This window comes from Chelonia mydas, chromosome 9 (assembly GCF_015237465.2).
Source record: "Chelonia mydas isolate rCheMyd1 chromosome 9, rCheMyd1.pri.v2, whole genome shotgun sequence".
In the NCBI taxonomy this organism is placed as follows: Eukaryota; Metazoa; Chordata; order Testudines; family Cheloniidae; genus Chelonia; species Chelonia mydas.
The window spans coordinates 19,140,991-19,429,348 of NC_057855.1; the positions used below are offsets into that span (position 1 = coordinate 19,140,991).

At 40.2% G+C, this 288,358-nt stretch overlaps 1 protein-coding gene across 1 annotated transcript; it reads left to right on the forward strand.

Moving 5' to 3' along the window:
• Positions 1 to 27,635: 27,635 nt before the first annotated feature.
• Positions 27,636 to 233,588, forward strand: SI (sucrase-isomaltase). The gene is made up of 117 exons (XM_043522682.1): positions 27,636 to 27,772; positions 30,172 to 30,289; positions 32,220 to 32,293; positions 36,799 to 36,919; positions 38,126 to 38,235; positions 40,447 to 40,598; positions 48,056 to 48,227; positions 49,899 to 49,998; positions 50,731 to 50,843; positions 52,917 to 53,042; positions 54,135 to 54,266; positions 55,808 to 55,927; positions 58,205 to 58,318; positions 62,975 to 63,059; positions 64,578 to 64,695; positions 65,687 to 65,858; positions 67,488 to 67,604; positions 68,155 to 68,309; positions 68,823 to 68,907; positions 70,410 to 70,466; positions 71,196 to 71,320; positions 72,382 to 72,470; positions 76,330 to 76,379; positions 79,312 to 79,482; positions 80,468 to 80,617; positions 82,292 to 82,498; positions 83,442 to 83,596; positions 87,627 to 87,795; positions 89,404 to 89,500; positions 89,625 to 89,737; positions 89,839 to 89,964; positions 91,306 to 91,434; positions 91,561 to 91,668; positions 93,784 to 93,846; positions 95,359 to 95,493; positions 98,254 to 98,338; positions 99,425 to 99,563; positions 113,249 to 113,382; positions 113,956 to 113,990; positions 114,081 to 114,197; positions 117,343 to 117,491; positions 120,242 to 120,323; positions 120,428 to 120,484; positions 121,952 to 122,076; positions 122,377 to 122,465; positions 125,272 to 125,321; positions 127,957 to 128,127; positions 128,990 to 129,148; positions 130,689 to 130,895; positions 134,219 to 134,373; positions 139,455 to 139,623; positions 141,515 to 141,611; positions 141,733 to 141,845; positions 141,955 to 142,080; positions 143,425 to 143,553; positions 143,690 to 143,800; positions 144,244 to 144,306; positions 147,352 to 147,486; positions 149,435 to 149,519; positions 150,219 to 150,357; positions 151,386 to 151,519; positions 152,702 to 152,736; positions 152,836 to 152,952; positions 153,484 to 153,632; positions 154,098 to 154,182; positions 154,293 to 154,349; positions 155,290 to 155,414; positions 156,143 to 156,231; positions 157,107 to 157,156; positions 159,864 to 160,034; positions 160,895 to 161,053; positions 162,566 to 162,772; positions 166,107 to 166,261; positions 171,309 to 171,477; positions 173,161 to 173,257; positions 173,379 to 173,491; positions 173,601 to 173,726; positions 175,071 to 175,199; positions 175,336 to 175,446; positions 175,888 to 175,950; positions 178,877 to 179,011; positions 180,968 to 181,052; positions 181,752 to 181,890; positions 182,919 to 183,052; positions 184,238 to 184,272; positions 184,372 to 184,488; positions 185,020 to 185,168; positions 185,634 to 185,718; positions 185,829 to 185,885; positions 186,826 to 186,950; positions 187,679 to 187,767; positions 188,645 to 188,694; positions 190,816 to 190,986; positions 191,844 to 192,002; positions 193,515 to 193,721; positions 196,973 to 197,127; positions 202,441 to 202,609; positions 204,552 to 204,648; positions 204,770 to 204,882; positions 204,992 to 205,117; positions 206,460 to 206,588; positions 206,725 to 206,835; positions 207,280 to 207,342; positions 210,417 to 210,551; positions 212,494 to 212,578; positions 213,278 to 213,416; positions 214,446 to 214,579; positions 215,768 to 215,802; positions 215,902 to 216,018; positions 216,552 to 216,700; positions 217,166 to 217,250; positions 217,361 to 217,417; positions 218,348 to 218,472; positions 219,225 to 219,313; positions 220,141 to 220,190; positions 222,753 to 222,926; positions 233,300 to 233,588. The coding sequence occupies exons 2-117, from the start codon at positions 30,172 to 30,174 to the stop codon at positions 233,375 to 233,377; spliced, it is 13,542 nt and encodes a 4,513-aa protein (XP_043378617.1). The 5' UTR covers positions 27,636 to 27,772; the 3' UTR covers positions 233,378 to 233,588.
• The last annotated feature ends 54,770 nt before the right edge of the window (positions 233,589 to 288,358 follow it).

Genomic DNA, 288,358 nt, shown 5'->3' on the forward strand with positions numbered 1-288,358 from the left:
CACACACTGAGGTGGTTTTATTATGCCGATGGGACAACTCTCTCCCATCGGCATAGGCAGACTTCATGAGATGCGCTGCAGCAGCGTTGTATGTCTAGACATGCCCTTAGTCTCCCTACCTCAAGACAGACAGACGTTTTTATTTGTTATAAATAGACTAATCAAATATACTCTTAGCTTTATATAAGAGTACAGGGTTCCTTTGTGAAAGTTGCATTGCTGGTACATCTAGAAGAGAAGAAGAGTGAACTGTTGGGTGTTTTCCATGTGCAAGACACCCAAAGAGGTCCTCTTTGGTGACTATCTGAATTTGTGTGGAGTTTTTTTAATTACAACTGTTGTAAGCTCATCAATTTTGTTGGTCTGATCTGGGTTATATATGTGGGCATATGGTAGGATATGACCCACTATTGTCACCCTAACTTGTGGAGGATGGCAAGAAGGTAGAGTTTTGCAAGGGGGAAACACAAATCAAGTCTTTGATGTAAGATCTAGTGCATTAGCTATATCTAATATGTAGCAACAATAGCTACAACAGGGACTGTTGAGGAGCTGGACAGGTTTAGATCAGAAGATCATCACTACCTTGAAAGTGAGAGCCAGACCAAACCAGACTTTTCTACAGTAGAGGAGGCAGGTTCAGCCAGACCAACTGGATAACCATGAGTTTGTGGGAAAACCTTTCCAAAGGCCAAACCTCATGGCTATTTCTGTAAAGGAGAAGAGGAATCTTGGTTACATTACACATGAAAGATTGTAGCAGTGAACCGACTTCAACATTTGAAGCCTGCAGGGTTCCAGGTTTATTCTGGTCCCCACCCATAATGGATCCAGTACCAACATAGTGAGAGCTTTTTGTGGGTTTATTTACCAATAAAACTGTTGTTTTGTTCAGAGGGTATCCATGTGTTCCTGGAGTTGCTTTAGGATAGATGCTTGGCGTAAGGACCACCACTCCAGCATTCCTCATTACGTTCATAAAAGATGTGGAACAGAAATCCTTCAAACTGAAGTTAAGGGGTAATTTTTCACAGGTGGGCTGTCACCCCTTGTTCAGAGTCAGGATTTCTGAAACCACTGACACCACACAGTCCACTCTATAGGGTTAATAATAGATCAAATCACTTCATTCAGTAAATGTTCTTAACGAAACAATACGAACTCTAAAAATAAATACTTCCCAATTTACTACGTCCCTAGGGACCAGTTACTGTAGTCAGTATCATGCTAATTTAAGGTATATGGGAACTTCCCCAAAAACAGGGTTGCCACTTGTATATAGGTGACCACAAAAGTATTTGCCACATTGCCTTAGGTCTGGGTTAGCCTTTCCCATTCTCTCTGGGAACCTAAACACTCCTGTTTGTTCCCCTCTTTGTAGGATGACTTTTTTATAATTGAGGAACCCCTGGTTCTTCTTAAGAGAGCTCCAGTTCAGCTCCTTATTTCCTGTGTGTTAGGTAAGAGAATTCAGCACCAACCCACCATATGAACAAAGTGCCCTCTAGATACTTTACATTGGAAAGGCTCCAGTCTTGTGCTATACAAAATATGCAAAAAGAACGAGGAGTACTTGTGGCACTTAGAGACTAACAAATTTATCTGAGCATAAGCTTTCGTGGGCTAAAGCCCACTTCATCAGATGCATGCAGTGAAAAATACAGTAGGAAGATATATATATATATATAGAGAGAGAGAGAGAGAACATGAAAAAATGGGGGTTGCCATACCAACTCTAACGAGACTAATCAATTAAGGTGGGCTATTATCAGCAGGAGAAAAAAAACTTCTGTAGTGATAACCAGGATGGCTCATTTCAAACCGTTGACAAGAAGGTGTGAGTAACAGTAGGGGGGGAATTAGCATGGGGAAATAGTTTTTAGTTTGTATAATGATTCATCCACTCTCAGTCTTTATTCAAGCCTAATTTAATGGTGCCCAGTTTGCAAATTAATTCCAGTTCTGCAGTTTCATGTTGGAGTCCATTTTTGAAGGTTTTTTGTGGAATAATTGCGACTTTTAGGACTGTAATTGAGTGTCCAGGGAGGTTGAAGTGTTCTCCGACTGGTTTTTGAATGTTATAATTCTTGATGTCTGATTTGTGTCCATTTATTCTTTTGCGTAGAGACTGTCCGGTTTGGCAACAAAGCCCGTTGCCAACTCTGTCCACATATCTATTCAAGGGACTCCATCATAGGACCTAATCATATCAGCCACACCATCAGGCTCATTCACCTGCACATCTACCAATGCGATATGTGCCATCATGTGCCAGCAATGCCCCTCTGCCATGTACATTGGCCAAATCAGACAGTCTCTATGCATTAGTTAACATTTTGTTCAGGTTTTCCTATTCCTGATTAACAGTTCCTTCCTTCTCTTTAGGTGGGTCTTGGTAACCCTTACACAAACATACACACACACACACACACACACACACATGAAGGAACAATTATTGATTGTTCTTCCCTGGGATTACCCCAGATAAATGAGGCTAGCAATAGTGTAGATAAAAGGGGTGTGGGCGTTGCTTCAGAAAAGTGCAAATAAACTGGTAACAGAATTTATTGTGTTTTTTATGTCAGTGAATTCTACAGCTAAGAGCAATAGCTTTATTTTTGCTGGTCTATGTTTTTGTTGTGCAGTTTGGTGTCAAGCACAGCAAACACCTTTTGCTGGAGATATATGAAACCAAGCTGGCTTTTTAAAGACACCTTTCCCCTCCATTTAATGTATCATAAACTCCTCTTTTTGAGGAAAGAAAAATATTTGGACAAGGTAGAAAAATGTGAAGGAAAAAAATGAAAGAAAAAGTCAGACTTGACTGATGAGCACTTTTAGATACCCCCCTCTCCCTCCAAAAAAGATATTTACTAGGTTTCATTCTGAATACCCTGTGACATGACTATAAAACCCATTTTTTTTCTTCAGCACCCCTTGCATCCATTTCTGAGATCTATATCATTCGACCTATGTTTTAGTCTCTGTCTGTATGCTTACATGGCATTTTCAGTTTTTAGTTTGAACTTTCATTAGTCTGCTTTTCTGGTCTGAGTTTATTTCCCTTTTCATTCTTCTGTGTGTTATCTTGATTTTTCTGCTTTCTGTTTCTGGCCCACTGCTCCAGCTCTCCATAGCCTGTGACACTCTGATCAGAGACTCAGCTGGAGCATGAAGCCAAATAAGTTGCAAGACCATTTAGCTGGCATGCTGGGTTCAGAGCCTCAGTCACCCAGCAAGCATTTGATGAAGAGAATATTGTTGGCTGGTAGCTATAGCATATTGTCCTAGACTGACAGTCAATAGAACATTTTCCCCTCCCCAATTTGCTCATTATAGTGGCTACTGTGAGAGTCTGGGGCATTTAATATTAAAGAGAGTTGCTGTAGTTTGAATCCAAAGTACAGCAGCTCTGTATGAGGGAGAGGGAATTGTGATGGAGGGTCTTAAAATGAGAAAGTGGGCTGACATCTCCTCTAGCAAATAATTTGTATAAGAATATACTTGCACTGAGAGATTCACTGTGTGGAAAGTGTAACACTTCAACTGCTCAAGAATGAATAAGCCAGTCTTTAAGAAGGGGGTACAGCCAATTAGTTTATTTTATTATTCATTTATTTTATGTGACAGGGTCATGCCAGATGGCTACAGGAGAGTGATAGAAGGTAGATATATTAGCCCCAGGTTAAGTAGGTCCCTTTTCCCTGGGTAAGGTATCAGGGACGGTTCCAGAACAATCAGGAACTTTCTGGAAACAATTAAGGCAGACAGGGCGATTAGAACACCTGCAGCCAATCAAGAAGCTGCTAGAATCAATTAAGGCAGGCTAATCAGGACACCTGCATTTAAAAAGGAGCTCACTTCAGTTTGTGGTGTGCGTGCGAGGAGCTAGGAGCAAGAGGCGCAAGAAGCTGGGAGTGAGAAGGCGTGCTGCTGGAGGACTGAGAAGTACAAGCATTATCAGACATCAGGAGGGAGGTCCTGTGGTGAGAATAAAGAAGGTGTTGGGAGGAGGCCATGGGGAAGTAGCCCAGAGAGTTGTAGCTGTCACGCAGCTGTTACAGGATCCACTGTAGACAGCTGCAATCCACAGGGCCCTGGGCTGGAACCCGGAGTAGAGGGCGGGCCCGGGTTCCCCCCATCCCTCCATCCACCCAACTCCCTACTTGATGCTGGAGGAGATGAACTGGACTGTGGGTTCCACCAGAGGGGAAGGTCTCTGGCCTGTTCCCCGATCCACTATGTTGATCAGCAGAGGCTGCGGGGATTGTTCTTCTTCCTTTCCCCATGCTGGCTAGTGATGAGGCTAACTGAGTGAATGGCAGATTTGAGCCACGAAAGTGGCCAAACTTAGGTACTGCCGTGAACCTCTGAGGCGAGAAAATCTGTCAATAAGTGCAGGACCCACCAAGGCAGAGGAGGAACATGAAGTGAGCTGTAGCTCATGAAAGCTTATGCTCAAATAAATTGGTTAGTCTCTAATGTGCCACAAGTACTCATTGTCACATTTAGTTATATAAGTAAACTGAATATGGCTGAAACACAAGGCCTACACAGGCTGAGACCTGTAAAATTTTAGTGTAGCCATACTAAGCCATAGGCTTAAGAATGCTGCACATGAGTGGGTGACCCAGGAATAAGGTCACAAGGTTACAGAAAAGTGGATTACAATAGACTGTAATATATTGTCCAAGACCAAGAGATGCCCGATTGTAACATCTTTGAATGTCTGTCCTGACCACAGGTTACATGTGTGTAGATGCTAATGAGAATAAGAGGAACATAAACTATGAGAAAAGGGGATGTCAATATTCATGGGGTGTGGGAGTACAGGTAAGGAAAAGAAGGTTGATACCTTCATGCATATACATAAGGTGTTAGGTGTAGTCAGAATTACAATATAAAGAGAGATTTCCGAGTAGCAGCCGTGTTAGTTTGTATTCGCAAAAAGAAAAGGAGTACTTGTGGCACCTGTGGAAGTATAATATTGTATAAGTATAACGTTGTATAAGGGGACATGCTGGATACATTGTATATGAGAGGGCATGCCAAAACATGTTACAAAGTATCTGAGGGAGCAAACGTAGGGACAGTTAGCTTTTGAATGGAGAAGCAATTAAGATAGAGCCAGCACGTCTAAGAAGCAGGCATCAGAATGGAAGGTGTGAAGGGCAATTAGTTAAGTTAACTGGAAGCTGTTAAAGGAGATTGTTAAGGGTGGCAGGTAACTGAAGATACCTGACTGGTCTCAGGGATCTCGAAGGGTGGTGACTAAAATCTTTTTCTTCTTTTGTCTGTAACTTCTCTGTAACTTGTTCTCCAAAAAACTGTATAAATTAAGAGACACAAGCCCCACTCGGGGGGCTCACTTCTAAATGTATTAGCAGAGCAGCTTTGCTAATAAAACAGAGTGGTCTGATAAATTGTGAGTCTGAGTCAAACTTTGACAATTTGGAGGTTCCACCGAGATGGCAAGCAGCTTCACTGAGGCTGTGTGATCCCTGACTGCCTTGCAGGACGATCGTGGCAGCTGGCGCCTGGACGCTTAGTCCAAGCGATCCTCCACAAGACAGAAAGGTACACAGCAGCAGCGCAGTCTACGCCATTGAACTTGTTGGTTCCCACTCTGTTCAGGTAGGGGTCTTTGGATCCAGCTTCTGGAATCAGACGTCTCAGGTAATTATTATTTTTGTGCTTTAACCAGTTTGAGGACTGTCTTGTCTTTGTGTCTATCCGTCTTCCCCGTGGTGTGTGTGTGAATCTGGGAGCCATCTCTGTCCGGAGACTGGCTGACCAAGGGGTCCCCGTCCCCATGGTCTGAATAAGTGGAATCTGCATAGCTGCAGCCGCACCACGCCTTGGGTATAACCTCTGGTGTGAAAGCAAGGGCAGTTGAGGCAGTAGCCTGTGGGCTCCTTTCTGTGTGTTGCACCGGGTACCGCTCTGCTGAGCCCGAATTTCCTTCTTGTGTGAGTGCTGTGTGAAGTCCTCCTGGATGGGTAATCAGAAGTCTAAGGTAGAACAGTTCCCTAAGGGAACTCCAGCTTATTTTATGTATTTTAGGAGGGGTCCGGACTCTTGTAGGTTTCTTGAAAAATGGTCCAAATTAGCTCTAGAGAACCCCAAATTACAGTGGCCACTGTTAGGTTCTTGGGACAAGGATCGAGTGGACGCTTTAAAAGGCAAACTCGTCCTCCCAAAAACCAAATTGGAGAGAGGAGAAGTAGACTGCTTCATGCAGTGGTGGGAAGAGGCAAATCGTAGATGGACTGAGTCAAAACTCACCTCTCTTAAAAATTCTATCAAAAAACTAACAGTTCAATTGGATGCAGTCTCTCCCACCACTAGTCCGAGCGCTCCCCTTTGCCCAGTCCTGTGCAATGATCCGGATCAAACCCGACCGCCACCATACTCCTACGCAAATAAGAAATCAGAAAAGGAAAAATCTTCAGTGACTACAGATAATGAAAGTGAAGAAGATACCCTCATTGGCCTCACAGCTCTGCAAAATATTATGAAGAAGAAATCCAAAGCTGACTGCAAAGATTCTCTTGACATCTCTTCTTGGAAAAGAGAACCTGATGGGAGGTTAATGAGAGACTCTGATCAAACTGTTGTGGCACCCTTACGAGTCCTTAAGATGGGAGAAAGTGAGTCCATATGGAATTATAAGCCCTGGACTCGTACGGAACTTTTATCTATAGTTAAAAGTTTTCCCAAACCACAGGAAAACTCTGTCAAATTTGCTGAGGAGTTTCTGTTAATCTGTGAAACCTATGAACCCTCTGAGACAGATCTCCTCCAACTGTGTAAATTGTTAGCTCCTGCCAGTTATTATGAAAAATGGTTGGCTGCCGCAGACTGGCCAGCTGAGGCACGCCACTCAACCATAAAAAGTACTGGCCCAGATTCGGCATACAGAGACCAGTGTATGGCTCTTTGGAAGCGCCTGCATCAAGCCATTCCCAAAGTGTGGTCTCCTAAAACAAACTGGACAGCAATACGTTGCTGTAAGCAAGGGCAAGGAGAAAGCCCAGGCGACTATAGGTCCCGGCTAACTGATATTTTCCTACAACATTCAGGAATACAAGAGCCCGATGTAAATGGCCGGGGGCCTTGGCACATGCATTTGTTGATGGTCTTCTCCCTGCCACAGGCAGCATGTTAAAACGAATAAGTGTGGGATGGGAGACTGAAACCATGGACAAATTGCTGGCAGTAGCAGAGCATTGCCACCGCACTTTAAAAGAAAAGGAGGAACAGTCCTCCCAAAAGTTAATGGCTCTGCAGATACAGCATTATTCAGGACTAAGCAGACCACACCGGGGACAGGGACGGGGTTGCGGAAGGGGGCGGGGGGCTGGATTAACTGGGGTTTGTAACTACTGTAAACAGCCTGGACACTGGAAAAAAGAGTGTCCAAGACGACCTAATAATTGTATGGGAAATCAAGTGAACCCCCCGCTGGTTCCTCCAGCTGATCCCCAACCCTATTTTTCACCCCAACAATGACGGGATGCTGGGGAACCTCACAAAATTTTAGCTCCCTTATTACCTCTGTCCCCTACTGGAGAATGTGTCCTGACTGTAAATGGTCTCTCTCTCCCTTTCCTTGTTGATACTGGAGCTTCTCTTTCTACAATCCGCACCACTGACTTGCCTGAGGTTCCCCGATCTGGAAAATCTGTGTCTGCTGTTGGCATTACAGGGATCCCTACCTCTTTTCCCCTCTCAAAACCTTTGTCTGTTCAGGTCGGTCCCCTCTCTGAGGAGCATGCATTCCTCCTCTCTGATTCCACCCCTGCAAACCTTCTGGGACGGGACTTGCTATGCAAACTTGGCTGTTCTATTTACTGCTCCCCAGATGGTGTCTATCTGCAAATCCCTCAGTCTTTCTTATGTGATTCTGTAGCCTCCCTGCTGTCTGAAACTTCCCTCTCCACTCCGGTCCCTTGCTCTCCCTTAACTCCGTCCCTAGAGCACCTAATCTCTCAGGTTCCTTCCTCCCTATGGCCATCTCACCCATCTGAAGTGGGCCGATTAAATACTGACCCAGTTCGGATTACTGTAGACAATTCCAAACCTCTGCCTCGCCTGTCTCAGTATCCTTTGAATCCTGAGGCAGAGGCTGGGATTGCTCCAGTTATATCTGCATTAAAAGAACAAGGAATTATTGTCCCTTGTTCCAGCCCCTGTAACACCCCTATCCTCCCAGTTCAAAAGGCTGATGGCAAATCGTGGCGATTTGTTCAAGATCTTCGAGCTATTAACCGTATTGTCATACCTTCTTTTCCAGTGGTTCCTAACCCTGCTACCATACTAGCGTCTATTCCTCCAAATGCAACCCACTTTACTGTTGTAGATTTGTGTTCCGCTTTCTTCTCTGTCCCAGTTCACTCTGAATCCCAGTATCTCTTTGCCTTCTCCTACAAGGGTCAGTAATATACATGGACTACCCTTCCCCAGGGGTATACAGAGAGTCCATCCTATTTTTCTCAAGCCCTTCCCAGGGATCTCGCTGATCTGGTTTTCCCATCAGGATCCACACTGATCCAATATGTGGACGACTTACTCCTGTGCTCCCCCTCTCTGTCTGCCTCAGAAACTGATTCACTAACACTTCTCACAGCTTTAGCGAACAAGGGTCATAAGGCTTCTCGCACAAAATTGCAGCTCTGCCAAACCTCTGTCACATACCTAGGCTTCCTTCTCTCCCAGGGCTCCCGTACACTCTCTCCAGCCCAGGTACAAGCCATCCTTAGCTTTCCCCAGCCTTGCTCTCCATGCCAGGTCAGAAAATTCTTAGGCATGACAGGGTTCTGTAGGCAATGGATTCCCCAATATGCTTCTCTGGCTAAACCACTCCAAGAACTCACTCGATCCTCTGTACCTAACCCCATGCCATGGCCACTTGAAGCAAATGCTGCTTTCATCTCCCTTAAGCAGAATTTAGCCTCTGCCCCTGCCTTAGGGTTACCTAACTATGACAAGCCTTTTACCCTTTTTTGTCACGAACAATCTGCTTGTGCCCTCGGGGTTCTTACTCAGGAGCACGGTGACAGAAATCGCCTGGTGGCTTATTTTTCTGCAACCTTGGACCCTGTAGCCCAGGGTTTACCCCCTTGCCTACGCGCTGTAGCTGCTGCAGCGCGCCTGGTCGAGATGTCTGCGTCCCTTGTCCTCCGCTCTCCTCTCACTCTCATGGTTCCCCATTCTGTGGAAACTCTCCTTCTGCAACGCAACACTGCTCACCTCTCCTCTGCTCGCCTCACTAGGTATGAACTTTTGCTGCTTTCAGCCTCACATATCACTATTAAGCGCTGCTCCCGGTTAAACCCTGCTACCCTCCTTCCTTTACCTAGTGATGGTGAACCCCATGACTGCCTTGCAACTGTCTCCGCTATCACTGTCCCACGCCCCGACCTTTCAGATGTACCTCTCCCTAACTCTGACCTGGTATTATTCACTGATGGGTCCTGTTATAGAAATGACCAAGGCCACCTTCTTGCAGGGTACGCTGTGGTCTCTCTCTCTGAGACCATAGAAGCTGCGCCCTTACCCTCTGTGACCTCTGCCCAGGTGGCTGAACTGATTGCTCTAACCCGTGCCTACTTTCTAGCCGAGGGGCTCTCTGCCACTATTTTTACTGATTCTCGGTATGCCTTTGGGGTTGTGCATGACTTTGGCACCCTCTGGCAGGCTCGAGGTTTTCTTACCTCTGCTGGTACCCCTATCAAGAATGGCCCCTACATTGCCACCCTCCTGTATGCAGTTTTACTACCGTCTGCCTTGGCAATTGTTAAGTGTACTGGCCACTCAGTGGCAGACACCGAGGTGGCAAAAGGTAATGCACTTGCTGATGCTGCTGCAAAACATGCCGCCACTATAAAACCTTCACCAGAAGCGTTTCTTGGTCCCCTCTCTGTCTCTGTAACGCCACCATCCCTGTCTCATCTCACTCAGCTCCAGGATTCTGCCCCAGAAACAGAGAAAGAGTCCTGGAGTGGTTTGGGTTGCTCTTTGCATTCTGATTCCCTTTGACGATCGCCCACCGGTACCTTTGTAGCCCCCCTCTCACTCTACCCGTCTCTAGCTGCCCTGCTACATGGTGTTTCGCATGTCGGCAAGGAGGGGATGGTCTCTGCTATGAGTAAGGCGCGGTGGTGGGCTCCCCATTTCAGCTCCTTTGCAACCCGCCACTGTGCCGCTTGTGTTACTTGTCAAAGCCACAATGTAGGCAAATCTGTAAAAGTAACACAAGGGTTCCGGGGTTTGCCTCAAGCACCTTTCCTACACTGGCAACTTGATTTTGTACAAATGCCAAAGTGTCAGAAATATGAATTCATTTTAGTTATAATATGTCTGTTTTCGGGTTGGATTGAAGCCTTTCCCTGTCGCAAAGCTGATTCATTGTCCGTTGCAAAATGTCTGTTAAACCACATTATCCCTACCAAGGGAATTCCTGCCACTTTGTCTAGTGACCGGGGAACACATTTTACTGGAAAAATTGTTCAACATCTAAACCAGGTATTACATGTCACCCACCTGTTGCACTGCCCTTACCATCCACAGAGTGCAGGGGCAGTTGAAAGGCGAAATGGTGTGCTTAAAAATAAGCTGGCAAAAATCTGTAGTTCCACAGGGTTAAACTGGCCAGCTGCTTTACCACTGGCCCTTATGGAAATTCGGTCATCCCCATCCCAGAGACACAAATTGAGTCCATTTGAAATCATCATGGGACGCCCTATGCGAACAATGGCTACTATTACCCCAGCCCCAGACCTAAACCTAACTCACAGCATGCTCCTCCAGTACTGCAAAGGGTTAATGCAAGCTGTGAGCTCCTTCCATTCGCAGGTGCGAGCAGCTTGGCCAACAGAACCCACCTCTGCTGCCTGTCACACTCTTGAGCCTGGTGATTGGGTCTACCTGCGGCACCACCTTCGGAAGCACGCCTTGGAACCCCAGTGGAAGGGTCCATACCAGGTACTGCTCACCACCCAGACAGCAGTGAAATTATCCGGCATCGCTGCATGGATCCACGCCTCACAGTGTAAGCCAGCGCCACCTCAAGGGGACCAAGCACCTCTGCAAGACCACGCAGAACCAGCTTCAACCCCAGAAGACAAAGAGGAACAGCCTGCAATACCTTACAATCTGTGCTCTCGTAAGGGTTGCCAGAAGCAGAGGGTAAGCAGACAGCAGGACCCAACAAAGAAGAAGCAGTAGTGAGCCTAGCGCCTGCTGCCTGGTGGACGTAAAACCGTGACTGCGGTTCCCTCGAAAGGGGTTGTCGGAACCAGAAAGGGTCCTGCTTCCAACATGTGTCCTTTGAGAAGCTTAATCCTCAGCTACTGTGTCCTGAGGGTCTGGGGAATACAGAGTGACAGTGACAATTCTTTCATCCAACAACAGGTGCAGATAGCCCAGATCCTGAATATTTCTAATTGCTGGGTCTGCAGCCACATCCCAGCTCACTCACAAGCTAGTATCCCCACCATGGCAATCCCTTTGAATTCCTCAGAGCTTGCTGGAGAACCCTATCCACTTAAAAGGACATGGAAGGAAAATGACACTTGGGGGCTGGGAAAAACATATGTTCCTAAACTTATAAGTGTGGTGAAAGGAAAGGGCCACTGGTGCTGGGTGTGTAATGGGACAGGGCTGAATCTAGGGAGGAGCAGCTGTCTCCAATACATCATGTCCCATGGTGTATGGGACTATTCAAACAAGGTTGGAGAATGGCGAACCGGGTATGGAAAGATAAACTTCCTCTCAACCTGGGATCAAACCAAAGATTCAATCTCTTGCTCCCCCTACAGCCTCCCTGAGAAAAACAGCACCATCTACAAATGTCATGTGAATGCTACCTCTTCTCCCAGTGAAAATCATCCTGTGCCCTTTGGGGGATACTATTCCTCCTTCGTAAATTCTTACATGTCAAACGGTTGCAGTCAACCCTTCCCAGCTTTAATGGGACATCATTGAGTTTGTGGGGAAAATGCTTACACTGTGTTACCAGCAAATTGGTCAGGTATCTGTTATCCTGCTCAGCTTTTCCCACAATTCCGGGTGCTTCAATCCCTCCCACGAAATCGCCTCCGTAATTTCAGGTGAAAAAGGAGGGACTTGCCAGATGCTAAATGGTATGTGGATAACATAAGCCCCCTAACTTGGGAAGAAGCTGTTGGCATTTCTTTAGGCCCAGTAGGGGGGGTAATCCACCATGCAAAAAGGCTTTTAAGGTTACAAGCAGTGGTTGAGATCATGGCCAATGAAACAGGAGAGAGCTTAAAAGCTCTAGCCAAAGAAGCAGGAGCGGTCCGACAAGTGGCCCTCCAAAACCGTTGGGCATTAGATATAATACTGGCAGCCAAAGGAGGGACCTGTGCTCTAATTGGAACAGAATGCTGTGTATACATACCTGATAATACTAATGAGGTAATAAATCGTGCTAGCCATCTGGAGCAAATTGCATACCTTCCCCACGAAGAACCAAGTTCCTTGTGGAAATGGATAAGTAACTTATTCAATTTCTCTAGTCTGGGAAACTGGTTGTTTCAAGGAATCCTGACTATCCTATTTGGAATTCTAATAATCTTTGTGTGTTTTCAATTGATTTCTTGTTGTATCCAAAACTGCACAAGACACACCATCCATCAGGTTACCCCTAACCAGAGTGCTAATCTAATGTTGTTAAATGTCACCAGTGAAAGTAATGAAAAAGAACGATTGATGTATGGAATCCAGTAAGTCATTGGTCATGGGCGTAGCCTTGACCAAAAGGGGGGATTGTGGAAGTATAACATTGTATAAGTATAACGTTGTATAAGGGGACATGCTGGATACATTGTATATGAGAGGGCATGCCAAAACATGTTACAAAGTATCTGAGGGAGCACACGTAGGGACAGTTAGCTTTTGAATGGAGAAGCAATTAAGATAGAGCCAGCACGTCTAAGAAGCAGGCATCAGAATGGAAGGTGTGAAGGGCAATTAGTTAAGTTAACTGGAAGCTGTTAAAGGAGATTGTTAAGGGTGGCAGGTAACTGAAGATACCTGACTGGTCTCAGGGATCTCGAAGGGTGGTGACTAAAATCTTTTTCTTCTTTTGTCTGTAACTTCTCTGTAACTTGTTCTCCAAAAAACTGTATAAATTAAGAGACACAAGCCCCACTCGGGGGGCTCACTTCTAAATGTATTAGCAGAGCAGCTTTGCTAATAAAACAGAGTGGTCTGATAAATTGTGAGTCTGAGTCAAACTTTGACACACCTTAGAGACTAACACATTTATTAGAGCATAAGCTTTTGTGAGCTACAGCTCACTTCATCGGATGCATGCAGTGGAAAATATAGTGGGGAGATTAAAGATATATAAAGAGAGATATAAAGAGAGTTCCCTGGTTGGGTACAAAGTGGGAAGATCCACTGGAAACCCCAACAGAAATCATCCCTCTACTGATGATCATCTGGTGGAAGATCCGTCAGACTCTAGAATATTTTTGAGGATGTGAGTATGACTACAGTTATACCTCTTGCATGATTTTTTGTAGAATTTATATATGGATGGGTAATTGTAACTTTACTACAAATAACACTTTGTATTTATGAGTGTGTTTGTAGTCACTGTCCTTGGTCTTTGTGTTCCTAGAGTCCAAATTGGAGACAAGGACCCAGAGGTGATTTTCACTCTGTTGAGCTTGAAATTGTAGCAACCAGTGGTATAATACAATATCATTAAATTCACTTCAAACAAAATAAAAGGCTACAGTTAAAAGCAAGCTTTGTTAAAGAGCACTGAAAATCTGAATTGCCCTCGATAGCAACAAAGGAATAGGGAAAGAGCCACAAGATATAAAAGTTTTCTACGGAAGGAGTAACACTTTGTTACTGGTTTCAGGTTTAGAAGAAATTGCTTGATGTATGATGGATTTGGATTGTCCTGTAATAATTTATTAATACTGTATCTTGACTGGGTTATTGTAATGTTGGCTGTATGCGTATATGGAGTTAATTCTATTGTAGGATCATCAGGAGAAGCACTCAGGCAGAAAGGAGGACTATAGCCCTTCCTCTCAGCAAACACCCAGGACTCCTGACTTGGACCTTTTTCTCTTATGTTTGGTTCCTAAATTTGGTTTGAGAAGGACATTGTAGGTCACTGATTTCACTGCTGGCCACAAGCTTCTGAAGAACAGCAAGTGCCGAAACCCAGCTGGACCTGATGGAGTAAGCATGGTGATCCACAAGGTACTGTAGGCCAGGACTTGGTCTAAGAGTAGGAGAATCACAGGATAAGGATTCCACCCTAAGGAGGTAAAGGAATAAGTGGGGATGAGCTAAGGGGTGCAGCTAGCCCTGTAACTGTGACTCTGTAGAAAGTGAACATTGATTTAAATCCAGGACAGTTCAGAAGTTGGTACAGCTTCCTAGTGTGTATGTAAGCGTGCTGTGAACATTCTAAGCCACGTCCTCAGCCAGTGTAAATTAGTGCAGCTCCACTGAAGTGAATGGATTTATGCTGATTGATACCAGTTGAAGGTCTGGCCCTTTTTGTGCCTGGCCATAGGCAAAAAACCTTTGTACTACTCAAAGTCCCTGTTTAGGCCATGATATGCTGATCTTGCTCAGTAACATTTGCAGTGTTACCAGCTCTGATGTTTTATTTAAACTCCCAGCTCCTGGAGATAAATGATGACATGAGAATCTCAGTGTTCATTTAATAAATAAATAAAACAAAAGTTTCTAGCCCTCATGTTTGCAGAGGCAACCCTGAAAATGTAACCTGAATAGTACTCTAAAGGATCAAAAAACAGAAGGCAAATAAAAGCACCCACCTTGATTATTTTAATATCTGAAGATTTTTCAGCCAATCTCATGATTTTCAAACATGTGGGTTGGGCAATAATTCATGTGTACAGTCTATGCTGAAGAAAGCAACCTCGGGAGAGGCAAGTGCTGCGATAGCTGTTGTAAGTATAGTGGTGACCATGTCAATTAGACTGTCACTATGAGAGTGACTATACTAATATAGGTGGTGAGCCTTTTAATGTGCCCAGTGTGAACTAGAGCAGAGGTTCTTAACCTCTTTCTTTCTGAGCCTCCCCCGTTCTCCCTGCCCCCCCAGGCTATAAAAACTCCACGGCCCACCAGTGCCACAAAAACTGGTTTTCTGTGTATAAAACCCAGGACCGGTGTTACGGAGTAGCAAGCAGGGCAATTGCTTGGGGCCTCACACCACAGGGGCCCCCATGGAGCTGTGTTGCTCAGGCTTCAGTTTCAGACTGGGTGGCAGGGCTCAGGGGCCCGGGCTTCAGCCCCATGTGGTGGGGCTTTGGCTTTCTGCCCTGCATGGCAGCCCCCCTGAAACTTGCTTGCAGCCCTCACCAGGGGACCCTGGACCCCTGGTTGAGAACCACTGAACCAGAGGTTTCCGGCAGCTTGATCAGTCTGGGCTTGTCTACACTTAAAGGGCTGCAGCAGCCCTGCTGTAGCCCTTCAGTGAAGACATTACCTATGCCGATGGGGCGGCTTCTCCTGTTGGCCTAGGTAACCCACCTCCCCGAGAGGCAGTAGCTATGTAGACAGGAGATGCTCTCCCATTGACATAACACTGTCTACACCAGGGGGTAGGTCGGTATCGTTGCGTTGCTCAAGTACAGATTTTCCACGCCCCTGAGTAACGTAATGATACCAACATAAATTACTAATGTAGACCAAGCCTAAGTGTGAGCTGACTGCTCATGCAGTTAACATCTTTGCTGTGCCTTTTCTCCTGATGGTGCTGCCTGCTGGGTGCTGCCTAAATATTATAGAGACAGGAAAAAACACCGAGTCCTGGCACTGATGATTAATATCTTTCAACTGTGGTGTATTAAAAATACCACTGTTCCATTGTTAATTATTTTTCATCAAATATTTGTCACTCCTGAAGAATTTTAAAGTAATGAAAATTATTATTAATGCTACTACTAATAAAAATGGCTGAGAACCAGTTAATAAGGGCTTTGGATCTGCTTTGTTGCCTGCTCAGTAGCAGAAAGAAACACAGGCACTGCTGGAGGACCATCTGCAGCAAGAATGAGGAAAGTCAGAGAAAAAAGTAAGCTAGGGAGCTTTGAGGAAACAATGCAAAGGGTCAGAGCTGTGACTTCACCAAAAGGATTCAGTCAGAAACGTCTTTCCCTCACTCCAAAAACTGGGGAGGGCCTGGTTATTTCAGGTTTGGGGTAATAGTCACCAGAAAAAAATACAGTGGCTTGGGTAATTATGATTCACAAAGATCCTTGAAATTAAGATTTAATAAGACATGTATCAAGCGCTATTTAAGCGCCAGTTTTTGTTAAATCAAAGCAAGTCCTGTTAGAGTTGCCAACTCTTGTGAATTTTATCTCACAAAATTTGATGTTTTTCTTGAAGTCACATCTTCTGGATGCATCTGGTGAGCCGAGACTCTTAGCTTTTATTGTAAAAGAATAATTAAGTATCTAACCCTCATGGTTAGGGAGAAAAGGTTAAAAATGTTGACCCAAGTACATCCTATCTGCTTAAAACCATTCTCCGCCCCCAGATACAGCATGATTTTTTAGCTAATCTCAGTTTTTGGGGCCTGATTCACAATTTATTAATGTTGGGCGTATTGTTGTTCTGGGGGTTGGGTGAAACCTTATTGAAGCTGGTGAGTGTGACAGCTGGCTTTCATTCAGGATAAATGACAGGTTTCAGAGTAACAGCCGTGCTAGTCTGTATTCACAAAAAGAAAAGGAGTACTTGTGGCACCTTAGAGACTAACCAATTTATTTGAGCATAAGCTTTCGTGAGCTACAGCATGTGAGATGCATCCGATGAAGTGAGCTGTAGCTGTAGCTCATGAAAGCTTATGCTCAAATAAATTGGTTAGTCTCTAAGGTGCCACAAGTACTCCTTTTCATTCAGGATAAATGTAAGAAGCAATTAAGCTTCTTTGTGGAATAGATAGCTGAAACAATAGGTGCCAGCCAAAACATAGGCTACATGCAAAGCTGCTGAGGAATCTGAGCTGTTGGCACAAGGATTTGACTGGGGCTGAATGCAAACACAGGAGCTAGATAGTATTGGATCTGTGTGAGAGAGAAGCAGATAAAACACCACAGAAGTGTGGAGTATTGAAAATGGTGTTAAAATTAAAAGCTGTCACTTAAACTTGTGAGGGTTTTTCTGGACCTGCTTGCAGGCTAAGGGGCTTTATCAGGAAGTGTATGATCAGAGTCAGACTGTGGAGAGTCAGCCTAGAATAGGTAGATTGAGTTGTACCTCTCTGTTTAGGGAACAGCCTGCTTTGTCTCTCTGTTTTAGGGTTAATGTGTGTTGTTGAATTCTAAGAAACAGCACACATTGCAACCTTCCACCAAAAGTATTATATGTTTTATCTAATTTCTCACTGTGTATGCCATGAACATAGCAAGGAACCCCAGAGAAGCACTTGTTGTATGACCCTGAGAGGGAAGTTTTGGGTAGAGTACTTTCTGGAAAGGGGCTTCAGACAGTGGGCAAAGAAACTGTTTCCTGATTAATTTCTATGGTGTTCTGGGAAAGAGGACTTTGTATGTTCTTTGTAAATAAACAGGATTGAATTAGAGAAATACCTGACTCCAGCATCAATTGCTCATCCTAACGGAAGCGATCTTCAAGACCCCAAATTAATTTTTGACTAACCACTCAGACCAAACAGTATTTATGTATCTACAATTCACAGCATAACCATCTGTATTCCTAATAATTGCTATAATCAGCCCAGCAGCTTTAACTAAAATGAAGGTATTATGTAATCTACAGGTTCAGGTTGTGTAGTTGTTTAAATGAACAAAGATCTATACTAATTATATTGCCTTTTACAGGAGTTTGAGCACCATGTCATTTTGAATCACTACTGAGCTCTTTGTGTCTTGTCTTTTAGCTCAGCCACCTGACCAGGAAGGTCTGACAAAATAAACCGTAGCCCTGTAACCCATATTCCTCCACTGAGGGTTGCCCCCAATAAGAACACAGATCAGTGCTAATTATTTAATCAAAGGTCTGTACTAGTTATTTTGCACCAGGTGGGGGGGGGGAGGGGTTGCATACAGGGCTGGCAAAGGGGCAGGGCAAGATAATCTGGTTAGGTGGCTCTCATAAACCATAGATGTCTGTTCTAATTTATGCTGATTTCAAGCCCCTAGGATTGGAGGACCACATGGTTGGTTTGATCAGTTTTGCCCCACTTCTCCTACCCTACTGATTGTATCTCAACTATAGCTGAGGCTCTAGCCCTGTGTCTCTATCATTCTTACACTTTCCTCCAATGTAGTTCCATGTCCTGGTCTCTTCCTCTTGGTCCTCTGCAGTTTTCGTGACTTGAAAATTCCCTCATCCTAGCACATTTTTAGGATGGCTGAGATCTCTAATAGTTGTTAGTGGCACCTTAAAGACTAACAGATTTATTTGGGCATAAGCTTTCGTGGGTTCAAACCCACTTCTTCAGATGCATGAAGTGGGTTTTTTACCGATGAACGCTTATTCCCAAATAAATCTGTTAGTCTTTCAGGTGCCACCGGACTCCTCTTTGTTTTTGTGGGTACAGACTGTTTTTGTGGATACTACCCCTCCGATACATAGTTGCTAGTATCTACTAAATCTTCACTCTACTTGGGTAAGTCCTCATTGTTTTCTTCTTGTCCCAAAGGGTTTTTCTTAACATTATAATTCCTCCTGTGGACACTGTTATTTGGAACAAAAGTGGCCTATTATTTGGTTTAGTTTAATTTACTTTGGAAGTTAATTAATGAAACTGACCAAAGGCTGCTCTTATTCCAAATGACAGTGTCCACAGGGGGAATTAAACCAGTGTAACTATAGTGGTATGAATCCACATCTTACTTTATACTGGTATAACTTCCCGTATAGACAAGTCCTCAGTCTCTTTCTTAGGCTATGTCTACACAATGGACCTTTCAGCAGCACAGCTGTACTAAAGTCTCCCATGTAGCTGCTATATGCCGAAGGGAGAGAGCTCTGCTGCCGGCATAATTAAACCACCTCTACCAAGTAGGAGAGTGTCTCCTGCCGACATAGCGCTGTCCACACCATAGCTTTTGTCATTCAGAGGGGTGTTTTTTTCACAGCCTTGACCGACAAAAGTTTTACCAACAAAAGCACTACTGTAGACAAAGCCTTAAAGTCTTTTTCTGGTCCATGTTGACATTCATTGGGCTCTTTACCAGGCATCAGGAGCAACTGTAAGTGTTGCAAAGCCAAGTGATGGTTTTCCTGTACCATAAACCCCTGGTCTGTCTTTGTCATTGTATCCTCTCAATCTTTCTCTGTCTCAGAGTTCACCCATTTTAATTCCTGCTCTGCCTCCTCTACTTCTCACTGTTTCTATTATTCCTCCTTTCTCCTGCCTTCTTCCGTCTCCCCTCACACATCCACACCCTTTTTTGCTAAAACAAAACAAAAGTTTGGGCATCTAGAGGGGAATGAAAGTGATAAGTTGCAATCAGTGTTTCTGACCAAATGGTTTTCAGTTCTCCAGTGACACATTGTTGCTTCTGTTGGCCTAAAGCAAGAGGGCACCTAATTACAGCTCACCAAATAAGGTACAGTACAAGCTGCACATTTAAATGTCTCTGATGTGCTGCCAATGTGCTAACAAGGGGATCCCACAAAGAAGCATTTTCCTTTAGGCTATGGTAGACCTCGTGTCCAGATGCATGTACTCACAGCAAGGGGTGTGTGATCAATGGGGAATCTATCCCTCAGCCCCCTGCAAACAAACTCTCATAACCACAACCAAAGAGGATAGCAGCACTCCCTTTCTGGGCAAAGAAGTCAAGCTGCACTTTGATACTTGATATTCTGTTAGGAACGCTCTCCTGAGTGTACAGTATGAGAGTGTGGGGGATATGTTTTGAAAATACCACTCCTTTGGTGCAATCTATCTACTCTCTATGAAAGGGTCATATTAACTCTCTTGGGGAAGTTCTATGGCCTGTGTTATACAGGAGGTCAGATGATCACAATGGTCCCTTTTGGCCTTGGAATCTATGAATTTCGACTTTCAGAAATGTTTTTTTAATGAACCACAGGAATGAATCCTCTCTGACAGGGATGATTGAGTAGTGTCAAGAGAGAGAGACAGAGTGAGTCCATCAGAAACAGCAACATCACCTTCCCTTCAATTTGATTGTGGAATTTTATCAAGAGGCTCCCAGGAGTCCTGAACCAGTTTTTGTGCATCTTCCTCATTAATTTTCCAACTTGTCATTAAACTCTTTGGGCCAAATTCATGCTCAGTATAAGTCATCTTGAAGGCAGTGGAGTTACAGCAGGGATGAATCTTATCCATTGCCAATAATATATTCATTCATTCATATAAGCCACACGTTGAGGTTCCAACAGTACTATTAATTAGACTCAGTTATCCACCTGGTACATTTAGCATATCTATTTTATGTCACATAGAGTCATTTATTAAAGAATGCCATTGGGCCCCCCTCGGGGCCTTCCAGGCTAAGGACTAAAGGAGCTCCCACAGACACTGCACCAAGGAAGTTGCAGAGCTTCCTGGAGTTTCAGAGAGGGCAGGGGAAACGTGGCTGCTGTGCTGTACCTCACTTTGGCTGAGTTCAGCATGTCCTCCCTTCACACAGAGGACAGCTCGTCTGCCACGTGGGGAGGGGGGCACGACCCATTATCACCAAAGCGCTTGTTTGTGCTTAAAGTTAATATGCACAATTGTTTGCAAGATTGGGGCCTTGGATTATGTCTACATCTATAGTGCATGATAGGCTTTCAAACTTGATTAGAGGCTTTGGGTGCTGTATAATAATTAGCTGAGCCAATAATTGACTTTTTTGGTTCAAGCTGAAACGATAAACCATTCTGTTTTGGATCAAAGTTTGGTTTTGGTTTGTTTGCTTTTTTAAGTTTGTTACGTCGTCTGGTGGGTTTTTACCCTTTTTCATTTTATTTTTAAAGAAATCTAGCTACATTTCTAAATGAAACATCTCAAAATGAAAAGTCAAAACATTTGTTAGAAAACGTTTCAATGAGCTATTCCCCCCCCCCCCCTCCGCTTTTATTTGGCTGAAACTATATGCCAAAATTGGCCTGAATTCAGGAATGGTTTTGTTTAATCAAAAAAAAAAAAAGCCTAAATAAATAAAAATTCAACTAGCTCTTCCACTACCACTATGAATAATAGTAATAACAGCTCAAAAGTTCCTGAAATTATTTTGCAAACATTTTCTACATTTAGTGTTGTTTTTTTTAAATCACTTCTTGACAGACACCAGGCATGGAATATTTCTGTGTGTGTGTGTGAGAGAGGAAAATTGTGGCACAGAGCGGGAAGGTGTTTCAGCTTAAGTTACATCAGTAGTTAATGGCAGAGCTGGGACTAGAACCCAGGTGTCCCAACTCCCTGTCCGTTGCTCCAAACACAAGTAATCATTGCCTCAGAGTATAAAATGGGTAACTAGACAAAGAAAAATCTTCTACTGATTTTGAAATGACACAGAGGACCTGACTGGTGATGCAGAAGGTGGGTGGGGACTAGATTCTGCAGTTGACAACAGAGTTAATCCTCACATACGCAGAACCCGGACAAAGCTTTCTCCTCTTGCCAGTGCTCCTGGGGTGAGGTCACTGAGCATGAGGTTCTTCAGGACTGACTGTAGAAAAGTGGTTAGCCATCTTCCTTTCTCATGAGCCATGACAGCACATTAACTCTCTATCTGCTGAACCAAGCTCCCAATGTTTGTTTCAGTGTTACAGCCATTGTTACAGTGCGTAAGTTGGCCCTAGTTGGCAGGCTACAGGCACAATGTACATTAAAGAGTGTCAGTCATATGTACCACATTATTGATCAAAGTGGCACTCCAGTAGCCATTCATCTTCATCCAAAAGTGTTGCCACACCCAAGAAGTCACTGTTGGAGGTACTTGAATAAATGCAGCCCTAGGGTGGACCGTAGCCAGCTGACAGGTTTTTAAAGGTGTTAAAGCTGTCTACACTAGTTTTAAAAAATGTATTCGTTAAAGCATGCTAGCTAATACATTCTAAAACACAGCCTATTTTCCTATTCTAGATATACTCACAAAGTTCCAACAGTTCCAGTCACTGAATGATCAACTCTTAATTCCCTAAAACCAAATTAGGGCACAGCAGAGTCCATGTTGTTCCAGTTCTCAGCTTCATTGATTTCTCAGGGTTTTTTAGGTTTCAGAGTAGCAGCCGTGTTAGTCTGTATCCGCAAAAAGAAAAGGAGTACTTGTGGCACCTTAGAGACTACCAAATTTATTTGAGCATAAGCTTTCATGCATGCATGCATCCGATGAAGTGAGCTGTAGCTCATGAAAGCTTATGCTCAAATAAATTTGTTAGCCTCTAAGGTGCCACAAGTACTCCTCATTCTTTTTTCAGGGTTTTTTTACTGTCTCAGTCTATCTCTATCTGTAATCTTCCCATTCCTGCAGTCTAACAGTGCATTTCAGCCTGAAATGCTGGCTGCTGTTATCCTCAGTAAGTTTATGGAAATATACTCTGCTGGGGATTCTGAGTGGTTAGCCCGATTTCTGGTCCTCTTTTTCAGTTCCTGCTGTGTTGCTCATGCCCTCAAATGGCTTGGAAAATGTTCTCCAGGAAATTGATCCTGCAAGGTACTAGCACTCTGTTCCAAGTCAGGAAAGCACTTAGTCGTAGGCTTGAATTGACTGCAGTGGGGCCACTGACATGCTTAAAGTTAAGCACATGCTTGCGTGCTTTGGTGGAAGAGTTCTCAGAATCTTGCAGGATCAACCCACGTTCAGCTAAAATTAAGTTATCCATCCAAAGAGATATAGAGAAACTGTTATGCCCTAAAGCAGAGCAAAAGGTTACACTTTTACTAACCTGAACAAAACTACTTTGAAAAGTCCACCTGAGCTTATACAACTAATACACAGGAAGTGTGTTACAATAGTACACAGAGAGAGAGAGAGAGGGCAAGACAGTTGAATGGATTAGAAAAAGCCTGCATTTCCAAAGCAGTGAATCCGTGTGAGTGTTGACACTTTAAGACTGAGATGGATGGCTACTGGAGGACCACAGTGCTGTGCCTGTATGACGGATTCTCTTTCCTTTAAGTGCTGACGAGTGAAAAAGAGAAACGTTCCATTCGGGCTCTGTGGGGAAATGCTTCACTTTTCCGTGGTTGCCACTAGGAGGTGGAATGTTCAGTAGACTGATTAAATAACACCTTTTAATTCGCAATGTGGAGTGCATTCAGCATGCACTGTAAAATACGTTTTACCAGAATAGACAGAAACTCCTGTTCTATAATTGAAATTTGATTTCAAAGTGAGGCTTCTGTGGGGGGGGAGGGGAGGGACACAAAAACCCTTCACATGTCTTCTCAGTAAGAAAAACAGGCAAAACTGCGTCCCCTACAAATATTTTAGTGCATTTCCCCCCCTGTAGGCTTTGATCTTTTTCTCACTCTTCGGATATATATTGTGTCTTATTACTGCTATAATATTAATAGTAATGTCAATAATTAATTTACAGATGATTCCTGAAAAAGTTTTAATGGTCAAAATCTTATTAGCTTTACAGTGTTGTATGCAGCATTATTGTAGCCATGTTGGCTGCAGGCTATCAGAGAGACAAGGTAGGTGAGGTCCTATCTTTTATTACACCAGCTTCTGTTGGTGTGAGAGACAAGCTTTGGAGTTACACAAAGCTCTTCCTCAGACCTGGGAAAGGTACTCAGAGTACATAGGCGCCAACTTCTCCTGGCGACGGTGGGTGCTCGTGCCCTCCCACCCCCACCCCTGGCCCTGCCCCTGCCCCCATTCCAACCCCTTCCCCAAAGTCCCCAACCCAACTCTGCCCCCTCCCTGCCCCTATTGGACTCCTTCCCCAAATCCCCACCCCGGCCCTGCCTCTTCCCCGCCTCCTCCCCTGAGTGCGCCATGTTCCCGCTCCTCTCCCCTCCCTCCCACAGCTTGTTACACCGTGAAACAGCTGTTTCACGGCAGCAAGCGCTGAGAGAAGTGGGGAAGGCGTGCTCAGGGAGGAGGCGAAGGTGAGCTGGGGAGGCGGGGTGGGGAGCTGCCGCTGGGTGCAGAGCACCCACCAAATTTTCCCTGTGGGTGCTCCAGCCCCGGAGCACCCACGGAGTTGGCGCCTATGTCAGAGTGATGCAACTAAATACAAGATCAAATGGACAGATTTGCATAAACAGGTTAGCTTGCAGCCTAACCCGCACAACACTTTCAAAAGATGAGCCTGGGAACTTAAATTCATAATTTTACTTGACATTAAAAATCATGGTCTTAATAAAGACACAATATGTAACCCACTAACCTCCCCCCACTTTTTTGTCCTATGACTATTAGAGTGTTAACATGCCACTTCCTGTTGCATGATTCCTTAGAATATGTGCTAATCACTTATGACACCACTGACTTCCTGAGGAAACTACAATCCTTTGGTGATCTTCCAGAAAACAGCATCCTAGCCACTATGGATGTAGAAACCCTCTACACGAACATTCCACAGAAAGATGGACTACAAGCCATCAGGAATAGCATCCCCGATATCATCATGGCAAATCTGGTGGCTGAACTTTGTGACTTTGTCCTCACCCACGACTATTTCAGATTTGGAGACAATTTATACCTTCCAGTCAGTGGGACTGCTATGGGTCCCCGCATGACCCCACAGTATGCCAACATTTTTATGGCTGACTTAGAACAACGCTTCCTCAGCTCTCGTCCCCTAACGCCCCTACTCTACTTGTGCTACACTGATGACATCTTCATCATCTGGACCCATGGGAAGGAGGCCTTTGAGGAATTCCACCAAGATTTCAACAATTTCCACCCCACCATCAACCTCAGCCTGGACCAGTCCACACAAGAGGTCCACTTCCTAGACACTACAGTGCTAATAAGTGATGGTCACATAAACACCACCCTATACCAGTAACCTACTGACCACTATATTTACTTACATGCCTCCAGCTTTCATCCAGACCACATCACACGATCCACTGTCTACAGCCAAGCTCTAAGATACAACTGCATTTGCTCCGATACCTCAGACAGAGACAAACACCTACAGGATCTCTATCAAGCTTTCTTAAAACTACAGTACCCACCTGGGGAAGTGAAGAAACAGATTGACAGAGCCAGAAGGGTACCCAGAAGTCACCTACTACAAGACAGGCCCAACAAAGAAAGTAACAGAACGCCACTAGCCGTTACCTTCAGCTCCCAATTAAAACCTCTCCAGCTCATCATCAAGGATCTACAACCTATCCTGAAGGACGATCCCTCACTCTCACAGACCCTGGGGGACAGGCCAATAGTCGCTTACAGACAGCCCCCCCAACCTGAAGCAAATACACACCACACAACAAAAACATCAACCCAGGAACCAAACCCTGCAACAAACCCCAGTGCCAACTCTGTCCACATATCTATTCAAGGGACACCATCATAGGACCTAACCACATAAGCACCATCAGGGGCTCTTTCACCTGCACATCTACCAATGTGATATATGCCATCATGTGCCAGCAATGCCCCTCTGCCATGTACATTGGCCAAACTGGACAGTCTCTACGCAAAAGAATAAATGGACACAAATCTGACATCAGGAATCATAACATTCAAAAACCAGTAGGAGAACACTTCAATCTCCATGGTCACTCAATAACAGACCTAAATGTGTTAATTCTTTAACAAAAAAACTTCAAAAACAGACTCCAACGTGAAACTGCAGAACTGGAATTAATTTGAAAACTGGACACCATCAGATTAGGCCTGAATAAAGACTGGGAGTGGCTGGTCATTACAAAACCTAAACCTAATTTCCCCAATACTAATTTCCCCCTACTGTTACTCACACCTTCTTGTCAACTGTCTGAAATGGGCCACTCTCATTACTTCAAAAGTTATTTTTCCTCCCTTGGTATCCTGCTGTTAATTGAATTGTCTCATTAGACTGACCGTCCACTTGGTAAGGCAACTCACATCTTTTCATGTATTTATACCTGCTCCTGTATTTTCCACTCCATGCATCTGATGAAGTGGGTTCTAGCCCACAAAAGCTTATGCCCAAATAAATGTGTTAGTCTTTAAGGTGCCACAAGGACTCCTCGTTGTTTTTGCTGATACAGACTAACACGGCTACCACTCTGAATCCTACTTATGCTAACCAACTGTTTGATTTTACATTTAGCTGTGAGCCTGAGTACCATCCCCAGATATGAGGAAGAGCTCCGTGTAACTGGAAAGCTTGTCTCTCTCACCAAGTTGGTCCAATAAAAGGTATGACCTCACCCACTTTTACAGTGTGATTTTTAAATAGCTTTTTCCAATTATGGAACACTAAGTGATTTATAATGTGATGAAGGCAGAAATAACAGATAAGAAAAATGAAGTTTAGATGAAAACGAATTGAATGGTGCAGCAAAAAACTGCAGGCATGTCACCTGACAAGAGGCATTGTCATCGAGTTGTTGCTACTCTTCTACTTGTGTATGCATCCGATGAAGTGAGCTGTAGCTCACGAAAGCTCATGCTCAAATAAATTGGTTAGTCTCTAAGGTGCCACAAGTACTCCTTTTCTTTTTGCGAATACAGACTAACACGGCTGTTACTCTGATACTTGTGTACAGTGATGTGAGTGATATCTCAGAGAAAATTATTATTATTAATTAACTAGCCATTCTCTAGCTGCAATACACATGCAATATCCATGGCAGTGTTGTTTGCAGTGTTGTTGTACCCATGTTCACCACAGGCTATCAGAGAGACAAATTATTACACCAGCTTCTGTTGGTGTGAGAGACAAGCTTTGGAGTTACACAAAGCTCTTCCTCAGGCTTGGGAAAGGTACTCAGAGTGATGCAGCTAAATACAAGATCAAACAGATAGGTTCACATAAATAGGTTAGCCTGCTGGCTAACCCGCACAACACTTTCAAAAGATAAGCCTGGGAATTTAAATTCATAATTTTGCTTGACACTAACAATCATGGTCTTAATAAAGACACAATCTGTAACCCACTAGCCTCCCCCCTCCCTTTTTTTTTTTTGTCCTATGACTATCAGGGTGTTAACATGCCACTTCCTCTTGAATGGTTCCTTAGAATATGTGCTAATTACTTATGCTAAACTATCTGTTTGATTTTGCATTTAGCTGTGAGTCTGAGTACCATCCCCAGACATGAGGAAGAGCTCCGTGTAACTGAAAAGTTGGTCCAATAAAAGGTATGACCTCACCCACTTTTACAGTGTGATTTTTAAATAGCTTTTTCCAATTATGGAACACTAAGTGATTTGTAATGTGATGAAGGCAGAAATAACAGAGAAGAAAAATGAAGTTTAGATGAAAATGAATTGAATGGTGCAGCAAAAAACTGCAGGCATGTCACCTGACAAGAGGTGTTGTCATCAGGTTGTTGTTACTCTTCTGCTTGTGTACGGTGACATGAGTGATATCTAAGAGAAAATGATTATTAATTAACTAGCCATTCTCTGGCTGCAATATACATGCAATATCCATGGCAACCATTTTCAGTGCAAAGAGATTGTGCAATCTGCCTGAGAATATACGTAAGTACCTTCGACTGATAGACTAGTTAACAGATAATGCAATAAACTGATACGGGCTCAATATAAAGCTGGAGTTTTCAAGTTGAACCTTCAGTGCCAGAGGACTGGAACAAGAGCAATGCACAGACGGTGAAACAAAGGGGTTTTGAGGTATGTGCTTTTATTCCTGGGTTTCAAGTTTCAGGAAATTCAAGCGTATATATCACACAGTAGGATTTGTACCGTAAATCCTCATTTTCAACTTCTGGGTCCCCGAGAAGTGCAGAGCTGCAATACCATGTTTCATTCTGTGGTCTTTGACAAAACCTTTAACCATACTGTAGATCTCAAAATGTTGAATGTTGCGTTGCAACGTTCCTGATTGATATATTTGTGGAAAGGGTTAATTGAGAACTTCAGTTAGGAACAGTTGGACTGTAATTTCTTTATTGCATTGAACAATATGGTTTTCAATATAATAAAACAATTGCAGGCTGAAAATACAATATTCCCTGGGAAGCCAACAATGTAATAGTATAGAAAATGTCTGGGAAACCTATATAAATATGTAAAATATGAATGTATTGTGCAGTTTATAAAAGTATCTTTGTTTGATTATATTCTGAAAATTATATTTAACTTTATCGTAGCTTTCACTTTCCCTTGAAGACTGCTGCTGTGTTGAGACTGGTCTTTCTAAATGAGTTAATAAACCACCTCTTCATTCCTATGACTGTGAAGTTACTGAGTGAGCGGGGGAAGGCAGGGCAAGTTACATGGAGGCTGCAGGGGGAAGAGCATCAAGTTTAAACTGTTCTGATGTCAAAAAGCTTTCCCCCCAGTACTGCTGATTATTGGAACACCTGTATAAGTGTTTTAAAAGATCAGTGCAATGATCAGTACTAAACTATTTCCACTGGCAAAACTGCATTTTGTTCTTATTTTAACTAAATAAAAGAAAGTTATTTCTCTGTGTTTAAGCCAATTTTGTCAGGTAAAATGCTTTTAAGCAAATGAAAAATGCAGTTACTGTTGCTGGTATATTGATCTGGAGGTTGCAGATGTTTTAATGAGTTTTATTGCTGGCATACAGTTAAACATTAATGGTACCATGTAGTTCTTCACGTGAGATTGAGCAGTTGGCTGTGCAGCCTGAATATTTCAACAGTAAGCCCTGGTCCACACTATAGAGTTAGGTTGAAGTGAGGCAGCTTACATTATCTAACTTTGTAAGTGTCTATACTAAAATGCAGCTCCCACTGATGTAACTCACTCACTACACTGACTTAATAACTCCATCTCCATGACAGACGGAGCGCTTAAGTCAATGTAGTTAAGTAGACTCAGTGTCAGTGTAGACCCTACATCAACTGTTGCTGCTTTTCAGAAGCCATCCCTCAATGCCCCACACTGACAGGGAAATCGTTGCAAGTGCTTCTGGTGAGGATGCGCATCACCAATACAGGCAGCATAGTGTGGACATGCAAAAGCAGTTTAACTACTGTGGTGACTGTACATTAATTTTGTAGTATTGACTTGCCCTAACCGTTTGTCAGTTATAGCACTTTTCCTAACTTTACCAAGTGTGCTGTCTGTCGCTCTGGGTATCTTGTCAGATCAGCTGGTACATTCACCCTTGCAATCACATGCTAAAAGATCAGCTATGCATACTAAAATATTAATACAAATTCTACAGATAATCATTTTGAATATTGCATACATCTGTGTCAACAGGGCATGCCTTGCTCTGCTAGAGTGGACTGTAGTAAAGCAAAATTTGAATGTAGAAACTGAGTCACACAAGGGAAGTGCATGAATTTTATACAGCAATTTTGCCTATAACCCCACCCACATTATCTGCTTTTGGTATTACAAGCTCATCTCTCTGTCCTTCTCAGTGTGCTACACCAATTTAAAATGACAGTAGTCAGTTCTGCCTTCTCAGAATTACACCACTTAAGTAATTACACCAGCTTAATTCGCAACAGCTTCCCCTGACTTACTGATCTGTAACTTACACCACCATTTATGTCACCATTGATCCATAGTATACTTATTATTTCCACTATACATGGAAATATATAATAGAGCTCTTCAACATTTTTTGTCAATTTTTTTGGCAAAATACACCCTGACAACTTTTACAAGAAAACTTCAAATTTTGTGGAAATATTGGGTGGTCTTTGTCCCTTCTTCCACACCCAAAACTGAAAACCAAAATCTGGGGCATTTTGTTTGCTGAAAACTTTAACCAAAAAAAGTTCCTGGAAAGTTCAAGGAAAAGCTGGAAAGTATCATGGAAAAATTTGAATAAAATTATTTTTTTTTGTTTCCCAGAAATTTGTCACAGACAATTTAAATACACTTCCCAACCAGCTTTAGTAACTTACTCTGTTTAATCGGATCTGAACATCAGAATATTACACTTTGTGAGGTGTGGTTGTATTTTAACTTCTTTGGGCAAAGGATTCATTCTTAAAGCAAATATTTGCTAGATATTTACTAAAAAGCACATTCCTGAAACTTTTTTTATGTATTTATTTTTTACAATGGTGTTTACCTGTGGCTAGATGGGGAAGAAGAAGTTCAGCGGATTAGAGATCTCCCTGATTGTCCTATTTTGTTTGGTGGTGATTGTAGCCTGCATTCTGGTGGCACTTTTAGCAACAGGACAACCTGGACTCCAAGGTAACAGTTGTTATTTATCATGATTATTGTAAAACTCAAAGGTCAATCCAAGAATAGTCCCTGAATTTGAATTGCTCGAAGAGGGAATGTATTAGATTTGATTAACAAAATGAACCGTGGCATTGACTCTAGTCTAATCAATGCCCACTGAAGTTGATAGGAGTCTTTCCAGAGCATGATGGATCAGGCTTATAGACAAAATTCAAGCATGAGAGCATGTAACGCTCCATGTGTTTATATGGTGTCCTTCACAAAATCAATTCTTTTGTGCATAGATGGTAAACTCTTTGAGATATAGACTGCATCTCCCTGTGTATTGGTAGGGTCTAGCACAATGGGGCCCTGATGCTGACGAAGCACAGTGGTTTCTCCCTTTTTATAGATAATGTTAATATTTATAATGAGTAAAAAAACTAGAAAGATTAAGGATTTAAAGCAGTTAAAAGTAAATGCAACTCCTCTCGTCCCAACACCTGCACTGTGTATTTCTTTAAGTTACTTTTTTAATGAGGAAAGTAGAATTTCAATATTTTGATTAACAACTAATAGTTGTCCAAAAGGGAGAAAAAATTTAAGAGCTCTTCATATGTTATGTCAGCGAACAACTCCATGGAATTGCTCCAGCTGATATACTATGTATGTATAATATGTGCTGTGTAGGAATGAAAGACTTCAAAGATTTTGACCCATTCGATAACTGTATTGATAAGATGCATTAATATCTTATCAGATGATTAAATATAGTTTGGTCCTTTGATTTAAGTCTCCCCATGTTTTATACTTTTAATTAATTAGTTATACCACTTAGAATTCTAACTAAATGCAAACTGATTTATTTTTTCAGTGAGATTCTGTTGTGTGGAAGAAAATACCATAAAAGACAAGAGTTTTCTTTTAATGAATCAATAAATTTAGAAGAAAATTTGGTTTAGAGGTAGGCTAGCTTACAGAGCCAAATGTGCAAGGAGCCTCCGTTTTGACATGGCCACATTTTGCATGCATCCTCAGTTGCATGTGAAGACTGGGTAATCAAGCCCACAGTTTGTGCATGCAAATGGCAGTGTGTATAAAAGGAAGTGATAAATTCTAACACAAAGTGAATGTGCTCAGGTATTGGGAGTACAGCTGCTCGCGGGGGCAGATACTTGCATTTATTTGTATCAGCTTTTGGACCTGAACATATCAACCTGACCTAGCAGTTAAAACAAACAAACAAAACCCCACTGTATAAGGCTCAAGTTGGAATAATATTTGTAGGCCTCAGTCTGGAACCTAATTAACTAACTAAATAAACTGAAAAAAGGCTACAACTTCCAATGGGCACATGCAACGCCCCTTATGATACCATCTGGCAATGGAGGCTCTTGGACTTCTCAAGTTCACTAGTGACTAGAGCCCCACAAATTTAATTATAAAAATATTCATCGAACATCTTCATATCCCTGGGATATTTGTGTCTCTGAGGATGCCCAAACTCTGGATAGCGTGGAAGAAGGCATATACAGGGTAGGAAGCACATATAAGAGCAGCAGAACAATATCATGAACATGGAGCAAAAGTCTCTCCATTTTTAATACCTGGTGAATTTTAAATGAAGCAATGTGTGATAAAGGCTACCGGAGTTCTTTGAAACTTTATCACATTCTGCATCTTTATTTTCAGCTGTAACATTTAAAAAAGTTGGGTATACCTAGGAAGAATTCTGTGCTGTCTTGCATCTCGTGTAGTTATATACACCTGAGAGAAGTAGGTCCTAAAATGATTATATCAGAATGGCAGTGTTTTATGCCTACTTTGCTTAGAGGTACATGTTTGCACAAGTTTGACGGTACTGGGGAATCAGGCCTTTAGATTTAAATGATTTAAAAATGTAATTAAGCTATTTCTATAATTCAGCACTATTAATAATAATCCATTCATTTTTTAACAGACTTTTCTCCAGACTGTCCAGCAGTAAACGTCGCAGAGAGAATTGACTGCATTCCAGATCGAGTGGCAACAAAGGTCTGAAACACATACATGAGGTTAATTAGAAAATGGGCCAAAAACAATGAAACGTGAGATTTGACTATAAAAACAACCTTGTGGACACAAGGAAAACTCAAGCCTGTAATCTGGGAGCTGTAGGATGGGATTTTCCAAAGCTCTCAGTGCTGGCTTACCTCTGTTCCCTTTGAAATCTGGGAGTTTTGCTACTGATGTCAGTGAGAGCAAAGGTAGATCCACACTGGGTGCTTTGGAAAATCTCACCCGTAATATATAATACAACCTTGCTCAGCTGAAACCATTCCTTCCTTCATTATCTGAAATTCACATATTAACATTTGTAATGGCACAGTCCCTGGATAGGCTGCCGCACCTGAAACTCTCTTCCAGTTCCCCTCCCCCTGAGTGCAACCTTTTCAAGTGGCAGGCTTGTGTCTCCACTTCTCTTTGGGGTGGGATCCCACAATCACACCACTCTCCAACAGGGTGTCCAGTTTACAACCCCTGTTTGCCAACTGTGATACCTAGAAAGCACAGTGGACTTGGCACTAGCAAGAGATCCCCTTCAGGAGCCTGTAATCAGTAGCAATATGCAGTGGTACAGAAACAGCTTCTCCAAAACAAAGCATGATTTGTTTTGCCAGTGCTCACACAAAGGGTATTAAGATAACACAGACCTACATGCATACCGTCTTACCTACTCTTGACATTCCTCTCCAGCCCCCAGCTAGACTTGATTTAGTCATGGTATCTCCTATTCTCTTGGGGGCCAAGTTACAGCCTGGTTGCTGCAGACCCTGGTGCTCAATCAATCTGAGTCAGCTTTTGTAGCAGCTGACAATTTCCCCCCACCCCCTCTGTAAGGCAGATCTTTTCACAGATCAGGGTCTTTTGATCATCTCCTTCTCACCGTCACTTGATTGGAACTGAGGAGTTCAGGTTGATATTTCAGGGCTATAAACCAGGCTAATGTGATTTGAGGGGAAGCTCCTTATCTAGGCCATTGTTTTACCCTTCCTGCCTATCTCTTTGACCACCCCCTTCGATTTGCCCTGCATTCAAGCAGGGTAGGATCACACAGATACACTGAGGGGCATCTGAAATTTATCAAAGGTAATGTAAATATTTTCCAGTGCTCCACAAGCTACATATGAGATTTCTGAATCTGAATCCTTCCTATGTCATCAGATATCACTCAGAGCATGAATAAGGCTTTCCCTCCCTGTTTATTATGCTGCTTGCCAGAATGGTTACCTTGTTTTTCCTATAACCTAGCTTCTTTACAAGAATAGGTTGTTGACCTGTCACTGAACCCCCAACCTGGAGGATCAATGGACTGCTTTTCATCTAGTACCTACCCTTTGACCAATCTTCCGCCCCCCTAGCTCAGTCATTGGAACATACCAGTCTTCCTACTGTGTCAAGGTGCAGTCCCTAGGGCAGAATATTAACATCTGATTAACTATTAATCTTCTCAAGATGCATCAGATCTGCATCTTGTGTGCCACAGTTTGCTTCCATATCAAGTTTTTAGTCTCAATCTCTCTCTCTCTCTCTCTCTTTTCAGATAAGCACAGAGACCTTCCTGGTTAAGAATCTACTTAGATACTTTTCTTATCCAATGGAAATATTGTCATTTCAGTTTTTCTATCCTTGCCCTTAAACTCATGACTTTCACTTTTATTCCTCTTTAAATGATATGTTCTTTTCAGATAGAAGCTGGTGATTTGTATTTTCCTTCCCCCTGCCCCATCCAGTGGGATATTTTTGTATGTGATGGTTAATTGCAGCCATTTAAAAACATAATCAAAATATCACTAACATGAGAAAAGGAGTACTTGTGGCACCTTAGAGACTAACAAATTTATTTGAGCACAAACTTTCGTGAGCTACAGCTCACTTCATCGGGTGCATGAAAGCTTCATGAAAGCTTGTGCTCAAATAAATTTGTTAGTCTCTAAGGTGCCACAAGTCCTCCTTTTCTTTTTGCTAATACAGACTAACATGGCTGCTACTCTGAAAACTAACATTAGAGAATTCCCTGATGAGTTCCAAAGTACACAGTTGCTAATGCTCTTGTTATTTGATAGCTTGTATTATGCTATATGGTTCAATAATATCCTGCAGGTAAACATATTGTACTCCCCTGTTCTTTCAGTGGGATTTGTTCCCACATCTTGCTCAAGAAGTAGGGCACAATATAGGTGCAGTCATGCAGATTACTTGAATCTTTAAGTGGTACCTTTGATCTAATCTTCCCATATTAAATGGTGCACTCATCCTTCAGTAGGAGATGAATGCATGCATGCAAGCAACACTTTGTTTACTGAGAGTCCCATGGTAAGTCTAGGGTTCTATTTTTTCCCCACTGTGATTAGAAGGCTCTGTTTGAAAACTAAATAGAAAGGATTTGAAAGGTGAGAACCAATGCTGAGCCAGAGATTTGGATGATTATGTTGTATATGTGATCCTTAGGCTTCTCTAAGGTACAGCAATTTTTTGATGTAATATCCTTTTAAATATCTCTAAAACTGGTAATAATAACAATATCAGAACGATTCATTTATTTTTCTATAGTACCCTAAAATATAGTATATTATATAGTATAGTATATAATATATTTTTCTATAGTACCCTATAGTATCAGCAATAGTGTTGAATCAATTTTTTTGTATGAGAAATGTCTTATAAGCAAAGTGGCCTTAAAAGAAGGGATATGGATTAAAAAAATTTCAGTCCACACCCTTGAGCGACTGTGCAGACAGCACTATGTTGATGGGAGAGCTTCTTCTGTCGACACAGTTACAACTCTCAGGGAGGTGGAAGTACCTATGCTGATGGGAGAAGCTCTCCCATCGGCATAAGTTGCGTCTTCACTAAGCGCTCCAGGGGACAAGCGCTTAGTCGGTAACTGCACTTAAGTGAAGCAAGCTCAGGGAGAGGTTGAAAACCAACAGAGCAATTTAGATTCAGGGATGAAAGGGAAGCCAGCAAAAGCAATGGAGCACTTGGTGATATAAACTCTGTTATATGGAATCAGGTCTATCTATCATAATATTGCTGAACTCTGCAGAGACAGCTGAAAAGTATTCTAAAGGGATTTGTTAGATCTGGCTGGAAAGCAGAAAACCACTTTCATAAAATGGTTTCCATTTTATTTAATTGAAATTTCATTTTTGTCAACGTTTTTTCACCAGCTCTAGGATCTGTTAGAGTAGATGGGCTGTCTAATTCTCCTACTAATTTCCACTGATATTAGTTTAAAATATCAGTAGTGCGCTATGACCCAAGTGGTCAGTTACATCCGTGCTGAGAAAAAATATGTAGACATCAGAAACAATATGAAGTTACCCAAAACTGTTTTTACTTACAAATGTATAGCGCTGGGCAGGCAATCTGTAAAGAAATTAATTTCTAACAGAAAAGCTATAATATTCAGGCTAACATGCACACAGAGCTAGAGTATATGTTTATGTCACTGCATTTTATTTTTAGTCAAATGAAAACATTACTTCACTGAGGGTTTTGGGTTAACCTGAAACATTTGTATTTTAATTCAGCTACCAAACTGAAAAATTGGTTATTCACGCAACTCTACTCATGATTCAGATCAAAGAAACAGAGTTACAGACTTATTAGTTCACAACTTACTATATGATGTGGGCTGATTCCTATCCACCCACATCTTACAGTAAATTAGGAACTAATAAATCTGTTGTTCTGTTTCTTGCCGAGAGTTTGTGTGTGATTGGTCCATGAACAGATGAGAAAATGTGTCAATTGCCAGAATTATTTGTACATTGTTTTTAATTTTGGAAAAAAACATTACATTAATGGAAGGCGGATGAACAGTGAAATATTGTGGAATGAGTATTTCCTCATTTATGCTGATATCACTGTATTATTTAGCACAAATTTAACAACAGAAAGTGTTATGTTTACGTGAACTCTCCATTTAAAAAGTACAAGTCTTCCATATTAAACTATCAGTGGGAAAAGGTCAAGAAAGTTTGGAGTTTAGTTTTGGTCCAGAAGTGCATGCAGATGTTTTGATACTTATCTAAACCATGAGTGAAACTACTGGATCTTCCTAAATGGGCTAGAAATCTGATTTTAAAAAAAGTTTTCTTGACGTATTTCAGTATGTTCACTTCTGGTCCCAGCTAAAATTTGGAAATAAATACAAAAATCATAAAAAAAAAATAGTATCCAAACATTTCAGAACCTTAAAAAAGTCTCCCTTGCAATGTGGTTCTCAGAATGGGTGAAGAGTCAGACTTCCTAGTTTTTCCTGAACTAATTCACTCATTTTTACCTTGGATCTAGAAAAGCCATTCTTTGCTTCTATCATGTTCTTATACAGTCAAACAACTATTGATTTCCCCAAAGAGGAGTGCTTGTGAATGGTATAACAAAATTTGCTGGTATTTGAAATACACATCATGCATGATTTTCATCTAGATGGTTATTTGGTGCTAATTGGTGCTGTTAATATAATCAAGTTCTCCTTGCCTTTGAAACAGAGCTTATGTACACTGCGTGGCTGTTGCTGGAATCCACAAGAGGAAACACAAATACCCTGGTGCTTCTTCTCCAAGAGTCATGGGTATAAAGTAGAGGGAGGTGTGAAGCAAACAGATACAGGTAAGTAGCAAGCTGTGCTCAAGCAGTAAAGTACATCCTTGGTGTCCAAGTTACTGTCAATGTATACTCTTTAACAATATTCTCTTTATATAAAGTTTTCCCCCATTGATGTGATACATTTCCAAAAAATCTGGTATTTTTGTTGCAGTGGCTGGGGCTGATCTCTGCCTGCTCTTTGATCTATCTTGAATTGTGTCATAAAACTCTGATTCCTATCCACCTTGGAGGTTCGGTTCCAAAAAATAAGGGATGTGTAAAACATTAGAATGTGTATTTATTTATCAATAACAAATGTAATGGCGCCATCAAGGTGTTCATGTAGCCCATTATGCTTGTCTACATCAGTTACCTGCATCATGCAGAGGTTAGAAGTACCTACCAAGGCAGAATCAAGCTGGCGAAGGATACTTGCCATCTACCCAGAGCAGGGGGAAATGTGAAGCAGATTGTGTCCTGTTCCTGGGGCACTGCAATGACGCATAGCCCCATGCCCAGGGTTTGTGGCAAAGCCATAATTTAGCCCTGAGTAACTGCATGACATGGTGGAAACCCTTGTCCTTTCTTGCCCAAGCCCCTTCACTTGTTACTCTCACTTGCTGCATCATGGGTAAAGTTAAATAGAAAGCTCCCTGGAGGAGGGGCCATCTAAAGGCCATCTCTTTGTATTTGTGCTGTAAAGTTCCATGCACCCTTTTGAGGTCTATATAAATATTTTTATATATGAACCTACCATGTAGATCTTTATAGTAATGTAATAATTTTTATAGTAAGACTTTTCAAAGGATGCACACCAAATGCATTAATCCTTAAGGATTCTATAGCAACTGTGAGATGTAGATCTCGTTTATGATAAAAGGTTTAGAAATCCTGACCCAAGAAAAGTTGAAAACAAAAACAACAACAACAAAAACTAGGCATGTTTAGTCTTGAGAAAAGAAGATTGGATGGAGGTGGGAGGGACCTGGTAAGTCTTCAAATACATTAAGTCCTGTTACAAAAGAAGACTGATCAATCATTCTCCATGTCCACTGAAGGTAGGACAAGAAGTATTGGGTTTAATCTGCGGCAAGAGAGATGTAGGTTAAATAAAGCACTGGAGAGTGAGGGTCTTGGTATCCTTTGCCCTGCTTCAGGACACTTTCTAGATTTCTGTGATTCCATGGTGCAATAAAGCAACAATATAATATATATTTTTTTCTTGTTAAGGTTTTATGGCTAAGTTAAAGAGGCTGCCTTCACCTTCCCTATTTGGAAATGATATTAACACTGTCCAGCTCACAGGAGAATATCAGACAACAAATCGCTTCCGGTTCAAGGTTACATTGTTTCTTATGCTGTTTAAGATTAGTGTTTTACACTGCCTCATAACACTGGAGAAGCGAATGGCAGAGGAGATTGGTAGTGGGACCATGGAGAGTTTCCTTTTCTCTCCAGTCTCTGCTTGTTCTGATTCATCCTGAAGACTGTCAAACTGCTTTCCAGAATCGGGGTGGGTGCTCTAGCTGTTTGACAGCACACCACAACATTACAGCAATGTGGGAGAGGTAGTAAAGAACAATACCATATCCAATTGGAATCTAAATAGTTAGGATTATTATCCAAGTCTGTTTGACCAGGGCACAGAAATTGACACTCTTACCCCCACTCTCCCCAGAGGCACCAGCTTCCTCATTTCCCCTGGGGTGCTCGACCCCTACCCCGCCCCAGACCCAGCTGCCCCTCCATCCTTCCCCCAAGGCGCCACCCCAGCCCTGCATCTTCCTGCTCCCACTCCTCCCTGCCCCCTCTTCCTGCCCTGTTCCGCCCCCTTCCTCAAGCGCACCCCGCCCTCACTCCGACTTCTCCCCCACACCTCTGGGAAGCGCTGGGAGGTAGGGGTAGGAGCTGATCCGCGGGGCCAACAGTGGGTGCTGAGCACCCACTATTTTTTTCCGCATGGGTGCTCTGGCCCCAGAGCACCCACAGAGTCAGTGCCTATGCCCCCCATTCCCCTCCCAAAAAAGCACGGGATCTATAGTCATGAAAAGTCCTCTGCTGCTTTGTTTTTCCATCTCATTTGAAATGAAGAACTGGGCAGTGGCTCAAAAACAAATGTCTGAGAAATACCGCTATAAACTCCCCGTTATTCCTAAATAAAAATTCCAGTGGTGTTGAGATTAAATACAGTCTAAGAGTAAATATAAATATGTTAACAACTGCATCATCTTCGGCTGTATAGGGTCAAGTCTGGTTAGTATTTAGAGGGGAGACCTCCAAAGAAAAATTGGGGAACTATAGTAAGCATTGTTGCTTATTCAGTGCTTAGCCCCTTATTCTGAAAGTCAGTACTGAACCAATTCCCCAACCAGCCAATGAGTTTCTAGAAGTGCCATCTTTTGGATGAGATATTGAATCCAATTCTTTACTACTTGCAGTCATTAAAGATCCCATGGCACCTTTCAAATACTAAGGAACATTAGCCATGTAGTCTTAGACAAATTTCTGGTAAAGTTCCCTTTTTAGTTTCAATCAAATACAAGTCATTTTAAATTTTTTTGTCCTAACAATTGCAGACCTCCGCCAACACTAGGGTTTCCAGAGCATTCCAGAGGTCTGCAGGGAAAATCCATCAGCCTATGTGGAAAACTGACTCTGACTCGCTGCCTTTCCCACTCCTCCCACCTCTTGGGGAAGCAATTAGAGGTGGCAGTTAGAGCTCTCCCACATCCCCGCAGGAGCTGTGAGAGGTTTGGGGGTAGCAGAGGAGAGGGAGCTGCTGATAACATTTTTACAAGAGGGGAACTGAGAATAGAAAGAGCTCAGCAGCTTAGGGCATCTCTGCTCCCTCCACTCCTCCCTTCCTGTGAAAAATGGCTTGGCTCCCTTCTGCTCCTGTCTCCCCTCTCCTCTTCACTGCAACTCCAGGCCTAGGAAAAGGGTGAAGATTGCCCGGTGCTGTGCCACCCTCCTGCTTCCCACTTGGGCCTAAGAGGAAGATGAAGAGCCCCTCAGGTTGTGTTTCCCCCGCAGGTTGAAGCGGGGGTTTAAGATCCCCTGGGGGGCTTCAGGGAAACACATGTGCTAGGAGGCAATATGTGGGACTGGAGTGGAGCAGAGCTGATATAGGGCTGGGGTTGGGGAGCACAAACCTAATTGGTTTGGGGTTGGGGGCACAAAAATAACTGATTTGGGGCTGATGGGTCCAGAATTAATTAATATGGAGCTGGAAGGCACTTGATTGATGGTAAGGTACTAGGGGTACATAATTAATTGATGCGGGGCTGTGGCACAGGCACATAGGGGGCTAGCGGCAGGGTAGGGTGACCATACATCCCATTTGGGCCGGGGCAGTCCCTTTTTAAAGCCCGTCTCGGCCGTCCCGACTTTTTTTTCAAAAGGAGGCATTTGTCCCGTTTGCTCTTGCTGACTTGATCAGTTGATATAGTTAATTCAATACATATTGTGATTCAGGAAAATGTTCTAGTAGATAAGTAGAAGTTAATTTTTGGACCTCTAATAATTTAAATGTAACTGTTTAATCTGTGCAGATCACTGATCCTAATAAAAAAAGATTTGAAGTTCCTCATGAGTATGTAGAAGCTTTTGGTGGACCTGCAGCCTCCAATTTAAAGTATAAAGTCGATATCATTCAGAACCCTTTTGGTATCACTGTGATGAGAATGAGCAGCGGCACAATACTGTAAGTAATTTTTGTGCTTTTTATAGATAACACTACAATAGGTGTTCACCCTGAATGATCAAATCATATAATAAAATAATACCTGTTAGAGATGGAATGAAGACTCCAATTAGGCCATCTAGTCTGTTTCTCTGCCACTCTAGGTTTGTTCCTTGTTTGTAGCACTACTTTGTCCAGTTTAACTAAGGATCAGATGTGCAGATAAGGAGGTGTGAGGTCTTTGGTCAAAAATACCCACATAACTGCGCATTGCTGACCTTTGTGGGCATAATTACATTCAATTATACACACAATCTGTGTACTCAGTCTAGTGATTTGCATGGGCAAATGTAATCATGTACTTTTGCATAGTGATTTCAAGCCTTTCTTTGAGATATGTAGCTATATTTTCCACATTTACCTTCTTTATGTTGTTTTTTAAATCCAGCCGAAGAATTTTCAGATTTGACCACAAGCTTGAACCAGGAAATATAGGAACAATTATATGCAACTTCCCAAGTTGCAGCTAGCATAACTTTCTGGACTATATTATGTGGCTGGACATTGTTGTCCCACTTTTGGAGTGACACCCTTGAGCTCTTGCCAGAGACAATTAAGAACAGATTCAGCAGTAGAAGGAAATCATACCTATCTGATGGGAGGCCTTTAGAAGGGGAAGGGGACAGGTGCATCTTTTATCCCTGGTTGTTCAAAGGGAGATGGCTGGAAGACTCTTGCCTACAAGTGCCAGAGTGTGCAGGACCGATAATGAAATATATTAGTTCTTGGGGCAAAGCACCAATTTTTGTTAACTGACCGATCAAATAATTCTGTAACAGAGATCAGCCTGGGAGATATCCTGAGGGCTTATCTACACTTAACATGCTGCAGTGGTGCCGCTCTAGCACCTCAGTGAAGATGCTACCTAGGCTGATGGGAGGGCTTCTCCTGTCGGCGTAGGTAATCCACCTCCCTGAGAGGTGGAAGGTAAATCAATGGGAGAATTCTGACCTAGTGCTGTGCACACCGAAGGTTAGGTCAATTTAACTGTGTCGTTTGGGGTGTGGAATTTTCACACCCCAGCGTGATGTAGTTATATTGACCTAATTCCTAGTGTAGACTAGGCCTGAGATCCATTTAAAATTTCTCTCCTGGCTGACATTAAGCCAGGCAGTGAAGAAGCTTCCTGCCACTTCAGGACATAGGGTTATAATCTGAATGGATGGAGTCATAGGGACAGGGGTAGGACTGGGTAAGCGGGTAATGCTGATTTAAGGAAGCATCCCCTTATTACAGGGTGTTTTCTTAGTATTGCAAAGGCTAGCAGACATGATGGCTTTTTCTGGCTAGACAAGAGTCCTAGCTTGGATACCATGGTGATGAGGGCTGTATCTATAAAGAGTAAGGATTCCTCAAATCTCTTTAAAAATAGATGTAAGTTTATTGGCCAGACAGTTAAAGTCTCTTATGTCTGTTTGCATGCATCTGTAACCATTGTGGTCTCTGTCCTCAGGGAATTACATATACTAATTACTTGCTTGGGCCCCAATCACTAAGGCATGTGGTTTGGTTTAAGTATGTGAGTTATTCAGCTGGCTTCAGCGGAGACTATTCATGCTTCATTTTAAGCACATGCTGAAGCGCTTTGCTTGGACCCAGGGCCTGGTCGGACCCAAAGGAGACAAGAAAGTGTAGAGGGCCCTGCGACATTCCACATCAAGCTACAGAGTAGGCTTCCGCAGTGGAGTGAGAATTTCTTTTGAACACAAAGCCAGGGGAGAGGGATTTTAAAAAAGAAGAGAGAGAGAAAATCCGGCCTTCATTATTTGTCATAATGAAGCAAAAAAAGGGCAGAACACATTTTGTTTCCTTTTCAGGTCATCTTCAAAGTGTCAAACAGAGGATGACACATCTTCACTGCCTTTTGTGTTAGCTGATATTCAGTTAATCTTTAACAATTTTGAGTTGGGTAAAGGCAAATTAAGGGGTGGGAGGGGGAGATGGAAGATGCAGAATTCTAAGTAGTGATGCAACACAGCCTGGATATTTCAGAGGAAGCTGTGAATGCAGGAGCTGGAATTGTGCAACCAGCAAAAGCAGGAAATGTACTACAAAATATAATATTCATGAGAACATAACGGACCTCAAAAGTTCCAGTTATATCATCAGAAGGAACTAAAGGGATTGGTTTACGTTTTGAGAGGCTCATTCAATTTATAAACTCTTTCTAGAGTTTTCTGGTTCAACAGTATTACTCATTTGCTCAGAGTAATATTTTGTCCAATATGTCAAAGGTTCAGGCCCTGAATCATGCAACTTCCACAGGCAAAACTCCCAGTCAGGAAAAGAATTTTGTTTCTGTAAGGGGGTGGTCTCATAAACCTTTGTTTTACATCCACAGTAATTTATTTTAGTTCTCATGTATTAATTTGCTTTTTTTATGTTAAAATATTTCACAGAAGATCTGAACAGAGCCACTAATATTCTTGGGTTCAGCAAAGCTGCGCTTGGTGCAGAACACAAGCGATGGGCATGAAAAGATGGCCGTAAACTACTTTTGAACTCATGGTCCTGGCAGTGGATTGGCCCCTGGTGTAAATTTCATAGAGTTAAAGGCCAGAAGGGATCACCTAGTCCAGGGGTGGGCAAACTTTTTGGCCCGAGGGCCACATCAGGGTGCAAAACTGTATGGAGGGTCGGGTAGGAAAGGCTGTGCCTCCCCAGACAGCCTTGCTCCCACCCCCATCCACCCCCTCCCACTTCCCACCCCCTGACTGCCCCCCTCAGAACCCCTGACCCATCCAACACCCCCTGCTCCTTGTCCCCTGACTGCCCCCTCCTGGGACCCCATGCCCCAAACTGCCCCCCTGGGACCCCACCCCCTACCTTACCCCTCCTTTCCTGTCCCCTGACTGCCCTCCTTGCCCCCTATCCACACCCCTGCCCCCTGACAGGCCCCCTGGGACTCCCATGCCTATCCAACTGCCCCCTGCTCCCTGTCCCCTAACTGCCCCCCTGGGACCTCCTGCCCCTTATCCAAGCCCCACCCCCCCCCCCTCCACCCCCTTCAATGCAACTCAGAGCAGCGGGAGTTTGCAGCCCCGCTGCCCTGCTGGAGCCAGCCGTGCTGCCCACATGGTGGCGTGGCTGCGGGAGAGGGAGGACAGCAGGGGAGTGGCCGGGGGCTAGCCTCCCCGGCCAGGAGCTCAAGGGCCAGGCAGGACCGTCTTGCAGGCCGGATGTGGCCCACGGGCTGTAGTTTGTCCACCTCTGACCTAGTCTGATCTCCTGTATATCACAGGCCATTAAATTTCACCCTGATACCCCTATATTGAGCCCAATAACTTGAGTTAGATGAAGGTGTGTGCCACAGGCAAAGAACAGGAGAGACCGAGCTACCACCAATGCCTGAGGCTCCTGCAATTGCAGGGACTGAACTAGGTGAGGTATGCCCAGGTGACTGATGCTCTAGACTGCAGAAGTAGGTTAAAAAATGTCCAAGGTTCCTGCCAATCTGTCCTGGGGGAAAATTCCTTCCTGACGCCAAATCCAGCGATCAGTTTGACCCTGAGCATGTGAGCAAGACATACCAACCAAGCATCTTAGGCTATATCTACCCTACACACCTGTGGCAGTGGCATGTAAAGTATGCATGGCTACATGCTGCAGTAAAAAGCAAGTTGTGTCACACGGCAGCATGTAGATATACGTGTTAATGATATCATGGGGGCAGGCAATGGGGAAAGATTAGCCTTTCCCCGCTGCCTGAGTCTCTTCCTGTGGCAGGGAACGGTTCCAGCAGAGGGGAAACAGTAGGACACTACTACACTGCTAAAAATAGCAGTGTAGATGGAGAGGCATGATTTGGGTGAGTTGAGAGTCATGTAGGATATGTACTATATGTCTTCACTCTACTAGCCTCAGCAGTCAATCACTGTCTACATTGGCATTTATATCCAGGCTAGGGGGGCTACTTGTGTACATCCTCTACATGCCGCCAAAAGAAGCGGGCAGTGTAGATGTACCTTAAGAAAGAGAATTCACAGTATCATCCAGGAGCACTGGTCCACCTTGTCTGGCTTCCAGCCTCCAGCTGTGTAGCCTCAGGAGTTCAGGGCTGCTCTAACCTATGCCACCTAATTGTTCCCAAAGGAATCTAGCCATGTCTCCTCTCCCACAACATAACCTCTCTGCTGGGGGTGGGGTGGGGTGATATACAGCTGGCTAAACCAGCCCTATGTCCATAGGTGCGGGAACTAGGAGTGCTGCAGATGCTGCTACAGCCCCTAGCTTGAAGTGGTTTCCATTATATACAGGGTTTACAGTTTGGTTCAATGGTTCTCAGCACCCCCACTATAAAAATTGTTCCAGCGCCCCTGCCTATGCCACCGGGGGATTCTCCCATACAGGGAACCTTCATCTGCCCATTTAGGGGAGCTTTCCAGCCCATTTGTGCCACCAGTGAGAGAGGGCAACAGCAGGGGCCAGGAGCCAGCCCAGTGCTTAATAAAATCACATGTGAACCCTGGTAACTGCATATTATGGAATGTGCTTGTTACAAATAATTTGAAGTTCTGAATTACCAAATTATATTGTTGCTGGCATCTGCTGTCTAGGAAAAGCTGGTGCCAGTCAACATTGACTAGGTGATATAAAAATGTAGATAAAATGTGTTTAAGAGTTCTTAAGCCTATAAACACATTAAATACTTTGATCTCCCTTATTTTCTGAAAATGAAATTTACTGCCTAACTCTGAAATCCAGTAGTAGTAAGTGTCATGGCTAATGTGCTTATTAAATGAATCAAAGAATGATTACCTGTCAAAAGCTGGGGTTGTTATCAGTTATGAGTTGGGGTTGTTATCAACTCTTCAAATTTAATTAATTGGCTATTAATCTTAAACTATTATTAGTATAGTTTACCCAATTGAGGTTAAAATCCTCCAAAATGATCAATTCACCACTATTAAATGCACAATAGGCGGATTTAATATTCGATGAATGGTTGATGACTGCTTGAATGGGGGCATGGCGGAAGACTGTAAATCTAGTTCAAGGGGACGAGTATGGAAAAATCACATGAATTAAACACTGCTGAAAGACTGCATAAATTTTCTTTCACTGTTTTGTTGCATTTACCATAAATACCCACAAAAGGCAGGAAATTTAGTTACAGCTGACTCCTGTACATGATTATCTAATCACAAACCATTGTTTAAAAAGGGGCAGCTCCTCAGCTGGTGTCAACTGGTGTAAATGCACTGAAATTCCTGGAGCTCAGTTGAGCTACAGCAGATGAGGACCTGACTCAATAATTAAAAATAAAAATCTTCTTCTTTGGGGAAGGAGGATAAGGAGGGACCAATACTTGTGACTTGTAATTTACTTTTAAAATAAAAATCATTAGAGCTAGTAACCTAATAACTTCCATCATCGTTCATTACCGTAATAAGTCCCACCAATTAATAATTGAAACTTCATAGGCCAATAACTACCACTATTGTCCAAGACAAAATGCACAAAGCACTGGCCTAGTTCATTAACAGTACATATTTTGTTCCCATGGAATCATTAATATTTATAAAAATCTGTGAATATATGGACCAAAGCCCTGGCTGGGATGATTTAACTGGGACTTGGTCCTGCTTTGAGCAGGGGGTTGGACTAGATGACCTTCTGGGGTCCCTTCCAACCCTGATATTCTATGATTCTATGATTCTATGACCAGAACCTTACTGAAATCATTAAAGCGATGCCAAATTCCCCCAGCTAAGGATCTGGTCCACAATGCCCTATATTACTGCACAGTATTGTTATGTTATATATTACTGACAAAATAGGGTAGAGGAAAAAATAAAAGGATCAAAATTGAAAAGAACCCGAACTCTGTCCATTGTACTGACTTATTTATGCATCATTTATTCTTAATTTCTAATACAAAGTTTAATATTCTAATATTTGAAGTATACAAAGTACTGCTTTAACTATACCAGTATAATTAAAGAACTACCATTGCCCTAGTGTGTAAGCACTTACACTGGTATGAATTACTTGACTTGTGCCTCTTTCTATTCCACGCGGAATATAGGGCTGTCACCACTGCCTCTATCTTCAGGCAAGTCTACACTACAAACGCTGCATCAGCACAGCTGCCCTGTAGTGCTTTGATGAAGACTCTCCCATAGACTTAGTGACTCCACCTCTGCGAGAGGCAATTGCTATGTCAGCGGGAAAAGCTCTCCCACTGACCTAGTGCTGTCTACCTGGGTGGTTAAGGTCGGTATAACTCTGTTGCTCAGGGGTGTAGATTTTCACACCCTGAACGATGTAGTTCTACTGAAGTAAGTGTGTAGTGTAGATCTGGCCTTGGACAGTCTCTTGATGCAGTCTTACCTTCTTCCCATGTCATTTTGGTAGCTGTCAATTCTGCTTCTGTTGTGCATTTCCATGTTATGCTCGGTCTACCTCATCACCTCTTGCCCTGGGGGTACCCATCCAACGCCTGCCTTGTTAAGTTAGTCAGGCCTTTCCTCAATGTATTTCCAAGCCATCTTCGTTTGTGAGGGACTTTTGGCCTCTGATACTAAGGATTCGTCTAAGGCAGTTGTTTATGAAAACTCAGGTCTCCTAGTTTCTGTGCCATGCAGTAAGACAAATTTTACAGTGGTGTTAAATATTCAAAGTGGGATGAGCCGGCATCTCTCCTTCTCCCAGAGGTCTCTCATTTTGTCAGCTATGTCTCAATAGCTCCCCAATATTTTTAATGTTTTAGAAATAAGGATGCAAATTGAATAGCTTAGCCGCTGCTTTGTCCAAAAATCGCGAAGGGATTATGAGAAAAGTCTAATGGATTTCGAGCATTTAAATATCAAGGAGCAAAATTCCATTTCATAATCTACCCTGCGTAAGGAGCACACCAGGGAGGGAATTATGACTCTGAGAGCCATAAATCTGACCCTGACCTGCTTCAGATTTGTACCAGTAGTGAATCATTTCCCCCTCCATGACAGCATGGCTGCGCTGGCCAGCACACCGGGGGCAGAACCACAGCTCTGCCCAATTCAGATCTCTGGCTGCTTACTCGATGCTCACCTGTGCAAGAAGGAGACTAGCAGCCCATACAGGTTGCTGTCCCTGTTCTGTATTTGGACCTCCTAGGTACATAGTCCATAGAGGGGAATAGGTTATCTGAATCTCAGTGGGTTAGTCTGTTCCTGGGGCTTGTAGCAAAGCCCCTAGTGATAGCTTATTTAAGACTGTGGTCTGTACTCTTTGTTAAATATTGTTTTTGTTTGTTTGTGTTTACATATGTAAATTGTACTAAAAAAAAAGAGCCCTAGAGGAAAAAAATCATAAAACTGGCAGATAATACACGTGTATTATGGAGACATAGCACATAGCTTTGCCATAGCAGTCCTTCCATGTATCAGTAAGATAATGTGGGTTTTTTTGTTTTGCTTTTTACACTGTTTAATCAGGTTCAATACTAGCATAGGACCACTTCAGTATGCTGACCAGTATTTACAGCTCTCAATCAAACTGCCCACTGGAAACATTTATGGAATCGGAGAACACGTCCACACACAATACCGGCATGATGTTAACTGGAGAACGTGGCCCATCTTTACCAGAGATGCTTTCCCCAATGGAGTAAGGAATGATTAATTTATTATGCTTTGGTCTTAGCAAGTGGTTTCTGAGAATTAAGAGTGATTATGCATTAAACACATTTTAAAATGTTGTTAGTTTTTGCTATCCACGATGGATTGGATATTTCTTAAAAGCCAGTCATTAGCATGGTCTGGTTGAGCTTTTCTTTAAAGACTTGTCAGCCACACAATGCGGTTGCTAAATGCTAGATGTTACTGATTGGAAAAAAAGCCTCACAAAAAAGTTAGAAATATTTTGATTTGTATGTTTATTTGAAATGTTGAGAATCAGTGGGTAAGTTGAGAAACATTAATATGAGTCTTTAGTTTCAACTACTAAACTAAACAGATAACAATATGTTCAAAGAGGTGCTCCGTGCAAATAAAGATGACACATGCATTCTCAGTTTAATGATAACAGAGTTAAGCATATAATAGTAAAGTTTCATTTAGAGGCTGAATCTTTGCAAGGTAAGTCATGGATGTCAACAGCTATTTGTTTCCAGTCCTTATTACTGTCTGCCCTGAATCTTGGTTTCCTGGACACCCATTTTCTAATAAATATAACTGAAGATTCTTGCTAGCAGCTTTGAAACCCTCTAGGCTTTGTTCCAAGCTTTATTGACACTTGCACACAAAAGACGAACTGTTCTGCACTTTCAGATTCCTGACCCACAATGCCTTATTAACTAAAAGACTACTGAGTATGAGTGGTGTAAAGTCAGCTGTGCCAAATAAAAGGTGCTGATTTAAAAAAAAATGATATTCATTTTCTGATTGTCATTTTTTCTGTCCATATATTCCCACACTTAACCTCATCAGCTCTTCTGGGGGTGTAGACATTCATATCTCACTGTGGTGGTGTTTCTTGGTATTTGTTCTCACTCTCTTTGCAAACCCACTCAGCAAAACCACTGTGACTCAGCGAAACCACAAGTCTTGATTTTGTTTTGCAAAACCAAAATCAAGGGTATGGCATGTCCCTTTACACATTTCAGTGGCAGTTGGATAAATGATTCTGGTTTTGGTTAATCTCTACTAATTCTACAGCCTGCTATTTGCTTCGCTTTGATTCTTGGTGGGTGGAGCTGTGGGGCCGGATCTTTACTTGTGTTAATCAGCATAGCTCAATTGCAATCAATGCAATTACACTGATTTCCTTTTCCTGAGGATCTTATCCACATTGTCGTTTGTGCTGATCATTCTTTTGCAGGAAAGGAGGACGACTATGACAAAGTCTGTTATCAGTTCACAAGTTTTTTTTGTTGCTAACGATAGAAGAAACAAATATTGATAGTCATGTAATTAAAAAGAAACAAAGCTCTCTTATTTACATTGAATACATATGGATATATATACGCCCTGAATGGCATGTGAAGTATATGTCGACTTGATGTGCACATATAGCTCACAAAAATATTATTGGGATGCATGCATACTTATCAAAAGGTCGTCATGTCTGTCTACCTATTTTATCTGCATGTTTTAAGCAACTGTCTGTGTACTGATTTTCTATTTATTGGTGAATAGAAAACATCCCTGTAAAGGAGAAAAATGCAAGAAAATAGGAAATAAAAATATAAGAAAAATTCCAGGAAATTTTCAAAATGTATCAATCTGTGTGTGCCTATTGGGTTTTAATTTTCTTCTTTTCCTTCTCTTTTATTTTAAGGGCACTCATAACTTATATGGAGCTCACACTTTCTTCTTGTGCTTGGAAAATAACAGTGGAGCCTCTTTTGGTGTGTTCTTAATGAACAGCAATGCCATGGGTAAGAAAGACTTCTCTATAACTACTTCTAACTGCTACAGTTTAACATTAAAAAAAAAAATATCTGCTGGATTGCTACACAGTGAACCAAAAGTCAGCTGATTTAAAGGTCAGAATCAGGCATGCGTTTTTAGCACAGCTACACGTGTAAAACTTGACAGGAAACTGTGTCTTTAAATATATCAAGCAGCAGCTATATATGTAATAAAGATAGCAATGTTAAATATACTTAAGGTGAACAATGGCTACTCTACAACTAGCTTTAGGATCACATATAAGGCCCTACTTCCACAATGTATTTGCCTGTGGCTGGAGCCCTTTTGAAGAGTATAGTGCTCCATGCAGGTATCTGCCCATGTGCAATGCATTGCAGGATCAAGGCCTCAATTGGTAATGGACAGGTCATGAAAAGATCATAGTGTTGCTTTTCATTAGATCAACATACACAACTATCCCTGCTTATCAGAACTGTCTAAGCCTTTTGAGAAGATGCATTGAAAATCTCACGAGAAATGGCTTCCTCACTGGCTTTCTAGAGATTCCCTTTTCTTTGCAAAGGCATGTCAAATAAAATAAAATCTGAATATTTCACAACCTCCATTTGGTTTCAAGTGATGATTTAGGATGTCCTTGTTTTTTTCTGAACTCATTTACCCTTCATGCGAACACTAAATGGATACATTGACTGTTTAGCTAATGTTTAAACTTTCCTCTGTAATTCCTTTTCTGACAGAATTTGTTCTCCAGCCTGCCCCAGCAGCAACTTACAGAACAACTGGTGGAATTCTAGATTTTTATGTCTTCTTAGGAGACACTCCAGAGCAAGTTGTTCGAGAGTATGTAAAGGTATGTTTATATCGGACGAGGCAGTGCTATAAATAATGTAGGTGCTGATAGATATTCTCTAGCATGATCACAATATATTTAGTCATTTTATATTTGTTGTGATTATATTGCAATGAAATGTTTCAATGGATGCTTAAAGGCATGTAACAGTCTGTAAAGAGAGTGCCTCCCTTTGTTCCCTGGCCTTTTTCCCATAGTGTAGAGATTCCATTAGCAATGACAAACCGCCAATGCTTCTCTAAAGCTTCCGTAATGCTAATAACAACATTAGCCATTATTTTTATGTGGTTTCCCTTTGTTCAGATCAACATCATTTTCAAGGAATGCTCTCATATAACGTAAAATGCCTTTTGAAAACTTAGGGTAGTTGTAACCATGTCACTCTCAGGATATTAGAGAGACAAGGTGGGCGAGGTAATATCACCTTGTCCCTTTTGAAAACTTACCGAGGCAGTATAGCCTAGTGCACAGAGCTGGAACTGGGACGCAAGAGTGCAGGGTGACCTCAGGCAAAGCACTGGACTCTAGAGTCAGTCTCCCTGTTTCTGTGGCCCAATTAATATTTAGTTCAGTTATTTCAATTATTTAATTAAGGTAGAACGACTTCAATTGGAGAGATGGAGGGAGACTCACGTCAGAATATTCCATAGCCCAGTGGTTACAGAACTCACTTGAGAGGTGGCAGATCCCCATTCAGATTTCTTCTTCTCATCAGACAGAGGGGGGGACTTGAATCCATGGTCTTCCATATCCCCAGTGTGTGGAATAAAGGATATAAGGAAGGGCTGCCTCCTCCTTCTCCCCAGCTCTCTGTTTTGTGTTGAGTTAGGTGGGCATACTATGGGATTGGGTCCTAGATGCAAGTTGGCTAAGGACCACCTATCTTCCCCTGGTTCATGGATTGCTAGTGGATATAGGCACCTCCCTGCAGCCTGGATTTAGGCAATCATCTCTGTGAGAGGGTTGGGGTTTAAGATACGCCTCCCCTGTGGCATCTCCCACTGGTTACCTTAGGCAGCTCCTCCCCTACTGTGCTGGCTTTGTGGATCACATTCTAAGGCATCTAGGCACCTAACAAAGGGCTGGTCTATACTACACAGTTAGGTCGATGTAAGGCAGCTTATGTTGACCTAATTACGTCAGTGTCTACACTACAGCCTTCCCCCCACTGAAGTAAGTGCCCTACTACACTGAGATAATTCCACTTCCACGAGAGGCATAAGGTTTATGTCAGTGTAGTTAGGGCGACACAGTGTCAGTGTAGATACTGTGTTACTTGCATGGGCTATTGGCTGTCTTGTCAATTTCACAGCTCCTGGACAGCTGGGCAGTTGGACCCCCCTCCCGGCTGGGAGCATTGCACTGCTGAGTGTTGCAATGCCTAAGTCCTTTTGTGGCTCTGGGCCCAAGTTCTATTAATATTACTTATCCACGGTAATACAGTCCTAAAATCCTGACTTCTCATATGCTCCACTATTTTAATGTACACTTGCTGTCCTTTCCATAGTGATATTTCTTCCTCTATAGTTTGTCTTTATGACTTAAAATCTGATATCCCTCTTCAATAATTAATTGGTTGCATCTCAAATCATAATTATTATTGTTATAATTTGTACTGTGATAGTGCCCAAAGGCATAATTCAGAATCAAAGCTCCCACGTATTAGGTGCTGTATAAGCACATAATAAAAGACAATCTCTACCCTGTAGAGCTTACAGTCTAGTTTAAGATAGGAAACAAGAAGTGATTGTAAAATTGAATAAGGGCTAGAGGGAGAGGGAAGATGAGTAATAGCTATAAGGATTATGTGGTCCCATAGTACTAGCAATATGCACAACTTCATTGATCCAAATAATTTAAGTTTGTAGTTTTTAAAAGTAAATATGGAAAAACTTTACAGTTGTAACTGCATAATATCCATTATGGTTCCAAGTGCTAGACATGAATCAGAGTAATTTATAAGCACTTTCAGAGAAGTAAAGAACTAGGGAATCCTGCACTGACAAATGACATATACAAATTGCAAATGCAAGGCCCCTTTTTTTTACTTAATTTTCATTTCTTAACTTTCAGCTGATAGGAATGCCTGCAATGCCTTCATACTGGAGTCTTGGATTCCAACTTAGTCGCTGGAATTATACCTCTCTTGATGAGTTGAAAGTTGTTGTAGCAAGAAACAGAGCAATTGGGATACCCTATGTAAGTAAAATATTTTTTTTTTGGAGGGGGGTCTACTGGGGATGCTGAAGCAGGTCAGGAATAAATCATAGATTAGGATCTACTTTTACAGTCCTGGAGTAGTTTATTACAAGTTAGTTCTGGTTAACATATAGAAACTGCTGTTAACAAACCTTATAGAGACTTCAGTATCTTTGAGGACTTTTAATGTTAGATTGAGAGTCAAAATTGGGGAGGTTACAGTTATTGTTCTTTGTATTACAGTAGCTCAAAAGGCATGTCTAAACCACCTCCCAGACTGGGGGAAGGGACTCCGGCTTGCAGGGCTCGTGTTAAAAATAGCTGTGTTGACATTTCGGCTTGAGCTTTAAAGCTAGGAATGGGGGTGGACTTCAGAGCCTGAGCCACAACTTCAGAGCACTGTCTAAACAGCTATTTTTAGTGCAGTGACATGAACCCCCTATGTGGACCTGGCCTGAGAGGCTCAGCAGTGTAGACATACCCTTAAAGGCCCCAGTTGAAATCAGTACCCCTTTGTGCTATTTTAACACATGCTAAGAGACAGTTAGTGCCTCAAGAGATAGACAAAGGAAGCCCTGTTATACCCATTTTGCAGATAGCAAAGTGAGATACATGCTTACATGCTGTAGTACACCCAGAGCTAGTGCCTAGCATACTTGCTGCTCCTTTGTAGAGCGTCACTGAAGTGTGTTACACAGCACATTCCCCGTCACCACCCAGAGCTGTCCTACCTTGCAGTGTCAGAGACATACAGTCTTTACAGCTGCCTACTTTGGTTGAGGGATACTATTGTAAAGAGAGATCCTAAATGGCAGAGATGGCAGTTAGGCACCTAACTTCCACTGAGTTTCTATGGTAGTTGGGTGCAAAACTGCCATTTGTGCCTTTGAAAATCTCCCCCATAAATTTCATCGCTTACATGATCTCTGTGCTGCTCACAGTATGAAAATTAGCCAAAGTTCTTACTGTCTATCCATAATAAAATAACAAAAATAAGTTTACTCCAGAGTAAACAGAACATAATCATATGAAAATACTCAAGGCCCCAGGCTATTGTTTCTAATATACAAAATAAACTATGCTATCTTTCAGGAAATTCAATACACTGATATTGACTATATGGAGGAGAAGAAAGACTTTACTTATGACCAAGAGAAATTTAAGGACCTTCCTAAATTTGCTGTGGACCTACATGACCATGGACAAAAATACATTATTATACTGGTAATGAACTAATTAACTATTTCACTTTACCACTGAAACAACATTGCTATTAGAATTACTTGTACAGTGGAGTCGCATCGTACGTGCATTTGATTTACGTGAATTCAACTATACAGGCTTGACAAAAAAAAAAAGAAATAACTATAACTCGCAGTGGTGGAGTACAGGAGTCAATGGGAGAGTGTACAGGAGTCAATGTGAGAGTGCTCGGGGGTCGATTTATCGCATCTAGACTAGACGCGATAAATCGACCCCCGCTGTATCGATCGCTGCCCGCCGATCCGGTGAGCATCTTGCCACGCTGAGTGTGATTCTAGTATTTAAAGATACATATTTTTCGTACAACATGGCCCTAAACGCAAACCAACTACTTCATCTGGTGCTCAACCGAAGAAACAGCGATCTATTCCAATGCTGGAGGAAAAACTGGCTGTGTTGGACTTAGTGAGAGATGGTATGTCGGTGTCCAACGTGGCAAGTAAATATGGCCGCAACGAATCTAGCGTCCGTGCCATCAAGATTCGACAGAGAGAAATTTGTCAAGCCGTGGCATAAAGTGCTCCAATAACTGCTAAGGTGATGAGCCATGATAAGAGTTTAGTGAAGACTGAAAAGGCATTAAACTTATGGCTGGAAGACATGAACTGTAAATGTGTGCCTATCGATGGCAACACATTGCAAGAAAAGGGTCTTAGCCTCTACACGCCGTTGAAGAGGGACAGCCTTCTGACTAGAAGGAATTCAAAGCCAGCCAAGGTTGGCTTAACAGTTTTAGGAACCGCTTCAACCTCAAAAACGTGCAGACTACTGGTGAAGCTGCATCTGCCAATGAAGAGGCAGCAAAAGCCTACCCCGAACAATTAAAGAAAATCATAGAAGAAAAGGGCTATCTTCTGGAACAAGTTTTTAATGCTGATGAGACTGGGCTCTTCTGGAAGAAAATGCCCAACCGCACTTACACTTCGAAGCAGCTAAAGACCTTGTGACTGTGTTGTTTTGTGGCAATGTGGCTGGGCATTTAATAAAGCTGGGCTTGCTCTACAGGGCTGCAAATCCCTGTGCCCTAAAAGGCAAGAACAAAAATCTCCTGCCTGTGTTCTCGCAATCAAATAAAAAGGCTTGGGTGACAGCAGCATTATTTCTGGATTGGTTCCCCAAGTGTTTCATTCCAGAGGTCAAGCGGTACCTCGAAGAGAAAACACTTGACTTTAAAGTGTTGCTGATCGTAGACAATGCTTCTGGCCATTCTGAGGCACTCCGGTTTGCGCATAGCAACGTTGAAGTCATCTTTCTCCCTTTTTTATTCTTTCATTCTTCCGTCTCTCTCTCTCTCTCTCTCTTTGACTATACATGATTTTCGCCTTACGCACTGCTTTTAGAATCTAATCCCCGCGTAAGATGAGACTCCACTGCATACAATAATTGTTTATTATTATAATTTGTGTAGATTGTATGTACTGTATATATCTATTGCCTAATTCTGCCATGCTTCAGAAAAATGGAAGAGTTTACCAACTCTCTCTTGTGTTTATTTTTATTAGGACCCTGCCATTGCCATCTCCCCTCTCCTTAATAAGACTTCATATCTTACCTATGAACGAGGAATGAACAAGGCAGTGTGGGTAAATGAATCAGATGGACAAACAAAACTCATTGGAGAGGTAACTAGCTACTTATGGAAATTGCAACCGCATCTGTACTATGTGTTGTCATAGCAGATAAGGTTGGGTCACTGTGTTTGTTTTAAACTCCATTTTTAAAATTTTCAGTAAAAGTAGCTGTTCACAGAAATTGTTTTATAAAGCTGTATCTAGGAATGTAAGGTGCATTCGGGTATTTTTTTTAAAGACTTTTATTTACACCGTTAGGTGTTAAAAGGGGAAAAAATGGGATACAGGGGCGATTTTTCTGAGGCACAAAGGACAGTTTGGCAGCCAGCTGCTATTGATTTTTCAATGGTATTCGGACACCTGACTTCCATTCTGTGCCTTTGAAAATCTCCAGGATCATGGAACGTGGAAAAATCACTTAGAACCACCTTTGCCTCTTCTTCCAATTTGTCTCATGCTCATGCTTAGGGCAACTGAAGATTGAGCCAATTGTGTTTACAAATTGATGTTTCCAACTCATTACATTTTTTGCTTTAGGTCAATGGTAAGCAACTAAATCAACTACATATCAGGCATGTCAACATATTTTAAATAGTCTAAAGAAATAATAACACAACAAACTTTCACAGTTGTTAGCCTCTATCACAAAAAGAATATGCATTTTTAAATCGCCTGCATAACTATTTACTTGATATATGGACCATTACATTCTATCAAGTCGATAATCTGGTTTTAAAAACTCCCTGAATAGGTATTTATATTGCAGACCCTAGTAATTCTGAGAGCTGTTTGAAGAAGTTGGGCTGATGAATCACATTTAAAACACCTAATTAAGCATTTACATGAGCCCATAACAGCTATGATGTGACAACTCTCATATATTTCTATGAAACATGTTCATTACTTGAAGAAAAGACAAATACCACTGAAAAAAATCAAAGGAAATTAAAACGACTCCCTCCCTCTAGCTGTTTAAAATTTATATAATATTAATAACAAGGAGTCCGGTGGCACCTTAAAGACTAACAGATTTATTTGAGCATAAGCTTTAGTGGGTAAAAACCCCACTTCTTCAGTTGCATCTGAAGAAGTGGGGTTTTTACCCATGAAAGCTTATGCTCAAATAAATCTGTTAGTCTTTAAAGTGCCACTGGACTCCTTGCTGTTTTTGTGGATACAGACTAACATGGCTACCCCCTGATACTCATAATACTAATGTTGTGATATAGGCTAGTGACAAATGTGATGCGAAATAAAGGACTGAATGTCAGATTTAGCCTGACTTTCTTTGTTTTTGTTGTGATTGGGTCCCAAACCTTAAAATACAGTAATTGGAACATATTTTAGGATAAATCCTTAATTCAGACAGAGATATACATATGATAAAAATATTAAGGAGAAAATAAATGTTTTGAAGTGAGGTTTTCTTGGTTATATAAAATGCAGTGTAAGACCCAATATTGTTCTCATTGGACTCTTGCCATTCATTTCAATGGAAGCGGGATTAAAGGCCAGATTTCCAAATTTTGCCTAAAGGTATAAAATTGGCTAATCAGACTGGTGCCTAACTCCCATTGAAATCGATGAAAGTTAGATGCCTAACTTGCTTAGGCACTTTTGAAAATACCACTAGGTGACTCTCTGCACCTTTAGACAAGATACCTTTGCAGATCTGGCCCAAAGTGCTTGGAATGTATGTTATCCTTATTCTTTCTTATTCTTTGAGGTCAATGCAGTCACACACACACAGAGTAAACGTAAAGTATGGCTTATTATAGTGAGGAAAAACAATTGGCTCAACTTCCACATCTAAATTGATGCAAGAACATGGATATTCTTAGATGCTAATGTTCTCTTTCACCAACTTAATTCTTGATGATTGTATTTTAGGAAGCTGCTCCCAGAAACCGGCACAAAGCCGCTTCAAGGGTTTTTGCACTATTATTTAGAAGTGCACTTCAAATGAAAGTGGACTGCCAGGCAAATGAGGCTGAAAAAATGTATGCGCACACAGGACATTTACTCTTGGCTTCAATTCTGGCATCCATTATAGCTTCTTTGAAATGAGAACTGAAAGAAAAAATATAAACTACTAATCATTGAAAAGAGTTTGAAACAGTTTTGAAGATTGCCGTGTGATTTCCCCCCGCCTCATTTGGAGAACAAAATATTCCATTGAGTTTTCTGAGATTCTTACAGGACTAGGTCCAAACATGGTTCAAATTATGTCCTGGGGAGAATTATTAGAAACTAATGGAAATGTTTGAAATAAATTTCTTAATGGAATAGCCAGTTTAACCAATTGCTCTTTACTTTCTTACACTGTAGGTGTGGCCAGGACGGACTGTGTTCCCTGACTACACCAACCCAGAATGTACCAACTGGTGGGTGGAAGAATGTAAGCTCTTCTACGATCAAGTGAAGTATGATGGGATTTGGATTGTAAGTCATTCACCCTTTTTTTCATATGAAGCTAGTGAGAATTTAGGATGAAACATCTTTTCAATCTCATCTCTTTGTACCGTAGGGATGTTTCTTATTAAAAACTAAAATAAAAATACTACTTATTTCCTAATCTCTTAACTGGAGAACAAAACACATTGGGTGAAATCCTAGCCCCACTGATGCCATTGGACTTCATCCAATGTATTTAGTGTATTTATATTTATGGATGTTGTCACGATGCATCTAAAGTAACTTGACTTTGTCAAATGGGAGAGGAAGCTTCAATGTCTGCAAAAAACGATGACGACAACGACAAAAAACCCTACCCTGCCAAAAAGTATTAAAATAATAAAGGAGGGAGAGTGAATGAGATTTCTTGCCCTTTTTAATAACTCTTCCAAACTGGTGTTACGAGTGTTAGAATGCTAACGATATTTTCACCTCTAGTGAGAAATGTGGTAGGCTGGTGAAAAACAACTTTTAACTGACCAAACTTGTTTTTTTATACTCTCAGTCTAGGAATGAGCAAACCAAAGTTTACTGAAGTAAATGGGAATCTTTCCATTGACTTCAATGGGCTTTGGATTACTAGGCAACAGGTTAGCTACAGTAAAATTCTCTCTCTGACACACACACCCTGACCCAGCAAAGCACTTCAGCATGTGCTTAACTTCAAGTTTGTGAATACTCCAACTGAAGTGTTTTGCTGGAATTGGGACCCCAGCCTCCAAACTTTGGCCCCAAAATAAACCCTCACTTCATTTGAACATTCAGAAATAATATTTGTTTGTTCTTTCTTTCATTATTTCACATTCCTGCATCCTGTTTTCTGGGCAGGAGTGCAAACAGAAGTTACTAGTAGTTATATTGCAGCATCCAAAATTATGCTAGGTACTTAGAGGGTCATTGGGTCATGCATGACCCAATGAAGGGGCAAAAAATAAAATCTGGAAGTGAGAAGCAATCAGGCTGACTGTTAACGTGTCAGTGGGTGTAGTATAGAATAGCAATGGTTGTCAATCCACTGTTTAAAGAGGAAAATCCTTTTATCCATATTTGTTACTTTCAGCCACAGGGATTACTGGGAAGTGGGTTCTTATAAAAACATTAAGCAACAATTTTAATCTTTCTCTTCCTTGCCCATAACAAGCTAGTACACTTCAGAGAAAAGAGTCTAAGACATATTGCAATTATAACTAACAACCTTAAACTGCTGATTTCAAATTAGAATGGTTAATCAATATTTTTTAAATCAACAAATGCTATTTCAATTTTCTTGCAAATCAGTTTTTAGCCAAATTTCTACCTGGCAAATGATGTAGTTGTTTACACTGGAATCGTGTATTTATTTGTGGAGATTCACTGCGAGTTAACACACTGCCAAGTTTATAAATTTGCTGTGTTCTTCCATGCATAACTGTTTGCATAGTGAATTTAGGGGTACATACAAAGCCACAGTGCTGTGATGTCAACTAAAAATCATGTCAGTCACCATCTATAGGAAATATTATCGAGGACATCTTTAACAATCTCGAGCTACACTGCAGATTTTGACAGACAATCACAAAATACCCCTCCTGACCCTTCGTCTCTCTCAAACTGTATGGCATGGAGCCAACACTTGTGCTGAAGGTACCATGAAGATTTATATATGGAAGGAAAAGGTTATCCTTAGACTTCGGTTATTCTTTCATGTTCCTATCTCAGGGTTCAATTGTGCCACCTTTATTTGCCTGATGTAGTTCTGATGGCTAGATTCTGGTTGTTCTTTATGCAGGCACAGAGTGAAGAGAGGAGGCAAGGAGCTGCCTGTCAACACTGAAATAGGGCCAGCTAAAATTATGCCCCTTGCACATCAGTGAGCACAGGGCTGATTCTGCGATGTTCCTCCAAGGCAGGCACCTTGCAGTGCATCCACAGATGGGTGGGGAAGGGAACTGCTGGAGCCATGTCTCTACTCCCATGTGCTGGCCTGTGGAGCTGGCTAGCCACATGGGTGGGGGAAGAACGCTGCACCATCACAGGGGATAGCAATTCATGATCCACTCAGCACACCAAGGGGGCAAACTGTGATCTGCCCCAGTGGACCTTCTGGAGTAGTGAGACTCCATTCTGCTTGTCAGTGCAAGGCTCTGCCTTAGCTTTATGCATGTAGCTCCATTGATTTAAATAGAACTATTGAGATAGTGAAGTGGTCATCAAGGGTTTACCCGGATTTTTCCAGTATTATGGGTCGCACCCATGCTCCACCCCTCTCTTATTTCCTGTTTGTGGGTGTACTGCTTTCCCCTCTCTGCTCTGTTAGGTAGCCAAATAAAGCCATGGGTTCCCAGCCTTCAGTACCGCAAGTAGAGTGTTTCTGTTATGCACTAAGCAGTCCTAGTACAAAAGCTGGCAGAGTCAAAGTTCTATTCAAAATGGGAAAGAGTCAGTTGAATTTTGATTTTTGCCCTGTTTGAGCTATCACCCAGTGAGGTATGCATACATTTCTGCATAAGCTTATTACTGTCTGATACTATATTAAAAATCAGCAAAAACCTTTTCTGATCGTACAGGAGGAGTGCTTAAAAGAGGGCAAACCACACATTTTACAGAGGGTCCTGTGTGTGTGTGTAGAGAATCTGATTCTCATAATCTAGAATTATATTTATAGTCTCTCTGCTAAATGGTAGTAGTTCTTGTGACATTGCAGATCAGTCCTCTGATGGAGCAGAAATCTGTGAGTTGCTATTTTCTTTGAGTAAGTGGTTTCTTTAACATCATATACCCACCAGTCCTTGAACAAAAATGGCCAGAAAGGGCACACAAATGCTGCGTCTTTTAGCCCAAACTTCAATTCCTGGTTCTGAGGAAGCAACTCTGCCACAAGAATTAACTCTATAGAAATTAAGTCAGAGACCAGACTGGCTTGTGTTTGTAGCAACTGCTTCCCACCCCACCCCCAAGAAATGACATCACAAATACTTACAACTTCACAGCATTTCTTCAAAGACTGCACACTAGGTACTCAGCACATAAGGTCAAAACAAACGACTCCCCCCAGAATGAACAAAACAAAAACCAAAACAGAAAATAAACAAAACCCTTGTTAGATTATGTGTAACAGCACCATCTTCTGGTGACTACCACCATAATTCATTTTTAGTAAGCGGAAGGTTAATATGATGGCAAATTGTTCCCAATATAAATTGGTCTATAATGCTTTATGCTCCTTTAGCGTTGTGGAACCAGTTCCCAATGGTTCAGTGTCTATAACATCTTTGTATTCTGCAATCCCTTGAAACAAAGAGATGTTGCTTTTGAGCAATTTATGAAAAACAGACACTTTTTGATAATATGCTTTTAAGTGTCTGTATGAAGGTATTTAAAGTCTCACTTTAAGATTCCTTTACATTTCCAGAGAGTGGTGATGTGAATCAGGCCTTATATGTTTGCAAAATTGAGCCCTTTTCCTTGAGCCCACCTTTCTTCCATTTATTATTTTCTCACCTCTTGGACGTATTCAATCGATAAAGCCTCACAAAATTGACCTATTCCTTTTTCAAGAGAAAGCACAAATGTAAAGGCAATTAACCTGTACACACTGCTATTTAATAAGTCACAGAAACCTTTCCTTAATATACAGCGACATGTTAATATTTGATTTGACTACAACGTGTGTAACTCCAATTAATGTAATAGAATAAGATAAGATTATACATGGACTGATTTTGACCTCACAGGCACTCATTTCACACTGGGGTTACTTTTTTGACTTTATGTTAGTTGCTTTGTATTTATACCAGGATACATAATATCATAGACAGGCCCACTATCTTTTGTATGTTGCAAAACAGTGGGGTTTATAAAAAAGATTTATGTGCTTTGATTCAAAAAATTCTTTATGTAAGTTCGTGCCCAATTCTTTCAAATGTCCAGTGAGAGACAGTGCATTATGAAGTGTCATTCTGGGACTGGATCTGTCACAGCTTGAAGTGAAATATAATATATACATACCATTTATATCAGTGGTTTTCAGCCTGTGGTCTGCAGACCCAGAGGGTCCGAAGACTAAGATTTTCAAAGGGGTCCACACCTGCATTTGAAATGTTTTAAGTGTCCGCGAGTAAAAAAAGGCTGAAACCCACTGTTTTATACTCAAGTATCAGGGGGTAGCCGTGTTAGTCTGTATCCACAAAAACAACAAGGAGTCTGGTGGCACCTTAAAGACTAACAGATTTATTTGAGCATAAGCTTTCGTGGGTAAAAAACTCACTTCTTCAGGTCTGAAGAAGTGAGGTTTTTACCCACGAAGTGAGTTTTTTTCCCACGAAAGCTTATGCTCAAATAAATCTGTTAGTCTTTAAGGTGCCACCAGACTCCTTACTGTTTTATACTGATCATGGGTGCAGTCTTGCAAATAAACAGCTGAGTAAATTTGCACAAGGTACTATGGGAGGGCTCACATGCATAAGTCTCTGCAGCATCAGGATCCATATTATGTGGATAAATGGGTATAATATTATACCTATACTATCTATACCTTAGGTGGTGAGCCTTTAGTTAAACTTTTTTTCCCCTTTCCTAAATGATCCGATGAATAAAATATAAGGATTTCATTAGGGAAAGATATTTAAGCAAATCCTATCATAGTCTACATTTTTTTTTTTCCAGGACATGAATGAAGTATCCAGCTTTATAAAAGGTTCAGTACTTGGCTGTCAGCAAAACAACTTAAACTATCCTCCTTTCACTCCCAGTAAGTCTATAGTCTTTAATCATATGGCAAAAATCCAAGTGTGTGTGAGATACAAGTAATCAATTATAATGAGATGAGGGAAATTTTTACTTTTTTTTTTGTTTGTTTTATGTTCTAAACATTCCTAATGACAGAAAAGATGAGTATATAGTATGTTATTCTCAGTGGCTTAGGTACTGTTTCCAGAACTCCTGAAGGCGAATGGCTTTTTCCAGTAAAATGTTTCATCATTCTTCAAATTATTAGCTGCATTTGCTAAAGTAAATGTTGCCATTGCTTTAATTAAGTCTAGCAATAGTATTGATTTTCCTTTATCATTAATAGCTTTAGGCCTGTAAGCATAACTAAACTAGAATTCTAATGTTTTATCAAGCAGTAACTTTTGTAGGCCTGTCGCAGATCCAATAGTTCAATAATTTAGGGTGAAGTTGTGCAATCTTTCCACATGCTTGTGAGCGGTTGCTCACAGGAGTAGTCCCATTGGCCTCAGTGCATCTGCTTGTGCAAAGAAGTGGTCAGCAAGGCGATGAAGGGCTGCACCATCTAGTACTTAGTGCAGAATTTTAGATTCCTCTGAAAGTAAAAAATAGCTTTTTTTTCTGATCACACATGGCTCTAATGAAAAGAGTGGAAAGATTTCACTCTGTCAGAGATACAGTTGTAACCTGTGTGGGCATTTTTCCAGTGCAGTATTTAGGAGGTGGGAAAATGGGAAAGAAACAAAGAGCAGGGAATGTCTGTACAGAGCTGATTGGCACTTTGCACTCTAGCAGAAGCAAGGGACAGTGCATGGGCGTGCTGCTCTGCGAGCAAGACAGGACCCAGACTGCATCTCTGAGAGCTTGCTTCTCCCTCCCTACTGAGGAGACCATGCACCTGTGCTGGAGAAAGAGTAGCAGCGCAGCAGTGGCTCTTCCCCTCTTAGCAGGATTTAGCAAAGCAAGAAACCCATGCAGGGAAATAAGGAAGCTCCTTATGCCTCCTTACTCCGCAACAAAGGCATACAATCAAGGTGACAGTTAACCCCATACTAAGCTACAGTTCTAAGTGCTGGAAGGCAATGACACTGAAGTGAGCTGGTGGCTACTATTTAATATTGCCTATAGAAATATGATAAAAGATTTAATAATTTTATGTCCTGAACAAACTGAATCAGATTATATATCAATTCACTAAACTCCACTCTGATATAAAAGCTGCATTTATAGAAGCGTTAGAGGTAAATGGGTGAATTGTTCAGGGTTCGCATATTGAGTGCCATGAGGTATAGGGAGCTCCAAAGCAGGAAAGTACCACAGTTTCAACACTGATGAATAAAGCCAGTGTACCTCAATCTAGCTTAACCTACTGTCATATGATGTGATATTTACAAGCACCCATAGTTTCATTCTTGAAGCACTGTGATGAATGTAAATACTAAACAAAAAGGGCCTCTGCATTTTGTTATGTATTAACATAAAAGATTGGAAATATTCAAAATAAAGGCGTACTCCAGTGTTGTCATATCATTTTCTAAAGGTATTCTCGATGGACTCATGTATTCAAAGACACTTTGCATGGATGCAGTGCAATCCTGGGGAAAACACTATGATGTTCACAGTCTATACGGCTATTCCATGACCCTATCTACTGATAAGTAAGAACTGCTTTCTAATAATTGTTACGTAAAGGTATACTAGGTGGCCTAAAGTTGCAAAAGTGATTAGTGATTTTTAGGTGCCCACCTTGAAACTCTTTAAAGGAGTCCGATTTTCAGAGATTGTTGAGCATCTGCCCTCTGGGAATCAGGTCCTTCTATGGTTGCTGAAGCTGGGCATCTAACACTGAAGCACCAAAAATCACTAGCCTGTTATAAAATTTAGGACAACATGGCCAGTTTGCTTGTAGAATTGGTTAATGAAAGGAAGACCCTGCATTACTATTTAAAGTTCAACTCAAAAAAAAAAAAGTCTTAAAATTTGTGTTGTCTTTAAAAGTGCTAGTGAACTGCCAATTTTCAAAGTTGGTATAATTTCAAGACTATTTCAATCAAGTTTATTTCAGTTTGAAGAACAAATAAAGCCATGGTTCTAGTCCTGACTAACACAGCCTAATGGACTATTATCCTGGTAGATAACTGTCTTCACCTCATCCCATTTTGCATCTAAAGTTTCCAGTAAGACACACATGTCCTGCATGACAGATTTTGAATTGTGGAGTGTTAGAATAGAGGAGCTCTCTCTCTGTGCTTTGTTCTCTGCTTCTCTAGGCAGTGTGGTTTAAAAAAATCATAAGTTTTCAACATTTTCCCTTGAAATTCCTACACTCAAACTGGTAACTAGTTAATGTGTTGGACCCTCAACTGATCTAAATTGGTGCAGCTCCACTGAAGTAAAGCCAGTATATTCAAGTTGAGTATCTGGCCCAAAGTTTAGTGGGCTAAACAGTTCAGAAAGATAGCTTATTTGGAGTTAATATCAGAAGCTCAGCTAAAATATATCTGGCTAACTGGAAGTGAGACAACATCCCTGGGCCTTACTATTTTATGAATTAATGAATTTTAATTAGCAATATGGGAAACAGCTAATCTATCAGAGTTCAAGTACACTTACCATGTGGTATTAATTCCAGTTTCATTTAATTTTCAGAGCTATACAAGCTGTTTTCCCTGGAAAAAGAAGCCTTACTATTTCTAGGTCTACTTTTGCTGGATCAGGAAAATACACAGGACATTGGCTCGGGGATAATGCTGCTACATGGAATGATCTGAGATGGGCGATAACAGGAATGCTGGAATTTAACCTCTTTGGGATACCTTATGTATGACATAGTTATTTGCGATAACCCTTCAAAGCAACAGATTAAGAATTAACAATGCAATCTTTTCATACAATTGCTTGTTATCTAATCAAAACCAATATAAATCATGACCTTGTTCTTTAAAACATAAATAGTAATCTGCAGAAGTCCAGAATAAACAAACAAACAAACAAACAACCCTCATCCGCCATGTACAGCTTTACACAATTGGCTGGATTAATTATGGGGCTGTTGCTACTGATTTTTGCCCTCCTCTGAAGTATCAGGTATAGGCCACTCCCATAGCTGGGTTTCTGACTAGATGGACTTATGGTGTGATCTAGTATACTACTCCCTATGTTTCAAGCTATCTGTCACCCTTTATTATTGTTTCATCTTCAGTCATCAGCTCTATGAGCTGACATTATACAGTGTTTTGCCACTGCATTGGCAGTGGGTTAGGATTGCTCATTTATAAATGAATGAAATGGCCAAATTCCATCTTCAGGATTTGCATTTCTGTGATTGTATTGCGCTGCCATCTTGTAGACTGCTTAATGTTATTTATTTATTTCTTAATCATGTATTTATGGTAGCACCCACTGTGTGTTAATGTTTTCCAAACATTCACGAGTGGTGCTCCAAGGAGCTTGAGATCTAATGACAACAAGATGGAGGTTAGGGAGAAGGGGAATCATAATAGCCAATTTAGATACAAGTCAACTTCATTCACTGTAAACTGACCGATGTGACTACAGGTTGCACAGTAAAGCCCTATGTGTGCAGGTACAAAAATACTCCAATTATTGTATTTAACACCAAGCCACTCCTCTCCCCATCATGCCACTCTCTTCCCTTTTAATTTCCCTCTAGTCCCTTCTGATGCACCTTTCACAATGAAATAGGAAAAGGAAGGTGTTTTTTTAAGATGGTGGACTAATTTCATAGGTGATGTGCAAGGTAGAGCCCTTTACACTTAGTTGGGCTCCATCAGAACTACTTGGAAAAATACTTCGTATTACTGCTACCAATGTGCAAAAGAATGTAAGGGTTCGTCTACATGGCCCTGCAGTGTGGACTACTGGGGGTGTGAACTGCAGTGCACACTAAAATGTTTCGCTGTAAGTGCCCCGTGTAGACTCTGCGAGAACTAAAAAGTACCTAGTTTATGTTAACATGGTCCTGTTTGAAATGGGACTTAAGTTTTTTGATTACATTATAACATTTGGGGTATAAAATTAAAACAAGTTTAAAAGACACTTTGAAAAATATTACAGCATTTTTGTTAAAAGGAGATATACCTGGCATCCCACCTTCAAATAATAATCTTTGATAATGGCTGTGTGTTATTCAGAACAGAAGCCATTTGACAGCTTTGGGTCTGAGTAAGATCAGATCTGAAAGAAGAAAGATGTCAGGCGGAAATATGGTGAACACCTCTCTCAGGTTGGCTATTGTGACAATTAAGGATATGTTGATTATTCACTGGAAATTATTCCTTTCACTTTGCATCTCATCTTTGTAAGATTGGTAGTATGCCAATTAAAAATATGTATACAAGCATATGTGTAGAGATGTGGTATGCTGTGTAATACATATAGGGTATATACAGCATTTTGACACATACACTATTTGTGTATAATTTTTTAGATTGGTGCAGATATTTGTGGCTTCTTTGATAATGTCACAGAAGAACTTTGCAGGCGATGGATGCAAGTTGGAGCATTTTATCCATTTTGCAGAAATCACAATGCTGAAAATTATGCGGTAGGTTACTAATACTCTTACAAAATTCCATAAAGCTATCGTTACATTACCAATTTCCTACTCCTGTTGTATCAATGAACTGACAAGTAGACTACGAACATTCCGTATCTCCACTAGCACAACAGAACTGGAACAAATCCACTGTAACGTAATTGTTTCCATTGTCCTTAGTTAATATTTACTCAGTCATTGAAACAACTGCTGTCCTACTAGCATAGTGTAGGCATTCTGTCTCCTGCATTCTAATACTCTGTTCAATTCGGTTTTCTGGTCTAAGTGAGCTATTTAGTTCACTGGATTGTAGCTTAAATTTTACATTCGTAGGCTGTCTTAATGAAATTCTAACTCTAAAAGATTCACCTCCATTGGAAATAATTGTCCGTACTGTGCCAAGTTCACCACTGGCAGCAGCAGCTGCAACTTCATTGTGTCACTGTTCATGTGGACTCCAATGGAGTTGCAGCTGCTTACAGTGGATTTGGCCTACAGTGTTCTCCAAAACATGTTTCCTTCTTCATGACAACAATAACAATCCAACCTTTATTTTCAGCCTCAGGATCCGGCTGTATTTGGGGCAGATTCTGTTTTGGTGAGGTCATCAAAGAACTACTTGAACATTCGATACACTTTACTGCCCTACCTCTATACCCTTTTTTACAAAGCTCATACACAAGGAGACACGGTAGTGAGACCACTTCTTCACGAGTAAGTTCACTGATCAAAATATGCATAAACAGTATTTTTTGCTGGGAAGAGGGCATTCAGTGGGGCAGAGTTTGATGCTATTGTATACATCATATTTATACATATAAAGCAATAGCTTTTAAGAAAGATCAATCATAAATCATCTCTAGCTTCCTAAATTATAATCATTTGCTCTAACACCTGCTATGAACAGTATGACATGTCAGTGGTAAATAAGGAAATGGCTTTTTGGCTGTGCATTCTAGAAGTTCCATTTCCTAGCTCTTAAATTCTTTAACAAACTATTTCTAAACAGGAAATATATGAAAAATATGATTATAAACTAAATAAGGAAACATGGGAATGTATTTCTGGCATTTTCTGATTTTCTTCATATGGAGATAAAAACAAGCTATAGTGTTATAAATTTCCAGTTATCAGTGTTGCCATTCTTCTGTGCTGATTCTAGCAATATAGTGATACCTATGGCAGTAAACAAACAAAATTAATACTGCTACTTTCTTCATCATTTAGGTTCTATTCAGATGAAGCAACATGGGCTATTGATCGACAGTTCTTGTGGGGCCCTGGTCTTCTGATCACTCCTGTACTGGACCCAGTATGTTTGATTATATATTAAAATCTATCTTATTAACTCTTTGTTGAGCACTGACATTCATATTATTTAGGACTCAGTTTTGCCCCTAAACGTCACTGCATATCTCCAATATTTGTAACAGCTAATATAATGGAGGGCACCCTATTGTCTTTACATTAGACCATTTGTCTGCTTGGATTCTTCCATGCTGCAAAGAATACATCTGACTTCTGGCTGTTCTCCTTGTAGCTGATAGCAGATCTCCAAAAAGATGTTTTAACCAGAGTGAATAGGTTTACTAACATACACATGTTGACCAGATAGTTTCATCAAGTAACCAGTGAACCATGACCTAGTGGAGCGAACGTAAGTTATAGCTAAACTAATGCAGAAACACTTATGAACGTGACCATTCACAAGCAGGTAGATAAGGGGGACCAGGACATGATACAATTATTTGTCAAGCCATGTTTCTAAAATTCACAAGCAGCTTCTCTTCATCTCTTTGTAATTTCACTGGAGAACACCAAGATCATGGATTATTCCTGTTGCAGTGATGACCCTCATTAATTCAGAATTTCCCCTTTGGCCCTCAGTCTCACATAGGCAATCACATTTTTCAAGCTCTATCATAATACATTTGTTAAATGTACAAAACAAGGCATATCTGAAAAGAAATGTCTGGTACAAAGTAACACAAAAGGAGACTTTGGGGTAATTGTGAATATCAAATAAGACATCAGTTTGCAACATGATATGATATCAAAATGAGCCAGTGTGATTTTTGGGCTGCATACCCCACAGAGGTATCCTGTCATGGAGCCGTGATGTAACAGTCCCTTTATGGTTCTGATGTGACTTTGCTAGGATTATTGTATGCATTTATCGGTACCTCCATACTACTAACATTTTAACTAGTTAGTGGGATTCAGAGAAAAGGAACTAGAGGACTGATTTATGAAGAAAAGTGAAAAGCAGGAACTGTGCATAGCTTGGCTAAACAACATTTAAAAGGAGCTATGATAATAGTCTACAAACATCTGACGGTGTAGATACCCCAGAAAAATAATTTAGTTTGGTACAAGGGGATATGACTAGGAGAAGTGGGATAAGAGAAAGGAAGAATTGAGGCTAAATATCAGGAAAAATTTCTGATAGTGACAACTACTGGATTGTGGGATAATCTACAAGGAACGTGACAGAAGCCTCATTGCATGGCACATTTAAAATGAGACCAGATAGATCAGTAATAAGCCTACTTTAGGGCATAAATCTTCATTGCATATGGATGAACAAGGACATTTTTTTTTCTATTCTAACTTCTCTGATACTGTGGAAAAAAAGTCTTATATGTTGATCAGACAATTAGAGAGAAAGGTCCTTCTTCATAAACAAAAAATCAGAACAAATATCATTGAAATTCTCTTGTCAGCTTGAAAATGTCACTTTGGAAATGCTGCTTTAGTTACTATTTGATTTATTTGTCTTCAAATATGAAAGATGTTTCTTTATTCTCATTTCAGGGTGTGGAAACAGTGACAGCATATATTCCTGATGCAGTATGGTATGACTATGAAACAGTAAGTAAATGCATATAATAATGCTGGGCTGAGTCCATGTCTGTGTATTGTTCTCAACATTGTCCTCTATGGATTGGGTTGTGATTGTTAGATGTGGTAGAGGAGATAAACATGAAGGAAGCAGAAAGTTGAGAGAGAGAGAGAAGGGAGGAATGGAGGAGAAGATGGAAGAGAGATAATTAAGGGAAGGAGGTGGAATAGACAGAGAGAAAGGAGAACAGAGAGCTCGTAACAAATATTAAGCAAGGTTTATGTTTCTTCTACATTCTGTACAGTGCTCTGAACACCACCATCAGTAAATAAAAAGTAAAATATAATAATAATAATTGCAGTCTCTTCTGGGCATTCAAACACGGGCATGTTACCCTTATTTCTAAAGAAATTAAGTTAACCACTTCTGTGGCAATTCTTTTGCCTGTTGGCTGGAGGAAGAAGGTAAGGTTCTACCCTATGCCTGACACAAGACAGTGTCTACTTTCAGCCTTCCAGGATGAATTGGCCTTCTTTTGTGTGTTGATCGTGCTGGAATCAAAAAGTAAACTTTTTTTGTTTGGTGTTGTAATCTAAGGTGATTTTCTGTGGTAGTAGGCAGACAGTGTCTGGATAGACATTTGTGTATTATAACTGGAGGAATCGGGAGAACTGGAATGGAAGCTCAGGATGTGAGAAACCATTCTCTGTAGTGAGTAATGTAAAATACCCATTTTCTCTTCCATTCCCATAAATTAGGGTAGAAGAGAAGTATGGAGAAAACAACAAGCACAGATGTATCTCCCAGCAGACAAACTAGGACTTCATCTGAGAGGAGGCTACATATTTCCTATTCAGCAGCCAGCTAATACAACATTGTACAGGTACGTTTTATGGCTGAGCCCTGTGATCACACTGCTCTGTAATGTGATTTCAGGAGTGGGCTCAGAATTGTCAGATTTCAAACCATTGGGTGTATCATATGGGAACGTCTGAAGTCCATTGCATCCTACGCTCTTTACTGAAGCTAAAGTCCCACTGTAGCCAGGGGTACAGGATCAGTACTTCAGTGGTATTTGGATCAGGTCCTGAAGCTCTACAGTCAAACATATGGCCCAGTTTGCTTGTCAGTTTGCACACACAGAGTTAAATTGTAACTTTGTCACAAGTCATGAGTAAGTATCAACACATAGTTGAGCTGCCCGAGGAACAGACTAGAAACCAGACTAAGACAGAGACTCTCAATCTGGTCTCTAGGTCCCCCTTTGCTCCAGAGAAGTGGGGGTAAGTAGTCTTCACCAATTTGTCCCACTCCCTGCTAGCCCATATGTGTGATTAGCAGCACTGTGGAGAATACTGTCGTCCATCTCTACTACTGATGAAAGGGAAGATCCCTTGTTGCCCTGTCTGAATATGAAGGATGAGTTGCTCAGACTGATTATTGCCTGTGGGACAAAGTGTGGATGTTATACCTTTCTCAGTGTATATGTGGAATAACTGATTGATACCCACGTAATTAAGAGGAAAAAATGGCCTGTGCTATTGAGTTTAGTATTTAAACTTTGAGATTGGTAATAGCTGAAAGCATTGACATACTTTCATGATTAATGAAATAATATGATTACTGGTTAATCACATGTTAATTTTGTGTAATGATTTTTAGTCCTGCCACACATTTTCATCCATTTCTGTGAAAATGAAAGGCAATTTATCCAGGTGAAAAGTAGTTTAGAGAAAATCTGTTCTGTTGTGAAATTATTAAAATCTCTCAGCCAAAAAATGGTGAAAGGAAATCTGTAAAATTTTGTAAACACAAAACCTCAGTTTTTAACATGAATCTTTTGGAAATGAAAATTGGTAGCATCAATATTTTTTCAAGATGTATGAGTATAAACAATGTCTAGATATCTTTTATACTCTTCAGAGAAAGTCTTTCATTTTACAGCCGCAAGAATCCGATGGGACTCATAATTGCATTAGATGACAAGGGACAAGCAGCTGGAGATTTATTCTGGGATGATGGAGAAACTAGAGGTAGGCACATTAGATACCCGTAACATTTGAAGTATTAGTATATTTGAAAATAATTATCTTAATCTTTTCATTGGTTTCATGGATCAAGTATTTTATATTAAGCAAATTAGTGGTATAACCTGGAAATTATAAATGTTACAACCAGGGGGCCCAGTCCTGCAAATTCTTACTCATCTGAATAGTTCAGTGGGACATTAGTGAGGGTTTGGATATGCAACCTCAAGTGGAGGAAATGTAATGTTCTATTCACAATGAAGGTGCTGAAAGGCTTGTTAGAATTGTTGTTTGTTTGTTAATATTAAAAAAGGTTTATATTAACCTTTAAAAAATCCAAAGTTGTATACCACATTGCTGAGATATTTTTAATACACTAAGAGGTGAATTCTACTCTCAAATTAGCTGTTGTAAATCCAGATTAACTCCAGTGGATGCAAAGCTAGCTCGGATACGTCTACACATGCTGCAGTCACGCATCTGAATTACTGTGAACATACCCTTGGATATGGGGCTAAATACAGAAAGTGATAAAGTTGAGTACTAAAAGTGAGGCATCTAAATCCATCTTTGATTGAAAATGGCCTCATTTTCAGATGTACTGAGCACCCAGTGAAGCTGAGATTTTGCCCTATATACTGAACTTTATGCTTTTGCTGTCATAAACAAACAAATATGTCATCACTGATAATGTTAATAAGCCTTAATGCCTTCTAGGGTCGTTGCTGTATTGTTGTTGTAGCACTTGTAGCCACTAATCAGAGCTGAGGGTCCAGCTGCTCTGGATACTGTAAACACACTCAACAAAAAGTAGGAGGATCTAAGTGCACCTAAGTAGCAGGATTTTGTTTAATAAATTGAATCAAAATAATAATTTATATATGTTTTCATTTCTATCAAATGGCCAACTCAGCCAAATAAAATATCTGAGTTTTATCCCTTTAAAATACCATAATGCGTCATGATAATGTTGAGATTAAAGCTAATTTGGAAAATAAAAGGAGTTTGGAATTTGAATTATAAAATAACTGGCTGTGATTTCCAGAGGCGCCTAAGGAGTTATGCACCCAAATTCCATTGAAATTTAATAGGATCTGGGCACGTAAATCCTTTCTTTGACAATCCCAGCCTTTGTCCTTTTTATTATACTTTTGTTAGACAAACCAGCAAGCAGTTTAAACATTTATTCCAAAATGACTTCCTGAAGACCTTTTATTGCACGCTCAGGCTTTTATTAAAAAAAGATTTAAGGATGTGATAGTTTTTATTGTTTGTTTGTAACCTGTTGTAGCACCTTATATATGTATAAAAAAGCTAAGGCTGTGGTTTATGGCATATGCCCATTAAAACTAATGTATTTCAAGAATACCTGGTTTTCAGGAAGTTCTGACCTTACATTTTTAATCCAACAGCCTTGTGCTATCCATAGAGAGAAGGGAATAGCAAAAGCATTTGAGCATGATTTAGCCATGCTGGATAAATTTAAGAAGGAATTTTACGAGAAGTGTCTCAACAATAAGGACTTATGCGTAATGGAGATGGTCAAAGCACCACCGTGGTGGTCAAGAATAGATTACACTATGTCATTCCACTTATGTTTCATCTCTAGTCCTGCAAACACTTGTGCATTTGAGTGTTTTTATACACAATTCTCACTGAGTGAAATGGAACTTCTCTTGTACATAAATGTTTTCAGGGCTAAGATCTAAAGGTGGTGGGAAGGTTATATAGGATTACTCGTGTTAACTATTCTGATTTCTGTCTATGATTCTGTCAGGTACTGACTGTCTAGTACTGAAATTCATTCTAACCTCTATGTTCAGATAGTGTATATCTTTTTATGTGTAAAACTGTTGAATATATCATCCTTGACCTCTATAAATGTGCTCAAGTTTGAGAACTCAGAGAAAATTTAAATGTAGTCTCCCTAATAAACCATCTTCAGAAAGATTCTGGGATTCTGCTACTGTTCCCCTGCCACCAACTCACCTGTTCACACATCAGTTTTTAATTGAGAGGGAGATGGGAGCGGTCCCCAAATGGTCCACACTAACCCTAAACTTCTCACTGAGTGGCAGACCTAATTGTGAGGAAAGACCAGAAGGTGCTGCCCATCTGATTCTCCCATTGTGGGACACTTGGCTGGCTACATCATCCTAACTTCTCTCTCAGCCCCAATTCAACAGTACTTCCATCGTCCTAGGAAGTCTGCCTTCCTTCATATACTTGAGCTGTGAAGGGCTTGTATTCTCTTCTGGGTTTCGCTGCTGTCCCTTTCAAGTATAAAGTGCCCAGTCTACAATTCCCTACTATCACATTGTACTCTGTAAATATTAGCTGTAAATTGAGTCTCTGTGTCCTGATATTGAAGAACTGGGGTAGTAAGGGGAAGTTATTTCACTATCTCAAGTAGGAGGGCACCACGCTAGCTGGATGCCAAAAAGTGGGGTTGCTTGTGCTCAGAAGGATTATTGTATGATGATTTTGCTTTATATTGTTGAAAGTGTTTTTTAAAGATCTATGCAATAATAGATACGTATCCTACTTATAGAATCCAGCTCTTATTGTTTTGACTCTACCAATCCTGAGTCATGCAAAACCTTTCAAACTGTCCATGCTCTTTTCAGTCTCATGGAACTCTGGGCTGCCTTAAAGAAAAAGCATTGTGATTTGGCTGATAATTGCTGCAATAAATATCGGATGCCCCTGGGCAGTTGCTGATATTTCTACAGAGGAAACATGTTCATTTTCAAGATCTAAAATAACTCAGATTTTATTGTACTAATATTGAGAAACAAAATTATATGAACTGTTATGATTTTTTGATCATTTTCTAAAACAAGTCTTCCTAAAAGCTTATGAGTAGCAATCTTCCTTAGAAATTGTTCACAATTTACTAGCAACCACAACCTTCTTCATGTCTGTCTTTTTTTTTTTTAAATCCAACACTGAAGTGTTTAGTAGTCAACTCTTACATTTGCTGCCAGTGAGGTATTTTATTCCCTGTTTCATAACTACATTATGTAGAGTATAAGTATAATAGATAAACTCTTTGGATTATTGTTCAAAATATTTCAAGGAGTTAGCTTTGAAATATGTATATAAGGTTAAAAGAAAGTGTATACAATCCTTCTGGCAAGTAGCATTTTACTTACAATGCAGATGAATATGAAGTTTAGGCTCTCTTTATGCCAATTGCATGGCAAAGAACAATGCTCAAATAATGTTATTACTTTTGCAAAGTCAAACACTCAAAAGTTAGGGAATATCAGCACTGAGATGGCGAGTACACACACACACACACACACACGCTACACACTGCACCAGCTGCACATGCTGGTTTTTTCCCACAGGACCTTTGCCTTATTTATATCCCGACTTGGTGAAGCACTTAACCACTTACAATTAAGCATTGTCTTTAAGCATGCTTTGCCTTAGAGCATAAGGACTTTGTAGTCAATGTTTCCACAGGTTTGCCTTTACAACAGCTTTTTCTGTAATCATTCTTTAACATTCTGCTCTTTAAAAGGAATAGAAAAAGAGCATGCGTTTAAACCAGGTCAATATCCCCATAATGTAAGATCAGTTACATGAACATCAGGGTGTGCAAAAGAGTTTAGTAAATCTTCATTTGTCCCTCATTGGAAGCTATGCAAGACAGGAATTATGTCTTTATATCAGTTTGCACAGCACCAAGCACAGTTGTGTCCCTATCTTGATTCAGGCCTCTGGGTGTTACTATAATAATAATTTAGCAGTCTATTGGTTTCTAATTGTGACAGAATCCTATGCTCAACTTGTCAGTAATGCTGGGTAATTTCTGCACTGTGCTTAGAAAATGTTCATTTCTCTCTCAATGTTTTAGATACAGTGGAAACTAAAAACTACGTTCATTACCAGTTTTCAGTTACCAATGTAAGTAATTTTTCATAATGTTATTTTCATTGTGTTCATTTTAATCCGTAATGTTTTCAGTTAATCAGAGCATCATGTTTCATTCGTTCTTTTACTAACTTTTAGATATCATAAAAAAACCCATATTTCCTGATAGATAATAAAATTGACATACAACTATTTATCAAGTAGTAGAACTGCAAGATGATGATTGCCTTCAGCTCTCAACATACCAATGGGAGTTTTGCCTGAGTAAGGGAGGAGATGCAGTTCTATTAAAAATGTAGTCGTGGGTTCTATAAAATGTATTTTAATTTATTTCTGCATAATTTGCGGGGGGGGGGGTTAGACTCTAGATGGATATTCTGTCAGTAGAAATAAATGTAACTATCCCACATGTATTTGCTAACAAATAATACTTTTATTAGGACAGCAAGTCTATGATTTCTTACACATTAAAAAGAGTCATAAAGTCTGCACGTAAGGCTGAATGTGTCCATTCTGTGGGGATGAAGAACTAGGGTAGGGAAGGAATGTTGCATCTACTGCATCATTCACTCCTTTCTTTGACCCCACAGAAGCCCCTTCATGCGTTCTCCATTGGACTTGGGTCTTTTAAGGGAGTGGTGGGGCCAGGATCAGAACTACTGTATACAGCATTGTCCCCCTCAATCCATGGGGATTCCAAACCTAGATAATTCTGATTGGGTAAGAATTAATTCAGGTGGTGTTCCTTTCTCTACTGTGCTGAAATTCACCCAGGGGAACAGCTGGTGGAGAGGAAATTCACAGGAAGCACAGGAGTGGAACCGTGAATACCTTCATAGATCTGATTATCATTTTTCTTTTCCTTATTCTTAATCTAAAGTATTTTCCCTACATCAGTGGTGTATAATGAAGCCAATGAGCTGGCATTTTAGAGGTGTCAATTTTTAATTTTTATTATAAGGAGTGAATGTCAGCAGTTTAATTAGGCTGTCAGTACATAGATAGTTGATAGTCTCTTTTGTCTTTTCTAGATTTAAACAAGAATTTTTAGCAGCTATTTAATGGTTGCATTCAGTTCACTCAAAAAGAGAGTGAATAAAGTTAAAAAAATCCTAATTGTCTCACATAATAAGTCTGTATTATTATTATACCATGACACTGACGTGTATAGAATTTAACAGTATCCTTTCCTGGTGACTGAGTGGTTCTGGGGACAGGTAATAGGATGTAGAGCCTTTTACTAGTGTGTCATCTGTTTGATACTAGCACAGCTCCGTTGTGACTGAAAGCTACTGACTGATGGGAATGTGATAGTGTAAATGTCTTAATGCTGATTAAGTGACATGAGTGGAGAAAGAGTGCACTGGGGTGATTTTTTATGGTGTGAACTAAGTGGTCGCCTTGTTTGCATTCTTAGCGGAGAGGCCAAGGACCTGATTTGTGCAGAGAATAAATTATGTAACTGGTTCCTTCAGGTCATAGCTGAGATGCACTTGTTGGATACTGTGGGGAAAATTTCTCTGTTACTTGTGATGCACCTGTTCTGGGAATCACTGCATAACCACAGGCTTATGTTCAGGGCTATCAGTCTTCCATAGCCCTGAATCCACACACAAGCATTGCTGTTTTTGCATAAGTAATCAAAAGTTTATTAGTAATTAATATCATGTATTTAATAATCATTTACTGTTTGTGCTTACAAAGACATTGTAATCAAGGGCATATTTCCTGCTCTGATTGAAAGTCAATAAAGAGAGGTTAATTCATTGCATAAAGCTGCCATGTATCAATTCAATCAATAATGGAGAACATCTGGTTTTAACAAACAAATAACTGACATTTTATTAGACAGGTAAATTGCTAAGAAAATATAGTTCCCTGTTCAAGAATGCACCAACTATCTTCATTTCCCTAGTACATTTGTGCTGCAGACCATAAACTAGGGGTGAAATCCTGGTCTCACTGAAGGTAATGAGAGTTCTGCCCTTGACTTCAATGAGACCAGGGTTTTTCCCTACATAGGCAGGGTAAATACATCTGAATCAGAAATGCTCTCCTCCTCTCCACCGTATGCTTTCCCAAAGTGAGCGTGGAGCTTGAAGTAAATGGAGCTATGTGGGAATCTGGTCCTTTAAAGTTTAATCATTTTTTTTAAATAAACAAAGAATAGAAAACCTCTGTTTTATTGATGGCTTTTCCCTCCCTTCTGAACTCAGACAGCTGGCTATACTCTGGATCTGATATGTGGGTTAGGATTGAAGCTGAGAGGGTTGGGTATTATAGCCAAAGATGGACAGATCATGGTGAGGTTGGAGATGCTGAGATTTATAGTGCATTTCAACCTTCACAAGAATGATTTTTCTGAGTGTATTTATGATTTTATGGTTGCAATGACAGCCAAAGTGCTATCCTGGTGGTTGTTCCACAGCCACCTAGATGATGATGAAGCCACTAGATCTAGTGTTTGTTTTCAATTCAGTGATTCAGTCAGTGGAAGCTGAAAGCGCTCGGCACCTGACAGAAGACACTGACATCTCTGAATTGGGTACCTGCTGTGACTGAATAGGGTTCAATCCTGTTGTATCAAAGTAAATAGGATATTAAGTCAAGAGTGCCACCTCAACACTTCAGTGACTCATGTCCCTCATTTGCTCTTTCCTTATTTCTAAGAAAATAAATTAAAAAAAAGTAAAAGATAAGCTTGAAGTACATTGTACAAATTACAAGAATGAAACATAGTGTTCATAATATAATATTTATTTATGTTAAACATATGTTGCTTTATAGACCATGGTCTTTAAGAAATATCCAGTTAAAGAAGATACTAAGGGGAAGAAAAAAAAAGTGTGTGTGTCATTTTATAAATTGCATTGTAAAGAATTGTTTCGAAAAACAAAACATGACTCTTTCCAGTAAACCGTACAGACTGTGTGTGACAATATAATCTGAATATCTTGTCTTTCAGAATAGTTTAAAAATGGATGTTTTGCACATGAACTACATCGATCCAGACAACTTAGTGTTTGAGGAAATCAAGATCTTTGGATTGCCCCTTCAACCTACAATTCTTACTGTGTCTTTAAATAGTGTGGTGCAGAATTCTCTTCATAATATCAGCTATAATCCTTCAAATAAGGTAAATAATATTTGAATTCAGAACCATCTTAAGAATTTTATAAACTTTCTTTTAAGTGCTTAATAGAATGAGGTCCTAGATGTAATCATGTATAGTAAATCTATTTTGTTGCAGAATAAAGGCACTTAAAGATACAATTGTCTTATGCTCAAGTGTATAAAAAATGCATGCCAGTTTTGCTCTCAGACACACACTTACAACTCTCAGTTGCCAGTAGAAGTTGTGTATGAACCCCAGGTGGCTGGATTTGACTTAAAGAGTAGAGTGTCATATTTGCACAAGGTAACCAGTATTTGACATTAACATCCATGCTCAAAAGGTCCCTTTAAAAACTAAAATGTGCGTGGCTCTTAAAGCTTCTCAGGCATCAGTGCCACGAGCACTCCTCATCAGGATGAGTTCTGAGTGGCGGCCACATGGCAGGTGTATGTGCTGAAGAAGTAGTCAGTTTAAAACCCCATTGAGCTGCCATTCACGACAAATCTCATGAAGGAACTTGAGGATCCTGGCACTGCTGTGTATCTGGTTTCTGCACCATCTTTTAACTATTACAGGTGATTGTGCTAAATTAAAATGATAGAAATAAGACAAATAGCCCCAAAATTGATTATAGTAATTGTGTCTAAGATTAGACACTTAAATCCATATTTAGGCACCTAATTAACAGTGGTCTTATTTTTATTCGTTATAAACTTCAGTGGAAGCTGTAAGTACTGAGCCACTTTTATTTACTTGCTTAAGTATTAACTTAGGTGCTTGTTATAGAATTCAAGTCTGAAAATTTTAGCTTTCACTCATTTTAAAAATATTAATAAACTAAGTATTCATGGGGTAGATCCTCAGCTGGAGTATGTTGTCATAGTTCTGTTAATGTCAATAGAGTTATGACAATTTACACTCAGTGAGGATCTGCCCCTATATGGGTTGAAGACAACATTGGCTTGATGTCAGTTTGAATAATTGTTCTTTGTTTAATTTTTGACAGGTTACCCATGTAACTGGGCTTAAACTTGAATTAGGAAAATCATACTTACTGGAATGGAATCAAGAGTTAAATAACAATGAAAAATTTAATTGTCACCCTAGCCCCAATGCAACACAACAGAATTGTGAAGCCTTGAACTGTATCTGGAAGGTGAGGAAAAATAATTTCTCTAACAGGGAACAAGAGTAAAAAATTAAGAAACTTTTATCTTTTTCCTTATGGTTTGCTGTGATGAAAAAGATGAATCAAGGCAATTTCAGAAGGGAATTAGTCTGACAATTTTCTCCTTTTACAAGACTTCTTTAAAACAAGGGGCCACATTGTCAGCTGGTGCGTGATATCATAGCACTGTTGACTTCAATGGAACCAGGACAGTTTGGAACAGCTGGGATTTGACCAACATATATTAAAAATAGAAGAAGATGTGGTATTCTTAAAAGACAGGGACAAATAATACTTATAATTATGCAGAATAGATAGGACTTTATAAAAGCTTCCACATACAGCTCTTCGCCTGCACTTCAGCTCAGAGTGCCTTTTGCAGGTCAATCTGCCTTCGTCAGCATACCATACTCTCAATAAAACAGGTTCTAATTAAAAATTAGCTCTACTGGAACATGAGATCTGAAGAAACCCTTGAACTTTAAGGAAGTTTTCATCCAGTTTTTAATTTAATGACTTGGATCTCTCTTTGTAAAATAGATTCAGACAGGAACAGCTGATATGAAGTTCTTCAAACTTGGGTGACTTTCTTTTCTGGATCTAAATCTGTGCTTTAAAACTTGGATACATCTCTAGCTCTGAAGTCTAATATTCTCTGCAATCCACTCCTGAGAACATAACAGCCATGATGGCTGTTGTGTTTACCTCCACTCACACTGGATACTTGTAATACAGCATCACTATGTGAAATGCTTTGGGATGATGAACATTTGAAAAGGCCTGTCTGTCTCTGTGTAAAATGAAATTTTATTCCTGTTCTGAGCTGGGACTTTTTTTAAAAAATAGAGACTCTTAATCTTATCAAATTGTGCATTGTGCAGTTGAATAAATCTCCACTGGGAATTGGGATGTGCCCAGCAAACTTATTTTCACTTGAGAACAACTAGACAGAGTTTGAAGCTAGGTACCCAGAGCTGAAAGTTTACTGCATTAAGCCACATCATGCTTACCACAGACTAATTATTTTTGGATGTTCATTTTCAGTTAGAGCAGGAACCTGGAAGTCATTTGCTGTCAGTTCTCAGAAAATAACTAACCTATAACCCTGAATGGGAATTTTAAACATTATTCTAGAGAATAATAAGAAGAATTAATTAATAATAAAAGCCTTCAGGGAGCAGCCACCCTGATATGCCTCTGAAGACCAAAAGAGGACAGCGGGGACACTTGAAGATGTTCTCTTGAAGACATTCAATAGTAAGGATAGAGATCCCAGCACCATGTGGAGGAATGGTGTGTCAATTGTATGAACAGCAGCTGCCCAAGACTGCATATCTTTGTGGAATTAGGCTGAAATTGAAAGGATGAGGTAGAACCACCCCTCTTAATTTTGAATGGATTTGGGTTTCTATCTAAATTGTTCATACAACTTTGCCTGAACAGTATAAATGCATTTTTAATAGATGCAATATGCTATGGAGTTGAAAGGATTGATCGTTTCCTCTTTGCCGAACACTCTAGTAACATTAACCTTTTCAAGGAGCTCGACATGAAATAGTTTCATGTTAAAAATAGGAGTCTTGTGGAATTCTCTTTTAATAAGGTTTAAAATTCAGGTTCCCAAATACTGTTTACTGATCTACAATATATTTGAATTTTCAGCCTGTCTCCACTGGTAATGATCCATCCTGTTACTATCCTTCTGACTATGGTTATTCTGTCAGTCAAATTACATACACCTCTTCAGGTTTATCAGTGAACCTCAACAGAAATGGTAATTATGCTAACCGTGCTAAGGATTCTACTACTCCTATCAATATACTTCGCTTGGATGTGAAATATCATGAGAACAATATGCTGCAATTTAAGGTAAATTCATTCTGAAATTGTTGTGAACTGAGATTTTCCATTGGTTAAGTTTTTTTTCTTATATAAATTATCTTTTTTTAAAATCAGTTGTCTGCTTTTTGTACATTGGTTGACTACCCTGACTTTTCCACCTGATGAGGTAGGTTTCTTCATTTAGCTAAATAGCTGTTATTTGGGTTTAAGCCAAATCCTCTCCTCACAAGAGCTTATGTCCTAGTTCTTATAACTTAATCATATGTAATAGTGTATAAGCACCCAAACAACCAATCAGAATTTGGAGAATCTTGAGGAACTTTATCATTAGGATATAAGTATTATGGATTAACAGTAAGTATTACTGTAGTTATGATAACTTTTGTGCTTGCATATATTGAATTCACCTACTAAAACAAACTATAGAATAAAGGGAACATAGACTTGGTATGTAAGCATAGCAAAAAACATAAAGCATTAACAAAAAACTTATAAAGGTGGCTTAAAAGTATGAAAAAGTGAAAATCCTCTTTACTATGTATAAAAATAAATTCAGGGCCACATTAACCAACAGTAATCTCTTGAACAAAACAAAAGATTCTTCAGCCTTCATTGCTTCTTATATACCAGTCCATATATCTATTATTTTAATTATAATGATATAACTAAGAAAACTGATAGTGAAAGAGAATGCCTTACCCAACACACTCACACTACAACTCTTTATCTGTTTTAGCTAAATGTTTGTTCAAGTCTTTTAACTATATTGGTTGCATTTGAAAAAGTTTGTGAGAAATCTTCCTCTGTTTAAAGTTCTACCAGTCTGAGAGGTGTACCCTGTAATTAATATGGAGAATAGTGATTGAACTTGTAATATTTCTAAAAAGCGATTGAACTTTTAAGTGCCATAGATGTATGGATCTTTTGAATATTTTATATGCACTCAAGTGAACTGATTTCTGCTTCATAGATTTATGATTACAACAATAAAAGATATGAGGTTCCAGTACCACTAAATATCCCTAGCAGTCCCACAAGTACATATGAGAATAGACTCTATGAAGTAGCGATTCAGAACAATCCATTCGGCATCCAGATTCGACGCAAAAGCACAGGGACAGTTATGTAAGTGAATCCTTTTCTTTCTTTTTTTTTTGCTCTAGGTAACATTTTTTATTTTAGGTTGAGTCAAATCATGTTAGCTTCCACTGTATTGTGCTAGGTGTATTACCTCTTGTTTTCTCCCCTTAGTGGTAGCAGTCAGATAATGACAGCCCCTCCTTTTGGGATATGCCTAACCATTGACCACTTGCCTCAGTTAATAGCCTAATAGACTGATTGTTAATGGACTGAACTTCTTAGGGCTAATAGCATCGAGGAACATCTCTTTTCCTCACCAAATGGCCAAGAAGTTTCCCTTATCACCTCACATAATTGGCTATTGTAAGTTTTAGATCTCGTGGTAGAGTGACTCTAATGACAGTATTTTATTTCCCTCTGCAATCCCCTGTTTCAATTGAATAGAATAATTAACAGTTTTCTTTTGTCTTTGGCATGGGTAATTATTGGTTATGACAAAAGACGTTCAGCAAATCTTATTGCTTGCCTGGTGCTGTGATTTACTTTTCCCCTTAGCATCAAGGTTGTGATTGTAAGATATTTTTACTTGCAACTTTCATCTCTTGGTATGAGTTATGATTGATTGATTTTTGTTTGTTCTGTTTCTTTTTGTAAATGGACACCCTTTTGCTTACTTTTTGTATGTGCTAGGGGTTTTGTTTGTTTGGGTTTTAAGCAATATGGTTCTTCAGTAGGTGTCCCCCCACATCCCCTTTCCTCCAAGATTGAAACTTTCAGAACAAAGGGCAAGTGGCCCTGACAGCAGTGGTCAAAATTGCCTCTTCCAATCAGTGCACTTTCTGCCTTTCTGTCTGTTTGTCTGCATGTTAATACCAGTCAATAGGGTATTTTAACTTCTCCCAGGGAATTTGGTGTGGTTTCTTAGCACCTGCAGCAGTTGGGAAATGGGAAGATATCTGTCCAGAAAAAAGGCATCTACCTAAACATAGGCCAGAACTGATAGGGATTGGACAGTGGAAAGACCAGACCCCATCTTTCCAAATGGGAAGGGGATGGTGACTGATGCAGGTAGCCCTGATCAGTAGGTGTGGTTGTTTTGTGGGCCTTGTTACTTGCAAGGTCTTCAGACAGAACATAGAATTTGCCTGAATTTCCCAGATGTGAAAGAAAGTTGAAGTAGCCTTTTGAGACCATCTAAGCATTCCCACTTTTTACAACAGCAGGACTTCCTGCCCTAGGGTTAGAAGTTATTACTTCTCCTATACATGTTGACCTGATGCTATTCCAATATTTAGCCAGTCAGTGTAATCATTTGAGTGTGTGCTCTTTCATCATATGTGCTAGGTGGAAATACCAAAAATGTTGGCTTATATCTGAGTAAATCTTCTGGTGAAAATTTTGTATGTTTGTTATATGTTGCTTTTTATGTTTAAAACACAACTTAAGATGCTAATTAATTAAGATGAACTATTATCAGAAGGAGAAAAAAACTTTTGTAGTGATAATCAAGATGGCCCATTTAGACAGTTGACAAGAAGGTGTGAGGATACTTAACGTGGGGAAATAGATTCGATATGTATAATGACCCAGCCACTCCCAGTCTCTATTCAAACCGAAGTTAATGGTATCTAGTTTTTTTTCTCCTGCTGATAATAGCGCATCTTAATTAATTAGCCTCTTACTCCACCTTTTCATGTTCTCTGTATGTGTGTATATATATATCTTCTTACTATATGTTCCATTCTGTGCATCCAATGAAGTGGGTTTTAGCCCACGAAAGCTTATGCTCAAATAAATTTGTTAGTCTCTAAGGTGCCACAAGTACTCCTGTTCTTTTTGCGGATACAGACTAACACGGCTGCTACCCTGAAACATTAAATCTTTTGAATTACGGATGCTGATACAGCTGTTCAAAGCTGATACACACTCAGATGGAGAGACCTTACACCTGAGACTGAGACAGACCTAGAAGTGTAAGCACTGAGAAGAGAGGAGAGGAGATGTTTTCTATGCAATGTTGCTTCTAGAGCTGTTTTCTGGAAGATGCGCATAAATGCGATAACTAAGGACTTAGTCTAATGCTGTATAAGTGTAATGGGGTACACTGGAACTTTATGGCAGGGGAGGGTAACCCTCTTGGTCCACTACCCCGTTCAACAGTTTATTCCCCCCAGGGTCGTACCTGGGGGACATGGGTTTACCTTTAGTGGGCAAAGGGAGGAAAATGTCTCAGGAAGGTGCCAGGGATTGTGGAAAGCAACCACAAACAGCTGCCTCTGTTCATGGTCTGAAGCTGGCATTCCAAAATGAAGAAGTGGGTTTCTGATCCCCTCCTTAACACTGAAGAATGTCTTGGGGTTTGCTGTTTGCGACTGTCGTTCAGACTCTGGCAGGGTTCTGGGAAGAGGGTACAGTACATATCAGACAGAGACTCTCCTCCTTGTTCCTAGCTGTTGCATTATATTAAAGACAGAGGAAAATACATAAATATACGATTTTCATGTAAAAAATTTCCATTGTTGCTACAAGGGTGAAATATGTTTAAAAAGGGGAACAAAGAGGACCCTGGGAATTATAGCCAAGTCAGCCTAACTTCAATGCTAGAAACAAACTGGGACAAATTATTAAACAATCAGTTTGTAAGCACCTAGAGGATAATAGGTTTATAAGGAATAACCAGCAAGGATTTTTCAAGAACAGATCATGCTAAACCACGCTAATTTCCTTCTTTTACTGGAAAAATGGCCTAGTGGATATAGGGGAATCAGTAGACATGGCATATCTTGACTTTTAGTAGGGTTTTGACAGTCCCACATGAAATTCTCATGAGCAAACTAGGGAAATGCAGTCTAGATGAAATTATTATCAAGTGGGGTGCACAACCAGTTGAAAGACCGTATTCAAAGAGTAGTTATCAATGGTTTGCTGTCAAACTGGGAGGCCATATCCAGTGGGGTCCCACAGGGGTCAGTCCTGGATCTGGTAGTAGTCAATATTTCTATTAATGACTTGTATAATGGAGTGGAGCATGTACTCATAAAATTTGCAGATGACAACAAGCTGGGAGGGGTTGCAAGCACTTTGGAGGACAGGACTAAAATTCAAAACAACCTTGACAAAATGAAGAACTGGTCTGAAATCAACAAGACAAAATTCAATAAAGATAGGTGCAAAGTATTTCATTTAGGAAAGATAAAATCAAATGCCCAACTCTTAAATGGGGATAACTGGCTAGGCAGTAGTACTGCAGAAAAAATCTGGGGTTATGGTGGGCCACAAATTGAATGTGATTCAACAATGTGATGCAGTTGTGAAAATGGCTTATGTATTTTGTAATACAATTTGTTCTTTTAAGGTACTTAAAATTGAATTGTAGTGAATGCTTGGCCAACCAGAAAAAACCCCATTCATACCATTCCCTAACCATTCGCTCTCCTGGAACTGCATAATTATTCAGAAGATCTATTATCAGATCATAATCAGATTAACAACAAAGAATGAATTGAATTACACTTCATTTGCAATGAATGAGATTCAAAAGTAGATTTTCAGCACCGGGCAAAAGTCTGATATAAACAATAATGACATCTCCTTGTTGACTAAATCACATGTGGCACCAGGGGTTGGACTGTAGAGGGGGCAGATGGGGAAGGTGATCATATTGTTTCAAGCAGCTCCAGCAAAATAAGCTCTGCCAAACATGTTGACAAAATGAGAGGATACTTACAATAAATTGTTGAAACACCTCACTGAAATCGATGGCCTCTCAGAGCTGTTGTTTCAGGCTTTTTGCAAACTTTCGTACACATCTCTGCATCAGTTACATTTGGTTCACATTTTTAATGTGTTCTTTGCAACTGTAACAGTAAGAGACATCCTTTTTTTTTTTGTAAAAGAAAGGTGTGTTACTGGAGGACAGGATGGAAACATCAGTGCAGTGCTAGTGCAGTATATGGGCATGTACTAGCTGTTTCTGAGCCCTGCATAGCACTGAAAACCTCTATTCCGCAATATTCTCTCTTTATTCTTTCCACCCTTTACTGATGATAATGGGATAATTCTCATTCTCTTTCAGTTGGGATTCTCAGGTACCTGGCTTCAACTTTAGCGACATGTTCATTCAGATTTCTACCCGTCTTCCATCAGAGTATGTCTATGGATTTGGTGAAACTGAACACACTACGTTTCGGCGTGATATGAACTGGAACACCTGGGGAATGTTCGCCAAAGATCAGCCCCCTGGTGTAAGTAGAAACAGATTTTGTTTTTTCTCTAAGTAGCTATGCTTTCTTTGCTTTATATGCCTCTGGGTCTATATAGCTTGCTATTCACTTAAACTGAATCAAGGCAGACACTTTTTGAGAATTTAATGTACAATCCGCTGAATTCTGTCTGGGGTGGCGGGCTCATTTTGGCTATGGCTTGTAGGACAGATCCACAGATGTGAATGAGCTTCGCGTGGTACAGAAACTGAGGAGGGGGCAAAGGTGGCATTACACTACATTTGCGTTCCCCCGGCTTGGCGGGGAAAGATAAAAGGTGTGACTAAATATGCAGGCAGGCCCAGCATTGAGATCCCATACAGCCCTGTCAGTCCTGATTTGCAGACTTCATATCTCAGTCATAGGCCTTTGAGTTGAGAGACCAGTATTAGTGCTCATCCAAGGTCATTGAAGTCAATGTAGAAGTCCCGTTGGACACTAGATCAGGCCCAGGAAGTACTGTAGTTTATGATGTGGAAAAATGTGTTTCAGGGTATAGCTTATGGCCGTCTCTAATCCTGTCTTTTTAGTTATGATCAAAGACCCTGATTGGAACTCAAGTCTTGAGGCAGACCTGAACAGTGGCAAATGCATCATATGCAATAGTACATATGGTGATGTGAGGTTTGCAACCCCTATAAAGTGAACAATGAAAGTGGTGGCATATTTCTCTCAGAGCTGTCCACACAATGGATATTTTGGTTCCCTTGCAGTTCTGAAAAAATCAGAAAAAAATTGTTTCAGGTAGAACTTAAAATTTTTTTAAAATTTCAGCGAGTCTAAAATTGTGGGTTTTTTTTTTTTTTTTTTTTTTAACTTTGGGTCAAACTAAATGTTTCGTTGAGCTGAAACAAAACTTCAGTTTGCTGAAGCTTTTCTTTTACATTTTTTAAAAATAAAGTGAAAGAAAGTTACGAAACAAAAGTGTTGTAGACTGAAAAATCAAAAGGTTTTGTTTCAAAATTTTGAAACACATATTTCAATTTTTTAAAATTAAAACTATTCAGTGAAACTGACATGAATCTGTGAAACTTTTTGGTTTGCTGAATCTGCATTTCCCTCCCCCCCCATCAGCCAAAAATTTTAATCTAGCTTCAATTGCTCTGTACCATTTCTTTCCTATATATGCTGCTTCTCCACAACTCCAGTCACCACAATTATAGTCCCCTGATAATTACAGTTTCAGCTCTAATGCCTTTCAAATAAGAGAGTCACCAATGTGGATACTGATTACAGAACAAAACTGCTTGAAAATAGGAATGCTTTGTACTGGGAAAGGTGTTTCATGTTATCAGTAGTTATTCAGGGATCTACAGTAGTCCAATTTTTTTTTTTTTTTTTACTCAATTGCTCTCAAACATTGAGTACAAAAGTGTCAAACTGTTGAAAATAATCTTTCTGTAGGAAACTTAAATATTTACCTCAGTCTGTTTTAGAAGTGTGTGTAGGCAGAGGAAGAGATTCTCTGATAATTTTCTTGACCTTATTTGTCCAATCATTTATTATGATCACTATAAATAAATGGAAAATATATGAATATTTTGGGTATTTCTATAGTAGAAAATTCAATTATTTTTATTTATTTTGCAGTACAAACTGAACTCTTATGGTGTCCATCCTTTTTACATGGGCTTAGAAAATGATGGAAATGCTCATGGAGTCCTCTTGCTTAACAGCAATGCAATGGGTAAAAAAAAAAAAAAAATCACAATTTTTTTTATTCCTGAAGTTTTTTCATATATTGTGTCCTTTTCCTTAAAGAGTGGATTATCTAAACATTCTCTTTCTGCTTTCACTTTCTGGGTTTTCAGATGTCACATTCCAGCCAACTCCTGCTCTGACATATCGCACTATCGGAGGAATTCTGGACTTTTACATGGTGTTGGGCCCAACCCCAGAGCTTGTTGTTCAGGAATACACTGCAGTAGGATTGATATGATGTCACAATTAATTACATTTTTTGGTCTTGATATCTTTTATCATCAGATTTCAATACTATATTTACCCCTATTTTGTTGTTGTTAGCTGATTGGACGACCGGTCATGCCACCATACTGGGCTTTGGGATTCCAGCTGTGCCGTTATGGATACAAAAATGACATAGAAATCTCTGACCTGTACGAAGCAATGAAGGCAGCTCGGATACCTTATGTATGTTATTCCAATTAAATTAGAGTTCAAACAGTAGCATACAGTTTTTCAGACTGTCCCCTGATAAAAAGGAGAATAAAAACAGCCACTGTAGAATAGAAACTAGTGTATGCACTAAACTGTAATTAAACTTCTTTGTTTACTCTGAGTGAAATAACAATAGTGCTCTTTTTTCTTTTTATTAGCTAGACCTTATTAGTTGGAACTATTTTGTACTATTGTATTTCATATTTTAAAATCTTATTAGCTTATATAAGGCATGGTTGCAATTAGGAAGCTGACATAATTCAAATGTCTGTATATTCCTGAAATATGGATACACATTGCACCCGCTTTGGGATCAGTCCTACGTTCCCTGTGCTTTTAAAAGTCTTATTGAGTTAGTGGGAGTAATGGAGGTGCAAGGAATACAGGACTGGGTTCATGGTGCAGACAACTGGGGCACTGGCTAGATTTAGCCTTTTGAAGGCAGGATCGTCTTGGGCTGGGGAGTGGTGCAGCTGGAGTCCCTGTTAGGAATTTTTGTTATCTCCCTTGGGCTCCACAGATTGAGACTTTGATGCCATTGTGGAAATTATTCTGTACCTCCCACACAGACATGGCTTATAACATTTTTAAAAAATGCTGTGAGACAAACAGCTTTGGTACATAACTTTTACCCCAACACCCTTACATTTTCTCATATAATTATCATTTGCATTACAGTACCACCTGCAGGCCCCAGTCAGAAATGGGGCCTCTTGTTGTGCCTAGGCACAATGGTATAGTGTTATAGAAACCAGTAGGAAGGATCAGGAGACGGAGGAGGGAAAATGCAAAATATATTCTGTGTTACATTTTTCTATCCTGAAGTATCATTGAAGGACCGAGGCTGGGCACCCACACAAAGGAATCTTCAAAAGGACCCACCATAATGATCCATCAAGCTGAAGGTGTTTCTTCACTTTATGATGCAGATCAATGCATGACATGGAAGCCTCTCAATATGTGACCCACTGATGTGCATGTCCATTTTCCTCACTATTTCATGGCAATGACATCTACCTACCCACCCACCCACAATAAAAATGGGAAATTATTCTTCTCTAGTGTATAGCAAATTTTTCTAATATATAGGAAACTTCAGAATGAGTTTAGCTGATAAAAGGTCTAATTTCATAGTGATCTTGATTTTTGGAGTGTGTAAGTATGTTCATGTGACATCCTTTGTTTTAAGATCCTGCAGCTTCCAATTTTACTTACAGAAAAGCAGCAGCTCTCTTAATTTGACTGCATTGTTATTAAATACATACTTAGCAAAAATGATGATCACTTTACATCCATTCTTTTTGTGCACTGCAGGACGTACAATACGCGGATATCGATTACATGGATCGGCAATTGGACTTTACCCTCAGCCCAAACTTCACTGGACTACCAGCTCTCGTTGACAGAATGAAAAAGGAAGGAATGAGATTCATCATTATCCTGGTCAGTGTTGAGATCCCCTTTTTTCCCTTGCCATAGATCACCAAGCTACATACTTCACCTAATACTCTTGATGTGTATTAAATTGTTCTCCATACAAATGTAAAATTGTATTCTCTTTAATTTTAGGATCCAGCCATTTCAGGCAACGAAACCAATTATCTAGCCTACACAAGAGGTGTCCAGGAAGATGTTTTTATTAAATGGCCCAATAGCAGTGAAATTGTATGGGGAAAGGTACTGTTTTTAGATTACTTGATAAAACCAGAGATGTTATTTCCAAATATGAATCATATTAGCACGGTTAAGAGGTGATTTGATCATGGTTTACAAGTACCTATTGGGGAAGAGATTTCTGATAGTAGGCAGCTCTTTAATCGTCTAGAAAAAAGCATAAAACGATGCAGTAATTGGAAGCTGAAGCTGGACAAATTCAGACTAGAAGTGAGATGCACGTTTTCAACAGTGAGAGTAATTAACCAATGGAACAACTTACCATGGGACATGGTTGATTCTCACTTGAAGTCCTGAATTTAAGTCCGGATATCTTTGTAAAATAGATGCTATAGCAGACACAGAAGTTATGGTCTTGATGCAGAAATAATTGGGTGAGATTCTTCAGCCTGTGTTATGCACAAAGTCAGACTAGATGATCATAATGGTCCATTTTGGCCTTAAAACTCTATGAATCTGACCTTGGAAGTAACAAAGCAAAGAGAACAGTAAGCTATTCCATAAGTAGGTGAGAGATCTTATTTTCATTGGTTGCCAGAGTTTTCTTTTAATAAAAGTATTTCTTTTAAAACTAAATGCCGGTAGCAAATTAAATAGGAATTCTCCTACAATAGCCATTTGTATGTCTTGTGCATGTTCACCCCACAGCATAGCTGCAAATGTAAAGTCCTCTTGGGAAAAGATCTACAAATATTAGCTAAGTTCACTGACTGGATTCTGCTGGTGGAAGCCAGCTGCAGGCTTCCAGCAGCAGTATGCCCATGTGTAGCAGAATTGCACTGGAACCTCCGAAGCAGTTGGAGGGCCCATGTAACCAGAAAGTGGATAGGACCATCCAGTGGGAGATTGGGGCCAGGACACCTGAGATGCATTGATTCAATCAGTAGCGTTGGGGCTGCTATTTAAAGTTGCCCTCCTGTTAAGGAGGTCAGTAGCACTATTACTTGCCCTCTTACAGGGTTAATCATCATCTGGTTCAGCTGCACACAAGAAGCGTGCAAATGTCACACCCATGTATCTGTGACCCAAACTGTTCCCTCCAGCTCTGTGGATAGAGAGCACAGCAGCAGATCTTTCTGGAGGGAAACATGCAAGATATAGGTAATCATGGGGGTCAGTATAGCTGGCTGCTGAAGGGGTAGGCCAAGCATAGGAGGAAATGGCTGGGTGATGGACAGCATTCTGTGGATATGTCCCACTCTAAAGCCACAGCAATTTCTTTCCTATTTATAGCTGACTGCCACAATATCAGCGTAGGCACTTTTCACCTCCACACTTGTGGGATTATCCTACTGACAGTAATTTTCCAGTGCCATTGGCTTATTGAGAAGCCCTTGATCCTGTCAGGGAACTGGAGAGGCAGAGTAGGAAAGCTGGGAAGCAGTATGGAACTATATTGTTTCACAACGATGGCCATGACCTCTGGTGATTTCCCTGGGATCTGCATGGATCTGGTGGGATCTGTGGGCCTGGGTGTGTTTTGGGGCTGAGTCTTTAGTTCTGAAGGGGAGCAAAGTACTTTCCTACATTCTCTGTGAGATTTCCTCTGTAGGAGACATCATGGCACTCAGTATGCCTTGGATGCTGTTTTTTTATGTATTACCACAATTAAGCCTATGCCATGCTCCATGCAGTGCCATTTATGTATTATAGAGCCTAAGGGCTCGTCTCTAATAAACAAAACAGAAATAGCTCCATGTTCTAAGGAAGTCCAAATCTTCAGTGGTGGAAACAGAGCACAGAACACAATTCCTGTTAATTATATACCGTACTATGTTTGAGCTTGGTTCAAATGAGGTTCATGTTTTTCTGATGACAAATGGTGCATCATTTGCAGCAGAACAATGAAAAAGTGAATCTGGTTATCCATCAGCTTTAGGGATGGTTTGCATGGAAAGGGTCATGTGTGATGGGACATGGTCTCCATGAAAGCAATTAGAGATGAAGGGAGGATCAGGAAATCTTGTAGAGCATGATCAGGGTATTTCTTTTGAGCAACAGCTGCTTTGTTTTTTAGAATTCCATCATAGTGCCTAAAACATAGTGTGTGTCATAAATTTTGTTTCAGCCTGTGTAATTTAGAAGGATTGTTTTTTAAAATATCCTTCCTCTCATTAGGTTTGGCCAGATTTTCCCAACGTAGTTGTTAATGAATCACTAGACTGGGATACTCAAGTGCAGGTAAGTGTATTGCATTCCTATAATGATGTATTTTGATTGCTTAATTACATCTATTGGCAAAAAGAGAGGGGTATCAAGTTATTCAAGGAAAGTAGCAAAGCAGTTATCAAATGTAATCTATTTTAACAGATGAGGTAGAGACATAGAAAATGGATAGCCAAATCTACTATAGCCTCTAAGAAAAAAACATAAGACCATCTGGAGCCTTTTACAAGCTCCCGAACATTTTAAAGTTAGCAATGCTTCTTGTTCTAATGAGAATCTTTGTCATGCATTGTAAAAGGGATTCGTGTTGTGTTACTTTATTTCTTGTTTCTTTATACTTCATTGGAAAAAATAAGTGTTTGCCTTGCAAATCTTCATGCAGTTAATAAAATTCAGTGCCCTAATGTGATGTTTGTTTCATTTAAATATTTTATAAAGCTTATCCTACCCCATCATGTGCTTAAGGCTCGACCCTGCGACAACACCCTTAGTTGACTTCAGTAGGAGTTCAGGGCAAACTACTTCTTGTGGGATTTGAACCCAAGCAAAATTAAGATCTACACTCAATTAAAAGTAAAATGGTGAACTAGTCAAAATATTAAAATTAATATGATAAATGCATAATTTCAAAGCTCAGACCAACTATTAGCTATGAAGTCTCCCATGTATGTGGCTAGATTATAATCCTCTGTTGTCCTCACATTCATTGAGAACATCATATTTTTCCCTATTCAAGAATAGTCTCACTGAGTTTAAGTTTTGCCTCTCTAGGCAAATTATCTTTCTGAGCCCTAAGTAACCAGTATGATCAGACACAAACTGATAAAAATGTGTGTGTTATCTAGGGATTAGAGCAGAGGGTAAGAACCTGATTTTCATTTACATTAAGTCTAGTTATGCCATTCTATTTCAGGGGGTTTATACTACTGCCCATCACCATAATAGCTGAGCCATTGGTGCTCATTTATGCTCTGGCAACGTAAAGGGGCTTAAAGTGAGTGTACATTTCTGATCTAAGGCCCCTTGTTACAGCTAGAGTATTGTAAAGAAGTCTTCATGTAAATGCAAATCAGACTCTTAAGAGTCAGAACTTTGAGGTTAGTTTCCGGGCTCTGCACTGATTTGGAGTGGTGTTCGTCACAATTCACTCTTGACTTTCTGTGTCTCAGCTTAAACATTTGAAAATTCCAGAAGTGGTTAAACTGTACTATGGAATGCTGATCCACATTTATTTTTAAAGAAAAACCTAAAATGCATATTGACATATAAGCCTTCTTATTTTTTTATGTTCCTATTATAACTCAAAAATAACTACACCATTTCTCCAAGTGTTACAACCCATATAAAAGTAAAATCTTTTAATCCATCAGCATGATAAGAATCACAGAAAATGGTGTTTATAGTTAGAAGTGTTCAAACCATTACCTAGGAAATCAGAAACCATACAAAATTTGCATGGTTGGAAATCCAATAATTCCATCTCAATAATACGTATCTTTCTCTCTACGTTGCCTGTTACTTTTACAGCTATATAGAGCTTATGCAGCTTTCCCAGATTTTTTCCGCAACACCACAGCTCAGTGGTGGCAAAGAGAAATAAGAGAATACCACACTAACCCAAATCAACCAGAGAAAAGTGTGAAGTTTGATGGCTTGTGGATTGTAAGTGTATATATTTTCTCTGTTTTATAGCTAGGTTTTTTGTTCATTTTTTTTTGTTTACCTTTGGTTTTAATAATTATAGGAAAATCTTGCTGAAGTAAAAAAGTATTTTAAATTACTGAAACTGTTTTTTAGTGTTTCTATGGGTTGGTTCTAAATCTTGAAGAATGTGCAGATGTGCCCGACTCTCAAAGTTCAGAGCCAGTTCTGGATCAAAACTTCCCCGAAGTTTGGCCTGTCCAGATTCGGGGTTTAGGGTTTGTGCATTATAGATATAGGGGCCAAGCAGGATGTTTATATTGCAGGTCTACACTCCCTCCAATTTGGTAGGGCTCATGTCCAGGGTTTTAGTTTGGACCCATTGAAAAATAACATATTGTCTTGATATAGTGGTAGCAGATTAGCTCTATAATCTTAGTGGCAGAGCCCAAATTACCATGGAAACCTGCATGTTAATCCCACCTGTAAATTCAGTGGGTTTGCTTACTTGCTGCTGTGTGTTAAGGACAGTGGGTTGGAGAGACTTCTTCAGTTTGTGATGGATCTGCACCTGCCTCTCCCAGCTCCATTACAATATTCTCTCATGCCACGGTCTGGTGTGGTTGTTGCATGTGGCATATTGTGCTCTGATATGCAGTAGAATGATCACCCCATCATTGCAGTAGAATGATCACCTCACACAATTATGAAGGCTACACTCTCCCTCAGCATAAGAAATGAAAAATATGAAAGTTTATCTGACTGACTTTTCCCATACTACCTTGTGATTCAAAGAATTCCTTTATAAATCCAGTCATGCCTAACTCCTTTTCACACCCATTCCTCTCAGAAAGTAAGCATGAAGAAGTTCAGTTGAATTTGTTAGGAATATGTTACTGATGGTCAAAAATTAGCTGTTTTGTTAATACAACATTATCTGCTGAAGAGCAAGTCCTAATTCTTTTATTATTGATATATTTAATTTCATTACCTAATTAACATTATCTTCATTCCCTCCCCCTCTACCCCCCCCCCCCCCACCATGTTTAAAATATGCTTTTAGGATGATTTTTCTTGTAAACACTTGAAGTCTCCCGAACAGTTTGCTACGACTGCCATCTCTGCAGGACAACTGCAGAACTATGCTAGATGGAGTGTTTTGTTTGTTTCTAAAATGGAATAGACATGCAATAGCTATGGGAGATATCTAATGTTAATATATTGTTGTCTCAAAGAAGAGAAGTGCCTAGGCATCCAGTAAAATGTTTGGTATCTTTCAATAATGCCACCCGTGTTGTATTTATTTAACCAGTGGACAACATAATGTAGCAACCAAGGCCACACAAACTATTACATGTTTTGAAGGTCAGAGATGAATAATTTAAAATGAGATCTATGTAAATAATAATTTATCTATGTACAAAACTTCTAATACATAAGAGTTTAAAAATTAGTCCAGTACCTTCAATAATCACCATGGGCCACATCTCAAAGATCCCATCACAGAATTTGTTATTTCCCTGGAGACTTTCTATACCTGTATCTATGCTTTCATTCTAGGAAGCAGGATATTAAGGAAGTTTCCCAGCAGAGACTCAGTTAATTTATTCAGCTGGCCCTCTGAAAAAGAAAAAGAAACATTTAGGCTGGGATTTCTCAAAATACCTAAGGAAGGTAGGGGCCCAAATTTCAGTGGGATTTGGCCACCCAAATCCATTAGAGTCCTTTAAAAATCACAGCCTTAAACTCTAAGGGCTGAGTTCATCTTGGACTCTATACCAGTTTCTGCTGGCATCAACCCTTCAGCAAGATCCTGACAGTCTGTCACTGGGGAACTGCCACAAAGGAATGTGGCTGTAATCTCTGCTCTGCCAGAGTCATGCAGAAGGCGGAACACATACCAAAAAGTATGCATTACTTGATAAGAAGAGAGGTGTCTGTGTTCAGAGGATGCGTTGATCCACTGCATCAGATCATCAACCTCTGCAGGCAGCACTCCTGTGTAGTCCCAGTGACAAACTATAGCACCAGTTCTGGAAAGCACTTAAACACATATTTAAATTTAAGCCCTTTCTCACAATAGCTGAGTGGTTAAGGCACTCACCTAGGATGTGGCAGATCACCTCTGTGTCTGATGTGGAATAGGGATTTGAACCCTCATCTCCCATTTCTCAGGAGAGGTGCCCTAACCACTGCACTGTGGGTTAGGTTTGCTCAAGCTTTCCTGTTGAAACTGTTCCACAGTATATAAATAATAAATAGGCATTGGGCCAGAGAGAGAGTCATTCTCTTTCTATAGACAGGCCATTGGTTAGATCACTGATCTCGAATCTGGGAGATCCCAGTTCAAAATCCCTGTTCCAGTGACTAAGAAGGAGCTTCCCAAAGGTCTCTGTGAGTTCAGAGGATCTGCCATGGAGGAAACTATTCTGTCAGTATCTTGGTAGCTCGGTTTGTCAGTAGATCCATTGTAACCTTGCATGTTCAGGGGGTTATAAATTGAGCATAAACAAACTGTTGCAAGCTAGAGCCTTGCATATTAGATCTCAGATGGGTGCATTGTTTTTCCTTTCCTTTTCTTTTTTTACAAATGTAAATTTTGATCACTATCATGTCAAGAAAAGGTAAATTGGCTGAAACACTAATGTTAAAAAATGCAACTGTAAATGCTCTTGAAGGAGTTTTATTATGCATCTCTTTGCAAAATAGCATTTAATATGTCACATAATTGAAACAAACAAAATTCATTTTAAAATGTTCATTTTTTCTTTACGTTTTTAGGACATGAATGAACCAGCAAGCTTTGTTCATGGAGCAGTTGAAGACTGTAGAAACCAAGAGCTAAACAATCCTCCCTATATGCCCAGTAAGTATAGTAACTATCTTGTACTTCCGTAAGCGACTCTATTTATTGCATCATTCACTGAGACTTCATCTCGGGCCAAAATTGTCAAACTCTGATGCCTTATTTAGTAGCTAAATAAAAGGGGCTTGATTTTTTTCAGAGATTCTGTGCATACACAACTCCTGATTGCAGTGAGGAGCTGTGCTTGCTCAGGATTTCTGAAAATAAAGCCACTTTTAGTTAGGTGCCTACATAACATAGATTTAGAGGCCTAAATCTAGGCATGTTTGGAAAAAATGGCTCCAAGCATTTTGATCAAACTGTCTGTAGATTACTTTGTTTTTCACATGAACAATGCAGTTCAGTTTCAAGTATTTAGAGAATATTTTCCCTACCTCCTACCTTTAGCAAAAGACTTGATTTAAACAATTCAATTTAAAAATCACAGAGCGTGGCTTGGGGAAAACACAGAATTCATAATAAAATAAAAATTTTCTTCATTCCACAATTTAGAGACTTCAGGGTCATAGCTTGTACACTATTGGCTCAGTTTGTGCTAGAGCCATTATAAAATATGGGACTTTAGCAGAGAATACATTAACAAGTAGTTATCCAGGAGGATATTTTCAAAGGCACAAAAAGGTCCCTTTGAAAGTTCTTTGAGCTGTTGAAAATTTTCCTCCTAATGTTCTACTCATGTAAGACTACTATCATGTTTACTTCTTCCTTCACTGCTTTCATACACAGTGTCTCAATATTAATTTTTGTAGTTGTCCCTAGCTTAATACTTACAGATATTTTCCCATTATTCAGGTTATATGGATGATGTGGAGAGATGCTTCTAAAGATCTGCAGCATCCTCTGAGTTAAGAGATCCTGTTCATAAAGGCTGAGAACATGAGATTATTATAGTAATTTTGTAGCTCCAAATTAGTATACAGGATTATTGGGAACAGCTAGTATTCAAAATCTAAATTGTCAGAAAATTTAGAATGGTATTCTTACAGAAAACAAAGCAAAACAAAACCCCACTGCACAGGCAGTTAAATATGGTAAACAATTTGGTATGATTTAACGGTACAGATATTTAAACTTCCTTCTCATTAGGGTTGGAATCACAGTCACGTGGGTTGAATCACAAAACCTTATGCATGGAAAGCGAGCAGTTCCTGCCAGATGGAACCCCTGTTAGACACTATGATGTGCATAATCTCTATGGATGGTCACATACAAAACCTACCTATGAGTAAGTTGTTTTATTCCCCTCTCCTCTTGAGAAGCTACTCTCTTTGTTGTTCCACAATAATCCAGGCACCTCTTTACTGACAGTAATAGTTGGAAACAGTTAGCAACTGGAAATTTTTAAAAATACAACAAAGTATAAACACCATCTCTGTAAAGTTTACAAACTTATTAGCCAAGTTTTCAAGGGCATACGCTCAATCCGATAGCTTTTCTCTGCCTGTCTGTCTATATGTACTCAATAACTTTTGAAAGCCACATCCAATCAATTCCAAAATTTCAAGGAACATTCTAGGCATCAGTGAGAAATACCTATCAATTCTGGGGAAATTGAAAAACCAAAAGAGTGAAAATGCAGGGCACATGGAGCCCCTTTCCTCTGTTTATCAGAGCCACAGCTTCAAGCACCTCTGCAAGAGTCTGTAGACCAAAGAACGGGTTGATGACACCCATTAATGCCTTCCAGCATAACAATACCCCTATCTCATCTCTGTCTATCCTCCCAATAGAGATTAACATGTTGACACTCTGAAAGAGTTATCTCCCAGACAGAATGAAGACAAAGAATTGTGTGAGGGAAGAGGTTTTGTGGGGGGTGAAGTGCAGGTGTGTACACATGGCCTGGAGGGGGAGAATAGGAGGCCCTGGTATCCGTGTGGAGGGAAAACAGGGGGAAGGAGGGAATGGTGGGTTCATACAGAGCCCATGCCATGTGGCAAGGGATAATGGGAGAATAGGGGCATACAGAGCCCAGGACATGGGGTAGTGAGCAACCCTGGTATGGGGAGAAAGGGAGAATAGGGGCACATGCAGAGCTGCAGGCTCTGGGGTACTCTGGTGGAGAGGGGTAGTGAGGGAACACAGAGCCCCTGCCGTAGAGGGAGGGAATGGGGGACTCAGAGCCCCAGGCATGAGGGAGGGAGCAGAGGGAGTTGCAGGGACTCTCTTCAATAGAGAGAGATGGGAGGAAGGTACATAGGGAGCTTGTGGAACATGAATGGAAGCAAGGAGCCCCTAATGGAGGGAAGCAAGGAGCCCCTAATGTGTGCAATGAGCTCAGCCTACAGACTCTATGAAGCGTGTGACCCTCTGTTATTTTTTACTTTGACTTAGGCAAAATATGCTTCGAATTAATGTTTTGTGTTCAGCTATTTATATCTCTGACCCACCTTATTATATTTAATTGATACTCTCTCTTTTTTGTCTGCTCTTTGTTCCTGATTTGAAAGATGAATTGTTTCAAATATATAAGGAGCATGATTGATTGGTGATGTTGAGTTTAGCGGTAACTTGGAGACTTCTCTGGCTTTAGTTGTGTCACCAGCATAATATATTATGAGCTCAGTCTTCACAGCCACAGCAATGTTCTGACTTACTCTGGCTGGAAGAGTTTCCTAGACACTGTGCTTCAGCCCTCTCTTTAATATAGCTGCCATTTTCAGTTGCCACACTGAAATGCTCTCTTCCCACCCCAACCCTGCCATGACCATAACTTGCATGTTTTCTTTTGTGTCCAGGAGGGACTGTCCCACAGAAGGGGCTGGCATAAAGCTACTATGGCAGCTTTGCCAGGAGAAACGTCAGTTGTGCAAAGCAACTGTAAATTTGACGCAGCTGGTGCCTCTTTATAAGGGCATCCTCAGTGTGGCGACCTTGGCAAAGGTAAACAGGGTGCCCATAAGCCTGGCTATCCCCTGCTTCTTTAACAGCCTTTTGGGGGCTGTTGACAGCCAGTGTAAGTTAGATCATTCCTGTTTTAATATTAAAGTTGGGACCAGCATAGTGTTTGAAGGGGTGTGGGATCAGGGTATTGTAAATATGAGTTAAAGCCACGTTTGCATTCCTTACTCCCACACTGGGCTGATTTTCGTATCCGTGGGTATATTAGCAGTTGAAGGTAGCTGTATAAGGGAAGAGTGGGGGGAAATACCTAACAAATCACTGCTTGTATTCTGCATCCATTTTCAAGTCAACCCAATGCATGTGCTGAAGATGAAGAATTCACATTCATATGGCTGATTCTCTCACCACAAAAAGAAACACAGTCTAACGTGTAATGAAGCATGCTTTGTTTTGTATTTCTCTCTTTTTCCTCTTCATAGTTTCCTTTATAGTTTTTCTCATATCTTTCTGTTTCACACATCACACTTCTGAACCTTCTTGCTTGGCAGTATGCTTTTCATCTAACATGAGGTTTACGCAAAGGGCAGACTGAAAGGATCCAGAAACAGCTTGTAAGAGCACAGTTAATTGGAGTTAGAAGCTGGAAAATGTAACACATTTTTCATGCAAGTACCATACATGTTAAGGATAAATGGACTAGGTTTATGTTCTTGTTTTCTTGTTCAGTGTTTGCCTAGTGCTAATAGATGAGAAAAGAGGGAAAAGCTGTAGGCTTTCAAGAAGCTGGGATCTCTTTCCTATGAGCAGAATTTCAAGTGACACTGTTGTTGCTGACTTGCACTGTCTACTGGAAGAAACTAGCGTTCAGCCAAAGCAGGTATTTAAATAGAAAACCAAAACAAAGCTCTTTCAGAACCTTATGTTTCTGTGATCACCTGTGCTTTAAACAAAATATAGTCCTTTCCTGCATACTGTACTTTTCTATTGCTGAGTGTTACATCAATGGGAAACAGTCTTACAAGTTTGTGTGTGTGTGTAGGTACTGAGTGAAAGCTGTTTATTCCTGGAAAACGTACCTGAGAGATTAGGTGCACAGTAAAGTAGCTTTGTATTTCAATATGCATAATGCATAACAGGAAGTTGAAAACAAAAGATAGATAATAATAATTAATAAAAATAGGTACGTACACAAGGTTTACAGTGTCTACGCTCTGGTCTATACTAAAAAAATTACCTGTATTCTCAAACCACATCCAGATCACTCGAGTCAGTGACCAACAACTTTAGGTCTCTTTTTTTCTCCTGGCCATTTGACAGATTGACTTCTTTCCTAGAGCTTTTTTAAAAAGCATCCAGTCATACCATTTCCTTGGACAAACCTCTCTAATGCCTTTGTGTTCTCTTTCTAATTCTGTCCAGTCCATGACAGACCTTCTCTGACATAACTGGAGGTCTTCCAGCAGAAACCTAGACCTACTCAAAAATCTCTCTGGGAGATAGAAAATCCATATCTCCCTATCTTAGCCAGCCTCTCACAGCAAGGTTGATGACTCACCAGACCTCTCCACCTCTCCATTGCAAGGTGGGAATGGTGCTATTCTTTCTTTTCTCTGCAGTGACCATACCTGAGACACTCTGTCTGACTGAAAAAGTTTTCTCTCCTGTCAGGTGACCTCTGAAAGGTCATCAGGAAGAGTACTGGAAGAAGTGGTACTTTCTCTATCTGAGGGAAAGGATGGCAACCAGAGCACTGTCTCTGCTCTTAGTTATGGAGGGAACCAGGTGCACCCCTAGCTTCCTCCCTCTTATCCACTCACTCCTGAAACTCCTAGGACTCGCCTTCCTTTCCACCAACTCTACAACCTCCTTACCTCCTGATAGACACCCCTCATCTGTAAAATGGGGACAACAGCACTTCTTTACCTCACAGGTATGTTGTGAGAATAAATACATTAAAGATTATGAGGCATTCAGCTACTATCATGATGAAGGTCATATGAATACCTGTATAGATGGATGGTACTCTGCCACCCACTCACAGAGGTCCATAGATACCCTTCCCTGCAACAGAGGGGTTTTTTAGCGGAAAAGGAGAATCAGTCCCCCATATTGCTATGCTAGGCTACAGAGGCTTCAGGCATGCAATGATATGGTTACTTGAGAACCTCAGCATTCATTTAAAAACAAATAAATAAGTTTATAGCACTTATGGTTGCAGAGAACATATGAAACCGTTAAGACTAAAAAAAGGCAAAAGATCAAATTTATAATTTTTTGTAGATATTGGGATTTTAAAATAAGTATTACGTCTTTACAAAATATTGTTTTTAAGTCTAGCTTTAGTCTAGCCTTGACAGAACAGCTAAGTGGAAGATGGTAGCAAGATTTTCTGTGTGTGTGTGTTCTAGCTCTAACTACTCACTCTCCTTCTCACTCTCTCTCTCACGGCCAGCACAGTTTCTCCAACCAGGGATTGTGTGTCACTAGTAATACCTAGAAGAATGTCCAGCTCTTGCCTAGCCAGCTTGAAGGAGCTGGAGGAGTAGAGAACAGTAAGGAGAAGGGGGCGACAAGATGGCTGCCAGAGGGCCTTGTGTAACTCATAGTCAGTGGGTATGTCTACACTGCAACATTCCCTTCCCCAATCCCGTGGGAGTGAGTCGCAAAGCCTGGGTTCCAGCCCAAATAGGAATGTCTACACTTGCTATTTTCAGCCCCATAGTGTGAGCCCAAGTCAATCAACCTAGACTCTGAGACTCTCTGCGGTGGGTTTTTTTCTGCAGTGTGGACATACCTGGTGTATGTGGTGATCTCCTCTGTACCTAATCTGCAGAGGCTATGAGTCTGTTAGAACCTTCTGCTAGTGAGCTTGGCTCTTTATCTAAAGTTGTAGAGACTTCTGATTTTTATTTCAGGAGATCCCTGATTCAGTCTCTGATATTGACCAAGAAGGCAGCTGTCATATTTGCTAAGAGGGAATTAAAGAGGTCAGGAGCTATAAGGAGGAAATAGCTGGGGACCCAAAGGAGACAAACTGAGGAGGGGTCAGTGGCAGAATGGGAGACTCTATGTGGCAGGAGCCTGTGATCCTTTTGGAGAGGTTTGCAGATTACTTTCTTTTTCAATTTGTGTCTGTCCTTCCACACTTCGGTAAATTGTATTCACAGAAACAAGCAAATCTCTCTCACTGAAATGTGAGGCTGTTATGAGTGTATGTACTTTTAGTGTGCCAGTATTTTACTAATAGCTGAGATATATCAATATTGTCTCTAGCACAAGTGTGTCTTGTGCTAGAGACAATATTGATATATATAAAATATATATAACATTGATATAGCTGAGATATATCAATATTGTCTCTAGCACAAGTGTGTCTTACCAAAGAGGATTCTGCTCTGATAACTGGAATCTGAAGCAGCAAAATTGTTTTGTGTCCTTTGGAATTTTTTTTCAATTGCTGAATTTAATTCTTCAAAAGAAACTCAGTGTCTTGGTTTGAGTCCAGCCGTTTCACAATCACCCTCTCAGAGCAGATGTGATTTTCAAGTCACGTTTTAAAAAAAAGAGTTTATCCAAGTCTGATATTACAGAAGATTATTTTCTCATTTGCCTGGCAGAAATTAGTTGTACACAGATTCTAATGACTTCATCCATATAATTTTTATATTGTGCAACCTTAATTGCTGCCTGGCTTTATCAGAGAAGATGGTCATGTTGCTATTCCTAATATAGTTTAATTTTAGATGCCATCAAAGGTTTTCTTGTCCCAACACATTCAGACTCAACATGCTGCATTTTCAACTGAGATATCTATTATGAGACAGCTACCAAGGCCATCTTGAGACAGTGCTCTGCATTGTAAACAAGATCAGTCAATCATAAAAGTGCTCACTCTGCTGCTCATTTACAAGACGGAACTATCCTCAGCATTTTGATCAGCTGTTAAGAGAAGTAATTACCCAACAATAACCTAAGTAATTAAAGTAATTAAAATATGAAATAGCCTTTTTCTTCCAGGTATAGCTGTGATGGACTGCTTAATTATAGCACTGATATTGTTTTGGTCTTATGGTATATATCAAGCTACGGTATGTGAATTTGTTATTTTAAATGCAGGGCACTGTGTATGCATTCTTGAATTAACATCCTTCAGAAAAAATAAGAAATAATATTAAACAGGGAAATTAGTGAACTTTTTATGTAAATGATATGCATAAGCCTTTCTCATTAACAATTTATTTTCTCAGTTCCAAGACGAACTTTATTATATGTTAATTCCTTACTGAGTAATATCCTATCCTATTTTAGATAATGTCTGATCTAATGATAATATATCTAGGTTGTTTCATTTCCAATTCAATGAGCAAGCAAAGAACAGCATTTTTCTATGGGTCTTAATGACCTTAAAGCCCTTGGTAACTTTGATATTACCATAAAGAAAGAAAATATCAAGGCCACTTGAATTTTTGACTGAGTGGATGTTATATTTGGAAGTATGCCAGTGCATCACTGTCAATCAAGGCACTCACAGAATTGCTGACAGGACAGTAAGGAATTTCTGATTCTTATACTGTCAGCCAAACCAAAGTACAATTTGGGAATTGTCTGTAGACCAGTGGTTCCCAAACTTGTTCCTCGGCCCACGCCGCTTCCAGCAGCTCCCATTGGCCTGGAGCAGCGAACCACGGCCAGTGGGAGCCGTGATCGGCCAAACCTGTGGACACGGCAGGTAAACAAACCAGCCCGGCCCGCCAGGGGCTTTCCCTGCACAAGCGGCGGAACAAGTTTGGGAACCATTGCTGTAGACGATAACGTAACACTGATGGGAATATTATCATTGCTTCTGAGTATTAAGGATAAAATTAAATCTAGTGATTTTTTTTCTGTTTTTAAAAGGTTTACCTGAACAGCAGAAATGACAAAGATAAATGACAGTTTATTCAAACACTTCTTATACTTGAAAATATGGTCAAAATATCTATTTAAAAATCTTAAATGTTCCAAATTTATTTTCTATGCCAGCATTAAGATGGTATAATACCATAATTGAAGAAGTGCCATAGTAGTACACATGGGAGCAATCAGAGTCAAGAAATAATGATGCAAAGTACAATTTTCTTATCAGGAGGTTCAATATAGCTTACATATATGAACCTAATGAAAGATGTTTTCTGGCCATCATTCTGGAATGGCTTCAAGTTAGACTATATCATACAGCACCTGCACAATCCAGGGGCAAAATTCTGACATTTTCTCAGGGAAAAGAATGGGACAGGGGACTGGAGCTATTTCCTGAGCATTTTGCCAGAACAGATCAGACGCAGGCAGGAGGACTCAGGGAGAGGATGCTTACTGTTGTTTCAGAAATTGAGAGCATTTCCTCCCCGAGTACCATCTACTTGACCCCACAAGGTGCACAGATGGATCAGGGCCCTGGCTAGCCATGACCCTTAGATAGTCGAGTTGTCTCTACTCTACCCCTAATGCTAAGGAAATGCTAGCTGCAGCATTCTTACTTGGTCTTGTGTGATACAAGATGGAAAGGTAAAGCAGAGATGATCTTGGTGCCTTTCATACTTCATATGGCAGCATCAAAATGTATTACCCTCTGTACTGTGAAAAGGATTAGCCAAAATGTGTATTGCCCTCCGTATTGTGGAAAAAAAGTAGTCTTGCACCTCAAGAAGTTTATAGTCTCTATTCACAAAACTGGGGAAAGAAGATTAAACAGAATACTTTGTAAGAAAACTTCAGGATAACAAAAGCATTTCAGCAGAATGAACTTCTAAAACATATAGGCAATCAGTAATTATTTACGCTAGCGTACTGCCTGGTGGTACTTTTTCAATAGTACTTTCCTAAAATGTAAGTACAAAAGTACTGACAATCACAGCCCCCCCGTCTTAAAGATACTGTCTTAAAAATGAGTTCTTTTTATTTGTCTTCTGGTTTTTAAACCTTTTTGGTTTCACTCGGGTCACATTTTTTAAAGCTTTTCTCTGCAACCACAAGGGCTAAACGTGTACTTTTTTTTTTTTTTTTAACAAAAGCAGAGATTATCACATAAGCATTTGTTTGTCAGAACTGGGTCTTTAAGTAAAATATCAAATATCACAGTAAAATCACAAGAGTTGGCCACCGTGGTACAGATACTTATTGAATGGAGCAGCAATATTGAAGTTCATTTTTATCAAAAGATGAGAAAGCTGGGGCTATAAAATCATATTCTTTGGATACCTGAGTTGTGCATTGTAAGTCACTGAGCAATAATTCCTAATATGTTACTGGTTCATGGAAGAATCTGCTGGCACATCGTTATTCAGGGATTAGAAAAATAATAGTATTATGCATATATGTATATCACCTTTTTATTCTGAAAAACCCAAAGCACTACAACAATGAAATTCATCCACATTTGATATGGAAAGGTGTAAGATTAATTGGTATACAGAGCAGTACACAAAACCTGGGGGGCAACAGAGACAAAGGGCTTACCCTGATGAAAGTGACATGGGCTTATCAATGTCTGCAAAAAGCAATCAAGATCTCTCTCTTTAAACTCACATCTAAAAGTCCTGCATAAACTGTAAATTGCATGGAACTCAGTTTCTCTCTCTCTCTCTCTCTCGGATAAAGGGCTGAGCTGGCCCTTCTAGAAAGTTTAGATATTTCAAACCTGAGTCTTAGACCCCCTAAATCATCACCAAAAAAGGCTCGAACTCTTGAAAAAAACTGAGGACAAGTATGCCTGTCCTCCACTTTACCATTGCCTCTGTCCAAGCTGTAAACAAGAGACCTTAATCTCCATTCAGCAGGACTCTCTAGGCAGTGGCCTCCAAAACAGAGTTTCCATTTACGATTTTGTAGCACTCCAATTGGAACTTTTGTTTTATGTAGTTCATAGATTCTAAGGCCAGAAGGAACTATTGTCATCATCTAGTCTGACCTACAGTATAGCACAGGACATAGAGCTTCTCCAACATAATTCCTGGAGCAGATGTTTTAGAAAAAACATCCAGTCTTGATTTAAATATTGTCAGTGATGGAAAGTCCACCACAACCCTTGGTAAATTGTATCAATGATTAATTACTCTCACCATTACAAATTTGCGCCTTATTTCCCATCTGAATTTGTTAAGCTTCAACTTCTAGCCATTGGATCATGTTACACCTTTCTCTGTTAGATTGAATAGCCCATTATTATACATATGTTCCCCATTTAGGTACTTATAGATCATAGTGAAGTTAGCCCTTCTCTTTGTTAAGCTAAATTGATTAGGCTCCTTGACTATCACTATAAGGCAAGTTTTCTAATCCTTTAATCATTCTTGTTGCTCTTCTCTGAACCGTCTTATCAACATCTTTCTTGACCTGTGAACACCAGAACTGGATATAGTATTCCAGGAGAGGACACACTAGTGCCAAATACAGAGCTAAAATAGCCTCTCTACACCTACTTGAGTTTCCTCTGTTTATGCATCCCAGGATCGCATTTGTTCTTTTGGCCGCAGCCTCATACTGGGAGCTTGTGTTCAGCTGATTATCCCCCTCAGCCCCAAATCTTTTTCAGAGTCAGTGCTTCCCAGGATAGAGTCCCCCATTGTGTAAGTATGGCCTACATTCCTTGTTCCTAGATGTATACATTTATATTTAGCTGTATTAAAACACGTGTTGTTTGCTTTTGCTCAGTTTTCCAAGTAATCTAGATTGCTCTGAATCAGTGATCTTTTCTCATCATTATTTACTACTCCCCCAATTTTTATGTCAGCTGCAAACTTTTCCCAGGTCATTGATGAAAATGTTAAACAGTGTGGAGTCAAGAAACGATTCCTGCAGAACTTCACTGGAAACAGACGTGCTTAATGACAATTCCCTATTGACAGTTACATTTTGAAACCCATCAATTTGCCAGTTTTTAATCCATTTAATGTGTGCTGTGTTAATTTTATATTGTTCTAGTTTTTTAATCAAAATGTTATGCAGTGCCAAGTTAAATGCCTATAGAAGTCTAAGGCTATTATGTTAAGACGGTTACCTTTATCAACCGAACTTGTAATCTCATCAAAAAAAGATGTTACATTGGTTTGATAGGATCTATTTTCCAAAAACCCATGGTGGTTTGCATTAATTACATTACCCTCATTTAGTTCTTCATTAATCAAGACCTGTATCAGCCACTCCATTATCTTACCTGGGACTGATGTCAGGCTGAAAGTCCTATGATTACCCAGGTCATCATGTCTACCCTTCTTAAATATTAGCACATTAGCTTTCTTCCAGTCTTCTGGAACTTCCCCACTGCTCCAAGGCTTATTACAAATCAGCAATAATGGTCCAATAGTCCTCAGCCATCTCTTTTAAAACTCTTGAATACAAGTGATCTGGACCTGCTGATTTAAAACTACCTAATTTTAGTAGCTTCCGTTGAACATCCTCTAGAGCAGCGGTTCTTAACCTTTACTGCAGCCTGTACCCCTTTGGTTCTCAAAATATGTTCTCGCACCCCTTATCAAAAATCATTGAAGTAGGTCAGTTCTTTAAACTTAGATATATTTTTTGTTTGTATATTACAGTAATCATTAAAAATGTATAATGTTAATAAATACGTAGGTTTGATGAAACAAAGTAGTTGTGCTTACGTGCCTGTACTTAATTTGTGTTTTTGATTATTTACCTTCTAAAAAAATCTGGCATGTCTCGCACCCCCAGAAAGGGAACCTAGAGGTTCTCTAGGTATACTAGTGGAATGGAAAGCATGTTATCATCACCATACATTGACACTTCCCCAAATATAGAACAGATATATTATTGGATATTTCTGCCTTTTCTGCATTACTATTAATAATTCTACCATGTCCATCTAGTAATGACCAATGCCATTTTCAGTGTTCTTTTTGTTCCTAATATATTTAAAATACTCCCTATTGTCCTTAGCTTTGCTGGCTATAAATTTGTCCTTGTGTCCATTGGATTCTCCTTATCAGTTTTCTACAGTTTCTAATTTCTGATTTATATTAATCATTATCCACTTCGCCTTTCTTCCATTTTTTATGTATTACTGTTTTTTTGTTTTTTTTTGTTTTGTTTTTTTAACAGTTGCTTTCACTTCACCTCTGAACCGTTTTTTAAAACCAGCACACCCTTATTCCTCAGTTGTGGGATTGTGACTTTTTAAGCATCTGCTAAGGTGTTCTTAAGTGATTCCCAATTATTATTCACATTTTTCTGATGAAATTCTTCCCCCCCAGCTGATTCGACTCATAATTCCCCCCCCCCCCAGCTTTCTGAAGTTGGCACATTAAAGCACCAAGCAGATATATTAGTAGTCTGAGAGACTACTGAATTGGAATTAATTTGCAAACTGGACACCATTAAATTAGGCTTGAATAAAGACTGGGAGTGGATGGGTCATTACACAAAGTAAAACTATTTCCCCATGTTAATTTCCCCCCTCTACTGTTCCTCAGAGGTTCTTGTCAACTGCTGGAAATGGCCCACCTTGATTATCACTACAAAAGGTTGTTTTTTTGTTTTTGTTTTTCCCTCTTTCCTGCTGGTAATAACTCACCTTACCTGATCACTCTCATTACAGTGTGTATGGTAACACCCATTGTTTCATGTTCTCTGTGTATATAAAATCTCCCCAATGTATTTTCCACTGCATGCATCCGATGAATTGAGCTGTAGCTCACGAAAGCTTATGCTCAAATAAATTGGTTAGTCTCTAAGGTGCCACAAGTCCTCCTTTTCTTTTTGTGGATACAGACTAAAGTGGCTGCTACTCTGAAACCTGCCCTTAAAAAACAAAGCCTTTAAAAGTAAAATGTAGTAGACAGTCATAGACTTTCAGGTTAAATTAGATTTTTGTTACATCACATATAACTGATGTTCAGGTGTGTATCGGTGTCAATCTTGCAAGGTACTGAGGATTCTCAACCTAATCCAGCAAGGCAATTAAGCACACACTTAACTTTACACATTTGTAGTCCCATAAAGACATTTTCTTGACATACACTTTATGTTTACAGCGCTACGTGCAATTTCCAAGTCACTCTACAAATAGAGTAACACAAGCAGAGTATGAAAGTGTCTGATAATACATGACAAAGAAGTAGAAGATACTGGAAAACTTACTGTTTATCTTGGAAGAAATAATTACAATGCATTAGTCTAGTTTAATTACTATGGTAATTTAAGTGACTTGTGTGTTTTTACTGTAATTATAATGTCACTAAAGCGGTAAATTCTGCAGAAGAAAAAAAAATAAACAGTGCCTTATTGAAGCAGCTGTTCAGGCTATTATTGTGCAGATAGCATTAGAAAGCAATGTGATTTAATCAGAGTAGCTTTAAAACTAGTAGTTTATTATTTTTGTATAATGATTCACAGTATGTGTTTGTTCACATTGTTACGTAGGATCATAGGAATTGTCCAAGGAGGTCAGACCAGTGTCCCAACTACTCTATCAGAACAGAGGCCAATATCTGAGACTTCAGTGGAATATTCAAAATGGACAGTTATGCAATAACCAACCCGGAGGGGAAATTTCTTCCTAACCTTGTCAGCTAGTAATTGGTTTGCCCTAATGCATCTGTGTTTAACATTGCAGCTGCTTGGGCTCTGTGATATCTTGTGGTAATGATCATAGGTTTTAATGTGTTGAGAGGAAGGAGGCAGGATTGGACAGGCTGCCTCTGCTGGACAAGATGCAGGCACCCTCTTAACAGCCCAGGCTGGGCAGGGTCACCTCAGCCCACCTCTCCCAGCTGGAAAGGAGGCAGGCAAGACTGAAAAAACTGGATCCTGGGGCTAGCAGCCCTCCTTGCCCATCTGAATGAGGGGAGTTGTCTTTCAGTTTCCTTAATGAGTGATTTTTGTCAAAAGCTTATTGAAAATCTCAATATTTTATACTTACCAATTGTCTTTTATCCATTTTTAAACCCCCCAAAGAATTTTAGTGGAGTGGATTGCAGAGGCACAAGACTTTCTTTGACAGAAGTGTAGCCACTTTTCAGCCTGAGTGGCTAGTAAAATTTCAGGGCCCTGGGTATATTCCAGTTGGAAGTGGAAATTGATGGAGTCTCATATTCTCTTTGATGCAATCTGGTTTATTTTAAAAGTATGTGTGAAGTTCTGCTTCTCCAAACACAGGAGGAAAAGAGCAGTTTCTTAGCTCACAGCCGCAAGACTCTTTAGCCAACAAACCCAAAAGCTATCTCTAGCTTTTTCAGGGTGACATTGTACTCACAGGCTACTTCTTGGCTTTCTTGCATTTTGCCTCTGTCTTTCTTTCTGTTCTTGTCTGTTGTTAGTTTGTGTTTTCTCTCACACACCTACCACCCCCCACCCCATCATGGATCAACGCCCAGTGGAGCCCCTGCCCGTTGTGCTAGTTTCTAGGTAGAGGCTAATAGGCTTTGTTTTAGGTGTGACAGCTTAACTGTCTCTTAGAACTGTCTTAAATAAAGGGTCTGTGCACAGTGCACACATTAGTTTGAACAAGGTTTTAACTCAGTCCATAACAATGTTTCACCCAGTTCTTGTCCTGATGTCATGTTTGTCTGTGAATGTTTTCAAAGTTGTCTTTAATTGTTTCCAGTTCACCTAATACTAGGTCACTGGTATGTATTTCCATAGGGACCATGCATCACCTCATGCATTCAATCTTACAGATATTCACAAGATTTTCTTCCCTCCAATTCTCCTGAATTCTAGCTGGTTTTAATGTGAAATTCCATATTCTAGCATCCTCTCTTTTGGCATTTACATTTCTGACTGTACCTTAGTTTTATTTGCACTTGATTTTCAGTTTTTAAATGTGCACAAGTACATCAGTCTGAATCATAATATATTCCAGTGCAAACGTGAACCCTTATAACTTCTGAAAACATTATTTTAATCTGGTTCTTATATTTATTCATAATACCAGTAACTACATGGTTTTAACTTAGATATCAAAATATAAGAAAATACTTTTATTTTCAAAGGAAACCTTATGTAATATTTTTTTTATTAGAACAGTTTCTTCCACATCTAATTTACTATTCTTTGTATTTTCAATGTTAGTGCTTTACAGAGCACCACTAATGAACGTGGAATTGTTATCACCCGTTCAACATATCCCTCTAGTGGAAAATGGGCTGGACACTGGCTTGGCGATAACACCGCAGCTTGGGATCAACTTTATAAATCTATAATTGGTATGTGGAAGCAATAGGATTTACAGTCAATTGATCCTATGCAGTAACTTACTTCTGGACACGTTTGTCTTTTACTTGCTTTTACTTGCCTTATATCAGAAGAAATTTAATTGTAGGCAATACAAGCTGCTCAATTTAACAATCACCATTCATGTTTTAATTGCTTGTTTTTTAACCTTCTCTTAATGGGTGCTAAGCAACTGTTTAGAATTGATGCGCTTACAAAATAGATATTGGGCTTGATCCTGGAGGTTGTTGAATGCTATCAACTCCCACTGAAGTCAACTTCCCTTTCCCCCACAAAATGCCCACCCATTGCTTTTAGCCTTTCCCTGTTGACCCCTGGCCCTAGTGATTCTTTCTTTCTCTCCCGCTCCCCGCCCAGCTGCCTTTATCTGCTCCTGCTGAGCCTGCTGCCAGCATATCCTGCAGGGGGAAGAAGAACAATATGTCAGAGAAACTACAGAAATCTATTTATTTTCATTCCTTTCTGCTAAATGAATGCTGCTGCAGGTGGCTATTAGAATACCAAAGAAAATAGCAGTCATTAAAGTCACCTTACTTTTCTTGCAGGTATGATGGAATTCAGCCTTTTTGGAATATCCTATGTAAGTTAGTGTTGTTACTACACATTTAAAACATCATTACCTAAGTGCAAAAATCTACAGCATTAAAATTTATTCTTTTAAACCTTTCAGACTGGAGCAGACATTTGTGGCTTCTTCAATGATGCAGAGTATTACATGTGTGCCCGTTGGATGCAGCTGGGAGCATTTTACCCATTTTCCAGAAATCATAATACCATAGGCACAAAGGTGGGTCATAGATTATTTTTATTATTTACTGTACATCAGTAATGTGCTTGGGCTACATAAGATATGAACAGCCCCAAACTTGAAGAGTTCACAAGCTAAAGAAAACAGATACAAAGTAGAGAGGACACACTGTGAAAAGAATGCTTGTTTTTAAATGTTGTCATCATTATTAACTCACTTATCAGAGGAGAAGTAGTTCTAGCTAATGCTAGTATTTACATTCTGTGCACCCGTGCATTTCATTTTCAAAATGTGTTATATGGGAAGTTGAAGCTAGACAAATTCAAACTGGAAATAAGGTGCACTTTTTAAACAATGAATGTAATTAACCATTGGAACAACTTACCAAGTGGTGTGATGGATTCTCTATCACAGGCAATTTTTAAACCAAGATTAGATTTCCTCCCCTCCCCCCCCAAAGATATGCTTAGTTCAGAGGAATTAATATGAGGAAGTCCTAATGTCTGAGTTATACAGGATGGCAGACTACAGTAGTCCCTTTTGGCCTCGCAGATTCCATGGTATTCTCTGATATGGCCTCTTGTCCCACTTTTGGTTCCTGTGAACTCCTGTGTCCATTCATGAAGCTGTTAAACCCATATTTTGGGTGTGGTTTGCATCAAGATTCAACTAGGAAAATTAAGTCTATTTGAACATAAACCTTCTGGAAATTCATGTTTTGCAGACTGGTTCTGACACAAAATATTTATGACCTAGCTTTCAACTGATCTTGGAAGATTTTGTGCCTTAGTTAATTTAGTTCCCTTTTTCTCCCTCCCAGTGTTGGCCCATCAAAACCTAGTGACTCAGGCAACCAGTACATTGATATTTAATGTTAGCTACACTGAGACATTGCTGTGAGGATACAGACTCTTAATTACACATAGGGTGACCAGATAGCAAGTGTGAAAAATTGGGATGGGGTGGGGAGTAATAGGCGCCTGTATAAAACAAAGCCCCAAATATTGGGACTGTCCCTATAAAATCAGGAAATCTGGTCACCCTAATTACACATGAAACTTGTTTCATTGTGACTGATATAGAGCAATGTAAATGGTACTCTCATGTGCCAGCTGGGGCTACTGAGCTCATAGTGATTGATCCCCAGGGCTGGTATATGGTGTTTACACGGTCACCTTTCATGGGGCATTTGCCAAGAACTGTCGCTGGGTCCCCTGGGTGCTGCCTTGGCAGAGCTGCAGAGTGGATGTGCCCATCCTGGCTCCCTAGACGTGCTCTAACTTGCTGCATCTGTGGGAGTCCTGTGTGCGTGGCATCACTGCCCACTCCATGCAGGTTTTACACCATTAAAGGGCCTGCATCCTGATTTATGACAATGAAACCAGCATATTCTAGGATTGAAGCAAGCTCATACATTTTTTTACTTGCATGCCTTTAAAACAAAATCTGCACCTACAATGTTCAAGTAAGGTTTTTGTTTTGTTTGGTTTTTTCCTCTCTAAAGTATACTTAATGCAGTAAGAATGACCTTTGTGTTCTCCTCCCCTAATAGTTCACAATTAGAGGACAAATCAGAACATGGAATAGTTTAATAAGATTGTAGAGGGAGAGTACAAATTTATTCTACTTTGCATATTCTGCTTCCATCTGCTACTGTTGTTAAAGAATAAAAAAAAAATAATTGTGTAACTGTCAGACTGTTTTAGCTAAGGAACGTACTGCGGAAAGCTGTAAAACAAGATAAGTGGGAAAACAAAAAATAGAAACAGTACTTACGCCCTAGTTAGAGCTTCAGGTCTAGCAGAGTCGAGCTATTTATATGGCATATATCTAATGGATTAAAGTCTCCTTTTTAAAAACAGCGTGCTTTATCTTGCAGCAGCACACCTTTCAATAGGCCTTTTAAAACCTTTAAAAATGCAGATTCAGGGTTATCATGTTGCTTCCATTCTTACCCAAGGTATTTGCCAAGGTATTGTTCAGTACATTTAATAAAGATTGAAAGTGCTCCCTGACATCACCCATTAGTGCTCTTTTTACTTTTTGAAAGTCCTGAGTGCTGCCCTGGAGGAAAGAAGGATAATAAATTATGTACAACACAATGTGTCATACATTCAGGGGAGTTTGTATTAAACTCCTCTCCCCTCCCCTCTCCTCCTCTGTCCCCATGCCCTCACTAGGGTTTTCAAGCTTTTCTTCTAAGCTCCTCTAGTTAGGGCCCACAGTGACACCTACTGTTATTTAATGTCACTTTGTCTTTAGGAGAGAAAAGCACTGCATTTTGGGGAGAAAAAGAGTTTACGTTACCTAGTCCCAGAAAGATATTTTCAGCTAGGAATAGTTCATTATGTGGACTTTGATTCATGTGTTCAATTATTGATGCTACTACCACACAGCTCATAGGAATTTACAGTAAAAGTAAATATAAAAAAAGATAGGAAACATGCATATTAGTCCATATGTAAATATTATCAATTGTTTCAACTATCTTATTACTTCAATTTTTAAAAAAATGCTAGGCTTAAGTCAGGGAAATAGCTACAAAAGGTAAGGCTGTGAAAAATCCTTTAATATTACTCTTTGGCAGAGAACTTTTCAACCAAATGTCAAGTTGGTGGCAAGTTATTAATAGCTAATTTAGAGCACCCTCCAAAAAAAGAGTTGCCAATGGAAATGTTCACGGAATCAAAAATATAGCCATTCTCTCAGGTTATAAAACAATAAAATACTACCAATATCTTTGTAAGTGGCTGTGAAATAGATGCTTTTATTCATAATTGTGGGTTTGGTGCAAAAGCTGGATTTGAATCAATATGGATATAACCAGAGGTTATAATAATTATCATTTAAATGTAATAAATTCCATGAAGAATCAGTTTCTCTCACTTCCTTGTGAAGGTCACTGCAATCACTGCCATCATCTAGGGCCAAACTCCAGCTGGCAGCTGAACAGTGTATGTCCCCCAAATGCATATACATGTGTAAACAGGAACTTGCATGTGCAAATCAGGTAGGCAAGCATGCATTATTTAGGATTTTCAGGAAATGCTAACGTACCGTGGAGGATCAGGTCCATAATGTGCTTCTAAAATTACATAAACGAATAATTAAAAACAAGGAAGAAAGGTGAAAAGGGGCATGTGAGAGATTCTGCAGTTGAGTAACAATTTCTTTCCATTTTTAGAGGCAAGATCCTGTGGCCTTTGATGAACAATTTGAAAACATTTCCAGAGATGTACTCAATATAAGATACACACTGTTACCCTATCTGTACACTTTAATGTATGAAGCCCACGTTCATGGTAGCACTGTAGTGCGTCCTGTCCTCCATGAGTAAGTATGACAACAATTTGTTTTTTAACTTAAACTCATGAGTTTTCCTGAAATTAGCTCAAAGTGTACTCTTCTGCTTTTTTTTTTTTAATAAGAATGTTTATTCTAGTATTTAGGGATATTTGGTTCCCTTTTTTTTTTTCGAGAGGGCAACCTGGTGGCATGTAATCCCACATCTTCAGGGGTAGTTTGAAGGTACTAAGTTCCCTCTCAGTTCCTATTGAAGGTGTCAGCAACTCATAGGCTTGGGTCCATTTCTTGTTTTTACAACCCTCGCTGGACTCTCGTGTATCTCATTGACCGTTATCTGTTCCTCTTCCTACTCCTTGTCGTCTAGTGATTTCCCTCTCTCTCTCTTCATACCATCTCACAATTAGGTGCTACTATAATTGTGCTACTGGCGGAGTCCTCTTCTACATATCTCCTACCACTTTTAATAGTTTTTCTGTTCCTTTCCTTCTCATGGACTCTGTCTTAATTCAAATCCTAGCTCCGTGAGTCAGGCAAGAACCCATTATTTGGCTCTGTGCAAAACTCTACATTTATGTCTCTGTGTAATGTGTGTCCCAGTTTTAGGGGTTAGTCTTTACTGAGTAGATGGGAGTTCTGTCTTCTTTAGAGGGTGGACACATGTAGTCCAAAATGTCTCAGAATGGTTAGTGATACATGTAGTCCAAAATGTCTCAGAATGGTTAGTGATATTGGATACCTCAGTTTTGGATGCTCAGCTTGAGAAACCTTAAATTTTCAAAGAGTGTGCGCTCAGCCCTTTCTGAAAATCAGGTCATTTAAGGTATCTCAAGTTAGATATCTGAACACTGAGGTCTGGTGTCTACAACCAAAGTTACACCAGTTTAACAAAAGACGTGATTTTTAAACTGATTTTGCTTATCTGGTGCTTATTTGGTCTGTGTGGATAATCTTAAATTGATTAAAATCTGTAGCATTCACCTTTTAAGTTTACAGGTGCAGACTAACTCAATATGAGTTTCAAACTGACATAAGTGTGACCACACAGCGATTTGCCTGATTTGACTAAATTCTTTTAAAAACTAATTTAGGTTAAAATGTGTGCAGTCAGGTGACTGTATTCTCCTGAAAATCATGGCCATGATTATTAAAAATGATCATCAAATTGACCAATGGCAGGAAGATTGTACCAGAAGCTGGTTGATTGTTCTTTTCCCCCCAACCACCTCTGATACTACTATTGTTCTTGTTGCATTTGTTCTGAAAACAGAATAGAGAAAAATTAAAAACAAAATAAAGATCACATTTTGTATTGTAAATTATCAATGGTTTATAAAGGGTTAATAGATTTATAATATGCTACAGATATGAGTTATATATCTTATCATTTGTTATATGCACATCAATAGAAGGTGTTATAGATGATTTTAAACAACCTATTGACCTGTTGGACTGTGTATATATCTATAACAATTGATGTACCATTTATTAATCATTCTTTAACCCTTTATTAACCATAATCGGTATGAATTGTGTGACCAAAACCCCTTTACATTAAAGTAAATGGCGATTGACTTAACTGTTCAGCTCGAGGATTTCCTTCCTGAGGCACTGTATCTTCTGGACATTTGCCTGGGGATGGTGCTGCTCTGCTCTAAAAGTTGCAATCCAGCTCAAAATATCGCAAAATATTTTTTCTGGATTCAGAAACTTAGCATTATGGACTGAGAGACATGAACTATGTAATTATTGCAGTGTAATTATGTTTAAAGTATAGGACTTCCCTTGAGTTTTCACATGTGAGTACGTTTTGATTTTTGAAGGGTGGGGAAAAATAAGGAGATTGATCATTTTGTAGCTTTCAGCCTTAACTGACAGTAATATACTCTCTCCTTAACACTGGATTTTCAGCATCTATCAGAACAGATTAGTGAAGTTATCCATTCTCTTGCTTCAGCATTAATTTCTGTCAAACACTTTATTATAGTTCTGTGGAATAATCACAATGAGGAAATTGAGTCACTGTTTCTCCTTTTACAAACCTTCCAATCCCAGCATTAAAAAATGTATTATAGGAATCATTTCCAAGTTTAGCAATAGATTTAGCTGGTTTGCTTCAGAATTTGTAGATACTTGGTTCTTACCATTTCTTTGACCTCAAGATAAATGAATGTTTTCATAGGTGTCTTTAGAGATGGTAAAATAGACTGAATACAATAAGAACTGATCTAAATCTTATTGTCAAAATCAAACTGCATCCCAACTTTGTAAAGGTTTAAAAATATTAGGGCTAGACTGTGACCACGTTATTCCCTTTGATGACTATAACTCACTTGAGTAACTCATTGACTGCAGTGGGGCAATTTATGTAAGCAGTTGTACAACAACGTGAGGAAGAGATTCTCAGTCTGGCCCTTAGATAATATTACTATTATTGTGTTAAAAATGAAAGTGACTAGAAACCAACCTTTTTAGTTTCATGATCTAAACTACAACCTATATGAACAGTGGTACCTTACAGTTCTATAATATCTTTCGTCTGAGGATCTCTGTTAACCCTTGGCATACATGAATTGATCACATGAATAAGGAAAAGTAAATTAGATGTTTAAAATTGCTCAATTTTTAATAATCTGAGTTATTAAAAAAAGTAACATAAATAAGGTTGGGATGTGTGTGGTGGGGATAGATTAAATTTTTAACCACCAGTGTACTTTAAGAAGGAAACTCTCTTGAAAAGATTAATATCATATATGTGGTAATGATTTTACTGCTTTAAGGTTTGTGGAAGACAAAAAAACATGGGATGTATACAAACAATTTCTGTGGGGACCTGCGCTGCTCATTAGCCCTGTACTGGAGGTAAGAATTTAGATATTTAATTATATAGGAGAGTACTTTTAGATATACTTTTTTTTCTTTTTTTTTGCTTTAAAGAAGATAACATGTATGTGTTTCAATTCCAGAATGCTACAACAGTGTTGGCTTATATACCCAATGCACGCTGGTATGATTATTACACAGTAAGTAACATAAATGTTTTCTATTGATATTCTAACTAATAGTAAGAATTGTTAGCAGAATAATCTGCCAAAGGTGGTGGTGGAATTCCTCACTTTGTGTGTTTAAATACAACTTTACACTATACTTTGTTTATATTTTTCATGCAAACTACATCCCCAAGTGTTTTTTATAGACTTAAGAGGTACAAGAAGGTGAGAGAATTAAATGGAAGAAAAACATCTAGCCAATGACAAAGAGAGGAGTACGAAGGTTGTGAAAAATTGGCAAGAGATATAGACCTTAACATCAGCAGCAGAATTATAGTAGCACATAGTTGTGAAATGGTGTGGAATGAGAGAGGGGAGGCCACTGATAGCTGAAGAGGAGCAGGAAGGGAAATAGATATTGACAAGGTGGTTGAGATAGGATATGGAGGCTTTTAAAACCAAGGTTTTGTTGGGAAATGACATCATTTTGGAAATGAAGCTCTAGACCTTGGATCCAATCCAGTAAGCCACTGAGCATCAATAGAAATTGAGGGTACTTGTCACCGTCAAGCTGCCCCTGTAGATGTCAAGATAGGAGTGAAAAGAAAAGGAGGACTTGTGGCACCTTAGAGACTAACCAATTTATTTGAGCATGAGCTTTCGTGAGCTACAGCTCACTTCATCGGATGAAGTGAGCTGTAGCTCACGAAAGCTCATGCTCAAATAAATTGGTTAGTCTCTAAGGTGCCACAAGTCCTCCTTTTCTTTTTGCGAATACAGACTAACACGGCTGTTACTCTGAAAGATAGGAGTGGGAATTACAAGCCACCAGGTTCCCCCATAGAGAGATAAAAGAACTTGTGTGCACAGTTAGGAAGGCTCTGGTCTGACCTGAATTTTCTCTCCGATTCTTCCAAACTATTCACCCAGGTTTGCAAACCTGGTCAAAAAATTCACACTAATATGGTGTGTTAGCATAGTGTAACTTAACTTTGTTACAAAATTTTCACCCAACGCCTACTTATGGGTGAGCTAAAAGGTCAGGTGTTTGAAAGTCACAAACATGTTACCTTCTCAAACACCTTTTGCCCCAAAATACTTCTGTTGATTTTTAATCCCTGAGTTATTCTATCTGAGGTCTTTGGCAAGAGAGCAGAAGTGGGGCAGCTTTAGCTGCATCTGCCTTCTGCAGAGGCAGGAAAAGGCTGGGAAGAAAGAAGCTGGAGAGACAAATAGGCAGTAAAAAAGGCACCAACATTGCAATTACTTTGTGGTTTAGCTCCTTGATCTGTGCCCCACTTTGTTGCACTTGAAAGTCCACTATTCTCAAATTTTTATTCCATATTTTGAAGAACATGGAAATGACAGCCCTATTTATACATTTAAATCAATATTTCTGTGGCAAAAAGTAATTAACATATTTAGGATCTCCTTCCTTGTTCATTTACATTAGTATGAATTAGAAGTAACTCAGTTGAAATCAATTATTTTTACTTATAGGAGGAATATATTGGTTTAAAGGGACAGTCCTATAACCTATCAGCTCCTCTTGAACATATCAACCTTCATATCCGCGGAGGCTACATCATCCCATGGCAGGACCCTGCTAATAATACCTTTTACAGGTACTATGAAATTAACTGGAAAAGTTAAAACTGGTTTATTTTATTTTAATGGGAGCTCTTTGAAAGCTGCTTAGTGGTTTGGAACATTAAAGACCCAGTTAAAATGGCCTAGAGGACAGATTGCAGGTGAGGTGTGAGATGAATTTGATTGATCATATGGTTGATGAAAATGAGAGAAACAGAGGGGGAGAGAGAGAGCCAATCTAGTCCAAGGATGTTTCTATATAGCTTAAATAGTTATGGAGAAATAGACAAATAGTAATGTGTTTGCTGACAAATTTTTTTTTTTTTTTTTGGTAGCCGACAAAACTCAATGGGACTTACTGTTGCTTTAGATGATAATGGGTTCGCTCAAGGTCAGCTTTACTGGGATGATGGGAAGAGCACTGGTAAGTTTTAATAGTAAATTGAAGTGAGAAGATTTACTTACATCAAGAGTAAAGTTTCCTAAATTGCATAAAGTTTTTTTCCTTCTACAGTTTTTAGGTTTGAATGTATAAAATGTCATTTTTATAAAGTATTTGATGTGCAAACACTTGTAGATACGTGTATTTCAGTATATACAACAAATTTGCAAACACTTAAACATGTGCATAGTACTGTTGTATTCAATGGGACTATACATGTGAATATATGTACCTATACATGTGTTTGCAGGATCTTAGCCATAACTAAGATCCTGATAATGCTGTCCTATTTACCATGCATGTGTGGATACCTGAACCTGCTCAGAGCCCCACTGAAGTTAGGGAACTCCATATGAGCATGGGGGTCTCTCCCATATGTATGCTATACATTTCAGGATCAGGGCCCACAGCTGGAAAGCTCTAAAGAACAGTGTTTGAAAAACAAAAAGTCAAGTTAAACCCATAGTACAGTACAATAATATTGATTTGTCTCAGTAAAGTCCTATAACATTATTGCTTTCAGAATTCAAATTTTTTACACCTTAACTTATGCCATTAGACTTAGTTTAGTATGTGTAATAAGAGAGATCATGCTATTTCCTCAGAATTTTGCAAAATCTATGGTAAATATAACCATGTGAGTTAAGAATGAAGTGAGAAGTCTGAATTGATTTTCCTAGTGTTAGTAAATTTTAAAAATATATCCATCATATCAGGTGTGTACCACACACTATGCACAATAAGTCTCCTCTGAGCTTTCAATTGCTCCTTTGGCATCCTTAACAATCTCAGTAGAAGTGCGCAGGGTGCTGTCAGCGTGCTGTGAGGTGCACTGAAATATGCCAAGCTTTGAGTGACTCGGATTTGGAACTATTTACTATGTTCATAGAGTTAATCATAGCTTAATTAAATTAAACTAGCTTGCAAGGTGCACTTCAACCATCTCTCAGTGATCTATTTTTCAGAAATCAGGAAGTTGCACTGACTCTGGTTATCTGCATTACCGTGTGGTAGTTTAGATCCCAATCTGAGGCTTATAGAGAAAATAGACACTGATGTTTTCAAAAGAGACATTCCTATCCATCATGGTAACGTGTAAATGGATAGTGAATAAAGTAGGAGGTGGGGAATTGCTGACATGCCTCGTAGGAGGCTCACAAATCCTTAAATCTCTGTCTGAAGCATTAGGAGCAGTCCTCCCCTGACATTTGGGAGATGACTGAGAAACAGGAGCCCATGTACTGATTCTCAGAGAGTTGTTAGCTTTACCTGTGATTTGAGGTCTCCAACTCCACAGCATGAGACTTATCAAAGGGAACATTAACGCTGATATGCAAAAGTCTTTTACAAAATATAGGGAGAAATAAGAAGCTGATTGACGCTCAGTCAAATATGAACTTACTGACCCTGACCCTGTGCGTACTAAACTTCTTTCCCTCTGTCAAATGGGGTGGATAGAAATTTGGAACTTTCATTGCATAACTTTGTCCCACCCAAACATGGAATAAATAGTCTTCCCCACAACTTTTTTTTAATTCTTATTGCTTATTGCAAATGGATTCTTCCTTTCAGTGCCCATCCTTCAGACACACTCTTCCCCTGGCCCCAATAGCCTTTTTCCCAGCACTTGCTTTGTTTCTCACTGAGTCACAGTTCTGTGTGATCCCCTCCAATCACCAGGCCCAGATCCAAAGGGTCCAAGAATCCTCTTCAGGCCTTAATCCAGGAAAGTACCAGAAGCATGTATGTCACTATAACTATATGAGTAGTCCCATTGAAGTCAGTGGAACTACCCAGGTACTTAATCCAGCCTCAGTCTTCCCTTGCCCTTACTGCTAATAATTAAGGCTAAGATTTTGTCACAGATCTTTTTAGTAAAAGTAACGGACAGATCACAGGCAAAACAGAAAAAGTAATGGAAGCCATGACCTGTCCCTAACTTTTACTAAAATACCCCTGACAAAATGGGGATCTGCGGATCCCCACAGTACTTCAAGTGGGGCAGCTGTAGGGACTAGGAGCTGCCTGTAGCAGCTGGGGCTGTGGGGTACCCCTGCTGCCTGGAGCTCCAGGCATCTCCTGTGGGGTCTGGGAGCTTGGGGTTCCCCTCCACCCACGGGGGCCAGGAGTTTGGGTTCCTCTGCAGCAGCCCGGAGCTGCCCTCCACCTCCTGCAGCTGCAGCAGCCGCGAGCTCCGGGGGTTACCTTCTAGAAGCTGGAAGTGTTCCCCCGCTGCCCCCGGCAGCAGGCAGCTGGGGGGTTCCCCTGCCACCTGTGGCAGCAGGGAGGGGGCAACAGAGGTGGCAGGGGTAGCGGGTGGTGGGGGACCCTGCAGCTCCCGACCACTGCAAGCTGAAGTCACGGAGGCCGCTGGAAGTCACGGATTCTGTGACTTCCGCGACCTCCATGACTAAATGACAGTCTTACTAATAATGATGTACCCATATGTAACCTGGGACAGAATAAACCAAATAAATTGAATTTCATTTGGCACAGCTGATACTTAAAAATAGTCAAACCAGGTTTTGAACATTTGTACCACTTTTTTTTTGTTAAGATTTTGAATGTTGACTTTACAAACAGAAAACTTTTAGAGCTTTTTCTCTGACTTAAACAACATATGTTTCCATTGAGGGTTCTAAGTGTGTTTATTATGGAAACAGTAGCACGTTTTACACATTAACACCAGAAATATATTTAGAATAATTTTTGTTTTAAATGGTCATGAATATTCACCAAAATAAAATTATAGTGGGATACATTTTACTCTACTGCTTTCTCGTTACAGATGCATATGAACAGGGTGCTTATCTGTTAGAAACATTTAATGCAAGTCAGGTGGGTATCAGGTGACATCTTGTTCTTGTGTTATGTATAGGGTTATTAACGCTTCCTTATTGATTTTCTCCACACTGTTCATGATTTTATAGACTTGTCATATTCCCCTCCCTCCCCACCGCCACATACCTTTAGTCATCTCTTTTCCAAAGTGAACAGCCCTGATCTTTTTAATCTCTCCTTTTATGCAAGCTGTTCCACATCCTTAATCATTTTTGTTGCCCTTCTCTGTTCCTTTTCCAATTCTAATACATCTTTTTTGAGACGGGCAACCAGATCACCATGCAGTGTTCAAGGTGTGGGTGGGTGTTCCATGGATTTACACAATGGTATTATGATATTTATTGTTTCATTATGTATTGCTTTCCTAATTGTTCCTCAGATTAGGATTGGTGTTCATAAATTAGTGTTCAGCAAACTCAGATGTAAACATGGGGTAATTTCCTTAACTTTGGGTGTTATAACAGAGATCTTTATATCTTTTACCTTATATTTAGTGGTGGGCTCAGGCCAGAACTGCAGATGTGATTACACTCAGACTTTCAAAGGGAAAGTTTGGTTCACAATCCAAACCCAGATCATGGTTCCTAATGTCACAGCTGGTTTCACTCTACAGTGAGCTATATCAACATCCCAGTTCTGAACACTTGTAGTTTCCGGGGGTGGTGGTGTAGAAATGGGAGTGAGATAAGCTGTTGTATTGAGATTGTCTGTAATTGCATTTAACATGCTATATTTTATATGAATAAATTGTAATAAATACATATTTAAGAAGTATTGTGAAGCTATTTTAAATACTCTGTTTGATAGTGACACTATATTTCATAAAATTTATTTGCAAAACTTAAACATTTACATATGCAGAAATCAAAGTAACATGAGGCTAATAGTACCATTTTGTCAGCTGCACTTTCGCTGTCATTTTACCAATCTATTTAAATGAGTACATTATAGCTCATCATCTCATGCATATTTTTAAAAGCAACATGCCATTAAACACACACATCTACAAATTCCCTGTGGTCTAGAGAAAAGCAACATGTATATGAAGGAACTCATCCAACTTGAAATATAGTCACATTTAAAAAAAAAGTTCTCGGTGCTTTCAGGTAATATGCCTGCCCCTACATTCAGATGCCAGGTTTTATTGTTTGCTGCTGTTGTAGTCGTAGTTCATAATACAGGGGGGGAAATGACTTATGGAATCTTCCCTCACATAACCTGAAGGAGCAGACAAAATTGCTAAGCCTGCACTTCCAGAGTACAGAGATGGCTCCTTTCTAGCATTATCTGAGGCACAATTCAACCCATATGTGGTGGTGGGGGGGACGTGTAGTTACACAACTCAGACCCCCTCCACGCTGGTTTGCAGGGCTGAACAGCTCTGGAGCAGGGATGGTGATCTGTACACACTCCCTCTGAGACAAAGGAGTTCTTTGTCACCTTGTGCAGGGCTGTAATTGCACAGAGGAGCCCAGGATTTGGCCCACTGATTTCAACAAGAATTTTGCCTGATTAATGATTGCCTGAAAAGTGAATGAGCTATTTACATACAGATGTCTGTGGCAGAGTAGGGAATAAACCTAGATCTCTCAGATCCCAGGCTAGTACCCTAACTGGGTCATTCTTCCTCCTTGGAAGAAAACAAAAGGGACGCAAATAGATCTACAATTACACTGAAATTGATCAAGAACTTGAGGTTACTGACCTTCCAAGCCTTCCCTCACCTTTGGGTCTGGATTTTACCTCTTATTACAGACTGTATTAAAAGCATGTGTATACTGGAGCTGGAGGAGTGATTTCCAGCTCGGGTAGACACCCCTGTGCTATCTCTGATGGTGTTAATACACTCTAAATAGCTGTCTTAGCTGCAGCTGCACAGGCTGAGGGAGGGGCTAGCTGCCCCGAGTATGGACCTAGGTTTGATACAGGACTGTACTTGGGATAGCTAACCTGTCCTGCTGCCCATGCAGTTGCAGCAGCAACTATCCTGCCACTTTTCACACACTAGCTCAATCAGAGCAGAGCAGGGTGGATACGTCTACCCAAGCTAGAAATTAAACCTCTAGCTCTCCAATAGTCTCCTTAGTGGCGTGCGTGCAATCTGACCCAGCTGGAGCAGCAATGCCTCCTGGTGCTCTGCACGTGCAGCAGAGAATGCGTTTACTGCTCCACTTCTCACAGGGGCGCACCAAGTGTTTCTTTCTCCATCTGGTGGGTGAGGAGGAAAGGAGAGCCCAAGGCCCTGCTGCTTCCATGCTGCTTTGGGGTTGGTTTTTCAATAGGGATCCCTAGCAAGGAGCAGTGTACACTTAAGGGAGGACTGCGGTTGTGGCTGCCCTCTGTGCATGTACAGAAGGGAAGAGGAAAATGCTCCCTCTGCTTTCCCCCTTAATATTTAGTCCTACCCGGAGAAGCTACATTTTGATGCATATGTGTATTACATACAGGTACCTGTTGCATAGCCATCCAACATAAGAAACACATAAGTGGGTCTGGAAAGAAGGAACTGCATGATTTTTAGTCTGATAATCAGGGATAAACGATCGTACTTCAGGACATGTTTAGATGTCATAGTCAATGTGATGGCAAGTTGAGACAACTATGAATCTAATATATTTTGTTGTCTTTTCAGAGTGTTTTAGAGATTAAGGTTTTGAACAATGGATACACTGACCCAAACAATTTAAAATTTGATGAAATTAAAATCTTGGGAGTTGTCAGAGGACCTTTAGCTGTTACAGTAAAACAAAATGGTGTGACAGTTCCATCTCTCCATAATGTCAACTATGATGCTACAAAAGAGGTAAGCAGCTAATTCAAGGGTATTAAGCCATCTGCCGAATAATATAACCTTTCTTCCTTAAACTTGGCATTGAATCAGATCTCAGTTGCAATATTAAGTCCTATATTTTTAAATAAATTCAAAAATGTACCACTAATTAAATATTTGCATTGAGAAATCAGACAACCTGGAATTGTTGTATGATATTTAGTAAATAACACAAAATGTAATCAAACATGACCCTGCATGTTTTTGTGAAATATCCAACACGTTTCTTACTGTCTCATAAAATAACAAAAAGATTTCCCAGGACTAACAAATCTCCCCTGTGACTCTGTCATATGTATAATTATGGAGAAGAAGTCAGTATTAACTATAAATAATAATTGAGTCAAGCACTCCTAAATGCAATTGAAACAAATCCTGAGTATCATGGTGACCTTCAAGACACGTTCCTCTGAACTGCCTTTCAAATATAAACAGAACTCTTGTAGCTGCTTTTAGGGTTGCCACTCTTTTGATGGAAAAATGCAAGGTTATCCCCACCCGCAGCCTCTTCCCAAGGCTTTCTACAAAACTGTATCCTTTATTAAGTCTCTTGCCTTTCTGCCTTGCGCCTGAAACATACCAAAAAATCTATCGTATTTAGCTGTGCTCTCATTCCTTGGATGGGAAAGCAGAAATTCCTGTGCACAGGTGAAATCAGAATGGACTCCAAGCTTTTAAAAAGAAAGAGCAGGATCCTGATCGTTACAGGGTCCCTGGGAAACCCATAGTTTGGAATTGAAAATCAGTGCCATGTTAAAATAAGTCACAGATAGTGCGAGAGCTGAAAAATGCAACGGCCTCAGGTAAATTTGTTGTTTTTTGTTTCCGTTCAAAGCTCCTGCATATTACTGGCCTTCAGCTTGAATTGGGGAAACCCTACTCAGTGGACTGGTCTTCACAGGGGTCATTGGTTGAAGACAATGAAAAATTTAACTGTTATCCTGATTCAGGTGCATCAGAAGAAAATTGTACTGCTCGTGGCTGTATCTGGCAGGTAAGCAGAAATGATTTGTGTGAAGCAAGAATAAGGACACTGCTTTAATGACACTAACTTAATTTATCTAAACTAAAAGAGTTGCTGACTAGGGTTTTTAAGTATTTGATGAACTTGCAGAATTGTTTTAGCAACACAACAAAATGTTTGAGTGATGAAAATAAGTCTGCCTCTATGGATCAAGGTTGCCACCTATTTTGGGACATTGCCTCTCAGGGGATCACTTGGCAGCTTGCTTATGCATGGAAGGCAGAATTAATCATCCTTACCACTTTAAGCATCACCACCACTACTGGGACTCAGGTTTTTGCCATTTTGCCATTGGGCTCTCTTTTTCCTCATCTGAAAAGACCAAAAAAAAAGAGGAAATCGCCTGACATCAGCACCCCCAGAGCTCTGTCTTGAGTAACTCCTAAGATGTGAACCTAAGGTTTCTACACTTAGTACCTTCTCAAGTGTCACTTCATCCCTGTTCTATTTTACTCTCTTTCCCTTCCTTCACTTTAGCTGTTTGATTCCAAGGTTGGTTAGGATAAGGAGGACAATGGTAATCTGTGTGCCAGGCAAAGATTTCAGTAGATTCTAATGGAAGTAAGATTGAGTCCTCAGTGAAAAGATCTTGTTGGTATGCTCAGTCAATGAAATTAGTAAGGAAATAGGTGAATTCTCAGCCATTTCCTCCTGAAGAAGAAAAGGCACTTCTTGTCATTTAGTGCTTCTTGATGCATGCTTGATTTCACCTCTCAAACAATGTTTGATTGTACACCTGTTCAGAGGAAGTTGCAAGAGTTTTTCTTGTTGTCATAATTTTTCTTTTTAATGGTGAGAAAAAGTGTATTCCCCCCCCCTCCCCCCCCCCCCCCCCCCCCCCCCCGTCCGTGTATTCAGTAAAAGGTGGGCTTGCTTATCAAAAGCTTTCAGGCAGAGAAAAACCCTCTGGACATACACAAAGCAAGAAAAAAATCTCACTCTGAAAAGGAAAATATCAGAAAAAGACAAGGAATTTGACAGGTGGATTTAGAATAGTGACTGCTAAGCAACTGCATTAAATGCAGCATTCCTTGCCACTGCTAATAAAATATCATTTTATTATAGAGAGATGCTTCTATTAAAATACACTTAAGAAAAGGAAAGATAAAGTTATCAAGCTCTGATGTTTTTTAAATGTAAATAAGTGATGATGAATCATAACTAAATCCCAGGAAGTTCTTTTCTTCATATTTCTAAACTTACTTAAATTCTCTGCATTGAAATTGTCAACTCAAATGCTGTATATCTGTGTAATTGTAATGGGATGTCCTCCTCCAACGGACTCCACTGTAATGACAGGAAGTTTTCTCTGATCTTAATTGCATAAATCATTGTGATCTTTGTTAGGGTTCGTTTTCACACTGTTCAGCATTGTTGCAGTCACCTTTCCAAGCAGTTGCTCATGTAATGAGTTACCTGTTAAAACTAGGATTTTTCTGGACATGTCTTTTACTGTTATTAAAATGAATGATCTCATGTACTGTTTTCTAATCTGCAATATGTTTTTCAGGTTGCCTCTAACTCCCTTGTGCCATCATGTTACTACCCAAGTAATTATGGCTATTCTGTCAGTAACATTCAAAACACCACTTCGGGTCTTACAGCTGACCTCTCCAGAAATCTTAGTATCCCTGACCGCTATCGGGATCGTTCTCCCGCTATCAACACACTTCGCTTGGAAGTGAAATATCATGACAACAACATGTTGCAGTTCAAGGTAATTTCAGTCTGAATCTGTTGAGACAATCTATGCTGAGATTGGTGATGGTGATACTTTTTCATTTTTACTGAGCTGAAATGTGACTAGACCGTACATGGCTACAGAGGAGAGTAGGAGAGAATAAGAATTGACCCATCTTTTGAATGGCTTATGTAAAGGCCGCCATATTTGAAGCCCTTGTGCTCTGGGGCTCCGCATCAGATGCATCTTTCTGGGAGCAACTACACATCTGCCTCCTTCTAGAGAAGTGGCTCTCAACCTCTCCAGACTACTGCAACCCTTTCAGAAGTCTGATTTGTCCTGCCTACTCCCAAGTTCTAGTTCACTTAAAATCTACTTGCTTTCAAAATCAGACATACAAACACAAAAGTGTCACAGCACACTATTATTGAAAAATTGCTTACTTTCTCATTTTACTGTATAATTAGAACATAAATCAGTTGGAATATAAATATTATACTTACATTTCCATGTACAGTATATAGAGCAGTATAAACATGTCATTGTCAGTATGAATTTTTACTTTTACTGAGTTGGTTAGTACTTTTTATGTAGCTTGTTGTAAAACTAGGCAAATATCTAGAAGAGTTGATGTCCCACCTGCGTACCCCCAGGGATACGCTTACCCTGGTTGAGAACCACCGTTCTAGAGACTATTTCATTTTATTTTGTCTTATCATTCAAAGAGAGTGATCACGTTTTCTCTAAACTGCTAATGATGGCTTGCTCTGCAAATAAGTGGATCACACTGCATTGTTTCGTACTGTTGCAGTAGCATGACATACTGATTCCTGATCCATTTGGCCTATTCCATATGTAATGTGGACACGTTGAATATTAGAAGTGGTGTGAGGTTCCATAGTGCTTCTTCTCACCTCTTTGGGTTTTTTTCTCAGTAAGCTCTTTTCAGACAGCTCAGTGTGTTAGTTGAGCTACCTAAGTTTCAACAGACATCAATGATGAACATAGATGTGCAGGGTTTTATCTAAGCACTGAGGTAATAATTCATGAAGAAGCAGTTCAAGCTGTGAGAAATCAGCATCCACAGCTGTAACCCGCAGAAGGTGCCTCAGAGATGGCTCCTATTTGTTTACCTTATAAAGGACACAGGGATTGAGAGTGGACTCCTGTACATTATGTAAGGTGTACAAGAGCTTGAGCAAGGACTCTGCAGCCACTCACTTTTCACGGTTCAACACATGTGCAGCATCGTCTTCCTTAGCTGAACATTCTACTAGCTTAATTCTGCTGCCTTTAATCAGGCTGAGTAGTATCATGTTCTGCGACTCCTCTCATTGGGCCAGATTCTTACTCAGACTGAGTAGCACCTCACTCTCCAGTGAGCACTCCTCCAGCACTCATCCAGTTGAAATCCTACTCAAGGAGTGAGACACTGCTCAACAGAATTAACCAAGTACTGAAAATCCCTGTGCAAAATGTACTGTGTCTTTGTAGGATATGATAAAGATCTGAATTCAGTCTTAATGAAAGCCAAGTTTCATTAGAATACTCATTAATTAATGCCCCAATTAATATAAAAATGGTATACTCAAATGTTTGCTTGTATTAGTAACCAGTTGTAGAAAGGTCGTTGAACTCCATGTTAATACATATACCATCTTACCATGTATATAGCAAGGGTATTAGGAGATTATTATATTGGAAGCTTTGTATTTTTATAACATATTTGCAAGTACATATCTCTATATGCTTGTCATCTCAGTCTTTAAGTCAAAACCAAGCTTTTCACTTTTAACCCAAAACATGAATTTAGAGGTAAGAAAGGTCTTCTACCAAATATTTTCCAGCCTTTCATGTTTTTCTTAAACGTTGAGGGCTTTAGAGTGATATTGAAATAAATTACTTTCCGTGAGCAAATTCTTTAGCAGAATTAATCCGGAGGTTTATACTTGCAAAGGGGCACAAAGAAAAACCCGCTTTTATGATTTTAGGGCTCCTAGTAAGGATCCCTAAGTTTTGCTCCTGGACAGGAATATCCTTACATTCTTTTTAAGTCTGGCCTCTTTCTAAAACATATCTTACCAAGTTTGTTCTCTTGAGATTGTCTTATCAGTGTGTTATGCTGGTGTCTTGTTCTCTGAAACAAGCATGTGTGGCTGTTTCTTTTGGACCCTGTGTATCCTAGATTTACAATGGGCCCATGTTCAGTACATTGGCAATTAGTCTCTCATCAAATATTCGATGTAAACACTTAACAATAACTACCAGTTAGATACAAACACAAATTGAAAATATAGCATAAAAGAAAATAGTATAAATAGTTAAGCAATATATAAGTTATAAAAGTTGCATGTCAGAGCTTGTATAAAAGATGTTTGGATGTTTGATGGCCAAGAGTGGTATCATTTTTGACATTTGGGGAGCCTGTCACTAGCTGACAGGAAGCGGAAGCCTCCTGGAATTAGCCTTACATTTCGCTTAATAACAGACGTAACCAAAATATAAGCAGGTGGTATTGCATTTTCCAAGCACGATGGGAATAACAATAATTGTAAGTACCTTTTAATATTCAGTTAACAGAGCAGGCAAATTGTAATAAACCAATATTATAAGAATGAATTATTAATTATTGTTAATAAAGGTATTCTAATCTCTATAGAGGTCTATCTCTTACACTGCCCTAATACTCTTAGTGAGTAAAGCCTGAAATCTTCAGGTGACAATTAACTGTCATTGATTATTTTAGCAGAAAGTCCTGCTAAAGTGCTTTATCCCACAATCACAAGCTACCTCCCACTTCCCCCAGCCTCCAACTATCCACTACTTAGCAGCCAAAACCTCCAGACTGGTCCCTGACATCGTCTACAATGCAATTATTGAAGGCCAGTGCAGAAATTTTCTGGCATATTGAAAACTAAAAATGTAGAGGCAGCATAAATAAACTGTGACTTTAACATCAAAATAAACAACACAAAGGCTACTGTGCTGGTTGATTGTGTTTTTCATATGTAAATGAAGCAGCCACACATTGCCACAAAATCCAGGAAAAAAAAGCCCCAGAATTTAGGTCCTATTTGTTGTAGAGTACAGGGATCACAACTATAATGTTTGCTGTTACTTTCCCTATGATATTTACTTACATTCTTGAACATGACCACACACAGAAATAATTTTTTATTTCTCTTTGACTAAGGAGAACTTTTATTTATTTTATTTTATTTATTTTATTTTATTTAGTCTCTTTGACTAAGGAAAACTTTTATTTAAAACTACAGTTGCAAGAAGCATCTTATGTATTACACCTTCAAGACTATGTCTTATGTATTACACCTTCAAGACTACTGCCTTTCTTTTCATAGATTTATGATGCCAACAATAAAAGATATGAAGTTCCAGTACCACTATTTCTCCCTAGTACTCCAACAAGTACAGAAGCAGGTCGACTCTATGAAGTGACCATTAAGAACAATCCATTTGGTATCCAGATTAGGCGCAAAAGCACCGGAACAATTATGTAAGTGAAAACTTTGTTTGCTATAGATGACATTTTTATTTTAACTTGTATGTTTGGTGGAAATCCCTAAGTACTGGCTTCGCTGTGGCACCTATAAAGGTAGAATAGCCTAAATGCCTTGAGTACAATCCCATCTGAAACACTAGGTATGTACTCGGGCAGCTAACCTGTCCTGTTGCTGGCATTGCTGCGGCTACACTTGTAGTTTTATCATGCTAGCTTGATGAGAACTAGCACAGGTATGTCTGTCTGAGCCGGAAATCACACCTGAAGCTCCAGGGTAGACATATCCTTAGAGGAAACATTATTACATCAGTGATAACATCCTCAAGAGCTTGCAGAGCAATTAATTCTCACTTAGAACTAAATCGATTGCAAAATATCATACTCATTCTCTAATCAAATTCAGAACAAAAAGAATGTGGTTTACAGATGCTGATTCTGAGCTGATACCTAGCTGAAAAGAGAGGCTATCCCACTGATGTTGGAGCTGTGGCTTAAACAAAATGTAGATAGCTAAACATTCTCCTTTGAGTGATAGCTAAACATTCTCCTTTGAGTGTCCATTTCACTGTAGGCGTCTGTGCACCCAATGCACTTGAGTATGAGACTTCTGCCAGCAGTACCATTAGTCAGTATGTGTGCCCCTGCCCTTCTCGTGCACGGACCCGAGGGTATAAAAGGGACATGACTGCCACCTCCCTCTCAGTTCCTTTGTACCATTTGTGGTGAGAGCTGGAGAGTTCCCTGTCGCTCTTGAGCCTCAGTTAGCCATCTGTAAAAGAGATTTTCTGGTTTTTGCATACTTATAGTTCACTTTGTATAGTTACAGTTTAGTTAGTTAGCTCATGGTTTAAATCCAGGGGATTTTTGCATGGCAAAAGAAGCCAAAACATCTGTGTTCCACATGCACAGCTGACATTGAGAGTTTCAAATGTTGCCTAATTTGTTTAGGAGAGGGACAAGTGGGGAACAAATGTCCTATCTGTTCCTCTTTCCCCACAAGGATGAAGAAACAAAGGAATTCCTGTTTTTAGTTAGTCTTCGTGAAAAGGCACCGTGTCCCTCTTGAGATCCTGCCTCTGACCATGAGAGCAGAGCATTCCTCCACAAGGAGTGCCTCTCCGGGTGCCATGGCTCCAAAGCCTGTTTTGCATGAGAAATGTAGATTTCTAGATCTAAGGTCTAAGAAAGTTTAACAGATTAACCAAGAGAACAAAGAAAAGAATGGTTCCCCTACCATCTGTTATCCCTTCCTTGAAGGTGGGGGATTAGTACATTGCCCTCCGGCTGCAGGATACATCCTTCCTAGCCACAGAAAGTATCTTTAATTCATGGTAGGCAATATGCCTGTCAGCCTAACACATGTCCTGAGGGTGTTTACCAAATGTATGGCAGTAGTGGCAGCTCATCTTCAACATTTAGGCATTCAGATATTTCCTTATTTGGAGGACTGGCAGTGAGGAAAGAGTTTGCTCTCAGGTTGTCCAAGCCATGTTGGTGTGCAGCAGGAAGGGCACAACCAGAGCTACTTATCAATGAAATGGAAAAGGTTCTCAGTCGGAACTGAGTCTCACCGGTTGTCACCAAGTAATCCAGACATTACGCATCTATTAGATTACCTGCTCTATTTGAAATCTTATGGTTTTCTCATGAGTTTTCTAAGGGTGCACTTAGCCTCCATCTCTGTGATACATCCACTGGTAGATGGGGTTTTGTGTCTTTTCGCATCTCTTGATGCCTCAGTTCTTAAAAAAAGGAGGACTTGTGGCACCTTAGAGACGAACAAATTTATTTGAGCATAAGCTTTTGTGAGCTACAGCTCACTTCATCGGATGCATTCAGTGGAGAATACAGTGGGGAGATTTATATACACAGAGAACATGAAACAATGGGTGTTACCGTACACACTGAAACAAGAGTGATCAGGTACGGTGAGCTATTACAAGCAGGAGAGCGGGGGAGGGTGGAGAAACCTTTTGTAGTGATAATCAAGGTGGGCCATTTCCAGCAGTTGACAAGAACCTCTGAGGAACAGAAGAGGGGAGGAATAAACATGGGGAAATAGTTTTACTTTGTGTAATGACCCATCTACTCCCAGTCTTTATTGAAGCCTAAGTTAATTGTGTCCAGTTTGCAAATTAATTCCAATTCAGCAGTCTCTCATTGGAGTCTGTTTTTGAAGTTTTTTTGTTGAAGAATTGCCACTTTTAGGTCTGTAATCGAGTGACCAGAGAGATTGAAGTGTTCTCCGACTGGTTATCCTCAAATAAATTTGTTAGTCTCTAAGGTGCCACAAGTCCTCCTTTTCTTTTTGCGGATACAGACTAACATGGCTGCTACTCTGAAATCAATTCTTAAAAGTCCTCATTTGCATGTGTCCTGCTGTCTCTGATCCACTACATGAATTTAGTTTTGTCCTGTTTGATGGTCCGTCCCTTTGATCTTTTAGCAACAACATCCTTATAATTGATGCTATCAGTGAATATAGTGTTTCTGGTAGCAGTCAGGTACAATCTGCCAAAAGGGTGCCTGAGCTTCAGACACTGTTAGCCAAGCCCCCTTTCAAGACATTTCACAAAGACAAAGTTTCTTTTAGGCCACACCTTGTTTATGTCTGAAGTTCCACCTCAATCAGATCATTCATCTTCCGGTGTTTTTTTTCCAAAGGCTCACTCTGGTAAAGCCAAAGAGAGGCTTCATAGTTTGGACATTCTTTTAGATTATCTCCTATAGAGTTTGTAGGAGTACAGGGCAGGTGGTTAGAGAGCTATTTATATGTCCCTGGATTTCTGACTGCATCAAACTCTGCTATTATTTAGCAAAGATTGCTTTGAGTCCACGGGGTTGGACTAGATCAGTGGTTCTCAAAGCCGGTGTGCCGCTTGTTCAGGGAAAGCCCCTGGCGGACTGGACTGGTTTGTTTACCTGCCGCGTCCACAGGTTCAGCTGATCGCGGCTCCCACTGGCTGCGGTTCGCTGCTTCAGGCCGATGGGGGCTGCGGGAAGTGGTGCGGGCCGAGGGACGTGCTGGCCACCCTTCCCACAGCCCCCATTGGCCTGGAGCGGTGAACTGCCGCCGAAACTGCAGACGCGGCAGGTAAAGAAAGTGGTCCGGCCCACCCGGGGCTTTCCCTGAACAAGCGGCGCACTGGCTTTGAGAACCACTGGTCTAGATGACCTCCTGAGGTCCCTTCCAACCCTGATATTCTATGATTCTATGATTGCTCTCCCTCTGAGGATAATGGCCCATTCCACAAAGGCTCATTCCACTTCCTCAGTCTTCTTGAGTAACATGCCAATAGTGGATATATGCAAGGCAGCAACGTGTTCACTAGTATATATCTCTTCCGGTCACTGGACTATCGCTCAAGCTTTCTGAGACGATGCCAGTATTGGCAAGTCATTGCGGCAGTCTCTTTTCAAGTGATCTGAAGTCCCACCATCTGTAAAGCAGCTGCTAGTGAGTCACCTGCAGTGGAAAGTATTTGTGAACAATCACTTGAAGGAGAAAAAATGGGTACTTACCTATACAGTAACTATTCTTCTTCCAGTTGTGTTGTGCACATATATGTTCCACGACCCTTCCCCGCTACTTAGTGGATTAATTGGACAGTGGTATGAAGGAAGATAGAGGGAGGCAGCGGTCAAGCTCCTTTAAAGCCCTTGGCTCCATGCATGAGGGTTCAGAGAAGAGCCGCATGAATGATTTAAACGATTAGAGAACATACTGTATAGTGATAGACTCAAAGAGCTCAATCTGTTTAGCTTAACAAAGAGAAGGCTAAGGGGTGACTTGATTATAATCTGTACATATCTACATGGGGAAGAAATAGGTAATAATGGGCTGTTCAATCTAGCAAAGAAAGGTATAACACAATTAATGGCTGAGAGCTGAAGCTAGACAAATTCAGACTGGGAAGTAAGGCATGTGGTGGATTCTCCATCATGAACAATTTTTAAACCAAGTTTGCATGGTTCTCTAAACCATATGTTCTAGGCATTATTTTGGGCAAATTCTATGGTCTTTATTATCCAGGAGGTCAGACTAGATTATCACAATGTTTTTTTCTGACTTTGGAATCTTCTGAGTCTATGGAAACTTTTTCTCCTGAGTAGTAGCACAAATTACACAAGAGACCCAAAATTTTCACAATTTGATTTTGGTTTGAAAGTTCAGGTGCTTATCCAAGCCAACAAAACTATCTTCAGTCTTGACTTCACAAATTATTCAACCTTCATCATCAGTCTCTCTAACATCTCTTTTGCTTCCCCACGTCCCATCATTACTAAGCATACAATACACTGGGTTTAAAAACATCACTACAATTGAAATTAATATATAGATTAATTAAAGTTTCCTTCAATTCTAAGAAACTTCTGAATATATATTTAGTGTTCATTTTAACTAAATTCCAGAGTGTATTAAATAATACACAACTTCCTTGCACTCTGACACAGATAGTTTTCTAGCAGATTAAAGAGTCATCCTGCACTTCATTAATAAAAGCAAATACATGGCTAATACACCAAATATTCTCGGTAACTTTCAAAATTTTCAGCCACTGTTATTTGTGTAGCAGCTATCAAATCCCCCCTCATTCTTCTCTTCCGTAGACTAAACAATCCCAGTTCCCTCAGCCTCTCCTCATAACTCATGTGTTCCAGTCCCCAAATCATTTTTGTTGCCCTTCGCTGGACTCTCTCCAATTTCTCCACATCCTTCTTGTAGTGTGGGGCCCAAAACTGGACACAGTACTCCAGATGAGGCCTCACCAATGTCGAATAGAGGGGAACGATCACGTCCCTCGATCTGCTGGCAACACCCCTACTTATACACCCCAAAATGCCATTGGCCTTCTTGGCAACAAGGGCACACTGTTGACTCAGCCAACTTCCTTGCACTATGACACAGACAGTCTTCTAGCAGATTTAAGAGTCATCCTGCACTTCATTCATAAAAGCAAATACATGGCTAATACACCAAATATTCTCTGCAACTTTCAAAATTTTCAGCCACTGTTTTTTGTGTATCTTTCCAGCTCTTTACTGATGAAAGTTGGGTAATTCTTCTCTTTCAGTTGGGATTCTCAGGTACCTGGCTTCACCTTTAGCGACATGTTCATTCAGATTTCTACCCGTCTTCCATCAGAGTATGTCTATGGATTTGGTGAAACTGAACACACTACGTTTCGGCGTGATATGAACTGGAACACCTGGGGAATGTTTACGAAGGACCAGTCCCCTGGTGTAAGTAGAGATGAAGTTTGAATTAGATTCTTTCCTAAGCAGCAATGATGTTCTTGGTACACATGACTTTGAGTTTTTTCCAGGGTGACTGTAGTATATTTTGTTTTAAAACAATGCAGGCAGAAATATTGGTGTATGATATGCCCTGTTCACAGATATCATTATCATTACAAGAAACCAAAACTAAGTTTAGTAACAGTTAAGTTCCTATCAGGTAACTTGGGGTTTGGAAAAAAACTTCTCTTAAAACAGGTTATTCCATTTTGGATTAATTGCACTTTTCTCTGAAGCATCTAATATTTACCACATCTGGAGATGGGATAAAAGGCAATATGGGCCACTGATCCTATCTATGTCATGTCAATTCCTCTGTTTCTGAGGTGTATGTTGTTTTCTACAAGAGCTGAGCAGAATTGGAGAACTATTTTTGGCAGTACTTTTTGCCAATTTTCTCTCATCCTTCCCAAGTTCTGGAAATTTAACTTTTATTAACTTGTCAAGGTTTGATTATTTTGTTGAAGGCCACTTTGTGAAATATACTTCTAGCCTGAAATAGCCTGTGGTTTTAATAGTTCATATAGACATGTCTTGGCAGCCGTTTTATCCACTTTGGAAATTTGGCTTGTGTAGAGAGGACAAGGAGAGGGAGAGCAACCCATAGACAATCACTCTCACACGCCTAGTTAAAATAGAGATATTGGCCTGGTTTCCTGCGATGCTGGATGCTCAGAGCTCTCATTGGCTTTAATGGGAATTGCAGGAGGGTGCCCAGCAATTGTGAAAGCAAGTGAGGTTGGGGCAGAAATGGCGAGGAACATAAGCACAATGGTTCCACCTCCAAGAGTGAGATGGGTTAGTACCAGGTCCTGCAATCCCAACAGCCCCGCACTATGTGGGCCACCCTGAGGCACCAAGATGTCAGCAGCAAGAAGCAGGGAGCAAGGAGAAGGCAATTGTCAGATCTCCCTGTGAGCAGAGCAGGCATTAGCTCAGATGGAACCAGCCTCATATCACTTTAAGGCTGCTCCTATAAATGTGACTAAATGCTGGAGGACTTGGACATAATCCTGGGTGATCTTTTCTGAGTTAAGGGGGTACAAAAATGTCCACTTTCCAAGTTCATAGTCTGGGGCTGCTGCTCAAGGTGGCCCCACTCCCTGTGAAGATGTTGAAGTATGCCCGGGTAGGGCTTCTACCTGCAAACAGAAAGAGAAGTGGGTCTGTCTGGGGCCTCAAATGTAAATAGTAATTTCTATACACATATGTAAAACGACTAAGATTGATCACTAATTCAGCCTGACTTTAGAGACTAACAAATTTATTTGGGCATAAGCTTTCATGGGCTAGAACCCACTTCATCAGATGTATGAAGTAAAAGATATAGGAGCAGGTATAAATACATGAAAGGAGGTGGGTTGCTTTACCAAGTGTTAGGTCAGTCTAGCAAGATCAATCTATTAACAGCAGGATACCAAGGGAGGAGAAATAACTTTTGAAGTTATTCCATGGGCCACTCTCTTTCCACTTCATTGGTTTTCTAGTTGTAAACTGCTGAGCTGTCATTGTTAAAAATGTGTGATAGGAAAATACATGGGTGGGTCATGTTATAGACTGTTACATGTTTCTCTCCTTTATATGCTTCTTCATCAGTCTAATGATGATATATCTTGCTGTCTTCTACCTACATAGCTGTACTCTCCTGACCTTTACAATTACACCTTTACAGTACGAGAAAAGTTCTTAAAAATTTAAAATGTGGGAAAGGTATTTTATGAGAGTGGATTTATCAGTAGTCATTTAGGAATATTAGACCGTTTACTTGCCAGTAGAATGTTCACAAATATGTTCACCTCCAAAGTGAAACCATAACTTCTTTTTCTTGTTTTTGCAGTACAAATTGAATTCCTATGGTTTACATCCCTTTTACATGGGCCTGGAAAATGATGGAAATGCCCATGGAGTCCTCTTGCTTAACAGCAATGCAATGGGTAAAAAAAAAAAAAATTACAATTTTTTTAATTCCTGAAGTGTTTTCATACATTGTGTCCATTTCCTTAAGAGTGGATTATCTAAACATTCACTTTCTGCTTTCACTTTCTGGGTTTTCAGATGTCATATTCCAGCCAACTCCTGCTCTGACATATCGCACTATCGGAGGAATTCTGGACTTTTACATGGTGTTGGGCCCAACGCCAGAGCTTGTTGTTCAGGAATACACTGCAGTAGGATTGATTATGTTAAAAGTTATACAATTAATTGTATTTTTGTCCTGTTTTCCATATCACCATGATTAAATAATGTTTTCTTCCCCCCCTATTTTACTGTTGTTAGCTGATTGGACGACCGGTCATGCCACCATACTGGGCTTTGGGATTCCAGTTGTGCCGTTATGGATACAAAAACGACACAGAAGTCTCTGACCTGTACGAGGCAATGAAAGCAGCTCGGATGCCTTATGTATGTTGATTACAGTTATAATTAGTGATGTTATTTGAATTCTCTAATCACAGATTTGTTCTCTTGGGAAAAAGAAATGAGAAATCATTATGCCCTCTTCACAGATATCATTATCATTAGCCCAAACAAAAACTAAATTTAATCCTAACAGGACCAACTCTTGCTGTTCAACCTGGAAAGAATGAAAGTCAGAGATTATGGGGAAAGTCTGTATCATTCCTTGTCATTTTCCCATCACCTACAACAGTGTTGATAAGGTTGTCCAACATACCATAAGGCGTTTGCTTCCATCTCCTAGAGATTCTGAAGAGCAACACATTCTCTAACTTTATCCATTATTGTGCCCTCATGCAGAACCTTAATAGTAGCCTCATATTCCCTGTATCCGTGCATCTGGCTCTCAGAATACATTCATTTGGAAAATTATTCTTCCTTAACATTGCTGAGATCATTGTTAAGGTTTCGTGTAAGAGCAGAAATTGGATGAAGTCCACAGTAGGTCATATCCCATTACGGGCCCCCATTTGTAATGATACCCCTTTTCAAGTAGTCTGCAAGGATGGAACCCACGTCTCTGGATCTAAAAGCATGAGCCTCTACTTTTTGAATTAAAGGACCAAGCACATTATCTTAGAGAAAGTAGCAAACTCATAAACCTCTATATGTGGTCACTAGCGGATGCATCTTTTTTTAAAAAAGCCATTGTGTGTTCTTAACTCAATTTACACTCTGTTGGTGGCCAGTGGTTTACTTCCACCTAATGTGTGGAAACTACAAACTGCAGAGCTTCCTGTAGCTGGGGTAGAAATCTGGTGGTGGGTCTTGTTATTGTCTGCACTATGAGTTTATGTAGTATTAGTTAACTTGAATTAAATAACCTGAGTTAAGAACACATCATATTGTCCAAGAGAAGACAAGGCCTAGAGTCAGATAAGTAGCTACTGATGTTAGCATGGGTTATACACTTCTTTGGGGCAGGGAAGTTTATCCCAAATGTTAGAGAGCTACAGCAGTTCATCTCCATTTATGTATAGCCCCCACTCGTAACAATAACCCCAGTCAGTTTATTTACAGGGTTGAATTCTTGACATCAGGAGCTAACAGCACAAACTACTGCTTAAGTTAAAGGACCATAAAATTTTTCCACCGTGTCTAAAATGACAATTCTGGCACTACTGTTGCACCATACCATTTTGTTTTCAAGGCATTCTCCCTGCATGATAGAAAGCCCCGATTTATATATCTCTTTATTTAAAGTTAATCCAATCTTTCTAAAGTTCATTACGCCTTTGACTTCTAAAATAATTTCTAACCTTTTCTGTGTCTTGTTTTCACTTATTGCAGGATGTACAATATACAGACATTGATTACATGAACCGGAAGTTAGACTTTACTCTCAGCCCAAGCTTTGCAGGACTTCCTGCTCTGATTAATCGAATAAAAGATGAAGGAATGAGATTCATCATTATTCTGGTCAGTAGATTGGTACTTTTTTCTTTACCTAGTATACTTATAGATTGTGAAATACCATAATTCACTTAATGAATTAAATAATGTACATATTTGTTCCTTAAAATAACTGTAAATCTGGATTCTCTCTGTATTTTAGGACCCACCCATATCAGGCAATGAAACAAATGATTATCTAGCATTCACAAGAGGTGTGCAGGATGATGTCTTCATCAAATGGCCTAACAGCACTGAGATTGTCTGGGCAAAGGTACTGTTGTGAGAACTAGTTTAAAAATGAGGAGTGGATTTCAAAGGCAAAAATGACTGTTCTGAGTAAATTGCAATTTTTTTTTTTTAAATTGAGGACTATCTTATGTGGAGTCCTCGAGCTTTGCCTGCCACCCCTCTTGTTAAGTGTGTCTGTGCTACCTATGGGAGAGGTAATAGTGAGATGATTTAGACTGTAGTGCTATCACTATAACAATGATATTCAGCTGTATCCCTTTTTTTCTTAGGGGAGGGGTGTGCATGTTCATGGAAGGAATTTATTTTGTACAGTGCTAAATGTACGTACACTGCAAAACATGTAATATCTTCTTTGCAGTTTTGTGTGCACTCTGACCTGCAAAGAAAGCTGTAGTATGTCTCAGAAACTACATAAAAATCAATTCAGTGTAGCTTAATTTCTTTTCTTCCCTGCTTTCTCTTTAGGTTTGGCCAGAATATCCTAATGTCGTAGTTAATGATTCTGCAGATTTAGAAACACAGATCCAGGTATGTACGCTTTACACTTCTACCAATGTTCCCTTAAGCCCCCTCTCTCACAGTCTCTCCACCTCAACCTGCTCTACTTTCCTTCCTTCCTTCCTTCCTTCCTTCCTTCCTTCCTTCCTTCCTTTCTGTGAATGATCTCCCTTTCTCTGGTTTTCCAGTTCGCTAATCACCCCTGGCACACCCCCACACCACAGATTTTCTTTTAATAGGGGAAAAAACCATGGAACTAAAATGACATTTCAAAAAGTCCCTCTGCTTGTGTGTTATATTGCTTCCACCCTTTTTCTTATGGACTTAAACTGTAAGATCTTCAGGGCGGGGGCTGTCTAGCACTCTGTATAGTACTGATGAGACCATGTTCCCAGTTGGTCTGTAAGGCTGTAAAACAAACTGTAAATAATAAATAATAGTTGTTATTAAATGTACTTTATATACTAGTCATCCTACACCTACACTTTGTATAATAAAAAAGAGTTGGATAGTGAAATCTTACAACATTGGGAGTGTTGAACAGCCGTAGGATTGTTAATGAGCACTATTCCTAATCACACACACTGTTGGCTATTAAATGCCCCAGCCATTCATATGATGTAATCCCTAGTGTTCCTCACACTCCATTCATTTAGATTTTGGTTCCCCCTAATTGTACTGGTGCTGGATAGAATCCTATGGAAACACAGGGTAAAATCCTGGCTCCATTGAAATCAGTGGCTTAGGATATGTTTGCACTAGAGCTAGGAGATGTAATTTCCAGATTCATAGAATCATAGAATATCAGGGTTGGAAGGAACCTTAGGAGATCATCTAGTCCAACCCCCTGCTCAAAGCAGGACCAATCCCCAGTTTTTTGCCCCAGATCCCTAAATGGCCCCCTCAAGGATTGAATTCACAACCCTGGGTTTATCAGGCAAATGCTCAAACCACTGAGCTATCCCCCCCACCCCCTTTAGATTAAGTACACATAGACTAAAAATAGAAGTGTAGCCACATCAGCACACGCACTAGGAGGAGCTAGCAGCCTACGTACATCCCTAGGTATCTGATGGGATCATACTCTGTTCTGCTAGGTTCTTCTGCAGCTTTCAGCATGGTAGCTCTGCTTCTATTTTTATCACACTAACTCGGTCAGAGCTACTGTTGTTCTGTCTACCCAAGCTGGAAATTGTACCTTCTACTCCAATGAACACACAGCCATCGAGACAGCATTTCACCTTCTATCCCTATTACCTGATAGCAATCCCACAGATACAAGCTGTTCAAACCTGGCCTATGAGTGTGGCCAGGCACCAGCAAGAAACATAAGACATCCTTTACATGGAGTCTTGAGCAGCCTCAATTCCCCCTGAAGCCAGTATATGGAATCAGGCCCTAAAGCTGTCTAGGGCCTTCGACATCTGCCTTTTTTGTGATAGGTTATGAGTAGTACTGGTTTACAAGTCAGTACTGCATTAAGAATTGAGGCCTGTGAGAAGTGAATGGTTCATCCTCTTCTTAAGAAGAATAATGTTGACATGACTTAAGAACATAGGAGCTGGCATACTGGGTCAGAATGACATCAGCACGTATCAGAACTTCAGGGGAAGTGTACAGAACAAAGCAAAAAAGTACTTCCTCCTGTTTGTATTAAAACTGTTGCCTCTTAATTTCCTTTGGTGACCCTTGGTGTTTGCATTGTGCGAAAGTGTAAATAAAACTTCACTTTTTCTACACTATTTATGACTGTGTAGACCTCTATCATATCTCCCTTTGTCTTGTCTCTTTTAAGCTGAATAATCACAGTCTTTTTTCTCTCTCTCCTTGTATGGAAGCCATTCCATACCCTTGGTCATCTTTGTTGCCCTTCTCTGAACCTTTTCCACTTCCACTATGTCTTTTTATTTTCCCCCTGATGAGGCGACCAGAATTGGACACAGTATTCAAGGTATCAGTGTACCATAGATTTATTTAGTGGCATTGTGTATGCATAGTTGGGATTATTTTTTCCAGTGTGCATTACTTTCCATAGTTGAGTTTCATCTGCCATTTTGTTGTCCAGTCACCCAATTTTGTGAGATCCTTTTTTAACTCCCCAGTCTCCTTTGGACTTAGCTGTCTTGAATAATTCTCTATTGTCTGAAAACTTTGCCATTTCACAGTTATTGGTCCATGAGACGACCTTCTCTCTTATCCCAGGACTATTTAGTTTGCTTAAAAGCCTTTGGTGAGGGACCTCGTCAAAGGCTTTTTGAAAATCCAAGTACACTATATCGACTGGATCACCGTTATCCACAGGCTTGTTGAGCCCCTTTAAGAATTCTAATGGAACGGTGAGGCATGGCTTACTTTTACAAAAGACTCTTCCCCCCAGAATTATCTTTATCCAGATTTGTTGCCCCAAAAGAATAGCTTTATTTTGGGTATCTCCCCCACCTCCTCTGCAGTGAAAAGTGATGCAAATAGTTCATTTAGTTTCTCTGCAATGGCCTGATCTTCCTTGAGTGATCCCTTAACATCTTTGTCATCTAATGGCCCCACTGCCTGAATGGCAGGCTTCCTGCTTCTGATGTGCTTACAAAAAATCTTACTGTTAGTTTTTACATCTTGAAGAAGTTGCTTCTCAAATTCTTTCTTGGTTTGCCTTATGATACTCTCACAATAAACTTGCCAGAGTTTGTTCTCCTTTCTATTTTCCTCTCTTGAATTTGACTTTCAAATGTTAAAGGATGCCTTTTTGACTCTAATGGCCTCCCTGTCTCTGCTGTTTAGCCAGGTGGCATTCTTTTGGTGCTCTTACTCTCTCTTTTTTATTTGGATTATGCATTTAGTCTGATACTCTATTTACCTGAGACTACTTTAGTCTGAGACATGTTAACTTGAACAGTTAACAAAGAATACGAGTTTTAGGATTGCGTTTCATACCACTGTAGGCGCATATTAACAATAGATGTCTGTAGTTTAACTGCAATCTTAGTCAGTGGTTTAATTTGATTAGGTTGTTAAATCAGTTGAATACATTGATAGCCAACACCTGTGTCTCTTTTCACATATTGTATGTTACTATTTTAGCTCTACAGAGCGTATGCAGCTTTCCCAGATTTCTTCCGCAATTCTACAGCACAGTGGTGGCAAAAAGAAATAGTAGAATTCCACACTAATCCAGCTAATCCAGAGAAGAGTGTAAAATTTGATGGCCTGTGGACTGTAAGTGCATGCCTTATCTTGTTTTGTTTCTTTGTTTAGTAATACACCATGTAGGACATTTGTTACTGGTTTCACGCAATTCTTACTATTCTAAGAAGGCTTCAGTAACTTTTATGCTACTAAGTAGTTCATTATCTTTAATACCATGTTGACTGCTCCTTCATCTCAATGGCTGTGCTCACAATGAGGAAACCTGAGTGTTAGCCTCACCAATAAGTTCAAACACTACGTATCAGTTTAATGCTGTTTGTTTTGGGGGATCTGTGCCTGATGGCCACATTTCATAATGCTTTCTGTGGGAGTTATAGGATCGGGTCTGACTTTGTGGTGAGCCAGTATAAACAACTGTGGATGAAATGCAAGTTAGCAGGAAGGTAAATCAGAGCACTAGTTCTAGCAAAGTAATCTAACACCTGCTCCTGCAAGGATATTTCCCAGTTGTGTAATCTTTGTGAGTCAATTTAGTGCTCAAAACAGTTGGGGTTAAAAGAAATTGACTTCATCGAGTTATTGTTTAGTTGGGCACTGTGTAAGCTTCCTCCCATCACTATCAGTGCACATCCGTCCGTGTGGAAAAGTTAAATTTCAGGTTATGAAATTGCCCCAAATGCAATAATGTAGACCACCTAAACAATTCACGTAATATCTTTAGATGTGATGAGTGTACAATGTATATCCACATATACTAAACGGGCCGTATCAGTCAGCATTGTTTTGACAAATAATGTTCTCTTAACAACTCCTCCCAAAATCACTGCAAAAGATCATCTTGCTTTCTCAATAATTGTAGCCACCCAATGTAAAATAACTGGATTAATGTATTATTACCATGAGGGAAAACCTGCTGTTAAGAAAACTCTGTGTTCCTGCAGTTTGTTTTATGTAAAGGGCTGATATATGAAATTTTGGGGTTGAGTTTCAAAGCTGTCTAGGGGATTATGACACACACTAGTTTTATTGGAAGATATGTCTAAATTCCCTAGACTCCTTTGAAAATCACAACTTCAAGAGATTACAATATGTCTGGCTTTCATTTATAGAAAATGTTACCCTGTATCCATCTCCTAAAGAAATATGTCAACCCAGAGATTTCTGAGCTTATTAATGCAGTACAATAATGATATGGCAATTAGGATAAACACCATCAATATCATTATACTGTACTTTGACAAGCGGCTAAAAAATCTATTGGTGGTCTATTCTGTGTTTCTGAATCCAGCAGAAATGTCTGTGTGTTAGCGCGTATAAAACGAATGACGGGGGAGCATTTTGGATGGATCGAGTAAAATATGCAAAGTGGAGCCTGTTGAGTAGTAAAATGCTTGACTGGTGAATACAAGGACAGAGTTCAGATTGCAGTGATCTGTGGGGACATTTCAATGGGCATATGGCGCTACTCAGCGTGCATATGGATAATAGAATTGGAGCTGTGTGAGAAACATGGAACACGTGCAGCTTCTAGGCTTAAAGAGTGCACCCCTCTGCCCTGTGTAGTGAGCTTGTCTCTTCCCCATGCCGATTCAGAAATGTCACAGATGTTCTCCCCAGGGAGTTATACAGCCACGTCCATAGCTTCTCAGCCAGGAGCCTGAGAAGTAGGGGCCTTTAGTGTATGGAAATAAAATGCAAGTTTCGGGGAGCACCCTAATTAATTCAGTGAGAACTCGGGGAGGCCAACAGCTAGTGGGGAAAAGAAATAACATTTGTAACAGCACAGCACTTGTCAGCAGAAGGGTTCTGATGAATTTTCCATTTGTATTCAATTTGTGTGTATATTTCCTTCCTTGTTTGTAAGCAGGCATATTTTTCCCTTAGAATTCAAACTGGCAGATTTAGGAAACTTTAGTTCATTGAATATCTGAGTTGACATTGGTTCAGGACAAAGTTACTGAATATTTGTGTTCTTTTCTTAAAAACTTATATATATATATATATATATATATATTAGGACATGAATGAACCAGCAAGCTTTATTAATGGAGCAGTTAATGGCTGCAGAGAACCACTTCTAAACCACCCCCCTTATATGCCAGGTAAGGAATCTTGTCTGTAGTTTGCACTCTTATTATCACATACATTGTTATTAAATCATACCCTGTGTCACCCAGCAGAAAAGATTTGTAAACTGGATCCTTTATTATTAATGATTCTCTGTGGGCCAAAAGAAGAGAGTTTATTTGGTCCAACCTTGCATAAAATATTCAGCATTAATTTATTTTTTCATATGAAAATCCATGCTTCAAGGAAAAGATTGTAAGCATCACTAATAATATTTTATTTAAGATTACTTCCTATGATATACTTTGGGGGTGTAGTTAAAAATCTAAGGAGAACATGCAAACTAAGGTCCTGATTCCACATACTAAAATGGTACTTTTGTAGTGAGGAGAATGGTAGTTGGTACACGCTCATATCCAGATTGTAATAATATTGTGACCGTGAATTAGTACACAAGAGTGTTGGACGTAGATAGTATTTGGAGACAACTTCTCAAAAAATTGGAGTGACAGCATCAAGGGATCCATCCTGCCATCATTCTACTTGAGGAACTACTGTTGCAAAATTGCTGGGAAGACATGGCCCTAAATGTTCTTGCCAAAATATATCAGGACACAGGTAATTGAAAGAGGGCAGTAGTAAAGAAAAAATGGAGGTTTAAAGAGTGAGTGACTTACCTGGTTTCTTGTTGGCACTATGTTTAATGGTTTGACTTTTAATCTCCTCCTTGTTAGCTTTGGCAGAAAAGGAAAAAGGGCTGGATCTTGTGACCTTGTGCATGGAAAGTCAACAGTTCCTGCCAGATGGGACCCCTGTCAGGCACTATGATGTACATAGTCTATATGGATGGTCACAGGCAAAACCTTCCTACTAGTAAGTCATTTTCACTTTTTCATTCTCAAAAAACTAGTGTCTTTGCAGCCAGATGGTGGTCTCAATTACTGAGGTGTAAACCCTGAGTATTTCCATTGATATCAATGGAAGTAGCTTCAGTGGCCTAAGAGAGCCTCACCCTTGATGATCTGCAATTCCATCATTAATAGTTTGTTGACTTCCATGGGCTTTGGATCAGGTCCAAAAAGCTGGTTGCCATTTTCTAATACCGGTACCTTAGATATCTGAAATGTGCTCCCAGCAAATACAGCTTTATTTACCAGGGTAAAAGATGACCATTGAGTTTCTTTTTGCACGCCAGTGATATAGCAGGTCTGTAACAATTAAATTGCCTCTCCTGTTTATGTGCTTGGAAGAGAGAATGGTAATCCATACCAAAGTATGAAACTTTTGAAATTTGTATAACTCTAACTTGCAAAGCTCTTTGAGAACTTCAAATAAAAAATACTACAGAAGTGCAAGCGATTAGCACTGTTGTTAGTTCACTGTGTAGTATGTAATATAACCACAATACAGCATTTATAAAATGTTAGTCTAGTGTGAAAAATATTAAGGGCCAGAGTGTAGGTGTGCAAGAAATTATGCCCCTTCTCCCACTCAGTCCCAGAACAATCTGTATCCTTGTGCTCCCAGTGCTTCATCCTGAGAGGGGCTGAGCACTTCACAGGTTTGTTCTGGAGAACGCTGACGCTGACTGCAAAGGCAGCAGCCCCAACTCTTTCCCCACTGGCAAGTAGTTCTGATCTAGGTCCTCATCCTGTAAACATTTATGCACATAAGTAACTTGACTTTTGCAACTAATTCTTCTTAACTCTATAGAACTACTGACAGTAAATTTAAACATGTGCATACCTGGTTGTAGGATCAAGGCCTCAGAAGCTAAGAACTACGTTTTCCACAGAAATGTGGTCTCTCCATTTGATGTCTCCTAATTAGGTATTTTACAGAAGGGATTTTTCCTATGATTGCGGCATCTAATGTGCTTATGTTTGTCTTTTTGATATCAGTGCTGTACGCAATGCCACAGGGGAACGTGGAATTGTTATCACCCGATCAACATATCCCTCTAGTGGACAATGGGCAGGTCACTGGCTTGGAGATAACTATGCAAGATGGGACCAACTTGAAAAATCTATTATTGGTATGAGGAGAAACTTCTTTTAATGGCCCTCAAGCTTCAAATCATCACAGAGGAAAAATGTCTGCTGAAGCACAATTGCTGCACTTAGAGTTCATTTGTTTTTCGAGCTATTTCTGATGTTATCACTATTTTCGATATAGGGAGTAGCCCTGAAGCCTGAATGAACTTCTTAGGATTGCCCAGTGTAGAACAACTCTCCTTGTTGGTGAATAAGTAACATCTGAGCAACCTTGAAACATGTTAAGTTGTATCCAACCTGAGCTATTGTTTTAAACAAAAGTAAACATCTCTTTGTCAGATAGACTAAGACAGCTAAGACTGGCTACATGTATGATGTTGATGCTACATGTATTTAAACACACAGTAATACGTAGAACGTAAGGAGCTGAAATATGAAGAATCTCCAAATTAGCGTGACCAAAAGATCATAGGGCACTCAGAGAGGTGATTAATTAAGATCAACTGCATGAGCTTACCACAGAACTACAGGAAATCACATTGACATATAGCACACGGTTCTATGCCGTATAGTACAAAATCAACATTTGGAAAACCACTACATAACCATGGGATACCGGCTAGTCTCCAGATGCTAACAGATATGGGAAAACTGCAAGGTGGTTTTGTACTGGGAGATGAGAGGGTTTCAGTAAAAGAGGGACGAATCCTTGGAGCTTGAATAGGGATGCAGAACTCTTTTTATTGAGCCATCCAGACACCGGGTAATTGAACCATGCATAAGAGGCAATGGTATTTTTGCTGAATCACTGCAAAGTTGTATCAAGTGTCTAATTAGCTTCAGTGTAGGGGTGTAAGCTCCAACCTATGGCGCTTTCTCAGGTATCTGGATTTAGAAACAAAGAGGGCTCAGACCCGTAAGGAAAACTCTAGAAACATTCAAGCTATAAGGGCTTAGGCTGAGGTTTATGTTGTGTTGTCATGTAAACTACCAAGAAAAGCAACTTTCAGTTGTCGTGTAAATTTGGATGATATCACAGCAAGCAAGTGGAATTGTGCCATTTTACAGTTTTGTATCATGGGGAAGTGGGACCAAGACAGTATCCTTGTCTGTAGGGAATCCCATCTGGCCCCACCTCCCCTTCTAAGAATCCCTCCTTATTTGGCTTGACAGAGAAAGATGCAACCGAAGAGTTTCTTATTTATTTCTGGATTTTTTGGCAGGTATAATGGAGTTTGGCCTCTTTGGAATTTCCTATGTAAGTTAAGCTATTAGTTAAAAACATTTAGAATAGGAATTTAATACCATTCTAGTCATCTACAGTATTAAGTTCTAATTACCTTTTAAATGCTTTTAGATTGGAGCAGATATCTGTGGCTTCTTCAATGATACAACGTATGAAATGTGTGCCCGCTGGATGCAGCTTGGATCTTTTTACACCTATTCTAGAAATCATAATGTGATAGGAACTATGGTGAGTTGACGGTTCTCTGTAAATTATATGCCACTGAGATTAGTCAATTCAAATACCGTTAGCTACAGTTCCTTTCCAAGGGAGTGCTCTGTAATAACAAAAGCATGATTCACCCTAAACTAGGTCCTGATTGAGCATCCATGGAAATCAATGGAAACAATCCCATTGACTTCACTGGGGCTTGGATCAGAACCTACCTCTCAGTATCCATTACCACAGTATCATGCCTGCCGTTTGGCTGTCTGGAAGGGAGCTGACTTCATTTCCCAGGAAGCCAGCAGAGCAGACTTCAGCTATAACCAGTTTTATTTGGATTTGATTTGGACCCACCAAGATGCATGCTTTACTTTACTCAGTTTATTGGAGTTCTCTAAATGTGCTGGTTTCTGTCTAAAACTTTTGGTTTGAACTTTAGTCAATAAAGCCAAATTCTGCTATTGGATGCCCACATGCATTTCCCTTTGACAGGAAGATGGGTACAAGAGAGATTTTACAATACAAAGAGTAACCCTGTTTTATCTTTATTTTTAGAGGCAAGATCCTGTTTCCTTTGATGAAAAATTTCAAAATATTTCCAGGGACATACTCAATACAAGATACACACTGTTACCTTATCTGTACACTTTAATGCACGAAGCCCATGTTCTTGGTAGCACTGTAGCTCGTCCTGTGCTCCACGAGTAAGTATTAAGCGCTTGAAAGCAACGTTGATACAGAATAACTGAATCGTTATGAAGCAGGAGTTCAGTCTTTGCCCAGTCATAAACCTCACTCATGTTTTTTCCCTATGACCTGTATGACACTATGAGTACGCTCCTTTCCATAGCCCTTTGTCCTTCTCTGTTCTGACTAGCCCTTCCCCACCTCTGACTAATTGGGGGTACAGTAGCAGACAATCTGTCCCTTCCTGTAGGGAAGTGCAGTCTAGATGGCATGAGCTGAAAAAAGGGAGCTTATCCAGCTAATGATGCTCTTACAATGGCACATCAGTAACTTTAACCACCTAGAAAAATGGTGTTTCACTTCTGTATGGGGGCCTCCTGGCAAGTAGAATTGATTGGCGGTACTAACCTGCCTGTGTGCCCAGAATTAAAAATAAGACTGAAAAGATTAAGCCGTGATTGACAATGTTTCCATTCTTTTAGGTTTGTGGAAGACAAAAAAACGTGGGAGATATACAAACAGTTTTTGTGGGGCCCAGCACTGCTGATTAGCCCTGTATTGGATCAAGTAAGCATTTCAACATTTATGTTCTTTATGGAATGAACATTTCAAAGGGAGTTTATATAAACATTGATTTAAGTTTTAATTCTTATTATAAGTATGCTTTCACATTTCAGGGAGCTACAGAAGTGAATGCTTATATACCCAATGCACGCTGGTATGATTATTACACGGTAAGCAACTTAATTAAGAGTGTTCTTTGTACAATAGACCTTTTGAAAGAATTGGATCCTAGAAGGTGCTGAGCACATCCTTAGAGATACTGTACACCTTTAATTCCCATTGACGTGAGTGCCTCTCAGACTGCACTCAGCAGCTTGCGTGGTCAGGCCCTAATATTATATTCCAGTTATTTTAAAAGATACTAAGCTCTAATTGAGCACCCAAAACTTAGGAAAGGGTCAAATAATTGTGAGCAGCTAGGACTGGTCAGGATATTATTTGTCAATAGTTGCCATTTTTAACAGAAAACTTTGATTCATTCAATAATATTTTGTTTGGACAGTTCTGCTGTCACCATTTTAAAATGGAACTGCTGAATATGTGGAAATGCCAGAAATGCCAGAAAAGCAAAGGTGTTTCAGAGTGACTGTCTGGTTCCCCTTGGATAACACATCATTTTATTTTGAGTTTCTTCATTACTTTGCCTAATTAACTAGCATTGTATGAGATATGTGTGCATGTATGCACATTGCCTGATAACAGCTAGCTCGTGCACCTGGTATACCTCCTCTTTGTCCTGTGGCTGAGGAACCTCACCTCTGAAGTGTCGATATTTTGCAGTTAAAGCACCAGAAAAGTTGAAAACAACAACAACAACAACAAAAAACCAACAGAAAGCAAAAGCCAAAGTACAGTGCTTCTTATGATATAGCACATGAATCAAATCTTTACTTAAAGCTACAGCACAGTTTATTAACATTGCATCACAGATGGATTTGGAAATGGCCATATTTACGGATTTCCGTTAGTGTTTCTGTGAGTTAATTGTGTAAAATGATGTGTATGTGCATCACTCCTTGACTTCCCAGGCAGAGGAAAGCTGTATTGTACATTTGTAAGCATTCAACACAATTTGTATGCCTTCCTTCTCAACAAAATCTTCCTTTACAGGGAAAATATCTTGGAGTAAGGGGACAATTGCAGACATTGCCAGCACCTCTTGAGCATATCAATCTTCATATCCGGGGTGGTTACATCATCCCCTGGCAAGAACCTGGTCTTAATACCAATCAAAGGTAAATGAAGTAAATTGGAGTGTTTCCTCTAAAACAATTTTAGAGTAATTTTTGAAAAACAATATGCTAGTATTTTACCCAATATTTAACTAATGTCTAGATGGGAATTCGAACTGATCTGTTAATTTGTAGCTTGGAAAGTGAGTGATATTTATTTACTCAGCTTTTGAAACCTCAGTGAAATGGATGAGATTTTCATCCTTTGTAGGACCCTTATTAGCAATAATACAGTAAGAAAAACATATTTGTGTTTTTAAAGGACACACTTGGCACTCCCCTGCTTCCAACCATGTTTCTCGGAGTTGTGCATACAGAACAAAGGCTGCATGAGCTTCCAGTTTGTTTGTTTGTTCTTTATTGTCTTTCCCCATAACTCTGAGCTTGGAAATTATGGCCATGATCCCGCATCCCTTGAGTGAATAATGCTGATATTCATGAGTAGCCCATTGACTTTACTCATGTGTATAAGATTACTCAGATGAGCAGGAATTGACAAGAATTAGTCCTAAATAAGAATAATATTGCAATTTCTTTTTAAGTACACAGTCCCTGCTCAGTCTGATGATGTAATGGAAAAGTATATTAATACTGAGAATCAAGTTCATATATTTGTGAGTGTGTGTCAGGGAATCCAGAAGTCAACTTCCAGTTGTCACAATATGTACAGCTGTGACTCCAATGAAAGGAGGAAAATTAATGTGCTTTCTGGCTTCCTTTTTATTTTGTAGCCGACAAAACTTAATGGGACTTACTGTTGCTTTGGATGATAACGAGGTCGCTCAAGGTCAGCTTTACTGGGATGATGGAGTAAGCATTGGTAAGTGTGATCACTTTTGGTATAATATCAAAGATGGGCTCCACTCCTGCAAGTGACAGCATACAGGTGAAACAGGATCAGGACCAACTGATTTCAACAGTTAAAATTTTTTAAACTAAGATGTTTGACATATTAGGGGCCATCTCTTCAGAGGTGTCTGAAGGTGGGAGTATATGTGGCTTTCTGCTCCCTCCTTCCAGAGGCTGATTTGTGGATGTTCCTAACGTTCACCAGTTGGAACAGCCTCCAGGATATTTGCTGGCCCCAAATGGTCAGAGAACAGTGTGCTCCAGCCACATTTCCTTTCTACTCTTTCATTACCCCGAGTACCAGCTATTCATGGATGGGGGTGCAAGGCCAGGAGTATGTTGCTTAGATTTGGTATATAAACCTAGGGCTAGTTTGTATCCAGCCCTGCAGAGATTCCTAAGGCAGGTGAGTGCAAGGAGCTATCCGCCCACCTCTTGAGTTATTTCCTAGATTCGTACATTACCATGAGGGTCCTTTAATTTAATTTGAAATAATTAATTGCCAAAAATCCCTAAGGGCAGTTAGACGTAATTATTTCCTTATTTAAAAATTTACAAACAAGTTTATTTTGAAAATTTGTGCAGAATTCTAGGTCTGTCCGCTGAAATCCGATAGTTCAAACTTGGAACAAATTTGTACACTAAGTTAACTGTGTTATTTATAGAAATAGGAGAACAGTGACAGGTGTTATGTGATCGTTTGATTGTACCGTTTAAACTGAAAACAGGAAAGAAAAATTGGGGACAGGTATTGGTTTTGTAAAAGTTTAGCTGCATTGATTTTATTTTATCTTTTTTTGGTAGTAGAACAGATTTCATTCCACTGATTTTTTCCTTCTTTTCTAGACACATATGAAAATGGCCATTATTTCTTCGCAACATTTGCCGCAAACCAGGTATGTATTGATATATATTTTGTCATTTTTAAGTTCTTTTTTTTTACCTCCCAATGAAAATTTTTCAAGACTCAATAGTTTTATTTAAACTTATATCTACAATCACTCTTTTCCCCCCATTCAACTGTTTCCCATTGTATCCATACCATTCATTGCAAGATTCCTGCATGTTAATTATATCATAGAAATGTAGGGCTGGAAGGAACTTTGAGAGGTCATCCAGTCCAGCCTCCTGTGATGAGGCAGGACCAAATATACCTAAAGCATCCCTGACAGGTGTTTGTCTAACCTGTTCTTAAAAACCTCCACAAATGGGGATTCCACAACCTCCTTTGGAAGCCTATTCCAGTACTTATATTAGAATTATTTTCCTAATATCTACCTAACCTCTCTCTTGCTCCAGATTAAGCTCATTACTTCTTGTCCTACTTTCAGTGGACATGGAGAACAATTGATCACTGTCCTCTTTATAAGAGCCTTTAACATATTTGAAGACTGTTATCAGGCTCCCCTTCCATCATCTTTTCTCAAGATTAACTAAGTGAGGCTTTTTTAACCTTTCCTCATAGGTCAGGTTTTCTAAACCTTTTATCGTTTTTGCTGCTTTCCTCTGGACTCCCTCCAATTTGTCCACTTCTTAAAATGTGGCACCAGAAACCGTACACAGTTGAGGCCTCACCAGTGCCATGGAGAGCGGTACAATCACCTTCTGTGTTTTTTCCCCCTTCCTAAGTATAGTACTTTGCACTTGTCTTCACTGAATTTCATCCTGTTGAATTCAGACCAACTGTCCAAGTTGTCAAGGTCACCTTGAATCCCAGTCCTGTCATCAAAAATACTTTCAACCCCTACAAAACTGGTGTCATCTGCAAATTTCATAAGCATACTCTCCACTACATTATCCATGTCATTAATGAAAATGTTGAATAGCACTGGTCCTGAGCAGGAACCCACTAGATACATTCTCCCAGTTCAACAGCAAACCACTGATGACTATTCTTTGAATATGGTCTTGCAACAAGTTTTACACCCGCATTAGTGTTTCAGCTAGACCGTATTCCCCTAGCTTGCTGGAGAGAATGTCATGGGGGACTGTGTCAAAAGCCTTATTAAAATCAGGCTATATTACTTCTACTGCTTCTCTCCATCCACTAGGTCAGCAATTCCATCAAAAATGAAATTAGGTTGGTTTGGTATAATTTCATCTTCACAGGTATTGAAGTTAGGCTGCCTGGTCTATAACTCTCCATGTCCTCCTTGTTCCCTTTTTTAAAGATAGATACTACATTTTTCCTTCTCCTGTCTTCTGGGACCGCACCCATCCTCCATGAGTTCTCAAAGATATTTGCTAAGGGTTCCAAGATTGCTTCAGTTAGTTTCTGAAGTACCCTGTGGTGAATTTTGTCGGGCCTTGGTGACTTGAATACATCGATTGTCTTGTGATCTGTGCTGGGAAGTTTGGATTAGAACATTCAGAAAGAGCAGCTCAGTCCTGGGAGGAACTGTCCTGTTAGGAAACAAACATTTTATGTTCCCTTTGTTCAAACATGATGAAGCCCAGGTGTGATAGGATAAATGTTCCCTAGCCCGCAATCAGGCTTCCGCTGGAGTAGTCTTATGAGACTGGGAGTGATCCCAAGGAGAAACTTGCACAGCAGCTCCTGGTCTTGAAATTCAACAACTGAAGAATAAAGCTATCAATGTCGGGTAAAGGAAAAGGAGAATTGCCAAGATCTACAATTACACTGAAATTAATCAAGAACTTGAGGTTACTGACCTTCCATGCTTTCCCTCACCTTTGGGTCTGGATTTTACTTGTTATTACAGATTGTACTAAAAGCATGTGTATACTGGAGCTGGAGGAGTAGTTTCCAGCTTGGGTAGACACCCCTATGCTAGCTCTGATGGTGTTAATACACTCTAAATAGCTGTCTTAGCTGCAGCTGCATAGGCTGAGGGAGGGGCTAGCTGCCCCGAGTATGGACCTAGGTTTGATACAGGACTGTACTTGGGATAGCTAACCTGTCCTGCTGCCCATGCAGTCGCAGCAGCAACTATGCTGCCGCTTTTCACACACTAGCTCAATCAGAGCAGAGCAGGGTGGATACGTCTACCCAAACTAGAGATTAAACCTCTAGCTCTCCGATAGTCTCCTTAGTGGCGTGCGTGTAATCTGACCCAGCTGGAGCAGCAATGCCTCCTGGTGCTCTGCACGTGCAGCAGAGAATGCGTTTACTGCTCCACTTCTCACAAGGGTGCACCAAGTGTTTCTTTCTCCATCTGGTGGGTGAGGAGGAAAGGAGAGCCCAAGGCCCTGCTGCTTCCATGCTGCTTTGGGGTTGGTTTTTCAATAGGGATCCCTAGCAAGGAGCAGTGTACACTTAAGGGAGGACTGCGGTTGTGGCTGCCCTCTGTGCATGTAAAGAGGGGAAGAGGAAAATGCTCCTTCTGCTTTTCCCCTTAATATTTAGTCCTATGCGGAGAAGCTTCATTTTGATGCATATGTGTGTTACATACAGGTAGGTACCTGTTGCATAGCCATCCAACATAAGAAACACATAAGTGGGTCTGGAAAGAAGGAACTGCATGATTTTTAGTCTGATAATCAGGGATAAATGATCATACTACAAGACACGTTTAGATGTCATAATCAATGTGATGGCTAGTTGAGACAACATGAATCTAATATATTTTGTTGTCTTTTCAGGGTGTTTTAGAGATTAAGGTTTTGAACAATGGATACACTGACCCAAACAATTTAAAATTTGGTGAAATTAAAATCTTGGGAGTTGTCAGAGGACCTTTAGCTGTTACAGTAAAACAAAATGGCGTGACAGTTCCATCTCTCCATAATGTCAACTATGATGCTACAAAAGAGGTAAGCAGCTAATTCAAGGGTATTAAGCCATCTGCCGAATAATATAACCTTTCTTCCTTAAACTTGGCATTGAATCAGATCTCAGTTGCAATATTAAGTCCTATATTTTTGAATAAATTCAAAAATGTACCACTAATGAAATATTTGCATTGAGAAATCAAACAACCTGGAATTGTTGTATGATGTTTAGTAAATAACACAAAATGTAATCAAACATGACCCTGCATGTTTTTGTGAAATATCCAACACGTTGCTTATTGTCTCATAAAATAATAAAAAGATTTCCCAGGACTAACAAATCTCCCCTGTGACTCGGTCATATGTATAATTATGGGGAAGAAGTCAGTATTAACTATAAATAATAATTGAGTCAAGCACTCCTAAATGCAGTTGAAACAAATCCGGGTATCATGGTGACCTTCAAGACATGTTCCTCTGAACTGCCTTTCAAATATAAACGTAACTCCTGTAGCTGCTTTTAGGGTTGCCACTCTTCTGATGGAAAAATGCAAGGTTATCCCCACCTGCAGCCTCTTCCCAAGGCTTTCTACAAAACTGTATCCTTTATTAAGTCTCTTGCCTTTCGGCCTTGCGCCTGAAACATACCAAAAAATCTATCGTATTTAGCTGTGCTCTCATTCCTGGGATGGGAAAGCAGAAATTCCTGTGCACAGGTGAAATCAGAATGGACTCCAAGCTTTTAAAAATAAGAGCAGGATCCTGATCGTTACAGGGTCCCTGGGAAGCCCATAGATTGGAATTCAAAATCAGTGCCATGTTAAAATAAGTCACAGATAGTGCGAGAGCTGAAAAATGCAACGGCCTCAGGTAGATTTGTTGTTTTTTGTTTCCGTTCAAAGCTCCTGCATATTACTGGCCTTCAGCTTGAATTGGGGAAACCCTACTCAGTGGACTGGTCTTCACAGGAGTCATTGGTTGAAGACAATGAAAAATTTAACTGTTATCCTGACTCAGGTGCATCAGAAGAAAATTGTACTGCTCGTGGCTGTATCTGGCAGGTAAGCAGAAATGATTTGTGTGAAGCAAGAATAAGGACACTGCTTTAATGACACTAACTTAATTTATCTAAACTAAAAGAGTTGCTGACTAAGGTTTTTAAGTATTTGATGAACTTGCAGAACTGTTTTAGCAACACAACAAAATGTTTGAGTGATGAAAATAAGTCTGCCTCTATGGATCAAGGTTGCCACCTATTTTGGGACATTGCCTCTCAGGGGATCACTTGGCAGCTTGCTTATGCATGGAAGGCAGAATTAATCATCCTTACCACTTTAACCATCACCACCACTATTGGGACTCAGGCTTTTGCCATTTTGCCATTGGGCTCTCTTTTTCCTCATCTGAAAAGACCAAACGAAAAGAGGAAATCGGCTGACATCAGCAGCTCCAAAGCTCTGTCTTGAGTAACTCCTAAGATGTGAACCTAAGGTTTCTACACTTAGTACCTTCTCAATGTCACTTCATCTCTATTCTATTTTTCTCTCTTTCCCATCCTTCTCTTTAGTTGTTTGATTCCAAGGTTGGTTAGGATAAGGAGGACAATGGTAATCTGTGTGCCAGGCAAAGATTTCAGTAGATTCTAATGGAAGTAAGATTGAGTCCTCAGTGAAAAGATCTTGTTGGTATGCTCAGTCAATGAAATTAGTAAGGAAATAGGTGAATTCTCAGCCATTTCCTCCTGAAGAAGAAAAGGCACTTCTTGTCATTTAGTGCTTCTTGATGCATGCTTGATTTCACCTCTCAAACAATGTTTGATTGTACACCTGTTCAGAGGAAGTTGCAAGAGTTTTTCTTGTTGTCATAATTTTTCTTTTTAATGGTGAGAAAAAGTGTATTTTTCCCCCCGTCCGTGTATTCAGTAAAAGGTGGGCTTGCTTATCAAAAGCTTTCAGACAGAGAAAAACCCTCTGGGCATACACAAACAAGAAAAAAATCTCACTCTGAAAATGAAAGTATCAGAAAAAGACAAGGAATTTGACAGGTGGATTTAGAATAGTGACTGCTAAGCAACTGCATTAAATGCAGCATTCCTTGCCACTGCTAATAAAATATCATTTTATTATAGAGAGATGCTTCTATTAAAATACACTTAAGAAAAGGAAAGATAAAGTTATCAAGCTCTGATGTTTTTTAAATGTAAATAAGTGATGATGAATCATAACTAAATCCCAGGAAGTTCTTTTCTTCATATTTCTAAACTTACTTAAATTCTCTGCATTGAAATTGTCAACTCAAATGCTGTATATCTGTGTAATTGTAATGGGATGTCCTCCTCCAACGGACTCCACTGTAATGACAGGAAGTTTTCTCTGATCTTAATTGCATAAATCATTGTGATCTTTGTTAGGGTTCGTTTTCACACTGTTCAGCATTGTTGCAGTCACCTTTCCAAGCAGTTGCTCATGTAATGAGTTACCTGTTAAAACTAGGATTTTTCTGGACATGTCTTTTACTGTTATTAAAATGAATGATCTCATGTACTGTTTTCTAATCTGCAATATGTTTTTCAGGTTGCCTCTAACTCCCTTGTGCCATCATGTTACTACCCAAGTAATTATGGCTATTCTGTCAGTAACATTCAAAACACCACTTCGGGTCTTACAGCTGACCTCTCCAGAAATCTTAGTATCCCTGACCGCTATCGGGATCGTTCTCCCGCTATCAACACACTTCGCTTGGAAGTGAAATATCATGACAACAACATGTTGCAGTTCAAGGTAATTTCAGTCTGAATCTGTTGAGACAATCTATGCTGAGATTGGTGATGGTGATACTTTTTCATTTTTCCTGAGCTGAAATGTGACTAGACCGTACATGGCTACAGAGGAGAGTAGGAGAGAATAAGAATTGACCCATCTTTTGAATGGCTTATGTAAAGGCCGCCACATTTGAAGCCCTTGTGCTCCGGGGCTCCCCATCAGATGCATCTTTCTGGGAGCAACTACACATCTGCCTCCTTCTAGAGAAGTGGCTCTCAACCTTTCCAGACTACTGCACCCCTTTCAGAAGTCTGATTTGTCCTGCCTACTCCCAATTTCCAGTTCACTTAAAATCTACTTGCTTTCAAAATCAGACATACAAACACGAAAGTGTCACAGCACACTATTATTGAAAAATTGCTTACTTTCTCATTTTACTGTATAATTAGAACATAAATCAGTTGGAATATAAATATTATACTTACATTTCCATGTACAGTATATAGAGCAGTATAAACATGTCATTGTCAGTATGAAATTTTACTTTTACTGAGTTGGTTAGTACTTTTTATGTAACCTGTTGTAAAACTAGGCAAATATCTAGAAGAGTTGATGTCCCGCCTGCGTACCCCAGGGATACGCTTACCCTGGTTGAGAACCACCATTCTAGAGACTATTTCATTTTATTTTGTCTTATCATTCAAAGAGAGTGATCACGTTTTCTCTAAACTGCTAATGATAGCTTGCTGTGCAAATAAGTGGATCACACTGCATTGTTTCGTACGGTTGCAGTAGCATGACATACTGATTCCTGATCCATTTGGCCTATTCCATATGTAATGTGGACACGTTGAATATTAGAAGTGGTGTGAGGTTCCATAGTGCTTATTCTCACCTCCTTGGGTTTTTTTCTCGGTAAGCTCTTTTCAGACAGCTCAGTGTGTTAGTTGAGCTACCTAAGTTTCAACAAACACCAATGATGAACATAGATGTGCAGGGTTTTATCTAAGCACTGAGGTAATAATTCATGAAGAAGCAGTTCAAGCTGTGAGAAATCAGCATCCACAGCTGTAACCCGCAGAAGGTGCCTCAGAGATGGCTCCTATTTGTTTACCTTATAAAGGACACAGGGATTGAGAGTGGACTCCTGTACATTATGTAAGGTGTACAAGAGCTTGAGCAAGGACTCTGCAGCCACTCACTTTTCACGGTTCAACACATGTGCAGCATCGTCTTCCTTAGCTGAACATTCTACTAGCTTAATTCTGCTGCCTTTAATCAGGCTGAGTAGTATCATGTTCTGCGACTCCTCTCATTGGGCCAGATTCTTACTCAGACTGAGTAGCACCTCACTCTCCAGTGAGCACTCCTCCAGCACTCATCCAGTTGAAATCCTACTCAAGGAGTGAGACACTGCTCAACAGAATTAACCAAGTACTGAAAATCCCTGTGCAAAATGTACTGTGTCTTTGTAGGATATGATAAAGATCTGAATTCAGTCTTAATGAAGTTAATTAATAAAGCCAAGTTTCATTAGAATACTCATTAATTAATGCCCCAATTAATATAAAAATGGTACACTCAAATGTTTGCTTGTATTAGTAACCAGTTGTAGAAAGGTCGTTGAACTCCATGTTAATACATATACCATCTTACCATGTATATGGCAATGGTATTAGGAGTTTATTATATTGGAAGCTTTGTATTTTTATAACATATTTGCAAATGCATATCTCTCAATGCTTGTCATCTCAGTCTTTAAGTCAAAACCAAGGTTTTCACTTTTAACCCAAAACATGAATTTAGAGGTAAGAAAGGTCTTCTACCAAATATTTTCCAACCTTTCATGTTTTTCTTAAACGTTGAGGGCTTTAGAGTGAAAATGAAATAAATTACTTTCCGTGAGCAAATTCTTTAGCAGAATTAATCCGGAGGTTTATACTTGCAAAGGGGCATAAAGAAAAACCCGCTTTTATGATTTTAGGGCTCCTAGTAAGGATCCCTAAGTTTTGCTCCTGGACAGGAATATCCTTACATTCTTTTTAAGTCTGGCCTCTTTCTAAAACATATCTTACCAAGTTTGTTCTCTTGAGATTGTCTTATCAGTGTGTTATGCTGGTGTCTTGTTCTCTGAAACAAGCATGTGTGGCTGTTTCTTTTGGACCCTGTGTATCCTAGATTTACAATGGGCCCATGTTCAGTACATTGGCAATTAGTCTCTCATCAAATATTCGATGTAAACACTTAACAATAACTACCAGTTAGATACAAACACAAATTGAAAATATAGCATAAAAGAAAATAGTATAAATAGTTAAGCAATATATAAGTTATAAAAGTTGCATGTCAGAGCTTGTATAAAAGATGTTTGGATGTTTGATGGCCAAGAGTGGTATCATTTTTGACATTTGGGGAGCCTGTCACTAGCTGACAGGAAGCGGAAGCCTCCTGGAATTAGCCTTACATTTCGCTTAATAACAGACGTAACCAAAATATAAGCAGGTGGTATTGCATTTTCCAAGCACGATGGGAATAACAATAATTGTAAGTACCTTTTAATATTCAGTTAACAGAGCAGGCAAATTGTAATAAACTAATATTATAAGAATGAATTATTAATTATTATTAATAAAGGTATTCTAATCTCTATAGAGGTCTATCTCTTACACTGCCCTAATACTCTTAGTGAGTAAAGCCTGAAATCTTCAGGTGACAATTAACTGTCATTGATTATTTTAGCAGAAAGTCCTGCTAAAGTGCTTTATCCCACAATCACAAGCTACCTCCCACTTCCCCCAGCCTCCAACTATCCACTACTTAGCAGCCAAAACCTCCAGACTGGTCCCTGACATCGTCTACAATGCAATTATTGAAGGCCAGTGCAGAAATTTTCTGGCATATTGAAAACTAAAAATGTAGAGGCAGCATAAATAAACTGTGACTTTAACATCAAAATAAACAACACAAAGGCTACTGTGCTGGTTGATTGTGTTTTTCATATGTAAATGAAGCAGCCACACATTGCCACAAAATCCAGGAAAAAAAAGCCCCAGAATTTAGGTCCTATTTGTTGTAGAGTACAGGGATCACAACTATAATGTTTGCTGTTACTTTCCCTATGATATTTACTTACATTCTTGAACATGACCACACACAGAAATAATTTTTTATTTCTCTTTGACTAAGGAGAACTTTTATTTATTTTATTTTATTTATTTTATTTTATTTAGTCTCTTTGACTAAGGAGAACTTTTATTTAAAACTACAGTTGCAAGAAGCAACTTATGTATTACACCTTCAAGACTATGTCTTATGTATTACACCTTCAAGACTACTGCCTTTCTTTTCATAGATTTATGATGCCAACAATAAAAGATATGAAGTTCCAGTACCACTATTTCTCCCTAGTACTCCAACAAGTACAGAAGCAGGTCGACTCTATGAAGTGACCATTAAGAACAATCCATTTGGTATCCAGATTAGGCGCAAAAGCACCGGAACAATTATGTGAGTGAAAACTTTGTTCGCTATAGATGACATTTTTATTTTAACTTGTATGTTTGGTGGAAATCCCTAAGTACTGGCTTCGCTGTGGCACCTATAAAGGTAGAATAGCCTAAATGCCTTGAGTACAATCCCATCTGAAACACTAGGTATGTACTCGGGCAGCTAACCTGTCCTGTTGCTGGCATTGCTGCGGCTACACTTGTAGTTTTATCATGCTAGCTTGATGAGAACTAGCACAGGTATGTCTGTCTGAGCCAGAAATCACACCTGAAGCTCCAGGGTAGACATATCCTTAGAGGAAACATTATTACATCAGTGATAACATCCTCAAGAGCTTGCAGAGCAATTAATTCTCACTTAGAACTAAATCGATTGCAAAATATCATACTCATTCTCTAATCAAATTCAGAACAAAAAGAATGTGGTTTACAGATGCTGATTCTGAGCTGATACCTAGCTGAAAAGAGAGGCTATCCCACTGATGTTGGAGCTGTGGCTTAAACAAAATGTAGATAGCTAAACATTCTCCTTTGAGTGATAGCTAAACATTCTCCTTTGAGTGTCCATTTCACTGTAGGCGTCTGTGCACCCAATGCACTTGAGTATGAGACTTCTGCCAGCAGTACCATTAGTCAGTATGTGTGCCCCTGCCCTTCTCGTGCACGGACCCGAGGGTATAAAAGGGACATGACTGCCACCTCCCTCTCAGTTCCTTTGTACCATCTGTGGTGAGAGCTGGAGAGTTCCCTGTCGCTCTTGAGCCTCAGTTAGCCATCTGTAAAAGAGATTTTCTGGTTTTTGCATACTTATAGTTCACTTTGTATAGTTACAGTTTAGTTAGTTAGCTCAGGGTTTAAATCCAGGGGATTTTTGCATGGCAAAAGAAGCCAAAACATCTGTGTTCCACATGCACAGCTGACATTGAGAGTTTCAAATGTTGCCTAATTTGTTTAGGAGAGGGACAAGTGGGGAACAAATGTCCTATCTGTTCCTCTTTCCCCACAAGGATGAAGAAACAAAGGAATTCCTGTTTTTAGTTAGTCTTCGTGAAAAGGCACCGTGTCCCTCTTAAGATCCTGCCTCTGACCATGAGAGCAGAGCATTCCTCCACAAGGAGTGCCTCTCCGGGTGCCATGGCTCCAAAGCCTGTTTTGCATGAGAAATGTAGATTTCTAGATCTAAGGTCTAAGAAAGTTTAACAGATTAACCAAGAGAACAAAGAAAAGAATGGTTCCCCTACCATCTGTTATCCCTTCCTTGAAGGTGGGGGATTAGTACATTGCCCTCCGGCTGCAGGATACATCCTTCCTAGCCACAGAAAGTATCTTTAATTCATGGTAGGCAATATGCCTGTCAGCCTAACATATGTCCTGAGGGTGTTTACCAAATGTACGGCAGTAGTGGCAGCTCATCTTCAACATTTAGGCATTCAGATATTTCCTTATTTGGAGGACTGGCAGTGAGGAAAGAGTTTGCTCTCAGGTTGTCCAAGCCATGTTGGTGTGCAGCAGGAAGGGCACAACCAGAGCTACTTATCAATGAAATGGAAAAGGTTCTCAGTCGGAACTGAGTCTCACCGGTTGTCACCAAGTAATCCAGACATTACGCATCTATTAGATTACCTGCTCTATTTGAAATCTTATGGTTTTCTCATCAGTTTTCTAAGGGTGCACTTAGCCTCCATCTCTGTGATACATCCACTGGTAGATGGGGTTTTGTGTCTTTTCGCATCTCTTGATGCCTCAGTTCTTAAAAAAAGGAGGACTTGTGGCACCTTAGAGACGAACAAATTTATTTGAGCATAAGCTTTTGTGAGCTACAGCTCACTTCATCGGATGCATTCAGTGGAGAATACAGTGGGGAGATTTATATACACAGAGAACATGAAACAATGGGTGTTACCGTACACACTGAAACAAGAGTGATCAGGTACGGTGAGCTATTACAAGCAGGAGAGCGGCGGGGGGGGGGGACCTTTTGTAGTGATAATCAAGGTGGGCCATTTCCAGCAGTTGACAAGAACCTCTGAGGAACAGAAGAGGGGAGGAATAAACATGGGGAAATGGTTTTACTTTGTGTAATGACCCATCTACTCCCAGTCTTTATTGAAGCCTAAGTTAACTGTGTCCAGTTTGCAAATTAATTCCAATTCAGCAGTCTCTCATTGGAGTCTGTTTTTGAAGTTTTTTTGTTGAAGAATTACCACTTTTACGTCTGTAATCGAGTGACCAAAGAGATTGAAGTGTTCTCCGACTGGTTATGCTCAAATAAATTTGTTAGTCTCTAAGGTGCCGCAAGTCCTCCTTTTCTTTTTGCGGATACAGACTAACATGGCTGCTACTCTGAAATCAATTCTTAAAAGTCCTCATTTGCATGTGTCCTGCTGTCTCTGATCCACTACATGAATTTAGTTTTGTCCTGTTTGATGATCCGTCCCTTTGATCTTTTAGCAACAACATCCTTATAATTGATGCTATCAGTGAATATAGTGTTTCTGGTAGCAGTCAGGTACAATCTGCCAAAAGGGTGCCTGAGCTTAAGACACTGTTAGCCAAGCCCCCTTTCAAGACATTTCACAAAGACAAAGTTTCTTTTAGGCCACACCTTGTTTATGTCTGAAGTTCCACCTCAATCAGATCATTCATCTTCCGGTGTTTTTTTCCAAAGGCTCACTCTGGTAAAGCCAAAGAGAGGCTTCATAGTTTGGACATTCTTTTAGATTATCTCCTATAGAGTTTGTAGGAGTACAGGGCAGGTGGTTAGAGAGCTATTTATATGTCCCTGGATTTCTGACTGCATCAAACTCTGCTATTATCTAGCAAAGCTTGCTTTGAGTCCACGGGGTTGGACTAGATCAGTGGTTCTCAAAGCCGGTGCGCCGCTTGTTCAGGGAAAGGCCCTGGCGGGCTGGACCGGTTTGTTTACCTGCCGCGTCCACAGGTTCAGCTGATCGCGGCTCCCACTGGCTGCGGTTCGCTGCTTCAGGCCGATGGGGGCTGCGGAAAGTGGTGCGGGCCGAGGGACGTGCTGGCCACCCTTCCCACAGCCCCCATTGGCCTGGAGCGGTGAACTGCCGCCGAAACTGCAGACGCGGCAGGTAAAGAAAGTGGTCCGGCCCACCCAGGGCTTTCCCTGAACAAGCGGCGCACCGGCTTTGAGAACCACTGGTCTAGATGACCTCCTGAGGTCCCTTCCAACCCTGATATTCTATGATTCTATGATTGCTCTCCCTCTGAGGATAATGGCCCATTCCACAAAGGCTCATTCCACTTCCTCAGTCTTCTTGAATAACATACCAATAGTGGATATATGCAAGGCAGCAATGTGTTCACTAGTATATATCTCTTCCGGTCACTGGACTGTCGCTCAAGCTTTCTGAGACGATGCCAGTATTGGCAAGTCATTGCGGCAGTCTCTTTTCAAGTGATCTGAAGTCCCACCATCTGTAAAGCAGCTGCTAGTGAGTCACCTGCAGTGGAAAGTATTTGTGAACAATCACTTGAAGGAGAAAAAATGGGTACTTACCTATACAGTAACTATTCTTCTTCCAGTTGTGTTGTGCACATATATGTTCCACGACCCTTCCCCGCTACTTAGTGGATTAATTGGACAGTGGTATGAAGGAAGATAGAGGGAGGCAGCGGTCAAGCTCCTTTAAAGCCCTTGGCTCCGTGCATGAGGGTTCAGAGAAGAGCCACATGAATGATTTAAATGATTAGAGAACATACAGTATAGTGAAAGACTCAAAGAGCTCAATCTGTTTAGCTTAACAAAGAGAAGGCTAAGGGGTGACTTGATTATAATCTGTACATATCTACATGGGGAAGAAATAGGTAATAATGGGCTGTTCAATCTAGCAAAGAAAGGTATAACACAATTAATGGCTGACAGCTGAAGCTAGACAAATTCAGACTGGGAAGTAAGGCATGTGGTGGATTCTCCATCACGAACAATTTTTAAACCAAGTTTGCATGGTTCTCTAAACCATATGTTCTAGGCATTATTTTGGGCAAATTCTATGGCCTGTATTATCCAGGAGGTCAGATTAGATTATCACAATGTTTTTTTCTGGCTTTGGAATCTTCTGAGTCTATGGAAACTTTTTCTCCTGAGTAGTAGCACAAATTACACAAGAGACCCAAAATTTTCACAATTTGATTTTGGTTTGAAAGTTCAGTGCTTATCCAAGCCAACAAAACTGTCTTCAGTCTTGCCTTCACAAATTATTCAACCTTCATCATCAGTCTCTCTAACATCTCTTTTGCTTCCCCACGTCCCATCATTACTAAGCATACAATACACTGGGTTTAAAAACATCACTACAATTGAAATTAATATATAGATTAATTAAAGTTTCCTTCAGTTCTAAGAAACTTCTGAATATATATTTAGTGTTCATTTTAACTAAATTCCAGAGTGTATTAAATAATACACAACTTCCTTGCACTCTGACACAGATAGTCTTCTAGCAGATTAAAGAGTCATCCTGCACTTCATTAATAAAAGCAAATACATGGCTAATACACCAAATATTCTCTGTAACTTTCAAAATTTTCAGCCACTGTTATTTGTGTAGCAGCTATCAAATCCCCCCTCATTCTTCTCTTCCGTAGACTAAACAATCCCAGTTTCCTCAGCCTCTCCTCATAACTCATGTGTTCCAGTCCCCAAATCATTTTTGTTGCCCTTCGCTGGACTCTCTCCAATTTCTCCACATCCTTCTTGCAGTGTGGGGCCCAAAACTGGACACAGTACTCCAGATGAGGCCTCACCAATGTCGATCTGGCAATGCCCCTACTTATACACCCCAAAATGCCATTGGCCTTCTTGGCAACAAGGGCACACTGTTGACTCAGCCAACTTCCTTGCACTATGACACATATAGTCTTCTAGCAGATTTAAGAGTCATCCTGCACTTCATTCATAAAAGCAAATACATGGCTAATACACCAAATATTCTCTGTAACTTTCAAAATTTTCAGCCACTGTTTTTTGTGTATCTTTCCAGCTCTTTACTGATGAAAGTTGGGTAATTCTTCTCTTTCAGTTGGGATTCTCAGGTACCTGGCTTCACCTTTAGCGACATGTTCATTCAGATTTCTACCCGTCTTCCATCAGAGTATGTCTATGGATTTGGTGAAACTGAACACACTACGTTTCGGCGTGATATGAACTGGAACACCTGGGGAATGTTTACGAAGGACCAGTCCCCTGGTGTAAGTAGAGATGAAGTTTGAATTAGATTCTTTCCTAAGCAGCAATGATGTTCTTGGTACACATGTCTTTGAGTTTTTTCCAGGGTGACTGTAGTATATTTTGTTTTAAAACAATGCAGGCAGTAATATTGGTGTATGATATGCCCTGTTCACAGATATCATTATCATTACAAGAAACCAAAACTAAGTTTAGTAACAGTTAAGTTCCTATCAGGTAACTTGGGGTTTGGAAAAAACTTCTCTTAAAACAGGTTATTCCATTTTGGATTAATTGCACTTTTCTCTGAAGCATCTAATATTTACCACATCTGGAGATGGGATAAAAGGCAATATGGGCCACTGATCCTATCTATGTCATGTCAATTCCTCTGTTTCTGAGGTGTATGTTGTTTTCTACAAGAGCTGAGCAGAATTGGAGAACTATTTTTGGCAGTACTTTTTGCCAATTTTCTCTTATCCTTCCCAAGTTCTGGAAATTTAACTTCTATTAACTTGTCAAGGTTTGATTATTTTGTTGAAGGCCACTTTGTGAAATATACTTCTAGCCTGAAATAGCCTGTGGTTTTAATAGTTCATATAGACATGTCTTGGCAGCCGTTTTATCCACTTTGGAAATTTGGCTTGTGTAGAGAGGACAAGGAGAGGGAGAGCTACCCATAGACAATCACTCTCACACGCCTAGTTAAAATATAAATATTGGCCAGGTTTCCTGCGATGCTGGATGCTCAGAGCTCTCATTGGCTTTAATGGGAATTGCAGGAGGGTGCCCAGCAATTGTGAAAGCTCAGATGGAACCAGCCTCATATCACTTTAAGGCTGCTCCTATAAATGTGACTAAATGCTTGAGGACTTGGACGTAATCCTGGGTGATCTTTTCTGAGTTAAGGGGGTACAAAAATGTCCACTTTCCAAGTTCATAGTCTGGGGCTGCTGCTCAAGGTGGCCCCACTCCCTGAGAAGATGTTGAAGTATGCCCGGGTAGGGCTTCTACCTGCAAACAGAAAGAGAAGTGGGTCTGTCTGGGGTCTCAAATGTAAATAGTAATTTCTATACACATATGTAAAACGACTAAGACTGATCACTAATTCAGCCTGACTTTAGAGACTAACAAATTTATTTGGGCATAAGCTTTCATGGGCTAGAACCCACTTCATCAGATGTATGAAGTAAAAGATATAGGAGCAGGTATAAATACATGAAAGGAGGTGGGTTGCTTTACCAAGTGTTAGGTCAGTCTAACAAGATCAATCTATTAACAGCAGGATACCAAGGGAGGAGAAATAACTTTTGAAGTTATTCCATGGGCCACTCTCTTTCCACTTCATTGGTTTTCTAGTTGTAAACTGCTGAGCTGTCATTGTTAAAAATGTGTGATAGGAAAATACATGGGTGGGTCATGTTATAGACTGTTACATGTTTCTCTCCTTTATATGCTTCTTCATCAGTCTAATGATATATCTTGCTGTCTTCTACCTACATAGCTGTACTTTCCTGACCTTTACAATTACACCTTTACAGTACGAGAAAAGTTCTTAAAAATTGAAAATGTGGGAAAGGTATTTTATGAGAGTGGATTTATCAGTAGTCATTTAGGAATATTAGACCGTTTACTTGCCAGTAGAATGTTCACAAATATGTTCACCTCCAAAGTGAAACCATAACTTCTTTTTCTTGTTTTTGCAGTACAAATTGAATTCCTATGGTTTGCATCCCTTTTACATGGGCCTGGAAAATGATGGAAATGCTAATGGAGTCCTCTTGCTTAACAGCAATGCAATGGGTAAAAAAAAAAAAAATTACAATTTTTTTAATTCCTGAAGTGTTTTCATACATTGTGTCCATTTCCTTAAGAGTGGATTATCTAAACATTCACTTTCTGCTTTCACTTTCTGGGTTTTCAGATGTCATATTCCAGCCAACTCCTGCTCTGACATATCGCACTATCGGAGGAATTCTGGACTTTTACATGGTGTTGGGCCCAACGCCAGAGCTTGTTGTTCAGGAATACACTGCAGTAGGATTGATTATGTTAAAAGTTATACAATTAATTGTATTTTTGTCCTGTTTTCCATATCACCATGATTAAATAATGTTTTCTTTCCCCCCTATTTTACTGTTGTTAGCTGATTGGACGACCGGTCATGCCACCGTACTGGGCTTTGGGATTCCAGCTGTGCCGTTATGGATACAAAAACGACACAGAAGTCTCTGACCTGTACGAGGCAATGAAGGCAGCTCGGATACCTTATGTATGTTGATTACAGTTATAATTAGTGATGTTATTTGAATTCTCTAATCACAGATTTGTTCTCTTGGGAAAAAGAAATGAGAAATCATTATGCCCTCTTCACAGATATCATTATCATTAGCCCAAACAAAAACTAAATTTAATCCTAACAGGACCAACTCTTGCTGTTCAACCTGGAAAGAATGAAAGTCAGAGATTATCGGGAAAGTCTGTATCATTCCTTGTCATTTTCCCATCACCTACAACAGTGTTGATAAGGTTGTCCAACATACCATAAGGCGTTTGCTTCCATCTCCTAGAGATTCTAAAGAGCAACACATTCTCTAACTTTATCCATTATTGTGCCCTCATGCAGAACCTTAATAGTAGCCTCATATTCCCTGTATCCGTGCATCTGGCTCTCAGAATACATTCATTTGGAAAATTATTCTTCCTTAACATTGCTGAGATCACTGTTAAGGTTTCGTGTAAGAGCAGAAATTAGATGAAGTCCACAGTAGGTCATATCCCATTACGGGCCCCCATTTGTAATGATACCCCTTTTCAAGTAGTCTGCAAGGATGGAACCCACGTCTCTGGATCTAAAAGCATGAGCCTCTACTTTTTGAATTAAAGGACCAAGCACATTATCTTAGAGAAAGTAGCAAACTCATAAACCTCTATATGTGGTCACTAGCGGATGCATCTTTTTTTAAAAAAGCCATTGTGTGTTCTTAACTCAATTTACACTCTGTTGGTGGCCAGTGGTTTACTTCCACCTAATGTGTGGAAACTACAAACTGCAGAGCTTCCTGTAGCTGGGGTAGAACTCTGGTGGTGGGTCTTGTTATTGTCTGCACTATGAGTTTATGTAGTATTAGTTAACTTGATTTAAATAACCTGAGTTAAGAACACATCATATTGTCCAAGAGAAGACAAGGCCTAGAGTCAGATAAGTAGCTACTGATGTTAGCATGGGTTATACACTTCTTTGGGGCAGGGAAGTTTATCCCAAATGTCAGAGGGCTACAGCAGTTCATCTCCATTTATGTATAGCCCCCACTCATAACAATAACCCCAGTCAGTTTATTTACAGGGTTGAATTCTTGACATCAGGAGCTAACAGCACAAACTACTGCTTAAGTTAAAGGACCATAAAATTTTTCCACCGTGTCTAAAATGACAATTCTGGCACTACTGTTGCACCATACCATTTTGTTTTCATGGCATTCTCCCTGCATGATAGAAAGCCCCGATTTATATATCTCTTTACTTAAAGTTAATCCAATCTTTCTAAAGTTCATTACGCCTTTGACTTCTAAAATAATTTCTAACCTTTTCTGTGTCTTGTTTTCACTTATTGCAGGATGTACAATATACAGACATTGATTACATGAACCGGAAGTTAGACTTTACTCTCAGCCCAAGCTTTGCAGGACTTCCTGCTCTGATTAATCGAATAAAAGATGAAGGAATGAGATTCATCATTATTCTGGTCAGTAGATTGGTACTTTTTTCTTTACCTAGTATACTTATAGATTGTGAAATACCATAATTCACTTAATGAATTAAATAATGTACATATTTGTTCCTTAAAATAACTGTAAATCTGAATTCTCTCTTTATTTTAGGACCCACCCATATCAGGCAATGAAACAAATGATTATCTAGCATTCACAAGAGGTGTGCAGGATGATGTCTTCATCAAACGGCCTAACAGCACTGAGATTGTCTGGGCAAAGGTACTGTTGTGAGAACTAGTTTAAAAATGAGGAGTGGATTTCAAAGGCAAAAATGACTGTTCTGAATAAATTGCATTTTTTTTTTTAAATTGAGGACTATCTTATGTGGAGTCCTCGAGCTTTGCCTGCTACCCCTCTTGTTAAGTGTGTCTGTGCTACCTATGGGAGAGGTAATAGTGAGATGATTTAGACTGTAGTGCTATCACTATAACAATGATATTCAGCTGTATCCCTTTTTTTCTTAGGGGAGGGGTGTGCATGTTCATAGAAGGAATTTATTTTGTACAGTGCTAAATGTACGTACACTGCAAAACATGTAATATCTTCTTTGCAGTTGTGTGTGCACTCTGACCTGCAAAGAAAGCTGTAGTATGTCTCAGAAACTACATAAAAATCAATTCAGTGTAGCTTAATTTCTTTTCTTCCCTCCTTTCTCTTTAGGTTTGGCCAGAATATCCTAATGTAGTAGTTAATGATTCTGCAGATTTAGAAACACAGATCCAGGTATGTACGCTTAACACTTCTACCAATGTTCCCTTCAGCCCCCTCTCTCACAGTCTCTCCACCTCAATCTGCTCTACTTTCCTTCCTTCCTTCCTTCCTTCCTTCCTTCCTTCCTTCCTTTCTGTGAATGATCTCCCTTTCTCTGGTTTTCCAGTTCGCTAATCACTCCTACCACACCCCCACACCACAGATTTTCTTTTAATAGGGGAAAAACCATGGAACTAAAATGACATTTCAAAAAGTCCCTCTGCTTGTGTGTTATATTGCTTCCACCCTTTTTCTTATGGACTTAAACTGTAAGATCTTCAGGGCGGGGGCTGTCTAGCACTCTGTATAGTACTGATGAGACCATGTTCCCAGTTGGTCTGTAAGGCTGTAAAACAAACTGTAAATAATAAATAATAGTTGTTATTAAATGTACGTTATATACTAGTCATCCTACACCTACACTTTGTATAATAAAAAAGAGTTGGATAGTGAAATCTTACAATATTGGGAGCGTTGAACAGCCGTAGGATTGTTAATGAGCACTATTCCTAATCCCACACACTGTTGGCTATTAAATGCCCCAGCCATTCATATGATGTAATCCCTAGTGTTCCTCACACTCCATTCATTTAGATTTTGGTTCCCCCTAATTGTACTGGTGCTGGATAGAATCCTATGGAAACACAGGGTAAAATCCTGGCTCCATTGAAATCAGTGGCTTAGGACATGTCTGCACTAGAGCTAGGAGATGTAATTTCCAGATTCATAGAATCATAGAATATCAGGGTTGGAAGGGACCTTAGGAGATCATCTAGTCCAACCCCCTGCTCAAAGCAGGACCAATCCCCAGTTTTTTGCCCCAGATCCCTAAATGGCCCCCTCAAGGATTGAATTCACAACCCTGGGTTTATCAGGCCAATGCTCAAACCACTGAGCTATCCCCCCCACCCCCTTTAGATTAAGTACACATAGACTAAAAATAGAAGTGTAGCCACATCAGCACAAGCACTAGGAGGAGCTAGCAGCCTACGTACATCCCTAGGTATCTGATGGGATCATACTCTGTTCTGCTAGGTTCTTCTGCAGCTTTCAGCATGGTAGCTCTGCTTCTATTTTTATCACACTAACTCGGTCAGAGCTACTGTTGTTCTGTCTACCCAAGCTGGAAATTGTACCTTCTATTCCAATGAACACACAGCCATCGAGACAGCATTTCACCTTCTATCCCTATTACCTGATAGCAATCGCACAGATACAAGCTGTTCAAACCTGGCCTATGAGTGTGGCCAGGCACCAGCAAGAAACATAAGACATCCTTTATATGGAGTCTTGAGCAGCCTCAATTCCCCCTGAAGCCAGTATATGGAATCAGGCCCTAAAGCTGTCTAGCGCCTTCGACATCTGCCTTTTTTGTGATAGGTTATGAGTAGTACTGGTTTACAAGTCAGTACTGCATTAAGAATTGAGGCCTGTGAGAAGTGAATGGTTCATCCTCTTCTTAAGAAGAATAATGTTGACATGACTTAAGAACATAGGAGCTGGCATACTGGGTCAGACTGACAGCAGCACGTATCAGAACTTCACGGGGAGTGTACAGAACAGAGCAAAAAAGTACTTCCTCCTGTTTGTATTAAAACTGTTGCCTGTTAATTTCCTTTGGTGACCCTTGGTGTTTGCATTGTGCGAAAGTGTAAATAACACTTCCCTTTTTCTACACTATTTATGACTGTGTAGACCTCTATCATATCTCCCTTTGTCTTGTCTCTTTTAAGCTGAATAATCACAGTCTTTTTTTCTCTCTCTCCTTGTATGGAAGCCATTCCATACCCTTGGTCATCTTTGTTGCCCTTCTCTGAACCTTTTCCACTTCCACTATGTCTTTTTATTTTCCCCCTGATGAGGCGACCAGAATTGGACACAGTATTCAAGGTATCAGTGTACCATAGATTTATTTAGTGGCATTGTATATGTATAGTTGGGATTATTTTTTCCAGTGTGCATTACTTTCCAAAGTTGAGTTTCATCTGCCATTTTGTTGTCCAGTCACCCAATTTTGTGAGATCCTTTTTTAACTCCCCAGTCTCCTTTGGACTTAGCTGTCTTGAATAATTCTCTATTGTCTGAAAACTTTGCCATTTCACAGTTATTGGTCCATGAGACGACCTTCTCTCTTATCCCAGGACTATTTAGTTTGCTTAAAAGCCTTTGGTGAGGGACCTCGTCAAAGGCTTTTTGAAAATCCAAGTACACTATATCGACTGGATCACCGTTATCCACAGGCTTGTTGAGCCCCTTTAAGAATTCTAATGGAACGGTGAGGCATGGCTTACTTTTACAAAAGACTCTTCCCCCCAAAATTATCTTTATCCAGATTTGTTGCCCCAAAAGAATAGCTTTATTTTGGGTATCTCCCCCACCTCCTCTGCAGTGAAAACTGATGCAAAAAATTTTACTGTTAGTTTTTACGTCTTGAAGAAGTTGCTTCTCAAATTCTTTCTTGGTTTGCCTTATGATACTCTCACAATAAACTTACCAGAGTATGTTCTCCTTTCTATTTTCCTCTCTTGAATTTGACTTTCAAATGTTAAAGGATGCCTTTTTTACTCTAATGGCCTCCCTGTCTCTGCTGTTTAGCCAGGTGGCATTCTTTTGGTGCTCTTACTCTCTCTTTTTTGTTTGGATTATGCATTTAGTCTGATACTCTATTTACCTGAGACGATTTACTTTAGTCTGAGACATGTTAACTTGAACAGTTAACAAAGAATACCAGCTTTAGGATTGCGTTTCATACCACTGTAGGCGCATATTAACAATAGATGTCTGTAGTTTAACTGCAATCTTAGTCAGTGGTTTAATTTGATTAGGTTGTTAAATCAGTTGAATACATTGATAGCCAACACCTGTGTCTCTTTTCACATATTGTATGTTACTATTTTAGCTGTACAGAGCGTATGCAGCTTTCCCAGATTTCTTCCGCAATTCTACAGCACAGTGGTGGCAAAAAGAAATAGTAGAATTCCACACTAATCCAGCTAATCCAGAGAAGAGTGTAAAATTTGATGGCCTGTGGACTGTAAGTGCATGCCTTATCTTGTTTTGTTCCTTTGTTTAGTAATACACCATGTAGGACATTTGTTACTGGTTTCACGCAATTCTTACTATTCTAAGAAGGTTTCAGTAACTTTTATGCTACTAAGTAGTTCATTATCTTTAATACCATGTTGACTGCTCCTTCATCTCAATGGCTGAGCTCACAATGAGGAAATCTGAGTGTTAGCCTCACCAATAAGTTCAAACACTACGTATCAGTTTAATGCTGTTTGTTTTGGGGGATCTGTGCCTGATGGCCACATTTCATAATGCTTTCTGTGGGAGTTATAGGATCGGGTCTGACTTTGTGGTGAGCCAGTATAAACAACTGTGGATGAAATGCAAGTTAGCAGGAAGGTAAATCAGAGCACTAGTTCTAGCAAAGTAATCTAACACCTGCTCCTGCAAGGATATTTCCCAGTTGTGTAATCTTTGTGAGTCAATTTAGTGCTCAAAACAGTTGGGGTTAAAAGAAATTGACTTCATCGAGTTATTGTTTAGTTGGGCACTGTGTAAACTTCCTCCCATCACTATCAGTGCACATCCGTCCGTGTGGAAAAGTTAAATTTCAGGTTATGAAATTGCCCCAAATGCAATAATGTAGACCACCTAAACAATTCACGTAATATCTTTAGATGTGATGAGTGTACAATGTATATCCACATATACTAAACGGGCCGTATCAGTCAGCATTGTTTTGACAAATAATGTTCTCTTAACAACTCCTCCCAAAATCACTGCAAAAGATCATCTTGCTTTCTAAATAATTGTAGCCACCCAATGTAAAATAACTGGATTAATGTATTATTACCATGAGGGAAAACCTGCTGTTAAGAAAACTCTGTGTTCCTGCAGTTTGTTTTATGTAAAGGGCTAAAACATAAATTTATGAAATTTTGGGGTTGAGTTTCAAAGCTGTCTAGGGGATTATGACACACACTAGTTTTATTGGAAGATATGTCTAAATTCCCTAGACTCCTTTGAAAATCACAACTTCAAGAGATTACAATATGTCTGGCTTTCATTTATAGAAAATGTTACCCTGTATCCATCTCCTAAAGAAATATGTCAACCCAGAGATTTCTGAGCTTATTAATGCAGTACAATAATGATATGGCAATTAGGATAAACACCATCAATATCATTATACTGTACTTTGACAAGCGGCTAAAAAATCTATTGGTGGTCTATTCTGTGTTTCTGAATCCAGCAGAAATGTCTGTGTGTTAGCGCGTATAAAACGAATGACGGGGGAGCATTTTGGATGGATCGAGTAAAATATGCAAAGTGGAGCCTGTTGAGTAGTAAAATGCTTGACTGGTGAATACAAGGATAGAGTTCAGATTGCAGTGATCTGTGGGGACATTTCAATGGGCATATGGCGCTACTCAGCGTGCATATGGATAATAGAATTGGAGCTGTGTGAGAAACATGGAACACGTGCAGCTTCTAGGCTTAAAGAGTGCACCCCTCTGCCCTGTGTAGTGAGCTTCTCTCTTCCCCATGCCGATTCAGAAATGTCACAGATGTTCTCCCCAGGGAGTTATGCAGCCACGTCCATAGCTTCTCAGCCAGGAGCCTGAGAAGTAGGGGCCTTTAGTGTATGGAAATAAAATGGAAGTTTGGGGGAGCACCCTAATTAATTCAGTCAGAACTCGGGGAGGCCAACAGCTAGTGGGGAAAAGAAATAACATTTGTAACAGCACAGCACTTGTCAGCAGAAGGGTTCTGATGAATTTTCCATTTGTATTCAATTTGTGTGTATATTTCCTTCCTTGTTTGTAAGCAGGCATATTTTTCCCTTAGAATTCAAACTGGCAGATTTAGGAAACTTTAGGTCATTGAATATCTGAGTTGACATTGGTTCAGGACAAAGTTACTGAATATTTGTGTTCTTTTCTTAAAAACTTATATATATATATATATATCTATATATTAGGACATGAATGAACCAGCAAGCTTTATTAATGGAGCAGTTAATGGCTGCAGAGAACCACTTCTAAACCACCCCCCTTATATGCCAGGTAAGGAATCTTGTCTGTAGTTTGCACTCTTATTATCACATACATTGTTATTAAATCATACCCTGTGTCACCCAGCAGAAAAGATTTGTAAACTGGATCCTTTATTATTAATGATTCTCTGTGGGCCAAAAGAAGAGAGTTTATTTGGTCCAACCTTGCATAAAATATTCAGCATTAATTTATTTTTTCATATTAAAATCCATGCTTCAAGGAAAAGATTGTAAGCATCACTAATAATATTTTATTTAAGATTACTTCCTATGATATACTTTGGGGGTGTAGTTAAAAATCTAAGGAGAACATGCAAACTAAGGTCCTGATTCCACATACTAAAATGGTACTTTTGTAGTGAGGAGAATGGTAGTTGGTACACGCTCATATCCAGATTGTAATAATATTGTGACCGTGAATTAGTACACAAGAGTGTTGGACGTAGATAGTATTTGGAGACAACTTCTCAAAAAATTGGAGTGACACCATCAAGGGATCCATCCTGCCATCATTCTATTTGAGCAACTACTGTTGCAAAATTGCTGGGAAGACATGGCCCTAAATGTTCTTGCCAAAATATATCAGGACACAGGTAGTTGAAAGAAGGCAGTAGTAAAGAAAAAATGGAGGTTTAAAGAGTGAGTGACTTACCTGGTTTCTTGTTGGCACTATGTTTAATGGTTTGACTTTTAATCTCCTCCTTGTTAGCTTTGGCAGAAAAGGAAAAAGGGCTGGATCTTGTGACCTTGTGCATGGAAAGTCAACAGTTCCTGCCAGATGGGACCCCTGTCAGGCACTATGATGTACATAGTCTATATGGATGGTCACAGGCAAAACCTACCTACTAGTAAGTCATTTTCACTTTTTCATTCTCAAAAAACTAGTGTCTTTGCAGCCAGGTGGTGGTCTCAATTACTGAGGTGTAAACCCTGAGTATTTCCATTGATATCAATGGAAGTAGCTTCAGTGGCCTAATTGAGCCTCACCCTTGATGATCTGCAATTCCATCATTAATAGTTTGTTGACTTCCATGGGCTTTGGATCAGGTCCAAAAAGCTGGTTGCCATTTTCTAATACCGCTACCTTAGATATCTGAAATGTGCTCCCAGCAAATACAGCTTTATTTACCAGGGTAAAAGATGACCATTGAGTTTCTTTTTGCACGCCAGTGATATAGCAGGTCTGTAACAATTAAATTGCCTCTCCTGTTTATGTGCTTGGAAGAGAGAATGGTAATCCATACCAAAGTATGAAACTTTTGAAATTTGTATAACTTTAACTTGCAAAGCTCTTTGAGAACTTCAAATAAAAAATACTACAGAAGTGCAAGCGATTAGCACTGTTGTTAGTTCACTGTGTAGTATGTAATATAACCACAATACAGCATTTATAAAATGTTAGTCTAGTGTGAAAAATATTAAGGGCCAGAGTGTAGGTGTGCAAGAAATTATGCCCCTTCTCCCACTCAGTCCCAGAACAATCTGTATCCTTGTGCTCCCAGTGCTTCATCCTGAGAGGGGCTGAGCACTTCACAGGTTTGTTCTGGAGAACGCTGATGCTGACTGCAAAGGCAGCAGCCCCAACTCTTTCCCCACTGGCAAGTAGTTCTGATCTAGGTCCTCATCCTGTAAACATTTATGCACATAAGTAACTTGACTTTTGCAACTAATTCTTCTTAACTCTATAGAACTACTGACAGTAAATTTAAACATGTGCATACCTGGTGGTAGGATCAAGGCCTCAGAAGCTAAGAACTACGTTTTCCACAGAAATGTGGTCTCTCCATTTGATGTCTCCTAATTAGGTATTTTACAGAAGGGATTTTTCCTATGATTGCGGCATCTAATGTGCTTATGTTTGTCTTTTTGATATCAGTGCTGTACGCAATGCCACAGGGGAACGTGGAATTGTTATCACCCGATCAACATATCCCTCTAGTGGACAATGGGCAGGTCACTGGCTTGGAGATAACTATGCAAGATGGGACCAACTTGAAAAATCTATTATTGGTATGAGGAGTAACTTCTTTTAATGGCCCTCAAGCTTCAAATCATCACAGAGGAAAAATGTCTGCTGAAGCACAATTGCTGCACTTAGAGTTAATTTGTTTTTCGAGCTATTTCTGATGTTATCACTATTTTCGATATAGGGAGTAGCCCTGAAGCCTGAATGAACTTCTTAGGATTGCCCAGTGTAGAACAACTCTCCTTATTGGTGAATAAGTAACATCTGAGCAACCTTGAAACATGTTAAGTTGTATCCAACCTGAGCTATTGTTTTAAACAAAAGTAAACATCTCTTTGTCAGATAGACTAAGACAGCTAAGACTGGCTGTTCAGTTGATGCTACATGTATTCAAAAACACAGTAATGAAGGTAGAACGTAAGGAGCTGAAATATGAAGAATCTCCAAATTAGTGTGACCAAAAGATCATAGGGCACTCAGAGAGGTGATTAATTAAGATCAACTGCATGAGCTTACACAGAACTACAGGAAATCACATTTCCTGTGACATACAGCACACGGTTCTATGCCGTATAGTACAAAAGCAACATTTGGAAAACCACTGCATAACCATTGGACACCGGCTAGTCTCCAGATGCTAACAGATATGGGAAAACTGCGAGGTGGTTTTGTCCTGGGAGATGAGAGGGTTTCAGTAAGAGAGGGACAAATCCTTGGAGCTTGAATAGGGATGCAGAACTCTTTTTATTGAGTCATCCAGACACCGGGTAATTGAACCATGCATAAGAGGCAATGGTATTTTTGCTGAATCACTGCAAAGTTGTATCAAGTGTCTAATTAGCTTCAGTGTATGGGTGTAAGCTCCAACCTATGGCGCTTTCTCAGGTGTCTGGATTTAGAAACAAAGAGGGCTCAGACCCATAAGGAAAACCCTAGAAACATTCAAGCTATAAGGGCTTAGGCTGAGGTTTATGTTGTGTTGTCATGTAAACTACCAAGAAAAACAATTTTCAGTTGTCGTGTAAATTTGGATGATATCACAGCAAGCAAGTGGAATTGTGCCATTTTACAGTTTTGTATCATGGGGAAGTGGGACCAAGACAGTATCCTTGTCTGTAGGGAATCCCATCTGGCCCCACCTCCCCTTCTAAGAATCCCTCCTTATTTGGCTTGACAGAGAAAGATGCAACCGAAAAGTTTGTCTTATTTATTTCTGGATTTTTTGGCAGGTATAATGGAGTTTGGCCTCTTTGGAATTTCCTATGTAAGTTAAGCTATTAGTTAAAAACATTTAGAATAGGAATTTAATACCATTCTAGTCATCTACAGTATTAAGTTCTAATTACCTTTTAAATGCTTTTAGATTGGAGCAGATATCTGTGGCTTCTTCAATGATACAACGTATGAAATGTGTGCCCGCTGGATGCAGCTTGGATCATTTTACACCTATTCTAGAAATCATAATGTGATAGGAACTATGGTGAGTTGACGGTTCTCTGTAAATTATATGCCACTGAGATTAGTCAATTCAAATACCGTTAGCTACAGTTCCTTTCCAAGGGAGTGCTCTGTAATAAGGAAAGGATGATTCACCCTAAACTAGGTCCTGATTGAGCATCCATGGAAATCAATGGAAACAATCCCATTGACTTCACTGGGGCTTGGATCAGAACCTACCTCTCAGTATCCATTACCACAGTATCATGCCTGCCGTTTGGCTGTCTGGAAGGGAGCTGACTTCATTTCCCAGGAAGCCAGCAGAGCAGACTTCAGCTATAACCAGTTTTATTTGGATTTGATTTGGACTCACAAAGATGCATGCTTTACTTTACTCAGTTTATTGGAGTTCTCTAAATGTGCTGGTTTCTGTCTAAAACTTTTGGTTTGAACTTTAGTCAATAAAGCCAAATTCTGCTATTGGATGCCCACATGCATTTCCCTTTGACAGGAAGATGGGTACAAGAGAGATTTTACAATACAAAGAGTAACCCTGTTTTATCTTTATTTTTAGAGGCAAGATCCTGTTTCCTTTGATGAAAAATTTCAAAATATTTCCAGGGACATACTCAATACAAGATACACACTGTTACCTTATCTCTACACTTTAATGCACGAAGCCCATGTTCTTGGTAGCACTGTAGCTCGTCCTATGCTCCACGAGTAAGTATTAAGCGCTTGAAAGCAACGTTGATACAGAATAACTGAATCGTTATGAAGCAGGAGTTCAGTCTTTGCCCAGTCATAAACCTCACTCATGTTTTTTCCCTATGACCTGTATGACACTATGAGTACGCTCCTTTCCATAGCCCTTTGTCCTTCTCTGTTCTGACTAGCCCTTCCCCACCTCTGACTAATTGGGGGTACAGTAGCAGACAATCTGTCCCTTCCTGTAGGGAAGTGCAGTCTAGATGGCATGAGCTGAAAAAAGGGAGCTTATCCAGCTAATGATGCTCTTACAATGGCACATCAGTAACTTTAACCACCTAGAAAAATGGTGTTTCACTTCTGTATGGGGGCCTCCTGGCAAGTAGAATTGATTGGCGATAGTAACCTGACCGTGTGCCCAGAATTAAAAATAAGACTGAAAAGATTAAGCCGTGATTAACAATGTTTCTATTCTTTTAGGTTTGTGGAAGACAAAAAAACGTGGGAGATATACAAACAGTTTTTGTGGGGCCCAGCACTGCTGATTAGCCCTGTATTGGATCAAGTAAGCATTTCAACATTTATGTTCTTTATGGAATGAACATTTCAAAGGGAGTTTATATAAACATTGATTTAAGTTTTAATTCTTATTATAAGTATGCTTTCACATTTCAGGGAGCTACAGAAGTGAATGCTTATATACCCAATGCACGCTGGTATGATTATTACACGGTAAGCAACTTAATTAAGAGTGTTCTTTGTACAATGGACCTTTTGAAAGAATTGGATCCTAGAAGGTGCTGAGCACATCCTTAGAGATACTGTACACCTTTAATTCCCATTGACGTGAGTGCCTCTCAGACTACACTCAGCAGCTTGCGTGGTCAGGCCCTAATATTATATTCCAGTTATTTTAAAAGATACTAAACTCTAATCGAGCACCCAAAACTTAGGAAAGGGTCAAATAATTGTGAGCAGCTAGGACTGGTCAGGATATTATTTGTCAATAGTTGCCATTTTTAACAGAAAACTTTGATTCATTCAATAATATTTTGTTTGGACAGTTCTGCTGTCACCATTTTAAAATGGAACTGCTGAATATGTGGAAATGCCAGAAATGCCAGAAAAGCAAAGGTGTTTCAGAGTGACTGTCTGGTTCCCCTTGGATAACACATCATTTTATTTTGAGTTTCTTCATTACTTTGCCTAATTAACTAGCATTGTATGAGATATGTGTGCATGTATGCACACTGCATGATAACAGCTAGCTCGTGCACCTGGTATACCTCCTCTTTGTCCTGTGGCTGAGGAACCTCACCTCTGAAGTGTCGATATTTTGCAGTTAAAGCACCAGAAAAGTTGAAAACAACAACAACAACAACAAAAAACCAACAGAAAGCAAAAGCCAAAGTACAGTGCTTCTTATGATATAGCACATGAATCAAATCTTTACTTAAAGCTACAGCACAGTTTATTAACATTGCATCACAGATGGATTTGGAAATGGCCATATTTACGGATTTCCGTTAGTGTTTCTGTGAGTTAATTGTGTAAAATGATGTGTATGTGCATCACTCCTTGACTTCCCAGGCAGAGGAAAGCTGTATTGTACATTTGTAAGCATTCAACACAATTTGTATGCCTTCCTTCTCAACAAAATCTTCCTTTACAGGGAAAATATCTTGGAGTAAGGGGACAATTGCAGACATTGCCAGCACCTCTTGAGCATATCAATCTTCATATCCGGGGTGGTTACATCATCCCCTGGCAAGAACCTGGTCTTAATACCAATCAAAGGTAAATGAAGTAAATTGGAGTGTTTCCTTTAAAACAATTTTACAGTAATTTTTGAAAAACAATATGCTAGTATTTTACCCAATATTTAACTAATGTCTAGATGGGAATTCGAACTGATCTGTTAATTTGTAGCTTGGAAAGTGAGTGATATTTATTTACTCAGCTTTTGAAACCTCAGTGAAATGGATGAGATTTTTATCCTTTGTAGGACCCTTATTAGCAATAATACAGTAAGAAAAACATATTTGTGTTTTTAAAGGACACACTTGGCACTCCCCTGCTTCCAACCATGTTTTAGGGAGTTGTGCATACAGAACAAAGGCTGCATGAGCTTCCAGTTTGTTTGTTTGTTCTTTATTGTCTTTCCCCATAACTCTGAGCTTGGAAATTATGGCCATGATCCCGCATCCCTTGAGTGAATAATGCTGATATTCATGAGTAGCCCATTGACTTTACTCATGTGTATAAGATTACTCAGATGAGCAGGAATTGACAAGAATTAGTCCTAAATAAGAATAATATTGCAATTTCTTTTTAAGTACACAGTCCCTGCTCAGTCTGATGATGTAATGGAAAAGTATATTAATACTGAGAATCAAGTTCATATATTTGTGAGTGTGTGTCAGGGAATCCAGAAGTCAACTTCCAGTTGTCACAATATGTACAGCTGTGACTCCAATGAAAGGAGGAAAATTAATGTGCTTTCTGGCTTCCTTTTTATTTTGTAGCCGACAAAACTTAATGGGACTTACTGTTGCTTTGGATGATAACGAGGTCGCTCAAGGTCAGCTTTACTGGGATGATGGAGTAAGCATTGGTAAGTGTGATCACTTTTGATATCACAATATCAAAGATGGGCTCCACTCCTGCAAGTGACAGCATACAGGTGAAACAGGATCAGGACCAACTGATTTCAACAGTTAAAATTTTTTAAACTAAGATGTTTGACATATTAGGGGCCATCTCTTCAGAGGTGTCTGAAGGTGCGAGTATATGTGGCTTTCTGCTCCCTGCTTCCAGAGGCTGATTTGTGGATGTTCCTAACGTTCACCAGTTGGAACAGCCTCCAGGCTATTTGCTGGCCCCAAATGATCAGAGAACAGTGTGCTCCAGCCACATTTCCTTTCTACTCTTTGCATTACCCCGAGTACCAACTCTTCATGGATGGGGGTGCAAGGCCAGGAGTATGTTGCTTAGATTTGGTATATAAACCTAGGGCTAGTTTGTACCCAGCCCTGCAGAGATGCCTAAGGCAGGTGAGTGCAAGGAGCTATCCACCCACCTCTTGAGTTATTTCCTAGATTCGTACATTACCATGAGGGTCCTTTAATTTAATTTGAAATAATTAATTGCCCAAAATCCCTAAGGGCAGTTAGACGTAATTATTTCCTTATTTAAAAATCTGCAAACAAGTTTATTTTGAAAATTAGTGCAGAATTCTAGGTCTGTCCACTGAAATCCAATAGTTCAAACTTGGAACAAATTTGTACACTAATTTAACTGTGTTATTTATAGAAATAGGAGAACAGACAGGTGTTATGTGATCGTTTGATTGTACCGTTTAAACTGAAAACAGGAAAGAAAAATTAGGGACAGGTATTGGTTTTGTAAAAGTTTAGCTGCATTAATGTTATTTTATCTTTTTTTGGTAGTAGAATAGATTTCATTCTACTGATTTTTTCCTTCTTTTATAGACACATATGAAAATGGTTATTATTTCTTCGCAACATTTGCCGCAAACCAGGCATGTATTTATATATATTTTGTCATTTTTAAGTTCTTTTTTTTAACTTCCCAATGAAAATTTTTCAAGACTCAATAGTTTTATTTAAACTTATATCTACAATCACTCTTTTCCCCCCATTCAACTGTTTCCCATTGTATCCATACCATTCATTGCAAGATTCCTGCATGTTAATTATATCATAGAAATGTAGGGCTGGAAGGAACTTTGAGAGGTCATCCAGTCCAGCCTCCTGTGATGAGGCAGGACCAAATATACCTAAAGCATCCCTGACAGGTGTTTGTCTAACCTGTTCTTAAAAACCTCCACAAATGGGGATTCCACAACCTCCTTTGGAAGCCTATTCCAGTACTTATATTAGAATTATTTTCCTAATATCTACCTAACCTCTCTCTTGCTGCAGATTAAGCTCATTACTTCTTGTCCTACTTTCAGTGGACATGGAGAACAATTGATCACTGTCCTCTTTATAAGAGCCTTTAACATATTTGAAGACTGTTATCAGGCTCCCCTTCCATCATCTTTTCTCAAGATTAACTAAGTGAGGCTTTTTTAACCTTTCCTCATAGGTCAGGTTTTCTAAACCTTTTATCGTTTTTGCTGCTTTCCTCTGGACTCCCTCCAATTTGTCCACTTCTTAAAATGTGGCACCAGAAACCGTACACAGTTGAGGCCTCACCAGTGCCATGGAGAGCGGTACAATCACCTTCTGTGTTTTTTCCCCCTTCCTAAGTATAGTACTTTGCACTTGTCTTCACTGAATTTCATCCTGTTGAATTCAGACCAACTGTCCAAGTTGTCAAGGTCACCTTGAATCCCAGTCCTGTCATCAAAAATACTTTCAACCCCTACAAGACTGGTGTCATCTGCAAATTTCATAAGCATACTCTCCACTACATTATCCATGTCATTAATGAAAATGTTGAATAGCACTGGTCCTGTGCAGGAACCCACTAGATACATTCTCCCAGTTCAACAGCAAACCACTGATGACTATTCTTTGAATATGGTCTTGCAACAAGTTTTACACCCACATTAGTGTTTCAGCTAGACCGTATTCCCCTAGCTTGCTGGAGAGAATGTCATGGGGGACTGTGTCAAAAGCCTTATTAAAATCAGGCTATATTACTTCTACTGCTTCTCTCCATCCACTAGGTCAGCAATTCCATCAAAAATGAAATTAGGTTGGTTTGGTATGATTTCATCTTCACAGGTATTGAAGTTAGGCTGCCTTATTACAGATTGTACTAAAAGCATGTGTATACTGGAGCTGGAGGAGTAGTTTCCAGCTTGGGTAGACACCCCTATGCTAGCTCTGATGGTGTTAATACACTCTAAATAGCTGTCTTAGCTGCAGCTGCATAGGCTGAGGGAGGGGCTAGCTGCCCCGAGTATGGACCTAGGTTTGATTCAGGACTGTACTTGGGATAGCTAACCTGTCCTGCTGCCCATGCAGTCGCAGCAGCAACTACGCTGCCGCTTTTCACACAATAGCTCAATCAGAGCAGAGCAGGGTGGATACGTCTACCCAAGCTAGAGATTAAACCTCTAGCTCTCCGATAATCTCCTTAGTGGCGTGCGTGCAATCTGACCCAGCTGGAGCAGCAATGCCTCCTGGTGCTCTGCACGTGCAGCAGAGAATGCATTTACTGCTCCACTTCTCACAAGGGTGCACCAAGTGTTTCTTTCTCCATCTGGTGGGTGAGGAGGAAAGGAGAGCCCAAGGCCCTGCTGCTTCCATGCTGCTTTGGGGTTGGTTTTTCAATAGGGATCCCTAGCAAGGAGCAGTGTACACTTAAGGGAGGACTGCGGTTGTGGCTGCCCTCTGTGCATGTAAAGAGGGGAAGAGGAAAATGCTCCTTCTGCTTTTCCGCTTAATATTTAGTCCTATGCGGAGAAGCTTCATTTTGATGCATATGTGTGTTACATACAGGTAGGTACCTGTTGCATAGCCATCCAACATAAGAAACACATAAGTGGGTCTGGAAAGAAGGAACTGCATGATTTTTAGTCTGATAATCAGGGATAAATGATCATACTACAAGACACGTTTAGATGTCATAATCAATGTGATGGCTAGTTGAGACAACATGAATCTAATATATTTTGTTGTCTTTTCAGAGTGTTTTAGAGATTAAGGTTTTGAACAATGGATACACTGACCCAAACAATTTAAAATTTGGTGAAATTAAAATCTTGGGAGTTGTCAGAGGACCTTTAGCTGTTACAGTAAAACAAAATGGCGTGACAGTTCCATCTCTCCATAATGTCAACTATGATGCTACAAAAGAGGTAAGCAGCTAATTCAAGGGTATTAAGCCATCTGCCGAATAATATAACCTTTCTTCCTTAAACTTGGCATTGAATCAGATCTCAGTTGCAATATTAAGTCCTATATTTTTGAATAAATTCAAAAATGTACCACTAATGAAATATTTGCATTGAGAAATCAAACAACCTGGAATTGTTGTATGATGTTTAGTAAATAACACAAAATGTAATCAAACATGACCCTGCATGTTTTTGTGAAATATCCAACACGTTGCTTATTGTCTCATAAAATAATAAAAAGATTTCCCAGGACTAACAAATCTCCCCTGTGACTCGGTCATATGTATAATTATGGGGAAGTCAGTATTAACTATAAATAATAATTGAGTCAAGCACTCCTAAATGCAGTTGAAACAAATCCGGGTATCATGGTGACCTTCAAGACATGTTCCTCTGAACTGCCTTTCAAATATAAACGTAACTCCTGTAGCTGCTTTTAGGGTTGCCACTCTTCTGATGGAAAAATGCAAGGTTATCCCCACCTGCAGCCTCTTCCCAAGGCTTTCTACAAAACTGTATCCTTTATTAAGTCTCTTGCCTTTCGGCCTTGCGCCTGAAACATACCAAAAAATCTATCGTATTTAGCTGTGCTCTCATTCCTGGGATGGGAAAGCAGAAATTCCTGTGCACAGGTGAAATCAGAACGGACTCCAAGCTTTTAAAAATAAGAGCAGGATCCTGATCGTTACAGGGTCCCTGGGAAGCCCATAGATTGGAATTCAAAATCAGTGCCATGTTAAAATAAGTCACAGATAGTGCGAGAGCTGAAAAATGCAACGGCCTCAGGTAGATTTGTTGTTTTTTGTTTCCGTTCAAAGCTCCTGCATATTACTGGCCTTCAGCTTGAATTGGGGAAACCCTACTCAGTGGACTGGTCCTCACAGGAGTCATTGGTTGAAGACAATGAAAAATTTAACTGTTATCCTGACTCAGGTGCATCAGAAGAAAATTGTACTGCTCGTGGCTGTATCTGGCAGGTAAGCAGAAATGATTTGTGTGAAGCAAGAATAAGGACACTGCTTTAATGACACTAACTTAATTTATCTAAACTAAAAGAGTTGCTGACTAAGGTTTTTAAGTATTTGATGAACTTGCAGAACTGTTTTAGCAACGCAACAAAATGTTTGAGTGATGAAAATAAGTCTGCCTCTATGGATCAAGGTTGCCACCTATTTTGGGACATTGCCTCTCAGGGGATCACTTGGCAGCTTGCTTATGCATGGAAGGCAGAATTAATCATCCTTACCACTTTAACCATCACCACCACTATTGGGACTCAGGCTTTTGCCATTTTGCCATTGGGCTCTCTTTTTCCTCATCTGAAAAGACCAAACGAAAAGAGGAAATCGGCTGACATCAGCAGCCCCAAAGCTCTGTCTTGAGTAACTCCTAAGATGTGAACCTAAGGTTTCTACACTTAGTACCTTCTCAATGTCACTTCATCTCTATTCTATTTTTCTCTCTTTCCCATCCTTCTCTTTAGTTGTTTGATTCCAAGGTTGGTTAGGATAAGGAGGACAATGGTAATCTGTGTGCCAGGCAAAGATTTCAGTAGATTCTAATGGAAGTAAGATTGAGTCCTCAGTGAAAAGATCTTGTTGGTATGCTCAGTCAATGAAATTAGTAAGGAAATAGGTGAATTCTCAGCCATTTCCTCCTGAAGAAGAAAAGGCACTTCTTGTCATTTAGTGCTTCTTGATGCATGCTTGATTTCACCTCTCAAACAATGTTTGATTGTACACCTGTTCAGAGGAAGTTGCAAGAGTTTTTCTTGTTGTCATAATTTTTCTTTTTAATGGTGAGAAAAAGTGTATTTTTCCCCCCGTCCGTGTATTCAGTAAAAGGTGGGCTTGCTTATCAAAAGCTTTCAGACAGAGAAAAACCCTCTGGGCATACACAAACAAGAAAAAAATCTCACTCTGAAAATGAAAGTATCAGAAAAAGACAAGGAATTTGACAGGTGGATTTAGAATAGTGACTGCTAAGCAACTGCATTAAATGCAGCATTCCTTGCCACTGCTAATAAAATATCATTTTATTATAGAGAGATGCTTCTATTAAAATACACTTAAGAAAAGGAAAGATAAAGTTATCAAGCTCTGATGTTTTTTAAATGTAAATAAGTGATGATGAATCATAACTAAATCCCAGGAAGTTCTTTTCTTCATATTTCTAAACTTACTTAAATTCTCTGCATTGAAATTGTCAACTCAAATGCTGTATATCTGTGTAATTGTAATGGGATGTCCTCCTCCAACGGACTCCACTGTAATGACAGGAAGTTTTCTCTGATCTTAATTGCATAAATCATTGTGATCTTTGTTAGGGTTCGTTTTCACACTGTTCAGCATTGTTGCAGTCACCTTTCCAAGCAGTTGCTCATGTAATGAGTTACCTGTTAAAACTAGGATTTTTCTGGACATGTCTTTTACTGTTATTAAAATGAATGATCTCATGTACTGTTTTCTAATCTGCAATATGTTTTTCAGGTTGCCTCTAACTCCCTTGTGCCATCATGTTACTACCCAAGTAATTATGGCTATTCTGTCAGTAACATTCAAAACACCACTTCGGGTCTTACAGCTGACCTCTCCAGAAATCTTAGTATCCCTGACCGCTATCGGGATCGTTCTCCCGCTATCAACACACTTCGCTTGGAAGTGAAATATCATGACAACAACATGTTGCAGTTCAAGGTAATTTCCGTCTGAATCTGTTGAGACAATCTATGCTGAGATTGGTGATGGTGATACTTTTTCATTTTTCCTGAGCTGAAATGTGACTAGACCGTACATGGCTACAGAGGAGAGTAGGAGAGAATAAGAATTGACCCATCTTTTGAATGGCTTATGTAAAGGCCGCCACATTTGAAGCCCTTGTGCTCCGGGGCTCCGCATCAGATGCATCTTTCTGGGAGCAACTACACATCTGCCTCCTTCTAGAGAAGTGGCTCTCAACCTTTCCAGGCTACTGCACCCCTTTCAGAAGTCTGATTTGTCCTGCCTACTCCCAAGTTCCAGTTCACTTAAAATCTACTTGCTTTCAAAATCAGACATACAAACACAAAAGTGTCACAGCACACTATTATTGAAAAATTGCTTACTTTCTCATTTTACTGTATAATTAGAACATAAATCAGTTGGAATATAAATATTATACTTACATTTCCATGTACAGTATATAGAGCAGTATAAACATGTCATTGTCAGTATGAATTTTTACTTTTACTGAGTTGGTTAGTACTTTTTATGTAGCCTGTTGTAAAACTAGGCAAATATCTAGAAGAGTTGATGTCCCGCCTGCGTACCCCCAGGGATACGCTTACCCTGGTTGAGAACCACCGTTCTAGAGACTATTTCATTTTATTTTGTCTTATCATTCAAAGAGAGTGATCACGTTTTCTCTAAACTGCTAATGATGGCTTGCTGTGCAAATAAGTGGATCACACTGCATTGTTTCGTACGGTTGCAGTAGCATGACATACTGATTCCTGATCCATTTGGCCTATTCCATATGTAATGTGGACACGTTGAATATTAGAAGTGGTGTGAGGTTCCATAGTGCTTATTCTCACCTCCTTGGGTTTTTTTCTCGGTAAGCTCTTTTCAGACAGCTCAGTGTGTTAGTTGAGCTACCTAAGTTTCAACAAACACCAATGATGAACATAGATGTGCAGGGTTTTATCTAAGCACTGAGGTAATAATTCATGAAGAAGCAGTTCAAGCTGTGAGAAATCAGCATCCACAGCTGTAACCCGCAGAAGGTGCCTCAGAGATGGCTCCTATTTGTTTACCTTATAAAGGACACAGGGATTGAGAGTGGACTCCTGTACATTATGTGAGGTGTACAAGAGCTTGAGCAAGGACTCTGCAGCCACTCACTTTTCACGGTTCAACACATGTGCAGCATCGTCTTCCTTAGCTGAACATTCTACTAGCTTAATTCTGCTGCCTTTAATCAGGCTGAGTAGTATCATGTTCTGCGACTCCTCTCATTAGGCCAGATTCTTACTCAGACTGAGTAGCACCTCACTCTCCAGTGAGCACTCCTCCTGCACTCATCCAGTTGAAATCCTACTCAAGGAGTGAGACACTGCTCAACAGAATTAACCAAGTACTGAAAATCCCTGTGCAAAATGTACTGTGTCTTTGTAGGATATGATAAAGATCTGAATTCAGTCTTAATGAAGTTAATTAATAAAGCCAAGTTTCATTAGAATACTCATTAATTAATGCCCCAATTAATATAAAAATGGTACACTCAAATGTTTGCTTGTATTAGTAACCAGTTGTAGAAAGGTCGTTGAACTCCATGTTAATACATATACCATGTTACCATGTATATGGCAATGGTATTAGGAGTTTATTATATTGGAAGCTTTGTATTTTTATAACATATTTGCAAATGCATATCTCTCAATGCTTGTCATCTCAGTCTTTAAGTCAAAACCAAGGTTTTCACTTTTAACCCAAAACATGAATTTAGAGGTAAGAAAGGTCTTCTACCAAATATTTTCCAACCTTTCATGTTTTTCTTAAACGTTGAGGGCTTTAGAGTGAAAATGAAATAAATTACTTTCCGTGAGCAAATTCTTTAGCAGAATTAATCCGGAGGTTTATACTTGCAAAGGGGCATAAAGAAAAACCCGCTTTTATGATTTTAGGGCTCCTAGTAAGGATCCCTAAGTTTTGCTCCTGGACAGGAATATCCTTACATTCTTTTTAAGTCCGGCCTCTTTCTAAAACATATCTTACCAAGTTTGTTCTCTTGAGATTGTCTTATCAGTGTGTTATGCTGGTGTCTTGTTCTCTGAAACAAGCATGTGTGGCTGTTTCTTTTGGACCCTGTATATCCTAGATTTACAATGGGCCCATGTTCAGTACATTGGCAATTAGTCTCTCATCAAATATTCGATGTAAACACTTAACAATAACTACCAGTTAGATACAAACACAAATTGAAAATATAGCATAAAAGAAAATAGTATAAATAGTTAAGCAATATATAAGTTATAAAAGTTGCATGTCAGAGCTTGTATAAAAGATGTTTGGATGTTTGATGGCCAAGAGTGGTATCATTTTTGACATTTGGGGAGCCTGTCACTAGCTGACAGGAAGCGGAAGCCTCCTGGAATTAGCCTTACATTTCGCTTAATAACAGACGTAACCAAAATATAAGCAGGTGGTATTGCATTTTCCAAGCACGATGGGAATAACAATAATTGTAAGTACCTTTTAATATTCAGTTAACAGAGCAGGCAAATTGTAATAAACTAATATTATAAGAATGAATTATTAATTATTATTAATAAAGGTATTCTAATCTCTATAGAGGTCTATCTCTTACACTGCCCTAATACTCTTAGTGAGTAAAGCCTGAAATCTTCAGGTGACAATTAACTGTCATTGATTATTTTAGCAGAAAGTCCTGCTAAAGTGCTTTATCCCACAATCACAAGCTACCTCCCACTTCCCCCACCCTCCAACTATCCACTACTTAGCAGCCAAAACCTCCAGATTGGCCCCTGACATTGTCTACAATGCAGTTATTGAAGGCCAGTGTAGAAATTTTCTGGCATATTGAAAACTAAAAATGTAGAGGCAGCATAAATAAACTGTGACTTTAACATCAAAATAAACAACACAAAGGCTACTGTGCTGGTTGATTGTGTTTTTCATATGTAAATGAAGCAGCTACACATTGCCCCAAAATCCAGGAAAAAAAAGCCCCAGAATTTAGGTCCTATTTGTTGTAGAGTACAGGGACCACAACTATAATGTTTGCTGTTACTTTCCCTGTGATATTTACTTACATTCTTGAACATGACCACACACAGAAATAATTTTTTATTTCTCTTTGACTAAGGAGAACTTTTATTTAAAACTACAGTTGCAAGAAGCAGGTCTTATGTATTACACCTTCAAGACTACTGCCTTTCTTTTCATAGATTTATGATGCCAACAATAAAAGATATGAAGTTCCAGTACCACTATTTCTCCCTAGTACTCCAACAAGTACAGAAGCAGGTCGACTCTATGACGTAACCATTAAGAACAATCCATTTGGTATCCAGATTAGGCGCAAAAGCACCGGAACAATTATGTAAGTGAAAACTTTGTTTGCTATAGATGACATTTTTATTTTAACTTGTATGTTTGGTGGAAATCCCTAAGTACTGGCTTCGCTGTGGCACCTATAAAGGTGGAATAGCCTAACTGCCTTGAGTACAATCCCATCTGAAACACTTGGTATGTACTCGGGCAGCTAACCTGTCCTGTTGCTGGCATCTCTGCGGCTACACTTGTAGTTTTATCATGCTAGCTTGATGAGAACTAGCACAGGTATGTCTGTCTGAGCCAGAAATCACACCTGAAGCTCCAGGGTAGACATATCCTTAGAGGGAACATTATTACATCAGTGATAACATCCTCAAGAGCTTGCAGAGCAATTAATTCTCACTTAGAACTAAATCGATTGCAAAATATCATACTCATTCTCTAATCAAATTCAGAACAAAAAGAATGTGGTTTACAGATGCTGATTCTGAGCTGATACCTAGCTGAAAAGAGAGGCTATCCCATTGATGTTGGAGCTGTGGCTTAAACAAAATGAAGATAGCTAAACATTCTCCTTTGAGTGATCGCTAAACATTCTCCTTTGAGTGTCCATTTCACTGTAGGCGTCTGTGCACCCAATGCACTTGCGTATGAGACTTCTGCCAGCAGTACCATTAGTCAGTATGTGTGCCCCTGCCCTTCTCGTGCATGGACCCGAGGGCATAAAAGGGACATGACTGCCACCTCCCTCTCAGTTCCTTTGTACCATCTGTGGTGAGAGCTGGAGAGTTCCCTGTCACTCTTGAGCCTCAGTTAGCCATCTGTAAAAGAGATTTTCTGGTTTTTGCATACTTATAGTTCACTTCGTATAGTTACAGTTTAGTTAGTTAGCTCATGGTTTAAATCCAGGGGATTTTTGCATGGCAAAAGAAGCCAAAACATCTGTGTTCCACATGCACAGCTGACATTGAGAGTTTCAAATGTTGCCTAATTTGTTTAGGAGAGGGACAAGTGGGGAACAAATGTCCTATCTGTTCCTCTTTCCCCACAAGGATGAAGAAACAAAGGAATTCCTGTCTTTAGTTAGTCTTCATGAAAAGGCACTGTGTCCCTCTTAAGAGCCGGCCTCTGACCATGAGAGCAGAGCATTCCTCCACAAGGAGTGCCTCTCCGGGTGCCATGGCTCCAAAGGCTGTTTTGGATGAGAAATGTAGATTTCTAGATCTAAGGTCTAAGAAAGTTAGATTAACCAAGAGAACAAAGAAAAGAATGGTTCCCCTATCATCTGTTATCCCTTCCTTGAAGGTGGGGGATTAGTACGTTGACCTCCAGCTGCAGGAGACATCCTTCCTAGCCACAGAAAGTATCTTTAATTCATGGTAGGCAATATGCCTGTCAGCCTAACACATGTCCTGAGGGTGTTTACCAAATGTATGGCAGTAGTGGCAGCTCATCTTCAACATTTAGGCATTCAGATATTTCCTTATTTGGAGGACTGGCAGTGAGGAAAGAGTTTGCTCTCAGGTTGTCCAAGCCATGTTGGTGTGCAGCAGGAAGGGCACAACCAGAGCTACTTATCAATGAAATGGAAAACGTTCTCAGTCGGAACTGAGTCTCACCGGTTGTCACCAAGTAATCCAGACATTACGCATCTATTAGATTACCTGCTATATTTGAAATCTTATGGTTTTCTCATCAGTTTTCTAAGGGTGCACTTAGCCTCCATCTCTGTGATACATCCACGGGTAGATGGGGTTTTGTGTCTTTTCGCATCTCTTGATGCCTCAGTTCTTAAAAAAAGGAGGACTTGTGGCACCTTAGAGACGAACAAATTTATTTGAGCATAAGCTTTCGTGAGCTACAGCTCACTTCATCGGATGCATTCAGTGGAGAATACAGTAGGGAGATTTATATACACAGAGAACATGAAACAATGGGTGTTACCGTACACACTGAAACAAGAGTGATCAGGTACGGTGAGCTATTACCAGCAGGAGAGCGGGGGGGGGGGACCTTTTGTAGTGATAATCAAGGGGGGCCATTTCCAGCAGTTGACAAGAACCTCTGAGGAACAGAAGAGGGGAGGAATAAACATGGGGAAATAGTTTTACTTTGTGTAATGACCCATCTACTCCCAGTCTTTATTGAAGCCTAAGTTAATTGTGTCCAGTTTGCAAATTAATTCCAATTCGGCAGTCTCTCATTGGAGTCTGTTTTTGAAGTTTTTTGTTGAAGAATTGCCACTTTTAGGTCTGTAATCGAGTGACCAAAGAGATTGAAGTGTTCTCCCACTGGTTATGCTCAAATAAATTTGTTAGTCTCTAAGGTGCCACAAGTCCTCCTTTTCTTTTTGCGGATACAGACTAACATGGCTGCTACTCTGAAATCAATTCTTAAAAGTCCTCATTTGCATGTGTCCTGCTATCTCTGATCCACTACATGAATTTAGTTTTGTCCTGTTTCATGGTCCGTCCCTTTGATCTTTTAGCAACAACATCCTTATAATTGATGCTATCAGTGAATATAGTGTTTCTGGTAGCAGTCAGGTACAATCTGCCAAAAGGGTGCCTGAGCTTCAGACACTGTTAGCCAAGCCCCCTTTTAAGACATTTCACAAAGACAAAGTTTCTTTTAGGCCACACCTTGTTTATGTCTGAAGTTCCACCTCAATCAGATCATTCATCTTCTGGTGTTTTTTTCCAAAGGCTCACTCTGGTAAAGCCAAAGAGAGGCTTCATAGTTTGGACATTCTTTTAGATTTTCTCCTATAGAGTTTGTAGGAGTACAGGGCAGGTGGTTAGAGAGCTGTTTATATGTCACTGGATTTCTGACTGCGTCAAACTCTGCTATTATCTAGCAAAGATTGCTTTGAGTCCACGGGGTTGGACTAGATCAGTGGTTCTCAAAGCCGGTGCGCCGCTTGTTCAGGGAAAGCCCCTGGCGGACTGGACCGGTTTGTTTACCTGCCGCGTCCACAAGTTCAGCCGATCGCGGCTCCCACTGGCTGCGGTTCGCCACTTCAGGCCGATGGGGGCTGCGGGAAGTGGTGTGGGCCAAGGGACGTGCTGGCCACCCTTCCCACAGCCCTCATTGGCCTGGAGCGGTGAACTGCGGCCGAACCTGCGGACGCGGCAGGTAAAGAAAGTGATCTGGCCCACCCGGGGCTTTCCCTGAACAAGCGGCGCACCGGCTTTGAGAACCACTGGTCTAGATGACCTCCTGAGGTCCCTTCCAACCCTGATATTCTATGATTCTATGATTGCTCTCCCTCTGAGGATAATGGCCCATTCCACAAAGGCTCATTCCACTTCCTCAGTCTTCTTGAGTAACATAGTGGATATATGTGGAATAGTGGAATAGTGGATATATGCAAGGCAGCAACGTGTTCACTAGTATATATCTCTTCCGGTCACTGGACTATCGCTCAAGCTTTCTGAGACGATGCCAGTATTGGCAAGTCATTGCGGCAGTCTCTTTTCAAGTGATCTGAAGTCCCACCATCTGTAAAGCAGCTGCTAGTGAGTCACCTGCAGTGGAAAGTATTTGTGAACAATCACTTGAAGGAGAAAAAATGGGTACTTACCTATACAGTAACTATTCTTCTTCCAGTTGTGTTGTGCACATATATGTTCCACGACCCTTCCCCGCTACTTAGTGGATTAATTGGACAGTGGTATGAAGGAAGAGAGAGGGAGGCAGCGGTCAAGCTCCTTTAAAGCCCTTGGCTCCATGCATGAGGGTTCAGAGAAGAGCCACATGAATGATTTAAACGATTAGAGAACATACTGTATAGTGATAGACTCAAAGAGCTCAATCTGTTTAGCTTAACAAAGAGAAGGCTAAGGGGTGACTTGATTATAATCTGTACATATCTACATGGGGAAGAATTAGGTGATAATGCGCTGTTCAATCTAGCAAAGAAAGGTATAACACAATTAATGGCTGAGAGCTGAAGCTAGACAAATTCAGACTGGGAAGTAAGGCATACATTTTTGACAGTGAGGGTAATTAAGCATTGGAACAATTTACCAAGGGTCATGGTGGATTCTCCGTCACGAACAATTTTTAAACCAAGTTTGCATGGTTCTCTAAACCATATGTTCTAGGCATTATTTTGGGCAAATTCTATGGTCTGTATTATCCAGGAGGTCAGACTAGATTATCACAATGTTTTTTTCTGGCTTTGGAATCTTCTGAATCTATAGAAACCTTTTCTCCTGAGTAGTAGCACAAATTACACAAGAGACCCAAAATTTTCACAATTTGATTTTGGTTTGAAAGTTCAGGTGCTTATCCAAGCCAACAAAACTGTCTTCAGCCTTGACTTCACAAATCATTCAACCTTCATCATCAGTCTCTCTAACATCTCTTTTGCTTCCCCACGTTCCATAATTACTAAGCATACAATAGACAGGGTTTAAAAACATCACTAAAATTGAAATTAATATATAGATTAATTAAAGTTTCCTTCAGTTCTAAGAAACTTCTTAATACATATTTAGTGTTCATTTTAACTAAATTCCAGAGTGTATTCAATAGAATCATAGAATCATAGAATAACAGAGTTGGAAGGGAGCTCTGGAGGCCATCTAGTCTAACCCCCTGCCCAGAGCAGGACCAATCCCAACTAAATCATCCCAGCCAGGGCTTAAAAACTTCTAAGGAAGGGGATTCTACCCCTCCCTAGGTAACGCATTCCAATGTTTCACCACCCTCCTAGTGAAAAAGTTTTTCCTAATATCCAACCTAAACCTCCCCCACTGCAACTTGATACCATTACTCCTTGTCCTGTCATCCGCTATCACTGAGAATAGTATAGATCCATCCTCTTTGGATCCACCTTTCAGGTAGTTAAAAGCAGCTATCAAATCCCGCCTCATTCTTCTCTTCCGTAGACTAAACAATCCCAGTTCCCTCAGCCTCTCCTCATAACTCATGTGTTCCAGTCTCCTAATCATTTTTGTTGCCCTTCGCTGGACTCTCTCCAATTTCTCCACATCCTTCTTGTAGTGTGGGGCCCAAAACTGGACACAGTACTCCAGATGAGGCCTCACCAATGTCGAATAGAGGGGAACAATCACATCCCTCAATCTGCTGGCAACACCCCTACTTATACACCCCCAAATGCCATTGGCCCTCTTGGCAACAAGGGCACACTGTTGACTCAGCCAACTTCCTTGCACTCTGACACAGATAGTCTGCTAGCAGATTTAAGAGTCATCCTGCACTTCATTCATAAAAGCAAATACATGGCTAATACACCAAATATTCTCTGTAACTTTCAAAATTCTCAGCCACTGTTATTTGTGTATCTTTCCAGCTCTTTACTGATGAAAGTTGGGTAATTCTTCTCTTTCAGTTGGGATTCTCAGGTACCTGGCTTCACCTTTAGCGACATGTTCATTCAGATTTCTACCCGTCTTCCATCAGAGTATGTCTATGGATTTGGTGAAACTGAACACACTACGTTTCGGCGTGATATGAACTGGAACACCTGGGGAATGTTTACGAAGGACCAGTCCCCTGGTGTAAGTAGAGATGAAGTTTGAATTAGATTCTTTCCTAAGCAGCAATGATGTTCTTGGTACACATGACTTTGAGTTTTTTCCAGGGTGACTGTAGTATATTTTGTTTTAAAACAATGCAGGCAGTAATATTGGTGTATGATATGCCCTGTTCACAGATATCATTATCATTACAACAAAAAAAAAACAAGTTTAGTAACAGTTAAGTTCCTATCAGGTAACTTGGGGTTTGGAAAAAACTTCTCTTAAAACAGGTTATTCCATTTTGGATTAATTGCACTTTTCTCTGAAGCATCTAATATTTACCACATCTGGAGATGGGATAGCAGGCTATATGGGCCACTGATCTTACCTATGTCATGTCAATTCCTGTGTTTCTGAGGTGTATGTTGTTTTCTACAAGAGCTGAGCAGAATTGGAGAACTATTTTTGGCAGTACTTTTTGCCAATTTTCTCTCATCCTTCCCAAGTTCCGGAAATTTAACTTTTATTAACTTGTCAAGGTTTGATTATTTTGTTGAAGGCCACTTTGTGAAATATACTTCTAGCCTGAAATATTGTGGTTTTAATAGTTCATATAGACATGTCTTGGCAGCCATTTTATCCACTTTGGAAATTTGGCTTTTGTAGAGAGGACAAGGAGAGGGAGAGCAACCCATAGACAATCACTCTCACACGCCTAGTTAAAATAGAGATATTGGCCAGGTTTCCTGCGATGCTGGATGCTCAGAGCTCTCATTGGCTTTAATGGGAATTGCAGGAGGGTGCCCAGCAATTGCGAAAGCAAGTGAGGTTGGGGCAGAAATGGCGAGGAACATAAGCACAATGGTTCCACCTCCAAAAGTGAGATGGGTTAGTACCAGGTCCTGCTATCCCAACAGCCCCGCACTATGTGGGCCACCCTGAGGCACCAAGATGTCAGCAGCAAGAAGCAGGGAGCAAGGAGAAGGCAATTGTCAGATCTCCCTGTGAGCAGAGCAGGCATTAGCTCAGATGGAGCCAGCCTCATATCACTTTAAGGCTGCTCCTATAAATGTGACTAAATGCTGGAGGACTTGGACATAATCCTGGGTGATCTTTTCTGGGTTAAAGGGGTACAAAAAATGTCCACTTTCCAAGTTCATAGTCTGGGGCTGCTGCCCAAGGTGGCCCCACTCCCTGAGAAGATGTAGAAGTATGCCCGGGTAGGGCTTCTACCTGCAAACAGAAAGAGAAGTGGGTCTGTCTGGGGCCTCAAATGTAAATAGTAATTTCTATACACATATGTAAAACGACTAAGACTGATCACTAATTCAGCCTGACTTTAGAGACTAACAAATTTATTTGGGCATAAGCTTTCATGGGCTAGAACCCACTTCATCAGATGTATGAAGTAAAAGATATAGGAGCAGGTATAAATACATGAAAGGAGGTGGGTTGCTTTACCAAGTGTTAGGTCAGTCTAACAAGATCAATCTATTAACAGCAGGATACCAAGGGAGGAGAAATAACTTTTGAAGTTATTCCATGGGCCACTCTCTTTCCACTTCATTGGTTTTCTAGTTGTAAACTGCTGAGCTGTCATTGTTAAAAATGTGTGATAGGAAAATACATGGGTGGGTCATGTTATAGACTGTTACATGTTTCTCTCCTTTATATGCTTCTTCATCAGTCTAATGATGATATATCTTGCTGTCTTCTACCTACCCTAGGTGTACTCTCCTGACCTTTACAATTACACCTTTAGAACTTTTTGTATAAAACAGAAATGTCAAAAGGCCATTTGAATGTGTCCATACAGTACGAGAAAAGTTCTTAAAAATTGAAAATGTGGGAAAGGTATTTTATGAGAGTGGATTTATCAGTAGTCATTTAGGAATATTAGACCGTTTACTTGCCAGTAGAATGTTCACAAATATGTTCACCTCCAAAGTGAAACCATAACTTCTTTTTCTTGTTTTTGCAGTACAAATTGAATTCCTATGGTTTACATCCCTTTTACATGGGCCTGGAAAATGATGGAAATGCCCATGGAGTCCTCTTGCTTAACAGCAATGCAATGGGTAAAAAAAAAAAAAATCACAATTTTGTTTATTCCTGAAGTGTTGTCATACATTGTGTCCATTTCCTTAAGAGTGGATTATCTAAACATTCACTTTCTGCTTTCACTTTCTGGGTTTTCAGATGTCATATTCCAGCCAACTCCTGCTCTGACATACCGCACTATCGGAGGAATTCTGGACTTTTACATGGTGTTGGGCCCAATGCCAGAGCTTGTTGTTCAGGAATACACTGCAGTAGGATTGATTATGTTAAAAGTTATACAATTAATTGTATTTTTGTCCTGTTTTCCATATCAACACGATTAAATAATGTTTTCTTCCCCCCCTATTTTACTGTTTTTAGCTGATTGGACGACCGGTCATGCCACCGTACTGGGCTTTGGGATTCCAGCTGTGCCGTTATGGATACAAAAATGACACAGAAGTCTCTGACCTGTACGAGGCAATGAAGGCAGCTCGGATACCTTATGTATGTTGATTACAGTTATAATTAGTGATGTTATTTGAATTCTCTAATCACAGATTTGTTCTCTTGGGAAAAAGAAATGAGAAATCATTATGCCCTCTTCACAGATATCATTATCATTAGCCCAAACAAAAACTAAATTTAATCCTATCAGGACCAACTCTTGCTGTTCAAGCTGGAAAGAATGAAAGTCAGAGATTATGGGGAAAGTCTGTATCATTCCTTGTCACTTTCCCATCACCTACAACAGTGTTGATAAGGTTGTCCAACATACCATAAGGCGTTTGCTTCCATCTCCTAGAGATTCTGAAGAGCAACACATTCTTTAACTTTATCCATATTGTGCCCTCATGCAGAACCTTAATAGTAGCCTCATATTCCCTGTATCCGTGCATCTGGCTCTCAGAATACATTCATTTGGAAAATTATTCTTCCTTAACATTGCTGAGATCATTGTTAAGGTTTCGTGTAAGAGCAGAAATTGGATGAAGTCCACAGTAGGTCATATCCCATTACGGGCCCCCATTTGTAATGATACCCCTTTTCAAGTAGTCTGCAAGGATGGAACCCACGTCTCTGGATCTAAAAGCATGAGCCTCTACTTTTTGAATTAAAGGACCAAGCACATTATCTTAGAGAAAGTAGCAAACTCATAAACCTCTATATGTGGTCACTAGCGGATGCATCTTTTTTAAAAAAGCCATTGTGTGTTCTTAACTCAATTTACACTCTGTTGGTGGCCAGTGGTTTACTTCCACCTAATGTGTGGAAACTACAAACTGCAGAGCTTCCTGTAGCTGGGGTAGAAATCTGGTGGTGGGTCTTGTTATTGTCTTCACTATGAGTTTATGTAGTATTAGTTAACTTGAATTAAATAACCTGAGTTAAGAACACATCATATTGTCCAAGAGAAGACAAGGCCTAGAGTCAGATAAATAGCTACTGATGTTAGCATGGGTTATACACTTCTTTGGGGCAGGGAAGTTTATTCCAAATGTCAGAGGGCTACAGCAGTTCATCTCCATTTATGTATAGCCCCCACTCGTAACAATAACCCTAGTCAGTTTATTTACAGAGTTGAATTCTTGACGTCAGGAGCTAACAGCACAAACTACTGCTTAAGTTAAAGGACCATAAAATTTTTCCACCGTGTCTAAAATGACAATTCTGGCACTACTGTTGCACCATACCATTTTGTTTTCATGGCATTCTTCCTGCATGATAGAAAGCCCCGATTTATAGATCTCTTTATTTAAAGTTAATCCAATCTTTCTAAAGTTCATTACGCCTTTGACTTCTAAAATAATTTCTAACCTTTTCTCTGTCTTGTTTTCACTTATTGCAGGATGTACAATATACAGACATTGATTACATGAACCGGAAGTTAGACTTTACTCTCAGCCCAAGCTTTGCAGGACTTCCTGCTCTGATTAATCGAATAAAAGATGAAGGAATGAGATTCATCATTATTCTGGTCAGTAGATTGGTACTTTTTTCTTTACCTAGTATACTTATAGATTGTGAAATACCATAATTCACTTAATGAATTAAATAATGTACATATTTGTTCCTTAAAATAACTGTAAATCTGGATTCTCTCTGTATTTTAGGACCCACCCATATCAGGCAATGAAACAAATGATTATCTAGCATTCACAAGAGGTGTGCAGGATGATGTCTTCATCAAATGGCCTAACAGCACTGAGATTGTCTGGGAAAAGGTACTGTTGTGAGAACTAGTTTAAAAATGAGGAGTGGATTTCAAAGGCAAAAATGACTGTTCTGAGTAAATTGCAATTTTTTTTTTTTTAAATTGAGGACTATCTTATGTGGAGTCCTCGAGCTTTGCCTGCCACCCCCCTTGTTAAGTGTGTCTGTGCTACCTGTGGGAGAGGTAATAGTGAGATGATTTAGACTGTAGTGCTATCACTATAACAATGATATTCAGCTGTATCCCTTTTTTTCTTAGGGGAGGGGTGTGCATGTTCATAGAAGGAATTTATTTTGTACAGTGCTAAATGTACGTACACTGCAAAACATGTAATATCTTCTTTGCAGTTTTGTGTGCACTCTGACCTGCAAAGAAAGCTGTAGTATGTCTCAGAAACTACATAAAAATCAATTCAGTGTAGCTTAATTTCTTTTCTTCCCTCCTTTCTCTTTAGGTTTGGCCAGAATATCCTAATGTAGTAGTTAATGATTCTGCAGATTTAGAAACACAGATCCAGGTATGTACGCTTTACACTTCTACCAATGTTCCCTTCAGCCCCCTCTCTCACAGTCTCTCCACCTCAACCTGCTCCACTTTCCTTCCTTCCTTCCTTTCTTCCTTCCTTCCTTCCTTCCTTCCTTCCTTCCTTCCTTCCTTCCTTCCTTTCTGTGAATGATCTCCCTTTCTCTGGTTTTCCAGTTCGCTAATCACTCCTGGCACACCCCAACACCACAGATTTTCTTTTAATAGGGGAAAAAACCATGGAACTAAAATGATATTTCAAAAAGTCCCTCTGCTTGTGTGTTATATTCCTTCCACCCTTTTTCTTATGGACTTAAACTGTAAGATCTTCAGGGCGGGGGCTGTCTAGCACTCTGTATAGTACTGATGAGACCATGTTCCCAGTTGGTCTGTAAGGCTGTAAAACAAACTGTAAATAATAAATAATAGTTGTTATTAAATGTACTTTATATACTAGTCATCCTACACCTACACTTTGTATAATAAAAAAGAGTTGGATAGTGAAATCTTACAATATTGGGAGCGTTGAACAGCCGTAGGATTGTTAATGAGCACTATTCCTAATCACACACACTGTTGGCTATTAAATGCCCCAGCCATTCATATGATGTAGTCCCTAGTGTTCCTCACACTCCATTCATTTAGATTTTGGTTCCCCCTAATTGTACTGGTGCTGGATAGAATCCTATGGAAACACAGGGTAAAATCCTGGCTTCATTGAAATCATTGGCTTAGGATATGTCTGCACTAGAGCTAGGAGATGTAATTTCCAGATTCATAGACTCATAGAATATCAGGGTTGGAAGGGACCTTAGGAGATCATCTAGTCCAACCCCCTGCTGAAAGCAGGACCAATCCCCAATTTTTTGCCCCAGATCCCTAAATGGCCCCCTCAAGGATTGAATTCACAACCCTGGGTTTATCAGGCCAATGCTCAAACCACTGAGCTATCTCCCCCACCCCCTTTAGATTAAGTACACATAGACTAAAAATAGAAGTGTAGCCACATCAGCACAAGCACTAGGAGGAGCTAGCAGCCTACGTACATCCCTAGGTATCTGATGGGATCATACTCTGTTCTGCTAGGTTCTTCTGCAGCTTTCAGCATGGTAGCTCTGCTTCTATTTTTATCACACTAACTCGGTCAGAGCTACTGTTGTTCTGTCTACCCAAGCTGGAAATTGTACCTTCTATTCCAATGAACACACAGCCATCGAGACAGCATTTCACCTTCTGTCCCTATTACCTGATAGCAATCCCACAGATACAAGCTGTTCAAACCTGGCCTATGAGTGTGGCCAGGCACCAGCAAGAAACATAAGACATCCTTTACATGGAGTCTTGAGCAGCCTCAATTCCCCCGGAAGCCAGTATATGGAATCAGGCCCTAAAGCTGTCTAGGGCCTTCGACATCTGCCTTTTTTGTGATAGGTTATGAGTTGTACTGGTTTACAGGTCAGTACTGCATTAAGAATTGAGGCCTGTGAGAAGTGAATGGTTCATCCTCTTCTTAAGAAGAATAATGTTGACATGACTTAAGAACATAGGAGCTGGCATACTGGGTCAGACTGACAGCAGCACGTATCAGAACTTCAGGGGGAGTGTACAGAACAGAGCAAAAAAGTACTTCCTCCTGTTTGTATTAAAACTGTTGCCTGTTAATTTCCTTTGGTGACCCTTGGTGTTTGCATTGTGCGAAAGTGTAAATAACACTTCCCTTTTTCTACACTATTTATGACTGTGTAGACCTCTATCATATCTCCCTTTGTCTTGTCTCTTTTAAGCTGAATAATCACAGTCTTTTTTTCTCTCTCTCCTTGTATGGAAGCCATTCCATACCCTTGGTCATCTTTGTTGCCCTTCTCTGAACCTTTTCCAGTTCCACTATATCGTTTTATTTTCCCTCGATGAGGCGACCAGAATTGGACACAGTATTCAAGGTATCAGTGTACCATAGATTTATTTAGTGGCATTGTATATGTATAGTTGGGATTATTTTTTCCAGTGTGCATTACTTTCCAAAGTTGAGTTTCATCTGCCATTTTGTTGTCCAGTCACCCAATTTTGTGAGATCCTTTTTTTAACTCCCCAGTCTCCTTTGGACTTAGCTGTCTTGAATAATTCTCTATTGTCTGAAAACTTTGCCATTTCACAGTTATTGGTCCATGAGACGACCTTCTCTCTTATCCCAGGACTATTTAGTTTGCTTAAAAGCCTTTGGTGAGGGACCTCGTCAAAGGCTTTTTGAAAATCCAAGTACACTATATCGACTGGATCACCGTTATCCACAGGCTTGTTGAGCCCCTTTAAGAATTCTAATGGAACGGTGAGGCATGGCTTACTTTTACAAAAGACTCTTCCCCCCAAAATTATCTTTATCCAGATTTGTTGCCCCAAAAGAATAGCTTCATTTTGGGTATCTCCCCCACCTCCTCTGCAGTGAAAATTGATGCAAATAGTTCATTTAGTTTCTCTGCAATGGCCTGATCTTCCTAGAGTGATCCCTTAACATCTTTGTCATCTAATGGCCCCACTGCCTGAATGACAGACTTCCTGCTTCTGATGTGCTTACAAAAAATTTTACTGTTAGTTTTTACGTTTTGAAGAAGTTGCTTCTCAAATTCTTTCTTGGTTTGCCTTATGATACTCTCACAATAAACTTGCCAGAGTTTGTTCTCCTTTCTATTTTCCTCTCTTGAATTTGACTTTCAAATGTTAAAGGATGCCTTTTTGACTCTAATGGCCTCCCTGTCTCTGCTGTTTAGCCAGGTGGCATTCTTTTGGTGCTCTTACTCTCTCTTTTTTATCTGGATTATGCATTTAGTCTGATACTCTATTTACCTGAGACGATTTACTTTAGTCTGAGACATGTTAACTTGAACAGTTAACAAAGAATACCAGCTTTAGGATTGCGTTTCATACCACTGTAGGCGCATATTAACAATAGATGTCTGTAGTTTAACTGCAATCTTAGTCAGTGGTTTAATTTGATTAGGTTGTTAAATCAGTTGAATACATTGATAGCCAACACCTGTGTCTCTTTTCACATATTGTATGTTACTATTTTAGCTGTACAGAGCGTATGCAGCTTTCCCAGATTTCTTCCGCAATTCTACAGCACAGTGGTGGCAAAAAGAAATAGTAGAATTCCACACTAATCCAGCTAATCCAGAGAAGAGTGTAAAATTTGATGGCCTGTGGACTGTAAGTGCATACCTTATCTTGTTTTGTTTCTTTGTTTAGTAATACACCATGTAGGACATTTGTTACTGGTTTCACGCAATTCTTACTATTCTAAGAAGGCTTCAGTAACTTTTATGCTACTAAGTAGTTCATTATCTTTAATACCATGTTGACTGCTCCTTCATCTCAATGGCTGAGCTCACAATGAGGAAACCTGAGTGTTAGCCTCACCAATAAGTTCAAACACTACGTATCAGTTTAATGCTGTTTGTTTTGGGGGATCTGTGCCTGACGGCCACATTTCATAATGCTTTCTGTGGGAGTTATAGGATCCGGTCTGACTTTGTGGTGAGCCAGTATAAACAACTGTGGATGAAATGCAAGTTAGCAGGAGGGTAAATCAGAGCACTAGTTCTAGCAAAGTAATCTAACACCTGCTCCTGCAAGGATATTTCCCAGTTGTGTAATCTTTGTGAGTCAATTTAGTGCTCAAAACAGTTGGGGTTATAAGAAATTGACTTCATCGAGTTATTGTTTAGTTGGGCACTGTGTAAACTTCCTCCCATCACTATCAGTGCACATCTGTCCGTGTGGAAAAGTTAAATTTCAGGTTATGAAATTGCCCAAAATGCAATAGTGTAGACCACCTAAACAATTCACGTAATATCTTTAGATGTGATGAGTGTACAATGTATATCCACATATACTAAACGGGCCGTATCAGTCAGCATTGTTTTGACAAATAATGTTCTCTTAACAACTCCTCCCAAAATCACTGCAGAAGATCATCTTGCTTTCTAAATAATTGTAGCCACCCAATGTAAAATAACTGGATTAATGTATTATTACCATGAGGGAAAACCTGCTGTTAAGAAAACTCTGTGTTCCTGCAGTTTGTTTTATGTAAAGGGCTGATATATGAAATTTTGGGGTTGAGTTTCAAGGCTGTCTAGGGGATTATGACACACACTAGTTTTATTGGAAGATATGTCTAAATTCCCTAGACTCCTTTGAAAATCACAACTTCAAGAGATTACAATATGTCTGGCTTTCATTTATAGAAAATGAATTACCCTGTATCCATCTACTAAAGAAATATGTCAACCCAGAGATTTCTGAGCTTATTAATGCAGTACAATAATGATATGGCAATTAGGATAAACACCATCAATATCATTATACTGTACTTTGACAAGCGGTGAAAAAATCTATTGGTGGTCTATTCTGTGTTTCTGAATCCAGCACAAATGTCTGTGTGTTAGCGCGTATAAAACGAATGACGGGGGAGCATTTTGGATGGATCGAGTGAAATATGCAAAGTGGAGCCTGTTGAATAGTAAAATGCTTGACTGGTGAATACAAGGATAGAGTTCAGATTGCAGTGATCTGTGGGGACATTTCAATGGGCATATGGCGCTACTCAGCGTGCATATGGATAATAGAATTGCAGCTGTGTGAGAAACATGGAACACGTGCAGCTTCTAGGCTTAAAGAGTGCACCCCTCTGCCCTGTGTAGTGAGCTTGTCTCTTCCCCATGCCGATTCAGAAATGTCATAGATGTACTCCCCAGGGAGTTATACAGCCACGTCCATAGCTTCTCAGCCAGGAGCCTGAGAAGTAGGGGCCTTTAGTGTATGGAAATAAAATGGAAGTTTGGGGGAGCACCCTAATTAATTCAGTCAGAACTCGGGGAGGCCAACAGCTAGTGGGGAAAAGAAATAACATTTGTAACAGCACAGCACTTGTCAGCAGAAGGGTTCTGATGAATTTTCCATTTGTATTGAATTAGTGTGTATATTTCCTTCCTTGTTTGTAAGTAGGCATATTTTTCCCTTAGAATTCAAACTGGCAGATTTAGGAAACTTTAGTTCATTGAATATCTGAGTTGACATTGGTTCAGGACAAAGTTACTGAATATTTGTGTTCTTTTCTTAAAAACTTATATATATATCTATATATTAGGACATGAATGAACCAGCAAGCTTTATTAATGGAGCAGTTAATGGCTGCAGAGAACCACTTCTAAACCACCCCCCTTATATGCCAGGTAAGGAATCTTGTCTGTAGTTTGCACTCCTATTATCACATACATTGTTATTAAATCATACCCTGTGTCGCCCAGCAGAAAAGATTTGTAAACTGGATCCTTTATTATTAATGATGCTCTGTGGGCCAAAAGAAGAGAGTTTATTTGGTCCAACCTTGCATAAAATATTCAGCATTAATTTATTTTTTCATATTAAAATCCATGCTTCAAGGAAAAGATTGTAAGCATCACTAATAATATTTTATTTAAGATTACTTCCTATGATATACTTTGGGGGTGTAGTTAAAAATCTAAGGAGAACATGCAAACTAAGGTCCTGATTCCACATACTAAAATGGTACTTTTGTAGTGAGGAGAATGGTAGTTGGTACACGCTCATATCCAGATTGTAATAATATTGTGGCCGTGAATTAGTACACAAGAGTGTTGGACGTAGATAGTATTTGGAGACAAATTCTCAAGAAATTGGAGTGACACCATCAAGGGATCCATCCTGCCATCATTCTACTTGAGGAACTGCTGTTGCAAAATTGCTGGGAAGACATGGCCCTAAATGTTCTTGCCAAAATATATCAGGACACAGGTAATTGAAAGAGGGCAGTAGTAAAGGAAAAATGGAGGTTTAAAGAGTGAGTGACTTACCTGGTTTCTTGTTGGCACTATGTTTAAAGGTTTGACTTTTAATCTCCTCCTTGTTAGCTTTGGCAGAAAAGGAAAAAGGGCTGGATCTTGTGACCTTGTGCATGGAAAGTCAACAGTTCCTGCCAGATGGGACCCCTGTCAGGCACTATGATGTACATAGTCTATATGGATGGTCACAGGCAAAACCTACCTACTAGTAAGTCATTTTCACTTTTTCATTCTCAAAAAACTAGTGTCTTTGCAGCCAGATGGTGGTCTCAATTACTGAGGTGTAAACCCTGAGTATTTCCATTGATATCAGTGGAAGTAGCTTCAGTGGCCTAACTGAGCCTCACCCTTGATGATCTGCAATTCCATCATTAATAGTTTGTTGACTTCCATGGGCTTTGGATCAGGTCCAAAAAGCTGGTTGCCATTTTCTAATACCGCTACCTTGGACATCTGAAATTTGGTCCCAGCAAATACAGCTTTATTTACCAGGGTAAAAGATGACCGTTGAGTTTCTTTTTGCACACCAGTGATATAGCAGGTCTGTAACAATTAAATTGCCTCTCCTGTTTATGTGCTTGGAAGAGAGAATGGTAATCCATACCAAAGTATGAAACTTTTGAAGTTTGTATAACTCTAACTTGCAAAACTCTTTGAGAACTTCAAATAAAAAATACTACAGAAGTGCAAGCGATTAGCACTGTTGTTAGTTCACTGTGTAGTATGTAATATAACCACAATACAGCATTTATAAAATGTTAGTCTAGTGTGAAAAATATTAAGGGCCAGAGTGTAGGTGTGCAAGAAATTATGCCCCTTCTCCCACTCAGTCCCAGAACAATCTGTATCCTTGTGCTCCCAGTGCTTCATCCTGAGAGGGGCTGAGCACTTCACAGGTTTGTTCTGGAGAACGCTGACGCTGACTGCAAAGGCAGCAGCCCCAACTCTTTCCCCACTGGCAAGTAGTTCTGATCTAGGTCCTCATCCTGTAAACATTTATGCACATAAGTAACTTGACTTTTGCAACTAATTCTTCTTAACTCTATAGAACTACTGACAGTAAATTTAAACATGTGCATACATGGTTACAGGATCAAGGCCTCAGAAGCTAAGAACTACGTTTTCCATAGAAATGTGGTCTCTCCATTTGATGTCTCCTAATTAGGTATTTTACAGAAGGGATTTTTCCCTATGATTGCCGCATCTAATGTGCTTATGTTTGTCTTTTTGATATCAGTGCTGTACGCAATGCCACAGGGGAACGTGGAATTGTTATCACCCGATCAACATATCCCTCTAGTGGACAATGGGCAGGTCACTGGCTTGGAGATAACTATGCAAGATGGGACCAACTTGAAAAATCTATTATTGGTATGAGGAGTAACTTCTTTTAATGGCCCTCAAGCTTCAAATCATCACAGAGGAAAAATGTCTGCTGAAGCACAATTGCTGCACTTAGAGTTAATTTTGTTTTTCGAGCTATTTGTGATGTTATCACTATTTTCGATATAGGGAGTAGCCCTGAAGCCTGAATGAACTTCTTAGGATTGCCCAGTGTAGAACAACTCTCCTTATTGATGAATAAGTAACATCTGAGCAACCTTGAAACATGTTAAGTTGTATCCAACCTGAGCTATTGTTTTAAACAAAAGTAAACATCTCTTTGTCAGATAGACTAAGACAGCTAAGACTGGCTGTTCAGTTGATGCTACATGTATTTAAACACACACAGTAATGAAGGTAGAACGTAAGGAGCTGAAATATGAAGAATCTCCAAATTAGCGTGACCAAAAGATCATAGGGCACTCAGAGAGGTGATTAATTAAGATCAACTGCATGAGCTTACCACAGAACTACAAGAAATCACATTTCCTGTGACATACAGCACACGGTTCAATGCCGTATAGTACAAAATCAACATTTGGAAAACCACTACATAACCATGGGATACCGGCTAGTCTCCAGATGCTAACAGATATGGGAAAACTGCAAGGTGGTTTTGTACTGGGAGATGAGAGGGTTTCAGTAAGAGAGGGACAAATCCTTGGAGCTTGAATAGGGATGCAGAACTCTTTTTATTGAGTCATCCTGACACCGGGTAATTGAACCATGCATAAGAGGCAATGGTATTTTTGCTGAATCACTGCAAAGTTGTAGCAAGTGTCTAATTAGCTTCAGTGTAGGGGTGTAAGCTCCAACCTATGGCGCTTTCTCAGGTATCTGGATTTAGAAACAAAGAGGGCTCAGACCCATAAGGAAAACCCTAGAAACATTCAAGCTATAAGGGCTTAGGCTGAAGTTTATGTTGTGTTGTCATGTAAACTACCAAGAAAAGCAACTTTCAGTTGTCGTGTAAATTTGGATAATATCACAGCAAGCAAGTGGAATTGTGCCATTTTACAGTTTTGTATCATGGGGAAGTGGGATCAAGACAGTATCCTTGTCTGTAGGGAATCCCATCTGGCCCCACCTCCCCTTCTAAGAATCCCTCCTTATTTGGCCTGACAGAGAAAGATGCAACTGAAGAGTTTCTTATTTATTTCTGGATTTTTTTGGCAGGTATAATGGAGTTTGGCCTCTTTGGAATTTCCTATGTAAGTTAAGCTATTAGTTAAAAACATTTAGAATAGGAATTTAATACCATTCTAGTCATCTATAGTATTAAGTTCTAATTACCTTTTAAATGCTTTTAGATTGGAGCAGATATCTGTGGCTTCTTCAATGATACAACATATGAAATGTGTGCCCGCTGGATGCAGCTTGGATCTTTTTACACCTATTCTAGAAATCATAATGTGATAGGAACTATGGTGAGTTGACGGTTCTCTGTAAATTATATGCCACTGAGATTAGTCAATTCAAATACCATTAGCTACAGTTCCAGTTTCCAAGGGAGTGCTCTGTAATAATGAAAGGATGATTCACCCTAAACTAGGTCCTGATTGAGCATCCGTGGAAATCAATGGAAACAATCCCATTGACTTCATTGGGGCTTGGATCAGAACCTACCTCTCAGTATCCATTACCACAGTATCAAGCCTGCCGTTTGGCTGTCTGGAAGGGAGCTGACTTCATTTCCCAGGAAACCAGCAGAGCAGACTTCAGCTATAACCAGCTTTATTTGGATTTGATTTGGACCCACCAAGATGCATGTTTTACTTTACTCAGTTTATTGGAGTTCTCTAAATGTGCTGGTTTCTGTCTAAAACTTTTGGTTTGAACTTTAGTCAATAAAGCCAAATTCTGCTATTGGATGCCCACATGCATTTCCCTTTGACAGGAAGGTGGGTACAAGAGAGATTTTACAATACAAAGAGTAACCCTGTTTTATCTTTATTTTTAGAGGCAAGATCCTGTTTCCTTTGATGAAAAATTTCAAAATATTTCCAGGGACATACTCAATACAAGATACACACTGTTACCTTATCTCTACACTTTAATGCACGAAGCCCATGTTCTTGGTAGCACTGTAGCTCGTCCTGTGCTCCACGAGTAAGTATTAAGCGCTTGAAAGCAACGTTGATACAGAATAACTGAATCGTTATGAAGCAGGAGTTCAGTCTTTGCCCAGTCATAAACCTCACGCATGTTTTTTCCCTATGACCTGTATGACACTATGAGTACACTCCTTTCCATAGCCCTTTGTCCTTCTCTGTTCTGACTGGCCCTTCTCCACCTCTGACTAATTGGGGATACAGTAGCAGACAATCTGTCCCTTCCTGTAGGGAAGTGCAATCTAGATGGCATGAGCTGAAAAAAGGGAGCTTATCCAGCTAATGATGCTCTTACAATAGCACATCAGTAACTTTAACCACCTAGAAAAATGGTGTTTCACTTCTGTATGGGGGCCTCCTGGCAAGTAGAATTGATTGGTGGTACTAACCTGCCTGTGTGCCCAGAATTAAAAATAAGACTGAAAAGATTAAGCCGTGATTGACAATATTTCCATTCTTTTAGGTTTGTGGAAGACAAAAAAACGTGGGAGATATACAAACAGTTTTTGTGGGGCCCAGCACTGCTGATTAGCCCTGTATTGGATCAAGTAAGCATTTCAACATTTATGTTCTTTATGGAATGAACATTTCAAAGGGAGTTTATATAAACATTGATTTAAGTTTTAATTCTTATTATAAGTATGCTTTCACATTTCAGGGAGCTACAGAAGTGAATGCTTATATACCCAATGCACGCTGGTATGATTATTACACGGTAAGCAACTTAATTAAGAGTGTTCTTTGTACAATAGACCTTTTGAAAGAATTGGATCCTAGAAGGTGCTGAGCACATCCTTAGAGATACTGTACACCTTTAATTCCCATTGACATGAGTGCCTCTCAGACTGCACTCAGCAGCTTGCATGGTCAGGTCCTAATATTATATTCCAGTTATTTTAAAAGATACTAAACTCTAATTGAGCACCCAAAACTTAGGAAAGGGTCAAATAATTGTGAGCAGCTAGGACTGGTCAGGATATTATTTGTCAATAGTTGCCATCTTTAACAGAAAACTTTGATTCATTCAATAATATTTTGTTTGGACAGTTCTGCTGTCACCATTTGAAAATGGAACCGCAGAATATATGGAAATGCCAGAAAAGCAAAGGTGTTTCAGAGTGACTGTCTGGTTCCCCTTGGATAACACATCATTTTATTTTGAGTTTCTTCATTACTTTGCTTAATTAACTAGCATTGGTACAATGAGATATGTGTGCATGTATGCACACTGCATGATAACAGCTAGCTCGTGCACCTGGTATACCTCCTCTTTGTCCTGTGGCTGAGAAACCTCACCTCTGAAGTGTCGATATTTTGCAGTTAAAGCACCAGAAAAGTTTAAAACAACAACAACAACAAAACCAACAGAAAGCAAAAGCCAAAGTACAGTGCTCCTTATGATATAGCACATGAATCAAATCTTTACTTAAAGCTACAGCACAGTTTATTAACATTGCATCACAGATGGATTTGGAAATGGCCATATTTACGGATTTCCGTTAGTGTTTCTGTGAGTTAATTGTGTAAAATGATGTGTATGTGCATCACTCCTTGACTTCCCAGGCAGAGGAAAGATGTATTGTACATTAGTAAGCATTCAACACAATTTGTATGCCTTCCTTCTCAACAAAATCTTCCTTTACAGGGAAAATATCTTGGAGTAAGGGGACAATTGCAGACATTGCCAGCACCTCTTGAGCATATCAATCTTCATATCCGGGGTGGTTACATCATCCCCTGGCAAGAACCTGGTCTTAATACCAATCAAAGGTAAATGAAGTAAATTGGAATGTTTCCTTTAAAACAATTTTACAGTAATTTTTGAAAAACAATATGCTAATATTTTACCCAATATTTAACAATTTTCTACATGGGAATTCGAACTGATCTGTTAATTTGTAGCTTGGAAAGTGAGTGATGTTTATTTACTCAGCTTTTGAGACCTCAGTGAAATGGATGAGATTTTTATCCTTTGTAGGACCCTTATTAGCAATAATACAGTAAGAAAAACATATTTGTGTGTTTCTTTATTTTATGCTATGTTTTTCTTTTTAAAGGACACACTTGGCACTCCCCTGCTTCCAACCATGTTTCAGGGAATTGTGCATACAAAACAAAGGCTGCATGAGCTTCCAGTTTGTTTGTTCTTGTTTGTCTTTCCCCATAACTCTGAGCTCGGAAATTATGGCCATGATCCCGCATCCCTTGAGTGAATAGTGCTGATATTCATGAGTAGCCCACTGACTTTACTCACGTGTATAAGATTACTCAGATGAGCAGGAATTGACAAGAATTAGTCCTAAATAAGAATAATATTGCAATTTCTTTTTAAGTACACAGTCCCTGCTCAGTCTGATGATATAATGGAAAAGTATATTAATACTGAGAATCAAGTTCATATATTTGTGAGTGTGTGTCAGGGAATCCAGAAGTCAACTTCCAGTTGTCACAATATGTACAGCTGTGACTCCAATGAAAGGAGGAAAATTAATGTGCTTTCTGGCTTCCTTTTTATTTTGTAGCCGACAAAACTTTATGGGACTTACTGTTGCTTTGGATGATAACGAGGTCGCTCAAGGTCAGCTTTACTGGGATGATGGAGTAAGCATTGGTAAGTGTGATCACTTTTGGTATAATATCAAAGATGGGCTCCACTCCTGCAAGTGACAGCATGCAGGTGAAACAGGATCAGGACCAACTGATTTCAACAGTTAAAATTTTTTAAACTAAGATGTTTGACATATTAGGGGCCATCTCTTCAGAGGTGTCTGAAGGTGGGAGTATAGGTGGCTTTCTGCTCCCTCCTTCCAGAGGCTGATTTGTGGATGTTCCTAACGTTCACTAGTTGGAACAGCCTCCAGGCTATTTGCTGGCCCCAAATGGTCAGAGAACAGTGTGCTCCAGCCACATTTCCTTTCTACTCTTTGCATTACCCCGAGTACCAACTATTCATGGATGGGGGTGCAAGGCCAGGAGTATGTTGCTTAGATTTGGTATATAAACCTAGGGCTAGTTTGTACCCAGCCCTGCAGAGATGCCTACGGCAGGTGAGTGCAAGGAGCTGTCCACCCACCTCTTGAGTTATTTCCTAGATTCGTACATTACCATGAGGGTCCTTTAATTTAATTTGAAATAATTAAATCATTATTTCCTTATTTAAAAATCTACAAACAAGTTTATTTTGAAAATTTGTGCAGAATTCTAGGTCTGTCCGCTGAAATCCGATTTGTACACTAATTTAACTGTGTTATTTATAGAAATAGGAGAACAGGGACAGGTGTTATGTGATCGTTTGATTGTACCGTTTAAACTGAAAACAGGAAAGAAAAATTGGGGACAGGTATTGGTTTTGTAAAAGTTTAGCTGCATTGATGTTATTTTATCTTTTTTTGGTAGTAGAATAGATTTCATTCTACTGATTTTTTCCTTCTTTTATAGACACATATGAAAATGGCCATTATTTCTTTGCATCATTTGCCGCAAACCAGGTATGTATTTATTTATATTTTGTCATTTTTAAGTTCTTTTTTTTACCTCCCAATGAAAATTTTTCAAGACTCAATAGTTTTATTTAAACTTATATCTACAATCACTCTTTTCCCCCCATTCAACTGTTTCCCATTGTATCCATACCATTCATTGCAAGATTCTTGCATGTTAATTATATCATAGAAATGTAGGCCTGGAAGGGGCTTTGAGAGGTCATCCAGTCCAGCCTCCTGTGATGAGGCAGGACCAAATATACCTAAAGCATCCCTGACAGGTGTTTGTCTAACCTGTTCTTAAAAACCTCCACAAATGGGGATTCCACAACCTCCTTTGGAAGCCTATTCCAGTACTTATATTAGAATTATTTTCCTAATATCTACCTAACCTCTCTCTTGCTGCAGATTAAGCTCATTACTTCTTGTCCTACTTTCAGTGGACATGGAGAACAATTGATCACTGTCCTCTTTATAAGAGCCTTTAACATATTTGAAGACTGTTATCAGGCTCCCCTTCCATCATCTTTTCTCAAGATTAACTAAGCGAGGTTTTTTTAACCTTTCCTCATAGGTCAGGTTTTCTAAACCTTTTATCATTTTTGCTGCTCTCCTCTGGACTCCCTCCAATTTGTCCACTTCTTAAAATGTGGCACCCAGAAACCGTACACAGCTGAGGCCTCACCAGTGCCAAGGAGAGCGGTACAATCACCTTCTGTGTTTTACATATAACACGTCGCAAAATGATTTAGGCTCTTTGTAACTACATCATATTGTTGGTTCATAGTCAACTTGTGATCCACTGTTACCCCCTGATTGTTTTCAGCAGTACTACTGCCTAGCTAATTATTCCCCATTTTATATTTGAGTGATTGTTTTTTTCCCTCTTCCTAAGTATAGTACTTTGCACTTGTCTTCACTGAATTTCATCCTGTTGAATTCAGACCAACTATCCAATTTGTCAAGGTCACCTTGAATCCTAGTCCTGTCATCAAAAATACTTTCAATCCCTAGAAGACTGGTGTCATCTGCAAATTTCATAAGCATACTCTCCACTACATTATCCATGTCATTAATGAAAATGTTGAATAGCACTGGTCCTGTGCAGGAACCCACTAGATACTTTCTCCCAGTTCAACAGCAAACCATTGATGACAATTCTTTGAATATGGTCTTTCAACAAGTTTTGCACCCACATTAGTGTTTCAGCTAGACCGTACTTCCCTAGCTTGCTTGAGAGACTGTTATGGGGGACTGTGTCAAAAGCCTTATTAAAATCAAGCTATATTACTTCTACTGCTTCTCTCCATCCACAAGGCCAGCAATTCCATCAAAAATGAAATTGGGTTGGTTTGGTATGATTTGTTCTTGACAGATATTGAAGTAAGGCTGCCTAGTCTATAACTCTCCATGTCCTCCTTGTTCCCTTTTTTAAAGATAGATACTACATTTTTCCTTCTCCTGTCTTCTGGGACCGCACCCATCCTCTATGAGTTCTCAAAGATATTTGCTATGGGTTCCAAGATTATTTCAGTTAGTTTCTGAAGTACCCTGGGGTGAATTTTGTCGGGCCTTGGTGACTTGAATACATCAATTGTCTTGTGATCTGTGCTGGGAAGTTTGGATTAGAACATTCAGAAAGAGCAGCTCAGTCCTGGGAGGAACTGTCCTGTTAGGAAACAAACATTTTATGTTCCCTTTGTTCAAACATGATGAAGCCCAGGTGTGATAGGATAAATGTTCCCTAGCCCCCAGTCAGGCTTCCTCTGGAGTAGTGTTATGAGACTGGGAGTGATCCCAATGAGAAACTTGCACAGTAGCTCCTGGTCTTGAAATTCAACAACTGAAGAATAAAGCTATCAAAGTCGGGTAAAGGAAAAGGAGAATTGCCAAGGATAATATCATGCCTGTCTCCTGTGTTATACTTCTTGGGATAATGAAAAACATCAGTAAGATGGTGAATGTGAAATTTTTGCAAACTGCAGCAGAAACAATACTTGTTGTATGCCTGGAACAATGAACTAAAAAGGCTGCCTCTCCTGTAAGGTATTTTTATCACCCAGGCACACAAAATGTTTTACATGCAATAAACTCACTTCATAAAACCAGTGAATAAAGGAAGACTGGAAGGCAACCGTCTACTTTATTAAAGCACCCAGTGAAAAATTATCCAGATGGTAAGGAAAGAAAAGTGAGAGGAGGGTGGAATGGAGATGACTCTTATGGCTGAGATACTCAATTCCTTTTTGAATTCTGCCATTAGCCAAGAAAATAAGGAGAAATAAACATTAGAAATTAATTATGGTATTGTGAACATATGTGTCAGCTCCTGTTTCTGCAGCTTAAATAAGGGTTTGTGCTACAGAGTACTTGAAGGCCAAATCAGATGTGAAATTAGAAGATCCTATTCTATTGGCAATGAAATTGCAGTAGGTGTGAGTTTGGCCCATGGTCCCTGGATGCTTGGATTAAATTGCTGTACATTAGTCAATTTGGAAGATGATATGTGTTACTGTTTTGATATTACTACATTTGATTTTTCTCCTGAATTTTTGTCAATTTTTTCAGAGTACTGTTAATATGAGTGTGCTGCACAACAATTTCCTAACTAACACAAATCCATTGAAATTTGGCTATATGAACATTTGGGGAATAGGAAACCAACAGATTACAAATGTTACTGTCACTTATGATGGGCAGACACATGTGATTACTAATTTCACCAGTAACCAAGAAAATCAGGTAGGTGAAAAATTTAAAGGTTTGGTTACAATAAAAATTCTGAAGTCTATTAATCTGCTTGTTCTCAAGTACTGTTATAAAAAACCCTTCCTGTTTAGTCTATACTTCTCTCCGTATTCTCACTGTATGCTTTTTAATGTATGTTCCAATAATGTAAAGTGCTGGATATAAACCCAAGACATAAAGATATTCATTTTAGATTGAAACTGCATTATTAAATCTCCCTGTTATGTCTAGGCAGTGCAAATAAGCTCTTCCAGGCAGGGAATGTCGGTTTTCATTTTGCACACTCCTAAGCATAGCGTCAAGGCTTACATAATGAATTACATCTCAAAAAACCTACATTAAAAGAAAGTAAAGAAATGCCGGAATTAAGGCTGATCCCACAACCTTAATTCGACCGTCTTTTTATTTGCATTATGATACAGCCTTTAATAACAGAATCACATACTGGTTTTCTCCAGGACCCCTGCCTCATTCACTGAATGGTTAGTTATTCAATGTTTCTCTTTAATCCTCCATATTCAGTGTGAGCCCTCAGGCCTATTTAATGCACACCACCCAAACTCTGCACTGAATGCAAGATTATATATTTCCTCATGGCATTTCTGTGGTGCTGTCACCTTGGTATTTGTGGGCCCAGATTCACACACACATTCTGTGGCAGAGAGGGTTAGATTCCAGTTCCTCAGGGAGGGAGTTGCAGTGGTGAGTCCCCAACACTTCTCCAAATCTGGCCCCAGGTATCTCACACTGGACATCCAAAAAATGGAGGAATTTAGTGGCTCGCTGAAAATGTTTGTTTAGGTGAAGACCAGTATCACACAGGAATTCAGCACGCGAGACAGGGATGGAATCGAGTTTTCCAGGATAACATGCAGCTGCTTTAACCATGGAACCATCCTTTCCCTTCCTCCAGTCTCCTGCCTAAACACCTTCAAACTTCTGCAATTCTGCCACAAATGATGCAGAAAGTCTACAGACCACAGCCTCATTCACATATAACCCTGATTAATTCCAATAGTACCATATATCTTGTGCACTGAATGAGGCAGAGTCCTGTGGGGAAAAAATGTGTGATCATATAGTCAGACTATATCATAATGCATGTATACAAGTGGGCTGAATTAAAGCAGTCTTAATTCTGGCATTCCCTAACTTTTTAGTGCTGGACTTTGCAACCTGAAGGTTTTGGGGTAATATGGTTCTTTGGATATAATTTACTAATTTCAAGCAAGCAAGCAAACAAATTGGAAAAACAGAAAAGCCATTATGTAGAACCATATGGCCTATAATTTGGATCATCAGCAGGGCTAGGACCTTTTGATCAACAGATTATTTGAGCTCATGGAGTAATTGTAGCAGTAATAGGCTTTTGTCCTCTTTTGTCAACCAGTCACTAAAGAGGGGGTGATACATATGCTTTGCCAGTGGATTTCACAGACAGCTGATAGCAAAGAAATGTAGAGGCTCAAGAATCCTGGGTTCAAATCCAGGTTCTGTAGGGGAGTGTGTTTTAGTGGTTATAAAGTCTGCTGCCTCTGTGCACATAGTCTCTCTACTTCTATTCACCCCAACTGTGGACTCTATCGCCATCTCCTCCTATCGACTTCCCCATCCTGGCTCCTGATTCCCTGCATCCCCACTTACTGTTCCTGCCTCTCTCCTCAGTCTGCCTCCCCGCCTTTCTGGCTCCTGCCGCTCTGCTCCTATCTACCCCCTTCTTCCCCCCAGCTCCTACAGAGGCTCAGATATTAAAACACATATTCAGGGTTGGTAACTACCCCTTATTTGGATTTATTTGTGTTCAAATGACATTCCTGATTTAAGGCCCTGATTCAGGAAAGCACTTTAATTTTTTGTAAGCATGTTTTTAATTTTTAACGCCTGCTTTAGTGTTTTCCGTAAGTAGGGACTAAATAAATCAAAGCTATTTGTTTTTCCTTTTAAAAAATACTTTCCCTCATATTAGAAATTAATAAAAAGAAAGTAGAATTCCAGGCATTGTGGATTCATTACCCTTAGAGTAATTTGTCTAGGTCTACTATTCACCAACCCATTTTCTGTGCAGTGACTGCTAGGTAGCATGCTTTGTTGTTTACTTATACCAGGCTGCTCTTGCTTCCTCTACAAGTTTTCATTTGATTCCTTTAATCCAATACCTCTCACAACTGAGCTAAGCTCTCTTTCAGCTCCTTCTTTTCTCATTTTCACTGACAGCCTTTGCTGCCTTCTGTTCATCCTATGCTGCTATCAGTCATGAGAAAATGCTTTCAAGGGTTCTACCCTTTCCATCTCTTGAACTACCTTTAGAAAACGAAACATTTTCATGCCACCTCTATACACTGTAATTTAAAATGGATCTAATCTTTCCTGCCCTCTACTTTTTTTATAACTAGAGACATTTTCAAATGAAAATTGAGATACCCTATCCTTTAGGGATAACCTAATCTTTCTCACTCTCTTCCCATATAACATTTCAAGCAATAAATAAAGTTCTCATGACTTTGAGAACTTACCCACAGCGCAGAGGCAGTTTCCAAGAGTTTTAATTAAAGCTAAGCATTTATTTAGGTTACAGTGTCCTATCTTCAACTTGAATAGAATCATTCCTTTTCTTGTATTTAATCTTTGATCATCTACCTACCTTTGAACTTGAATGACTGTCCTTTCCTTGTCCCATTTCTGCTGTCACTCTTGCATAACGTTAACCTGATAGAATTCCACACAGGTAGGGCAACCTTTTTCAAACAGGGGTGTTTTTACTTGCTGTGTTATTAAATATAGCCAGTGGTACAGGAGCCTGGAATACCCTGGTGCACTAAATGTATAAATTTTCTAATTAAAATACCTTAAGAGGAAAGAGATACAACTTCTGAACCTAACTCTGATCTTCCAACTGCTTATTACAATTAGACTGCATACCTAGTTTTCTATCTAAAATTGAATATTAAGCCATAACTAATACTATTTGCAAGGTTGTTGTAGCTGTGTTGGTTTCAGGATATTAAAGAGAGAGAAGGTGGGTGAGGTAATATCTTTTATTGGAACAATTTTCGTTGGTGAAAAAGACAAGCTTTCAAGCAACAAAGAGCTCTTCTTCAGGTCAAGAGAAGAGCTCTGTATAACCTGAAAGCTTGTCTCTTTCACTAATAGAGGTTGCTCCAGTAGAAGATATTCTTCTTCGAGTGCTTGTTCACGTCCATTCCACATTACGTATGCGTGCGTTGCGTGCACAAGCGTCAGAAACTTTTTCCCTTAGCGGCTCCTGTCAGGCCAGCGGGGCCCCCCGAATGGCGCCAGTGTGCCGTGCCCTTATACTCCTGCCAGCCCGAGCTGTTATCAGTTCGTTAACATACCTATTGTGGACACTTAAGTCATTAGGTGCTTGGAGGCTTCCAGCATCCGCCCCGGGCCACAGGGCATGCTGCAGGCCCACAGCTTCAAGGCTTGAGCCATGTGCCGCAAACCTATGCCGGTTAGTGACCCCCACAACTCGTGTCTATGTTGTCTGGGGGACAGACATCAAACTGAACGGTGTAGGATTTGCAAGGCATTTAAGCCAAGAACAAGGAAAGAAAGAGACTTTCATCTAAAGCAGCTGTTGATGGTGGCCGCATTGCAGCTGCCGGGCCTGGAGCGGCCGATGCTGGCTCAGGCTTCCTCGGTGCTTAGTGCCCCAGAGCCGTCGAGAGACCTGGCACCGGCTAAGCACTGTCAGCCCCAGAGCGCCAGGCTAGGCCCCGGCACTCCTCGTCCTCCCCGGTGCGGCTCCCGGCGCAGCCGAAAGGAAGGTGTGGTCATTCCCCGCACAGGAGGCAAACTCCCAAGGCACCGAGCACCGATAAGAGCGGGAAGGCCGTGGTACCGGCGCTGAGACTGGCAGTCCCAGCAGCAGAAGCCCCACCGAGCCCAGACCTAAGTGAGCTCAGTGCAGACGATGGGCTCGAGGGCATAATGGATCAGCCCTCTACGCCTGGCACCTTTGAGGCTGCAAAGGTCCTCATCGAGCTGTCGGCGGGTGCCATCGAGGGGTAAGCTGGCAATGGTGTGCCGCTTGAAGACACCGTCCCGGCACCGCTCCCGGAGTTGGTCCCGGTCGAGCTCCGACTCTGCAGACTCACAGTTGCCAGCAGCCCAGAAGGAGGTTGCAGCACCAGCAGTGGGTAGGCACGAGGAAGCACCGGAAAGGGCACGCCGCTCTCCAGCACCACCCAGAGACCGGCACAGGGAGGAGCTAAGGCGGCCCTCGCCAGAGGACTCCCGCAGACGGTCCTGGTCCAGGGAACGCCGGTCCCGGTCCTGATCCCGGTCCCAGGGATACTGGTACTGCTCCTGCTCCTGCTCAGCCAGGAGCCGCTCATTCTCCTGCTGACGCAGATCATTGGCACCGCCATGGCCTTCGCGATTGCCATTGCCGCAGTCTGGCGCCGACTCCGGCCACTGTAGCTACCAGCACTGGGCCCCTATCAGGAGCGCCAAAAGGCCCCATCTAAGGCAAGTTACTCGGTGCAGTGGTCCCGGTTCCCGCACCGACGCCAGACGATGCTGGAGGCTACAGTAACCAGGCCTCCAGCATCCCCCCAGGATAAACGGGAGAAACTGGCACTGAGTCCGGTGCCGTCCCATGGACTCCTGCCCCAGCCTGAGCCGGAGGCCCCTCCCACGGGAGAAGGGGAGCAGGAGGACCAACCGAAGGGGGTTGAGCAGCAGCTAACCTCCTCGTCTTCCCCGGATGAGGCGAAGGTGGGTACAGAGGTGTCCAGCTCTCCATCGATAGACCACAGAGTCCACAAGGAATTGCTGCTCAGGGTCGCCCAGAACTTGGGGTTGCAGGCTGAGGAGAGGGTTGAGCAGGAGGACCCCATGGTGGACATTTTGAGCCCCGAAGGTCCATCCAGAATAGCGCTCCCGCTCATTAAGACCATTCAGTCCTATAAGACTATATGGCAGACCCCGGCCTCCAGCGCTCCAACGGCCAAGGGAGTGAAGCGTAAATACTTTGCCCCTTCTAAGGGCTATGAGTTCCTGTTCTGCCACCCGAGTCCATGCTCCCTAGTGGTCTCAGCGGTAAACGAAAGGGAGTGCCATGGACAGCAGGCCCCGGCCCCTAAGGCCACGGAGGCGAAACGCCTGGACCTTTTTACTCATCTGGGGGCCTTCAGTTGAGGATTGCGAAGCAGCAGGCCATCCTCAACAGGCACAATTTCAACTCCTGGGTGGCAGTGGGGAAGTTTAAGGACAACCTCCTGCAAGGTTCCCAACAGGAGTTCACAGCCCTGGTGGACGAGGGCAAAGCAGTAGCCAAGACCTCTCTTCAGGCCTCCCTGGATTTGGCAGATATGGTGGCTAAAACAATCGCATCAGGGGTGGTCATGAGGTGCTCGGCGTGGCTCCAGGATTCAGGTCTGCCGCCCGAGGTCCAGAATACACTCCAGGACCTCCTCTTCGAAGGGTCCGGGCTCTTCTCAGACCAGACAGACACGAGGCTGCACAGCGTCAAGGACTCGCGAGCTATGCTTAAATCGCTGGGTATGCACACCCCAGTACCAGCCAGTACCAGCCTCGCCATAGGCATAAGCCTTACCATAGGTGAGGCAGGGATAACAGGCGACGGTGCAACAACAATGGTAACAATAATGCGCTGGGCCAGAACCAAGGCCAGCACAAACCCCAATCGGGCACTAAGCTAGGCTTTTGAAGGTGCGCTCGAGGACAGCGTACCAGACCAGTCACCGGATCCATCCCTTTGTTTCCTGAACTGCCTGTCCCATTTCTCCCGTGCGTGGTCCACCATTACGTCAGACCGTTGGGTCTCACGCATGGTGCGGAACAGGGATTGCTGCAGTTCGCCTCCCTCCCTCCCCACCCCCATCCCCGTCCCTCTTCAAGGACCCCTTTCACGAGCATCTCCTAGAGAAGGAAGTCCGCTCGCTGCTAGAGGCGGGGGCGGTAGAGGCAGTGCCGCACAGCCTAAGGGGGAAGGGGTTCTACTCCTGATACTTCCTCATCCTCAAGGCCAAAGGGGGCCTTTGCCCCATCCTGCGCGGGCTCAACAAGTTCCTGGTCAAGACCCGGTTCCGCATGGTCTCTCTGGGCACCATCATCCCTTCCCTGGATCCGGGGGACTGGTATGCTGCGCTCGACATGAAGGATGCGTACTTTCATATCACCATCCACCCAGCACATCGGCGGTTCCTACGCTTCACCGTGGGCCAAGAACATTACAAGTTTGCGGTTCTCCCTTTCGATCTGGCCGCGGCCCCAAGGGTGTTCACGAAGTGCATGGTGGTGTGGCAACCTTCTTACGGAGGCAGAGAATCTGGGTGTATCCGTACCTCGACAACTGGCTCCTGGCGGGCTGATCCGAGGCGGAAGTGCAGGGCCATGTGGAGGTGGCCCTGAGATTGTTCCGCGAGCTAGGGCTCCTGGTCAATGTCACCAAGTCCACGCTCGTGCCCACGCAGAGAGTGGAATTCATAGGGGCAGTCCTGGACGCGGTGTAGGCCAGGGCAAGCCTTCCAGTATCCTGTTTCCAGGCTATCCAACAAGCGGTGGCCTCCCTGTGCCAGTTTCCAACGACAATGGCCAGGTTCCGCCTGCGGCTGCTGGGCCACATGGCAGCATGCACGCACGTGGTCAGGCATGCCAGGCTGAGACTCAGGACTCTGCAGGTGTGGCTTGCTCAGGTGTACTGCCCAGGCAGGTACACAGGGACCCCCTGGACTTGGTAGTGACAGCCCCAAGGGATGTGCTGGACTCTCTTCTGTGGTGGCAGTCCCAGCCTGTGGTTTGCGAAGGCATCCCCTTTGCCGCCCCACAACCAGACCTGACGCTGGTGATGGACGCATTCGACCACAGAAGGGGGACTCGCCTGTGGGACCTCATGATGCAGGGGTTGTGGTCTGGAGCAGAGCGGTTGCTCCATATGAATGTGAAGGAGCTCTGGGTGGTTCGTCTCGCCTGCCAGACCTTTCACGCCACTCTGAGTGGTCACAGCGTGACAGTTCTGACAGACAACACTACTGCCATGTTTTATATAAACAAGCAGGGCGGGGCTTGTTCCTCGCCACTCTGTCGCGAGGCTCTCCTCCTCTGGGATCTTTGCATAGCCCATGCAATTCACCTTAAGGCGTCTTATCTCCCAGGGGTACGAAACAAGCTGGCGGACTCCCTCAGCAGGTCGTACCCCATGCACAAGTGGACGCTCAGGGAGGATGTTGTACTTTCGCTCTTCCGCAGGTGGGGGTTTCCCCGGATAGACCTGTTTGCCACCAGGGCCAATGCCCAAAGCCCACAGTTCTGCTCGTTCCAGGGCCGCAGCCCAGGCTTGCTCGCGGACGCGTTTGCGATCCCGTGGAGAGAGGGCTTGATGTATGCCTTCCCCCCGTTCCCCTTGGTGCACTAGGTCCTGCTCAAGGTGCGCAGGGACAGGGTGGAAGTGACCCTCATCGCCCCAGCATGGTCCCACCAGCACTGGTACACATCACTCCTAGAGCTGTTGGTGGAGGCCCCAGTAGTCCTGCTCCTTCACCGGGACCTCATTACACACGACAGCAGGCGGCTTCTCCACCCCAACCTATAGTCACTGCACCTGATGGTGTGGAGGTTCTGTGGCTAAACGCCTTGGAGAGCCAGTGCTCCCTTCCCGTGCAGCAGATTCTGCTTAGCAGTAGAAAGCCCTCTACCAGGGCGGCCTATATGGCCAAGTGGAAAAGGTTCTCGTGTTGGTGTGAACCCCAACAGGTGCGGCGGGGCCAGGACCCAGTGCAGGCCATCCTGGAGTACCTCCTGCACCTCAAGCAGCAAGGGCTAGCCCCATCCTCACTTATGGTGCACCTGGCGGCCATCTCCACCTTCCATCTGGGGTTCTCGGGGGGCTTGGTGTTTTCCCACCCAATGGCGGGACGGTTCCTTAAAGGGTTGGAGAGGGTGTTCCCATACTCCCACTCCCCAGTCCCTCCATGGAACTTAACCTGGTCCTTTTTAAACTCCTGGGACCCCCTTTTGAGCCCCTCACTACCTGTTCACTCCTCCACCTTTCCTTGAAGATGCCATTCCTGGGTGCCATTACCTCGGGCAGAAGGGTGTCCAAACTGAGGGCCCTCACCTCTGAGCCACCATATACAGTATTGCACAAGGACAAGGTGCAGCTCCGGCCGCACCCAAGTTCCTCCCTAAGGTGGTCTCCCAATTCCATGTGGGCCAGGACATTTGTCTGTCCGTGTTCTTTCCGAAACTCCATACGGACCCGAGTCATTGCAGCTTGCACACCTTGGATGCGTGTCGAGCACTGACGTTCTATTTGGAGCTTTCACAAGCCCTTTCACAAATCCGCGCAGCTGTTTGTGGCTGTAGCCAAGAGGGTGAAAGGCCTCCCAGTGTCGGTGCAGTGGATTTCATCTTGGATTACAAGCTGCCTCCGGGCGTGCTATGAGCTCGCAGGTGTTCCGGCCCCGGCGGTCACGGCCCACTCAACAAGGGCACAGCGTCTTCTATGGCGTTCCTGTCACAGGTCCTGATCCAGGAGATCTGCAGAGCAGCCACTTGGTCCTCGGTGCACACCTTCACAACCTACTACGCGGTCAACCAGCAGGCCAGAGAGGACGTGGCAGTTGTCAGAGCGGTCCTCTGAGCTGTTGTTCTGTGACTCCTACCCTCCTCCAGAGGTAAGCTTGTGATTCACCTAATGTGGAATGGACGTGAACAAGCATTCAAAGAAGAAAAAACAGTTACTTACTTTCTCGTAACTGTTGTTCTTCGAGATGTGTTGTTCACGTCCATTCCACCACCCACCCTCCTACCCCTCTGTCGGAGTCACCGGCAAGAAGGAACTGGAGGGGGTCAGGCTGGCAGAGGTATATATGCACGGCGCAGTGGCGCCACTCAGGGGGCCCCGCTGGCCCGACGGGAGTCGCTAAGGGAAAAAGTTTCCGACGCTCATGCACGCAGCACGCGCACACCTAATATGGAATGGACATGAACAACACATCTCAAAGAATAACAGTTACAAGAAAGTAAGTAACCTTTTTTTTACCTCACCCACCTTATAACTAATGCTGACAGTTCAGTGGGAAATCTGTTTAAATGATTAGCTATCCTGTGTAATTTTGAAGTATGTAAACTTTAAAACAAAAAAATGCTTTTGAAAATTTAGCCTTTTTGGTTCATTAGAAAGCTGTATCCTTCCCTAGGCTCTTCCATTATACATAGTTTACACAACATACAATATTCAGTCATGTCTTTTAGACCAAGGTCCTGCAATGATCTCCAAATGGGCATAACCTCTGTGGAGCCCTGAGTGAAAACATGTCAATAAACCGAGGACTAGTTCCACAAAGGGGACTTAGACTCAATGTTGCAATGCCTGACATTTAGGCACCCTGCAGTCTAGTGGACTCTAGAGTCCCAAGTTAGGTACCCATGCTCCCTATACAATGCATGGGGAAAGTTAGGTGCTCTTCAAATAAGGATCTACAAAAGCCAGCAAACTGAATGTAGAGCCACCTAAGCTAGCCCGTAGGAAATGCTGAGGAGAAGGGTGAGCGATTAGGCTCCCCCTCCCCACAAAAAGGGAGCTAGGTATTAAAATACAGGTTGGAGGGAGGTGCCACCCTCTGCTTTGGATTCTCAGCTCCAAACTCCTGGAATTAGCTGCCTTAGCCATTTCTCACCAAAAAGGAGGAGGAAATGGTGGTGCCCCCTGTATTTTTAGCCAGTGGTTGGGCACTCACCAAGGATGAGGGCGACTCAGGTTCAATTCCATCCTCTGCTTTATACAGAGAAAGGAATTGAATTTTGGGTCTCCACCCCCTGCCAGGTGAGTGCCCCAACCATTGGCCCATGGGGTGTTCTGGGATGGGTTTCTCCCAATCTCTCCTGTTGAAGTTATTCCACTGTGTGTAAGAAAGAGTCACTGGGCCAGAGAAAGTGTGAGAATGAGGCACTCAGGTGAGACTTGGAAGACCATGGTGCAAGTGAGCTAGGCAGGAAAATGCTTAGTTTAAGAATCTTGTTGGGACTTACACATGAGCTGGGAGCCAGGCATCTAGACTGAGGCATCTGTGCATATGTTCACTGATGGATTTTTAAATACTTTAGACACTTTACTAATGAAAAAGTAGGCACTGAGGGGAGTTTACCAGTGGAAATCTATGTGCGTGGGGACTTCAGACTTAAGTGGCAGCTGAAGGGGTTTTTTGAAGAACTACAATTTAGATTTTGGTGCCTAAAGTGACAGTTCGGTCACTTAAATCCCTTTGTGGATCTAGCCCCAAATCCCTAAGAATGACTGGGCTGGGCTCCCCTCCATTGTGATTTGTTATTATATACTCATACCCGTTTTCTTCCTTTGACCTCTTCTCTACTTTCAGGTGCTACAAATTGATTTTACTGAGAAAATATTCAGCATTGAAAAATTTACACAACTTACATGGACAACAAGCAATTAACCATCGGTGGGCAAGAGGCAGTTTCAAAGCATCTCCAGAGGCATATTTTCATCAGCTGTTGTATTTTGTTCAGCTATACTAATAGCGAAAAAAAAAGAACTAAAAAAGGTCTATTGTGCATAATAGGCCTGCACTAAGAGATGTAATTTTGCCTGTGCCACTTAATTCTGACATGATTAGTACATATGTTCACTTAGCTTGCTCACATGGATAGGAGCTGATTTTGGAACATACATATCATATTAATAAAAACATATGTTAAGATTTCGCTGAGATCTTTTGCTGAGTAATAGAGAGCTTAATTTTTGCAGGTTATTGAGGTGTCCCCTTTAACTAAAGCATTGCCTTGATTTGGGCAGGCAAGCAAAGCACCTTCCCCATATTAATAATGTGGTTCAAACAAACCCCACATCAAAGCTTCTTCTATCACTGGTGTTGAACATTTTGAAGTACCAGAAGAACCACAGTTCCCATGGTATTTCTGGGAAGGAGACACCACGGGAGGAGACATGTAAAGAAAAGTGCCCAAACGCTCTTTAAAACAAACGAAAAAACCAAGTCTGCAGCCATTAAAGAAAAACCTCAGAAAACAAGCTTTTACACTGAACTGGCTATCTCAAGTTAGCTGTCCTGCTGTAAAATCCTCGTGGAGACAATGTTGTAGTTTTCAACTTGATGCAGTGAGTCAGCAGAGATCCTGGAATAATAGTTCTGAAAGGTGGGAACTGCTACATTCAGCGAAGCCACTTGCTGATAACTTTAAATGGTTTCATTCCTCACATAAAAAAGGAGAGGGAGGGTTTCAGAGCTGCATGGCTGTCTATGACAGGTTTCAGAGTAGCAGCTGTGTTAGTCTGTATCCAAAAAAAGAACAGGAGTACTTGTCGCACCTTAGAGACTAACAAATTTATTTGAATCTATTTCCTTAAGTTAAATATCCTCACACCTTCTTGTCAACTGTCTAAATGGGCCATCTTGATTATCACAACAAAAGTTTTTTTCTCCTGCTGATAATAGCGCATCTTAACTAATTAGATTCTCACAGTTTGTGTGGTAACTTCCAACTTATCTGTGTGTGTGTGTATATATGTATATAAAATCTTACTATATGTTCCATTGTATGCATCCGACGAAGTGGGCTGTAGCCCACGAAAGCTTATGCTGTAATAAATTTGTCTGTCTATGAGCGACACTTCATTTTGATGCTATACATAGATGGCATTTGGCTGAGCTCCATTGCTTCATTGTTCCTCCCAGCTCAGGAAGGAGCCAAGTCAAAGGAAATTAGCAGAGCCCATGGGCACGTTCAGAGCTGCACTAGAAATCCAAAAGAGCTCAGAGCATTTTGGCAACTCAGATTGGTGGAGCTTAGTTTGTGCAGAGCTTAGAAGAGCACCTCCATCTTTTTTTCTTCTGTTCTCCCTCCCAATGAGGAGCCAAGAAGAAAGGGGAACAGAAAATGTTTGTGGCAGTGGTGGAAGGGACTGGAAAGAGAGAAGAGCACCTTTTACAAGATTTCATCAATGTGAGGCATAAATATTAAAGAGCAACAGGCAATCATTGATTATTAAAGACCTTTCACAAAAAGATGATTATTAATAGCAGAGACAGTGCACTGTAATGCTGAAGAAATGAGAGAAAGTGTCTTTTTGAAGTCTAAATTCACACAAGGGACTTAATCATTGCAATGCCTAACTTTCAGGGGCCTTGCCAGCTAGTGGAATTCATAACCCTGAGTCAGCTGTTCAAGCTCCCTATATAATGCACGGGAAGATTCACAAAATCCAGCCTAAGCCCGACAGTAGGAAAAAGGGGTGTGAGCTAAGCCTCATCCCTCAGGGCATTAGGTGCTTATTGCCTTGTGGGCTCCACCATCTCCTTGAGTTAGTTGCTAAAGGCATCACTGCAGAGAGCAGCCACGGTAGGGGGAGAAAGTAGCAGCAGCTGCTTCACTTATAACCTTTAGAATAGGTACGGGCAACTGTTGACACGCAGCCTGCCAGGGTAAGCCCCCTGGCAGGCTGGGCTGGTTTATTTACCTGCCGCGTCTGCAGGTTCGGCCGATCGCAGTTCCCACTGGATCACTGCTCCAGGCCAATGGGGGCTGCGGGAAGCGGCATGGGCCAAGGGATGTGTTGGCCGCTACTTCCCCCAACCCCCATTGGCCTGGAGCGGCGAACCACGGCCAGTGGGAGCTGTGATCAGCCAAACCTGCGGACATGGCAGGTAAACAAGCCATCCCGGCCCGCCAGAGGGCTTACCCTCGTGGGCCGTGTGCCAAAGATTGCCAATCCCTGCTTTAGCACATGGTGTCAGGACACCTGTTGAATTCCCCACTCTGCCTGATCTGGAGCAGGGATTTGAATGTGGGTGGCCTAACTCATGGTTTCTATTTGTACAAGCCTGGTCCAGTGGCACCTGGACTAGCACCAAAGCTGCATAAAGATTTAAATAAATGGCCCTTGCCCCTTCCTCTGCACTCTGGGAGACTCTGTCTTGGTTAGCAGGGGAATTGGGGGGGAGGGGGGAATAAAGTGCTCCCCTTTGTGAGGGCTTCCACGTGGCAGGTGGGTGGGCAAGTGGCACTGAGGTAAGCCATTGGCCCCTCGTCATCTGGAGGAAGAGATATAAACCACATCCTTCCAGCCTGAGCCTCCACCCTCCCCCGTCTCCCCCAAGTCCAAGTGAGTGTCCACTGCAGGTTCTCGGAGTGGGGGGAGCGGTCAGTTCCCTGATAAACCAGGCTCAGATGTGGACATCGGGGAAGGCATTTTCTAAAAGAAAGTGGAGAATCGGGTGCGAGATCCTAATGTCTGGTATAGTGAGGCAACAATCCCATCTTTCACACCCCTTTAATTGTCATGCAAAAGGAGGGGTGAGGTAGGAGGTCCCAGCAATAGGATTGGACCAGTTGTGGAGGGGTGACTTGCACTGTACTGCCTAATACAGTATTGCCTAAAAGTTCTGCAATAAGTGAAGGTAATAAAGTTGTGACCTCTTTAAACCGCTTTCCTTGCATCTTGTCTTTTTGCCTGGCTGTCAGGGACAAAAAGAATATTTGGGCTAAACATCAAGAAAAGCTTCCTAAAGGTAATATCTGCTAGACTGAGGAAAAGTTGCCCAAGAAAGGTGGTAATGCTCTGGCCCATGGGAAATTTAAAACTAAACCCAAAAAGTCACGAGAAAATACACAAGAAAGAAACGGCCTCCATTGATAGATGAACTATATGACCACCTGACTTGTAGGATATGACCACCTGACTTGTATGATTCTATGCTATTGCTCCCAAGTAAAGACACATTACGGAGGCTTTTCTTTCCTGCTAGGAATCAGACACCTCAAAATAAAAAAAGTGAACCAAACATAAAAAGCTTGCAGGGTGACTACTTAATTGACATTTTCACTCTGGGCGTTTCAAGTGTCTTTTTCTCTTCAACTCCTACTGGTACCGCAAACTCCCTTGTGGTAATGTAGGGGGGAGAAAAATGCCAGTCACAACCATTTGAGGTTCATCAACCTTTATCTACAGATTCAAAATATGATTGTCCTACTCACAAACAGCTGATGAAGTGTTGCGACACAAAGGAGCCAGATATAAATACTGCTATCCACTTGCTGATAGTTTTAACAGACAACATAGTTGGCACAATGGTACTATCACACTAATCTCTGACAGTTATCAAGCTTTAGGCAGTAAATATAGGGATTGAGCAAACCGTGCTTACCCAGCATGGCTTCACAAGGGTCTTACTTTGGTGGGCGAGTGGAATTCACAACCCCAAGTTAGGTACCCAAGCTCCCGGTACAATGTGAAGGAAGACTTCAGCACCTAAAAAAAATGAAAGAGCGGTGAAGCTGATAGTAGCACTTATCAAGCTGAAGCTAGAAATTGTAGCAAATTGATATGGGAAGCAACGGGACACAAGGAGAAACCTATGGTCAACAGCGTAAAGGACAGTGGGGTCAAGGAGCGCAAGACTGAAGAGAGTTGGGGGTCATGAAGGGTTCAGTGAGGGTGAGTATTAAAGATCTGGGGCCATGGTACGCAAGTCTGGGGAGAGTGGGGGGTCGTGCAGGAGTCACAGGTGATAAGTATGGCTGTTGGCAGGGTCACAGGAAGTCAGTTAGGGAGTCTCTGGAGAAAGGGGGGTCATGTAGGGTTCAGTGGGCCTGAGTAGCAAGGTGGGGGAGGGGGAGTCAAACGAAGGCATAGTGAGCAACAGTTGTGATAATGAGGATCACACAGGAGTCAGCATGATGAGGGAGTGGTGGGGGTCATTTAGGAAATGGCTGGTAAAAGTAGGGTCATGCAGGGGACAGTAGGGATATCATGTCAGGGGGGCACAAAGATCTCGGAGAGCACAGCTGAGGGTTATGCAGTGGGGGGAGGGGTAGTTAATACACTGTTAATGCATGTCACGGCAGTGTAATCACGCAGGGCAACACTTGTGACAGTGAAGATCAGACAGTGGTCACTGATAATATATTTGGAGGCCAATGGTGTCATGGGGGGGTGGTGTTAATGGAGTATCTGGAGGAAACGCATTGATGCAGGGGTCAATGTGGTTGACTGTGGTCAAACGCGGTCATGGAGAGCAATAGTTGTGATAGTGAGGCTCACACAGGGAGGTTACATCAGGTCCTGGCACTCAAGGCTGGTGGGGGCAGGGGGTAGGAGAGAGTTAATGAGGGCCAGTAGCAAGTATGCACTCACACAAGGTCATGGATAGCAAGGCTGGGAAGTAGTGGGGTTCATGCGTGGGGGGGTGTCACTGATCCATTTGGAGGCAATCACAGTCACAGAGGGGTCATTTAGGGAATGGCTGGAGAAAGTGGGGGTCATTCAGGGGACAACAAGGCTAAGTATCAAGTTGGTGGGGGTGGGGGGCACACGGGGCATTAGAGATCAAGGTCAAATGTAGTGGCGGGGGTTGTCAATAAGGCGCAGTATCAAGGCAGTGTGGTCCACGAGGTGGCAGTGAGGGTCAAGCAGGGGGATCAATGATGTTACTTTTAGAGGCAGTCAGGGGGGTCAGTAGGAGAATGCCCAGAGTGTGCAGGGGGTGAGCAGCGTCACTGAAGCTGAATATCATGTCAGTGGGGTCATGGCGAGCAAGGTTGATTGATGGTAGTGGGTGTCATGCAGGGGGTCAGCGAGGACCAGGAAGTGGGGAGGGGCTGGGGAGGGTCACAGGAAGCAACACTTGTGGTACTCAGGACATGGGCGGGGTCACTGCTGAGATGTTTGTAGGCTGCCAGGGTCACAGCGGGGTCAATAAGGGAGTTTCTAGCGAAAGAGGGGTTATGTTGGGATGTGTCAAAGAGACTAAGTATCGGGTCAATGCGGTCACACAGCATCATGGAGTGCAAGGCTGAAGACAGCGGGTGTGTGTGCGCAGTCATTCATTGGTCAGTGGGCTTCAGTATCAAAGGGCGGGGGGGGGGGGTGCGCAAATGAGGTCCTGGAGAGCAACAGCGGTGAGAGCGAGGATCAAACAGGGGTCAGTGATGATAAGTTTGGAGGCTGTCAGGGTCACAGGAGTCAGTTAGGGAATTGCTGGAGGAAGCAACATCATGCAGGAGTCAAAGAGGCTGACTAGCAAGACAGTTGGGTCACATCGGGTCATAGAGCTCAAGGGGGGTTAGTGAGGGCCAGTAGCAAGTAGTGGGGGGTCACACGTAGTATGACTGGAGGTGGTCATGCGGGGGGGGGTCACTGATAAGTTTGGAGGCTGTCAGGATCACAGAGGGGTCATTTAGGGAATGTCTGGAGAAAGTGAGGTCAGTAAGGGTCAGTCTTAGGGCACTGGGTCTCTAAAGGCTGCAGATTGTCAGTGGGATCACATGGGGTCACGGCAAGCAAGGCTGAAGGTAGTAGGGGTCCTTACATCAATGTCTTTGAATTCTTTCAAATTAGTCAGAAGATCTCTGCCATGTTCTTTGAAATCAAATTAATTAATTTCTTCTTTGACTGGGTTACTGATCTGGTGGATAGGAGAATGTGCTGGACATAATATACCTGGACTTTAGAAAGGCTTTTGATGTAGTCCCACATGACATTCTGCTAAGTAAGCTGGAGAAATGGGGGATTGGCCAAACTACAATTAAATGGCTACATAATTGGTTAAACAACTGCAAACACAGTAACCATTAATGGAATGATGTCAGCTTGGAGGGAGGTCTCCACTGGGTCCTGTGTTGTTTAACATCTTTATTAATGCCCTGGATGTGGGAATAGAGAACACAGTGATCAAATTTGCAAGTGATGCAAAGCTAGGGCGAGTTGACAACACTTTGGCAGATACAGCTAAAATTCCAAGTTGATCTTGATCACTTGGAGAACCTGGCTATCACCAACAAAATGAAACTCAACAAAGACAAAGTCAGGTGCTGCACTGATGGAAGAAAAACCAGATGCACAGGTATAGAATGGGAGACGACTGGCTTGGCAGCAACACTGCTGAGAAGGATCTGGGAGTTGTGGTTGATCACTGCCTCAACAGGAGTCAACAGTGTGATGCTGGTGCAAAAAATCAAACGCAGTTTTAGGTTGCATTAACAGAAGCATAGCAGGCAAATCACGGGAGGTGCTAGTACTGTTCTACTTGGTGCTGGTTAGGCTTCTGCTCGAGTAGTAGTGTGTCCTATTTTGGTCACCAATGTACAGAAAGGATGGAGAATAACTGGAAAGGATTCAGAAGTAAGCGGCAAAGATGATCAAAGGGATGGAATGAAAACCAAAGGAACAAAGGCTGAAGGATGGGTATGTTTAGTATGGAAAAGAGGCGATTAAGGGGGTACACGATAGCGGTCTTCAAATACTTGAAAGACTGCCATGAAAAAATTGTTCTCTCTTGCCGAAGAGGGAAGGAAAAAAGGCAATGGTTTCAAACTACAGCACAGCAAATTTAGATTAAATCTCAGGAAAAACTTTCTAACTGTAAGAACAGTAGGACAACGGAACAGACTGCCTTGGGAGGTTGTGGTAGCTCCTTCACTGGAGATTTTCAAAAGGAGGCTGGATAGTCATTTTTCTTGGATGGTTTAGAAACAACAAATCTCTTGGCAGAGGATTAAACTCGATGAATCTTTTGGCCACTCCCAACCCTATGATTGTATGATTCTAGCTAGCAGTGAGGCTCCATACTCACCTGTTTTCACTCCATGCATCTGAAGAAGTGGGGTTTTTACCCATGAAAGCTTATGCCCAAATAAATCTGTTAGTCTTTGAGGTGCCACTGGACTCCTTGTTGTTTTTGTGGATACAGACTAACACGGCTACCCCTCTGATACTGAGTACTCAGTTACTCAATCTGATAATATCTCTCTGCTTTCCAGATCTTCTTCACTAACAATACTGCCCTCTGCTTCGTCACACACTTTGAATCTGCACCTCTGCTTTATCTGCAGATTGCACACTGGAGAAGAACAGTGCTAGTCTCTGCAGCTAGCAAAATCAGGAAGTAGTTTCTCAGTAGAAATCATGTGTAAATCACATTGGCAAATGGCTTCAGTACCCACCCAAAGGAAATGTGGTGGTTTCAAATTGTTTTCAATTTGAAATATTGATTTCATTGAAACTAAAACTTGAGATAACATTTAAGAAAGTTAATAAAGAAGCAAACACACACTGATTAGACATATTGACAGAAACCCCAGCAGAGCAAATTTATCAATTTTCCTGGCTCTAATTTTAAGCTGTAGAAATACATGTGATTTGCATAGGTTTAATAAAAATCTGTGAGTATTTTCACAGAGGAAAATTTTGTATTAATTTTTAGTGGCTGATTTTCTTATCTCAGAATAAATCAGGAATGTCTCTACTGAAGTCAATAAAATTACACTGATGTAAAACCATCATAAAAGGAAACTCAGGCTGCCTAGTTCCTTCCTTACTGAGAAGTATCTTAACTTTGCCCAAGAATTGGCATGAGCTCATCTCTATACTGATTAAACTTCTCCCTAAGGTCAATATTTCCATTACGGGAACCTATGCTAGAATTACATATTCACTACCTACGATATACGTGGCACTGGGTAAATATAAATACACAAAAATTATATCAACCAAAAGGGAGGCATTGTGTGTGTGTATTTATATGTGTGCCCCATATATGTGAATTCTTTCCTTCTGTAACCAGGAAGAAAAAGAAGAGATATGACCATTTTTATAATGTGGTGAAAGTGTATGGAGGAATTACCCTTTGCAGACAATATATTCCAACCAACTTTCATAGAGTCATAGAATATCAGGGTTGGAAGGGACCTCAGGAGGTCATCTAGTCCAACCCCCTGCTCAAAGCAGGACCGATCCCCAATTTTTGCCCCAGATCCCTAAACGGCCCCCTCAAGGGTTGAACTCACAACAGTGGGTTTAGCAGGCCAATGCTCAAACCACCGAGCTATCCCTCCCCACCAAAACAAGTGGGTGAAGCCATTTGGTTAACGAAAACCAATGCTCCAACTTTACTGAAAGCTCTTCGACTGCTTGGATTGTGGGTGGATTCATATCACTCTATCTGTGGATTTAAAATAGTTATGATGGACACACTCAGCAAAGGAAATAGTTTTCTTCTGCTGTATATTTATAAACTACAAATGTGGCCTTCATGGGTCATACATATGTATGTAAAGGGCTAAATCATCCATACACTTCCATCACAGCAAGAAAGTGTTTATATCTACCTTCATCCCCATTCTCATTACTGAAGGGAAGATCTCACTTCCCTTTTCATCCATATATACAAATGATCTAGATATAATCTTTACTCCAGCAAGTAGAAAGAGGAAAAGAACCAATCTGGTTACAAACATTTGTATGCTTATGGTGAAAGAATATGGCTGTTTAACTTGTTGAAGACTGTGGGTATCTATATTTACAGAGAAAGGTATATATACAAAAATACTATATATTCATATTCACATTCACATCTTCCCAAGCCTCAGTCTGAGTTTACAAAATATATATTTTCAGGGAAAACTGAACTTTTTTGGGGTAAACTACCAAAGTTAACAATCTGTGTATCTGCAGAGTAAAGGCTCAAAACAGCACACCCTTAAAACTTGTGTGTGAGTTTCGACTGTTCTCAGGAAAAGATTATATAAAATGTAAAAATTAAAAAGTATTTTCAAAAGCCTTTTGAGGATCGCAAGTATTTTTTTAAAGTTGCTGTTATTTTCTCCAAAATCTTTTCCTGTCTCTCCTCCTCCCCCAAATTCCAATAACCCTCTGACCTTCAAAGTCAGAAGTTGCTTTGCAGTAATTTACCAAGCTAATTTTAATTGAGAATAGCTTGGCTACATTATTTTGTTCCTCTTTCTCAACAGAGTGGACTCTAGCTAGAGAAAAATTTGTTACCCTCCCAGGTAAAAAAGTCCCAAGACTATTGTCAGACTAATTGTCAATGGCAAAATGTTAGAAGGAAACACAGCTCTGCACCCAGAAGTTCCAAAGCTACTCAGGAAAGGGAGTAATATAAAAAAGCTCCCTACCTTCCGAGTTCTCCAACTCTTATCATTCATATCCCCCACTGAACCACTGACAAGAATTGCTACAGTCACATTGGAGGGGAGACAGAGGGCTCCTAGTCAAGTCCTATTTTTTATTTCAATAAAAAATGACTTTTATATGAGAATGAAGATGGAGGGAGGAGTTACGTCTCAAATGACCAGGCACCCCATCCCTTATTATTGTTGATATTTGGATTTCTTGCTGATTGAAGTGGGAATGTTGGAAATGTACAGGGGTCCTTAAAATTCAGGGAGACTCTCTGTGGGCAGGTCTACAATACCGCTTAAGTTGATCTAATTTACGTCGCGCAAGGTGTGAGAAAGCCCCCCTCCTGCCTCTCGATTGACACAAGTTTCACGCTGTCCAAACCAGCGCTATGTCAGTGGGAGATGCTCTCCTGCCAATATAGCTTACGCTTCTTGACGAGGTGGAGTAATTATGCATATGGGACAGTGCTGTCCCGTCAGCATAGTGTGTCTTCAGCAGACATGCTACAGTGTCACAGTTGCATCAGTGCCGATGCAGTGTTGCAGTGTAGACTGGCCCTGTGCATTGTAAGTCATTAGCCATATGCTATCTTATTCTTATCCCTGACTGAACTTCATTTTGAATGCATTGGGCAGGTGAAATTTCTTCTTTGGAAAGATCATGCAGACCTTTCATGGTTTTTTCCCTGCTGGATGTCTTGTACCAATAGGAGAAAGGTGGTCTTGGGTTTAAGACCCATGCCTGGGCCTTAGGAAAGCTGAACTCTATCCCTGGCTTTGCAACAGGCTGGTATCCGCCATTGAACAAAACAGACTGGGATTCTTAAAAGCGACTTTGCTGGGAGCAGAGTTAGGCCAGTGCTGAATGCTTTTGAAAACTGCACTCTTTGCACTTCACTTTCCTTACCCATAAAATCTGAATAGTACAATTACTTGCCTACCTTACTGAAGTGTTGTCAGGCTAATTCACTGATGTCTGTAAAGTGTATACAAAACTTCAGATGAAAGGCATTGCATAAGCGCACTGTTTCAATATTTCATACTGTATAATTTGATATTCCAGATTTTTTTAAAAAAAATTATTATTGAATAAAATAGCTGTAGCTTTTGTTTGTTTGTATGGCCACACTATAAGAGGAGGTAGAAATAGGGATTATTTTTAAAAAGAAAAAGTATTCCCTATTATAACAAAATAATTTCACCTACTCAACAGTCTTTTTTCAACTTTAGAAGTTGTATGTATGTATACTAGATAATGAAAGAACAGCTTTTCAGAATATTTTCAGAAACACAAAAAATTACATAGCTGACATTTTGACAAATGATGTATCAGACAAGATCTGGTCATGGAAATAAAGATGCTGGAAAGAGTGACAGTTTCTCTTCAGCTAATTGACAACATGGGAAACATACACATCAAAGGAAGTATGTTATGATATTGCTCTTGTGAATATAGTCTGTCAGAAAATGCAGACTGTTTATTAGTTAGAAACAAACATTCATTTTAATCTTCAGCATCATACGGGAGCACATTTGAGAAGGAAATGGAATATAGCTTTAAATCCCAGCAGCAAGAAGTGTTTACAGAAACAAAGAACACCCTTTTGAAGGGCCGTTAGAGAGCAGTGATAAGATCTAAAAAGACAGCAATTTAAATATTTTTAGAGTGCGGCAGCTTCCATATTTAACAGTTTAAACAGGCAAATTTAAACAGCATATATTACAGGCAAAAGGATTATGTGTACATCTACACTACAAACTTAAGTTGACTTAAGTTAACATACAGCCACCACAGTAATTATGTTGGCTGCGCATGTCCACACTATGCTTCTTGTGTCAGTGGAATGAGTCCTCACTTGCAGCGCTTGAATCAGTGCAGAGAGCAGTGCACTGTGGGTAGCTACCCCACAGTCCAACTCACTGCAAGGTGTTTTGGGAAGGGTTTGCAATGTCTCCTGGGAGCAAAACATTCTCGCAGAGTGCCCGGGAACATGGCCGAAACGTCCCATGATGCAGTCTTCTCCCTGCACTGATTTCATCTGCATCCCATAATATTTCAAAGCTGTTTTCAAAAGCCTAGCAAGCTCGTACCACCATCATCTCTAGAGAAGCATGGATTTTACACAGCTCTGCACTATCGTGGGGAGTGTTGCAAACACCATGTGCCTTATCCTGCAGTATTTCCATAGCCATGAGAGGAGCCATTGTGTGGAACATAGCAATTTCCTTCGTTTGCGGCTGTGATTGTATGTGCCATCCTGCAGGATGGCATGGCAGCGATAAAGCACCGGCCCCTGACACTATGTGGAATGTATGTGGCGGAGGGGCAGAAGGGGATAGAGTGGTGCTGGAATGCAGCTCTGGACAGGTGTTTCATCAGAAGGTCAACCAGACACCTCAGCTTGTCTGTTTGGTCCTTCAGAATCACCATCTTCTGCTGTGTGTCGTGCTCATTCTCCTGAGCTTTTCTCCTGCTGTTAATGTCCATTTTTTCCGAAGAAAGCAATCCTCCACGCCCTCTGCTCAGCGTCCACTGTTCCAGAGGCATGATTTTTACAAACATGTCATTGTGCATTCTCTTTCTTCCTTTCCTTGTCTGGCTCAGACTCTTCACTGATGTGGAGGGAGAGCTGAAGGCACATTTTCAGCTGCAAAACATACAACGCACAGAGGCTATAGTGCAGACTTGCTATATTGAAATCACTCCCCTGAACCCATGCAAGGGTAAAGCAGTACGTTTTCATTTCTGCCAGGGAGTCATTGAACCAGTTGGCTGTCCCAGCCATAGTGAGTACGGCCTGGGGGCAGGTAAGAGGTGAGCTGGCACAATCCTTGGGGAACATGCCACAAAAAGAAGAAAACTGCTTTTACCAACGTAGTCACCTTGCACCAATAAGATCTATATGGCAGGGGTTCTCAACCTTTTTCTTTCTGAGCCCTCCCCTCTCCCCCCCAACATGTTATAAAAACCTCCATGGCCCACCTGTGCCGCAATAACTGGTCTTCTGCATATTAAAATCAGCGCCAGCGTTAGGGGACAGCGAGCAGGCAGCTGTCTGGACCCCCCACAAAGCTACATTGCTCGGGCTCCAGCCCTGGGCGGCGGGGCTCAGGGCCCCGGCTTCAGCCCCATGCAGCGGAGCTTCGGCTTTCTATCCTGGGCCTCAGACAGTCTAACGCTGGCCCTGCTTGGCAGCCCCTCCCCCCCCCCCAAAACCTGCTCATGGCCTCCCAGGGGGCCCCGGACCCCTGGTTGAGAACCACAGCTATAGTGTATTAGTTGGCGTCTCAGTGAGAGGGCCTTCCCCAGTTAGATTAAGTACATGCTCAATCTCTTCCCACCTTGTTGACATAGACCTGTCGCTGCGTAACACCAGGCTTCATTGAACCTGTGGTTGGGGGGTTGCAATCACAGTTTTCCTTTTCCTAGATAGGATGCCCTCCCAGACTAACAGGCTCTAAATGCACTGAGCTATTTGGTAATTTACAAGTGCCAGATACCCACCTTTTACAAAAATGCCTCTGCCATGTGAAGGTAAGTAATGGGGAGTTTGGCTGTCAGAGGTTATCATAGATGCCAGCCTTTCACAGGTGTTGGGAGCTCATCCCCAACCTCACCCCGGCTCTACCAGTCCTTTTGGGAGCTTTCTTTCTAACATCATTATGTTTTGTAGCGCCCAAAGTTCTCGGTACAGAGTGATGTGTGCACATTAAACCTTGTTTCCTGACTCTTGCGTTTTAATGTACCATTTTTGGCATGGAATACCAGTTGGCATACAATTTTTGGCATGTAATTTAGCTGTAATTCAGTGACAAAATATTTTCAAAGGGTCATGATCCTGACAAAATGCTCAGTAAATTCAGGGGGAGAAGGATGAACACTAATATAAAATGTAGATGTGTTATAAATCTAAGTAGTGAAAAGTATTTAAATTATATATTGTTTTCATTAGTGTCGTCATCTGCATCATTGACAGTTGGTGTGTGCTTGTAACCAAGGGAACGCTGTCTTCACTTATTAGAGCAAAAGTGTTAAAAGCCAGACCGGGTAAACAGCCAACTGCAAACATCCCCGGTGTTGCAACTCATTATTTTAATCTCAAAACTCTTGATATTAATATTTTTACTCAAAGCCCCATCTTGTGGAATTAAGTGATATGTACGCATCTCACTTTCTTTAAAAGAAAAGTGGATGCAGAAAAAAAGTATAAAAATGTGACTCCCTCAAGGCTGAAAAACCCAGTCTAAGAAAAATAACCCTACATCTATTATTTCTAAAAATCTCATGATTTTTATGTGAATCTCACGATATGTTGGAGCCTGACTCATGATTATTTTTTTGAACTGCTTCGAGATGACAATACTGCATAAGAGTGGGAGAGGAAGTGGTAGTTTGTTAACTGACTAGTTCATGGACAGTTGGTTTTCACCTAACGAAGCACTCTTTTCAGGAATATTTGTAACACGGCCATAAAAACAAACAGTAATCTGCCTATGATGAACATTTAACATGCCAAGTTTTTACAAGTAGATTTTTTTTTTTGTTTACAAGGTTAAAGACAAAGTAGGTTGACAACCTTTAAACAAAACATGAGAGGCGAGAAGAAAAGGCTTTTACTGAGTTAAAAACATCTAACTTTTTACAAATTAGAATAGCAAACTGCCTAAGCAACCTGTAACAGGGGTGTTACGCAAAATGTGCAGACCAGCATTGCTTCCACACATGAGTTATCTGCATGTGCAAAGTAGTTTATACACAGAGGATGGGGGTTTGCAGGGATTTAATATGACGCCCTTACTGTCTGAATCTAAAAATTCTGGTTCTTTTGGTATTTAAAATATTGGTGAGATACTGTGGTTTACAAAGAAACAATTAGGCAGGTATAAGAACTACCGTATAAAAAGGGTTTCAACTCAGGGTACATCCATCATAATGAACCCAAACTAATACTGTGATGGATTTGGAGCTGTTCTGCAATAATGTCTAAATACTGCATGTTAGCTGAAGTATCAGGATGTTTACTGTCTGAATATGTGGAATATGACACGCTTCCAGGCCTGTATGCACCTCTGTACTTTTGTGGTGTCTCTGAGTACACAACCACAGGGGTCAGGCTTCGTACTTTACCTACCTGGGGTAGAATTTCAAATTTCTCCCACTCCTAGACCAGGCCCTGTGTATCAACCCTGAGGTTTGATCTCCTTCAGGCACTTGCAATTCTTCTCTTCTGTAATCTGTGATCAGTGGTATATAATGACAAATTGGCTTTCATACCAAAAAAAAGTATCTTCTATTTTAGCAGTAGGAACAAAGCTTTTATAGAATAAGGAATTTAAAACAACAGTCTCTACACATGTCTATTTTATCTAAAGCCCTACCATCCTTTAAGAGGGACTTAGGCAGGCAAGCCCCATCTATGTCTTGTTTCCCCAAACAGCTCCCACCTCTCAGAACAGGAGCAGGGGGAAGAGAAGGATTTTACTGAGTGAAATATTTTTAACTTTTTACAAATTATAATAATATTTGCACCTATGGGGCAAATTGCCTAAGCAACCTGTAACAAAAGTGTTATGCAAAATGTGCAGATGTGCATTGTTTCCTTATAACTCTGCATTAGCTATTTGCATGTACAGGTGAATACAGGGTTCCTTTTTATCCTTGCCAAGTTATTTCATCCTTCCGTGTTCACAGGCCTATTTCTGCCCTGTTTTCAAATCAGTTTTGTACATTAGCTGGAGAGGAGGCAAAACTGCCAAGGAGAATAGGTTCTGGCATTGTCTGTTAACAATTCTTAAGTGAGATGAGAGGTGGCTATTTTGCGCCATTCATTTCCTTCCTGCCTGTTTTTCAGGACAGCTCTCTAATGCAATATATTGATATAATAAACACCCCAGAATCCAAGCCAACATACAGTATTCAAGCAGTATTACAAAGCAGCTCCAAATCCATCACATATAAAAATGGTTACTAGCACTGAGTACGTTGGGCCAGATTCACCAGTACACTGTGTGTGCTTTGCAAGGGTGGAGGAGCCCATAACAGTCAGAGCATACTAGTGAATTTGAAATATGTGAAATAGTGGAAGTCTAAATGTATAATTGGTAGCAGTTCACCTGTGGTGCTGAGGATCTTGTGCCAACCCTCTGTGACCCTTGAGCACTGCATAGGGAGTCAGAAAACTGAGCACATTCCCACTGTCTATTACATAATAGTTATGTGCAAGCCTATGGAGAGCTGGCATGGAAGGCATTTTTGGGCTGGCTGGTGGTGGGTCCAAAAAGATTCCAATTTGCATGAATACAATAGCCCCACATTCTTGCCATGGATTGAGGTGAATTTCACCTCCCCAAGCTCTCTAGCTCAGAGTTTGAATACCTGGGCTTTAAGTGGTGGGCAGTTAATTTCACCCCTAAGTAACAATATACACAATACACAACATACTTTGACTCATCCATTGATTATAAGATCCCATCTGAAAAAAAAAAACAAAGAAAAATACTAACAAATAACCGATGTGCCTCTCCAACTACCCACCCACACTATATGAGGCTGATTGAACAATTATTTCCTTAAAAAAAAAACTGAGTTAAAAGACCTGAAATAATGCAGTGAAAATTATATAGCAATTACCATTTCAAAGTCCATTCCTGCAGGGCATACAGATTTCCTGCAGGGTAGGACAATGCTTTGCAATAGAGATTCCCTGCAGGACTGAACTGTGAACTTTTCAGTGATTGTAACTCAGTGCCATTTCCCAAAAAGTGCAGCAGACCCATGACACCCCTCTGATCCAACCCTGTGGGAGACAAGTACAGGCTCACAGCAGGAGTGTTTGACAATAGAGGCAGTGGGGTCAGCAGGAATTAGAACTTTGAAAATGCTTATTTATTTTGGAACAACACCAACAAAAGCATTTTTGAGCAAATTCAGCATATAAAGGGGCTATCTGTAGATATGACTTGTAAGAGAAACAAGTCGTCTTTAAGCCTCTCTCCCCTTCTCCTAATCAAAGCTGGCATCCCAGAGGTGATCATTCACCATAGATCTTCACATGAACAAGAATATCCATGTCCAGATCTCAGTCCTTCCAAGAGAAATAGGGATAAGCCTCCTCTGCAGTACTGTCCCCGTGTCAGAGCCAGCAGAACATCCACTGTGGGCAGAGCAGTGGCCTTGAGAATGGCCACACCATGGGAAAGCTAGTGCATCTCCAGGTTGAATTACCTTTTCCATAGCCCCATCTGTGCAGTTCCAGAAAGCATGGTTATTCGGGAACACAAAGGTCAGGGAGCCAGTGTGAAAGCCTCCAGTGTTTTTTTTTCAGAATCCATGCAAATTTGAGGTATTTGGCAGATAGAAGCAGCAGGTCTAGCTTTTGGTTTGCCTGCTTTATACCATGCTCATCACCTTCAAGGATTATTTGTCCATTTACCTCAGCTCCCTACCTCCATGAACAGCACTATAGTTCTGCAGAGGGAAGAACTGTGATGTATTCTTCTCTCCTTGGGCAGTGGGTTTACTTGTCTTTTGAACAGGTGGGTTGATTAGATAGAAACTCAGGTTGGCCTTTTAAAGCTTTCACACCCCAGAAGGATGGATTTTACACACACACACACCCTAAGTGTAATTAAACCAGTTTACTAATTTCCTCAGTGTTCTACAGTTTAAAGTTCCACAGATCCATGTGGGCTTACAGTCTCTCCTCCCTGTCATTTTGAGTATTTTCTCCATGCTGTTATACTGGATATACAGAATGACATTCAGCTGCACATAAAGCCATAATAAGAAGATTCAAAGTGAGAGGGGGGAAATGGAACACTGAATGTGATGCACCTGGAATACCTATCATCAAAGCAACTGGTGCTTATCTTCTAATTGAAGGTGATCCTTATTGATATTATGGAGAGCTCACATCCATAAAGACTGTGTTTTCTCAAAGGGAAAATGAACCCTTATGAGTTAGAACTAATCAAAAACAGTGCCCTACATGACTCAGACATTTTCTGTGACAGAACTAGGACTTAGATATAGAGATAATGGCACATCTGCTGTGAATAGAAGCCTGACAGAAATAAGTTCCAAGAGGTGAACAAATTAGAACTAGAAACTTAAACTTCAATTGTACAGCAACGTCAACTGAAATATATATCCAGTGATTTTAAGAATGATTTCAATAAGAGGTACAAGCCTTTGAGACTTGTATTTACTTACAGAAATATTAGATTATGCTATCCACAGATCTATGTGGGCTTAATACGATAAGTCAGTTTTCAACAGAAATAAATCCAACTCTCTCATCACTAGCTATTGTAAAGTGTCTCCCCTCTCTTTCTCTTTTGTGAATCACTACTATTCTATATGCTGACTATAAAATGAAAAATAATTGTTTTACTATCATATATGCTTAAAGGAATCATCATAAGGAACGTGAACATCTAAAAATATGGAAAAATCTACAAATTGATCGTGGAATCGCCAAAAATAACCCCCTCTTTGCAATAATACAATACGCCTGGGTTTCACGAAGACATTCAATTGAGGAAAAAGAAAGCATGGATTGCAAATGAGAGGTAAATAATATGCAGACTATATAAATAAAGCCAGATATACTATAAAGATAAAAATAGAAAAGATAGGACATCCTGGGAATTCCAGAGATGAGACTGGCTCACAGGTTTCTTTTAAAGTAAATAAAAAGTTTATCAACCCTATAGATACAATGCCCATTCAAGTTTCCACACGTCGCTCCAGAAGAATTCTAGGAAGGAAGGCATTGTGTTTCCATGTGCAGGGCCAGTTAGACTGGCAGAACTGCAGGGTCTCAATGAGACAATGGTTTAGGGAGGAGGGGTTAGATTTATTAGGAACTGGGGAAACCTTTGGGAAATGGGGAGCCTGTACAGGAAGGATGGGCTCCACCTAAACCAAAATAGAACCAGATTGCTGGCACCTAAAATTAAAAAGGTCATAGAGCAGTTTTTAAATTAAGGGCAGGGGGAAAGCCGACGGGTGCAGAGGAGCAGGTGGTTCAGACAGAGACATCCCTTAGGGAAAGATCTACTAATGGAGATTCTCTATGTCCTAGTAAGGAGGAGAGGATGGAAGATAAAATACAGGTAGGATCTGATGAGAAACAGTCAAATGGAAAAAAAGTCTCATTCAATTACATCATGTAATGGGAGACAGATGAAAAGTGACATGTTTTTAAAGTGCTTATATACCAATGCTAGATGTCTAAATAATAAGATGGGTGAATTAGAGTGTCTCATATTAAATGAGGATATTGATATAATAGGCATCACAGAAACTTGGTGGAATGAGGATAATCAATGGGACACAGTAATACCAGGGTACAAAAATACAAAACAGGTTGTGGTGGTGGGGGAGTGGCACTATATGTAAAATAATGTGTAGAATCAAAAATCTTAAATGAACCAAACTGTACCATAGAATCACTATGGATAGTAATTCCATGCTTGAATAATAAGAATATAGCAGTAGGGATATATTACCGACCACCTGACCATGATGGTGATAGTGACTGTGAAATGCTCAGGGAGGTTAGAGAGGCTATTAAAATAAAAAAAAAACCCTTAATAATAATGGGGGATTTCAGCTATCCCCATATTGACTGGGTACCTGTCACCTCAGGACGGGATGCAGAGATAAAGTTTCTTGACACCTTCAATGACTGCTTCTTGGAGCAGCTAGTCCTGGAACCCACAAGAGGAGGGGCAATTCTTAATTTAGTCCTAAGTGGAGCACAGGATCAGGTCCGAGAGGTGAATATAGCTGGACTACCTGGTAATAGTGACCATAATATAATTAAATTTAACATCCCTGTGGCGGGGAAAACACCACAGCAGCCTAACACTGTAGCATTTAATTTCAGAAAGGGGAACTACACAAAAATGAGGAGGTTAGTTAAACAGAAATTAAAAGGTACACCGCTAAAAGTGAAATCCCTGCAAGCTGTATGGAAAGTTTTTAAAGACACCATAATAGAGGCTTAACTTTAAGGTACAACCCAAATTAAAAAAAACACAGGAAGAGAACTGAAGAAAAAAAAAAAAAGCTACCGTGTCTAAACAACAAAGTAAAAGAAGCAGTGAGAGGCAAAAAGGCATCCTTTAAAAAGTGGAAGTTAAATCCAAGTGAGGAAAATAGAAAGGAGCAAATGAAATGTAAAAATATAATTAAGAAGGCCAAAAAAGAATATGAAGAACAGCTAACCAAAGACTCAAAAAGTAAAAGCAAAACTTTTTTTTAACTACATCAAAAGCAGGAAGCCTGCTAAACAACCAGTGGAGCCACTGGACAATTGAGATGCTAAAGGAGCACTCAAGAATGATCAGGCCATTGCGGAGAAACTAAAGGAATTCCTTGCACTGGTGTTCAGGGTTAAGGATGTAAGTGAGATTCCCAAACCGGTGACAAAGCTGAGGAACTGTCCCAGACTGAGGTGTCATTAGAGGAGGTTTTGGATTAATTGATAAACTAAACAGTAATACGTCACCAGGACCAGATGGTATTCACCCAAGCGTTCTGAAGGAACTCAAATGTGAAATTGCAGAACTACTATCTGTAGTTTGTAACCTATCATTTAAATCAGCTTCTGTACCAAAGGACTTGAGGATAGCTAATGTGATAACAATTTTTTAAAAGGGCTCCACAGGTGATCCCGGCAATTACAGGTCAGTAAGCCTGACTTCAGTTCTGGGCAAGCTGGTTGAAACTATAGTAAGAAGAAAATTGTCAGACATGTAGATGAACATAATTTGTTGGGGAATAGTCAACATGGTTTCTGTAAAGGGAAATCATGCCTCACCAATCTACTAGAATTCTTTGAGGGGGTCAACAACCACGTGGACAAGGGGTATCCAGTGGATATAGTGTATTTAGAATTTCAGAAAGCCTTTGACAAGGTCCCCCACAAAAGGCTCTTAATCAAAGCAAACTGTCATGGCATAAGAGGTCCTCTCATGGATTTGTAACCGGTTAAAAGATAGGAAACAAAGCGTAGGAATAAATGGCCAGTTTTCAGAATGGAGAAAGGTTAATAGTTTTGTCCCCTCATGAGTCTGTACTGGGACTAGCCCTATTCAACTTATTCATAAATGATCTGGAAAAAGGGGTAAACAGTGAGGTGGCAATATTTGCAGATGATACAAAACTACTCAAGATAGTTAAGTCCCAGGCAGACTGTGAAGAGCTACAAAAGGATCTCTCAAAACTAGGTGACTGGGCAACAAAATGGCAGATGAAATTCAAAGTAGTGCACATTGAAAAACATAATTCCAACCATATATATAAAATGATGGGGTCTAAATCAGCTGTTACCACTCAAGAAGGAGATCTTGGAGTCACTGTGGATAGTTGTCTGAAAACATCCACTCAATGTGCAGTGGCAGTTGAAAAAGTGAACAGATTATTGGGAATCATTAAGAAAGGGATAGATAATAAGACAGAAAATATCAGAGTGCCTCTCTATATAAATTCATGACATGCCCACATCTTGAATACTGTGTCCAGATGTTGTCGCCCTATCTCAAAAAAGATATATTGGAATTGGAAAAGGTTCAGAAAAGGGCAACAAAATATATTAGTGGTATGGAACGGCTTTCATATGAGGAGAGATTAATAAGACTGGGACTTTTCAGCTTGGAAAAGAGACAGCTAAGGGGTGATATGATTGAGGTCTCTAAAATCATGACTGGTGTGGAGAAAGTAAATACGGAAGTGTTTTTTACTCCTTCTCATAACACACGAGCTATGGGTCACCAAATGAAATTAATAAGCAGCTGGTTTATAAGAAACAAAAGGAAGTATTTCTTCATACAACACACAGTCAACCTTTGGAACCTTTGGAAATCTTTGCCAGAGGATGTTGTGAAGGCCAAGACTATAACAGGGTTCAAAAAAGATAAATTCATGGAGGATACGTCCATCAATGGCTATTAGCCAGGATGGGCGGGGATGGGGTCCCTAGCCTCTGTTTGCCAGAAGCTGGGAATGGGCGATAGGGAATGGATTCCTTGATGATTACCTGTTCTGTTCATTCCCTCTGGGACACCGGCATTGCCCACTGTCGGAAGACAGGATACTGAGCTAGATGGCCCTTTGATCTGACCCAGTATGGCCATTCTTATGGTCCTCCTGTTGGCTTGTTTTTAGCAGCTGTTGAGACAACCCCAGAAGCGGGTGAGATCATTCCTCACAGTTAATTATGTAGTGTTTTTGAAACTGAGTGGAGTCAATCTGTGTATACAAAAAGAAAAGGAGTACTTGTGGCACCTTAGAGACTAACCAATTTATTTGAGCATAAGTTTTCGTGAGCTACAGCTCACTTCACTTCACTCAGCTCACCTCATCAGATGCATCTTTTTCTTTTTGTGAATACAGACTAACCCGGCTGTTACTCTGAAACTTGTGTATACAAAGTAATTTACAGTGCAGATAATTTCGGCAAGGCATAACATTACCACATCTATGGCAAAAGAGAGTTAGGTTCTTTTCACTACTATCATAGCAGTGGGATATGTTTGTAGGAGTTATTTCTGACTGAGTCCTTTTGTGAGATAAGCAGGGCGAGGGAATATATCTTTTATTGGACCAGCTTCTATTAGTGAGAGAGAGACAAGCTTTCGAGATTATACAGAGCTCTTCTTCAGAACTGGGAAATGAGTCCTTGTGTATCAGACGGTGTTCTTTGACACCATCAACCAAAGTTTTCTTTCCTCAAACTTTCAGTGATGTAGGCTCAGAAAATTGTATTTTATTTTGAAACATCTTTGTGTTCTACATGCACTAAAAAAGTCTTAAAAATCTGCATCCCTACATTTTTTTGTAATTTTATTACTCAAAAATGTCCCAGTGGTTTATCATCCTAAACAAACAAACAATCACAAACTTCAGTGGAAACCTTTAATGCAACATTTCAGGCTGGGATACATTTTTATTGCTATGTTATAAACCATACAAAATATAAGTTGCTATTTGAAATGCTGACATTCTTTTCAGCCTGTGTTATCTATGGATTATAGATCTCCCTAGTGGATTTGATGTTTTTGTCTAAGGAGTTAGATGGGGATTGAAATAAAAAAGTTCATGTGTGTATAGGAAAGAATTCCTGAGTTGAAGGCATATTTTATTCCTAGATGAAGGATATAAAGTTTACGGAGTGTTTTCCTCAATCTCTATTGTATATATTATGTTCTCTAGTCACCATAGACTTAATCCAGCTCCCATTGAAGTCAATAAGACCTGAATAAGACTTAGTTTTGAACTCTTCTGATATATTTCCCATATATCATCATCTCACTGTAAGCAGTTCCTGCTTTTTTTTTCCTCTCCACCTTCGCCTTTGAGTACACTTTTCAACATCCATTGTACATCTGGAAGAGAAACATATGAGGAACAATTTGCTTTATTACATACAATATATGCCATATGTATTAAACATTTTATAGATTTATGCAAACTGTGGAAGAATTAGGGATTACAATTTGGAATTCTCTGTGTAGGCCCATCTTTTATGCACTTCATTTCTTTTGCTGAGAACTTCTGTTTAGTTTCCTGCAGGAATAATCACAAAATATTACTACCTATTCCTTATCCACAGTCATAATATGGTAAAAGTCTGAATGTTTCCCATCAATGGGCTAATTTGAAAGGAAACATTTATAAATTGTTTTATATGTTAAAGTGTTATTTTTCTCACAGTCAAGAGTCTATGACTGATGATGAAATATTAGGGCTTTCAGTGTCTTAATTTGTCCATCATCTTTTCATAACAGAGTGTTTCATATCCTACAGAGCCTATCATAAACCATGCAAAACCTACTAGAACTTATGTGGGTGGCAGTTAAAAATAATGAAAGCTTTCCAACTAACTTCAGCTAGGCATTGTTTTTAAATGCTTTCCACATACACTCAAATAGGTTTGGACTAGTTTAGGGTAGGCACAAATGTGGACAAGGCAAGAAATGTGTTCCAAAAAGAAGAAAAATGAATTACCTGTGCATGTTGAGAGCTTTTGCTGTATTAAAGATTTGTGTTCTTCTTCTGACAATGTATCAGTTTGTTTTCACATCACACACCATGCACAGCGGTAAGAAGGGGATCACATGAAGTATAAAAAAAAATGTTAACTTTGTAGCACAGGTGGGCATGAACTGAACCGCCAGATCTCAACACCTCAAACTTTGGGGATGTGCAAAATCTGAACCCAGATCTTCCTGGGTTCTTACCTTTAGAATGCCCCAAATTAAAAAGAAAATTGATCCAAACACCCTTCATTTCTGAAATCGAGACAGCTCCAATTTCTGGTAAACATACCTGCATCTTTCTTCTGAACTGCCTAAAAACAGGGGATGCCAATAGAAGAAAGCGACACAGCCTTTGCTGTACTAAAAGCACAGTTTTTATCTCTAAACAGATACCTGAATTTTTAGTAGGTGAAGGCATTGTCAGGCATTTGTGCAGCAGCAGGAATAAGAATAAGAAGAGGAGAAGGTAAGGCATTCTTCACCTATAAGGATATGGTATAACACACTGACACTCTTGCTAACTGATAAATGCAACAATTAAAGTTTTAAAGAGAGAAAAAAACAATTGTAATGGTCTTCTTGGCATCTTAAATAGTGAATAATAGTGTAATATGTTCTATTTAATTTACTTAGCTGTACATAAATAGCTGCTGGTATTATTTATTACACTAATAACTAACTAACAGGGGACCAAATGCTTTTTCTCTTACTCACACCAGGAGCACCGCTGTATGACCTTCAGCTGATTGAAGTCAAGGCAGTATTTGAATTAGTAAAATAGTCCTCAACCAAAAAACAAACAAACAAACAAAATTTTCAATCAGAAAATGTCAAAATGAGATGCTAACATTTTCAAAACATTTATCCAATTTTTTTCCCCCAAACAAAACTGTCAAAATAGGATTTTGTGAACAATATTCTGTTTTGTTGAAACAGAGTTTTCCAATGGAAAACTATTTTGATGAAAATTTCCTATCCAGCTCCAGACATCACTAAAATTATGCAAATGTGTCTAAACATTATATAGAAAAAAATCCTATATTAGTAGTGGGATGGACATCATGCGGGACTTTTTGATCTCTAATAATGATTGGTTGATTTTTATTTATAAGCAATGGGTCACTAATGTTTAGCTACTGTTTATCTAATATAGATCAAGAAAATATAAAGTTGTGTACTGCACATCTCTCTGCGATGATCAAACCAACTTATCTAGAAGCTGCAGAACTAGAATTGCTACAGATAATATAAAATTTTGAACAAAGACTTAAAGTTAGAACAAATTCTGTTCATCTTGTTCACAGTAGTTGTTGCACTTTCTTGCATTATGTTCTAAAAGTGGTCAGGTTTGGGCTGCAGTGGATTTCCAGTGACAGCATATTGCAGATCCATGAACCTGCCACAGAGATGTCCCTGCCAATAGCTCCCCAGGAGTTCCACTCATAGTTGTAGGTAAGAGGCACAAAGTAGAGAAGTCATTGGAGTAACAGTTTTATTCTAGTTTCTCTCTAGTTTTCTCTCTAGTTTTATTTCATAAGGTTTTACACTGGAGAGTCCATGCCAATTTTGCCTGCAATCAACTAAAATTTATTTAAAATTCATTTTGGTTTGCAAGTCAAGAAAAAGGATAGAAAAGTCGAATAGGTATTAATGGAACCCTGTAAGACATCAATGACTGCCAGCAACCTTTACTTCATTGAAAAAGATTTGAAAGAATACATTTTATATTTTCCCACATTTTTGTTTGTTTTTGCCAAGGACAAAATTAATTAAACTACAAACAAACTGGGAGAATTATTATTATTTATCAGGAGAAGACTTGATAAAAATATATTAGATAAAGAAATTAAATATAGGGTACCATAAAGTTAAAAGTTTGATTTAAACCAACAAAACCATGGAAATTCCATGGTAAAATTGGTGCACCATCTTAAGTTCATCTAGTTTAACATAGGTATTGTGAGCTCAGAACAGGGAGTTGTCTTCAAAAACCATATGTGCTACAAAAGGTCTGTTCAAAATGTGAATCGCATGGAAGATTTAACTTGGGATCCCTTGTCTTTTGTCAGTTTAAATCAAGGTCTTACTGTGCAACAGTGTGTGATGTGTGTGGGTGTTTACACACACACACACAGCTAGCTAGCTAGAAATATATGTTAATCACGCTGCATGAAAGGGAAAAAACAGGATGGCAATTCACTATTTTCTGATGTGAACAATGACTGACTAGAAATACTGAGTGCAGTTAATGTGTTGCGAATAAAAGATGCATCTGAGTGTGAATTTTTGTCTTCCTTAATCATAAAATCCCTGTCAGTTGTCAAAATGTCAAGATGTTTTGACTTCACAACAAATGAGGAGGTTGAAGCTTATAAAATAGCATGAGAATAGGAATACAACAAAACCCTTGATTTTCTGTACATTTTTTCTATTTACTTAGATCAGGTATCCAAAACTGCAAATGTCTGTCTTTTCCGTTAAATTATTCTCTGCCAGAGTATGATGTCAGACACTTGTATTATATTAAATCAAGTATGTGTGTGTTTCCAGGGTGGTGGAAATCAAGTACCCATTGAGATATTGGGTTCCATTTTCACAGCCTAAACTTCCGATAATCACAGTATCATATGAAATCATCCACTTTGCATGTATGTGCAAAACAGTCCACCAACCACCAATAGACTGGTGATGTATTTCAGCATACACCTGTATAATCATGTTGAACCATATACCTGTATGCAACGATAATATACTCGCTCATCTACAACAGTGTATATTCAAATATTGTTTGCAATAACACATTTGTGATAAACAATGCTGCACCAAGTACCTATATACCACACCTAAAACAAATATACATACTTATGTAAGGTTTCAGAGTAACAGCCTTTTTAGTCTGTATTCGCAAAAAGAAAAGGCGTACTTGTGGCATCTTAGAGACTAACCAATTTATTTGAGCATAAGCTTTCGTGAGCTACAACTCACTTCATCGGATGCATACTGTGGAAAGTACAGAAGATCTTTTTATACACACAAACCATGAAAAAATGGGTGTTTACCACTACAAAAGGTTTTCTCTCCCCCCACCCCACTCTCCTGCTGGTAATAGCTTATCTAAAGTGATCACTCTCCTTACAATGTGTATGATAATCAAGTTGGGCCATTTCCAGCACAAATCCAGGTTTTCTCCCCACCCCCGCCCCCAAACCCACTCTCCTGTTGGTAATAGCTTATCCCCAGGGTTGGATTTGTGCTGGAAATGGCCCACCTTGATTATCATACACATTGTAAGGAGAGTGATCACTTTAGATAAGCTATTTAAGTAACTTCCTTTGAAGTTACTTTTTAGAAGTTATAGCTTGCCCCTGAGTTTCAGAACTGAGATGGTGTCCTTTCAAAGACAAGTTAATGAAATGAGAAAATCCATGCAGTACTTTATGAAATAAAAATACATTTGCAAATATGCACTTTTTTGCCACAAGAAGAACAAAATATTTGTATAGCAATGGTCAGGTTAAATTATTATTTTCACGGATAGGCTCTGATACTGCTGAAATACAACAAGAATAAAAATCGGTGTCTAATTCTATAACATCCCATAATTTCAACAGGGAGTTATTTACAGAAGATGTATACTTCTATTGGGAATACACATCTCCACTTTTCCTTATTGTTCTGGACATTTCACCCAGTAAATCATTAGCTTCCTCTGAGGAGAGAAGTAAATAGCACAATTTGTTTTCAAAGACGACTAGTGGTTTGTGAAATGTGAAAAAGTTCATGGTAAATGGGCAGAATGTTAGGAATAAATAAGAAAAAATGGGGCAGCAGAAATAAATCTTTTATGATGACTTCTCATATTCATTTAAATGGGAAGAGTTCCTTACTACGCCTACAGGTGACAAGAAGAAACAAAGATTGCTGGTTCCTGAGAAAATGACTTTAGTACAGAGGTAATTTCATAGGCAGGTTTGAAATGTAATCTTGTAAACTAAATTTAAAGAAAAATGTAGAAACATGAAACTTTAAAAACAATGGACAATTTAGTGAAATTATATCAACAAGGGGAGACATGGTATTTTGTAGCCTGTTAAACAAGCAAATTGCTTAAAACATGCAAGTAAATGAAAGAGGAATATAAAACCTATATCTCAGGAAGCTATAAGTCATATTCAGGCAGGAGCTTAATAGCCCCTATTATAGCTGCTGCAAAACAATTTAGAATATAACCCTATTTTCACAAGGATTCATAACCCCACTTTCCAAAACATACAGCTTTTCGAGGAAATATTCCACGCTTGCTTTGTCCCTAGGTGAGTTTTTCTCTTCATAGTTAGAATAAAATCCCATCTTTCAGGTGTTTGAGTTCTCAAGTTGAAAATTAAAAACAATATCTAACTAATACAGGACCTGATTCCACCAGGACCAGATGGCATTCACCCAAGAGTTCTAAAGGAACTCAAATGTGAAATTGCAGAACTACTATCTGTAGTTTGTAACCTATCATTTAAATCAGCTTCTGTACCAAAGGACTTGAGGATAGCTAATGTGATGACAATTTTTAAAAGGGCTCCACAGGTGATCCCGGCAATTACAGGTCAGTAAGCCTGACTTCAGTTCTGGGCAAACTGGTTGAAACTATAGTAAGGACAAAATTGTCAGACACATAGATGAACATAATTTGTTGGGGAATAGTCAAAATGGTTTCTGTAAAGGGAAATCATGCCTCACCAATCTACTAGAATTCTTTGGGGGGTCAACAAGCATGTGAACGAGGAGTATCCAGTGGATATAGTATACTTAGATTTTCAGAAAGCCTTTGCCAAGGTCCCTCACCAAAGGCTCTTAAGCAAAGTAAGCTGTCATAGGATAAGAGGGAAGGTCCTCTCATGGATTGGTAACTGGTTAAAATATAGGAAACAAAGGGTAGGAATAAATGGCCAGCATTCAGAATGGAGAGAGGTTAATAGTGGTGTTCCCCAAGGCTCTGTACTGGGACTAGTCCTATTCAACATATTCATAAATGATCTGGAAAAAGGGGTAAACAGTGAGGTGGCAATATCTGCAGATGATACAAAACTACTCAAGACAGTTAAATCCGAGGCAGACTGTGAAGAGCTACAAAAGGATCTCTCAAAACTAGGTGACTGGGCAACAAAATGGCAAATGAAATTCAATGTTGATAAATGCAACATAATGCACATTGGAAAATATAATCCCAACTATACAGATAAAATGATGGGGTCTAAATTAGCTGCTATCTCTCAAGAAAGAGATCTTGGAGTCACTGCGGATAGTTCTCTGAAAACATTCACTCAATGTTCAGCAGCAGTCAAAAAGGTGAACAGAATGTTGGGAATCATTAAGAAAGGGATAGATAATAAGACAGAACATATCAGATTGCCTCTATATAAATCCATGGTATTGCCCACATCTTGAATACTGTGTGCAGATGTGGTTGCGCCATCTCAAAAACGATACATTGGAAATGAAAAAGGTTCAGAAAAGGGCAACAACATTTATTAGTGGTATGGAACAGCTTCCGTATGTGGAGAGATTAATAAGACTGGGACTTTTCAGCGTGGAAAAGAGAGGACTAAGGGAGGATATGATAGAGGTCTATAAAATCATGACTGGTGTGGAGAAAGTAAATAAGGAAGTTTTATTTACTCCTTCTCATAACACACGAGTTAGGGGTCACCAAATGAAATTAATAGACAGAAGGTTTAACACAAACAGAAGGAAGTATTTCTTCACACAACGCACAGTCAACCTTTGGAAATCTTTGTCAGAGGATGTTGTGAAGGCCAAGAATATAACAGGGTTAAAAAAAAGAACTAGAGAAATTCATGGAAGATAGGTCCATCAATGGCTATTAGTCAGGATGGGCAGACTCTGTTTGCCAGAAGCTGGGAATGGGCAATATGGAATGGATCACTTGATGATTACCTGTTCTGTTCATTCCCTCTGACATTGGCCACTGTTGGAAGACAGGATACTGGACTAGATGGCCCTTTGGTCTGACCTAGTATGGCCATTCTTATGTTCTTTTTTCAGAGTAACAGCCGTGTTAGTCTGTATTCGTAAAAAGAAAAGGAGTACTTGTGGCACCTTAGAGACTAACCAGTTTATTTGAGCATGAGCTTTCGTGAGCTACAGCTCACTTCATCGGATGAAGTCATTCATTCATCCGATGAAGTGAGCTGTAGCTCACGAAAGCTCATGCTCAAATAAACTGGTTAGTCTCTAAGGTGCCACAAGTACTCCTTTTCTTCTTATGTTCTTATTCACCATGAGTGTTACTTCTTGAATAGGCAGTATTACTCCAGAGGAAGGCTCAACTTAATGTGAGGAAGGGTAATGGAATCTGCCCCATAAGGACTTCATTGGGAGTTTGTCCAAGCAAAAACAGAGGCAAATAAACTGTTACTTAGTGGTTTAATTTTGCTTACTTTACAAGCAGAAAGGGACTTGATATTTTCCAGAAGGTTAATTGCAAGTATGTGTTTATCAGTGCAATTCAAGAGGAAGAAGCAGCACCAAACTTTAGGGACAATATGAAAAGGTTATCACTACACAAATCATGCCTGTGAAATATTGGTTGCTATCTGCTAATGGGTTTTAAATGGTTTGAATATGTCATGGCTCAGCAAGATTACAACATTCACAACAGAGTATACAGTGATTTCACTTCTAAGATCACTAGCTACACAATCACTTGATCACTGTTGCTATTCTCTTATTTTTCTTCTGCATCCTTGATCAGGGCTCACAAGTGAATGAGGACAGATGCAGGGATAGATTTTAAGGGACAGGCTGCAACTTTATTAAAATTTAACATCAGAAAGGGACACTAGCTGCCCACGTTCCCACCCCAGGGATGTAGATGGGTCCAGCACAGGGTTCACAAGGCATTTTTCATGGAGTCCATAACTCAGGGCAGAGTTTGCACAGCTCACCCCAAGTATTCAGTGTGCTCTCCTGGATCCTCTCACTTTCCCCTCTGTGAAGGGGACAGAAGTTACTAAAAGAGGGACCCCAGTTTGCAAGAACTTTTCCCCATAGACCTGGAGTCCACCAGTGAAATTAAATGTCTCTAATTTTCTAGTTGATAGCCTTTTAGCCACAGTGGACACTAGACACAAGTTGTGATGACTTAATGTTCATACATTAAGTCAATTCCTAAACTTTATATCTATTTAACCTGTGTCTCTATAATGCTATGAGGCATGTGAAAAAAACCCCATGAGGCCACAGTCAATTTTGTGTAAGGTAAAGATACTTTAACTTTCACAACCTTTCACTTTTCTGTTAGATGCTTTTCCTGCTAGAACTCTCTTTTAGACCCCATTACTTGAATTAAACCAACTGAAATTCCCTTAGTTTCAGTGGGCAAAATTTAGAGGGGACGTATACGTAAGTCGGAGCGGGGAGTAAGTTGCATTTTGGCAAGTAGCAGCTTTCATATCATCAGAAACTCGTTTTGAAAATATTGAAGGAAAATATTTTATTTATTTGATGGAATATTCAGTAGGGAGATACACTCCGTTGCCGGTGTATGCAGTCCAGTACGTGGCCACAAACAGGGTGCACAGACTTGGTGCTAGTTTTCTGGACAGGGGTGTATATCTCCCTTTATGAATAGTATGAGTACATAATAAGCTAGCAGATTTTGTTTAGTTTAGAGCACCTGGTAGAAAAAAGTCCCGAAAAGGGACAGAGTTTTTAATTTCACCTGCAGTGATTAGTACTGTATTTTTCTTTAGTCAAACAGTAGACCATAATTGAAAAATTGATAGACATTTAAATCTTTTTTAATTACCTCTCTTTGCAGCATTGAAAGAATGGGTGGTGAGGAGATGAAGAAATAATCAACCAGTCAAATCACAGAATGCTGGAAAGGTCAGATTCTTACAGCTTAAGCGCTGTGATTTACAAGAAATACAAACACATTACAGTTCAGAAACTGCTTCTTTTTGACAGAGATTTAATGAGAATGGAGAAGGAGAATGTAATCTGCACTCAAAGCAAATGTAATCTGCACTCTCTCTACAATGAGAATATTCTGGTCCTCTTTAAATGCCCTTCTATGTAGCAAACTGTGCCTCCTAATCTGGACCATGTAGCAGTTTAATTGCTGAAGGAATGAAAAATTAGTGATGGTTTCTGTAATGTATGAGCACCTTTCCATGAGGAAATGGACAAGACCAATCTTATTTTTATACACCAGACAATTATTAGCTTTCCTACACTACTGATCAATAGTGCACTTATTTGAATTCTTTCACCCTTATTAAGTTTGGGGCTCATCTTTATAGGTGGTGTCACCTCATACTGACACCACCACAGCTACTATATACAGGTATAGCTAAATCACCCCTCTTACCCTTGAAAATGAAGACTATTGTTGGTGTTTCACCTCTGTAACTCCTCTTCTTCTTCCTTTGTTTCTACAGCTGCCTCCATATAGGGAACAGTCATTTCTATGCAAATACTTTTCAGTAAAAATATAACTTCTCCATAACCAGCTGCTCCCTGGGAAAACCCAGATAGAGTCACTGTAGTTTGGAAGCCAGGCACTGAACTTCCACATTTTATGATAGTAGTGGCCTTCTGTATTATTTACATATTCATGCATTGTTTCCTTGTTGTGCACACTTTATTATTTTTGGAAGAGCAATAATAGATTCATTTACACAGGAGCTGGCATAGAGCAGATTGAGGAAAAAAGCCACAAAATTATTAATTAATTTTATGGTAGTGTTATAAGGTAATTGGAACAAAAAATAGATACGTCTATTAGCAGAGCTGTCACCTCCAGTATTACTCGTTGGACTGCTTGCAAAGTTTTAAAAGGAACTGGTGGAGAAGAAGGATTATGCACATTTTTTCACTTGATGGAGTTGATATGAAACAGTTTATTGTAAAATATTGCACACTCCATTAACTAGCCCCTGCACAGATATGGAATCTCAAGGTGCATTATGCATCTATTATGCTCATTATAGGCTGGAGCAGAAGAGGTCCTTGCATAGTTGCACAGGGCTCTATAAAAAGCTTCACTCTTATGTAGCTTACACAGAGCTTTGTCAAAATAGCAGCATTGCTGGGCTACAGGCACTGCTAGTTCCCTGGTCCCCAGCAAAGAAAGATATCAAGGAGGATGGATCTAGATGGATCCGGATAGGGAAGGGCCAGAGTTATGGCATTGTCCACCTACAGTACCCTCCTGCAGAGAAAGGCTAGTGCATTCTGTTGGATGAAGCAAGTAGCCCACTTCCCATGCACTATGAGTAGCCCTGGGAGAGACTATACTAGCCTAAGGCACTGACTTGCCAGTGCTGTTCCTGGGCTGTGCAATTCCACACTGCCCCTACTCAGGGCTATAACAGAAATGCCAAAATCTCACCCTGTAAGTAAATCCTTTGCAGAAGTCACAGTCTATCAAAAACGTTCCCAATGTTAAATGTACCAGGGTTAAATTCTGCTCTCAGTAAGACTGGGGTAACTCTGAAATTAGTATAGTTTTTTCTCCCCATTTACACCGATGAAACTGAAAACACAATTTCACCCCAGATCTTTAAAATAAAAAACTGTATTTTTCAAAATTCTCTGCTTTATATTTTGGGTTGATTTGGACTTTGGAGTACAAAGGTAGACTAAATGAAAGAATGAAACAGAAAAAAAATATAATTAGATTTTAGGTAACAGTGTTGGTACCCCAAAATATTGGTAGTAAAGATACTTCTGTAAGTGAACACAGCAATTGTTATGTTTTCAACCATAGCTTTCACACAGGCTTGAGTATCAGAATCTGTTTTTATTGACAAAGAACGTTAGCCAAGGCATCATTTAAAAGTACTGATATGTCACTGAGGTTTAAATGGGCCAAAAATGTAACTATCATTGGAATAGAATTAAACAACTAGATAAAATTTATGAGCATGTGGGAAGTGACAAAAACATTTATTAATGAGACTATTCCTGTGAATGAATTGTATTAGGTCCTCTATCCTAGATTTGAAAGTAAGGATTATAGACGCTCATAGTGAATGAACCACAGACTAAAGCAGCGTTTCTCAGCCTTTTTAGATTGGTGGTCCCTTATTCTGAAGTTAAAAATTTCCCCAATCCCTTTACATTTTACAAAAGTAACGTAAAAAATGTATCAGTGAGAATGATATGCCTATGTAATTTATTTGTGCATGTGTTTTGAGAGGCTGACAGACAGTACTCAACCATGAATAGTGGGGGTATGTGGAGAGTAGGAGAGCAAGTTTTTCTTTGTTTTTAATTGTAACTAAAGTTCAACACTTCATGACTACTCCCTCCTTGCTTCCCTCCCACTCCATTGCCTTTAGTGACCTCCCTAGAGGTCACTGATTGAGAAGCAATGAACTAAAGAACTCTACAATGCAAAAAAAAAAGGCATTTGTTTTGCATAATACTATAATGTGGACTTTTTGTTTTGTTATAAATTCTGTTTTCTCACAATTTATACCCATAACAGAGACAAGCATATTCACAGGGCAGCACAGCACACAGTTTTGAAGACTCTGGGCCAAATTCAATAATACTGCAAAGAGGAATAATGCCACTGATTTCAATGGAACTGTGACTGCTAATGCCAGGATGAATTTGACCCACAGAATTTATGACCATCATGCCATGATTTCAAACAGTATAAACTAGACAAAAATGAATCATTTCATCTATTCATGCAGTATCCTCAAAAACAAATCTTCACCCAATCTATTAACCATCATCTACTGTCTGATGATTATGTTGGATGTTTATAAATATAGAGGGGCACATTTAGCCTGGAGGAACAGGTGCAGTTCTCAAGGAGGTTTCTGGGACAGGCTGAGTATGTAAATTCAGTCATTTGGTCTACCCCCAACTCCCACATTTATGTAAACTCCACCACCATTTACATTCATTTTGTGACTAGGAGGAATTAATCCCTGCCCTATAGACCCTCTATGCCACTTACAGCAAGTAAAAAGGCCACAGGAATACCCCCCATTCATGGAAAACCTCAGTGAAGGTGGATTTTTGGAGATGAGGGCTCTGGTCATATCAAGGGCAGGAAGCGGATTCCCTTCTATCCCTGTGCTAGCACAGGGATGACCCTGGCCTATGATATCCTAAGTTACACAATTGTTTATGTCACCACTGAATTTGGCAAAGATAAATATGTCATTTCAGTCACTTTTACATTGGAGGATGATGCCTTTCTCTGGTCAGGATTCCTATGTGCTAAGCTAAGCAGTACTGCTTGCACTCTGTGAGTGGAACTGAAGAGTCTGGTTTCATCCTGTGTGAGTAGAGATGTCAAGTGCACACTATACAGACCCAGCCAGGAATATTTGCACTCATGGCTGTAGAAGGCCTTAGGCAAACAAACATGTTTCTTCCCTTAGTTCAAGAGTCAGAAGTTACTTTCCTGAAAACCTAGTTCCTTACCCCCAATGAATCATCAAATGAGCAACTGAGGCTGCAGTTGAGGAGTAGGTTGATATGGCACAAGACTACGAAGGAATAGTGGAACTAGATGCCAATAGAAAAACTGAGGGAATAATCGAAGCTCAATAAAGAAAGGATGGTCCACTGGTCAGGGTGTTAGGCTTAGACTTAAGGGAACCAGGTTCAACTCCTTGCTCATCTACAGACTTCTTATATTACCTTAGGCAAGTCATTTTTAGGGCCAGATTTTTAAAAGGGATGTGTACTCCTTTCAGTGCTCCAATACCGAATCGACTTACAAGCCTAAGTCTTACTAACAGTCAGTGAGACTTAGGATCATAAATTAGTTAAGGCTTAGTCTCTTTATGCCTCAGTTGCCTATCTGTAAAATGTGGGTAACAGCACTTCCTTACCTCACAGAGACATTGTAAGGAAAAATACATTTAAGATTGTGAGGTGACCAGATGCTCGGTTGGCCAAATAAGATTCTATATATAGATGTGGAACCTAGCCCCAGAGAATCAGACACAGTTTGATAGCCAACAAGTTCTCAGATACGATTTAGTTTTCCAAAACTATTTTTACGATCAGAGATAGAACGACTAGGACTGTAGGCTCCTTTTTTTATTAGTGAACAAATACAATTAAAAACATTTTTAAAATTTGAAATATAATTTTTTTAGACAATTAAAGGTCAGCTTGCATCAAAAATCCACATTTTTTGTATTTTCAATGCGAAATATGATGATAGCATAGAAATTTAATAAAAAGCAAAATTTCTGAGTCAAGAAATAGCCCAGAAAAATACTACAAAAATATTGACATTACATTTTACTGAAAACAATTCTTCCTTTTCTCACAGCTTGAGGTCTTATTTTACCTGAACTACTTCACCTCTCTAATCCTATCCTTGGAGATGAAATTGAAGCCATCTACATTAGTTTATTTCTTATGAAACAAAATACTTTCATTTCCATTCATAGTTACCTTTTAACCTTCCTGGATGCACACACATTTTCCCCTGGTTACACTCTCCCATCTCTAAATGAAAACAGAAAATAAAAGGGAAAAAAACAATAGTGCATGGTGAAATTACCTTTATCCTCACATGTGATGTTAAGAAAATACAGGAATAGTCTTTACTACCAGTTGGGTGAAAATGCTAGATTTACCAAAGATGGCTTATGAAAAGCTGTAAATTACTTTCCTTTAGGACAGCTTGGTTTTCTGCACTCCCCCGATGTTCTCAGCATTTGTCTCTGCCACACGTTTTAAGGGTTTTCCACCTTTAAGCTATGGCCATGTAGGATTTATGCTAAAAGGTGCTACTGAATCAGCACAGACCTTTGCTATCCTAAGCATCTCCTTTCCCTGCCAGCACTGTTTTAGGTAATGCTGGCTTATTAAGGGTCCCTTCATCGAGAGAGAATTGTGATGACATTGGCCACTGAGGGTGGTGTGTCTGGATGTATTTTACCATTCACCCTGGGATGAATACAGTCCACTGCTTCACTCTGGGTTTTATGCAGTTATGCTCCAAACAGCTGGAAGTGCATTTTAAAAAAAAATCTTCTGAGAATTTAAATACATTAGACTAATTAAAACTGTTGTACTTGTTTTGTGAGGCTCACTCTTATCTACATGATAATGATTTTGGCCTCAGCTGTTTGAGAAGTGTCTGTGGGTGGATACGGAGAGTGATAGATTCATATAATGCGCCTTAAATGACTACAAAACACTTGGCACTGCTTTGAATCATCCATCTACAGTGCCGCATTATTCAGAAAGTAATGCAACCCCGTAAATAATTTAAATGTACTTCTAAAATTTCTGAATGCTCCAGCATCTCCTCCCTCCCCGCCATATACTCAGAAAATTGATTTGACTATGACTAGACCTATGTTCTTAAATTGTGTAATGTTAATGTAGAAAAAGACTTCTGACAACAATGAAACTGGAAGCATTTCCAGCAGACTAGGCTTTGTGGAAATGAGATGGCAGTCTTCAAAGTTCCCAAGCCAAAGAGAGTCAGCTCGACAAGGAAAAAAAGTATCAGAACAGGGGCTGAGGGTCCACACATTTTTTAAAAAAAACAGTAGCAAAGTTAGTGAAAATAGATTAGAATACATTTTTCACTTAAGAAAACATCAAGCTGTCGTTTGATAGCAAAGTTGTCCTTTGATAGCAAAGTTAAGCTGAGATCATCATGAACAAACAGTTACAAGATATTTTGAACTCCATAACAGCGCTACCGCATCTTAAGAACATGACATCTTTGGCAGTTGCTCTGATTGATGGCTGGTTTTGAGAGGGAATCAGGAAGCAGAATGTTGACAGCATCAGATAAAAAGAAAAATCTTGGTTTTGGCTTCCTGACCCAATTTTTCCTTCCTTTTACAATTCTTCACTATATCTGCTTATGACAATATCATGCTCATAAGACAAGCAAACTTAAGGCCACTTGTTGCTTTCTTTAAGGTAGTTTCAGCACTCATACTATGACAATATCAGGTTAGTTCAGTGCTCACACAAATGACACAGCCTTAAGGGACATCCAAGGTTGCACTTCAGTAATAAATAATAATTCCTAGCTCTTATGCATTGCTGCTTCCTTAGTTTGGCATGGAAAATATGTCTAAGCGCTGGGATCTGAGAGTCAAACTTGCCTATTTAATGCATTCTCAAGAGCAGTCTGGACTGTTTCTCCACAGGGCAACATGCTTCTGAAAGATGAGTTGGACGATGCTGTCATATATAATGCAACTGAAGAGAATGTACTTACTTAACATTGCTTAAAAGGCTGCACATCAGAAAGCACAGGAAACATATGCAGAATATGAATATGCACAAACTGCATTACTGAGCAATCTAAAAGATATGCTCATGCTACTGGAAAATTTTGTTACAGAGAAAGATGGAAGCTAGCGTAATAAAACTAAGACACCCATCCTCAGCAATCATATCCTGACAATTCAGGAACTGGCATTCCTGTTCATCCAGCAAGAACAGATCAAAGGCCTGCTCTTCCTCTTGTTGAAACCAATAACAAATAACAAAACTTCCAATGTAGAAGTAGCAGGATTGGGTCACTGATGGAAATAACCATTTTTTATCCAGTCTTATTTCTCCCCCTTAGGTCTGTGTTCCAGTGTGATCTCTAAAAGAACATAAGAGCTGCCATACTTGGTCAGAATATCTTGCCCAATATTGTGTCTCCTACAGTGGCCCATACCAGAGCTTCAGGGGGAACATACAGAATAGGGCAATTATGGAGTGATCCACCCCTGATTTCCACTGCTGACTTCTAGTAGTCAAAGTTTTAGGGTCACCCCAAGCACGGGGTTGCATCCCTGACCATCTTGGATAATAGCCATTGATAGATCTATCCTCCACGAACTTATCCAGTTCTTTTTTGAACCAGATATACTTTGGCCATCACAAAATCCCATGGCAATGAGTTCCACAGGTAATTGTGCATTGTGTGAAAAAATACTTCCTCTTGTTGCATATTAGCTTCATGGGATGTCCCCTGAGTTTTGTATTGTATGAAAAAGTAAACAAGATGATTCTTGTTTCCACATCATTCATAATTTTATAGAACTCTATCATATCCCACCTTAGTCATCTCCTTTCTAAGCTAAATAGCCCTAATCTTTTTAGTCTCTCCTCATGTATATCCATATATCCAACTCACAGTTCTACTAGTTTCATATCTTGGATTCTGTATTTGTTGATATATGGTGGTGGGGCACTGAGATTTTCAAACCTTTGCAGAATTAATGGAAGATAGATCCCTAAATCTCCCAGACTGCCTCAACTTTAGGTTTTAGCCAATTATTGACAAACAAAACTCTCTCATTCTGTTGCTATGGAAAGCACTTCAGATAAGGATGAAATTTTTCAGCTCCTATATGCTTACACTTGATTTATCAGTCAAACTAAAAAGAGTATATCAGAATTTGGGTGGTCATAGTATTTCAATTGGCTCAAACATTAAAAGTTTTGCTTTATGCTCATTATTCTTTTTTCTGCCAAATGCTACTGACTCTATTCCTTATTTATTGCCAGTAGTTTCTGAATTTAGTGACCTCTTGGTCTACCTCATTAATTAGAGAAAAGCAACATTTTGCCATTGTCTAGGAATTGAATTGGAGGGGTCTTTTCCAAAATGAACATTTGAAATGACTCAGTATTTAACAGCAAAGAATACATTTAAAAGATCTTCTGAGGCTACTTACATCTCACTATCACACTCAGATACTTTGTTTTCAAGTCACCCAAAACAATTATGGAATTCTCTAAACTACCCAAGCATAGTCACATCCTTGCTGATCAAAAAGCAATGCACTCATGTTGCTTGTTTTCAAGAATCTAGTCTCACAGTGCTTGTGATTGTTAGTAGACTAAAATAGGTCGGGGAAGTCATTGCCAGTGCCCTTTCTGGAACTTCTAAGAGCAAAGCAACAATTGCAATGATAATATAGTCATTCTTGTTTAAATTTCTAATCATAGCTGCCCCTTCTGGTCATTATTATATTTTAATTAGAGGGACTGTATGGTAAAGAAATATATTTTAATCAATATTTATACTCACAACTCCCTCTCTACGAAATTTATTGTTAAGTTTTAAGTGGGGCTATTCTAGATGTCTGGAGTAAGAAACCACTCAAGATGAATCCAAGTGGCAGAATATGGCCCTTAATATCCAGATGATATGAGTGACTACATCATCACTTGATGATTACCTGTTCTGTTCATTCCCTCTAGGGCACCTGGCATTGGCCACTATTGGAAGACAGGATACTGGGCTAGATGGACCTTTGGTCTGACCCAGTATGGCCATTCTTATGTTCTTACAATAGCAGGAGATTAAGACATTCTTACTTCTTCAATTTGAGCAGTCCCTGCCAATCACAAATCAGCAAAAGTTATTTTGTAGATGGCTATCACCACCTCCTGCTGAGGACATTACCTTTTGCACTGGCACAAAGGAAATATGTTGGGACAAGATTATGGTTCTGTTTCCTTCACTTCCCCCGCCATCCTCATACTAGTTTATTATAGCTAAGGACACTGAGTTCAATGACCAAAGTGAACCATTCTATACATGTTCTCAAGAGTGACCATCTAGTGTGTGTGTGTGTGTGTGTGTGTGTGTGTGTGTGTGTGTGTGTGTGTGTGTGTGTAAGAGGAACAAACTTTCCCATCTGTAAATGTAAACAAACTTGTTTGTCTTAGTGAGTGGCTGAACAAGAATTAGGACTGAGTGGACTTGTAGACTCTAAAGTTGTATATTGTTGTTGTTTTTCTGAGTGCAGTTACATAAAAAAAAATCTACATTTGTAAATTACACTTTCACGATAAAGAGATTGCACTTGTATAAGATGAATTGAAAAATACTATTTCCTTTATCATTTTTACAGTGCAAATGTTTGTAATAAAAATAATAATATAAAGTGACCACTGTACACTTTGTATTCTGTGTTGTAATAGAAACCAATATATTTGAAAATGTAGAAATATTTAATAAATTTCAGTTGGTATTCTATTGTTTAACAGTGCAATTAATCACAATTAATTTTTTTGAGTTAATGGCATGAGTTAACTGTGATTAATCGACAGCCCTAGTTGTAATGCGAGTAATGTTCCTTCCATTGCCCCAGGAAGGAGTACAGGGAAGTAGTGGCAGCACAAGAATGAGTATTCTCTTGTATTCTCTCTCATAGTGGTGATTCTCCTGGGGCAGTCAGTGAATCAAAGAGCATGGATCTGAGGGGAGTATGTTGGGGTGAAGATCCCCCCCACCACCACCTGCTGGATAGCAAGTGAGTGAGTAAGGATAGCAAAACTAGAAATTTGAGAAAGGACCTCTCATAGATGACAGATGTTGACAGATCTGAGGAGTAGGTCCTGGTGAGAATACAATAAGGGAATAACTGTGATTTCTAAGAGAAATCTCCATTGAAAACTTTAAACTCTAGTGATGAGTTGATATTTAGGACAAATTGTTCTAGTCCCTCCTCTGGCATTGACTCACCATGTGTCCTTAGGCAAGTCACTTTCCCTCTCAGTGCCTCCTTTTTCCAATGTGTGGTTTGGGGACAATCATGCTTGCTGCCATTGGCCAAACACTTTGAGATCTACAAATGGAAAGCACTGTATTAGTACAAGCCTTTTCAAAAGCATCTTCCATAATAAAAAGGAGGCTATAAACTTTTTTACCACTTTAAAAAAATCAGCACAGACATTTACAGGATTAACCACTGTCATTTAAAAAAGTTTTAAAACTCCATTAGCAGAGTTTATAAGGTTCACATATTGTAGCAAATCTCTCTAAAATGTACCTTTCAACTTTCATAAGTCTTCTCAAAGACAGTATTTCCCATGGAGGTCATCAGAATAACACACATTTTGAATTCTTGACTTAGCTATTTTAGATAGAGATCTAAATAAAAAATTTTAAGAAAGGACTATTCTTAGCGTGAAAGCCTCTCAGTTTTAAACTCGTTTGAATCTCCTTTTTTTCTTAACTTCAAACTTTAAGAAAATGAAATTGTCCCCTGTCTAGAGAGTAATTACAGGTACAAAGCAGTTTTTGTGCACCCCTTGCTCTCCAGGACCTTGAGGTATAAGAGTCACAAACACTTTTGTGTACTAGAAACACAGTTACAGCCTTAACTATGAATCCACTATCATGGATTTATGATATAGTGGTATGGAAGAAAAACATCAGTTTGATTAAAATTACCCACTTTTATTGAATTCTCTTATAATGAACTTTCTCCAGCAGAACAAAAAACACATTATGGCAATCTAAACTCTTCCTATAGTGAGGAATCACTAGCAACATAATGGATTAATGTCTTCAAACTTAATGTTCATCATCTGTTCTGCTCTAAGTTATGAATGCAAAAATAACATTCCCTAAATTATACCAGTAAAAAGTAAGATGTGAACAGTTTGAATACATGTATTCCTCTTGCTGCAATGCAGCATTGCTGTCCTCATGCTTCACATATAGTAAAGTATATAATTCTAATATAATTAATTTTATTCTTATGGCTTCACTATAAGATTCCCCTTTTCTGTACACAATATAGATAGGATCATAGAATCATAGATGAAAAGGTATCTTAGAAGGCACTACAGAGATACAGTGTTACGTAAATATATTGGCAAAATTTAGAAGCAACTTTTCTAACATGTGGAAAACAGAGATAATCACTTTTATAAAGGAAAAAAATATATGCAGAGAAATTCTATTTCTTTTCCTGACTACAGGAAACTGTATAGATCCATTTCAGCCCTTGCTATTTGACTTTTTCCTGACTCTGTTTCTTGACTTTTGTGAATTACAGTACTTTGAGGATTTTAGAACTATAGTAGCTTTAGGTTTCTACAACCTGGTGAGCAATAAGTGACGTGACATTTAAAATATGATTTATTATATTCCTGAATTACACATACATTCATCTTAAAACTGACACAAACCTACAGGTTTTAATAGAATTTGCGTCAGCTGGTATAATAGTTTAGTCAAGAACATTAGTCTATATTCTAATACCTCTAGGTTTTGGTGAATTTCATTTGACACATGTCTAGTACTACAAACTTTGTAGAGGTTTATCTGAATGGGAATATATTTAGTAGCTAGGGCCACAAAAGCAGCCTTCTCTAAAAAATCTTCAGTTGTACAAAGCCCTCTGGTATCTGAAAAAAAGGGAGTCTACCTTAGGTGAAATAAGAATCCAGATTTTTTTTTTTTTAAAGTAGCAACATGAGGTGTTTAGTCATCAGGGCCACATTTCCCCCCCCCGGCTTCTGATCTTGGATATAAGATTCTGACCCTCACAGAGCACACAATGCTACAGTCATCGGTCACTCCACATATGGATTGTGGTTAGCTGTGCACGTAACTACACCTGAAGACCATTCTCAAATATCAGTGAATGTAGAAGGTGGTTGCTCAATTGCATCTCACAGGGATTGTGCTACCACTATGTTACAAGATCTATGCTGGTTTCCAGTTTGTTTCTTGTTACAATACCAGGTTTTGGCTTTCTACAGATCCATTCCTAAGTGATTTGGAATGTAACCCTGTAATGTAACCATGTAATGTGGTGTCAGCAGCAACAACGGCCAGGTTCAGAATCTAGGGGTTCATCCTAACATTACAAAACAGAACTGACTCAAGTCCCCATCCAATAATTTGGAAAACTAAACACCATCCCTGGGTGCCTCAACAAGGCAAAACTTCCCCACTCACAAGCACGGAGTCTGTACATAACAAAATAAATGTTTTAATAAAAGGGAGAGGGAACTCAGCTTTAGTTTGGGAAAAAAACATTGCAACAATGATTCAAAAGCACAAACCATAACGAACCATAACCATACTATGTTAGGCAGTGGTCTTTGCCTCAGTTTCCCACCTTGTGGTGTGAAAGTCCGACCCATGAATGCCCTTTTAAAAAGGCACTTGCCTCTCCCTCTGCTGTACATTCACAGCTATCAGAGGCTGGCAAAGTCCCAAAATTCAGGAGTGAGTTCATGTGGGTTTGCATCCCAGCCTTTGGTGGGGGAGGGAGGCTGAGCAATTCCTCTGCTGTTGCCACTGCCCACTGTCTCTGCTACTTCTTGCCTCTCACTGTCACCTTTGCAGTGTTCACGCTAACAATCTATGCTGCCATTTGCCACTGCTCATCCTGCTGCTGTTGCCACCACTTGCTTCATTTGACATGCATTGTTCTGAGGTTCCACCACTTAGGCCAGCTCTTAGTGACTTAGGACACCGCTCTGCTATTATAGTCTCTGCATTGTCTTTTATTGCAGTATTGTCCCCACATAGCTGTAAGGCTCAGCTCCTAGACCTACTCGTAGTGATTTCAAAAGCAAGGACTCTCAATGGAGTCTGATCAACTGTGTCTTTAAAGACTGGAAAGGGGAGGGTCAAACGATATCACACTGCCACCTAGGAACACCTGTTCCCACCCTCTCCAACTTTCATTTGGATTTGATATCCCTACCACTTAGTGAGTGAGGCTAAAATTAGGGTGGCTCCCTCAATCAGGGCATGCTAAGGACAGTTCTGCTGCCCTTTGCTCATACAATAAGCACAACAACATTTCATTACCCCTACATTCAATACTGAAGTGAATTTTAACCCAAAACAGCCAAAAATGATCACTTTGACAAAGCAGGACAGTCTAGTGATCACCTAGACAGAGCCGGAATGTCTATTCAAATACGGTCTTTTCCCCCAGATTCATCATTAGATGTCAGGGGAGATTTCATTTAGACCCTGTTTACGGGAATCTTAACTACCTGGTAGACTACATCTCTCTGAGTAATACCATGCAAGATGAAATCAGAAGAGACACTCAAGCTAATAGTTCCCAGGTTTAACTAGAAGGAGACTGAGGCAAAGGATTTTCAATGAATGGCTCTTTACTCTGAAAGTCTTTCCCAGTTGGTCTGACACAGTTCACTGATCTTCAGGACACACTCTCTCTATATCTTGAGTAGGAATGGTTTAAAATAGTACAATTTGTGCCTAAAATTTTGTGCTCATAAGAGTTACTTGTGGGTGCAAAGCTAAGAATTTGAGCTTTTATTTGTCTGATTTGTGCTCACATTCAGAGGCTTAGAGATACAACTGCTCAGATCTATGGCTATAGTTGAATTGTATGTAGAATTTATACCAGCAATTCAACTGCAAATGCAGATTTTGCAGTGCAAGTTGACCCTACAGTGAATGAGGTCTCCGACTGAAGAGTCACCTAGTATGTCATTTTATACTTCCACATAATTGTGCAACCATCTGCAGTTGAGTCCACGTGGAGAGAGAGGGCAAATACGCCTGGAGCGTTATTTTGATTGGAACTTGAATTTTTCCCTCCCAAGAAAATGAATGTATTGGAAAAATCTGAATCGTCAAATGAAACCTTTACATAACAGACGAGAAAAACAGATGCTTCACAGGCAAGAGATACAAAGATGTCCTCACACACTTTATTTTGAAATGTAAAAGGATGTTAACTACAAAGTTGCATAACCTCCCATTTCTGAACACTATCACTGGGAAATTAAATCTTATTTTAAAATCTGTACTTTCTCTTTCTAATAAATCTCATTTAGTTAAACTTGTGACAGAATTAGAACTCTGCTGCCGAGAGTTAACTTGGGAAGCAAAGGTTATTTGCTGAAGCAGCAAAAAAGTAAACAGAATGTAACAATGCTATGCTGAAGCAGTATATTATATAATCCCATATTGGTATGGTGGGAATAGCTGTGTGCACCCTCTGATTTATGAAGTGCTATATGTAGAAACAATAACGAATAAAGCTAAGAATTATTATGAATGATAGTTTCTATTTTATTAGCTTTTCATAATTATAACTTTATTAAATTAATTGGATCCTTGTTGCTTACATTTAAAACAGATCAATATATGTCTAATTTTATAAGTTTTAGTAACTTAAATAAACATTAAAATAGAATGATAAGGGACAGAAAAATTAAAAAGCAAGATGTTATAAGATTTCAAACCTTCCCCCTCCCCCAATTTTTGTTTTTAAAATGGAATGATCACATACCATAGTAAAGTTTTATACAATTAGTGAAAATAATTGCTTTAACAATAAAATTTGACTCTTACCTAATCCCATTCTGAAAAGATAACTATGATGTTAATAATTAGGTTCAAATGTCATTGTAGAACTGGATCATATTAGAGTAATTCAAACTTCTGAGACGTCCAATAAAGTTAACTATAAAGTCAACTGCCTAACTAGATAAATATATGTTTAAAATATCAACTGACTCAAAATTTGTCTTTCTAGTAATTTTTTTCGATGGTCAATGTTACATCGATCTATTCAAACACAGGCACATCCAAATACCACTCTAATCCTAATACCAAAGTATCATCCCTAAATTAATTGCATTCACAGTCCATTAAAAAAGTTTTAATATTTCTAGTAACAGCTGATAACCACAGGTGTTAAATAACCTTACTTTGTAATTACAACTAACATACTTTGCTTAATCAACTGTTTTTCAAGAGTATCGTCATTTATCAACCTTAAACTGAGGTTACATTGTGAAAAGTGTGCCTAAAAAATGGCCCCTTCGTGCTCAACAGAACTGTTCCCTTTGTATATTTAGTCATATTTGTAGATTTCAGGAACAAAAATAAGTTTGTTTTGTTTTAAAACTACCCTTCATTCCTGTCATCTATGAGGGCCAATGCCATTAACAGAATGAGCTGGATTCTGTTCCTTCTTATGCATCGTTAAAACAATTTTAGAGTGAATCTATTATACCTAAGCAACACACTGAAGGCTGCAGAAGTGGAAATTAGGGCAGAATTTGGCCTACAGAATCTTTATTACTGGTGATTATAATCAGAAGGAAAGAACTCAGCTTGACTTTCTGATCCCAGCTTGAGTTATCAGGGTTGATATTTAGAAAATAGTGTTTTTTAATTCTAAAATGATTTTTATATGGAATTTTGAGAGACTATGAGCATGGAATGGCATGGTGCTTTCTCACAGTGTCACTTTTCAGAGCTCTACTACACTGTTATTTTGATAATCTGATATATTCAATCTGCAAGAAACACAGATTGTGCATCTTTACAAAAAATGTGAAGCTTTGCATCTTCACAACTTTTCTTCCATCTTCCTAAATTTGATTCCAATCATGCTCTGACATATGAAAACATTAATTCAATGGGACTGCCCACATTTGTGAAGTTACTCACATGTGTGTTTGCAGGATCAGTGCCTTAGAACATTAGCTCAGAGATAAAGATAAAGTTTTCCTCTGTTTTGAAAAGTACCATGCAAAATATAACTAACAATATTATTAATAATACTTCTCTATATTAAACTGAGCAACTGTCAAGCCTAAGTTACTAGCATTTTCTTACAATCAGGTACACAGTATCAAGGACATCATTCATTTCTTCAGAGAAAACTAAATATCCCACACATAGAGGATAGAAAAATATTTTATTTTAGTTACTTATCACTGAGACTGTGTTTCTGAGATACCTGTGTCTCTACCTAGTCACACTTCATGACTGGAGCAATCATCTCAAGAAGTAGGTAGAAATGTCAAGTTTTATGACAGCAGACTTCCCTGACTGGAAGAGAAAGAGAATATAGGATCCTGCTCCAATGAGGTCCTAATATTAACGATCAAGGTATGCCCTAAAATTCCCTCCCACTTAAAAGTGTTGTAGTCATGGCTTGGTAATCACTGACAGAATGGCTACTTTGTTGCTGCTATTACTGGAGGGGAACAAGAGAAAAATCAGAGGGACAGTGTTTGTCTGACAGAGGATCGGAGGATTGAGATCCGATATTTGTAGGTCCCAGGCTTCTACTGCTTTTCCTGTATTACCATAGACTGGACTATGGAGGGGGAATATACCAGCTCTGTAGTTTTAACAGATGGCAGAAGTCTTGTGAAATAATGGGATAAACCATCTACACACACACACACACACACACACACACACACACACACGATCTACCTTTTAAACCAAAGAATTTTGTTTGAAAGATCAGCTTACCTCTTTGCTCAGGAGCATATTTCCAGGATTCACCCTCACTTAGATGAAGTCATTTGTAATATTTATCCCAGATGGTCCTTTGTTTAATTTTGTGTCATTTCAAACCAAGTAAATTATGTGATTATGAACTCTGTGTACCCCCCCCCTCACATCCCATGAGCCTAGTCCTGTCCACAGTTATTTTGACCATACTCGGGTGTTGAACTGCTGTCAATTGAAGTCAGAACAGGGTCCCAGACATATTATTTGCACCACTATGTGGTCATGAGAACCAAAGAATACACTCCTTTATTTGTGTAATATGGAATAAACTTAAATTTACAGCTTTAACAACATATTTTATATTGTCACCATTATTATGGTATCTGAACACTGCACAACCCTTAATGTATTTGTCCTTACAAAATACCCTAGGAGGTAGGCATGCTATTATCCCCATTTTCAGAAGAGAAACTGAGGCACAGAGACACTAAGTGACTTGCCCACGGTCATGCAGAAATTTTGTGACAAAGTAACGAATTGAACCTCTATCCTCTTTAACCACTGGGACATCCTATCTCATCTGTATGCTTCCTACCAAGCCATCTCTGCCCCAGCATTATTTTTGATTTTGAAAATTTATACATTTTGAAACGGACATTGTAAAAAGAAAGAACAACCCTACCAAGTTCTTTCCCCCAGAAATTACAACAGCACAACATTGGGATATACATTTTTTTCCCTTGAAAGTATTTGAAAATGTTTGTCATCTTTCAACAAGCTCTATTAAGTTAATATATATTTTACTTTCCAACTATTTGTTGAGAATCTGATTATTAAAAATTGGGTTGGACAGAAGGATCATAAAACAGTACTTAACAGTTTTTAAAACTCTCTACATGTTTCAAAAATTATTTTTTTTAGCTATGTCATAGAAAAACTTTGTAGGTATGGGGGGTGGTGAGATGTCTATGCAATAGGACACAATGCAGTCATCCCCAAACCTCACAGTGCTGCTCACAACCATATAGTTATATGTCCTTTACATGTTAAAAGTCATTGGTGCCTTTTGAATTCACCTTATCATGAGCTTATGTTTATCAGATTTCATCTTGTATCAAATGTACACAAGCGGTACACAAGACACTTGAAAACTCTAACTCCAATTTCCCTGCTTTTAGAATATACTGTGTTTTATTTTATTTGTTCCTTTCTTCGGGCATCAAATGGCCTGATATCTCCCATTGAAAGACTACAGCAATGTCAGATTTCAAGAGGTAAATCAAAACACAAAATGTGGCTAATCAGCAATATGGGTTGTTTGAAAACATCACAAGTAACCGGTTGGCTAAGCTTCAAAACAATTAAGCTATTTCAATATTTTAATTAACTCATCTCGGGGTACACATGTTTTGATAAAGTTATGTACCAAATGTGGCTATAAAATAGCAGCATTTGCAGTTGCCTGAAAAATAGACTGTTATTCAAAACTGCCAGAGATATTTTATTGTTTTTCATTATAGTAATAAGGAAATATTTTTTTAAAAAGAAGGTGGGTGATGAAGGAAAATTATCTGTATCTGACGTTCTCTTAACACAGAAATACTTTTCTAAATACACATTTGCTCATGATTTAGTAGTGAATATCTTAAGGAAAAGGGAATGGTCTGGGGTGGGAGCTACAGTAATGAACATGGGGCAGAGTTTATTAAAAATATATATTTAAAAGTATGATCATTGTCTCAGGCCAAAGCCTAGCCCCAATCTGCAGTCTAAAAGAATCAGGCATCGTGTACTGTGGATATCTATGGCGGGGGAGGGAGGAAGAAGTCACGCTGGGAGGAGGATGCCTTTCTGCGGACCATGGAGTGACATTGCCCCACCACGGGCTACTATTACAGCCATAAGACTATCCCTGGAGCTCCTGCGCACCCCGCCTTGGAAAGGTAATGTCTTATGGATCTTTGTGGGCTTAGAACTGCCAGCCTCACTACTGTGCCTTGCTTGTCATGCCTCTAAATCTCTCTTGCCTGACAGTGCACCATAGAGCTAGAGTGTTTTGCAGATTGTCCCTACGGGAATCTTCCCCCCTGCCAATCCTGCTTATTCTCATCAATTGGAATTCAAACTGATTCAGTTACTTATGGAGACCTCAGCAACTATGGATGTGTCAGTGGGACAGAAAATAAGGCAGCTCCATATACAAGAAAGGAACAGCATGAGGCCCCAGTTGAGTAAGGAACAGATGCCTAATTTCAAGCATATAAATAATACCATTGCTGAGCTGTGGCCTGAGTGATACACAGCACATAAAGAAATAGGTCCCCTCTCTTCCTGAAAATCAGCATTGTGAGAGGAAAAGAGTAAGAGCTTTTTTTATTCATGTGATGTTTTTAGATAGATGTATAGGAACCACATATTAAAGGACTGGTAGTTCAAATCTTTACTGATATGGGCAGACCCATTGACTTCAATGGGACTACTTGGAGGAATAAGGACTGCATGATCTGGCTCATTGGTACTAACCATGGCTCCAGTCCTGTAAAGAGTTACACACATGTTAAAAATTCATGCACTGTGATGGGTCACATTGAAGTTACTGAGACTCCTCATGGTGCATGAAGTTTTTGTGGTATCGAGACTGATGTGTGCCCATTATCAAACTGGCTGTCTTCTTCATCAGACATGCCAAGTTTTGCATCAAGAATGTCTTATCTACAAAATAATTCCAAGAGTTCCTTATGTTGTTTATATGAAATGTATTGAAAATAAAATATTACTTTCTTCAACATTGTCAACCTTAAGTTAAAAAAAATTTGCCCTCAAACTACTGCCTGCAGTGGAAACAATTCACACCTCATCATCACTAAAAAAATCAAACATCTGCATTCATGTTAATCCAGCACCTTCCTTCAGCTATCAACAAATAGTTCTTCTCTTCTTCTTGGACCAAGTAATGGGCAAATAGTAATGCAACAGCTGGCCAAAATGTAATTTAAAGAAAATATTCTAAGGTTTACAAGGGATTAGAAAACTACTGTGGTAGGCAGTGGAGAAGGGAATGATAATGTCATGCACATAGCAAGTTATTTGATTTTCAGTGGGAATGAACTTGGCCGTAATATCAGCAGAAGGAGATGGAAGTGGTAAGGTGCTGGCAGGAGTACAGCAACCCCTGTGGGGCATCTGTCTACAACGATATAGCTATAACCACAGAGACTGAAGCAGGGACTGAATGGCTATTAGTTGCACTGAAGAAACTAATCAATGGGAATTATAAAGTTTAAAATCTTCAACATGAAGCTGTAGGAGGATTAAAAACTGTGATGCAGGCAAATATTTCCCAGACTTTATGCAACAGACTAGTTAAATGCATGGGGGAAATTGTAGTATGTCCGTTTTCAGAAAATGAAAGTAGTAAAAAACTTGAACAAACCATAACAGTGAGAACAGGAAAAGTTAAAGTTGGGTATGAAAAAACTCCAGAGTATTGTGTTTACACACAAAAAAAGTGCCTTATAGTATAACCATCTACGTACAACACAGAAACTCTGCACTATAATAGTGCTCCTATGATAGAGTCCATGGGGCAAAGACATTCCCTTACTAGCACCATATGAAAACGCTAGAAGACTTCATGGGCCACATCTTCGGCCACTAATAAGTTAAAGTGGCATGAGAGATGGCCTGATTTTTCAGCCAGGGTTTAACTAGGCCTACCTTTTGCACCTCAGTTTTGCAAGTACAATTAATTATGGACTGTAGTTATCTGACCATGAATTGCAAGTTCAGTCAGGAACTGTGATGTCTAAAGGGCCTAAATTGCACATACAACAATTTGTGCATAAATATTGCAGATGCTTGAAAAGAGATGCCAAGTTTAGAAAATATGGGCCAAATTTTTCAATAATACTGTATTAGAGTGTGCTGGTTTCATCAGTACACAGGCAATGTTGATGGAGGCGATTAAGATGCACAGGCATGTTCTACAAATGGATTACATGAGCAAATACCAAATCAACTGATCTATGATGAGCTAGCAGATGAAAATGTGACACAAGTAAAAAGGTAACATTTTAAAATTGAGAAGAGCTTAGGAAAATGAATTAGCAACTAATACTATGGTTTAATTTTAGTTTTCAATTTATAACAGTGACCTGGTTCTAGGACCTTTTCTCAATGTACTACTCTGCCTTGGGCCATCATCTCCAACCTTTTGATAACTGAAGTCTAAGTCTTTTTTCATTTGATGGCGTCTTGAGTCTGTGGCCTAGATCCACAAAGGACTTAAGTGTTGAGACACAGAGTGTCACAATGCTTAACTTTTAAACACCTAGAAAAATTACAAGAACACCACTGTGATCCACAAAACCTGAGTTAGATGGCTAGGCTCCCTATACAATGAGGGAGTGAGATGCCTAAGAATATGATCCGCAAACCCAGCACACTCTGCAGCACTCTGCCTAAGATAGCCAAAGGGAGATGCCAATAAGCGGGCTGCGTCCTAAGTCCTGCCTTCTCTTGGAAATAGGTACCTAAATCCAGGCTGCAGGGAAGCACATTGCTCTGCTTGCAAACCATGAACTGGGGAAGATGGACATTCCTTTGTCTAACTTGTGTTTGGGGCCCAATGCAGCAGGTGTACTGTGCTCACAGGCCACTTAATCCCCCACTACAGCTGGGAGTGGGGCAGCATTGAGGAGGGAGATATTCCTCCAACTCCTTTTTAACCTCTAGTCCAGTGGTTATGGCTCACTCTCTGGAAATAGGAAAACACTAATTCAAGTCCCTCCTCTGCCTGGTGACAAGGGACTTGAAAGGGGATCTACCACCTCTCCAGTGCATGCCACTGGGCTATGGATATTCTGATGTGGGGCTCTCTTAATCTCTCCATTGAAGTTGTTCCACTTTAATTAAATAAGTGAATAATTTAACACCAATGGGGCCAGAGAAAGAGCAAGAATCACTCTATTGCCCAGTGGATTGTGCTGGGGATTAGGTGGAAGATAGGCATCAGGATGCCTAGAGGGAGGCAGCAGTGCACAGACTAAGAGGCAGAAACATAGGCACCTAGGAACCTTATACTGCAAAAACGTAGGCATCAAGTGAGTTTAGGTGCCTGCAGGGTTAGGTGGAAGCTAAGCAGGGGTGTGGTGGTTTGTAGTCACACCTGAAAACAGGACTTAGGCACTTAAGCCTGAGGGCTAGGCACCCAAGTACATTTGTACAACTGGACTTCAGACACTTCAGAAATATTACTCTGAAATTTTTGTGACTCCAATGAGCTCTCATGGGCTCACCCTTTAAGACTGCAAAGGACCTTCCACTAGTACAGAATGCTTGCTTAGGGATGTGAACCATGAACAGTATGTTTTGCCTGTTCTCTGTGAATACACTGACTTCTAATTCCTTTGGGATGCAACTCAAGGTATTGATGTTATATAATTATATTGTTTGCATCTTTCTTACCTGCTGGGTGTTTCTGCTTCTAGGTCTGCACTTCCAAAACTAGAGACAAAATGTTCAAGCAGTAACAACCATTGGAATTTGCTTTGTTGGTCCAGTAGAATTCAAGTATTTTTTGTTGACTTCCAAGGCTTTGAGCAAGGTTCATCTTTTTACTCAAGCTTTTGCTTGTGAAATGGAGGAAGTTGGATTTTTTTTCCCCTGAAGAGGGAAATGAAAGATGGACTTTTGTTGCTTCATACTGGTACTTAATTTATAAATCTCAAAATGAATTAATCCCTAGGAAATTATCTGGGTCTTAGTTATTGTTTAAATACACATGAATTATTAGGCATCACAGAGGTCATGGTGTCAGGTGTACTATATAGATCATTTTATAATACACTAATTCCAGTTGCATTATAACTCTGTCCCAAGAACAACATTAACAGAGGTATGGTTAAGAGTTTAAAAAGTACTGACTGGGATTTAAGGCAATCAATGCTTGGGATCAGGGGATAATAAGAACGAAGGAGATCAAATATTTGTAATATTTGTGGCAGGGAGTTTAATGTAGCAAAAAGCACAGAGTCCCAGGGAGAAAGGAAAGCAGAGGTTTATGAAACAGGCTTATTTCCCCAGCTGAAGTTGCCATGATCTTCTGTGCTGCAGAGCATAGTGAGAGAACGGATATGAGCAGTGAGAATTTTTATAAAATCAAAGTTCAAGAGATTTACGGTACTTATAGGTTTCAGTCACTTTATCTCTAGCAAGTGCAAGCAAATAAAAAAAGCACAGGCCACTGTGCAAAATGGAAGCCCTTCTGGCAAACAGGAATGGCCAGAGCAGCCCATTTGTCTTGATTATTGGGTGCAAATTTCCACTCCCTTCCAAGATATTCCTTTGTGAATACCAAGGCCTGCTAATGCTAAGGTTACAGTTATGTTTTGTTATTTGCATTGCAGTGGTGCTTAACGGCCAGGGCTCCATTCTGGGAAACTTTAGAAACAACAATGGTCCCTGCTCTAAAGAACTTAAAATCTAAGTACTGTATAAGACTATAAACAACAGGTTGACACCATAAACAGACAAGGAAGCACATGGAAACAGAGACAATATTCAGGTCTTTGACAGTTTAAACACATGAAGTTTTACCTGGAAGTGAAGGTCAAGGACTTAATGTTAAAGAAGTCTCATGGATTCACTTAAAATGGAGTTTAACTCTGAAAAGTTAGTATAAAATGGCATCCTGGGATTCCACAATTGCCTCGCCATGATTCCTGTATCAAATGTGTTTAGAATGTTTTTGTGGCTACCTGACCTGCAAACTGAATCTGGAATGTGAAAGTGAAGCTGGGTTTTTCACTTGTCCAAAAAGGAGGCCTATTTATTGAGTCAAGCCCAAAGTATTTCATCCTTGAAGGAAGGCTATCCTTTCAGGCTCTTGGCATAAAGACTGTGTAGATGGAATGTGCTCTCCCTCACTGAAGCAGCAAAGGCATATGCTTGTCAACACTGGGTCTTTTTGCATAGGTGCACTTCCACCATTAATATTGAAACCAGGGAGGCCAAGAAGTGAAAATCACTTTTTATGCTAGCGCAGAGCATCTCACTAGGGTTTGCCTAATTCCACCTCCCTTGTACCTAGGAGGCCTCTTGCATGCTTGGTTTCAGTACAGTTATCCAAATAGAAAATCTGCCTAGAAAGGCCAGATATCCCATTTAAATTCTCTATTAGTTTACAAAACAATACATTTGGGATTCTTTTCCTCTTTCATAAATATTACACAAAGATAGCCATGGAAAAGCCACAACTCTCCCTATAATTTAAATGGCATCTTCTGTCCTGAAATTGGATGTGCTGAAATAAACCTTCAAGTTCCCCTCTTTCCATTGCCCTCTTCTACAAAATCGCTGCCAGCACTGTAGACTCTGTAGTCCAATCTCTGAAAACCTTCCAGTCTCA

What these genes read in the sequence shown, in the direction of transcription:
- SI (XM_043522682.1), top strand. Translation starts at nt 30,172, where the DNA reads ATGGGGAAGAAGAAGTTCAGCGGATTAGAGATCTCCCTGATTGTCCTA. An exon ending in ATGAGCAGCGGCACAATACT is followed by an intron (nt 40,599 to 48,055) that starts GTAAGTAATTTT and finishes CTGTTTAATCAG; the next exon opens with GTTCAATACTAGCATAGGAC. An exon ending in AGGCAGCTCGGATACCTTAT is followed by an intron (nt 89,965 to 91,305) that starts GTATGTTATTCC and finishes TGTGCACTGCAG; the next exon opens with GACGTACAATACGCGGATAT.